At 57.9% G+C, this 263,049-nt stretch overlaps 1 protein-coding gene across 5 annotated transcripts; it reads left to right on the top strand.

Annotated features, from left to right (window-relative positions):
* The first annotated feature begins 27,826 nt into the window (after nt 1-27,826).
* Nucleotides 27,827-226,285, top strand: LOC140403374 (pancreatic secretory granule membrane major glycoprotein GP2-like). Of its 5 annotated transcripts, XM_072491296.1 has the most exons (9): nt 27,827-27,952; nt 72,026-72,105; nt 83,390-83,438; nt 88,494-88,638; nt 146,833-146,909; nt 147,002-147,166; nt 217,629-217,751; nt 219,898-219,980; nt 225,012-226,285. In XM_072491296.1, the coding sequence occupies exons 3-9, from the start codon at nt 83,393-83,395 to the stop codon at nt 225,075-225,077; spliced, it is 705 nt and encodes a 234-aa protein (XP_072347397.1). In that variant the 5' UTR covers nt 27,827-27,952; nt 72,026-72,105; nt 83,390-83,392; the 3' UTR covers nt 225,078-226,285. The 5 variants fall into 5 exon arrangements, with proteins under 5 accessions (XP_072347397.1, XP_072347396.1, XP_072347398.1 ...); XM_072491295.1 differs by lacking the exon at nt 72,026-72,105 and having other exon boundaries at nt 27,828-27,952; XM_072491297.1 differs by lacking the exons at nt 27,827-27,952; nt 72,026-72,105 and adding an exon at nt 72,954-73,064.
* Nucleotides 226,286-263,049: the final 36,764 nt, after the last annotated feature.

The following is a 263,049-nucleotide window of genomic DNA, read 5'->3' as shown; positions in this document are numbered from 1 at the left end:
GTACAAAAATGAATGATCCCAAAGTGGAAGACATAATAAGAGCAAATAAAGCGTTAGCCAAAATAAAAATGCAGGAGTGTGTTTTGAAGTTCCCGGTTTTAGGTGACCTTAAGCACTTGAAACTCAGTTTATAGTGATGCGTCCTACGCAAATTTATGTGATGGGGTTTCAAGCGCAGGAGGTTTTATAATTTTCCTTTTGGGGAACAATGGTAAATGTTGCCCACTTGTGTGGGAAACAAAGGAAATAAGGAGAGTGGTAAAAAGCACTTTGGCTGCTGAGAAGTTAAGCCTTGTAGAGGCGGTGGATATGGCTTTTTATAGAAGTATGATATTGACAGAAATTTTGGGATTTGGGGATTTGGGTAATATACCTATTGACTGTCACATTGACAATAAATCCCTGTGGGAAAATGTGCACTCTACAAAAAGTGTCAATGAAAAGAGGTTACGGATAGACATCGCAAGTTTGAAGCAGATGTTGGATAGAGGGGAAATAACAAAAATTAAATGGGTCGACAGGAGCTATCAACTGTCAGACTGTTTTACGAAAAGAGGGGCGAGTTCACAAACTTTTGGATATTGTTAATGAAGGGCGCTTGTTTCTGTGACTTTTTTTCTCTTTCTCGTCCAAACAAAAAAAAAGGGGGGACATCATCTGTGTGTGTTTTTGAGTTTCTTGAAATTTTGTTTTCACCTAATTTTTGTTTTCTCCAAGGAAGGGGAGACTGTTAAGTAATGGGTTAACAGACATTGCAATTAGTTGTCTCATTTATGTTCAGTAGCCAATGATTGACACTGATATGTAAAGGGGCTTCAGGTGGCCTCTGCCAGGTGGTGTGTTGTTAAGAGTTTTGTGCAGAGGCTGTGGAAGTGAAATAAATGGTGTTTGGTGAAAAGGAACAAGAACTTTAGACTCTTCATTTCACAGCCACTAAAACGTCTAACATTCGGGAGTCTCGTTTGCGACCACAGAATCGCCTGTCTACTCCCCTTACGATTGTATCCCCTATGACTATAGCCCTGCCAGTCTTTTTCCCGCCCTTCTGTGCAGCAGAGCCAGCCACGGTGCCATGAGCCTGGCTACTACTGCCTTCCCCTGGTGAGTCATCTCCCCCAACAGTGTCCAAAACGGTATACCTGTTTTGGAGGGAGATGACCGCAGGGGACACCTGCACTGCCTTCCTACTCTTTCTCTGCCTTTTGGTCACCCATTCCCTGTCTCCCTCACCAACCCTAATCTGCGGTGTGACCGACTCACTGAACGTGCTATCCACGACCTCCTCAGCATCCAAAGTGAGTCCATCCGCAGCTCCAGAGCGTCAGGCGGTCTAACAGGAGCTGCAACTCGACGCACATGAAGGGGTCAGGGGCATCGGCTGTGTCCCTGAACTCCCACATTGAGCACGAGGAGCAGAACATAAGAGGTGTCCAGCGTGCAGATACAGAACAACATTTTGGGGCCTGCACCTGATCCTTGTCAACCGCTGAGAGGTGGAGGTGGGGGCGACGGCGCCTTGCCAGGCGGGATTGCTGCCAGATTGGTGGCCTCGTGGTGCGAGGTGTCCGGAGGAGGCAGAACAACATCTGGGAACGTGAGATTCGGTGGTGGGCAGGCAGCTTTGTGCCTGACAATGGAGCCATCAGCCTTACGAACTACAAACGATCTGGGAGCAGCCTGTCGAACAGCATCAGCTGCAGCTGACCAGCCTCCATCAGGTAGCTTGATCCGAACAGCATCTTCTGGAGATAGCACAGGCAAATCGGTAGCATGAGCATCGTACGTCAGCTTTTGCCGGTTCCTGAGTTGCTGCACCTTTTGCAGCACTGGGAGGTGATCCAGGTCTGGTAAGTGTATGGCCGGAACAGTCGTCCGCTGGCCTCTGTTCATGAGGAGTTGAGCCGGAGACATACCGGTGGACAGGGGGGTTGCCCTGTACGCCAACAGCGCAAGGTTGAAGTCAGAAGCAGAGAGCGCAGACTTGCAGAGCAGTTGTTTCACTATATGGACCCTTTCTCGACCTTCCCGTTGGTAGCGGGTAGTGTGGGCTCGAGGTAATGTGGTTGAATTGGTACGACTTGGCGAAATTGGACCACTCTTGGCTGTGGACGGTCACTCATGACAGTGAGCGGAATACCATGCCTGGCAAATGTCTCCTTGTCGGGCTTGATGACTGTCCTTGATGTGAGGTCTGACAGCTTCACAACTTCCGGGTAATTTGAGAAGTAATCTATGATGAACACATAGTTACGCCCATTGGCGTGAAAAAGGTCGATTCCCACCTTGGACCACGCAGAGGTCACGATCTCGTGTTGCTGGAGTGTTTCTTTGGGCTGAGCAGGCTGGAAGCGCTGGCAGGTCACACAATTGAGGACAATGTTGGATATGTCCTGGCTGATCCCAGGCCAATAGACAGCCTGCCGGGCCCTGCGTCTACACTTTTCCACACCTAGGTGTCCCTCGAGGATTTGTTTGAGCACTAAGCTCTGCAGGCTGTGAGGACTAACGATACGATCGAGCTTGAGGAGGATCCCCTCGATGACTGTCAGGTCGTCCTTAACATTAAAGCCTTTTTGCCAGCCATTTGCGAGGTGGTGCATTACACGCTGCAGAAGAGGGTCCTTGGCAGTCTCTTCACGAATGCTGATCACTCTTTCATCTGAGGCCGGGAGGTTGCTGGCACACAGCTGCACCTGTGCCTCAACGGGGCAGCACGGTAGCCTTGTGGATAGCACAATTGCTTCACAGCTCCAGGGTCCCAGGTTCGATTCCGGCTTGGGTCACTGTCTGTGCGGAGTCCGCACGTTCTCCCCGTGTCTGCGTGGGTTTCCTCCGGGTGCTCCGGTTTCCTCCCACAGTCCAAAGATGTGCAGCTTAGGTGGATTGGCCGTGATAAATTGCCCTTAGTGTCCAAAATTGCCCTTAGTGTTGGGTGGGGTTACTGGGTTATGGGGATAGGGTGGCGGTGTTGACCTTGGGTAGGGTGCTCTTTCCAAGAGCCGGTGCAGACTCGATGGGCCGAATGGCCTCCTTCTGCACTGTAAATTCTATCTATAATCTGGTGGATGAGGTCAACCTGTTCCCAGGGCGAGGTGATGGAGCGGGACAGGGCATCCGCAATTATCAGCTCCTTGCCTGGTGTGTATACCAACTCAAAATCCTACCTGCGGAGTCGAAGGAGAATGCGCTGAAGCCTGGGCGTCATGTCATTCAAGTCCTTGTGAATGATATGGACCAAGGGTCTGTGGTCAGTCTCCACTGTGAAGGTAGGGAGACCGTAGACGTCGTCATGGAACTTTACAATGCCGGTTAGGAGGCCCACGCACTCTTTCTATCTGGGCGTACCTCTGTTCAGTAGGAGTCATGGCCCTTGACGCATAAGCCACTGGAGCCCAGGACGAGGAGTCATCCCTCTGGAGGAGCACCGCATCAATGCCGTCCTGACTTGCGTCCGTGGAGATTTTTGTTTCCCTGTCGGGGTCAAAAACCGCTAGTACCGGAGTAGCGGTGAGCTCTGCTTTGAGCTCGAGCCACTCTGCTTCATGTGTGGGTAGCCACTGGAATGCAGTGGACGTCTTCACCAGATGCCTGAGAGCCGAGGTGTGCGAGGCCAGGTTGGGAATGAATTTTCCCAAGAAGTTCACCAGTCCGAGGAAGCGTAGTACCGCCTTTTAGTCTTCATGGCGTTAATGGCCTTGACGTTGTCTGAATCTGGTCGCACACCCTGCTGGGATATCTGGTCGCCCAAGAAATTGATGGTTGACATGCCAAAGGAGCACTTGGCCTTGTTCAGCTTGAGGCCGTTTTCATGGACACGTCAAAAGACTTGTTTGAGATGAGATGTGTGTTCCTCGGGGGTAGTGGACCATATGATTACATCATCTACGTGGACACGCACACCCTCAATGCCCTCCATCATCTGCTCCATGATCCTGTGGAAGATTTCAGAGGCTGAGACACTGCCGAGCGGTTATAACAGTACCTGTCAAATTGTGTGTTGAACGTGCAGAGCTTCCTGCTGGACTCGTCCAGTTCTATCTGCCAGAAACTATGCGATGCATCTAGCTTCGTGAAGAATTTGGCGTGTGCCATCTCACTGGTCAGTTCCTCCCGCTTCGGGATCGGGTAGTGTTCCCGCATTATGTTCTGGTTAAGATCTTTGGGATCTATGCATATCCGCAACTCGCCTGAGGGCTTCTTCACACAGACCATCGAGCTGACCCAGTCAGTCGCTTCCGTCACTTTGGAGATGGTGCCCTGGTCTTGGAGCTCCTGCAGCTGTGCCTTTAAACGTTCCTCCAGAGGAGCCGGCACCCGGCGTGGTGCCTGGATCACAGGCGTGGCATCAGGCCTGAGTAGGATCTTGTAGCAGTATGGCAGAGTGCCCATTCCATCAAACACATCCGGATATTGCGCCAGGATGTCATCAATGTCAGCCTGAAGATCCACATTGGAAGAAGACATGGCATGGACTCGCTGTACGAGGTTGAGTAGCTGGCATGCATGGGCACCGAGCAGGGATGCCTTACTAGGCTTGACGATTTCGAATCGCAGTGTGGCATTGATGGTCTTGTTGGAGACAAGCAGATGACTGGATCCTAGAGCAGTTATGGCATTGCCATTATAATCGAGGAGCTGGCAGGCTGGCGGAGGAATTTTGGGTTGCTTTTTAATGCGTTCAAAATCAGCTTGAGAGAGGAGATTGGCAGAAGCACCAGTGCCCAGCTTGAACTGGATGCTGCATTGATTTACATGTATGACAGCACGCCATCCGTCCGCGGAATCCACATGGAGGATGATAGGCGTCTTGCTGAATTTGAGGAGGATACTCACATGTAGTGATGATGCCCACACGATAGGGGGACTCCAGGCAGTCGTCCTCTGGATCCGTAGTGCTACCAGGATCAGAATCCAGTAAACCTTGCTGTACACATCGAACGCGCTTGCGTCGGAATTGGGAGCGCTGGCCCTTGACTGGTGGTGCAGACCTGCACAAGGCTGCATAATGTCCAGGCTTCCCGCAATTTAAACATCGCCTGCCTTTTGCAGGGCATTGCCGCTTTAAGTGGGCGGTGCCGCAGTTCGGGCACGGCATGATGTTGGCGTCATTACGCTCCGTGCGTCGTTGCACATGCGCAGTGCGGTCAGTCGACATTCGCACCTGCGCAGTTTGGTTTTCGGCCGCTTCGTCCTCCCGTTCGTGTTGCGCATGTGTGGGGCCCGGGAAAAGCGCGCAAAATGATATGGAGGCGCTGCATCCGGGCGATGGCCCGTACACTCTCTGCCTTGTGGGAGGCAAGTTGTTCTTGTTCTGCCGATTTGAAACGGGAGAACCGATTTCTCGCATGCTCATGCACTATACACGGCTCGATTGCGACTGGCAGGGTCATGTGCTTAAACTTGAGGAGTTGCTCCCGCAAGGAATCAGAGTGGACCCCAAACACGATCTGATCCCGGATGATGGAATCAGCGGTGTCACCATAATTGCAGGACTGCGCTAATATACGGAGATGAGTTAGAAAGGATTGGAAAGGTTCATCCGTACCCTGAAGGCGTTGCTGGAAGATATAGCGCTCAAAGCTCTCGTTTGTTTCGACTTCACAGTGACTGTCGAACTTCTCCACAACGGTCTTGAATTTGGTCTTGGCCTGGCTGTCGGTAAAATCAAGCGAGTTGAAAATCTGGATTGCTTGGTCCCCCGCAGGAGCAGCGCGGTATTTCTGGCATCGGACGCATCCTCGAGGTCTGAGGCCTCAATGTAGAGAAGGAACCTCTGCTTGAAGACCCGCCAGTTGGCGCCAAGATTGCCGGAGATCAGTAGCTGTGGAGGGGCCTGGATCTTCTCCATGCCGCTGGAAGGCACTTGCTGGTCATCCCAGAATCACTCGAGGTAAACCACTTAGAGAAAGTAGACTACTGGTACCATGTCGTGTTAATCACCCTGGGGTATCACGGACTGCAATTGGATGCAGTTGTACTTGAAAGTAGACTCCAAACTGTGACGTTAGTTCAATACATTTTATTGAACTTGTTAAGCAGAGCACACAGTCTGCTGTGGGTTTGACACTCTACTAATCTAAACGTGTTTACTATAACTAACTAGCCCAGACTAGCTCTGAGCCACGTGTAGAGGATGCTAACTGATTATATACATCCTGACTGTCACTACAGTTGCCTCGTGTGTTTTATAGTGGGTGACCACCCTCCAGTGTTCTGCCTGGTGATTGGTTGTGGTCTGTCCTGTGTGTTGATTGGCCGTACTGGGTGTCTGTCACTGCCTGTCTGTATCTCATTATGTGCTTAAGTGCATATCATTACACCCCATTAGAGCAACTCCTATTCGTTTAAATAAAATAGGCCTAATTCCATGTGCTGTGTCATTGGTGGGAAATTGTGGATATTCTGGCTGGTTAATTGGTCCAATGTTGCTGCCTGGTGTCAGGTGAGTGCAGGTTGGGAGTATAAAAGGTGCTGCTCCCTGCTGGATGGGATGGTGCAGTTGTTTGGTATGATGGGGGCTTTGCTCCTGGTGTTCGTTGGAGCTGTTTGTTCCTCTGATACTCGGTAACGGTTTCCAGGCCGGAGGTTTCCATGGAGCAGAGTCAAAGCCACCCCTGTGCCTCAGAGAGTCCCTCCTCCTGGGCCTCCCTTTGCTTCCCATTTCCGTGTGTCTGCGGGTCAAAGTGTGTGTGCGCTGCAGACTGTGACGGTGCAGTGTGGGGAGGACAAGCTGCTGGTCAGGGCCCAGCTGGATTTATTTGGAACCAGGCACCTGATTCAAGCTGCTGTCCTGCCCCTGGGGGCAGCAAGTTGTCGGCCAACCAGGATCTACTCTCACAACCACACTGTCCTCTTTGACGATGGACTCCATGAGTGTGGCAGCAGATTGCAGGTAATGTCAATCCTCCACTCTGGCTGGAAGCTGGGGCTGGAGATTGTTCCCCACTCACATTCCAACACTTGGTGAGATGTCATTGATATTGAGGAGATCGCTGCTTCAGAAACCCCCAAACGAGCTTTCTGTTCTGGATTGGACTTTGCTTCCACTGGTCTCGGAGTCTCTCTAACCTTTGTGACATTAACCCCATTGGTCTGGAAGCTTCTCTTTGTTCTCCAAGCTGTTCCCCTTGTTGATTATCTGCTCTATTCACCCCTCATTCAGATCAATTGAACTGAGGGTTGAGTTTCAGTCCAGTTTAATCCGGTTGGGTTGGTTGTTAATGAACCGAATGAAATGGGGAATTCTGATGGATTAGACTAAAGAGGAACTCCGAACTTCCCACTTTCCCAGACATCAATGGGGCCCTGGATTAAAACTGTTCTATTTCCAGCCTCTGTGTTACTGCCACCTTGTGGCTCCTTTTCCTGTAACTGAAGCTGTCCTTTTATTGAATCCATTCCCTGTGAGTTGATCCTGGTCTTGTGTTAATGATCTCTCTCCTTGTATAAATGGCTGGAGGTTGCTGAGCAACACAATTAACAAGATGAGTCTGTACGGCCCCTCCAGCCTGGTCCCCATTCATTAAGATCAGGGCTGAACTTCCCACAGCCTCTGTGTCCCTGTCCTCACCACATGATTCCCTCAATGTCCACAAATAAATCCACCTGTCCTGAATATCCTCAGTGACTGAGCATTCCCAGCTCTCTGGGATAGGGAATTCCAAAGATTCAGGAGCTGCTGAATGAAGAAATTCCTTGTCATGTTTATCCTAAATGACTGACCCCTGACCTGAGATGACCCTTCCCCCTAATACTCTCCAGCTGGGGTCAGCAGCCTCTTTGCACCGACCCTGTCAATCCCCCTGAGAATAGTTTTAATTGGATGGGATGAGTTCATTGTTACCCCCTGTGTAGAACTTTCTCATTTCAGATCAGTTCTTCATTCCTTAACCTGGTGTCTTTCAGATGTCTGGAGATTTCCTGATCTACACCACCCACCTGGGCCACAGCCCAGAGTATCCTGGATCTGTCATTGTGAGAACGGATGGCGCGCTCGTTCCCATTGAGTGTCCTTACTTTAGGTGAGAATCTTTACTCGATGCTCAATAAGATCCACAGCGGCTGTAATAGCAACAACATCATAATTCCACAGACTAATCCAAGCACCTTAAAGTGCATCTGTTTTACCTGAAATACTCCTCGCATTGAAACTGATGCACTTCAGCCCACCAGGCCCGCTGCGTTGACCAGCCACTCCCTGCCTGCTCTTCCCCTTAATCTTACTGGCCTTAGTCTGTGGCTCTCCCTCAGTTATTTCTCCTGCTGTACTACTGCTTTGGTTGCCACCCCCCTGCCACACTCGGCAGTTCAATCTATTTCTCTGCCTTCCACTTTTCTCCTCACTAGATTTGTTTCTATTGCCTCTTTACTACCCTCTGACTTCCTGCACTGCTTCCCATCCCCCTGACAGATTAGAACCTTCCCCAACAGCGCTAGCAACTCCCCCGCAGGACATTGGTTCCAGTCCTTCCCAGATGTAGACTGTCGGGTTTGTTATGGTTCCACGTCTCCCAGAACCGGTTCCAATGCCCCAAAAATCTGAATCCCTCCCTCCTCCATCATCTCTCAGACCACGCGTTCATCCTGTCTATCCTGTCATTCCTACTCTGGCTAGCACGTGGCACTGGGAGCAATCCCAAGATTAATATCTTTGAGGTCCTACTTTTTAGTTTAGCTCCTAACTCCTGAAATTCAGCTTGTAGGACCACATCCTGTTTTTTTTTTTACCTCTATCATTGGTGCCTATATGCACCATGACAACTAGCTGTTCACCCTCCCCCTTTAGATTGTCCTGCAGCCTCTCCGAGACATCCAAGAGGAGTTGTCCCAGAATAACTGGTGAGAGTGGGAATGGTCGGGTGCAGTGCAGTCTGGGATACTGGAGGAGCTGCCCCTGGCTGAGTGGTGAGAGCGGGAATGGTCGGGTGCAGTGCAGTCTGGGATACTGGAGGAGCTGCCCCTGGCTGACTGGTGAGAGCGGGAATGGCCGGGTGCAGTGCAGTCTGGGATACTGGAGGAGCTGCCCCTGGCTGAGTGGTGAGAGTGGGAATGGTCGGGTGCAGTGCAGTCTGGGATACTGGAGGAGCTGCCCCTGGCTGACTGGTGAGAGCGGGAATGGCCGGGTGCAGTGCAGTCTGGGATACTGGAGGAGCTGCCCCTGGCTGACTGGTGAGAGCGGGAATGGCCGGGTGCAGTGCAGTCTGGGATACTTGAGGAGCTGCCCCTGGCTGACTGGTGAGAGCGGGAATGGCCGGGTGCAGTGCAGTCTGGGATACTGGAGGAGCCGCTGCTGGATGACTGGTGAGAGTGGGAATGGCCGGGTGCAGTGCAGTCTGGGATACTGGAGGAGCTGCCCCTGGCTGACTGGTGAGAGCGGGAATGGCCGGGTGCAGTGCAGTCTGGGATACTGGAGGAGCCGCTGCTGGATGACTGGTTGAGGCTGTGAAATTCGGCAGTGAATTCATTTTTTAAAGTCCAGTTCTCTATTGTAATGCAGGAAAGGCTGCAAGCATTTTATACACAGCAAGGTCCCACAACAGCAATGTGTTAATATGCAGAGAAATCAGTTTCCGGGACAAGAACAGGTCCCAGTCAAACAGAACAATCCCCCCACAGCTCAGCCCCAACCTCACAGACAGAGCGGGAAGGGGCGAGTGGGGAATGGGAGTCACTCCCCCCCCCCCCCCCCCCCCCCCCACCCACTGGAGTTTAGAAGAGGGCAGCACGGTAGCACAGTGGATAGCATTGTGGTAGCACAGTGGCTTCACAGCGCCAGGGACCCAGGTTCGATTCCCCGCTGGGTCACTGTCTGTGCGGAGTCTGCATGTTCTCCCCGTGTGTGCGTGGGTTTCCTCCGGGTGCTCCGGTTTCCTCCCACAGTCCAAAGATGAGCAGGTTAGGTGGTTTGGCCATGCTAAATTGTAAGAGGCAACTTGATCAAAACCTTTAAGATGCTGAGGGGTATTGACAGGGTGGATGAGGAGAGAGTTTTGTTCTGCTCTTGACGTAGTATAAGCTGCTTCCTTGATGTGCACTCTGACAAAGGAAGGTTCAGACTTGGAGATAGCTTTAACACGTTTATTAAACTATTAACAATTCTCCTACTTGGATTCGACGCTACTGTTAATCCTTCTATAGCTACTCAGACTGACGAACCAGTCTGCTACAATCCACGTGGTGGGTGTGATGTTCAATCAACCCTGTGTCTGTACTCACTGAGTGTCTCCACTGGAAAGAGACTGAGCATGTGAGCTGTGTCCTTTTTATATGGGTTGGTGTAATGCCCTACAGTGATAGTGTCACCTCTGTGTATCGTGACTGCCCATTGGTTGTGTCCTATCTTACTGACCTATTGGTTGACTGTCTCTGTGTCATGTCTCTGGTGCTGCCTCTAGTGTCTATCTGGGTGCAGTGTATGTACATTAACCCCTTGTGTATTTACAGTGATGCCTATCACCACATCCCCCCCCCCTTTTATTGTGTTACATATTTTCTATTCTAAAGAAAATTGAACAAAATCTGTAGATAAGTGATGCTATGTACAAGTGATGACTGTACAATAATATACACAACAGTTTTGTCTCTCTCTTCATGTTTCATTGCCAGACTTTGACCTTTTAAAAGTTACTTTCGAGCTGTCTGCCTAAGCAAAGAAAGATAATGTCTGTAATTCTCTGAAAGCTTCGAATTGTCTACGAATTGCCTTTTAAATGACTTTCAAATTGTAATCAAGCGACTACAAATAAAACAATTCTTTTTGGCACCTGAGGAGTTTATACTGCAAATTTCTGCTGAGTTCCAGTATTCGCAAAGTGCTACTGATAACCGAATAGCAGAAATAATATAAATTCCTTCAACTATACACAGTCGAATAATACAAGGAATCGAACAACTTGGCATAGTCCAGAAATAGTACAAATCTTACAACTTGTCGTATTGCGCCAGGACTTGATTCATCAACTAAGTTTCCCCCAAACTTGGCGTAGTTCGACAGGTTAACATCCCATCAATTAAAGATTCTTTCATTTTGGCGAGCCAGCCAGGAGTCAAACCTAGAATCCTCTGATTACAAACCATTTATAATTGGCGTAGTCTGCAGCTGGGAGGGGGAGTACTGAACGACCTTCGGAAGCCCAGGTGACGACGGAATGCTTCGAAGATAATCGGAGGATGTCCGGAACCTACGGGAAGCTTCGGAGATAATCGGAGGAGGCCCAGAAGACAGCCGGAATCCACAGCTAGACTAGGGTAAGAAATATCTTTTTCATCCATTAAAAGTCTTAAAGCCGCTTCAATCAGTACTTCGACTCTTGAAAAGAATATTTTTTATAGACTGTGTTAAATAAATCAAGTGCCAGTCGTTCAGACTATCATAGACGTGACTGGAAGATTAGTCACTGCAGTAACTAAAATAAAACGGCAGTCAGCGATCAAGAAAAGTTATGGCTGATCCAAATCAAAGTGTAGATTCAGAGCCTTTAGCAGACAGAAAATTACTCCCCACTATATCCAAGGGGGGTACTGGAATATCAGATGTTTCTGTTGAAGATATGTTGGGGGATTGTAGATCTTTCACTCGTAGACATTTTAACCTATGTGAAACCTCAAAAAAAATTGAATCAAAGTATGATATCCCCAGAGGACAGTGGTCCTTCAATAATATCAAGAGAGCATGGGGAAAATACATTGTATTCCATCTGTGGCCATTACTGAAACATGGTTAAAGGATGGTCACGACTGGGATTTAAATATCCGAGGGTATTTTATTTATCCGAGGGATTATTATTTAAATGATAAAATATTACAACATGCTGCTGTGCTGAGAGACCTGGGTGTGCTAGTGCATGAGTCGCAAAAAGTTGGTTTTCAGGTGCAACAGGTGATGAAGAAGGCAAATGGAATTCTGTCTTTCATTACGAGAGGGATGGAGTTTAAGACGAGGGAGGTTCTGCTGCAGACAAAACTGACTAAACTAACAGAAAGACAAACTGACAGAATCAAAGATAGAATTAAGGACAGACAACACCAAAAGACAACACAGCACAACACACGAGACAACACAACAACACTAAAATGGCGGGCGGAAACTTTTCAGTTATACACTTTCATATCTGTCTTAAGTCATCTAATTACACCCCAATATAATCCAAATTGGTTTGGGTTAGACTCAAACACATTTGATTTGATGGCAAGCCGTCCATCTTCAATGTGCAACATTAGCTTTTCGGACCCAGCTGTTATCTGCATTGAGAACAATGGTGCCTTCATGTTGCTATGGTATTCAGTCCTTGTCCTTGACAATTAGCACACGCAGTGTCAAATTGTCTTGCAACTGTGCTGTTTTAATGTCACACTGACTCTGAAAATATGCATTTGCCAGAACAACGGACCTCAGTAAAAGTGAATTATGCTGTATAAATGGGTATTTAAATCTGGGGCTCAACATTTATGCTTAAACAGCTATCTTTTACCTATACTAGTTGTATTCGAAATACCTGGCTTCTTCAACAGTGCGCTAGATACACTGTCCTTTCCCACTCTGGGACTGGGTGTCACAGTGTGTTAGATACACTGTCCTTTCCCACTCTGGGACTGGGTGTCACAGTGTGTTAGATACACTGACCTTTCCCTCTCTGGGACTGGGTGTCACAGTGTGTTAGATACACTGTCCTTTCCCTCTCTGGGACTGGGTGTCACAGTGTGTTAGATACACTGTCCTTTCCCTCTCTATGACTGGGTGTCACAGTGTGTTAGATACACTGTCTTTTCCCTCTCTGGGACTGGGTGTCACAGTGACTTAGATACACTGTCCTTTCCCACTCTGGGACTGGGTGTCACAGTGTGTTAGATACACTGACCTTTCCCTCTCTGGGACTTGGTGTCACAGTGTGTTAGATACACTGTCCTTTCCCTCTCTGGGACTAGGTGTCACAGTGTGTTAGATACACTGTCCTTTCCCTCTCTGGGACTAGGTGTCACAGTGTGTTAGATACACTGTCCTTTCCCTGTCTGGGACTGGGTGTCACAGTGTGTTAGATACATTGTCCTTTCCCCCTCTGGGACTGGGTGTCACAGTGTGTTAGATACATTGTCCTTTCCCTCTCTGGGACAGGGTGTCACAGTGTGTTAGATACACTGTCCTTTCCCTGTCTGGGACTGGGTGTCACAGTGTGTTAGATACACTGTCCTTTCCCTCTCTGGGACTAGGTGTCACAGTGTGTTAGATACACTGTCCTTTCCCTGTCTGGGACTGGGTGTCACAGTGTGTTAGATACACTGTCCTTTCCCTCTCTGGGACTAGGTGTCACAGTGTGTTAGGTACACTGTCCTTTCCCTCTCTGGGACTGGGTGTCACAGTGTGTTAGATACAGTGTCCATTCCCTCTCTGGGACTGGGTGTCATAGTGTGTTAGATACCCTGTCCTTTCCCCCTCTGGGACTGGGTGTCACAGTGTGTTAGATACACTGTCCTTTCCCTCTCTGGGACTGGGTGTGAGTGTGTTAGATACACTGTCCTTTCCCCCTATGGAACTGTGTGTCACAGTGTGTTCAATACACTGTCCTTTCCCTTTCTGGGACTGGGTGTCACAGTGTGTTAGATACAGTGTCCATTCCCTCTCTGGGACTGGGTGTCATAGTGTGTTAGATACCCTGTCCTTTCCCCCTCTGGGACTGGGTGTCACAGTGTGTTAGATACACTGTCCTTTCCCTCTCTGGGACTGGGTGTGAGTGTGTTAGATACACTGTCCTTTCCCCCTCTGGGACTGGGTGTCACAGTGTGTTAGTTACACTGTCCTTTCCCACTCTGGCACTGGGTGTCACAGTGTTTTAGATACACTGTCCTTTCCCTCTCTGGGACTGGGTGTCACAGTGTGTTAGATACACTGTCCTTTCCCTCTCTGGGACTGGGTGTCTGTGGTAATATGTATTGGGGGTCATGTTGGACTGGAAGCCCTAATGTCATTGGCTGACAGATCCCGGGTCCTGGTTGGCCGTTGACCTCTAGCTCCGCCCTGAAGGCGGAGTATAAGAAGCCGGAGTCCTCCCCCGCAGGCCATTCTACTATCGAGCTGCGGGGGAACAGACACGCTTAATAAAGCCTCATCGACTTCACTCTATTCGTCTCACCGAGTCTTTGTGCACTACAATTTATTAAGCGTGCCTAAAAAGGACTATGGAGCTCAGGATCATTCCGGAATGCCTGAGGATCAGCCCCCACGCAGTGAACGCGGCAGCAGCCTTCAAGCACTGGCAGACTTGCTTCGAGGCCTACCTCAGAACGGCCACCGGCCGGGTCACAGAAGACCAAAAACTACAGGTCCTGCACTCGAGGGTAAGCATGGAGATCTTCTCCCTCATCGAAGACTCGGAGGATTTCCAGACGGCGTTCGCAGCACTGAAAAGTCTCTCTGTCCGCCCAGTTAACCAAATCTACGCTCGCTACCAGCTCGCAACGAGACGGCAAAGTCCCGGAGAATCGATGGACGAATTCTACGCCGCGCTGCTGATTTTGGGACGAGCCTGCAGCTGCCCTTCGGTGAACGCAAATGAACACACGGACATGTTAATGCGCGATGCTTTTGTGGCAGGTATGAATTCCTCCCAAATCCGCCAAAGACTTCTAGAAAGAGAGTCGCTAGGACTCTCAGAGGCCCGGGCCCTAGCAGCCTCCCTAGACGTGGCCGCGCGTAATACCCGTGCTTACTGCCCCGACCGCGTGGCAGCCCATTGGGCTCCGTACGTACCCGTCGCGACAAACCCACCACCACCCCCGGACACCCCACAGGCTTGCGCGGTCCAAACGCCAAGTCGCACCGGGGGTGCCCGCTGCTATTTCTGCGGCCAGGCGAAACAACCCCGGCAGCGCTGCCCGGCCCGCGCAGCGATCTGCAAGAGCTGCGGGAAAAAGGGCCATTTCGCGGTTGTGTGCCGGTCCCGCGAGGTCGCCGCTGTCCCGGGAGACCAGGGAGCCCTGCAAGCCGTTTACGCTCCCCAACCCCCCCCAGCGCATCATGTACGACCCGCAGGCGCAGCCGCTCTGGGTCCCGACCACCGCGGTCCTGGGAGAACAGGGAGACCTGCACGCCGCTTACGCTCCCCAACCCCCCCCGCACCCCATGTATGACCCGCCGGCACTACCACTTTGGGTCCCGACCACCACTCCCCACGGAGAAGAGGGAGTTCTGGCCGTCTCTAACGCCCCCCTCCCCCGCGCCCCACGTCTGACCCGCCGGCGCTACAACTTGGGTCCCGACCACCGCTGTCCCCGGAGATGAGGGAGCCCCGCGCGGTCCTAACACTCCCCAACCCCCCCAGCGCCCCATGTGCGACCTGCAGACGCCGCCATTTTAGGTCCCGGCCACCACGAGGGGAGGAAGGGCTCCGCCATCTTGGACCACCCCAAACCTCTACGACGCGTGGGGGTGGCCATTTTGTCCACCACCGCCGCCATCTTGTGACCCCCCAGCCATTTGCGATGCATGGGGGCGGCCATTTTGTTCATCCCCGACTCCATCTTGGACGGCAACAACGGACCCCACCCCGCTACTACAACCATGTCTCGCTTCAATTACGCTCGATCAAGCTCAGCCCCGGACACTCCAGACGACGACGACAACGGTGCTAATAAACGGCCACGAGACACCATGCCTAGTCGACTCCGGGAGCACGGAGAGCTTTATCCACCCCGACACGGTAAGACGCTGTTCCTTGACCACCTATCCCAGCGCACAAAAGATTTCCCTAGCTGCAGGATCCCACTCTGTACAGATCCAAGGATTCTGCATAGTTACCCTAACGGTGCAGGGGAGGGAGTTCAAAAACTACAAACTAAACGTCCTTCGCCAACTCTGCGCCCCCACCTTACTGGGATTAGATTTCCAATGCAATCTACAGAGCCTTACGTTCAAATTCGGCGGCCCAATACCCCCACTCACTATCTGCGGCCTCGCAACCCTCAAGGTGCAACCCCCGTCCTTGTTTGCGAACCTCACCCCGGATTGCAAACCCGTCGCCACTAGGAGCAGACGGTACAGCGCCCAGGACCGGACCTTCATTCGGTCCGAAGTCCAGCGGCTACTAAAGGAGGGCATAATCCAGGCCAGCAATAGTCCCTGGAGAGCGCAGGTGGTAGTAGTGAAGACAGGGGAGAAACAAAGGATGGTCATTGACTATAGCCAGACCATCAACAGGTACACACAACTAGACGCGTACCCTCTCCCCCGCATATCCGACATGGTCAATCAGATTGCCCAATATAAAGTCTTCTCCACCGTAGACCTCAAATCCGCCTACCATCAGCTCCCCATCCGCCCAAGTGACCGCAAGTACACAGCCTTCGAGGCAGACGGGCGATTATACCATTTCCTAAGGGTCCCATTTGGCGTCACAAACGGGGTCTCGGTCTTCCAACGGGAGATGGACCGAATGGTTGATCAACATGGGTTGCGGGCCACGTTCCCGTATCTCGACAATGTAACCATCTGCGGCCACGACCAGCAGGACCACGACGCCAACCTCCAAAAATTCCTCCAGACCGCCAAAGCCTTGAACCTCACGTACAACGAGGACAAGTGCGTTTTTAGCACCAATCGGCTAGCAATTCTGGGCTACGTAGTGCGCAATGGGATAATAGGCCCCGACCCCGAACTTATGCGCGCCCTCGTGGAATTCCCCCTCCCGCACTGCCCAAAAGCCCTGAAACGCTGCCTGGGGTTTTTTTCAGACTACACCCAGTGGGTCCCCCAGTACGCAGACAAGGCCCGCCCCCTAATACAGACCACGACCTTTCCTCTGTCGACAGAGGCTTGCCAGGCCTTCAGCCGCATCAAAGCGGATATCGCAAAGGCCACGATGCGCGCTATCGACGAGTCCCTCCCCTTCCAGGTCGAGAGCGACGCCTCCGACGTAGCTCTAGCGGCCACCCTTAACCAAGCGGGCAGACCCGTGGCCTTTTTCTCCCGGACCCTCCACGCCTCAGAAATCCGCCACTCCTCAGTGGAAAAGGAAGCCCAAGCCATAGTGGAAGCTGTGCGACATTGGAGGCATTACCTGGCCGGCAGGAGATTCACTCTCCTCATTGACCAACGGTCGGTAGCTTTCATGTTCGATAATGCACTGCGGGGCAAAATCAAAAACGACAAGATCTTAAGGTGGAGGATCGAGCTCTCCACCTTCAACTACGAGATTTTGTATTGTCCCGGAAAGCTGAACGAGCCGTCCGATGCCCTATCCCGCGGCACATGTGCCAACGCACAAATTAACCGCCTCCAAACCCTCCACGAGGACCTCTGCCACCCGGGGGTCACTCGGCTTTTCCACTTTATCAAGTCCCGCAACCTCCCATACTCCTTAGAGGAGGTCCGTACAGTCACAAGGGACTGCCACATCTGCGCGGAATGCAAACCGCATTTTTTCAGGCCGGTTGGTGCGCACCTGATTAAGGCTTCCCGCCCCTTTGAACGCCTTAGTCTCGATTTCAAAGGGCCCCTCCCCTCCACCGACCGCAACGCATATTTTTTTAATGTGGTGGACGAATACTCCCGCTTCCCATTCGCCATTCCCTGCTCTGACATGACCGTGGCCACAGTCATTAAAGCCCTGAACAGCATCTTCACGCTGTTCGGTTACCCCGCATACGTCCACAGCGACAGGGGGTCCTCTTTCACGAGTGACGAGCTGCGCCAGTTCCTGCTCAGTAAGGGCATAGCCTCAAGCAGGACGACCAGCTACAACCCCCGGGGGAACGGGCAAGTAGAGAGGGAGAACGGCACGGTCTGGAAGGCCGTCCTACTGGCCCTACGGTCCAGGGACCTCCCAGTTTCACGGTGGCAGGAGGTCCTCCCGGACGCTCTCCACTCCATCCGGTCGTTATTATGTACGAGCACTAATCTAACGCCTCATGAGCGTCTCCTTGTCTTCCCTAGGAGGTCCTCCTCTGGAACGTCGCTGCCGACCTGGCTGGCGGCCCCAGGACCCATCCTGCTCCGAAAGCATGTGCGGGCACATAAGGCGGACCCGTTGGTCGAAAGGGTTCACCTCCTCCACGCGAACCCGCAGTACACTTACGTGGAGTACCCCGACGGCCGACAGGACACGGTCTCCCTGCGGGATCTGGCGCCCGCCGGCAACACACACACACCCCCGGCACCATCAACCCAACCGCCCCCCTTCCTGCCACCGCCGCACCCCGTGACCGCCCCCTTCCCAGGAGGATCGGTTCCCCTCCCCTCAGGCCCGACCAAGAATAAAGCCCAAGCTGAAACCGTAAGGCTCCCGGAGACGACAACACCGGTACAAGCACCACCACCACCACCGGGGCCAAGGCGATCGACACGGACGACCAGACCGCCCGACCGACTCGTGGCGTCGATCTAAATCAATATATGGACTTTTCACAAGAACATTTTGCTTTTCTCCCGATACCTTCTGTAAATAGTTGAAACAGGACAAAATTGTACAATACTGTATTGCCATGTGAATGTTTTCCACCCAGGACCAGCCCTGTAAACCCTTACCACCATACGAAGCATCACCCCGCCGGGTTCATTTTTGACAAGGGGTGAATGTGGTAGTATGTATTGGGGGTCATGTGGGACTGGAAGCCCTAATGTCATTGGCTGACCGATCCCGGGTCCTGGTTGGCCGTTGACCTCTAGCTCCGCCCTGAAGGCGGAGTCCTCCCCCGCAGGCCATTCTACTATCGAGCTGCGGGGGAACAGACACGCTTAATAAATCCTCATCGACTTCACTCTATTCGTCTCACGGAGTCTTTGTGCGCTACAGTGTCACAGTGTGTCCGATACACTGTCCTTTCCCTCTCTGGGACTGGGTGTGAGTGTGTTAGATATGCTGTCCTTTCCCTCTCTGGGACTGGGTGTCACAGTGTGTTAGATACACTGTCCTTTCCCTCTCTGGCACTGGGTGTCACTGTGTGTTAGATACACTGCCCTTTCCCCCTCTGGGACTGGGTGTCACAGTGTGTTAGATACACTGTCCTTTCCCCCTCTGGGACTGGTTTCAGTGTGTTAGATACAGTGTCCGTTCCCTCTCTGGGACTGGGTGTCACAGTGTGTTAGATACACTGTCCTTTCCCCCTCTGGGACTGGTTTCAGTGTGTTAGATACAGTGTCCGTTCCCTCTCTGGGACTGGGTGTCACAGTGTGTTAGATACACTGTCCTTTCCCTCTCTGGGACTGAGTGTCAGTGTGTTAGATACACTGTCCTTTCCCCCCTCTGGGACTGGATGTCACAGTGTGTTAGATACACTGTCCTTTCCCTCTCTGGGACTGGGTGTCACAGTGTGTTAGATACACTGTCCTTTCCCTCTCTGGGACTGGGTGTCACAGTGTGTTAGATACACTGTCCTTTCCCTCTCTGGGACTGGGTGTCACACTGTGTTAGATACACTGTCCTTTCCCTCTCTGGAACTGGGTGTCACAGTGTGTTAGATACACTGTCCTTTCCCTCTCTGGGACTGTTGTCACAGTGTGTTAGATATACTGTCCTTTCCCCCTCTGGGACTGGGTGTCAGTGTGTTAGATACGGTGTCCGTTCCCTCTCTGGGACTGGGTGTCACAGTGTGTTAGATACACTGTCCTTTCCCTCTCTGGGACTGTTGTCACAGTGTGTTAGATATACTGTCCTTTCCCCCTCTGGGACTGGGTGTCAGTGTGTTAGATACGGTGTCCGTTCCCTCTCTGGGACTGGGTGTCACAGTGTGTTGAATACACTGTCCTTTCCCTCTCTGGGACTGGGTGTCACAGTGTGTTAGATTCACTGTCCTTTCCCTCTCTGGGACTGGGTGTCATAGAGTTTTAGATAAACTGAGATTATTTCTCTGCTGTCTCCAATTCTCACATAGAGCAATGAACAATACAGGCCCTTCGGCCCTCCAAGTCTGCGCTGATCACGTGATCCTATCTGGACCAAGCGCCTGTATCCTTCTATACCCAGTCTGTTCATGTGCCTATCCAGTTAAGTCTTAAAGGTGGCTAATCTGTCTGCCTCAACCCCCTCACTGGGCAGTGCATTCCAGGCCACCAACACCCTCTGTGTAAAAACTTTCCCCGCACATCTCCACTGAACCTTTTCCCCCCTCACCTTGAGCCTGTGCCCTCTTGTAATTGTCATTTCCGCCCTGGGAAAAAGCCTCCAACTGTTACCCCATCTGTACCCCTCATAATTTTATAAACTTCTATCAGGTCGCCCCTCAGTCTCCGTCTCTCTCGGGAGAACAATCCCAGTTTATTCAACCTCTCCTCATAGCTAATACCCTCCATACCAGGCAACATCCTGGTAAACGTTTCCTGCTCCCTCTGCAAAGCCTCCCCATCCTTCTGGCAATGCGATGACCAGAATTGGACACAGTTTTCCAAATGTGGCCTAACCAACGTTCTACATAATTGTAACATAATTTTTGAGCTTTTGTCCTATGAAAGCAAGCAGTCCGTATGCTTTCTCCATCACCATTTCACCTGTGCTGCCACTTTGAAGGATTTGTGGACCTGCACGCCCAGATCTCTCTGTGTCTCTATGCTCCTGATGGTGCTGCCATGTATTTTTTTTCAATAAATAGAGTATCCAATTCATTTCTTCCGATTAAGGGGCAATTTAACGTGGCCAATCCACCTACTCTGCACATCACGGACAGTGACCCAGAGCCGGGATGGAACCTGGGACCTCGGCGTCGTGAGACAACCGTGCTAATCACTTGCGCCACCGTGGAACTCATACTGCCATGTATTCTGCAGCTCCCACCTGAATTGGACCTGCCAAAAACCCAAACCTTTCATTTGTCCGGGTTAAATTCCATCTGCCATTTCGCTGCCCAATTTTGCAGCCGGTCTATATCCTGCTGTATTCTCTGACTATCCGCAACTCCTGCAATCTTAATATCATCGCAAACTTGCTAATCGGACCCGCTACATTTTCTTCCAAGTCGTTTATATATATTACAAAGAACAGAGGTCCCAGAACTGATCCCTGTGGAATTCCATTAGTTACAGATCTCCATTCGGAAAAACACCCTTCCACTGCTACCCTCGGTCTTCTGTGGCCAAGCCCGTTCTGGATCCATCCAGCTAGTTCCCCCATGACCCCATGTGATCTAATCTTTTGCACCAGCCAGCCATGAGGGACCTTATCAAATGCTTTGCTGAAGTCCATGTAGACAACATCCACAGCCCTTCCCTCGTCAATTATTTTTGTCACCGCTTCAAAACGTTCAATCAAATTAGTGAGACATGACCTCCCTCGTACTAAACAATACTGTCTGTCGCTAATCAGACCATTTACTCCCAAATGTGCAGCGATGCTGGGCGGGATTGTCAGAGCAGAAATCGCGCTCGGCGCGGGGGCGGAGAATGGAACATCAGATCCGCGATCGGGTCGGAAGCCTTGCCACGATTCTCCACGGTCCGGTGAGTTGCCGCCAGTCGGGCGGCCCAAGTTGATTTGGCGGCGATCGGGGGCCATTGAAAGAGGCCCTCGCAGCGATTCTCCGCTGGCAACTGGCCGAGTTCCCGCTGGCGTGGTTCCCTCGTGGCTCCACCTGGCGGGAGCTCGGAGTGGCCACTGCGGGCAGAGTCCGCAGCCGCCCTGGTAGGGGGCGGGGGGATCGGTCACTGGGGGGGGGGGCCTCCAGGGCGACCAGGCTCACCATCAGGGGCCACCGTCGGCGGGCACACTCGATCTTGGGGGTGGGGGGGGAGGGAGGGAGGGAGGGGGCCTCTATTGTGGGGGCCGGCCCGCTGTATGGGTCCGCCATGTTACGCGGACCCGTGACCGGTCGAGCAGGGATCCGTATCGGCAGCTGTGTGGACTACTCCGGGGCCCTGCGAGCCCACTTCAAAACGCAGAATCCCTCTGGACTGTCACAGAGCGATTGGCGCCCGTTTTCCCGTGGGCGGGTGGTCATTGCCCTATTATCAGTGAATTCCGTCCCCTATCTCTGAGAACCTTTTCCAACATTTTCACTGTCACTGACGTCAAGCTCACTGGCCTATAATTTCCCGGATTATCCTTGCAACCCTTCTTCAATAACGGTACAACATTGGCGACCCTCCAATCGTCGGGGATCTCACCTGTGGCAATCAGGACACAAAGATTTGTGTCAGAGGCCCAGCAATTTCATCTCTTGGCAGACAGGCTGCTTGCATCCTATCGACTTTACAACTGGTTTTCCGTGTTCCAACTTGACTTGTGTCCATTCCTCTGACGTGTTTCGAACACATTCTCCACAATTATCATAAATGAGTGATTAGGAACAGGAAGTGGAATGTTCGGAATTGGGCGTCACGGTGGTTAGCACTGTTGCCTCACAGCGGCAGGACCCGGGTTTGATTCCGACCTCGAGTGACTGTCTGTGTGGAGTTTGTACCTTCTCCCTGTGTCAGCGTGGGTTCCCGCCGGGAGCTCCGGTTTGCTCCCACTGTCCATAGATATGGATTGGCTTTGCCATATTGGCCATAGGTGGCGTTACGGAGCTGGGGTGTGCTGTGGGCCGAGGGAGGGTGCTCTTTCAATGGGTCGGTGCAGATTTGATGGGCCAAATGGCGTCATTCTGCACGGCAGGGATTCTATTGTATTCTTATTGAAATAGCAACACTCCTGGTTCATGAACCGCTCCGTCCCTTTTAACCAGAATCAGTCCGCTCAGAGAGTAGTGGTGGGAGGGAGTGTCTCAAAATGGAGAAAGGTGACTAGTGGTGTTCCACAGGGATCCGTGCTGGGACCACTGTTGTTTGTGATATACATAAATGATCTGGACGAAGGTATAGGTGGCCTGATTAGCAAGTTTGCAGATGATACGAAGATTGGTGGAGTTGCAGATAGCGAGGAGGACTGTCAGAGAATACAGCAAAATATAGATAGATTGGAGAGTTAGAACATAGAACATAGAAAATACAGCACAGAACAGGCCCTTCGGCCCACGATGTTGTGCCGAAGCTTTGTCCTAGATTAATCATAGATTATCATTGAATTTACAGTGCAGAAGGAGGCCATTCGGCCCTTTGAGTCTGCACCGGCTCTTGGAAAGAGCACCCTACCCAAACTCAACACCTCCACCCAACACCAAGGGCAATTTTGGACATAAAGGGCAATTTATCATTGGCCAATTCACCTAACCTGCACATCTTTGGACTGAGGGAGGAAACCGGAGCACCCGGAGGAAACCCACGCAGACACGGGGAGGACGTGCAGACTCCGCACAGACAGTGACCCAAGCCGGAATCGAACCTGGGACCCTGGAGCTGTGAAGCAATTGTGCTATCCACAATGCTACCGTGCTGCCCTTAAGAACAAATAAATCTACACTATATCATTTTACCGTAATCCATGTACCTATCCAATAGCTGCTTGAAGGTCCCTAATGTTTCCGACTCAACTACTTCCACAGGCAGTGCATTCCATGCCCCCACTACTCTCTGGGTAAAGAACCTACCTCTGATATCCCTCCTATATCTTCCACCTTTCACCTTAAATTTATGTCCCCTTGTAATGGTTTGTTCCACCCGGGGAAAAGTCTCTGACTGTCTACTCTTATCTATTCCCCTGATCATCTTATAAACCTCTATCAAGTCGCCCCTCATCCTTCTCCGTTCTAATGAGAAAAGGCCTAGCACCCGCAACCTTTCCTCGTAAGACCTACTCTCCATTCCAGGCAACATCCTGGTAAATCTTCTTTGCATCTTTTCCAAAGCTTCCACATCCTTCCTAAAATGAGGCGACCAGAACTGTACACAGTACTCCAAATGTGGCCTTACCAAAGTTTTGTACAGCTGCATCATCACCTCACGGCTCTTAAATTCAATCCCTCTGTTAATGAACGCGAGCACACCATAGGCCTTCTTCACAGCTCTATCCACTTGAGTGGCAACTTTCAAAGATGTATGAACATAGACCCCAAGATCTCTCTGCTCCTCCACATTGCCAAGAACTCTACCGTTATCCCTGTATTCCGCATTCATATTTGTCCTTCCAAAATGGACAACCTCACACTTTTCAGGGTTAAACTCCATCTGCCACTTCTCAGCCCAGCTCTGCATCCTATCTATGTCTCTTTGCAGCCGACAACAGCCCGCCTTACTATCCACAACTCCACCAATCTTCGTATCGTCTGCAAATTTACTGACCCACCCTTCAACTCCCTCATCCAAGTCATTAATGAAAATCACAAACAGCAGAGGACCCAGAACTGATATCTGCGGTACGCCACTGGTAACTGGGATCCAGGCTGAATATTTACCATCCACCACCACTCTCTGACTTCTATCGGTTAGCCAGTTCGTTATCCAACTGGCCAAATTTCCCACTATCCCATGCCTCCTTACTTTCTGCAGAAGCCTACCATGGGGAACCTTATCAAATGCCTTACTAAAATCCATGTACACTACATCCACTGCTTTACCTTCATCCACATGCTTGGTCACCTCCTCAAAGAATTCAATAAGACTTGTAAGGCAAGACCTACCCCTCACAAATCCGTGCTGACTATCCCTAATCAAGCAGTGTCTTTCCAGATGCTCAGAAATCCTATCCTTCAGTACCCTTTCCATTACTTTGCTTAGCACCGAAGACAGACTAACTGGCCTGTAATTCCCAGGTTTATCCCTATTCCCTTTTTTGAACAGGGGCACGACATTCGCCACTCTCCAATCCCCTGGTACCACCCCTGTTGACAGTGAGGACGAAAAGATCATTGCCAACGGCTCTGCAATTTCATCTCTTGCTTCCCATAGAATCCTTGGATATATCCGGTCAGGCCCGGGGGACTTGTCTATCCTCAAGTTTTTCAAAATGCCCAACACATCTTCCTTCCTAACAAGTATTTCCTCGAGCTTACCAATCTGTTTCACACTGTCCTCTCCAACAATATCGCCCCTCTCATTTGTAAATACAGAACAAAAGTACTCGTTCAAGACCTCTCCTATCTACAGGCAGCACGGTAGCATTGTGGATAGCACAAATGCTTCACAGCTCCAGGGTCCCAGGTTCGATTCCGGCTTGGGTCACTGTCTGTGCGGAGTCTGCACATCCTCCCCGTGTGTGCGTGGGTTTCCTCCGGGTGCTCCGGTTTCCTCCCACGGTCCAAAGATGTGCAGGTTAGGTGGATTGGCCATGCTAAAATTGCCCATAGTGGGGTTACTGGGTTATGGGGATAGGGTGGAGGTGTGGACCTTGGGTGGGGTGCTCTTTCCAAGAGCCGGTGCAGACTCGATGGGCCGAATGGCCTCCTTCTGCACTGTAAATTCTATGAAATTCTATGATCTCTTCAGACTCAATACACAATCTCCCGCTACTGTCCTTGATCGGACCTACCCTCGCTCTAGTCATTCTCATATTTCTCACATATGTGTAAAAGGCCTTGGGGTTTTCCTTGATCCTACCCGCCAAAGATTGTTCATGCCCTCTCTTAGCTCTCCTAATCCCTTTCTTCAGTTCCCTCCTGGCTATCTTGTATCCCTCCAATGCCCTGTCTGAACCTTGTTTCCTCAGCCTTACATAAGTCTCCTTTTTCCTCATAACCAGACATTCAACCTCTCTTGTCAACCATGGTTCCCTCACTCGTTCGTCTCTTCCCTGCCTGACAGGGACATACATATCAAGGACACGTAGCACCTGTTTCTTGAACAAGTTCCACATTTCACTTGTGTCCTTCCCTGCCAGCCCATGTTCCCAACTTATGCACTTCAATTCTTGTCTGACAACATCGTATTTACCCTTCCCCCAATTGTAAACCTTGCCCTGTTGCACGCACCTATCCCTCTCCATCACTAAAGTGAAAGTCACAGAATTGTGGTCACTATCTCCAAAATGCTCCCCCACTAACAAATCTATCACTTGCCCTGGTTCATTACCCAGTACTAAATCCAATATTGCCCCTCCTCTGGTCGGACAATCTACATACTGTGTTAGAAAAGCTTCCTGGACACACTGCACAAACACCACCCCATCCAAACTATTTGATCTAAAGAGTTTCCACTCAATATTTGGGAAGTTAAAGTCGCCCATGACTACCACCCTATGACTTCTGCACCTTTCCAAAATCTGTTTCCCAATCTGTTCCTCCACATCTCTGCTACTATTGGGGGGCCTATAGAAAACTCCTAACAAGGTGACTGCTCCTTTCCTATTTCTGACTTCAACCCATACTACCTCAATAGGGTGATACTCCTCGAACTGCCTTTCTGCAGCTGTTATACTATCTCTAATTAATAATGCCACCCCCCCCACCTCTTTTACCACCCTCCCTAATCTTATTGAAACATCTATAACCAGGGACCTCCAACAACCATTTCTGCCCCTCTTCTATCCAAGTTTCCGTGATGGCCACCACATCGTAGTCCCAAGTACCGATCCATGCCTTAAGTTCACCCACCTTATTCCTGATGCTTCTTGCATTGAAGTATACACACTTCAACCCATCTCCGTGCCTGCAAGTACTCTCCTTTGTCAGTGTTCCCTTCCCCACTGCCTCATTACACGCTTTGGCGTCCTGAATATCGGCTACCTTAGTTGGGCAGAGAAATGGCAGGTGGAGTTCAATCCAGGCAAATGAGAGGTGATGCATTTTGGAAGATCTAATTCAAGAGCGGACTATATGGGCAATGGAAGATTCCTGGGGAAAAATGATGTACAGAGAGATCTGGGAGTTCAGGTCCATTGTACCCTGAAGGTGGCAACGCAGGTCAATAGAGTGGTCAAGAAGGCATACAGCATGCTTGCTTTCATCGGACGGGGTATTGAGTGCAAGAGTCGGCAGGTCATGTTACAGTTGTATAGGACTTTAGTTCGGCCACATTTGGAATACTGCGTGCAGTTCTGGTCGCCACATCACCAGAAGGATGTGGATACTTTAGATAGGGTGCAGAGGAGGTTCACCAGGATGTTGCCTGGTATGGAGGGTGCTAGCTATGAAGAAAGGTTTAGTAGATTAGGATTGTTTTCGTTGGAAAGTCTGAGGTTGAGGGGGGACCTGATTGAGGTCTACAAAATTATGAGAGGGCAGCACGGTAGCACTGTGGATAGCACAATTGCTTCACAGCTCCAGGGTCCCAGGTTCGATTCCGGCTTGGGTCACTGTCTGTGCGGAGTCTGCACGTCTTCCCCGTGTCTGCGTGGGTTTCCTCCGGGTGCTCCGGTTTCCTCCCACAGTCCAAAGATGTGCAGGTTAGGTGGATTGGCCATGATAAATTGCCCTTAGTGTCCAAAGTTGCCCTTCGTGTTGGGTGGGGTTCCGGGGATAGGGTGGAGATATTGACCGTGCGTAGGGTGCTCTTTCCAAGAGCCGGTACAGACCCGATGGGCTGAATGGCCTCCTTCTGCACTGTAAATTCTATGAAATCTATGAAATCTATGTATGGACAGGGTGGATAGCAACAAGCTTTTTCCAAGAGTGGGGGTGTCAATTACAAGGGGTCACGATTTCAAGGTGAGAGGGGGAAAGTTTAAGGGAGATGTGCGTGGAAAGTTTTTTACGCAGAGGGTGGTGGGTGCCTGGAACGCTTTGCCAGCGGAGGTGGTAGAGGCGGGCACGATAGCATCATTTAAGATGCATCTAGACAGATATATGAATGGGCGGGGAACAGAGGGAAGTAGATCCTTGGAAAATAGGTGACACTTTTGATAAAGGATCTGGATCGGCGCAGGCTGGGAGGGCCGAAGGGCCTGTTCCTGTGCTGTACTTTTCTTTGTTCTCACTTCCTCCATGTTCACTGCACAATATTGCTGATGTAAATCTTTTTTATTCTTTCCCAGGTTGCTGGGATCCCTGGCTGGGCTCATTTACTGCCCATCACTAACTGCCCCTTGCGAAGGTGGCGATGATCTGCTCTCTCCAGCCCCTGTGCTCCATGTGGTGTAGGTACAGCCACCGTGCTATTAGGGAACGAGCTCCGGGATTTTGACCAAGTGGCAGTGAAGGAACGGCGATGTAATTCCAAGTCAGGATGGTGAGTGACGTGGAGGGGAATTTGCAGGTGGTGGTGTTCCCATGTGTCTGCTGTCCTTGTCCCCCTCGGTGTTCAGCGGCCGTGTGTTCGGAAGGTGCTGTCTGTGAAATCTGATGGAAGGCTCTCACTATCTGCTGCATTTTACACTGAACCTGGGATTCTGTTTCAGATATCGTCACTCCAATTTCTGTAAAGACTCAGGCTGCTCAATGACACACACAGGTGTAAAAAAATAAACTCTCTCCACATTGTTATATCGACCTTTCCAGGTAAATCTGAGGAGAGGTATTGAGAATGTCGCCCTTAACACTGTCTCCATCTATCACTCCCAGGACACATACAGCATTGGGTTAGATAGAGAGCAAATCTCCCTTCACACTGTCCCAACCATTCACTCCCAGCGCAGCGACAGTATGAAGTTAGGAACACAGTAAAGCTCCCATTACACTGGATGTCAAAGTTGAAGTTACCCTATTCTTTCCTTCTCTGGGACTGGGTGTCACACTGTGTTAGATACACTGTCCTTTCCCTCTCTGGCACTGGGTGTCACAGTGTGTTAGATACACTGTCCTTTCCCACTCAGGCACTGGGTGTCACAGTGTGTTAGATACACTGTCCTTTCCCCCTCTGGGACTGGGTGACACAGTGTGTTAGATACACTGTCCTTTCCCACTCAGGCACTGGGTGTCACAGTGTGTTAGATACACTGTCTTTTCCCCCTCTGGGACTGGGTGTCACAGTGTGTTAGATATACTGTCCTTTCCCACTCAGGCACTGGGTGTCACAGTGTGTTAGATACACTGTCCTTTCCCCGTCTGGGACTGGGTGTAATAGTGTGTTAGATACACTGTCCTTTCCCTCTCTGGGACTGGGTGTCACACTGTGTTAGATACACTGTCCTTTCCCTCTCTGGGACTGGGTGTCACAGTGTGTTAGATACACTGTCCGTTCCATCTCTGGGACTGGGTGTCACAGTGTGTTAGATTCACTGTCCTTTCCCTCTCTGGGACTGGGTGTCACAGTGTGTTAGATACACTGTCCTTTCCCTCTCTGGGACTGGGTGTCACAGTGTGTTAGATACACGGTCCTTTCCCTCTCTGGGACTGGGTGTCACAGTGTTAGATACACTATCCTTTCCCTCTCGGGGACTGGGTGTCACACTGTGTTAGATACACTGTCCTTTCCCTCTCGGGGACTGGGTGTCACACTGTGTTAGATATACTGTCCTTTCCCACTCAGGCACTGGGTGTCACAGTGTGTTAGATACACTGTCCTTTCCCTCTCTGGGACTGGGTGTCACAGTGTGTTAGATACACTGTCCTTTCCCTCTCGGGGACTGGGTGTCACACTGTGTTAGATATACTGTCCTTTCCCACTCAGGCACTGGGTGTCACAGTGTGTTAGTTACACTGTCCTTTCCCTCTCTGGGACTGCATGTGAATGTGTTAGATACACTGTCCTTTCCCTCTCTGGGACTGAAGTGAGTGTGTTAGATACACTGTCCTTTCCCTCTCTGGGACTGGGTGACACAGTGTGTTAGATACACTGTCCTTTCCCTCTCTGGGGCTGGGTGTCACAGTGTGTTAGATACACTGTCCTTTCCCTCTCTGGGACTGGGTGTCACAGTGTGTTAGATACACTGTCCTTTCCCTCTCTGGGACTGCATGTGAGTGTGTTAGATACACTGTCCTTTCCCTCTCTGGGATTGGGTGTCACAGTGTGTTAGATACACTGTCCGTTCCATCTCTGGGACTGGGTGTCACTGTGTTAGATACACTGTCCATTCCCTCTCTGGGACTGGGTGTGAGGATGTTAAATACACTGTCCTTTCCCTCTCTGGGACTGGGTGTCACACTGTGTTAGATACACTGTCCGTTCCATCTCTGGGACTGGGTGTCACAGTGTGTTAGATACACTGTCCTTTCCCTTTCTGGGACTTTGATTTACCTACTACTGATGTGAGGCTCACCGGCCAATAGTTCCCGGGAATTTCCCTGCTACCTTTCTTAAACATCGGTATAACATTATGTTTTGTCCCGTCCTCTGGGACCTCACCAGTAGCCAATTAGAAGACAAAGATATCAGTCGAGACCCCAGCAATTTCTTCCCTTGCTTCCCTCAGTATTCTGGGGTAAATCCCATCCGGCCCAGGAGACTTATCTCCCTTCCATTTTTTTAAAGACCCAATAACTCCTCCTTTTTGATGTCAACATGACCCAGAATGTCCACACACTCTACCCAAGAATCATCTTCCACAAAGTCCTTTTCTTTGGTGAACACTGATGCAAAGTGCTCATTTAGTACCTCGCCCATTTCCTCTGGCTCAGCACATAGATTCCCCCCACTTTCCTTAAGGGTCCAATCCTTTCTCTGGCTACCCTCTTGCTTTTTACATATGAATAAAACGCTTTGGGATGCACATTAACATTGCAAAAGCCTCTTTTTTCTTTTTCTTTTTCACAAGGTTCACAATATCACTCGTTATCCAAGGCTCCCTAAACTTCCCATATATATCCTGCGTTCTCTCAGGAATTTCCTGAATCCTAATCAACTGTCGCTTGAAAGACTCCCACATGTCCAATGCTGATTTACACTCCAACAGCACCCAATCCAAATTCTTCAATTCCTGCCTCATGTTATCGTAATTTGCCTTTCCCCAGTTTCGCTCCCTAACCCGAGGGTTACCCTCATCCCTGTCCAAATGTGCCCTAAAATTACGGAATTGTGGTCACTGTTCCTGAAAGGTACATCTGCTGAGCCTCAACCACCTGTCCAGGCTCAATCCCCAATTCCAAGTCCAGTACCGGCCCTTCCCCAGTTGGACCATCTACATATTGCATCAAGAAGGCTTCCTGGGTACACCTTACAAACTCTGCCCCATCCAAACCCCGAGCACTAAGAGTCCCAGTCAATATCGGGGAAATTAAAATCCCCCACCGTAACAACCCTGTTACTTTTGCACCTGTCCAAAATCTCTGCTCCTCTATCTCTCGCTGGAAGTTGGGGGGCCTGTAATAAACCCCCAACATTGTGATTGCCCCCTGCCTGTTCCTCAGCTCTACCCAAATTGCCTCATTGTATGAGCCCTCCAAGGTGTCCTCCCACAGTATGGCTGTAATCTCCTTAACCAGTAATGCTACTCCCCCACCCCTATTACATCCCCCCCATCTCTCCTGAAGCATCTGTATCCTCCAACGTTCAGCTGCCAATGCTGCCCTTCCTCTAACCACGTTTCTGTGATAGCCACAACATCATAGTTGCCAGTACTAATCAGTGCTCGAAGTCCATCTGCCTTCCCTGCTGCACTTCTGGCATTGAAACAAAAACACTTCAGACCACTGGGCAGTACGGTAGCACAGTGCTTAGCACAGATGCTTCACAGCTCCAGGGTCCCAGGTTCGATTCCGGCTTGGGTCACTGTCTGTGCGGAGTCCACTGTCCAAGGGCCAGTGCAGACTCGATGGGCCGAATGGCCTCCTTCTGCATTGTCAATTCTATGATTCTATGATTTGAGCAGACGGTGATATTGTTCTTCTCTATTTTTGTTCTCGATTTGACAAGTTCATCAGATATTGGAGCGGAATTAGGTCATTCGGCCCATCGAGCTGCTGCACCATTCTATAATGGCTGATATCTTCCTCATCTGCTCCCTGCAATGTTACAGACCACGAGCTGGATTGTGAAATCAGCCAGAGCATCTCCTCCCGAGATCACATGACCTCGGAACAGGAATAGACAACTTACCCTCCCTCGCCGAAACACCCTCAACCCTCCCTCGCCGAAACACCCTCAACCCTCCCTCGCCGAAACACCCTCAACCCTCCCTCGCCGAAACACCCTCAACCCTCCCTCGCCGAAACACCCTCAACCCTCCCTCGCCGAAACACCCTCAACCCTCCCTCGCCGAAACACCCTCAACCCTCCCTCGCCGAAACACCCTCAACCCTCCCCTTGCCGAAACACCCTCAACCCTCCCTCGCCGAAACACCCTCAACCCTCCCTCGCCGAAACACCCTCAACCCTCCCTCGCCGAAACACCCTCAATGTGATCATGGCTGATCCCATCCTGGCCTCAAGTCCACCGTCCTGTCCGTTCTCCATAACCCTTCAACCCGATTAAAAACCTGTCTAACTCCTCCTTAACTTTACTCACTGTCCCTGTATCCACCCCACTCTGGGATAGCGAGTTCCACAGGTTCACAACCCTTTGGCAGAAGTACATTTTCCTCAAATCTGTTTGAACTTTGCTACCTCCTATTCTCAGATTATGACCTCTTGTTCAGAATGCCCCAGAAGAGGAAGCACCAGCTCCACGTCTACTTTATCCAGACCTTTTAGCATCTTGTATACTTCAATTTAATCTCCCCTCATTCTTCCAAACTCGAGAGAGTATCGACCTAAACTGTACAATCTCTCCTCATACGACAAACCCCTCAACTCTGGAATCTAGTGAACCTTCTCTGAACTGCCTCCAATGCCGCTACATCTTTCCTCAAATAAGGGACCAATACTGTGCACAATACTCCAGGTGCGGTCTTCCCAATGCCTTGTATAGTTGCAACAACACTCCCTTCATACTCAATTCCTTTTGCTATAAATGCCAACATTCCATTTGCTTTCCTTATTATCTGCTGTACCTGCATGTTTGTTTTCTGTGACTGATGTACGAGGATACCCAGAACCCTCTGCATCGAAGCTCCCCGAAAGTTCTCTCCAATTAGACAAGAAGCTGCCTTTCCACATCTCCGACCAAAATCCATGACCTCACACTTATCCACGATAAACTCCATCTGCCACATTTTGGCCCACTCTCCATTAGTAAGGTTCTTATTTCCTCATTGCAACTTACTGTCCCACCTATTTTGTGTGATCTGTGGATTTGGCTACAGAACCTTCTATTCCTGTATCCATGTCGTTAATATAGATTGTAAATAGCTGGGGCCCAAGGACCGAACCCTGTGGCCCCCCCACTGGTTACATCTTGCCATCCAGAGAAAGAGCCATTTATCCCAAATCTGTCTGCTGTCCATCAGCCAGTCTTCTATACAAGCTAATAAATTACCCCTAATCCCACGTGATCTCACCTCGTTAATTAAACCTTTGGTGTGGCACCGTTTAAACGCTTTGCGGAACTCCAGATGTACAACATTTACAGGATCCCCATTTGCATGTGATATAGAATCATAGAATCACAGAATTTACAGTGTTGAAGGAGGCCATTCGGCCCATCGAGTATGCACCGGCCCTTGGAAAGAGCAACCCACCGAAGCCCACCCTTCCACCCTGTCCCCGTAACCCGCTAACTCCAGCTAACCTTTCTTTTGGGACACTAAGGGTAATTTAGAATGGTCCATCCAACTGCACATCTTTGGACTGTGGGAGCAAACCGGAACACCCGGAGGAAACGCAATCAGTCACGGGGAGAACGTGCCGACTCCGCAGTCAGTGACCCAAGTCGGGAATTGAACCTGGGACCCTGGAGCTGTGAAGCAACAGTACGAACCACTGTGCTACCATGTCGCCCTTCAAAGAACTCACGCAAATGAGTCAAACATGATTTGCCCTTCACAAAACCATGCTGACTCTGAGGGATAGAGCTTTCGCTTTCCAAATGTCCTGATATTACATCCTTGATCATTGATTCCAATAATTATCCAACAACAGATGTTGAACCATCTGCTCTGTGATTTCCCACATTCTGCCTCCCTCCGTTTTTGAATAAGGGGGTTACGTTCGCATTTTTCCAATCCACTGGAACTTTTCCCATGTCCATGGAATTTTGGAATGTCATAACCAATGGATCCACTATCTCCACTGCCACTTCCTTTAACATAGAACATAGAACATAGAACAATACAGCGCAGTACAGGCCCTTCGGCCCACGATGTTGCACCGAAACAAAAGCCATCTAACCTACACTATACCATTATCATCCATATGTTTATCCAATAAACTTTTAAATGCCCTCAATGTTGGCGAGTTCACTACTGGAGCAGGTAGGGCATTCCACGGCCTCACTACTCTTTGCGTAAAGAACCTACCTCTGACCTCTGTCCTATACCTATTACCCCTCAGTTTAAAGTTATGTCCCCTCGTGCCAGCCATTTCCATCCGCGGGAGAATGCTCTCTGTCCACCCTACCCAACCCCCTGATCATTTTGTATGCCTCTATTAAGTCTCCTCTTAACCTTCTTCTCTCCAACGAAAACAACCTCAAGTCCATCAGCCTTTCCTCATAAGATTTTCCCTCCATACCAGGCAACATCCTGGTAAATCTCCTCTGCACCCGCTCCAAAGCCTCCACGTCCTTCCTATAATGCGGTGACCAGAACTGTACGCAATACTCCAAATGCGGCCGTACCAGAGTTCTGTACAGCTGCAACATGACCTCCTGACTCCGGAACTCAATCCCTCTACCAATAAAGGCCAACACTCCATAGGCCTTCTTCACCACCCTATCAACCTGGGTGGCAACTTTCAGGGATCTATGTACATGGACACCTAGATCCCACTGCTCATCCACACTTCCAAGAACTTTACCATTAGCCAAATATTCCGCATTCCTGTTATTCCTTCCAAAGTGAATCACCTCACACTTCTCTACATTAAACTCCATTTGCCACCTCTCAGCCCAGCACTGCAGCTTATCTATATCCCTCTGTAACCTGCTACTTCCTTCCACACTATCGACAACACCACCGACTTTAGTATCGTCTGCAAATTTACTCACCCACCCTTCTGCGCCTTCCTCTAGGTCATTGATAAAAATGACAAACAGCAACGGCCCCAGAACAGATCCTTGTGGTACTCCACTTGTGACTGAACTCCATTCTGAACATTTCCCATCAACCACCATCCTCGGTCTTCTTTCAGCTAGCCAATTTCTGATCCACATTTCTAAATCACCCTCAATCCCCAGCCTCCGTATTTTCTGCAATAGCCTACCATGGGGAACCTTATCAAACGCTTTGCTGAAATCCATATACACCACATCAACTGCTCTACCCTCGTCTACCTGTTCAGTCACCTTCTCAAAGAACTCGATAAGGTTTGTGAGGCATGACCTACCCTTCACAAAGCCATGCTGACTATCAGTGATCATATTATTCCTATCTAGATGATTATAAATCTTGTCTCTTATAATCCCCTCCAAGACTTTACCCACTACAGACGTGAGGCTCACCGGTCTATAGTTGCCGGGGTTGTCTCTGCTCCCCTTTTTGAACAAAGGGACCACATTTGCTATCCTCCAGTCCTCTGGCACTATTCCTGTAGCCAATGATGACATAAAAATCAAAGCCAATGGTCCAGCAATCTCTTCCCTGGCCTCCCAGAGAATCCTAGGATAAATCCCATCAGGTCCCGGGGACTTATCTATTTTCAGCCTGTCCAGTATTGCCAACACCTCTTCCCTACATACCTCAATGCCATCTAATCTATTTACCTGGAGCTCAGCATTCTCCTCCACAACATTATCTTTTTCCTGAGTGAATACTGACGAAAAATATTCATTTAGTATCTCGCCTATCTCTTCAGACTCTACACACAACTTCCCATCCCTGTCCTTGACTGGTCCTACTCTTTCCCTAGTCATTCGCTTATTCCTGACATACTTATAGAAAGCTTTTGGGTTTTCCTTGATCCTTCCTGCCAAATACTTCTCATGTCCCCTCCTTGCTCGTCTTAGCTCTCTCTTTAGATCCTTCCTCGCTACCTTGTAACTATCCATCGCCCCAACTGAAACTTCACACCTCATCTTCACATAGGCCTCCTTCTTCCTCTTAACAAGAGATTCCACTTCTTTGGTAAACCACGGTTCCCTCGCTCAGCACCTTCCTCCCTGCCTGACCGGTACATACTTATCAAGAACACGCAGTAGCTGATCCTTGAACAAGCTCCACTTATCCAGTGTGTCCAACACTTGCAGCCTACTTCTCCACCTTATCCCCCCAAGTCACGTCTAATGGCATCATAATTTCCCTTCCCCCAGCTATAACTCTTGCCCTGCGGTGTATACTTATCCCTTTCCATCCTTAACGTAAACGTTACCGAATTGTGGTCACTGTCCCCAAAGTGCTCACCTACCTCCAAATCCAACACCTGGCCTGGTTCATTACCCAAAACCAAATCCAATGTGGCCTCGCCTCTTGTTGGCCTGTCAACAAACTGTGTCAGGAAACCCTCCTGCACACACTGTACAAAAAACGACCCATCTAATGTACTCGAACTATATCTTTTCCAGTCAATATTTGGAAAGTTAAAGTCTCCCATAATAACTACCCTGTTACTTTCGCTCTTATCCAGGATCATCCTCGCCATCCTTTCCTCTACATCCCTAGAACTATTTGGAGGCCTATAGAAAACTCCCAACAGGATGACCTCTCCTTTCCTGTTTCTAACCTCAGCCCATACTACCTCGGAAGATGAGTCCCCATCTAGCATCCTCTCCGCCACCGTAATACTGCTCTTGACTAGCAGCGCCACACCTCCCCCTCTTTTGCCTCCTTCTCTGAGCTTACTAAAACACCTAAACCCCGGAACCTGCAACATCCATTCCTGTCCCTGCTCTATCCATGGGCGTCATTCTCCGACCCCCCGCCGGGTCGGAGAATGGCCATTGGCCGCCGTGAATCCCGCCCCTGCCCCCGCCGAAGTCTCCGCTCCCGGAGATTGGGCGGGGGCGGGAATCCGGCCGCGCCGTTTGGCGGGACCCCCCGCTGGATTCTCCGGCCCGCATGGGCCGAAGTTCCGCCCAGGAATTGCCTGTCCCGCCGGCGTAAATCAAACCTGGTATTTACCGGCGGGACCAGGCGGCGTGGGCGGGCTCCGGGGTCCGGGGGGGGGGGGGGGGCGCGGGGCGATCTGACCCCGGGGGGTGCCCCCCACGGTTGCCTGGCCCGTGATCGGGGCCCACCGATCCGCGGGGGGGCCTGTGCCGTGGGGGCACTCTTTCCCTTCCGCCTCCGCCACGGCCTCCACCATGGCGGAGGCGGAAGAGACTTTCCCCACTGCGCATGCGCGGGAAACTGACAGCGGCCGCTGACGCTCCCGCGCATGCGCTGGGAAACTGACAGCAGCCGCTGACGCTCCCGCGCATGCGCTGGGGAACTGACAGCGGCCACTGACGCTCCCGTACATGCGCCGCATTTCCGCGCCAGCTGGAGGGGCAACAAACGCCATTTCCGCCAGCTGGCGGGGCGGAAATCCCTCCGGCGTCGGCCTAGCCCCTCAATGTTGGGGCTAGGCCTCCAAAGATGCAGAGCATTCCGCACCTTTGGGCCGGCGCGATGCCCGTCTGATTGGCGCCGGCTTTAGCGCCAGTCGGCGGGCATCCCGCCGTTGGGGGAGAATTTCGCCCCATGTCTCCGAAATGGCCACAACATCGAAGTCCCAGGTACCAACCCATGCTGCCAGTTCCCCTACCTTATTTCGTATATTCCTGGCATTGAAGTAGACACACTTCAAACCACCTACCTGAACACTGGCCCCCTCCTGCGACGTCAAATCTGAGCTCCTGACCTCTATACTCTCATTCTCCCTTACCCTAAAACTACAATCCAGGTTCCCATGCCCCTGCTGCATTAGTTTAAACCCCCCCAAAGAGCACTAACAAATCTCCCCCCCCATCACGTACCCTTGCACCTGGGAGGCAACATACCAAACGTGAGTCTCTCACGCTCCCACAAAATCTCCTATCTGTGCCCCTGACTATAGAGTCCCCAATTACTAATGCTCTGCTCCTCTCCCCCCTTCCCTTCTGAGCAACAGGGACAGACTCCGTGCCAGAGGCCCGTACCCCATGGCTTACCCCTGGTAAGTCGTCCCCCCCACAAGTATCCAAAGCGGTATACTTGTTTCTCAGGGGAACGACCACAGGGGATCCCTGCACTGACTGCTTCTTCCCAGTCCCTCTGACAGTTACCCATCTATCTCCAATCTTTGGTGTAACTAATTCCCTGAAACTGCTATCTATGACCCCCTCTGCCTCCCGAATGATCCGAAGTTCTTCCAACTCCAGCTCCAGTTCCCTAACTCGGTCTTGGAGGAGCTGGAGATGGCAGCACTTCCTGCAGGTAAAATCAGCAGGGACACTAACGGCATCCCTCACCTCAAACATCCTGCAGGAGGAACATTGCACTCCCTTCCCTGCCATCCCTCTAACTTTCTACCAAGATCTGGCTAACAACTAAATTAAATTTTTTATATAAAAAAAAATATTAATAACAATAATAAAATATGGTACTTACCTCACACCAAAGGGTTTTATTATTAGGTTAGAGGAGGAGGGCGGGTGGGAGACACTACACGTGTATTGTCTCGGGTTTCCTCTCCACCAGAATTTATTGGTGAGGGTCTTCCCAGAAGTCCGCGGGTCGACTTCCTGTTCCCACCTTAAACACTAAAATTTAAAAAAAAAAATTTAAAGGAGAGACTTACCTCCCAGAAATCACTTCCGCACTGCCCCCGCTGAAATGGACTAGCCTGCTCCGCTCCTGCTGAAATCGACTTGGCCTGCAAGGTAAGTAAGTTGTTAATCAGTACTTACCTCACCCAGGCAGCGACCTTTTAAACGGTCCCCTCTGCCTCGCAGCTCCCGCGCTTTTTCAAATTCCCGCGCTGTTTCTCAGGTCCCGGCTCTCACTCCCGAACTAAACAGCTGACCTGCAAGGTAAGTAAGTTAACACCCTAGGATGTCGGCCATCAGGCCCTGGGGACTTGTCTGCCCTCAATCCCAAGAGTTTGTTGAGCACTGTTTCCCTGTTGATGTTGATTGTTCCAAGTTCCACTCTTTCTATTCCCTCTGAAATGCCCGTTCCTATAGGAATGGTACTAGTGTCCTCCACTGTGAAAACTGAGGCAAAGTATTGATTCAGCATCTCTGTCATTTCTGTGTTCCCCACAATTAACTCACCAGTTTCATCTTCCAAGGGACCAACATTAACCTTAGCGACTCTCTTCCCTTTTATGTACCTGTGGAAGCTTCTGCTGTCCTTTTTGATATTTTGAGGTAGTTTTGTTTTGTAAATTACCTTAGATTCTTTTATTCCTTTTTAGTATCCATTGTTTATGTTTGAAAGTTTCCCAATCTTCCAGCCTGCTACTGGCCTGTGCAATATGATAGAACTTAGTTTTGTCTTTATAATCTCCTTGACCGCCTTGTTCAGACATGGATGTTTTTTCCCCTCTTCCCATCTTTCATCCTCACTGGGATATATTTTAGTTGAGGAATTGACTATCTCCTTAAACAACTGCCACTGCTCCATGGAGCATACCAGAATGACAGGGAGTGGGATAGCTTGATCTTGGTTTCGGACAATGCTCGGCACAACATCGAGGGCCGAAGGGTCTGTTCTGTGCTGTACTGTTCTATGTTCTCTGATCATTCACTGTCCTACCTTTTAGCCATCCTGCCCAGTCTATACGGCCCAAATCTGTCTTCAAGCCTAGGTCATATCTTTTGTTTAATTCCAGAACACTAGTGTGGGACTCCACTTTCTCTCTCAAACTGAATCTTGAACTCTACCAGACTATGGTCACTACTTCCCAGTGGATCCTTAACTATGAGCTCATTATGGGTGACATGGTAGCACAGTGGTTAGCACTGTTGCTTCTCAGCTCCAGGGTCCCAGGTTCGATTCCCGGCTTGGGTCACTGTCTGTGCGGAGTCTGCACGTTCTCCCTGTGTCTGTGTGGGTTTCCTCCGGGTGCTCCGGTTTCCTCCCACAAGTCCCGAAAGACGTGTTGTTAAGAAATTTGGACATTCTGAATTCGCCCTCTGTGTACCCGAACAGGTGCCGGAATGTGGCGACTAGGGGCCTTTTACTGTAACTTCATTTCGGTGTTAGTGTGAGCTACTTGTGACAATAAAGATTATTCATTAATTAATCCCTCCTCATTACAAAATATCAAATTGCCAGTAGCCTCCTCCCTGGTTGGTTCCCAACGTACTGTTCCAGGAAACAATCTCGGATTCATTCAATGAACTCTATTCAGTTTCCAAATATTTGTCCCTGTTCCAACTTCCTTGTTACATTTCTGAGATGATCATTGAACACATTCTGCACAATTACCACAAATTAATGAATAGTAGAAGAGGAATGGTTGGAATTGGGCGGCACGGCGACAGTGGTTAGCACTGTTGCCACACAGCACCAGGTCCCGGGTTTGATTCCGACCTCGGCTGACTGACTGTGTGCAGTCTGTACGTTCTCATGTCGGCGTGGGTTTCCTCCGGGTGCTCCGGTTTCCTCCCACAGTCCACAGAGGTGCTGGTTAGGTGGCTGGAGAATCTGAGGAGAGATATTGAGAAAATCTCCCTGAAGACTGTCTCCATCTTTTTTTAAGTGCGGGATTCTCTGATCCTAGGGCTGTGTTGACGCCGTCGTAAATGCCGTCGCGTTTCTCGATGACGTCAACATGGCCTCAGGAGCAGCAATTCTGACCCCGACAGGGGGCCAGCACGGCACTGGAACGACCCACTACCGATCCCGGCGTCAGATGGGCGCCGCTGGTCTGTGCATGCGCAGTGGGGCCGGCGCGATTGCCGCGCATGCGCAGTGGGGTCGGTGCGATTGCCGCGCATGCGCAGTGGGGCCGGCGCGATTGCCGCGCATGCGCAGTGGGGCCGGCGCGATTGCCGCGCATGCGCCGTGGGGTTGGTGCGATTGCCGCGCATGCGCAGTGGGGCCGGCGCGATTGCCGCGCATGCGCAGTGGGGTCGGTGCGATTGCCGCGCATGCGCAGTGGGGCCGGTGCGATTGCCGCGCATGTGCAGTGGGGCCGGTGTGATTGCCGCGCATGCGCAGTGGGGCCGGTGTGATTGCCGCGCATGTGCAGTGGTTCCCTTCTCCTTGCCGGCCCCGACGCAACATGGCGTAGGGCTACAGGGGCTGCCACGGAACAATAGAGGCCCCCAGCCCGAGAGGCTGGCCTGCCGATCGGTAGGCCCCGATTGTGGGCCAGGCCACAGCGGAGGCCCCCACCCCGGTGTCGGACACCCCCCCCCCCCCCCCCAAGGTCGTCCCTGGATCCATTCACGCCGAGGTACCGGCGGGTAAGACCAGGTTAGAACGGCGGCAGCGGGACTCAGGTTTTTTTGTGCGGCCGCTCGGCCCATCCCGGGCTGAGAATTGCCAGGAGGGCCCCGTAAAGCGTCCCCCGACCGGCACCGCGCCGACCGCGCCGACACCAATGGTAGAGATTGTCCGCTCTCTAGAGAATCAGCGGACCGGCGGCGGGGCAACATGGCACGATTCGCGCCCGTCCCGGCGATACCCGTTCCGGCGCTGGGCTAAGAGAATCCCGCACAGAGTACCCAATTCTTTTTATTTTCCTGTTAAGGGGCAATTCAGCGTGGCCAATCACCTATCCTGCACATAATAATAATAATCTTTATTGTCACAAGTAGGCTCACATTAACACTGCAATGAAGTTACTGTGAAAAGCCCCTAGTCGCCACATTCCAGCGCCTGTTCGGGTACACGGAGGGAGAATTCAGAATGTCCAAATTGCATAACAGCGCGTCTTTCGGGACTTGTGGGAGGAAACCGGAGCATCCGGAGGAAACACCGTGGGTTGTGGGGGTGAGACCCACGCAGACACGGGGAGAATGTGCAAACGCCACACGGAGAGTGACCCGGGACCGGGATTAAACCCGGGCCCTCCATGTTAGACATTTTAGTGGCTGTGAAATGAAGAGTCTAAAGTTCTTTTCCTTTTCACCAAACACCATTTATTTCACTTCCACAGCCTCTGCACAAAACTCTAACAACGCACCACCTGGCAGAGGCCACCTGAAGCCCCTTTACATATCAGTGTCAATTAATGGATACGTAACATAAATGAGACAACTAATTGCAATGTCTCTTAACCCATTACTTAACAGTCTCCCCTTCCTTGGAGAAAAAAAAAAAATTAGGTGAAAACAAAATTTCAAGAAACTCAAAAACACACACATATGGGGAGTCATTCTCCGACCCCCCGCCGGGTCGGAGAATGGCCGGTGGCCGCCGTGAATCCCGCCCCCGCCCCCGCCGAAGGCTCCGAAGGGAGAAAAGTCGGCGGGGCGTTAATGGCGCCGCTGCCGCGGAGAATGTCACGGGTCTGCGCAAGGCAGCCGATTTTCGGCCTGCCGATATTCTCCCTTCCGGATGGGCCGAAGTCCCGTCGACGTGATGACCGTTCACGTCGACGTCAATCAAACCTCCTTTTCATCGGCGTGACCCGGTGCTCCAGGCTCACGCCGACCAGCGAGGAGGTGAGTGACGGCCTGGGGGGTTGGCTCTGGGCAGGAAATGGCGTGGCCGCAGACTGATTGCGTGAGGAGAGGTGTGTCTCGGCTTGTGTGTGTGTGCGGCGGGGGGGGGGGGGGGGGGGGGGGGTTAGAGTAGGCTGGGCTCCGGGGGAGTGCCGGGAGGGGGTCCGTGCCGGGGTGGAGGTTGGGGGTTGGGGAGTGGGTCCGTGCCGGGGTGGAAGTTGGGGGGGGGGTCCGTGCTGGGGTGGAGGTTGGGGGGGGGGGGGGGGTTCTGTGCCAGGGTGGAGGTTGGGAGTGGGGGTCCGTGTTGGGGGTTAGGGGGGTTCCGTGCTGGGGTGGAGGTTGGGGAGGGGGTCCGTGCCGGGGTGGAGGTTGGGGGTTGGGGGGGGTCCGTGCCGGGGTGGAGGTTGGGGGTTGGTGGTCCGTGCCGGGGTGGAGGTTGGGGGTGGGGGGGGGGGTCCGTGCCGGGGTGGAGGTTGGGGGTGGGGGGGGGGGGGTCCGTGCCGGGGTGGAGGTTGGGGGTGGGGGGGGGGGGTCCGTGCCGGGGTGGAGGTTGGGGGTGGGGGGGGGGGGGGGTCCGTGCCGGGGTGGAGGTTGGGGGTGGGGGGGGGGGGTCCGTGCCGGGGTGGAGATTGGGGGTTGGGGGGGGGTCCGTGCCGGGGGTTGGGGGGGGGGGTCCGTGCTGGGGTGGAGGTTGGGGGTTGGGGAGGGGGTCCGTGCCGGGGTGGGTGATGGGAGGGCAAATGAGTTGGTCCACCTGGCCAGGTGCCAACCTCCAACAGTTGGACCCATGCGGTCCATGCCACCTGGCTGGGGGGAGGAGTGGATATGGGCAATGATGACATGTCGTCGTTCCCCTCCCCCCCACCAGGCCGTCATGTTTTCAGACCATCCAGCGATGTTGGCCGCCGTGGTGGCAGCCGCTCATGTCTATGTTGCCCTGGATGAGGAGGAGGAGGAGGAGGAGCGTGCCAGAGAGGCGGCGCAGGCTGCCGCAGAGGGGCAGGCGGCAGCCGCCCAGGCTGGAGGGACACCTGACCGACAGGACGAGGAGGGGGAGGAGGACGTCGCGGCCCCACGGCAACGGAGGCACCCGAGGGCGCCCCGTGTGTACCGGCCCCGGCAGTCATACCAGGACCTCACGGACCGGGAATGCAGGAGGAGACTCCGGATGAGCCGGGAAACCGTGGCACACATCTGCCACCTGCTGGCACACCTGTCACCGCGTGGCACTGGCGGGGGACACCCTCTCCCTGTGTCCGTCAAGGTTACGGTGGCCCTGAACATATGCAACGGGGTCATTCCAGGCACCGAGTGGGGACCTGTCCGGCATATCGCAGACATCGGTGCATCGGTGCATCCGGGCAGTGACAGATGCCCTTTATGCCATGGCGCACCGCTACATCCGCTTCCCCGTGGACCGGGCCAGCCAAGATGCCCGGGCCGTGGGCTTCTCTGCCGTGGCCGGGTTCCCCATGGTCCAGGGCGCGATCGATGGGATGCACGTCGCCGTGCGGCCACCTGCAGAGAACAGGGCCGTGTTCACTAATAGGAAGGGGACCTATTCAATGAACGTACAGGTGGTCTGCGACCACCGCATGATGATCCTGCACGTCTGCGCCCGTCACCCAGGCAGTGTACACGACTCATTCATGTTGTCGCGGTCACCCATCCCCGGCATGTACGAGGGACACCATCCCCGGCTGAGGGGCTGGTTGCTGGGCGACAGGGGCTACCCATTGCGATCGTGGCTGATGACGCCTATACGGAGGCCATGCAATGAGGCGGAGAACCGCTACAATAATGCCCATGTAGCGACAAGGGGAGTGATCGAGAGGTGCTTTGGCGTGCTGAAGATGCGTTTCAGGTGCCTGGACCTCTCTGGGGGCGCCCTCCAGTATCGGTCAGATAGGGTCGGCCGCATCATTGTGGTGTGCTGCGTCCTGCACAACATAGCCCAGCAGAGGGGCGATGTGCCGCAGGCAGAGGAGGGCGGAGTGGAGGAGCAGCAGGAAGAGGCCCAGTCCTCCCCAGATGAGGGGGATGGGGGCAATGGTCAGGGCTGACGGGGTAGACACAGGCGGGTGGCTGTCCACCGTTACTGGCTGGCCCAGCGGGCACGGGACAGACTGATAGACGCCCGCTTCACTGACTAGATGGGCGTGGGAATCGGCTAGTATGTCCACAGACCGCACACCATGACAACAGCCGACCACCCACACCCCCCACCCATCCACCCACCCAGCACCCTCACCCCCCTCCCCAACCCCACACACCCCACCCGCATACACACCACCCCCCCACCCCCAATTGCCGATCCACCGGCGGCACAACGGGCCGGGCTCACCCAGTTGCGGGTGGACGCCTGTCTATCGCAGGCCATGGAGGATGATGACAACCCGCCTCCGATGAGCTCCTGGCTCTACATCGTTGGACTATGTCTGACCCATGGCCACAGTACCACCATCCACCCGGACCATCCCTGCATGCGGCTGTGACACTGCAGCGCACGGTCCCGTCCTCTACCCGGGGGATGTTGATGGCGGCCCAGGGGGAAGGGGGCAGACTCACCTGGGGCTGAGGTAAGACCACCCATCACACACACACTTGTGCTCAACGGACATGACACGCCCGCACACTTTGGACAGAGCACAAAGGCAGCTTCGGTAGGTGTAACATTGACTTTAATAACCAAAGGAGTTCATGCACGTGCCCTAGCCCCTAAAACTCATCTGTGCCCTGCACCCGTGCCAACTTACTCAGTGTCTAATTGTTTGGCCTTACGGGCCCTTTGACTACGTCTACGTGGTTCCCCAGACGGTACAGCAGAACTGGAGGTGGACTCCTGTGATTCCTGCCCTCTGACACTGGATCCCTTTGGCGGCCGTTTCCTGGGGCGTCCTGGCCTAGATGGGCCAGGCTGCGGCCCGGGCGACTGGGATGGCGATCTGCCAGCCTGTCCTGCCCGTTGCCCACCCGCTGCACCTGGGACGGAAGGGGGGGGGGGGGGGGGGGGGAGTCCGAGGTGTCGCGGTGTACCGGGACCTCCCCTACAGAGGGAGCCGGGACGGACCACACCACCTCCTCCTCCCTCGGGGTGCCCGATGGCCCCCAGGCCTCTACATGGGTGGGGGATGCGAACGGACTGGCCCCCGACAACTGCCGCTGCCAGTCCTGGAGGCCCGTGCTGGTATCGACAGGGGTCTGCAGGTTTGCAGCCATGGAGCCCAGGGGGTTGTCGAACCCTGTCTGCAACAGTGCGACGCCAGCTCGCACATGGCCACTGGCGCCGATGCCCTCAGCGATGGCCTGCAGAGACTGGGCCATGGCCTGCAGAGACTGGGCCATGGCCGGCAGAGACTGGGCCATGGCCGGCAGAGACTGGGCCATGGCCGGCAGAGACTGGGCCATGGCCGGCAGAGACTGGGCCATGGCCGGCAGAGACTGGGCCATGGCCGGCAGAGACTGGGCCATGGCCGGCAGAGACTGGGCCATGGCCGGCAGAGACTGGGCCATGGCCGGCAGAGACTGGGCCATGGCCGGCAGAGACTGGGCCATGGCCGGCAGAGACTGGGCCATGGCCGGCAGAGACTGGGCCATGGCCGGCAGAGACTGGGCCATGGCCGGCAGAGACTGGGCCATGGCCGGCAGAGACTGGGCCATGGCCGGCAGAGACTGGGCCATGGCCGGCAGAGACTGGGCCATGGCCGGCAGAGACTGGGCCATGGCCGGCAGAGACTGGGCCATGGCCGGCAGAGACTGGGCCATGGCCGGCAGAGACTGGGCCATGGCCGGCAGAGACTGGGCCATGGCCGGCAGAGACTGGGCCATGGCCGGCAGAGACTGGGCCATGGCCGGCAGAGACTGGGCCATGGCCGGCAGAGACTGGGCCATGGCCGGCAGAGACTGGGCCATGGCCGGCAGAGACTGGGCCATGGCCGGCAGAGACTGGGCCATGGCCGGCAGAGACTGGGCCATGGCCGGCAGAGACTGGGCCATGGCCGGCAGAGACTGGGCCATGGCCGGCAGAGACTGGGCCATGGCCGGCAGAGACTGGGCCATGGCCGGCAGAGACTGGGCCATGGCCGGCAGAGACTGGGCCATGGCCGGCAGAGACTGGGCCATGGCCGGCAGAGACTGGGCCATGGCCGGCAGAGACTGGGCCATGGCCGGCAGAGACTGGGCCATGGCCGGCAGAGACTGGGCCATGGCCGGCAGAGACTGGGCCATGGCCGGCAGAGACTGGGCCATGGCCGGCAGAGACTGGGCCATGGCCGGCAGAGACTGGGCCATGGCCGGCAGAGACTGGGCCATGGCCGGCAGAGACTGGGCCATGGCCGGCAGAGACTGGGCCATGGCCGGCAGAGACTGGGCCATGGCCGGCAGAGACTGGGCCATGGCCGGCAGAGACTGGGCCATGGCCGGCAGAGACTGGGCCATGGCCGGCAGAGACTGGGCCATGGCCGGCAGAGACTGGGCCATGGCCGGCAGAGACTGGGCCATGGCCGGCAGAGACTGGGCCATGGCCGGCAGAGACTGGGCCATGGCCGGCAGAGACTGGGCCATGGCCGGCAGAGACTGGGCCATGGCCGGCAGAGACTGGGCCATGGCCGGCAGAGACTGGGCCATGGCCGGCAGAGACTGGGCCATGGCCGGCAGAGACTGGGCCATGGCCGGCAGAGACTGGGCCATGGCCGGCAGAGACTGGGCCATGGCCGGCAGAGACTGGGCCATGGCCGGCAGAGACTGGGCCATGGCCGGCAGAGACTGGGCCATGGCCGGCAGAGACTGGGCCATGGCCGGCAGAGACTGGGCCATGGCCGGCAGAGACTGGGCCATGGCCGGCAGAGACTGGGCCATGGCCGGCAGAGACTGGGCCATGGCCGGCAGAGACTGGGCCATGGCCGGCAGAGACTGGGCCATGGCCGGCAGAGACTGGGCCATGGCCGGCAGAGACTGGGCCATGGCCGGCAGAGACTGGGCCATGGCCGGCAGAGACTGGGCCATGGCCGGCAGAGACTGGGCCATGGCCGGCAGAGACTGGGCCATGGCCGGCAGAGACTGGGCCATGGCCGGCAGAGACTGGGCCATGGCCGGCAGAGACTGGGCCATGGCCGGCAGAGACTGGGCCATGGCCGGCAGAGACTGGGCCATGGCCGGCAGAGACTGGGCCATGGCCGGCAGAGACTGGGCCATGGCCGGCAGAGACTGGGCCATGGCCGGCAGAGACTGGGCCATGGCCGGCAGAGACTGGGCCATGGCCGGCAGAGACTGGGCCATGGCCGGCAGAGACTGGGCCATGGCCGGCAGAGACTGGGCCATGGCCGGCAGAGACTGGGCCATGGCCGGCAGAGACTGGGCCATGGCCGGCAGAGACTGGGCCATGGCCGGCAGAGACTGGGCCATGGCCGGCAGAGACTGGGCCATGGCCGGCAGAGACTGGGCCATGGCCGGCAGAGACTGGGCCATGGCCGGCAGAGACTGGGCCATGGCCGGCAGAGACTGGGCCATGGCCGGCAGAGACTGGGCCATGGCCGGCAGAGACTGGGCCATGGCCGGCAGAGACTGGGCCATGGCCGGCAGAGACTGGGCCATGGCCGGCAGAGACTGGGCCATGGCCGGCAGAGACTGGGCCATGGCCGGCAGAGACTGGGCCATGGCCGGCAGAGACTGGGCCATGGCCGGCAGAGACTGGGCCATGGCCGGCAGAGACTGGGCCATGGCCGGCAGAGACTGGGCCATGGCCGGCAGAGACTGGGCCATGGCCGGCAGAGACTGGGCCATGGCCGGCAGAGACTGGGCCATGGCCGGCAGAGACTGGGCCATGGCCGGCAGAGACTGGGCCATGGCCGGCAGAGACTGGGCCATGGCCGGCAGAGACTGGGCCATGGCCGGCAGAGACTGGGCCATGGCCGGCAGAGACTGGGCCATGGCCGGCAGAGACTGGGCCATGGCCGGCAGAGACTGGGCCATGGCCGGCAGAGACTGGGCCATGGCCGGCAGAGACTGGGCCATGGCCGGCAGAGACTGGGCCATGGCCGGCAGAGACTGGGCCATGGCCGGCAGAGACTGGGCCATGGCCGGCAGAGACTGGGCCATGGCCGGCAGAGACTGGGCCATGGCCGGCAGAGACTGGGCCATGGCCGGCAGAGACTGGGCCATGGCCGGCAGAGACTGGGCCATGGCCGGCAGAGACTGGGCCATGGCCGGCAGAGACTGGGCCATGGCCGGCAGAGACTGGGCCATGGCCGGCAGAGACTGGGCCATGGCCGGCAGAGACTGGGCCATGGCCGGCAGAGACTGGGCCATGGCCGGCAGAGACTGGGCCATGGCCGGCAGAGACTGGGCCATGGCCGGCAGAGACTGGGCCATGGCCGGCAGAGACTGGGCCATGGCCGGCAGAGACTGGGCCATGGCCGGCAGAGACTGGGCCATGGCCGGCAGAGACTGGGCCATGGCCGGCAGAGACTGGGCCATGGCCGGCAGAGACTGGGCCATGGCCGGCAGAGACTGGGCCATGACCTGCAGAGACTGGGCCATGACCTGCAGAGACTGGGCCATGACCTGCAGAGACTGGGCCATGACCTGCTGAGACTGGGCCATGACCTGCTGAGACTGGGCCATGACCTGCTGAGACTGGGCCATGACCTGCTGAGACTGGGCCATGACCTGCTGAGACTGGGCTATGGCGTTGAGCGCCTCTGCCATCTGGCGCTGGCACTGGCTCATGGCCTCCTGTGAGAGGGCAGCCATTTCCTGGGCCACAGACGCCGCCTGCACGGAAAGCCCCAGGCCTCGCAAACCGTTCCCCATGTCTGACACCGTCGCACCCATTGCCTCCACCGCGGACGCCACCCGTGCGGTGTCAGCCTGGGTGGCACGCATGACCGGGACCACTCCCAGCTCCTGGACGCGGGTGGACTCCTCCACCTGCGACCGCAGCTGCCGCAAGCCACCCGTAACCCTATTCGCTCGTCTCCGTGTCGGTGGTTGCATCGGATCTATGTGTGGATGTGGAAACTCCAGGAACCCGGGATCCATCTGGGCGGCAGATGTTCGCTTGGCCTGGGCTGCCCTCCGACCGCCCGGTCCCTCTGCTGCTCCTACCTCCACCTGCTGTACCGGGACGGCTGTGTTGTGCGCACCAGTGAGTGTACCAGACGCCTCATCACTAAAGTGCCCAACCGTGGTGAGTGTTTCTGCGATGGTGGAGGGTGTTGGTGACAGCAGTGGCGTTGTGTCGTGCTCTTCGTCCCACTCTGAGTCCATGGCACTTTGGGGTGGGGGTTCGTCTCCACCCATCCACTCTGAGTCACTGTCCGGTATTTTGTCTTCCCGGGTAGGGGTGTCCCGGGTAGGGGTGTCCCGGCTCGGATGTGACGGGGGCCTGTGGCTGCCCCCCTCATCGCTGGGTGGTCGCTCCCGCACGTGACGGGGGTGTTGTCTCCCTGTTGCTCCAGGTCTCTCCGTCTCCCGTGGTGTGCGAGGGGCATCCTGCGGGCGTCGCATGCTGGAGGGTCCGGGTCTCTCTGTCTCCCGTGGTCTCCGAGGGGCATCCTGCGGGCGGTGTGCATCTGCGGGGATGGGTGCCTGGACGTTTGGTCCTGCGATACACAATGAAGCATGCATGGTTAGACATCAGGCAGTGATCAGGTGATACGGGGGAGGGGGATATAGGGGAGGGGGGATATGGGGACGGGCTGTCGGTGGCTCACTTGCTCGTGGGGCCCCGACCTCTGCATCAGCAACCTCCCGGTCCTCAGGTCCGCCAGCCAGTTCCAGGGCCCTTTCCTCGTGTACGGTCAGTGGCCTCTCATCAGCGGGCCCTCCTCCAGTCCTCACATGCTCCCTATTGTTGTGTGCGCGCCTCTCCTGTGGGGGGGGGGGGGGGTTGGTGGCAGGGGTAAAAGGCAACAGTGTAAGGCAGGTATATGAATGCACGCCATCGGTTGCGCGTGCATTGCAGAGGTTAAGGTTAGGGCTGGATTCACTTGGGGATATGGGGGAGGGGGGGGGGAGATGTGGGGTGGGGGGGGGGGAGATGTGGGGGAGGGGGGGGGGAGATGTGGGGGAGGGGGGGGGGGGAGATGTGGGGGAGGGGGGGGGGGAGATGTGGGGAGGGGGAGGGGGGGGAGATGTGGGGGGGGGGGGGGAGATGGGGGAGGGGGGGGAGATGTGGGAGGGGGGGGAGATGTGGGGGAGGGGGGGGAGATGTGGGGGAGGGGGGGGAGATGTGGGGGAGGGGGGGGAGATGTGGGGGAGGGGGGGGAGATGTGGGGGAGGGGGGGGAGATGTGGGGGAGGGGGGGGAGATGTGGGGGAGGGGGGGGAGATGTGGGGGAGGGGGGGGAGATGTGGGGGAGGGGGGGGAGATGTGGGGGAGGGGGGGGAGATGTGGGGGAGGGGGGGGAGATGTGGGGGAGGGGGGGGAGATGTGGGGGAGGGGGGGGAGATGTGGGGGAGGGGGGGGAGATGTGGGGGAGGGGGGGGAGATGTGGGGGAGGGGGGGGAGATGTGGGGGAGGGGGGGGAGATGTGGGGGAGGGGGGGGAGATGTGGGGGAGGGGGGGGAGATGTGGGGGAGGGGGGGGAGATGTGGGGGAGGGGGGGGAGATGTGGGGGAGGGGGGGGAGATGTGGGGGAGGGGGGGGAGATGTGGGGGAGGGGGGGGAGATGTGGGGGAGGGGGGGGAGATGTGGGGGAGGGGGGGGAGATGTGGGGGAGGGGGGGGAGATGTGGGGGAGGGGGGGGAGATGTGGGGGAGGGGGGGGAGATGTGGGGGAGGGGGGGGAGATGTGGGGGAGGGGGGGGAGATGTGGGGGAGGGGGGGGAGATGTGGGGGAGGGGGGGGAGATGTGGGGGAGGGGGGGGAGATGTGGGGGGGGGGGGGAGATGTGGGGGAGGGGGGGAGATGTGGGGGAGGGGGGGGAGATGTGGGGGAGGGGGGGGAGATGTGGGGGAGGGGGGGAGATGTGGGGGAGGGGGGGGAGATGTGGGGGAGGGGGGGGAGATGTGGGGGAGGGGGGGGAGATGTGGGGGAGGGGGGGGAGATGTGGGGGAGGGGGGGGAGATGTGGGGGAGGGGGGGGAGATGTGGGGGAGGGGGGGGAGATGTGGGGGAGGGGGGGGAGATGTGGGGGAGGGGGGGGAGATGTGGGGGAGGGGGGGGAGATGTGGGGGAGGGGGGGGAGATGTGGGGGAGGGGGGGAGATGTGGGGGAGGGGGGGGAGATGTGGGGGGGGGGGGGAGATGTGGGGGAGGGGGGGGTGTGGGGGGAGGGGGGGGGTTGTGGGGGGGGGGGGGGTGTGGGGGGGGGGAGGGGGGAGGGGGTGGGGGGAGTGTGGGGGAGGGGGGGGAGATGTGGGGGGGGGGGGATGGGGGGGGGGGAGTGTGGGGGAGGGGGGGGAGATGTGGGGGAGGGGGGGGATATGTGGGGGAGGGGGGGATTGTGGGGAGGGGGGGGATTGGGGGAGGGGGGGATATGGGGGAGGGGGGGATATGGGGGAGGGGGGATATGGGGGAGGGGGGGATATGGGGGAGGGGGGGATATGGGGGAGGGGGGGATATGGGGGAGGGGGGGATATGGGGGAGGGGGGATATGGGGAGGGGGGGATATGGGGGGAGGGGGGGGATATGGGGGAGGGGGGGATATGGGGGAGGGGGGGATATGGGGGGGGGGGATATGGGGAGGGGGGATATGGGGGAGGGGGGGATATGGGGGAGGGGGGATATGGGGGAGGGGGGATATGGGGGAGGGGGGATATGGGGGAGGGGGGATACGGAGGATATGGGGGAGGGGGGATACGGAGGATATGGGGGAGGGGGGATATGGGGAGGGGGGATATGGGGGATATGGGGGAGGCTCACCCTGCCTGCTCTGACGAGGTCGTTCACCTTCTTGTGGCACTGGGTGCCTGTCCGTGGTGTTAGGGCCACAGCGGTGACGGCCTCTGCCACCTCCCTCCACAGACGCAGGCTGTGGCGTCGGGCAACTCTGCGGCCGTGCCCGGGATACAGGGCGTCCCCTCCTCTGCTCCACCGCGTCCAGGAGTGCAACCACATCGCGTGACTCGAACCTCGGGGCTGAGCGACGGCCAGCCATCAAGTCGGGTGTTGCGGTCGGCTGTTCCGGTCAGGTGGGGGGGGAGCTGCGCGGCCTTATGAGCTGTCACGCCGTGCAGCGCGTATGACGCTGCACGGCGTGAACCACTGCGCAAGCGCGGATCCCGTTACTTCGCTGCTATCCCATTTCGGGCCGCAGACTATCGGCCCATTTTTATGACGTGACGCAAGTGGGATTTGCGCCGTTTTTTGCGCCGATCGGCGGACTTTCCGCCGATAATGGAGAATTTCGCCCATGATGTCCCCCTTTTTTTTTTTTTAGACGAGAAAGAGAAAAAAAAAACAAGTCACAGAAACAAGCGCCCTTCATTAACAATATCCAAAAGTTTCTGTGAACTCGCCCCTCTTTTCGTAAAACAGTCTGACAGTTGATAGCTCCTGTCGACCCATTTAATTTTTGTTATTTCCCCTCTGTCCAACATCTGCTTCAAACTTGCGATGTCTATCCGTAACCTCTTTTCATTGACACTTTTTGTAGAGTGCACATTTTCCCACAGGGATTTATTGTCAATGTGACAGTCAATAGGTATATTACCCAAATCGCCGAATCCCAAAATTTCTGTCAATATCATACTTATATAAAAAGCCATATCCACCGCCGTAGAGGTGCTGGCTGTTTGGCTGCTGAGAAGGCTTAACTTCTCAGCAGCCAAAATGCTTTTTACCACTCTCCTTATTTTCTTTGTTTCCCACACAAGTGGGCAACATTTACCATTGTTCCCCAAAAGGAAAATTATAAAACCTGCTGCGCTTGAAACCCCATCACATAAATTTGCTTAGGACGCATCACTATAAACTGAGTTTCAAGTGCTTAAGGTCACCTAAAACCGGGAACTTCAAAACACAGTCCTGCATTTTTAGTTTGGCCAACGCTTTATTTGCTCTTATTATGTCTTCCACTTTGGGATCATTGATTTTTGTACTCAACTCTTAAGACATCAAAACTCACGTCCGGTCTAGTCTGTCTACCTAACCAGTTCAGTTGCCCAATTAAACTTCGCAGTTGCTCTTTTCCTATCTTTGAAACCATTGCGTCTTTTTGTGAAACTCGGCCACGACTAATTGCTATTGGGGTGATGCTTTCCAAATAAGATTGCTGACATAAAGTTGCCCCTAATTTACTCTGTCCAATTTCCAGTCCAATATATTTAAATGCACCGGAAGCCTGACTTCCAACCCGGAATTCTTTCCTCAAACCAGAGAGTACAATAGCTTCAAAATCACTAGTCCCACCCCACAAAAAATCATCGGCATCCATCATATAAATGCCAGAAAGATTTCCTTTATAGTGCCAGTAAAACATTGCAGGATCTGCTTTCATAAGAACATAAGAACTAGGAGCAGGAGTAGGCCATCTGGCCCCTCGAGCCTGCTCCGCCATTCAATGAGATCATGGCTGATCTTTTGTGGACTCAGCTCCACATTCCGGCCCGAACACCATGACCCTTAATCCCTTTGTTCTTCAAAAAACTATCTATCTTTATCTTAAAAACATTTAATGAAGGAGCCTCTACTGCTTCACTGGGCAAGGAATTCCATACATTCACAACCCTTTGGGTGAAGAAGTTCCTCCTAAACTCAGTCCTAAATCTACTTCCCCTTATTTTGAGGCTATGCCCCCTAGTTCTGCTTTCACCCGCCAGTGGAAACAACCTGCCCGCATCTATCCTATCGATTCCCTTCATAATTTTATATGTTTCTATAAGGTCCCCCCTCATCCTTCTAAATTCCAACGAGTACAGTCCCAGTCTACTCAACGTCTCCTCGTAATCCAACCCCTTCAGCTCTGGGATTAACCTAGTGAATCTCCTCTGCACACCCTCCAGTGCCAGTACGTCCTTTCTCAAGTAAGGAGACCAAAACTGAACACAATACTCCAGGTGTGGCCTCGCTAACACCTTATACAATTGCAGCATAACCTCCCTAGTCTTAAACTCCATCCCTCTAGCAATGAAGGACAAAATTCCATTTGCCTTCTTAATCACCTGTTGCACCTGAAAACCAACTTTCTGCGACTCATGCACGAGCACACCCAGGTCTCTCTGCACAGCAGCATGTTTTAATATTTTATCATTTAAATAATAATCCCTTTTGCCGTTATTCTTACCAAAATGGATAACCTCACATTTGTCAACATTGTATTCCATCTGCCAGACCCTAGCCCATTCACTTAGCCTGTCCAAATCCCTCTGCAGGCTTCCAGTATCCTCTGCACTTTTTGCTTTACCACTTATCTTAGTGTCGTCTGCAAACTTGGACACATTGCCCTTGGTCCCCAACTCCAAATCATCTATGTAAATTGTGAACAGTTGTGGGCCCAACACTGATCCCTGAGGGACACCACTAGCTACTGATTGTCAACCAGAGAAACACCCATTAATCCCCACTCTTTGCTTTCTATTAATTAACCAATCCTCTATCCATGCTCCTACTTTCCCCTTAATGCCATGCATCTTTATCTTATGCAACAACCTTGTGTGGCATCTTGTCAAAGGCTTTCTGGAAATCCAGATATACCACATCCATTGGCTCCCCGTTATCTACCGCACTGTTAATGTCCTCAAAAAATTCCACTAAATTAGTTAGGCACGACCTGCCCTTTGCTGCGTCTGTCCAATGGGACAATTTCCATCCAGATGCCTCGCTATTTCTTCCTTGAGGATAGATTCCAGCATCTTCCCTACTACCGAAGTTAAGCTCACTGGCCTATAATTACCCACTTTCTGCCTACCTCCTTTTTTAAACAGTGGTGTCACGTTTGCTAATTTCCAATCCGCCGGGACCACCCCAGAGTCTAGTGAATTTTGGTAAATTATCACTAGTGCATTTGCAATTTCCCTAGCCATCTCTTTTAGCACTCTGGGATGCATTCCATCAGGGCCAGGAGACTTGTCTACCTTTAGCCCCATTAGCTTGCCCATCACTACCACCTTGGTGATATCAATCATCTCAAGGTCCTCACCTGTCATAGCCTCATTTCCATCAGTCACTGGCATGTTATTTGTGTCTTCCACTGTGAAGACCGACCCAAAAAACCTGTTCAGTTCCTCAGCCATTTCCTCATCTCCCATTATTAAATCTCCCTTCTCATCCTCTGAAGGACCAATATTTACCTTAGCCACTCTTTTTTGTTTTATGTATTTGTAGAAACTTTTACTATCTGTTTTTATATTCTGAGCAAGTTTACTCTCATAATCTATCTTACTCTTCTTTATAGCTTTTTTGAGTAGCTTTCTGTTGCCCCCTAAAGATTTCCCAGTCCTCTAGTCTCCCACTGATCTTTGCTACTTTGTATGTTTTTTCCTTCAATTTGATACTCACCCTTATTTCCTTAGATATCCATGGTCGATTGTCCCTCTTTTTACCGTCATTCCTTTTTGTTGGTATAAACCTTTGCTGGGCACTGTGAAAAATCACTTGGAAGGTTCTCCACTGTTCCTCAACTGTTTCACCATAAAGTCTTTGCTCCCAGTCTACCTTAGCTAGTTCTTCTCTCATCCCATTGTAATCTCCTTTGTTTAAGCACAAATCACTAGTGCTTGATTTTACCTTCTCACCCTCCATCTGTATTTTAAATTCCACCATATTGTGATCGCTCCTTCCGAGAGGATCCCTAACTATGAGATCCTGAATCAATCCTGTCTCATTACACAGGACCAGATCTAGGACCGCTTGTTCCCTCGTAGGTTCCATTACATACTGTTCGAGGAAACTATCGCGGATACATTCTATAAACTCCTCCTCAAGGCTGCCTTGACCGACCTGGTTAAACCAATCAACATGTAGATTAAAATCCCCCATGATAACTGCTGTACCATTTCTACATGCATCTGTTATTTCTTTGTTTATAGCCTGCCCCACCATAATGTTACTATTTGGTGGCCTATAGATTACTCCTATCAGTGACTTTTTCGCCTTACTATTCCTGATTTCCACCCAAATTCAACCTTATCCTCCAGAGCACCGATGTCATCCCTTACTGTTGCCCGGATGTCATCCTTAAATAACAGAGCTACACCACCTCCCTTACCATCCACTCTGTCCTTCCGAATAGTTTGACACCCTGGGATATTTAACTCCCAGTCGTGACCATCCTTTAACCATGTTTCAGTAATGGCCACTAAATCATAGTCATTCACGATGATTTGCGCCATCAACTCATTTACCTTATTCCGAATACTACGAGCATTCAGGTAAAGTACAGTTATGTTGGCTTTTTTACCTCTGTTCTGAATCTTAACACCTCCATCAGTAACCTCTCCTAAGTTATATTTCCTCTTAACCTTTCTCCTAATTTTCCTTGTCGCGAACCCACATCTTCCTGTAACAACCTGCCGCATCGCTTACCATTAATGTTTTCACTTCCCGTTTTATTTCTTTTAGTATTCCTGGTCCTATTCACTGAGCTCCCCTCAGTCACTGTACCTTGTACTGTCGCCCTTTTTGATTTTTGACTATGGCTCCTCTGCCTTACACTTTCCCCCTTACTGCCTTTTATTTCTGTCCCTGTTTTACTACCGTCCAACTTCCTGCATCGGTTCCCATCCCCCTGCCACATTAGTTTAAACTCTCCCCAACAGCTCTAGCAAACACCCCCCCAGGACATTGGTTCCAGTCCTGCCCAGGTGCAGACCGTCCGGTTTGTACTGGTCCCACCTCCCCCAGAATCGGTTCCAATGTCCCAGGAATTTGAATCCCTCCCTCTTGCACCATCTCTCGAGCCACGTATTCATCCTCTCTATCCAGACATTCCTACTCTGACTAGCTCGTGGCACTGGTAGCAATCCTGAGATTACTACCTTTGAGGTCCTACTTTTTAGTTTAACTCCTAGCTCCCTAAATTCAGCTTGTAGGACCTGGTCCCTTTTTTTAAACCTATATCGTTGGTGCCTACGTGCACCACGACAGCTGGCTGTTCACCCTCCCCCCCCCCCCCTCCAGAATGTCCTGCAGCCCCTCCGAGATATCCTTGACCCTTGCACCAGGGAAGCAACATACCATCCTGGAGTCTCGATTTCGTCCGCAGAACCGCCTGTCTATTCCCCTTACAATTGAGTCCCCTATCACTATAGCCCTGCCATTCTTCTTCCTGCCCAGCTGCGTAGCAGAGCCAGCCACGGTGCCATGAACCTGGCTGCTGCTGCCTTCCCCTGGTGAGCCATCTCCCTCAACAGTATCCAAAGCGGTATATCTGTTTTGCAGGGAGATGACCGCAGAGGACACCTGCACTGCCTTCCTACTCTTGCTCTGTCTTTTGGTCACCCATTTACTATCTCCCTCAGTACGTTTCACCTGCGGTGTGACCAACTCGCTAAACTTGCTATCCACGACGTCCTCAGCATCGCGGATGCTCCAAAGTGAGTCCATCCACAGCTCCAGAGCCGTCAAGCGGTCTAACAGGAGCTGCAACTGGACACACTTCTTGCACGTGAAGGAGCCAGGGACAGTGGACGTGTCCCTGAGCTCCCACATCGCACACGAGGAGCATGACACGGGTCTGAGATCTCCTGCCATGTCTTAAACCTTCGGTTAACTTGAACAATTTCAATTTCCCCCCCCAAAATTTAACTAAATAAATAAACAATGAAGAAAAAAAAAAATATATATATATATATATATACCAATGAAAAGAAACAGAAAAACAGAAACACTACTTACCAGTCACTTACCAGGGATAAAAAAAAAACACTTCCTCCCCATCTTTGCTGTCTCACTCTGGCTGTCTTCTCTGTCTCACTGGGAGAACTCAATGGGAGTGAGTTACAAGTTGCTCTTTTTAAACTGTCCTGAATTGACTCCCCTCCCCCACCTGCTTTCAGATCAAAGTAGATTCAAGTGACTGACACTTAGCTGCTAACCAGTTATGTGAGTGGGTGGGACAGCCCTTGTTAACCTACCCTGCCCAATGCCCAATACTAGCTTAATATAAATTAACTTAAACTCCTGAAATTTAAAAGGAAATTTCAACTGACCTTACCGGAAAATACCAGACTCTAGATGCATCACTTAATCCATACACACATTTGTTCAACTTCCAGAGTGCCCTTCTGTGTTAGCTGCTTCTTTAGGAGGACGGAGAAAAATGTCTCTCTGGAGCTGATGTCCCTGCAAAAAGGCAGCTTTTATATCTATAGATTTGCATTCCCATGCCTTTGTGGCTAATAGAGCCAAGAAGATCTTTAAAATAACCTTTCCTGCTGTCGGTGAATCTACCCTTAAATCCTAATCTTCTAAGTTTTCTTCAAATCCCCTTGCCACGAGCCTGGCCTTTGCCTTAGAAGTTCCATCCGGAAGAACCTTTTCTGTGCAAATCCATCTGTTGGATAGAGCTTTTTGTCCCCTATCCGGTACTTCCGTGTATACCCCAAATTCACTCCAACTATGCAATTCTTGCTGTTTAGCTTCTTTAATAACTTTTCCATCTAATTTATTTGAAGCCACAAAAATCTCACGTGCATGTGGGCTTCTACTCCTAGTAGTATTCGTAGTCTTACTCATGTTCCGAGATCTTGACAAACTACGTCCCCTCTCCCGCCTGGTATCTCGTTCTGTACTGCTACTGCTTGATCTTTCCCTTCTGCTGTGGGATGTCCTTTCAATAGTTCTCGACCTTTGCCTGCGGAGCTGTTCACTATCCAATGTACTATCTGAACTGGCACTGCGTTTCTGTGCCCTCCATTTTTGAACTTGGTTTTCCCAATCCATTGTCTTGACTCCTTACCCTGAATGCTGTACACTCAACCAATGTTTATACTTTCCAGTGGCCTTCCCTGCTCTACTAATAACAGTTGCATCCTTCTATTGACTAGACCCTTCAGGCAAGCATATCACTTTTGTACCAACTTTTGGCAGTTGCCCTTTCGGAAAAATGGCCTGTTTTAATTCATCAGAAGTGTTGTGTTCCTCCACAGGAACCCTGTCTATATCAGTTAATTGGTCCTCATCGTTCTGTAACACATGCGTACCAGATGACTCTGGTTCCTCGTCATGTTTGTCTGCTCTGTCTAAATTTGAAAATTTGTAATCTGTACCCATTATCCTTGATGAATGGACCCTAACAGTTTGATTACCATGTTGCAAAATAATTGTTTTGCCATCTATGCATATGGTCTTCCCTGGGCCTTTCCATTCATTAGAATTGTCTCTCTTATAGTATACCATGCCTCCTTGCTGAAAAACGGCATCTGATGGCCGTACGTTATGTCTTAAAGTGCTGCGAATTCTTTCAGAGACTTCTGCTTCCAAAAAAGCTTTTCTACTGCTATGTAATGCATTTAAATGTTCAGAAAACCCAGAGCTAATTGTAGTCCCCTCCCAAGCTGGAGGCTGGTCATCCAAAATGGATGGAATTTTAGGATTTCTACCAAACACTAATTGATAAGGACTATAGCCCCCAACCATCTGCAATGAATTCTTTGCATGTACTGCCCATGCTAAAGCTGAATTTAGCCTGCAATTTGGTCCATCTGCCAAAATTTTCCGAAGCATGTTATCGATGACAGCATGATTTCTTTCACAGACACCATTACTAAATGGGCTTTCTGCAGCCGTATTCATAACTCTGATATTCATGTGTCTGATACACACATCCCTAAACTCATCATTAGCAAATTCTCCCCCATTGTCCGGAAGGAATTTTGCCGGTGGACCCATTCCTGTCCCTATCCATTTTTCCACAATTTGATCCAGAATTACTCTCTTTTCTTTACTTCGTACAATCGCTGATTGACTAAATCTGGTTGCTAAATCTACAAAATGCAAAATAAAGATATTATTTGCTTTATCCCAGATCTTAAGGTCCATGGCCAAGGTGAATTTAGGTGAATTGGCCAATGATAAATTGCCCTTAATGTCCAAATTGCCCTTGGTGTTGGGTGGAGGTGTTGAGTTTGGGTAGGATGCTCTTTCCAAGAGCCAGTGCAGACTCAAAGGGCCGAATGGCCTCCTGCACTGTAAATTCAATGATAATCTATGATTAATCTAGGACAAAGGTTCGGCACAACATCGTGGGCCGAAGGGCCTGTTCTGTGCTGTATTTTCTATGTTCTATGTTCTATGGCCACAATGTCATTAAAATCCTTGACCAAAGGTATGGTTACTATCGGTCGTGCTGGTGTCCTTCTGTACTTCCTACAAACTTCACAGCGGTCACTAACCTGTTCTATCAGTTTAGTATAGTCGTCATCCCTTAGCCCTGCATCCTTTAATAAATTTTTCAGCCTCCGATTAGACGGATGTGCAAATTGCATATGCAGTTTTAATACCACAAGCTTTTTATCAGCTAAAGTCCCATTTTCAACTGCCATTAACACACCCTTAACCACTCTACTTGAAAAATTATTTGTCAGTAATGGAATACAATAGTGTCCCGACTGTGTAAATTTTAAGTCCACAGTCTTTCCAAAAACTGTTGCCTTATCCTGTTCCATATCCAGTTTCATGTGTGCTTTCTTCATCGATGGTCTGCTCAGAAGCAAAGGTATCTCACTTGATACAACATCCGTGCTAATGAAATGATTCACTCCGGCAATATTGCAAGGGATCACCACTCTTTTCAGCGACTTCAGAGTATTATCATCCCCAAACCTGAAACTTGTGGAACTTTCAAATTCCTTAACCTTGTTACGATTTTCGGCATTCAAAGAGTCCAGGTAACATTTTAACCAGTCAATTCCACACACAGTAGATGTGCAGCCACTGTCCAATACAGGACAGTTGAAGGATTCTGCAACCAACACCCTCATTACCGGCGTAAAACTGCTTGTCAATAGGACAATGCCTTCTTTCTGGTCACTATCTTTTTCTTCTTCTGACTCTTCCGTGTCATGTGTCACTTCAAACACTCTATCATAACGAGTTGGACAGTTGAAAGCATAATGGTATTGAGAGTCACATCGAAAACATCGATTTATCATGCCCTGTGCATTTCTGGGGTTCATCGTCCTATTGTAGGTCCTAACTGGGTTTCTGTCTTCATAATTTCCTTGTTTCGGTCTCCGTCTATAGTCTTGAGCCCTGTTCGTAGCCATACGATTTTGCCATCCTGTTACTGGTGTATCTTCCATATTCTGCCTTATTGCAGGCTGACCTACTTGGGTCATCAGAGCCATCGGAATCGAATGTTTCCCCAGAAACGTTTGTCATCTGTTCGAATAAGGTATTCTTATCAGTAAACTGAACTCCTGTCAAAACCAGGAGCCTATCCATGTTGCTCACTCTAGCACAGTCAAGTAATTTAAAGGCCAACACAGACTGTGGAAATTCCAGGTTGTGTTTCTGCAGTCTTTTATATAGTCTGCCAAATTCCACTATATAGTCTTCCATGGAGATATCCTCCATTTTCCGGAACTTATCAAAATCCGACCATGCTTCATACGCACTTAACAAGTCATCTTTCTTATAAATCTTATCCATATAATGTAATAAAGTCTCCAGACCTTCTTCTGAGTCTAACTCTTCCAATTCCAGCTCAGAAAGCACTTTGTTTCGGATTTTACTGCCATATGGTAGAGAAAGAGCCAATGCCATACCTTGTTTTCTCTTTCCCAAAGCAGTAACTTTAGTCCACATAACTACTGCACTTCTCCATTGGTCGTACGATTCTCTTTCAGAAAATAAGGGGGGATAGTCATATCCAGCCATCTTTATCCTGCGTTCAGCCATGTATCTTTTTTTTTTCCTTCTCACTCACTCCTTGGTTTGATCAGGAAAAGTTGCATCTTTCAAACCTTCACATTTGCACAGGAACCATCCTCTGCTCCCAGTGTTAGTCGTTTTAGTGGCTGTGAAATGAAGAGTCTAAAGTTCTTGTTCCTTTTCACCAAACACCATTTATTTCACTTCCACAGCCTCTGCACAAAACTCTAACAACGCACCACCTGACACAAGGGCCACCTGAAGCCCCTTTACATATCACTGTCAATCATTGGATACTTAACATAAATGAGACAACTAATTGCAATGTCTCTTAACCCTTTACTTAACACTCCATGCCGTGAGGCAGCACTGCGCCACCGCGCCACTCAACACCGTCTCCAAACCCCTCCACAGACGCTCTCTTTATCTTCTCCAGCCTGAGGAACTCTGCCGGGTCCCTCATCCACACCCCCGGTTTCGGGCCCCCGAGTCCCTCCATTCCAATAAGATCCGTCTCCGGGATACCAGGGAGGCAAAGGCCAGGACATCGGCCTCGATCGCCCCCTGGACGCCCGGATCATCCGGCACTCCAGAGATCGCCACTTCCGGACTCGGGACCACCTTCACCTCGAGACCTCCGACAAAACGTCGGCAACCCCCCTGCCAGAACCCCCCAAACTTCAGACCCAAACCTTGTGGAGATGATTCGCGGCCCAACCACACACCGCCCACACCTGTTCCCCACCCCTTCAAACAACAGCCCATCCTGGCCACAGTCAGGTGTGCCCTGGGGACCACCTTCAACTGAATAAGGCTAAGCCTGGCACACAACGAGGATGCATTCACTCTCCTCCAAGCCTCCTCCCACACCCCAGCCTCCACCTCCCTCCCCAACTCTTCCTCCCACTTCCACTTCACTCCCAGATCGGGGCTCCCTCCCAATCCATCAACTCCTTCTAAATTTCCCACACTTTACCCTCACCTCCCCCTGTTTTTGACACCACCTTGTCCTGTAGCCCCTGGGGTGGCAGGTGAGGAAATGACGGCTCCTGCTTCAGGAAAAAGTTCCTTACCTGTAAATACCGGAACACATTCCCGGTGGGCAATGTGAATTCCTGCACCAACCCCTCCAATCTCGAGAGGCTGCACCCATCGAATACGTCCCCAAAACGCTCAATCCCAGCCTGTTTCCACCCCCAAAACCGCCCATCCAGCCACCCCAGAGCAAACCTATAATTCCCACAGATCGGTGCCCAAACTGAGACCCCAACACCGTCGGCATCAAACACTGTTGCCCGTTGTGTCCTTACTTAATTGGCTCTGTTTTATAACCTTTGCTCTAGAGTCGCCAGGTATCTTTATGATACCACCACGAGGTTCAAGTTCAAGTGCTGATCAATAACTCAATACACCAGTTAGTAAGTTTCAAATCAAAACACATTTATTATACACAATCACTACTCATGAATAAAACTCTACTTACTAGACTATCTCTAACACTAAAAGGCCTATACTTAGCTTTGGAACCGGCCCACCAGGTCAGGGGAACAAATGGCCTTTTGTTCGATTCTGAGTCTGGTATGGCCTGATAGCTAGGATCACCTATCTCGTAGCGGGCGTTGACTGGAGACATACTTGGTTGGTGCAGCTGCTAGGCAGGTCACGGTCAAGGGTTGTTTCGAGCTGCTGAGAAGCCCTGCCAAGAAGGACGAATTGAACTTGGGGACTCTATTTTATAGTCCCCATGGGGCTCCGCGCCGTTCGGGGCGGATCCCGTACCTGGTTCCAAGTGATTGGACTGCGTTTCGATCACTTGGATCGATTTCTCCAATACTGGAGCTGTTCCCTGATCACTGGGCGGTTCCTAAGTGTCCGTTGGCCTTCCTTTGTCTTGGCTCCTGCTGGCGCCGAGGAGTCTGGCTTGGCCTTGTTTATCTTAACTCTTTCCAATTGTTCCCGGGGATCGCTCATCAATATGTCGATGGCGATTAGTTTCAGTGCTGTCTGGGTTCCTGCAAGTTCTGATAGACAGGAAACTTTGCACCCGCTTGTTTTTCCTGCGTTTGACTGAATTTCCCATCATTCTTAGCGGATCTCCATTTTAAAGTCGGGAAGTGGCCAACCCAGGTGGCTACAGTTAGATACACTCTCCTTTCCCCCTCTGGGACTGGGTGTCACAGTGTGTTAGATACACTGTCCTTTCCCTCTCTGGGACTGGGTGTCAGTGTGTTAGATACACTGTCCTTTCATTCTCTGGGACTGGGTGTTACAGTGCGTTAGATACACTCTCCTTTCCCTCTCTGGGACTGGGTGTCACAGTGTGTTAGATACACTCTCCTTTCCCTCTCTGGGACTGGGTGTCACAGTGCGTTAGATAGAATGTCCTTTCATTCTCTGGGACTGGGTGTTACAGTGCGTTAGATACACTGTCCTTTCCCCCTCTGATACTGGGTGTCACAGTGTGTTAGATAGACTGTCCTTTCATTCTCTGGGACTGGGTGTCACAGTGTGTTAGATAGACTGTCCTTTCCCTCTCTGGGACTGGGTGTCACAGTGTGTTAGATACACTGTCCTTTCCCCCTCTGGTACTGGATGTCACAGTGTGTTAGATACCCTGTCCTTTCCCTCTCTGGGACTGGGTGTCACAGTGTGTTAGATAGACTGTCCTTTCCCTCTCTGGGACTGGATGTCACAGTGTGTTAGATACACTGTCCTTTCCCTCTCTGGGACTGGGTGTCACAGTGTGTTAGATACCCTGTCCTTTCCCTCTCTGGGACTGGGTGTCACAGTGTGTTAGATACACTGTCCTTTCCCCCCTCTGGGACTGGGTGTCACAGTGTGTTAGATACCCTGTCCTTTCCCTCTCTGGGACTGGGTGTCACAGTGTGTTAGATACACTGTCCTTTCCCCCTCTGGTACTGGGTGTCACAGTGTGTTAGATGGACTGTCCTTTCCCTCTCTGGGACTGGATGTCACAGTGTGTTAGATACACTCTCCTTTCCCCCTCTGGTACTGGGTGTCACAGTGTGTTAGATACACTGTCCTTTCCCTCTCTGGGACTGGGTGTCACAGTGTGTTAGATACACTGTCCTTTCCCCCTCTGGTACTGGGTGTCACAGTGTGTTAGATAGACTGTCCTTTCCCTCTCTGGGACTGGATGTCACAGTGTGTTAGATACACTGTCCTTTCCCTCTCTGGGACTGGGTGTCACAGTGTGTTAGATATACTGTCCTTTCCCACTCTGGGACTGGGTGTCACAGTGTGTTAGATACACTGTCCTTTCCCCCTCTGGTACTGGGTGTCACAGTGTGTTAGATACACTGTCCTTTCTCTCTCTGGGACTGGGTGTCACAGTGTGTTAGATAGACTGTCCTTTCCCTCTCTGGGACTGGGTGTCACAGTGTGTTAGATACACTGTCCTTTCCCCCTCTGGTACTGGGTGTCACAGTGTGTTAGATAGACTGTCCTTTCCCTCTCTGGGACTGGATGTCACAGTGTGTTAGATACACTCTCCTTTCCCCCTCTGGTACTGGGTGTCACAGTGTGTTGGATACACTGTCCTTTCCCCCTCTGGTACTGGGTGTCACAGTGTGTTATATACACTGTCCTTTCCCTCTCTGGGACTGGGTGTCACAGTGTGTTAGATACACTGTCCTTTCCCCCTCTGGTACTGGGTGTCACAGTGTGTTAGATACACTGTCCTTTCCCCCTCTGGGACTGGGTGCCACAGTGTGTTAGATACACTCTCCTTTCCCTGTCTGGGACTGGGTGTGAGTGTGTTAGATACACTCTCCTTTCCCCCTCTGGTACTGGGTGTGAGTGTGTTAGATACACTCTCCTTTCCCCCTCTGGTACTGGGTGTCACAGTGTGTTAGATACACTGTCCTTTCCCTCTCTGGGACTGGGTGTCACAGTGTGTTAGATACACTCTCCTTTCCCCCTCTGGTACTGGGTGTCACAGTGTGTTAGATACACTGTCCTTTCCCTCTCTGGGACTGGGTGTCACAGTGTGTTAGATACACTGTCCTTTCCCTCTCTGGGACTGGGTGTGAGTGTGTTAGATACACTGTCCTTTCCCCCTCTGGGACTGGGTGTCACAGTGTGTTAGATACACTGTCCTTTCCCTCTCTGGGACTGGGTGTGAGTGTGTTAGATACACTCTCCTTTCCCCCTCTGGGACTGGGTGTCACAGTGTGTTAGATATACTGGGCGAAAGTGTATCTAACACACTGACACCCAGACCCAGAGGTGGAAAGGACAGTGTATCTAACACACTGTGACACCCAGTACCAGAGGGGGATAGGACAGTGTATCTAACACACTGTGACACCAAGTCCCTGAGAGGGAAAGGACAGTGTATCTAACACACTGTGACACCCACTCCCAGAGAGAGAAAGGACAGTGTATCTAACACACTGTGACACCCAGTCCCAGAGAGGGAAAGGTCAGTGTATCTAACACACTGTGACACCCAGTCCCAGAGAGGGAAAGGACAGTATATCGAACACACTGTGACACACAGTCCCAGAGGGGGATAGGACAGTGTATCTAACACACTGTGACACCCAGTCCCAGAGAGGGAAAGGACAGTGTATCTAACACACTGTGACACCCAGTCCCAGAGAGAGAAAGGACAGTGTATCTAACACACTGTGACACACAGTCCCAGAGGGGGAAAGGACAGTGTATCTAACACACTGTGACACCCAGTCCCAGAGAGGGAAAGGACAGTGTATCTAACACACTGTGACACCCAGTCCCAGAGAGGGAAAGGTCAGTGTATCTAACACACTGTGGCACCCAGTCCCAGAGAGGGAAAGGACAGTGTATCTAACACACTGTGACACACAGTCCCAGAGGGGGATAGGACAGTGTATCTAACACACTGTGACACCCAGTCCCAGAGAGGGAAAGGACAATGTATCTAACACACTGTGACACACAGTCCCAGAGGGGGAAAGGACAGTGTATCTAACACACTGTGACACCCAGTCCCAGAGAGGGAAAGGACAGTGTATCTAACACACTGTGACACCCAGTCCCAGAGAGGGAAAGGTCAGTGTATCTAACACACTGTGGCACCCAGTCCCAGAGAGGGAAAGGACAGTGTATCTAACACACTGTGACACACAGTCCCAGAGGGGGATAGGACAGTGTATCTAACACACTGTGACACCCAGTCCCAGAGAGGGAAATGACAGTGTATCTAACACACTGTGGCACCCAGTCCCAGAGAGGGAAAGGACAGTATATCTAACACACTGTGACACCCAGTCCCAGAGAGGGAATGGCCAGTGTATCAAACACACTGTGACACCAAGTCCCAGAGAGGGAAAGGACAGTGTATCTAACACACTGTGACACCCAGTCCCAGAGAGGGAAAGGACAGTGTATCTAACACACTGTGACACCCAGTCCCAGAGGGGGAAAGGACAGTGTATCTAACACACTGTGACACCCAGTCCCAGAGAGGGAAAGGACACTTTCCTTCCCCCCTCTGGGACTGGGTGTTACAGTGTGTTAGATACACTGTCCTTTTCCTCTCTGGGACTGGGTGTCACAATGTGTTAGATACACTGTCCTTTCCCCCCTCTGGGACTGGGTGTCACAGTGTGCTAGATACACTGTCCTTTCCCTCTCTGGGACTGGGTGTCACAGTGTGTTAGATACACTGTCCTTTCCCTCTCTGGGACTGGATGTCACAGAGTGTCAGGTATACTGGGCGAAATTCTCCCCCAACGGCGCTAAGTCTGCCGACTGGCGCCAAAAACGGCGCTAATCAGACGGGCATCGCGCCGGCCCAAAGGTGCGCAATGCTCCGCATCTTTGGGGGCCGAGCCCCAACCTTGAGAGGCTAGGCCGGCGCCGGAGGGATTTCCGCCCGGCTAGCTGGCGGAAATGGCGTTTGTTGCCCCGCCAGCTGGCGCGGAAATGCGGCGCATGCGCGGGAGCGTCAGCGGCCGCCGACAGTTTCCCGCGCATGCGCAGTGGGGAGAGTCTCTTCCGCCTCCGCCATGGTGGAGGCCGTGGCGGAGGCGGAAGGGAAAGAGTGCCCCCACGGCACAGGCCCGCCCGCGGATCGGTGGGCCCCGATCGCGGGCCAGGCCACCGTGGGGGCTCCCCCCGGGGTCAGACCACCCCGCGCCCCCCCAGGACCCCGGAGCCCGCCCACGCCGCCTGGTCCCGCCGGTAAATACCAGCTTTGATTAACGCCGGCGGGACAGGCAATTCCTGGGCGGGACTTCGGCCCATCCGGGCCGGAGAATTGAGTGGGGGGTCCCGCCAACCAGCACGGCCCGATTCCCGCCCCCGCCCAATCTCCGGTTCCGGAGACTTCGGCGCGGGCGGGGGCGGGATTCACGGTGGCCAACGGCCATTCTCCGACCCGGCGGGGGGTCAGAGAATGACACCCCCTGTCTTTCCTCACAATGTTCTAGTCGGCAGCGCAATGTTTAGCACTGTTGCTTCACAGGTCCAGGTTCCCGGGTTCCATTACCACTTGGAACACGGTCTGTGCGGAGTCTGCACGTTCTCCACGTGTCTGTGTGGGTTTCCTCCGGGTGCTCCGGTTTCCTGCCACAAGTCCCGAAAGACGTGCTTGTTCGGTGAATTGGACATTCTGAATTCTCCCTCAGTTTACCCAAACAGGCGCCGGAATGTGGCGACTAGGGGATTTTCACAGTAACTTCATTGCAGTGATAATGCAAGCCTATTTTTGACACTGATAAAGATTATTCTTATTATATATCTCTTCTCTCTGCGAGCTCTCTTTCCTTGTTTCTGGTATACAAACATTTATTCTGTGTTCCAACTTCCTTGTGTACATTCCCCTGTGGTGATTATTGAACACATTCTGCACAATTACCACTCGTTAGTGAATAGCAGTGGGAAGTGGAACGGTCGGAATTTATCGGAACAAAACACTCCTGGTATTGAAAAGGATGGACTGTCGGAAAAGGGCTATTCAGCCATGGATAACTATGGAAACCAAGGAGGGAATCAAATTGAAAGAAAATGCAAACAAAGTGGCAAAGCTTAGTGGGAACAAGAGGATTGGGAAATCTTTAAAGATCAACAAAAAGCCATGAAAAATGCTATAAAGAAAAGGAAGTTAGAATCTGAGAGCAGACTAGCTCCGAATATAAAAACTGACAACAAAAGTTTCTCAAATATATTGAATGTAAAGATGTGAAGGTGATCATTGGTCCATTAGAGGACGAGAAGGGAGATTTAATAATGGGATAATAATGAGGAAACGGCTGCGGCATTGAACAGTGGAAGACACAAATACCATGCCAATAATTGATAGCAAGGAGGCTACGGCAGGCTAGGACCGAGAAACCATCATTATCACATAAGGTAGACAAGTCTCCTGGCCCTGATGGAATACATCCCAGGATACTAAAAGAGATGGCGGGGGAAATAGCAAATACGTTCGTGGTAATTTACCAAACTTCACTGGACTATGAGGCGGTTCCAGGAGATTGGAAAATAGCAAATGTGATGCCCTTGTTTAAAAAAGGAGGCAAACAAAAGGTGAATAACTATAGGCCGGTTAGCTTAACCTCTGGTGGGGACAATGCTTGAATCTATCATCAGGGATGAAATAGTGAGACATCCGGACAGAAATTGTCCCATTGCCCCTGGTCACTGTCTGCGTGGAGTTTGCACATTCTCCCCGTGTCTGCGGGGGTCTCACCCCCACAACCCAAAGATGTGCAGCTTGTGTAGACTTCCCACACTAAATTGCCCCTTCATTGGGAAAAAACCTAATTGGTACTCAAAATTATCTTCTTTTAAATTGTCCCTTTGGGCAGACGCAGTGTGAGATCATGAAAGGCGGGGCCGATTTAATTAATTTACAAGAACTCTTTGTGGATATTACGAGCGGGGTGGACAGTGGGGACCGGTGGATGTGATGTACCTGGATTTCCAGAAGGTATTCGACAAGCTGCTGCGTAAGATAAAGGTGCTCGGCATTACGGGTAAGTTATTAGCCCGGATAGAGGATTGGTTAACAAACAGAAAGCAAAGAGTGGGGCTAAATGGGCGTTTTTCTAATTGGCGATCAGCGGCCTCAGGGATCAGTGTTGGGACTGCAATTGTTTACAATTTACATCGATGATTTGTAATTGGGGACCAATTGTAATTTGTCAAAGTTGGTCGATGACACGAAGATGAGTGGTAGAGCAAAGTGTGCAGTGGACACTGAAAGTCTGCAGAGGGATCTCGATGGTTTAAGCGAGTGGGCAAGGGTCTGGCCGATGGAATTCATTGTTGGGAAATGTGACGTCATCCATTCTGGTGGGAATAATAACCAAATGGGCTGTTATTTAAACGGTAGCGAATTGCAGCATGCTGCTGTGCAGAGGGACCTGGGTGTCCTTGTGCATGAATCGCAACAAGTTTAATACGCTGGCCTTTCCCTCTCTGGGACTAGAAGCCGAGGACACAATCTCAAACTAAAGGGACGATCCTTTAAAACAGAGATGAGGGAATTTCTTCAGCCAGAGGGTGGTGAATCTGTGGAACTCTTTGCCGCAGAAGGCTGTGGAGGTCAAATCGCTGAGTGTCTTTAAGACAGAGATAGATCGGTTCTTGATTAATAAGGGGATCAGGGGCTTTGGGGAGAAGGCAGCAGAATGGGGGTGAGAAACGTATCAGCCATGATTGAATGGCGGAGCAGAACCGATTGTGTTGGGTGGTCAGTCCTGTGTCGGGGGTCAGTCCTGTGCCGGGGTCAAGCCTGTGTCGGGGTCAAGCCTGTGCCGGGGTCAAGCCTGTGTCGGGGTCAAGCCTGTGCCGGGGTCAAGCCTGTGTCGGGGTCAATCCTGTGTCGGGGGTCAATCCTGTGTCGGGGGTCAGTCCTGTGTCGGGGGTCAGTCCTGTGTCGGGGGTCAGTCCTGTGTCGGGGGTCAGTCCTGTGTCGGGGGTCAGTCCTGTGTCGGGGGTCAGTCCTGTGTCGGGGTCAGTCCTGTGTCGGGGGTCAGTCCTGTGTCGGGGGTCAGTCCTGTGTCGGGGTCAATCCTGTGTCGGGGGTCAGTCCTGTGTCGGGGGTCAGTCCTGTGTCGGGGGTCAGTCCTGTGTCGGGGGTCAGTCCTGTGTCGGGGGTCAGTCCTGTGTCGGGGGTCAGTCCTGTGTCGGGGGTCAATCCTGTGTCGGGGGTCAGTCCTGTGTCGGGGGTCAGTCCTGTGTCGGGGTCAGTCCTGTGTTGGGGGTCAGTCCTGTGTCGGGGTCAGTCCTGTGTCGGGGGGTGCGGGGGGGACGGGGGGGCGGGAGGGGGGCGGGCGGGTGGGGTGGGGCGGGGTGCGGGGTGGGCAGGGCGCGGGGGGATCTGGCCCCGGGAGGTGCCCCCACAGGACCCACCGATCCACGGGCGGGCCTATGCCGCGGGGGCAGTCTATTCCTCCGCGATGGCCGACGCGGAGCTGATCCCCCCCTGCGCATGTGCGGGGATGACGGCAGCACACGCTGGCGCTCCCGCGCCTGCGCCTACTCGCGCCGGCCGGCGGAGGCCCTTCCCCGCTGGCCTGCGGGGCGCAAACCGCTCTGGCCCCGGCCTCGCCCCTTCCGCGCCGGCCTGCGGGGCGCAAACCGCTCTGGCCCCGGCCTCGCCCCTTCCGCGCCGGCCGGGTTCAAACCGCTCTCGCGTCAGCCTCGCCCCTTCCGCGCCGGCCGGGTTCAAACCGCTCTCGCGTCAGCCTAGCCCCTTCCGCGCCGGCCGGGTGCAAACCCCTCTGGCCCCGGCCTCGCCCCTGAAGGTGCTCCGGATTCCTTCCACTGTCCCAAGATGTGCCGGTTAGGTGGATTGGCCAGGCTAATTTGCCCCTAGTTGGGGCTACAGGGATATGGTGGGGGGTTGGGCCGAGATGGGGGTCACAGAGATAGGACGGGGGAGTGGGCCGAGGTAGGGGGCTCTTTCAGAGGGACGGTGCAAAGTCGATGGGCTGAATGGCTTCCTTCTCCACTGTCGCGATCTGATGACTCTGTGGATCTCACTCACTTTGCTGTCAATTTTGTCCATTTTGTGCTTCAATAAATCTTTGCTTAATCCTTTCCTTCAGCACCCATCAGAAAGCCCCTCCCCCCAGCTCCACACCCACAGTAACCACGGAGACCCTGAAGACCAACAACGAGACCTCAGGTAAAATACAAGCAACAACATTTCCTGCTGATGAATTGGGTGGATGTATATTTTTGGAAAGGAAAAGTTTATTTTGATGATTTCTGTAATGTTTAGTTTAATTGTGTCTTCACTGGAGTCAGTGAGTGGGACTTCCCGGACATTCAAAAGAACAAAGAAAAGTACAGCACAGCAACAGGCCCTTCGGCCCTCCCAGCCTGCGCCAATCCAGATCCTTTATCGAAACCTGTCGCCTATTTTCCAAGGATCCCTCTGTTCCCCACCCGTTCATATATCTGTCTAGATGCATCTTAAATGATGCTATCGTGCCCGCCTCTACCACTGGTGTGATTGCGGTGCCACTGACTGAGCCCCCTCCCCCTGCCGTGGGGCGGAGGGTGTAAACACCGGGAAGCCCCATTGACAGCGATGGGACTGAAAGATCCTGCCGCTGGCCAATGGCCTCAGGAGCCACAAAACAGGCTGTGGGATGGCCGGGAAAATCACCCCGTGTCCCGCAGATTCTCTGTCAGGTTTCCACAGTTGCACAGATCACCAGACATTTATCAGGGCTGGGTTATCCCCCAATCCACATCAACTCACAAACAACAGGGGACAATTCCAAAAAGGTTTTGATTGGTGGTTGGAATGTGTGTGGGTTGGTGGTTTAACTGGGCGTGGATTCTGGTGTCAAATGGTGATTCACATTTCGGAATCCAGGACTGTGAGTGACAGGGGCTGGATTACATTACCCAATGCAGAGCACATGCCACAGGACACAGTCACATTTCCCCCTCCAGCCAGACTATTGGGTAAGCTTTGTTCTCCAGGGAGCAAATCAGAATTCTGGTCCAGTCCGTTTCCCTTATAAGTAGACAGAGGCTGCCATGAATAGCATTCAACACTGAGCAACAGGCAAGCTTACAGAACCTCCTCCAGCTCACGCGGGAACACCTCCTGAGGCTCCGGTAAGCAGTCAGGTATGAATTAGTATTTAGACTGTGCTGAGAGGTGTATCACTGTTTTTAAACATGGGCTCAGGTCTGTGTATGTTCTCCAGTCCCAATACAGAGCTGCTGAATGACCTGAGTCATTGAGGAGACTGGAGATGGATCTGGATGATGAATACAGCAAGTCACAAACAAACGTGGTTTAACCATGGATGGTGGTGGGGGACAGGAGGGCAGTGCGGTGCTGGATTCAAACAAGAAACATGAACATATTGCGGTTAGAGTGTAATATTTATAAAGGATATAAAATGACAGGAAGCTCAAATGTTTGTGGTAATACTTTGAGTCACAGAGACAGAGATAAACCCACTCCCAGAGAGAGACTTTACTCACAATAGATAGGTGAACTTAATAGGATTCATTTTGGGAGAAAAAATTTGAATGCGGATCACAGGGTCAACGGCAGGGTTCTGAGGAATGTGGAGGAACAGAGAGATCTTGGGGTTCATGTCCACAGATCTCTGAAGGTTGCCACTCAAGTGGATAGAGGCGTGAAGAAGGCCTATAGTGTGTTAGCGTTTATAGTGTGTTAGCATTTATTAACAGGGGGCGTGAGTTTAAGAGCCGTGAGGTTATGGTGCAACTGTACTTGACCCTGGTGAGACCACATTTGGAGTATTGTGTGCAGTTCTGGTCACCTCATTATAGGAAGGATGTGGAAGCATTGGAAAGGGTGCAAAGGAGATTTACCAGGATGCTGCCTGATTTGCAGGATAGGTCTTATGAGGAAAGGTTGAGGGAGCTAGGGCTTTTCTCTTTGGAGCGGGGGAGGATGAGAAGCGACTTAATTGATGTTTATAAGATAATGAGGGGGATAGATAGAGTGGACGTTCAGAGACTATTTCCTCGGGTGGATGTAGCTGTTACAAGGGGGCATAACTATAAGGTTAAGGGTGGGAGATATAGGAGGGATGTCCGAGGTAGGTTCTTTACTCAGAGAGTGGTTAGGGTGTGGAATGAACTGCCTGCTGTGATAGTGGAGTCGGGCACTTTAGGAACTTTCAAGCGGTTATTGGATAGGCACATGGAGCACACCAGAATGACAGGGAGTGGGATAGCTTGATCTCAGTTTCGGACAATGCTCGGCACAACATCGAGGGCTGAAGGGTCTGTTCTGTGCTGTACTGTTCTATGTTCCATGTCTACAAACCCACTCCCAGAGAGATAAACTCATTGTTTACTGTCCTACTATAAGGATCTGATTAGGTTCTCGAGGGTTACAAGGCAGCCAGGAAGGAACTCAAAAATGGACTGAGGAGAGCTAGAAGGGGGCATGAAAAGCCCTGGCGGGAAGGGTTAGGGAAACCCCAAGGCATTCTACACTTATGTGAGAAATAAGAGGGTGATCAGAGTGAGAGTAGGGCCGATCAGGGATAGTGGAGGGAACTTGTGCCGAGAGTCTGAAGAGATGGGGGAGGCCCTCAATGAATACTTTGCTTCAGTATTCAATAGAGAGAGGGACCTTGTTGCTCATGAGAACAGTGTGAACCAGGTTAATAGACTTAAACAGGTTGATATTAAGAAGGAGGATGTGCTGGAAATTTTGAAAAGCATCAGGATAGGTAAATCCCCTGGGCCTGACGGGATATCCCCAAGGTTACTACGGGAAGCGAGGGAGGAGATTGCTGCGCCGTTAGCGATGATCTTTGCGTCCTCACTCTCACTGGAGTAGTACCGGATGATTGGAGGGAGGCAAATGTTTTTCCCCGATTCAAGAAAGGGAACAGGGAAATCCCTGGGTATTACAGACCAGTCAGTCTGTGGTGAGCAAAATTTAGGAAAGGATTCTTATAGATAGGATTTATGATTATTAGAAAAACATAGTTTGATTAAAGATAGTCAGCATGGCTTTGTGAGGGGCAGGTCATGCCTCACAAGCCTCATTGAATTCTTTGAGGATGTGACGAGACACATTGATGAAGGTCGGGCAGTGGATGTGGTGTATATGGATTTCAGTAAGGCATTTGATAAGGTTCCCCATGGTAGGCTCATTCAGAAAGTTAGGGGGCATGGGATACAGGGAAATTTGGTTGTCTGGATACAGAATTGGCTGTCGGAAAGAAGACAGCGAGTGGTAGTGGATGGAAAGTATTCCGCCTGGAGGTCGGTGACCAGTGGTGTCCCGCAAGGATCGATCTGGGACCTCAACTCTTTGTGGATTTTATAAATGACTTGGATGAGGAAGTGGAAGGGGGCTGAGTAAGTTTGCCGATGACACAAAGGTTGGGGTAGTTGTAGATAGTGTTGAGGATTATTACAGGTTACAACAGGACATTGACAGGATGCAGAGCTGGGCTGAGAAGTAGCAGATTGAGTTCAACTTTGATAAATGTGAAGTGATTCATTTTGGAAGGTCGAATTTGAATGCTGAAAACAGGATTAAAGGCAGGATTCTTGGAAGCGTGGAGGAACAGAGGGATCTTGGGGTCCACGTACATAGATCCCTCCAAGTTGCCACCCAGGTTGATAGGGTTGTTAAGAAGGCGTATGGTGTGTTGGCTTTCATTAACAGGGGGATTGAGTAGAGCCGCGAGGTTTTGCTGCAGCTTTATAAAACCCTGCTTAGACCACACTTGGAATATTGTGTCCAGTTCTGATTGCCTCATTATAGGAAGGATGTGGATGCTTTGGAGAGGGTGCAGAGGAGATTTACCAGGATGCTGCCTGGACTGGAGGACATGTCTTATGAAGAGAGGTTGAGGGAGCTAGGGCTTTTCCCACTGGAGCGAAGAAGACAGAGAGGTGTACAAGGTGAGGAGAGGCATGGATCGAGTGGATAGCCAGAGACTTTTCCCCAGATGAAATGGCTGTCACGAGGGGACATCATTTGAAGGTGATTGGAGGAAGGTACAGGGGAGATGTCAGAGGTTCTTTACACAGAGAGTGGTGGGTGTGAGGAATGCACTGCCAGCAGAGGTGGTGGAGTTAGAGTCATTCGGGACATTGAAGCGACTCTTGGACAGGCACATGGACAGCAGTAAATTGAAGGGGTGGAGGTTAGGTTGATCTTGGATTAGGATAAATGGTCAGCACAACATGGTGGGCTGAAGGGCCTGTACTGTGCTGGACTGTCCTATGTTCTATCAAAGAGAGACTTCACTCACTATAGATAGACAAACTCAATATTCACTATCCCACACCCAGAGAGAGAATTCACTCACTATAGATAGATAAACTCAATGTTAACTACACCAATCCCAGAGAGAGACTTCACTCACGAGAGAGATAAACTCAATGTTTACTGTCCCACTCCCAGAGAGACTTCACTCAATATAGATAGATAAACTCAATGTTTACTGTCCCACTCCCAGAGAAAGACTTCACTCACTAAAGATCGATAACCTGAATGTTTACTATCCCACTCCCAGAGAGAGACTTAACTCACTATCGATAGATAAACTAAATGTTTACTATCCCACTCCCAGAGAGAGAGTTCATTCACTGTAGGTAGATAAACTCAATGTTTACTATCCCACTCCCAGAGAGAGACTTCACTCACTTAAGATCAGTGATAGTCAGCATGGCTTTGTGAAGGGTAGGTCATGCCTCACAAACCTTATTGAGTTCTTTGAGAAGGTGACTGAACAGGTAGACGAGGGTAGAGCAGTTGATGTGGTGTATATGGATTTCAGCAAAGCGTTTGATAAGGTTCCCCACGGTAGGCTATTGCAAAAAATACGGAGGCTGGGGATTAAGGGTGATTTAGAGATGTGGATCAGAAATTGGCTAGCTGAAAGAAGACAGAGGGTGGTGGTTGATGGGAAATGTTCAGAATGGAGTACAGTCACAAGTGGAGTACCACAAGGATCTGTTCTGGGGCCGTTGCTGTTTGTCATTTTTATCAATGACCTAGAGGAAGGCGCAGAAGGGTGGGTGAGTAAATTTGCAGACGATACTAAAGTCGGTGGTGTTGTCGATAGTGTGGAAGGATGTAGCAGGTTACAGAGGGATATAGATAAGCTGCAGAGCTGGGCTGAGAGGTGGCAAATGGAGTTTAATGTAGAGAAGTGTGAGGTGATTCACTTTGGAAGGAATAACAGGAATGCGGAATATTTGGCTAATGGTAAAGTTCTTGAAAGTGTGGCTGAGCAGAGGGATCTAGGTGTCCATGTACATAGATCCCTGAAAGTTGCCACCCAGGTTGATAGGGTTGTGAAGAAGGCCTATGGAGTGTTGGCCTTTATTGGTAGAGGGATTGAGTTCCGGAGTCGGGAGGTCATGTTGCAGCTGTACAGAACTCTAGTCCGGCCGCATTTGGAGTATTGCGTACAGTTCTGGTCACCGCATTATAGGAAGGACGTGGAGGCTTTGGAGCGGGTGCAGAGGAGATTTACCAGGATGTTGCCTGGTATGGAGGGAAAATCTTATGAGGAACGGCTGACGGACTTGAGGTTGTTTTCGTTGGAGAGAAGAAGGTTAAGAGGAGACTTAATAGAGGCATACAAAATGATCAGGGGGTTGGATAGGGTGGACAGTGAGAGCCTTCTCCCGCGGATGGATATGGCTGGCACGAGGGGACATAACTTTAAACTGAGGGGTAATAGATATAGGACAGAGGTCAGAGGTAGGTTCTTTACGCAAAGAGTAGTGAGGCCGTGGAATGCCCTACCTGCTACAGTAGTGAACTCGCCAACATTGAGGGCATTTAAAAGTTTATTGGATAAACATATGGATGATAATGGCATAGTGTAGGTTAGATGGCTTTTGTTTCGGTGCAACATCGTGGGCCGAAAGGCCTGTACTGCGCTGTATTGTTCTATGTTCTATGTTCTAAGATCGATAACCTCAATCTTTACTATCCCACTCCCAGAGAGAGACTTCACTCACTATAGATAGATAAACTCAATGTTTACTGCCCCACTGCCAGAGAGAGAGACTTCACTCACTATAGATAGATAGACTCAATGTTTACTATACCACTCCCAGAGAGACTTCACTCACTATAGATAGATAAACTCAATGTTTACTATCCCACTCCCAGAGAGAGAGGCTTCAATCACGATGGATAGATAAACTCAATGTTTACTATCCCACTCCCAGAGAGACTTCACTCACTATAGATAGATCAACTCAATGTTTACTATCCCACTCCCAGAGAGACTTCACTCACTTTAGATAGATAAACTCAATGTTTACTATCCCACTCCCAGAGAGAGACTTCACTCACTATCGGTAGATAAACTCAATGTTTACTATCCCACTCCCAGAGAGACTTCACTCACTTTAGATAGATAAACTCAATGTTTACTATCCCACTCCCAGAGAGAGACTTCACTCACTATAGGTAGATAACCTCAATGTTTACTATCCCACTCCCAGAGAGACTTCACTCACTATAGATAGATAAACTCAATGTTAACTATCCCAATCCCAGAGAGAGACTTCACTCACTATCGGTAGATAAACTCAATGTTTACTATCCCACTCCCAGAGAGACTTCACTCACTTTAGATAGATAAACTCAATGTTTACTATCCCACTCCCAGAGAGACTTCACTCACTGTAGATAGATAAACTCAATGTTTACTATCCCACTCCCAAAGAGAGACTTCACTCACTATAGATAGATAAACTCAATGTTTACTATCCCACTCCCAGAGAGACTTCACTCACTATAGTCGATTTTGGCGTGAGAACAGCTGGTGAGTCAGTTTCAGTGGGAGCATTGCGGAAGTGGCTGCTGGGAGGTAAGTCTGTCCTTTAAAAGCACTTGTCTTTGCAGGGGCAGGCCAGTCGATTTTGGCGGGAGAACAGCTGGTGAGTCAGTTTCAGCGGGAGCATTGCGGAAGTGGCTGCTGGGAGGTAAGTCAACCTTTAAAAGCACTTGTCTTTGCAGGGGCAGGCCAGTCGATTTTGGCGGGAGAACAGCTGGTGAGTCAGTTTCAGCGGGAGCATTGCGGAAGTGGTTGCTGGGAGGTAAGTCTGTCCTTTAAAAGCACTTGTCTTTGCAGGGCCAGGCCAGTCGATTTTGGCGGGAGTGGAGCTGGCTGGTTAGTCAATTTCAGCAGGAGCTGAGAATTTTTCTTTTTTTTTTTTTAAAATTAGTGCTTTAGGCGGGAACAGGAAGTCGACCCGCGGACGTCTGGGAAGACCCTCACCAATAAATTCTGGTGGAGAGGAAACCCGAGACACTACACGTGTAGTGTCTCCCACCCGCCCTCCTCCTCTAACCTAATAATAAAACCCATTGGTCTGAGGTAAGTACCATATTTTATTATATTATTATTATTTTTTATAAAAAATTTAATTTAGTTGTTAGCCAGATCTTGGTAGAAAGTTAGAGGAATGGCAGGGAAGGGAGTGCAATGTTCCTCCTGCAGGATGTTTGAGGTGAGGGATGCAGTTAGTGTCCCTGCTGATTTTACCTGCAGGAAGTGCTGCCATCTCCAGCTCCTCCAAGACCGAGTTAGGGAACTGGAGCTGGAGTTGGAAGAACTTCGGATCATTCGGAAGGCAGAAGGGGTCATAGATAGCAGTTTCAGGGAATTAGTTACACCAAAGATTGGAGATAGGTGGGTAACTGTAAGAGGGACTGGGAAAAAGCAGTCAGTGCAGGGATCCCCTGCGGTCGTTCCCCTGAGAAACAAGTATACCGCTTTGGATACTTGTGGGGGGGAAGACTTACCAGGGGTAAGCCATGGGGTACAGGCCTCTGGCACGGAGTCTGTCCCTGTTGCGCAGAAGGGAAGGGGGGAGAGGAGCAGAGCATTAGTAATTGGGGACTATATAGTCAGGGGCACAGATAGGAGATTTTGTGGGAGCGTGAGAGACTCACGTTTGGTATGTTGCCTCCCAGGTGCAAGGGTACGTGATGTCTCGGATCGTGTTTTCCGGGTCCTTAGGGGGGAGGGGGAGCAGCCCCAAGTCGTGGTCCACATTGGCACTAACGACATAGGTAGGAAAGGGGACAAGGATGTCAGGCAGGCTTTCAGGGAGCTAGGATGGAAGCTCAGAACTAGAACAAACAGAGTTGTTATCTCTGGGTTGTTGCCCGTGCCACGTGATAGTGAGATGAGGAATAGGGAGAGAGAGCATTTAAACACGTGGCTACAGGGATGGTGCAGGGGGGAGGGATTCAGATTTCTGGATAACTGGGGCTCTTTCTGGGGAAGGTGGGACCTCTACAGACAGGATGGTCTACATCTGAACCTGAGGGGCACAAATATCCTGGGGGGGAGATTTGTTAGTGCTCTTTGGGGGGGTTTAAACTAATGCAGCAGGGGCATGGGAACCTGGATTGTAGTTTTAGGGTAAGGGAGAATGAGAGTATAGAGGTCAGGAGCACAGATTTGACGTCGCAGGCGGGGGCCAGTGTTCAGGTAGGTGGTTTGAAGTGTGTCTACTTCAATGCCAGGAGTATACGAAACAAGGTAGGGGAACTGGCAGCATGGGTTGGTACCTGAGACTTCGATGTTGTGGCCATTTCGGAGACATGGATAGAGCAGGGACAGGAATGGATGTTGCAGGTTCCGGGGTTTAGGTGTTTTAATAAGCTCAGAGAAGGAGGCAAAAGAGGGGGAGATGTGGCGCTGCTAGTCAAGAGCAGTATTACGGTGGCGGAGAGGATGCTAGATGGGGACTCTTCTTCCGAGGTAGTATGGGCTGAAGTTAGAAACAGGAAAGGAGAGGTCACCCTGTTGAGAGTTTTTTATAGGCCTCCTAATAGTTCTAGGAATGTAGAGGAAAGGATGGCGAAGATGATTCTGGATAAGAGCGAAATTAACAGGGTAGTTATTATGGGAGACTTTAGCTTTCCAAATATTGACTGGAAAAGATATAGTTCGAGTACAATAGATGGGTCGTTTTTTGTACAGTGTGTGCAGGAGGGTTTCCTGAAACAATATGTTGACAGGCCAACAAGAGGCGAGGCCACGTTGGATTTGGTTTTGGGTAATGAACCAGGCCAGGTGTTGGATTTGGAGGTAGGAGAGCACTTTGGGGACAGTGACCACAATTCGGTGACGTTTACGTGAATGATGGAAAGGGATAAGTATACACCGCAGGGCAAGAGTTATAGCTGGGGGAAGGGCAATTATGATGCCATTAGACGTGACTTGGGGGGGATAATGTGGAGAAGTAGGCTGCAAGTGTTGGGCACACTGGATAAGTGGGGCTTGTTCAAGGATCAGCTACTGCGTTTTCTTGATAAGTATGTACCGGTCAGACAGGGAGGAAGGTGCCGAGCGAGGGAACCGTGGTTTACCAAGGAAGTGGAATCTCTTGTTAAGAGGAAGAAGGAGGCCTATGTGAAGATGAAGTGTGAAGTTTCAGTTGGGGCGATGGATAGTTACAAGGTAGCGAGGAAGGAACTAAAGAGAGAGCTAAGACGAGCAAGGAGGGGACATGAGGAGTATTTGGCAGGAAGGATCAAGGAAAACCCAAAAGCTTTCTATAGGTATGTCAGGAATAAGCGAATGACTAGGGAAAGAGTAGGACCAGTCAAGGACAGGGATGGGAAATTGTGTGTGGAGTCTGAAGAGATAGGCGAGATACTAAATGAATATTTTTCTTCAGTATTCACTCAGGAAAAAGATAATGTTGTGGAGGAGAATGCTGAGCCCCAGGCTAATAGAATAGATGGCATTGAGGTACGTAGGGAAGAGGTGTTGGCCATTCTGGACAGGCTGAAAATAGATAAGTCCCCGGGACCTGATGGGATTTATCCTAGGATTCTCTGGGAGGCCAGGGAAGAGATTGCTGGACCTTTGGCTTTGATTTTTATGTCATCATTGGCTACAGGAATAGTGCCAGAGGACTGGAGGACAGCAAATGTGGTCCCTTTGTTCAAAAAGGGGAGCAGAGACAACCCCGGCAACTATAGACCGGTGAGCCTCACGTCTGTAGTGGGTAAAGTCTTGGAGGGGATTATAAGAGACAAGATTTATAATCATCTAGATAGGAATGATATGATCAGGGATAGTCAGCATGGCTTTGTGAAGGGTAGGTCATGCCTCACAAACCTTATTGAGTTCTTTGAGAAGGTGACTGAACAGGTATACGAGGGTAGAGCAGTTGATGTGGTGTATATGGATTTCAGCAAAGCGTTTGATAAGGTTCCCCATGGTAGGCTATTGCAAAAAATACGGAGGCTGGGGATTGAGGGTGATTTAAAGATGTGGATCAGAAATTGGCTAGCTGAAAGAAGACAGAGGGTGGTGGTTGATGGGAAATGTTCAGAATGGAGTACAGTCACAAGTGGAGTACCACAAGGATCTGTTCTGGGGCCGTTGCTGTTTGTCATTTTTATCAATGACCTAGAGGAAGGCGCAGAAGGGTGGGTGAGTAAATTTGCAGACGATACTAAAGTCGGTGGTGTTGTCGATAGTGTGGAAGGATGTAGCAGGTTACAAAGGGATATAGATAAGCTGCAGAGCTGGGCTGAGAGGTGGCAAATGGAGTTTAATGTAGAGAAGTGTGAGGTGATTCACTTTGGAAGGAATAACAGGAATGCGGAATATTTGGCTAATGGTAAAGTCCTTGAAAGTGTGGCTGAGCAGAGGGATCTAGGTGTCCATGTACATAGATCCCTGAAAGTTGCCACCCAGGTTGATAGGGTTGTGAAGAAGGCCTATGGAGTGTTGGCCTTTATTGGTAGAGGGATTGAGTCGGGAGTCCGGAGTCGGGAGGTCATGTTGCAGCTGTACAGAACTCTGGTACGGCCTAATTTGGAGTATTGCGTACAGTTCTGGTCACCGCATTATAGGAAGGATGTGGAGGCTTTCGAGCGGGTGCAGAGGAGATTTACCAGGATGTTGCCTGGTATGGAGGGAAAATCTTATGAGGAAAGGCTGATGGACTTGAGGTTGTTTTCGTTGGAGAGAAGAAGGTTAAGAGGAGACTTAATAGAGGCATACAAAATGATCATGGGGTTGGATAGGGTGGACAGTGAGAGCCTTCTCCCACGGATGGATACGGCTGGCACGAGGGGACATAACTTTAAACTGAGGGGTAATAGATATAGGACAGAAGTCAGAGGTAGGTTCTTTACGCAAAGAGTAGTGAGGCCGTGGAATGCCCTACCTGCTACAGTAGTGAACTCGCCAACATTGAGGGCATTTAAAAGTTTATTGGATAAACATATGGATGATAATGGCATAGTGTAGGTTAAGATGGCTTTTGTTTCGGTGCAACATCGTGGCCCGAAGGGCCTGTACTGCGCTGTATTGTTCTATGTTCTATGTTCTATAGATAGATAACCTCAATGTTTACTATCCCACCCACAGTTTTTAACATTCTCTCTAATTTTCCCATTGCCGGAATTCTCTCCCATACGGATTGTCTCTTTTCCTTTGCAGGATATGCCGAGTGAGATGAAGACGTTGTTGCTGATTCTGGGATGTCTGAGTGAGTAACATTCATTCAGGACGGTCGGCCATTGTACAACAAATACAATTGTCTACGTTCAGTATCTTCCCCTCAAAACCTCGAGAGGTTCTTCCTGACCAAAGAATTGGTTTGAAAGAGAGAAGTTGTTTTTTGGAGAGGTTTTATTGAAGGGTGTGTATTTAGGAGGGAGTTCGGGACGAGAGGAAGGTGGAGAGACTGAGAGCTTTCGGGAAGACTGTTCCCAGCTTGGAATGTTGGGATGAGGTTGTAGCCTCCACTGATTGGGTGACGGGGTTGTGTTGGACGCAGAGGGATGACATTTGAGGCTCAGGTCAGAGGAGATTGTGACACAATGAATGGTTTGGGAGGATTTAAATTTGAGGATGATGGGGAGAGTTTACACAATTACCTCAGTTAGAGAGTTTGCCGGGAAAGGTGACGCACTGGAGGGAGGAGGCACTGGAGGGAGAAGGCAAATAAAATAGATGAGGTGCTGGAGGGAGGTGAGGTGCTGGAGGGAGGTGAGGTGCTGGAGGGAGGTGAGGTGCTGGAGGGAGGTGAGGTGCTGGAGGGAGGTGAGGCAGTGGAGGGAGATGAGAAGCTGGAGCGAGGGTTTGGGTGGAGGGAGGGATTTGGAGGGAGTATTTTGGAGGGAGAGTTTGGGAGGGTTGTTTTTAGAAGAGAGGGATCGATTGGAGGGAGGATCCAAGCAGAGAGAGGGTTTTGGGAGGGGTTTGTGCCGAAGGAGGGGTTTGAGTCGAGGGAGGGGTTTGGGGAGGGAGATTTTGCGAGGGAGGGCTTGGGGAGGGGGGTTTGTGATGGAGTCTTTGGAGAGGAGGTATTTTGGGAGGGAGGATTTAGAGGGGGGCGTTTGCGAGGATTTTCTGAGGGAGGGTTTGAATGGAGGGAGGCCTTGGGGAGGGGGGGTTGTGGGAGGGAGGGTATTCAGGGGGAGGGTTTGAGTGGAGGGAGGGTTTGGGGAGGGGGGTTGTGGGAGGGGGGTTTTCAGAGGGAGGGTTTAAGTGGAGGGAGGATTTGGGGAGGTGGGGTTGTGGGAGGGAGGGTATTCAGAGGGAGGGTTTGAGTGGAAGGAGGGTTTGGGGAGGGGGGTTGTGGGAGGGGGGTTTTCAGAGGGAGGGTTTGAGTGGAGGGAGGATTTGGGGAGGGGGGTTGTGGGAGGGAGGGTATTCAGAGGGAGGGTTTGAGTGGAAGGAGGGTTGGGGCAGAGGGAGGGAGGCAATTGGGCTCCCTGGCACGACCCCCCTGTCCTGTCCCTGACCACCCTGGGGTCTCCAATGTCCTGGGACACCGAAAGTTAGATCTGGCGAGGTCTCTCCCGCCATCGAGTGGGCGAGTGACACCCCTGTCTGTGTGGGACACGGGATCACAGCCGTGTCTGAGATCCGCTCTCACTGAGGAGAATCCCAGTGGATTTCGGAATGATGTCAGCACATCCTGATCATTAGTCAGACCAATGGGCCAGGGATTAAATCCAGGGAAAGGGAGGATGTGGATCCTACAGAGTGAAACATGGGGAATATCGGGAGATTCCAGGAGAAGTGAGGACAACATCCTGGATAGTTTGGGGGAATCTTGGATGTGAAATTCACTGGAACAAGTTGTTGAGGTTTTCAGGCTGAAAGAATAAGTGTTTAGAAAATACAAAGGGGTCGATCCAATGGCCACGCTGTGCACGAAAATCAGCTCGCCGTGCACAGGGCGGCCGGTAAATGCCAGGAGAGCCGGGATCTACCCGGCTCCCACCGCCTCCCGACACACAAAACAACCTCACTGTGGGCGGCATCAGTATTTGGATCAGATTCCCGAGGAGTCTGAGGCTTTGGGATTCAAGCCCTTCGCCCCAGAGACATAAGAACATAAGAACTAGGAGCAGGAGTCGGCCTTCTGGCCCCTCGAGCCTGCTCCGCCATTCAATGAGATCATGGCTGATCTTTTGTGGACTCAGCTCCACTTTCCGTCCCGAACACCATAACCCTTAATCCATTTATTCTTCAAAAAACTATCTATATCTTAAAAACATTTAATGAAGTAGCCTCAACTGCTTCACTGGGCAAGGAATTCCATAGATTCACAACCCTTTAGGTGAAGAAGTTCCTCCTAAACTCAGTCCTAAATCTACTTCCCCTTATTTTGAGGCTATGCCCCCTAGTTCTGCTTTCACCCGCCAGTGGAAACAACCTGCCCGCATCTATCCTATTTATTCCCTTCATAATTTGATATGTTTCTATAAGATCCCCCCTCATCCTTCTAAATTCCAACGAGTATAGTCCCAGTCTACTCAACCTCTCCTCGTAATCCAACCCCTTCAGCTCTGGGATTAACCTGGTGAATCTCCTCTGCACACCCTCCAGCTCCAGTACGTCCTTTCTCAGGTGAGGAGTCCAAAACTGAACAGAATGCTCCAGGTGTGCCCACACCTTATACAATTGCAGCATAACCTCCTTAGTCTTAAACTCCATCCCTCTAGCAATGAAGGACAAAACTCCACTTGCCTTCTTAATCTTAATTTGCACCTGTAAACCAACTTTTTGCGACTCATGCACTAGCACACCCAGGTCTCTCTGCACAGCAGCATGCTATAATATTTTATCATTTGAATAATAATCCCTTTTGCTGTTATTCCTACCAAAATGGATAACCTCACATTTGTCAACATTGTATTCCATCTGCCAGACCCTAGCTCATTCACTTAACCTATCCAAATGCCTCTGCAGACTACCAGTATCCTCTGCACTTTTTGCTTTACCACTCATCTTAGTGTCGTCTGCAAACTTGGACACATTGCCCTTTGTCCCCAACTCCAAACAATCTGTGTAAATTGTGAACAGTTGTGGGCCCAACACTGACCCCTGAGGAACACCACACACCACTAGCTACTGATTGCCAACCAGAGAAATACCCATTAATCCCCACTCTGTGCTTTCTATTAATTAAACCAATCCTCTATCCATGCTACTACTTTACCCTTAATGCCATGCATCTTTATCTTATGCAGCAATCTTTTGTGTGGCACCTGAAATGAAATGAAAATGACTTATTGTCACAAGTAGGCTTCAAATGAAGTTATTTTGAAAAGCCCCTAGTCGCCACATTCCAGTGCCTGTTCGGGGAGGCTGGTACGGGACCTTGTCAAAAGCTTTCTGGAGATACAGATATACCACATCCATTGGCTCCCCGTTATCCACCGCACTGGTAATGTCCTGAAACAAAAAATTCCACTAAATTAGTTAGGCACGACCTGCCCTTTATGAACCCATGCTGCGTCTGCCCAATGGGTCAATTTCCATCCAGATGCCTCGCTATTTCTTCCTTGAGGATAGATTCCAGCATCTTCCCTACGACTGAAGTTAAACTAACTGGCCTATAATTACCCGCTTTCTGCCTACCTCCTGTTTTAAACAGTGGTGTCACGTTTGCTAATTTCCAATCTGCCGGGACCACCCCAGAGTTTACTAGTGCATTTGCAATTTTCCTAGCCATCTCTTTTAGCACTCTGGGATGCATTCCATCAGGGCCAGGAGACTTGTCTACCTTTAGCCCCATTAGCTTGCCCATCCCTACCTCCTTGGTGATAACAATCATCTAAAGGTCCTCACCTGTCATATCTCAATGCCATCAGTCACTGGCATGTTAATTGTGTCTTCCACTGTGGAGACGGACCCAAAAAACCTGTTCAGTTCCTCAACCATTTCCTCATCTCCCATTATTAAATCTCCCTTCTCATCCTCTAAAGGACCAATATTTACCTTAGCCACTCTTTTTTGTTTTATATATTTGTAGAAAATTTTACTATCTTTTTTATATTCTGAGCAAGTTTACTCTCATAATCTATCTTACTCTTCTTTATAGCTTTTTTAGTTGCTTTCTGTTGCTCCCTAAAGATTTCCCAGTCCTCTAGTCTCCCACTAACTTTGCCACTTTGTATGCTTTTTCCTTCAATTTGATACTCTCCCTTATTTGCTTAGATATCCACGGTCGATTTTCTCTCTACCGTCCTTCCTTTTTGTTGGTATAAACCTTTGCTGAGCACTGTGAAGAATCGCTTGGAGACCTCGGGCGAGCGCTATTCAGCAGTGGACCCCACAATCGGGAACCAGACCCAACGGCACTCGGGGGGAGGGGGGACCTCCGGCTGGGGGGGGGGATCCCCGGGGGATTGGAGGCTCTCCAATGGGATTGGAGACCCTCAGATGCATGCCCTTTGGGCAGAGTGGTGCCCTGGCACTGGTGCTATCTGGGCACCCTGGCTGTGCCACCTGGGCACCCTGGCTGTGCCACCTGGGCACCCTGGCTGTGCCACCTGGGCACCCTGGCTGTGCCAACCTGGGCACCCTGGCTGTGCCAACCTGGGCACCCTGGCTGTGCCAACCTGGGCACCCTGGGCTGTGCCAACCTGGGCACCCTGGGCTGTGCCAACCTGGGCACCCTGGCTGTGCGACCTGGGCACCCTGGGCTGTGCCATGTGGGCACCCTGGACTGTGCCACCTGGGCACCCTGGGCTGTGCCATGTGGGCACCCTGGCTGTGCCACCTGGGCACCCTGGTTGTGCCACCTGGGCACCTGGGCTGTGCCACCTGGGCACCTGGGCTGTGCCACCTGGCTGTGCCAACCTGGGCACCCTGGCTGTGCCACCTGGGCACCCTGGGCTGTGCCATTAAAAGATGGCATCCCGCTCTCTCACCACACTGGTGAGTTCTGGTGCGCGGCCTCGACCACGCGGTCCCGGCTGAGGCTCCGTATACAGCGCGAGTCACGTTGTATATCCTTGTGTGTCTCGGCACTGCGTGCGCCCGGAAACATGCGGCTAAACTCGCTCCCAATGGGACTCTGTTCCCAATTAGTGAATTGGGCCAAAGTCTGATGTTTGATGGAGCTGGGGGTCGGGGGTGAGGGTGGGGGGTTCCGGGTACTGGTCTCGGGAAGGAGCAGAGATTCCCGCTTTCATTTCAGGGATTTGATAGCAGAGCAGTGGGTGAAAGGGAGGTTTTTAATGTTTCAATGGAGACGAGTCAGTGTGGAACATTTCCTAAACTTTATCTTTACAATCAACAGGTTGCTGCCATTTCCTGTCTGCCGACCCGTGTGTGAATCACACAGTCCTGGACCAGCCATGGAGGAGCACAAACTGTGCTAACACTGACTGTTCTAGTGTTCAATGTGACAACAACCTTCTCACTGGATGGTACAGATTCAACGGGTAAGTCCACGGGAAACTCAATTAAACTCATCAGTGAAACTTCAGAGAAACTGGGATCATTATTCGGAGCAATGGGGCTGGGAGTGAATCCTGGGAAAGGGAAGATGTGGATTCTACGGAGTGAAACCTGGGGAATAATGGGAGATTCCCAGGAAGGTAGCACTGAGACAGAGAGGAAAGGCATTGCTGGGATGGGGGGAAATATTTGTGAACGTGGAAAGATTCAGGGTGCAGAACGAGGCCATTCGATCCATTGTATCCATGCTGGTTGACAAAGCAGAGCGCCCCCTTCTGGCTCTGTCAGACGGTTCACACCGCCCTGTGGGTGAAAAGATTCCTCCTCATCCCCCCATCAATCTGCTAACAATTATTTTCAATCTTTGCTCCTGGTTATTGACCTCTCTGCCAATTGAAACTGGTTCTTCCCAATCCACTCGCTCCAGATTCCTTCCCATTTTAGACATCACAATTAAATCTCCCCTCAGCCTCCTCTATTCAAAGATAAACAACTCCAGCCAATCCAATCTCTCCTCCTGATTACAGTTTCTCATTCATGCCAATATCCCCGTTAATCATCTCTGTACGTTCTCAAGTCTGATCACATTCTTCCTGCCCTGTGGTGACCAGAACTGTACACAGTCTGCGAGCTCTGGTCTGACAATTCTTTTATACGATTAGAGAAACACCTCCTTCTGTGGTGTTGGGTGTTCTAACACACAGAAGAGCCAACACAGTTGCATATGGTACAACACTTGTTTATTTAAACTCACTATTTACAACTTGGTCTTTGCACTCTGCACGTGGGGGGCTCCCTGCTTGTGGTGTTTCAACAGCTCTTTCATGCTTCCTTCTCCCCAGACCTACTGACCTCCAGGTGTCGTGCTCGTGCTTTTTATGTGGTTGGTGTTCTTGTCTGTGATTGGTTGTGGTGTTGTGTACTCTGATTTGCCTGTTAGTGTGTCCATCATGATGTGTGTGTTTGAATATCATGACATCCCCCCTTTTTACAAAGATATGTGCCTACGTGGTAATAAATATGATCGTGACGTGAGTGCATCTAAGAGTGTGTGTGTGTCGTGTGCAGCATGTGTCTATGACGGAACTATGTACATGGGGCGATGTCGAGTGCGTCACATGAATCCAGTTGTACCATAACATAACAGAAATTCGAACGAGAGAAGAAGAAAAAAAATTTTGAACAGTTGTCCAGTCAGACGACATCTGGAACGATAAACAACAACAGGTTATCATGTAAAATTGTCCAACTTATTAAACATATGAACTGTATTATAAGTCCATTCTAATGGGTTTGCGACGAATTCGGATTGACCGCCTTAAGGGTGGATCAAGAACCACCGGCTGCTGTGCAGGCATGGCCATGGGTGGCGATGGAAAGGGCGTGATGTGCGGCAGCTCCACAAAGTCATCCTCGGAAGCCTGTTGAGGATCTGGCGTGTTGTGTGGCTGTGAACGTGGAAGTCGGCGAAGGGCGCGCCGATTGCGGCGACGCACGGAACCATCCGGCATGCGAACCAGGAACGAGCGGGGAGCCACTTGTCGGAGGACTTCGGCCGGTGCTGACCAGCCACCATACGGTTGATGGACGCGTACTTTGTCTCCGGAGGACAGGGGGGGCAGGTCCGTCGCTCGTGTGTCGTACCGACCTTTCTGGCGATCACGCTGCAGTTGCATGTCCCGAAGAACCGCCTCATGGTCTGTTGTCGGTGCCAGGACGGAAGGTACCGTCGTCCTGAGGGAGCGACCCATTAGTAGCTGCGCTGGCGAGAGGCCCGTGGATAACGGGGCCGATCGATAGGCCAGCAAGGCAAGGTTAAAGTCCGATCCGGCATCAGCCGCCTTGCACAGGAGCCGCTTTGCGATGTGGACACCCTTTTCAGCCTTCCCGTTCGATTGTGGATGCAGAGGGCTGGATGTCACATGAGTGAAACCATATGCTGCGGCAAAGGACGACCATTCACGGCTGGCAAAACAAGGTCCATTGTCTGACATGACAGTCCTTGGAATGCCATGGCGAGCAAACGTTTCCTTGCAGGCCCCAATGACTGCGGACGACGTCAGATCATGGAGAGGCATGACTTCCGGGTAGTTTGAGAAGTAGTCTATAATAACAATGTAATCTCTGCCGAGCGCGTGAAATAGGTCAACACCCACCTTCGCCCAGGGGGACGTCACCATCTCGTGTGGTAGAAGTGTTTCCGGAGGTTGCGCCGGCTGAAACCTCTGACAGGTTGTGCAGTTGAGCACCATGTTGGCTATGTCTTCATTAATACCCGGCCAATATACCGCCGCCCGGGCCCTTCGTCTGCATTTTTCGACACCCAGGTGGCCTTCGTGTAGTTGACGAAGAATCATCTGGCGCACACTGTGTGGAATGACGATCCTATGCGATTTCATAAGGACCCCGTCTATATTGGTGAGATCATCTCGCACATTGTAAAACTGGGGGCACTGCCCTTTTAGCCACCCTTCCGTCATGTGGCGCATCACTCGCTGCAGCAGAGGGTCAGTCGCCGTCTCTGCGCGTATGTGGGCCAGACAAGGATCATCAGCTGGCATATTTGCTGCTGTCAGAGTCACGTGTGCCTCAATTTGACGCACGAACCCCTCCGCATCTGGTGGTGTGCTCACTGCTCGGGAAAGAGTGTCCGCCACTATGAGTTCCTTCCCCGGAGTGTAGATCAGTTCAAAATCGTACCTCCTGAGTTTGAGTAAGATGCGCTGGAGGCGAGGAGTCATGTCGTTCAGGTCTTTGTTAATGATGTTGACCAGGGGGCGGTGGTCAGTTTCGACCGTGAATCGTGGCAGGCCATACACATAGTCGTGGAACTTGTCCAGTCCAGTTAACAAGCCCAGGCATTCTTTTTCGATTTGCGCGTAGCGCTGTTCGGTAGGGGTCATGGCTCGTGAGGCATACGCAACCGGGGCCCATGATGACGTGCTGTCTTTTTGCAGGAGTACCGCTCCAATACCAGATTGGCTGGCGTCTGTTGAGATCTTTGTAGGGCGAGTCGCGTCAAAGAAGGCCAGCACTGGTGCCGTGACCAGTTTGTGCTTGAGCTCCTCCCATTCCTGCTGATGCGACTGGTGCCAGTTGAATTCCGTCGATTTTTTTACGAGATGGCGCATGTTTGTTGTATGAGAAGCCAGGTTGGGAATGAACTTCCCAAGGAAGTTGACCATGCCCAGGAATCTTAAGACAGCCTTCTTGTCAGCCGGTCGTGGCATGGCTGTGATGGCGCTAACCTTGTCTGCATCGGGACGGACCCCGGACCTTGAGATGTGGTCCCCGAGGAATTTCAGCTCCGTCTGGCCGAAAGCACACTTCGCACGGTTGAGACGCAGGCCATTTTGCCGTATGCGGGTGAAGACACGTCGAAGACGATGCATGTGTTCCTGCGGAGTGGTGGACCAAATGATGATATCGTCCACATATACACGTACCCCTTCGATGCCTTCCATCATCTGCTCCATAATGCGGTGGAATACTTCAGATGCCGAAATGATGCCGAATGGCATCCGGTTGTAGCAGAATCTGCCAAAAGGGGTGTTGAATGTGCATAGTCTTCGGCTGGCCGGGTCCAGTTGGATCTGCCAGAATCCTTTGGACGCATCCAATTTAGTGAATATGTTGGCTCGCGCCATCTCGCTGGTGAGGTCTTCTCGTTTTGGGATGGGATAGTGTTCCCGCATGATGTTGTTGTTCAGATCTTTTGGATCTATACATATACGGAGCTCGCCAGAGGGCTTCTTTACACAGACCATGGAGCTGACCCATGGCGTGGGCTCCGTGACCTTGGATAGGACCCCTTGGTCCTGAAGAATCTGCAGTTGTGCCTTGAGGCGGTCTTTGAGAGGCGCAGGAACCCTGCGAGGTGCGTGAACGACAGGGATGGCGTCCGGTCTGAGTCGAATCTTGTACGTGTGTGGCAATGTCCCCATGCCTTCAAAAACCTCCTGGTTGTGAGCGAGGAGGGAATGGAGATTCGCGTGGAACTCAGCATCCGGGAAGTCGGATATCTCATCTGGAGAGAGAGACATGATGCGCTGTACCAGGTGAAGGACCTTACACGCTTGTGCGCCCAGTAACGAGTCCTTTGATGAGCCCACAACTTCGAAGGGGAGTGTGGCCGTGTACCCCTTGTGAGTCACCTGTAGCTGGCAAGATCCTGCGGACGGGATAACGTTCCCGTTATAGTCAACCATCTTAAGCCGGGATGGTGTGATGAGTGGTTTGACCTTCATGGCCTGGACTGCAGAGTAAGCAATCAGGTTGGCGGATGCGCCGGTGTCCAGACGGAAGGCGACGCGCGATCGGTTGACCGTCAGGGTGGCACACCACTCATCGTCTGGATTGATGGCATTGACCTTGTTGACATCAATGACGGCAACTCTGAAGTCATCCTGGTCATCTGCATCACTTAACTGGAAGTCTTGATGCGTGGGCTGGACGGTCCTGACTCGTGTGCGAGGTTGTCGAGGATGCGCCGGATCCATGGGTTGAGCCGCACGACAGCGGGCTGCGTAGTGGCCTATCATGGCACATCTGTTGCACTGTTGGTATTTTGCAGGACATTGCCCTTTTAAGTGTAGACCTCCACACTTGCTGCACGTCATGACGTCACGGCGTTCGTTGCGCCACTGCGCATGCGCAGTGCGATCTTGCGGTGGGCGCGCCTGCGCAGTGCGTCCCTCGTTGTGGCCGTTATTCTTGGCGCGCACCTGCGCGGGAGACCGCGAAAAGCGCGGGAAGCGGCCGCTGTCGTCCGGGCCGTGGGGCGGGAAGAAATCGACGGCCTGGATGCGTTCAACGTCGTGGGCGGCCTGGCTTGCCGATTCGACGGCTGGGGACCCCCTCCGTGCCAACTCGGACGCCTGAAATCGGGCAAAACGGCAGGTCGCATTTTCATGGAGGACACAGGCTTCCACAGCAGACGCTAAGGTGAGGCTCTTTATTTTAAGAAGCTGCTGGCGTAGGCCACTGGAGGCAACGCCAAAAACAATCTGGTCCCTGATCATGGACTCTGTGGTGGTGCCGTAACCGCAGGACTGCGCTAGAATCCGGAGGTGCGTCAAAAAGGGTTGAAAAAGCTCCTCCTTACCTTGCAGGCGTTGCTGAAAGATGTATCTTTCGAAAGTTTCGTTTACTTCAGTTTGAAAGTGCTGGTCCATTTTGAGGATGACCGTGTCATATTTGGCCTGGTTTTCGCCTTCCTCGAACACCAGTGAATTAAAGACATCATTTGGGTGGGGGCCTGCGTAGAAGAGGAGCATTGCAATCTTCGAATCATCCGAGACATTCTGTTTTTCGGTGGCACGGATGTACAGGTCAAATCGCTGCCTGTAGAGCTTCCAGTTGGTGCCTAGGTTCCCCGTGACTTGCATCGGCTGCGGTTTGCCGGTGTGGTCCATGTCCAGAATGGCAGGTTGGTAGGCAGGTATCGATCCACTCCTGTACCATGTGGTGTTGGGTGTTCTAACACACAGAAGAGCCAACACAGTTGCATATGGTACAACACTTGTTTATTTAAACTCACTATTTACAACTTGGTCTTTGCACTCTGCACGTGGGGGGCTCCCTGCTTGTGGTGTTTCAACAGCTCTTTCATGCTTCCTTCTCCCCAGACCTACTGACCTCCAGGTGTCGTGCTCGTGCTTTTTATGTGGTTGGTGTTCTTGTCTGTGATTGGTTGTGGTGTTGTGTACTCTGATTTGCCTGTTAGTGTGTCCATCATGATGTGTGTGTTTGAATATCATGACACCTTCCTCTTCAACTCAAGGCCTTGACCAATAAGGGAAAGCCTCCTAAACACCATCTTCAGCACCTTATTTCTCTGCCCTGCTATCATCAGGAATCAGTGGATATAAACTCTGAGATCCCTCTGCTCCACCACATATCTCAATATCCTCCCCTCATTGTGTGGTCGGTGCCATTGCCAGTGATTGTCCTCCAATACCCATTTCCTCACACTTCCTCACATGGAGTTCCGTTGCTGACATATCTCCCACCTGACCAGCCCATTGATATCTTGCTGCAGTTTACAGCTTTCCGCCTCACTCTCAAACCACAGGAACAAGGTTCATCTCTCCTGCAGACATTTAATCATGTCCACAATTCCATGTCATTGGCATATACCACAAGAACATGAGGAACGGTCTGGATCCCTACGGAATGCCGCAGGAAACAATCTTCCAATCTCAATAACAACACTACCCAGAACCCTTTGCTCTGACAGTGAGCCAATTGGGATCCAGTTCACCACTTTGGCTGGATCTCATCAGCTTCCAAAATCCTGACCTGTCCGTCTTGTTGGCTCTCGCTCCCGCTCCTGGGAATATCCCCGTCTCTCTCTCTCTCTCTCTCCCGCTCCTGGGAATATCCCCACCTCTCTCTCTCTCTCTCACTCTCCCAGGAATATCCCCACCTCTCTCTCTCTCTCCTGCTCCCAGGAATAGCCCGGCTCTCTCTCTCTCTCTCCCGCTCCTGGGAATATCCCCACCTCTCTCTCTCTCTCTCACTCTCCCAGGAATATCCCCACCTCTCTCTCTCTCTCTCCTGCTCCCAGGAATAGCCCGGCTCTCTCTCTCTCTCTCTCCTGCTCCCAGGAATATCCCCGTCTCTCTCTCTCTCTCCCGCTCCTGGGAATATCACGGCCTCTCTCTCTCTCTCTCTCTCCCAGGAATATCTCAGTCCTTCTCTCTCTCTCCAACGCTCCTGGGAATATCCCCGTCTCTCTCTCTCTCTCTCCCGCTCCCGGGAATATCCCCGTCACTCCCTCTCTCTCCCGCTCCCTGGAAAATCCCCGTTTCTATCTCTCTCCCTCCAGCTCCCGGAAATATCCCCGTCTCTCTCTCTAGCTCTCCTGGGAATATCCCTGTCTCTCTCTCTCTCTCTCCCGCTCCCGGGAATATCCCCGTCTCTCTCTCCCGCTCCCGGGAATATCCCCCTCTCTCTCTCTCTCTCCCAGGAATATCTCAGTCCTTCTCTCTCTCTCCAACGCTCCTGGGAATATCCCCGTCTCTCTCTCTCTCTCTCCCGCTCCCGGGAATGTCCCCGTCTCTCTCTCTCTCTCCCGCTCCCGGGAATATCCCCGTCTCTCTCCCGCTCCCTGGAAAATCCCCGTTTCTATCTCTCTCCCTCCCGCTCCCGGAAATATCCCCGTCTCTCTCTCTAGCTCTCCTGGGAATATCCCCGTCTCTCTCTCTCTCTCCCGCTCCCGGGAATATCCCCGTCTCTCTCCTGCTCCCAGGAATATCCCCGTCTCTCTCTCTCTCTCCCGCTCCCGGAAATATCCCCGTCTCTCTCTCTCTCTCTCCCGCTCCCGAGAATATCCCCATCTCTCTCTCTCTCTCTCTCTCTCGCTCCTGGAAATATCCCCATCTCTCTCTCTCTCTCTCCCGCTCCCAGGAATATCCCCGTCTCTCTCTCTCTCTCTCTCCCGCTCCCGGGAATATCCCCGTCTCTCTCTCTCTCTCTCCCACTCCTGGAAATATCCCCGTCTCTCTCTCTCTCTCTCTCCCGCTCCCGGGAATATCCCCGTCTCTCTCTCTCTCTCTCCCACTCCTGGAAATATCCCCGTCTCTCTCTCTCTCTCTCTCGCTCCCGGAAATATCCCCGTCTCTCTCTCTCTCTCTCCCGCTCCCGAGAATATCCCCATCTCTCTCTCTCTCTCTCTCTCTCGCTCCTGGAAATATCCCCAGCTCTCTCTCTCTCTCTCCCGCTCCAGGGAATATCCCCATCTCTCTCTCTCTCTCTCCCGCTCCCAGGAATATCCCCATCTCTCTCTCTCTCTCTCCCGCTCCCGGGAATATCCCCGTCTCTCTCTCTCTCTCTCCCACTCCTGGAAATATCCCCGTCTCTCTCTCTCTCTCTCTCGCTCCTGGAAATATCCCCATCTCTCTCTCTCTCTCTCCCGGGAATATCCCCGTCTCTCTCTCTCTCTCTCTCTCCCGCTCCCGGGAATATCCCCGTCTCTCTCTCTCTCTCTCCCGCTCCTGGAAATATCCCCGTCTCTCTCTCTCTCTCTCCCGCTGCTGGGAATATATCCGCCTCTCTCTTTCTCTCCCGCTCCCGGGAATGTCCCCGTCTCTCTCTCTCTCTCTCTCTCCCAGGAATATCTCAGTCCTTTTCTCTCTCTCCAACGCTCCTGGGAATATCCCCATCTCTCTCTCTCGCTCTCTCGCCCCGCTCCCGGGAATATCCCCGTCTCTCTCTCTCTCTCCCCGCTCCCGGGAATATCCCCGTCTCTCTCTCTCTCCCGCTCCCGGAAATATCCCCATCTCTCTCTCTAGCTCTCCTGGGAATATCCACGTCTCTCTCTCTCTCTCTCACGCTCCCGGGAATATCCATCCCTCTCTCTCTCTCTCTCTCGCCCCGCTCCCGGAAATATCCCCGTCTCTCTCTCTCTCTCCCGCTCCTGGAAATATCCCCATCTCTCTCTCTCTCTCTCCCGCTCCCGGAAATATCCCCGTCTCTCTCTCTCCCCACTCCCGGAAATATCCCCGTCTCTCTCTCTCTCTCTCCCGCTCCCGAGAATATCCCCATCTCTCTCTCTCTCTCTCGCTCCTGGAAATATCCCCAGCTCTCTCTCTCTCTCTCCCGCTCCAGGGAATATCCCCATCTCTCTCTCTCTCTCTCCCGCTCCCAGGAATATCCCCATCTCTCTCTCTCTCTCTCCCGCTCCCGGGAATATCCCCGTCTCTCTCTCTCTCTCTCCCACTCCTGGAAATATCCCCGTCTCTCTCTCTCTCTCTCTCGCTCCTGGAAATATCCCCATCTCTCTCTCTCTCTCTCCCGGGAATATCCCCGTCTCTCTCTCTCTCTCTCTCTCCCGCTCCCGGGAATATCCCCGTCTCTCTCTCTCTCTCTCCCGCTCCTGGAAATATCCCCGTCTCTCTCTCTCTCTCTCTCTCTCCCGCTGCTGGGAATATATCCGCCTCTCTCTTTCTCTCCCGCTCCCGGGAATGTCCCCGTCTCTCTCTCTCTCTCTCTCTCCCAGGAATATCTCAGTCCTTTTCTCTCTCTCCAACGCTCCTGGGAATATCCCCATCTCTCTCTCTCGCTCTCTCGCCCCGCTCCCGGGAATATCCCCGTCTCTCTCTCTCTCTCCCGCTCCTGGGAATATCACGGCCTCTCTCTCTCTCTCTCTCTCCCAGGAATATCTCAGTCCTTCTCTCTCTCTCCAACGCTCCTGGGAATATCCCCGTCTCTCTCTCTCTCTCTCCCGCTCCCGGGAAAATCCCCGTCACTCCCTCTCTCTCCCGCTCCCTGGAAAATCCCCGTTTCTATCTCTCTCCCTCCAGCTCCCGGAAATATCCCCGTCTCTCTCTCTAGCTCTCCTGGGAATATCCCTGTCTCTCTCTCTCTCTCTCCCGCTCCCGGGAATATCCCCGTCTCTCTCTCACTCTCTCTCCCGCTCCCGGGAATATCCCCCTCTCTCTCTCTCTCTCTCTCCCAGGAATATCTCAGTCCTTCTCTCTCTCTCCAACGCTCCTGGGAATATCCCCGTCTCTCTCTCTCTCTCTCCCGCTCCCGGGAATATCCCCGTATCTCTCTCTAGCTCTCCTGGGAATATCCCCGTCTCTCTCTCTCTCTCCCGCTCCCGGGAATATCCCCGTCTCTCTCCCGCTCCCTGGAAAATCCCCGTTTCTATCTCTCTCCCTCCCGCTCCCGGAAATATCCCCGTCTCTCTCTCTAGCTCTCCTGGGAATATCCCCGTCTCTCTCTCTCTCTCCCGCTCCCGGGAATATCCCCGTCTCTCTCCTGCTCCCAGGAATATCCCCGTCTCTCTCTCTCTCTCCCGCTCCCGGAAATATCCCCGTCTCTCTCTCTCTCTCCCCACTCCCGGAAATATCCCCGTCTCTCTCTCTCTCTCTCCCGCTCCCGAGAATATCCCCATCTCTCTCTCTCTCTCTCTCTCTCGCTCCTGGAAATATCCCCAGCTCTCTCTCTCTCTCTCCCGCTCCAGGGAATATCCCCATCTCTCTCTCTCTCTCTCCCGCTCCCAGGAATATCCCCATCTCTCTCTCTCTCTCTCCCGCTCCCGGGAATATCCCCGTCTCTCTCTCTCTCTCTCCCACTCCTGGAAATATCCCCGTCTCTCTCTCTCTCTCTCTCGCTCCTGGAAATATCCCCATCTCTCTCTCTCTCTCTCCCGGGAATATCCCCGTCTCTCTCTCTCTCTCTCTCTCCCGCTCCCGGGAATATCCCCGTCTCTCTCTCTCTCTCTCCCGCTCCTGGAAATATCCCCGTCTCTCTCTCTCTCTCTCTCTCTCCCGCTGCTGGGAATATATCTGCCTCTCTCTTTCTCTCCCGCTCCCGGGAATGTCCCCGTCTCTCTCTCTCTCTCTCTCTCCCAGGAATATCTCAGTCCTTTTCTCTCTCTCCAACGCTCCTGGGAATATCCCCATCTCTCTCTCTCGCTCTCTCGCCCCGCTCCCGGGAATATCCCCGTCTCTCTCTCTCTCTCCCCGCTCCCGGGAATATCCCCGTCTCTCTCTCTCTCCCGCTCCCGGAAATATCCCCATCTCTCTCTCTAGCTCTCCTGGGAATATCCACGTCTCTCTCTCTCTCTCTCACGCTCCCGGGAATATCCATCCCTCTCTCTCTCTCTCTCTCTCCCCGCTCCCGGAAATATCCCCGTCTCTCTCTCTCTCTCCCGCTCCTGGAAATATCCCCATCTCTCTCTCTCTCTCTCCCGCTCCCGGAAATATCCCCGTCTCTCTCTCTCTCTCCCCACTCCCGGAAATATCCCCGTCTCTCTCTCTCTCTCTCCCGCTCCCGAGAATATCCCCATCTCTCTCTCTCTCTCTCTCTCTCGCTCCTGGAAATATCCCCAGCTCTCTCTCTCTCTCTCCCGCTCCAGGGAATATCCCCATCTCTCTCTCTCTCTCTCCCGCTCCCAGGAATATCCCCATCTCTCTCTCTCTCTCTCCCGCTCCCGGGAATATCCCCGTCTCTCTCTCTCTCTCTCCCACTCCTGGAAATATCCCCGTCTCTCTCTCTCTCTCTCTCGCTCCTGGAAATATCCCCATCTCTCTCTCTCTCTCTCCCGGGAATATCCCCGTCTCTCTCTCTCTCTCTCTCTCCCGCTCCCGGGAATATCCCCGTCTCTCTCTCTCTCTCTCCCGCTCCTGGAAATATCCCCGTCTCTCTCTCTCTCTCTCCCGCTGCTGGGAATATATCCGCCTCTCTCTTTCTCTCCCGCTCCCGGGAATGTCCCCGTCTCTCTCTCTCTCTCTCTCTCCCAGGAATATCTCAGTCCTTTTCTCTCTCTCCAACGCTCCTGGGAATATCCCCATCTCTCTCTCTCGCTCTCTCGCCCCGCTCCCGGGAATATCCCCGTCTCTCTCTCTCTCTCCCGCTCCTGGGAATATCACGGCCTCTCTCTCTCTCTCTCTCTCCCAGGAATATCTCAGTCCTTCTCTCTCTCTCCAACGCTCCTGGGAATATCCCCGTCTCTCTCTCTCTCTCTCCCGCTCCCGGGAATATCCCCGTCACTCCCTCTCTCTCCCGCTCCCTGGAAAATCCCCGTTTCTATCTCTCTCCCTCCAGCTCCCGGAAATATCCCCGTCTCTCTCTCTAGCTCTCCTGGGAATATCCCTGTCTCTCTCTCTCTCTCTCCCGCTCCCGGGAATATCCCCGTCTCTCTCTCACTCTCTCTCCCGCTCCCGGGAATATCCCCCTCTCTCTCTCTCTCTCTCTCCCAGGAATATCTCAGTCCTTCTCTCTCTCTCCAACGCTCCTGGGAATATCCCCGTCTCTCTCTCTCTCTCTCCCGCTCCCGGGAATATCCCCGTATCTCTCTCTAGCTCTCCTGGGAATATCCCCGTCTCTCTCTCTCTCTCCCGCTCCCGGGAATATCCCCGTCTCTCTCCCGCTCCCTGGAAAATCCCCGTTTCTATCTCTCTCCCTCCCGCTCCCGGAAATATCCCCGTCTCTCTCTCTAGCTCTCCTGGGAATATCCCCGTCTCTCTCTCTCTCTCCCGCTCCCGGGAATATCCCCGTCTCTCTCCTGCTCCCAGGAATATCCCCGTCTCTCTCTCTCTCTCCCGCTCCCGGAAATATCCCCGTCTCTCTCTCTCTCTCCCCACTCCCGGAAATATCCCCGTCTCTCTCTCTCTCTCTCCCGCTCCCGAGAATATCCCCATCTCTCTCTCTCTCTCTCTCTCTCGCTCCTGGAAATATCCCCAGCTCTCTCTCTCTCTCTCCCGCTCCAGGGAATATCCCCATCTCTCTCTCTCTCTCTCCCGCTCCCAGGAATATCCCCATCTCTCTCTCTCTCTCTCCCGCTCCCGGGAATATCCCCGTCTCTCTCTCTCTCTCTCCCACTCCTGGAAATATCCCCGTCTCTCTCTCTCTCTCTCTCGCTCCTGGAAATATCCCCATCTCTCTCTCTCTCTCTCCCGGGAATATCCCCGACTCTCTCTCTCTCTCTCTCTCCCGCTCCCGGGAATATCCCCGTCTCTCTCTCTCTCTCTCCCGCTCCTGGAAATATCCCCGTCTCTCTCTCTCTCTCTCTCTCTCCCGCTGCTGGGAATATATCCGCCTCTCTCTTTCTCTCCCGCTCCCGGGAATGTCCCCGTCTCTCTCTCTCTCTCTCTCTCCCAGGAATATCTCAGTCCTTTTCTCTCTCTCCAACGCTCCTGGGAATATCCCCATCTCTCTCTCTCGCTCTCTCGCCCCGCTCCCGGGAATATCCCCGTCTCTCTCTCTCTCTCCCCGCTCCCGGGAATATCCCCGTCTCTCTCTCTCTCCCGCTCCCGGAAATATCCCCATCTCTCTCTCTAGCTCTCCTGGGAATATCCACGTCTCTCTCTCTCTCTCTCACGCTCCCGGGAATATCCATCCCTCTCTCTCTCTCTCTCTCTCCCCGCTCCCGGAAATATCCCCGTCTCTCTCTCTCTCTCCCGCTCCCGGGAATATCCCCGTCTCCCTCTCTCTCTCCCGCTCCCGGGAATATCCCCGTCTCTCTCTCTCTCTCCTGCTCCCGGAAATATCCCCGTCTCTCTCTCACTCTCCCGCTCCCGGGAATATCCCCGTCTCCCTCTCTCTCTCCCGCTCCCGGAAATATCCCCGTCTCCCTCTCTCTCTCCCGCTCCCGGGAATATCCCCGTCTCCCTCTCTCTCTCCCGCTCCCGGAAATATCCCCGTCTCTCTCTCTCTCTCCCGCTCCCGGGAATATCCCCGTCTCCCTCTCTCTCTCCCGCTCCCGGAAATGTCCCCGTCTCTCTCTCTCTCTCCCGTTCCCGGGAATATCCCCGTCTCCCTCTCTCTCTCCCGCTCCCGGGAATATCCCCATCTCTCTCACTCTCTCTCTCCCACTCCCGGGAATATTCCCGTCTCTCTCTCACTCTCTCCCGCTCCCGGCAATATCCCCGTCTCTCTCTCTCTCTCTCTCCCGCTCCTGGGAATATCCCCGTCTCCCTCTCTCTCTCCCGCTCCCCGGAATATCCACATCTCTCTCACTCTCTCTCTCCCACTCCCGGGAATATTCCCGTCTCTCTCTCTCTCTCTCCCGCTTCCGGGAATATCCCCGTCTCTCTCTCTCTCTCTCTATCTCGCTCTCTCCATCTCCCACTCCCGGGAATATCCCCGTCTCTCTCTCTCTCTCTCTCCCACTCCTGGAAATATCCCCGCCTCTCTCACTCTCTCCCGCTCCCGGGTATATCCCATCTCTCTCTCTCTCTCTCTCCCGCTCCGGGGAATATCCCATTCCTTCTCAATCTCTCTCCCGCTCCCGGGAATATCCCCATCTCTCTCTCTCGCTCTCTCGCCCCGCTCCCGGGAATATCCCCGTCTCTCTCTCTCTCTCCCCGCTCCCGGGAATATCCCCGTCTCTCTCTCTCTCCCGCTCCCGGAAATATCCCCATCTCTCTCTCTAGCTCTCCTGGGAATATCCACGTCTCTCTCTCTCTCTCTCACGCTCCCGGGAATATCCATCCCTCTCTCTCTCTCTCTCTCTCCCCGCTCCCGGAAATATCCCCGTCTCTCTCTCTCTCTCCCGCTCCCGGGAATATCCCCGTCTCCCTCTCTCTCTCCCGCTCCCGGGAATATCCCCGTCTCTCTCTCTCTCTCCTGCTCCCGGAAATATCCCCGTCTCTCTCTCACTCTCCCGCTCCCGGGAATATCCCCATCTCCCTCTCTCTCTCCCGCTCCCGGAAATATCCCCGTCTCCCTCTCTCTCTCCCGCTCCCGGGAATATCCCCGTCTCTCTCTCTCTCTCCCGCTCCCGGAAATATCCCCGTCTCTCTCTCTCTCTCCCGCTCCCGGGAATATCCCCGTCTCCCTCTCTCTCTCCCGCTCCCGGAAATGTCCCCGTCTCTCTCTCTCTCTCCCGCTCCCGGGAATATCCCCGTCTCCCTCTCTCTCTCCCGCTCCCAGGAATATCCCCATCTCTCTCACTCTCTCTCTCCCACTCCCGGGAATATTCCCGTCTCTCTCTCACTCTCTCCCGCTCCCGGCAATATCCCCGTCTCTCTCTCTCTCTCTCTCCCGCTCCTGGGAATATCCCCGTCTCCCTCTCTCTCTCCCGCTCCCGGGAATATCCACATCTCTCTCACTCTCTCTCTCCCACTCCCGGGAATATTCCCGTCTCTCTCTCTCTCTCTCCCGCTTCCGGGAATATCCCCGTCTCTCTCTCTCTCTCTCTCTCTCGCTCTCTCCATCTCCCACTCCCGGGAATATCCCCGTCTCTCTCTCTCTCTCTCTCCCACTCCTGGAAATATCCCCGCCTCTCTCACTCTCTCCCGCTCCCGGGTATATCCCATCTCTCTCTCTCTCCCGCTCCGGGGAATATCCCATTCCTTCTCAATCTCTCTCCCGCTCCCGGGAATATCCCATTCCTTCTCTCTCTCTCCCGCTCCCAGGAATATCCCCGTCTCTCTTTCGCGCTCCCGGGAATATCTCCGACTCTCTCTCTCCCTCTCCTGGAAATATCCCCGTCTCTCTCTCTCTCTGTCTCTCTCTCCCGCTCCCGGGAATATCCCCGTCTCTCTCTCTATATCTCTCGCTCCTGGAAATATCCCCATCTCTCTCTCTCTCTCTCTCCCGCTCCCGGGAATATCCCCGTCTCTCTCTCTCTCTCTCTCTCGCTGCTGGAAATATCCCCATTTCTCTCTCTCTCTCCCGCTCCCGGGAATATCCCCGTCTCTCTCTCTCTCTCTCCCGCTCCTGGAAATATCCCCACCGCTCTCTCTCCCTCTCCCGCTCCCGGGAATATCCCAGTCCTTCTCTCTCTCTCCAGCTCCCGGGAATATCCCCATCTCTCTTTCTCTCTCCCGCTCCCGGGAATATCCCCATCTCTCTCTCTCGCTCTCTCTCCCGCTCCTGGAAATATCCCCGTCTCTCTCTCTTTCTCTCTCGCTCCTGGAAATATCCCCATCTCACTCTCTCTCTCTCTTTCCCGATCCCGGGAATATCCCCGTCTCTCTCTCTCTCTCTCTCTCCCGCTCCTGGAAATATCCCCATCTCTCTCTCTCTCTCTCCCGCTCCCGGGAATATCCCCGTCTCTCTCTCTCTCTCTCCCGCTCCTTGAAATATACCCATCTCTCTCTCTCTCCGGCTCCCGGGAATATCCCCGTCTCTCTCTCTCTCACTCCCGCACCCGGAAATATCCCCGTCACTCGTTCTCTCTCTCTCCCGCTGCTGGGAATATATCCGCCTCTCTCTTTCTCTCCCGCTCCCGGGAATATCCCCGTCTCTCTCTCTCTCTCTCTCCCAGGAATATCTCAGTCCTTCTCTCTCTCTCCCCGCTCCCGGGAATATCCCCATCTCTCCCTCTCTCTCCCGTTCCCTGGAAATCCCCGTTTCAATCTCTCTCCCTCCCGCTCCCGGAAATATCCCCGTCTCTCTCTCTAGCTCTCCTGGGAATATCCCCGTCTCTCTCTCTCTCCCGCTCCCGGGAATATCCCTGTCTCTCTCTCTCTCTCTCTCCCCGCTCCCGGAAATATCCCCGTCTCTCTCTCTCTCTCCCGCTCCCGGGAATATCCCCGTCTCTCTCTCTCTCTCCCGCTCCCGGGAATATCCCCATCTCTCTCACTCTCTCACTCCCGCTCCCGGGAATTTCCCCGTCTCTCTCTCTCTCACACTCTCGCTCTCTCCATCTCCCACTCCCGGCAATATCCCCGTCTCTCTCTCTCTCTCCCGCTCCCGGGAATATCCCCATCTCTCTCTCTCTCTCTCCCGCTCCTGGAAATGTTCCCGCCTCTCTCTCTCTCTCCCGCTCCCGGGAATATCCCCGTCTCTCTCTCTCCCGCTCCCGGGAATATCCCCGCAACTCTCTCTCTCCCGCTCCCGGGAATATCCCATCTCTCTCTCTCTCCCGCTCCCGGGAATATCCCAGTCCTTCTCTCTCTCTCCCGCTCCCGGGAATATCCCCGTCTCTCTCTCTCTCCCGCTCCCGGGAATATCCCCGTCTCTCTCTCTCTCTCTCTCTCTCCCGCTCCTGGAAATATCCCCGTCTCTATCTCTCTCTGTCTCTCTCTCCCGCTCCCGGGAATATCCCCGTCTCTCTCTCTCCCGCTCCCGGGAATATCCCCGTCTCTCTCTCTCTCTCTCTCGCTCCTGTAAATATCCCCATCTCTCTCTCTCTCTCCCGCTCCCGGGAACATCCCCGTCTCTCTCTCTCTCTATCGCTCCTGGAAATATCCCCATCTCTCTCTCTCTCTCTCTCTCTCCCGCTCCCGGGAATATCCCCATCTCTCTCTCTCTCTCTCTCTCTCCCGCTCCCGGGAATATCCCCGTCTCCCTCTCTCTCTCTCTCTCTCTCCTGCTCCCGGGAATATCCTCGTCTCTCTCTCTCTCTCTCTCCCGCTCCTGGAAATATACCCATATCTCTCTCTCTCCCGCTCCCGGGAATATCCCCGTCTCTCTCTCTCTCACTCCCGCACCCGGAAATATCCCCGTCACTCTCTCTCTCTCTCTCTCCCGCTCCTGGAAATATACCCATATCTCTCTCTCTCCCGCTCCCGGAAATATCCCCGTCTCTCTTTCTCTTTCCCGCTCCCGGGAATATCCCCGTCTCTCTCTCTCCCTCTCCTGGAAATATCCCCGTCTCTCTCTCTCTCTGTCTCTCTCTCCCGCTCCCGGGAATATCCCCGTCTCTCTCTCTATATCTCTCGCTCCTGGAAATATCCCCATCTCTCTCTCTCTCTCTCCCGCTCCCGGGAATATCCCCGTCTCTCTCTCTCTCTCTCTCTCGCTCCTGGAAATATGCCCATCTCTCTCTCTCTCTCCCGCTCCCGGGAATATCCCCGTCTCTCTCTCTCTCTCTCCCGCTCCTGGAAATATCCCCACCGCTCTCTCTCTCTCTCCCGCTCCCGGGAATATCCCAGTCCTTTTCTCTCTCTCCAGCTCCCGGGAATATCCCCGTCTCTCTCTCTCTCTCTCCCGGTCCTGGAAATATCCCCATCTCTCTCTCTCTCTCTCCCGCTCCCGGAAATTTCCCCATCTCTCCCTCTCTCTCCCGTTCCCTGGAAAATCCCCGTTTCTATCTCTCTCTTTTTCCCGCTCCCGGAAATATCCCCGTCTCTCTCTCTAGCTCTCCTGGGAATATCCCCGTCTCTCTCTCTCTCTCCCGCTCCCGGGAATATCCCTGTCTCTCTCTCTCTCTCTCTCTCCCGCTCCCGGGAATATCCCCGTCTCTCTCTCTCTCTCTCCCGCTCCCGGGAATATCCCAGTCCTTCTCTCTCTCTCTCGCTCCTGGAAATATCCCCATCTCTCTCTCTCTCACACCCACTCCCGGCAATATCCCCGTCTCTCTATCTCTCTCTCTCTCTCCCATCCTGGAAATATCCCCGCCTCTCTCTCTCCCTCTCTCTCTCTCTCTCTCCCACTCCAAGGAATATCCCCGTCCCTCAATCTCTCCCGCTCCCGGAAATGTCCCCATCTCTCTCTCTCTCTCCCGCTCCCGGGAATATCCCCGTCTCCCTCTCTCTCTCCCGCTCCCGGGAATATCCCCATCTCTCTCACTCTCTCTCTCCCACTCCCGGGAATATTCCCGTCTCTCTCTCACTCTCTCCCGCTCCCGGCAATATCCCCGTCTCTCTCTCTCTCTCTCTCCCGCTCCTGGGAATATCCCCGTCTCCCTCTCTCTCTCCCGCTCCCGGGAATATCCACATCTCTCTCACTCTCTCTCTCCCACTCCCGGGAATATCCCCTCTCTCTCTCTCTCTCTCCCGCTTCCGGGAATATCCCCTTCTCTCTCTCTCTCTCTCTCTCTCGCTCTCTCCATCTCCCACTCCCGGGAATATCCCCGTCTCTCTCTCTCTCTCTCTCCCACTCCTGGAAATATCCCCGCCTCTCTCACTCTCTCCCGCTCCCGGGTATATCCCATCTCTCTCTCTCTCTCTCTCCCGCTCCGGGGAATATCCCATTCCTTCTCAATCTCTCTCCCGCTCCCGGGAATATCCCATTCCTTCTCTCTCTCTCCCGCTCCCAGGAATATCCCCGTCTCTCTTTCGCGCTCCCGGGAATATCTCCGACTCTCTCTCTCCCTCTCCTGGAAATATCCCCGTCTCTCTCTCTCTCTGTCTCTCTCTCCCGCTCCCGGGAATATCCCCGTCTCTCTCTCTATATCTCTCGCTCCTGGAAATATCCCCATCTCTCTCTCTCTCTCTCCCGCTCCCGGGAATATCCCCGTCTCTCTCTCTCTCTCTCTCTCGCTGCTGGAAATATCCCCATCTCTCTCTCTCTCTCCTGCTCCCGGGAATATCCCCGTCTCTCTCTCTCTCTCTCCCGCTCCTGGAAATATCCCCACCGCTCTCTCTCCCTCTCCCGCTCCCGGGAATATCCCAGTCCTTCTCTCTCTCTCCAGCTCCCGGGAATATCCCCGTCTCTCTTTCTCTCTCCCGCTCCCGGGAATATCCCCATCTCTCTCTCTCGCTCTCTCTCCCGCTCCTGGAAATATCCCCGTCTCTCTCTCTTTCTCTCTCGCTCCTGGAAATATCCCCATCTCACTCTCTCTCTCTCTTTCCCGCTCCCGGGAATATCCCCGTCTCTCTCTCTCCCGCTCCTGGAAATATCCCCATCTCTCTCTCTCTCTCTCCCGCTCCCGGGAATATCCCCGTCTCTCTCTCTCTCTCTCCCGCTCCTTGAAATATACCCATCTCTCTCTCTCTCCGGCTCCCGGGAATATCCCTGTCTCTCTCTCTCTCACTCCCGCACCCGGAAATATCCCCGCCACTCGTTCTCTCTCTCTCCCGCTGCTGGGAATATATCCGCCTCTCTCTTTCTCTCCCGCTCCCGGGAATATCCCCGTCTCTCTCTCTCTCTCTCTCCCAGGAATATCTCAGTCCTTCTCTCTCTCTCCCCGCTCCCGGGAATATCCCCATCTCTCCCTCTCTCTCCCGTTCCCTGGAAATCCCCGTTTCAATCTCTCTCCCTCCCGCTCCCGGAAATATCCCCGTCTCTCTCTCTCCCTCTCCTGGAAATATCCCCGTCTCTCTCTCTCTCTGTCTCTCTCTCCCGCTCCCGGGAATATCCCCGTCTCTCTCTCTATATCTCTCGCTCCTGGAAATATCCCCATCTCTCTCTCTCTCTCTCCCGCTCCCGGGAATATCCCCGTCTCTCTCTCTCTCTCTCTCTCGCTCCTGGAAATATGCCCATCTCTCTCTCTCTCTCCCGCTCCCGGGAATATCCCCGTCTCTCTCTCTCTCTCTCCCGCTCCTGGAAATATCCCCACCGCTCTCTCTCTCTCTCCCGCTCCCGGGAATATCCCAGTCCTTTTCTCTCTCTCCAGCTCCCGGGAATATCCCCGTCTCTCTCTCTCTCTCTCCCGGTCCTGGAAATATCCCCATCTCTCTCTCTCTCTCTCCCGCTCCCGGAAATTTCCCCATCTCTCCCTCTCTCTCCCGTTCCCTGGAAAATCCCCGTTTCTATCTCTCTCTTTTTCCCGCTCCCGGAAATATCCCCGTCTCTCTCTCTAGCTCTCCTGGGAATATCCCCGTCTCTCTCTCTCTCTCCCGCTCCCGGGAATATCCCTGTCTCTCTCTCTCTCTCTCTCTCCCGCTCCCGGGAATATCCCCGTCTCTCTCTCTCTCTCTCCCGCTCCCGGGAATATCCCAGTCCTTCTCTCTCTCTCTCGCTCCTGGAAATATCCCCATCTCTCTCTCTCTCACACCCACTCCCGGCAATATCCCCGTCTCTCTATCTCTCTCTCTCTCTCCCATCCTGGAAATATCCCCGCCTCTCTCTCTCCCTCTCTCTCTCTCTCTCTCCCACTCCAAGGAATATCCCCGTCCCTCAATCTCTCCCGCTCCCGGAAATGTCCCCATCTCTCTCTCTCTCTCCCGCTCCCGGGAATATCCCCGTCTCCCTCTCTCTCTCCCGCTCCCGGGAATATCCCCATCTCTCTCACTCTCTCTCTCCCACTCCCGGGAATATTCCCGTCTCTCTCTCACTCTCTCCCGCTCCCGGCAATATCCCCGTCTCTCTCTCTCTCTCTCTCCCGCTCCTGGGAATATCCCCGTCTCCCTCTCTCTCTCCCGCTCCCGGGAATATCCACATCTCTCTCACTCTCTCTCTCCCACTCCCGGGAATATCCCCTCTCTCTCTCTCTCTCTCCCGCTTCCGGGAATATCCCCGTCTCTCTCTCTCTCTCTCTCTCTCGCTCTCTCCATCTCCCACTCCCGGGAATATCCCCGTCTCTCTCTCTCTCTCTCTCCCACTCCTGGAAATATCCCCGCCTCTCTCACTCTCTCCCGCTCCCGGGTATATCCCATCTCTCTCTCTCTCTCTCTCCCGCTCCGGGGAATATCCCATTCCTTCTCAATCTCTCTCCCGCTCCCGGGAATATCCCATTCCTTCTCTCTCTCTCCCGCTCCCAGGAATATCCCCGTCTCTCTTTCGCGCTCCCGGGAATATCTCCGACTCTCTCTCTCCCTCTCCTGGAAATATCCCCGTCTCTCTCTCTCTCTGTCTCTCTCTCCCGCTCCCGGGAATATCCCCGTCTCTCTCTCTATATCTCTCGCTCCTGGAAATATCCCCATCTCTCTCTCTCTCTCTCCCGCTCCCGGGAATATCCCCGTCTCTCTCTCTCTCTCTCTCTCGCTGCTGGAAATATCCCCATCTCTCTCTCTCTCTCCTGCTCCCGGGAATATCCCCGTCTCTCTCTCTCTCTCTCCCGCTCCTGGAAATATCCCCACCGCTCTCTCTCCCTCTCCCGCTCCCGGGAATATCCCAGTCCTTCTCTCTCTCTCCAGCTCCCGGGAATATCCCCGTCTCTCTTTCTCTCTCCCGCTCCCGGGAATATCCCCATCTCTCTCTCTCGCTCTCTCTCCCGCTCCTGGAAATATCCCCGTCTCTCTCTCTTTCTCTCTCGCTCCTGGAAATATCCCCATCTCACTCTCTCTCTCTCTTTCCCGCTCCCGGGAATATCCCCGTCTCTCTCTCTCCCGCTCCTGGAAATATCCCCATCTCTCTCTCTCTCTCTCCCGCTCCCGGGAATATCCCCGTCTCTCTCTCTCTCTCTCCCGCTCCTTGAAATATACCCATCTCTCTCTCTCTCCGGCTCCCGGGAATATCCCTGTCTCTCTCTCTCTCACTCCCGCACCCGGAAATATCCCCGCCACTCGTTCTCTCTCTCTCCCGCTGCTGGGAATATATCCGCCTCTCTCTTTCTCTCCCGCTCCCGGGAATATCCCCGTCTCTCTCTCTCTCTCTCTCCCAGGAATATCTCAGTCCTTCTCTCTCTCTCCCCGCTCCCGGGAATATCCCCATCTCTCCCTCTCTCTCCCGTTCCCTGGAAATCCCCGTTTCAATCTCTCTCCCTCCCGCTCCCGGAAATATCCCCGTCTCTCTCTCTAGCTCTCCTGGGTATATCCCCGTCTCTCTCTCTCTCTCCCGCTCCCGGGAATATCCCTGTCTCTCTCTCTCTCTCTCTCCCCGCTCCCGGAAATATCCCCGTCTCTCTCTCTCTCTCCCGCTCCCGGGAATATCCCCGTCTCTCTCTCTCTCTCCCGCTCCCGGGAATATCCCCATCTCTCTCACTCTCTCACTCCCGCTCCCGGGAATTTCCCCGTCTCTCTCTCACACTCTCGCTCTCTCCATCTCCCACTCCCGGCAATATCCCCGTCTCTCTCTCTCTCTCCCGCTCCCGGGAATATCCCCGTCTCTCTCTCTCTCTCTCCCGCTCCTGGAAATGTCCCCGCCTCTCTCTCTCTCTCCCGGTCCCGGGAATATCCCCGTCTCTCTCTCTCCCGCTCCCGGGAATATCCCCGCAACTCTCTCTCTCCCGCTCCCGGGAATATCCCATCTCTCTCTCTCTCCCGCTCCCGGGAATATCCCAGTCCTTCTCTCTCTCTCCCGCTCCCGGGAATATCCCCGTCTCTCTCTCTCTCCCGCTCCCGGGAATATCCCCGTCTCTCTCTCTCTCTCCCGCTCCTGGAAATATCCCCGTCTCTATCTCTCTCTGTCTCTCTCTCCCGCTCCCGGGAATATCCCCGTCTCTCTCTCTCCCGCTCCCGGGAATATCCCCGTCTCTCTCTCTCTCTCTCTCGCTCCTGTAAATATCCCCATCTGTCTCTCTCTCTCCCGCTCCCGGGAACATCCCCGTCTCTCTCTCTCTCTATCGCTCCTGGAAATATCCCCATCTCTCTCTCTCTCTCTCTCTCTCCCGCTCCCGGGAATATCCCCATCTCTCTCTCTCTCTCTCTCTCCCGCTCCCGGGAATATCCCCGTCTCCCTCTCTCTCTCTCTCTCTCTCCTGCTCCCGGGAATATCCTCGTCTCTCTCTCTCTCTCTCTCCCGCTTCTGGAAATATACCCATATCTCTCTCTCTCCCGCTCCCGGGAATATCCCCGTCTCTCTCTCTCTCACTCCCGCACCCGGAAATATCCCCGTCACTCTCTCTCTCTCTCTCTCCCGCTCCTGGAAATATACCCATATCTCTCTCTCTCCCGCTCCCGGAAATATCCCCGTCTCTCTTTCTCTTTCCCGCTCCCGGGAATATCCCCGTCTCTCTCTCTCCCTCTCCTGGAAATATCCCCGTCTCTCTCTCTCTCTGTCTCTCTCTCCCGCTCCCGGGAATATCCCCGTCTCTCTCTCTATATCTCTCGCTCCTGGAAATATCCCCATCTCTCTCTCTCTCTCTCCCGCTCCCGGGAATATCCCCGTCTCTCTCTCTCTCTCTCTCCCGCTCCTGGAAATATCCCCACCGCTCTCTCTCTCTCTCCCGCTCCCGGGAATATCCCAGCCCTTTTCTCTCTCTCCAGCTCCCGGGAATATCCCCGTCTCTCTCTCTCTCTCTCCCGGTCCTGGAAATATCCCCATCTCTCTCTCTCTCTCTCCCGCTCCCGGAAATTTCCCCGTCTCTCCCTCTCTCTCCCGTTCCCTGGAAAATCCCCGTTTCTATCTCTCTCCCTCCCGCTCCCGGAAATATCCCCGTCTCTCTCTCTAGCTCTCCTGGGAATATCCCCGTCTCTCTCTCTCTCTCCCGCTCCCGGGAATATCCCTGTCTCTCTCTCTCTCTCTCTCTCCCCGCTCCCGGAAATATCCCCGTCTCTCTCTCTCTCTCCCGCTCCCGGGAATAACCCCATCTCTCTCACTCTCTCTCTCCCGCTCCCGGGAATATCCCCGTCTCTCTCTCTCTCTCTCCCGCTCCCGGGAATATCCCAGTCCTTCTCTCTCTCTCTCGCTCCTGGAAATATCCCCATCTCTCTCTCTCTCACACCCACTCCCGGCAATATCCCCGTCTCTCTATCTCTCTCTCTCTCTCCCATCCTGGAAATATCCCCGCCTCTCTCTCTCCCTCTCTCTCTCTCTCTCTCCCACTCCCAGGAATATCCCCGTCCCTCAATCTCTCCCGCTCGCCGGAATATCCCCGTCTCTCACTCTCTCTCCCACTCCCGGGAATATCCCCGCCTCTCTCTCTCTCTCTCACTCCCGGCAATATCGCCGTCTCTCTCTCTCTCTCCCGCTCTCGGGAATATCCCCGTCTCTCTCTCTCTCTCTCTCTCACACCCGGGAATATCCCCGTCTCTCTCTCTCTCTCTCTCTCCCACTCCCAGGAATATCCCCGTCCCTCAATCTCTCCCGCTCGCCGGAATATCCCCGTCTCTCACTCTCTCTCTCTCCCGCTCCCGGGAATATCCCCGCCTCTCTCTCTCTCTCCCACTCCCGGCAATATCGCCGTCTCTCTCTCTCTCTCCCGCTCGCCGGAATATCCCCGTCTCTCACTCTCTCTCTCTCCCGTTCCCGGGAATATCCCCGCCTCTCTCTCTCTCTCCCACTCCCGGCAATATCGCCGTCTCTCTCTCTCTCTCCCGCTCCCGGGAATATCCCCGTCTCTCTCTCTCCCGCTCCCGGGAATATCCCCGTCTCTCTCTCTCTCTCTCCCGCTCCCGGGAATATCCCAGTCCTTCTCTCTCTCTCTCGCTCCTGGAAATATCCCCATCTCTCTCTCTCTCACACCCACTCCCGGCAATATCCCCGTCTCTCTATCTCTCTCTCTCTCTCCCATCCTGGAAATATCCCCGCCTCTCTCTCTCCCTCTCTCTCTCTCTCTCTCCCACTCCCAGGAATATCCCCGTCCCTCAATCTCTCCCGCTCGCCGGAATATCCCCGTCTCTCACTCTCTCTCCCACTCCCGGGAATATCCCCGCCTCTCTCTCTCTCTCTCACTCCCGGCAATATCGCCGTCTCTCTCTCTCTCTCCCGCTCTCGGGAATATCCCCGTCTCTCTCTCTCTCTCTCTCTCACACCCGGGAATATCCCCGTCTCTCTCTCTCTCTCTCTCTCCCACTCCCAGGAATATCCCCGTCCCTCAATCTCTCCCGCTCGCCGGAATATCCCCGTCTCTCACTCTCTCTCTCTCCCGCTCCCGGGAATATCCCCGCCTCTCTCTCTCTCTCCCACTCCCGGCAATATCGCCGTCTCTCTCTCTCTCTCCCGCTCGCCGGAATATCCCCGTCTCTCACTCTCTCTCTCTCCCGTTCCCGGGAATATCCCCGCCTCTCTCTCTCTCTCCCACTCCCGGCAATATCGCCGTCTCTCTCTCTCTCTCCCGCTCCCGGGAATATCCCCGTCTCTCTCTCTCCCGCTCCCGGGAATATCCCCGCAACTCTCTATCTCCCGCTCCCGGGAATATCCCAGTCCTTCTCTCTCTCTCCCGCTCCCGGGAATATCCCCGTCTCTCTCTCTCGCTCTCTCTCCCTCTCCTGGAAATATCCCCGTCTCTCTCTCTCTCCCGCTCCTGGGAATATCCCTGTCTCTCTCTCTCTCTCTCTCTCTCGCTCCTGGAAATATCCCCATCTCTCTCTCTCTCTCCCGCTCCCGGGAATATCCCCGTCTCTCTCCCGCTCCTGGAAATATCCCCACCGCTCTCTCTCTCTCTCCCGCTCCCGGGAATATCCCCGTCTCTCTTTCTCTCTCCCGCTCCAGGGAATATCCCCGTCTCTCTCTCTCGCTCTCTCTCCCGCTCCTGGAAATATCCCCGTCTCTCTCTCTGTCTCTCTCTCCCGCTCCCGGGAATATCCCCGTCTCTCTCTCTCTCTCTCTCTCGCTCCTGGAAATATCCCCATCTCTCTCTCTCTCTCTCCCGCTCCCGGGAATATCCCCGTCTCTCTCTCTATCTCTCCCGCTCCTGGAAATATCCCCATCTCTCTCTCTCTCTCTCCCGCTCCCGGGAATATCCCCGTCTCTCTCTCTCTCTCTCTCGCTCCTGGAAATATCCCCATCTCTCTCTCTCTCTCTCCCGCTGCTGGGAATATATCCGCCTCTCACTTTCTCTCCCGCTCCCGGGAATATCCCCGTCTCTCTCTCTCTCTCCCGCTCCCGGGAATACCCCGTCTCTCTCTCTCTCTCCCGCTCCCGGAAATATCCCCGTCTCTCTCTCTCTCTCCCGCTCCCGGGAATATCCCCATCTCTCTCTCACTCTCTCTCTCCCGCTCCCGGCAATATTCCCGTCTCTCTCTCACTCTCTCCCGCTCCCGGCAATATCCCCGTCTCCCTCTCTCTCTCACTCCCGCTCCCGGGAATTTCCCCGTCTCTCTCACACTCTCGCTCTCTCCATCTCCCACTCCCGGCAATATCCCCGTCTCTCTCTCTCTCTCCCGCTCCCGGGAATATCCCCGTCTCTCTCTCTCTCTCTCTCCCGCTCCTGGAAATGTCCCCGCCTCTCTCTCTCACTCCCGCTCCCGGGAATATCCCCGTCTCTCTCTCTCCCGCTCCCGGGAATATCCCTGCAACTCTCTCTCTCCCGCTCCCGGGATTATCCCATCTCTCTCTCTCTCTCCCGCTCCCGGGAATATCCCAGTCCTTCTCTCTCTCTCCCGCTCCCGGGAATATCCCCGTCTCTCTCTCTCCCTCTCCTGGAAATATCCCCGTCTCTCTCTCTCTCCCGCTCCCGGGAATATCCCCGTCTCTCTCTCTCTCTCGCTCCTGGAAATATCCCCGTCTCCCTCCCGCTCCTGGAAATATCCCCACCGCTCTCTCTCTCTCTCTCCCGCTCCCGGGAATATCCCCGTCTCTCTCTCTCTCTCCCGCTCCCGGGAATATCCCCGTCTCTCTCTCTCTCTCTCTCGCTCCTGGAAATATCCCCATCTCTCTCTCTCTCTCTCTCTCTCCCGCTCCTGGGAATATCCCCGTCTCTCTCTCTCTCTCTCTCCCGCTCCTGGAAATATCCCCATCTCTCTCTCTCTCTCTCCTGCTCCCGGGAATATCCCCGTCTCTCTCTCTCTCTCTCTCCCGCTCCTGGAAATATACCCATATCTCTCTCTCTCCCGCTCCCGGGAATATCCCCGACTCTCTCTCTCTCACGCCCGCACCCGGAAATATCCCCGTCACTCTCTCTCTCTCCCGCTGCTGGGAATATATCCGCCTCTCTCTTTCTCTCCCGCTCCCGGGAATATCCCCTTCTCGCTCTCTCTCTCTCTCCTAGGAATATCTCAGTCCTCTCTCTCTCCAACGCTCCTGGGAATATCCCCGTCTCTCTCTCTCTCTCTCTCGCTCTCTACCTCTCCCACTCCCGGCAATATCCCCGTATCTCTCTCTCTCTCTCTCTCCCCGCTCCGGGGAATATCCCCGTCTCTCCCTCTCTCTCCCGTACCCTGGAAAATCCCCGTTTCTATCTCTCTCCCTCCCGCTCCCGGAAATATCCCGGTCTCTCTCTCTCTAGCTCTCCTGGGAATATCCCCGTCTCTCTCTCTCTCTCTCCCGCTCCCGGGAATATCCCTGTCTCTCTCTCTCTCTCCCCGCTCCCGGAAATATCCCCGTCTCTCTCTCTCTCTCCCGCTCCCGGGAATAACCCCATCTCTCTCAGTCTCTCTTTCCCACTCCCGGGTATAATCCCGTCTCTCTCTCTCTCCCGCTCCCGGCAATATCCCCGTCTCGCTATCTCTCTCTCTCTCTCCCGCTCCTGGAAATATCCCCGCCTCTCTCTCTACCTCTCTCTCTCTCTCTCTCCCGCTCCCGGAAATATCCCCGTCTCTCTTTCTCTTTCCCGCTCCCGGGAATATCCCCGTCTCTCTCTCTCCCTCTCCTGGAAATATCCCCGTCTCTCTCTCTCTCTGTCTCTCTCTCCCGCTCCCGGGAATATCCCCGTCTCTCTCTCTATAACTCTCGCTCCTGGAAATATCCCCATCTCTCTCTCTCTCTCTCCCGCTCCCGGGAATATCCCCGTCTCTCTCTCTTTCTCTCTCGCTCCTGGAAATATGCCCATCTCTCTCTCTCTCTCCCGCTCCCGGGAATATCCCCGTCTCTCTCTCTCTCTCTCCCGCTCCTGGAAATATCCCCACCGCTCTCTCTCTCTCTCCCGCTCCCGGGAATATCCCAGTCCTTTTCTCTCTCTCCAGCTCCCGGGAATATCCCCGTCTCTCTCTCTCTCTCTCCCGGTCCTGGAAATATCCCCATCTCTCTCTCTCTCTCTCCCGCTCCCGGGAATTTCCCCTTCTCTCCCTCTCTCTCCCGTTCCCTGGAAAATCCCCGTTTCTATCTCTCTCCCTCCCGCTCCCGGAAATATCCCCGTCTCTCTCTCTAGCTCTCCTGGGAATATCCCCGTCTCTCTCTCTCTCTCTCTCTCTCTCCCCGCTCCCGGAAATATCCCCGTCTCTCTCTCTCTCTCCCGCTCCCGGGAATAACCCCATCTCTCTCACTCTCTCTCTCCCGCTCCCGGGAATATCCCCGTCTCTCTCTCTCTCTCTCCCGCTCCCGGGAATATCCCAGTCCTTCTCTCTCTCTCTCGCTCCTGGAAATATCCCCATCTCTCTCTCTCTCACACCCACTCCCGGCAATATCCCCGTCTCTCTATCTCTCTCTCTCTCTCCCATCCTGGAAATATCCCCGCCTCTCTCTCTCCCTCTCTCTCTCTCTCTCTCCCACTCCCAGGAATATCCCCGTCCCTCAATCTCTCCCGCTCGCCGGAATATCCCCGTCTCTCACTCTCTCTCCCACTCCCGGGAATATCCCCGCCTCTCTCTCTCTCTCTCTCTCTCACTCCCGGCAATATCGCCGTCTCTCTCTCTCTCTCCCGCTCTCGGGAATATCCCCGTCTCTCTCTCTCTCTCTCTCTCTCTCACACACGGGAATATCCCCGTCTCTCTCTCTCTCTCCCACTCCCAGGAATATCCCCGTCCCTCAATCTCTCCCGCTCGCCGGAATATCCCCGTCTCTCACTCTCTCTCTCTCCCGCTCCCGGGAATATCCCCGCCTCTCTCTCTCTCTCCCACTCCCGGCAATATCGCCGTCTCTCTCTCTCTCTCCCGCTCGCCGGAATATCCCCGTCTCTCACTCTCTCTCTCTCCCGCTCCCGGGAATATCCCCGCCTCTCTCTCTCTCTCCCACTCCCGGCAATATCGCCGTCTCTCTCTCTCTCTCTCCCGCTCCCGGGAATATCCCCGTCTCTCTCTCTCCCACTCCCGGGAATATCCCCGCAACTCTCTCTCTCCCGCTCCCGGGAATATCCTATCTCTCTCTCTCTCTCTCCCGCTCCCGGGAATATCCCAGTCCTTCTCTCTCTCTCCCGCTCCCGGGAATATCCCCGTCTCTCTCTCTCGCTCTCTCTCCCTCTCCTGGAAATATCCCCGTCTCTCTCTCTCTCCCGCTCCCGGGAATATCCCTGTCTCTCTCTCTCTCTCTCTCTCTCGCTCCTGGAAATATCCCCATCTCTCTCTCTCTCTCCCGCTCCCGGGAATATCCCCGTCTCTCTCCCGCTCCTGGAAATATCCCCACCGCTCTCCTCTCTCTCCCGCTCCCGGGAATATCCCCGTCTCTCTTTCTCTCTCCCGCTCCAGGGAATATCCCCGTCTCTCTCTCTCGCTCTCTCTCCCGCTCCTGGAAATATCCCCGTCTCTCTCTCTGTCTCTCTCTCCCGCTCCCGGGAATATCCCCATCTCTCTCTCTCTCTCTCTCTCTCTCGCTCCTGGAAATATCCCCATCTCTCTCTCTCTCTCTCTCCCGCTCCCGGGAATATCCCCGTCTCTCTCTCTATCTCTCCCGCTCCTGGAAATATCCCCATCTCTCTCTCTCTCTCTCCCGCTCCCGGGAATATCCCCGTCTCTCTCTCTCTCTCTCTCGCTCCTGGAAATATCCCCATCTCTCTCTCTCTCTCTCCCGCTGCTGGGAATATATCCGCCTCTCACTTTCTCTCCCGCTCCCGGGAATATCCCCGTCTCTCTCTCTCTCTCCCGCTCCCGGGAATATCCCCGTCTCTCTCTCTCTCTCCCGCTCCCGGAAATATCCCCGTCTCTCTCTCTCTCTCCCGCAACCCGGGAATATCCCCATCTCTCTCTCACTCTCTCTCTCCCGCTCCCGGCAATATTCCCGTCTCTCTCTCACTCTCTCCCGCTCCCGGCAATATCCCCGTCTCCCTCTCTCTCTCACTCCCGCTCCCGGGAATTTCCCCGTCTCTCTCACACTCTCGCTCTCTCCATCTCCCACTCCCGGCAATATCCCCGTCTCTCTCTCTCTCTCCCGCTCCCGGGAATATCCCCGTCTCTCTCTCTCTCTCTCTCCCGCTCCTGGAAATGTCCCCGCCTCTCTCTCTCACTCCTGCTCCCGGGAATATCCCCGTCTCTCTCTCTCCCGCTCCCGGGAATATCCCCGCAACTCTCTCTCTCCCGCTCCCGGGAATATCCCATCTCTCTCTCTCTCTCCCGCTCCCGGGAATATCCCAGTCCTTCTCTCTCTCTCCCGCTCCCGGGAATATCCCCGTCTCTCTCTCTCCCTCTCCTGGAAATATCCCCGTCTCTCTCTCTCTCCCGCTCCCGGGAATATCCCCGTCTCTCTCTCTCTCTCGCTCCTGGAAATATCCCCATCTCTCTCTCTTTCTCCCGCTCCCGGGAATATCCCCGTCTCTCTCCCGCTCCTGGAAATATCCCCACCGCTCTCTCTCTCTCTCTCCCGCTCCCGGGAATATCCCCGTCTCTCTCTCTCTCTCCCGCTCCCGGGAATATCCCCGTCTCTCTCTCTCTCTCTCTCGCTCCTGGAAATATCCCCATCTCTCTCTCTCTCTCTCTCTCTCCCGCTCCTGGGAATATCCCCGTCTCTCTCTCTCTCTCTCTCTCTCCCACTCCTGGAAATATCCCCATCTCTCTCTCTCTCTCTCCTGCTCCCGGGAATATCCCCGTCTCTCTCTCTCTCTCTCCCGCTCCTGGAAATATACCCATATCTCTCTCTCTCCCGCTCCCGGGAATATCCCCGCCTCTCTCTCTCTCCCACTCCCGGCAATATCGCCGTCTCTCTTTCTGTCTCTCCCGCTCCCGGGAATATCCCCGTCTCTCTCTCTCCCGCTCCCGGGAATATCCCCGCAACTCTCTCTTTCCCGCTCCCGGGAATATCCTATCTCTCTCTCTCTCTCTCCCGCTCCCGGGAATATCCCGGTCCTTCTCACTCTCTCCCGCTCCCGGGAATATCCCCGTCTCTCTCTCTCGCTCTCTCTCCCTCTCCTGGAAATATCCCCGTCTCTCTCTCTCTCCCGCTCCCGGGAATATCCCCGTCTCTCTCTCTCTCTCTCTCGCTCCTGGAAATATCCCCATCTCTCTCTCTCTCTCCCGCTCCCGGGAATATCCCCGTCTCTCTCCCGCTCCTGGAAATATCCCCACAGCTCTCTCTCTCTCTCCTGCTCCCGGGAATATCCCCGTCTCTCTTTCTCTCTCCCGCTCCAGGGAATATCCCCGTCTCTCTCTCTCGCTCTCTCTCCCGCTCCTGGAAATATCCCCGTCTCTCTCTCTGTCTCTCTCTCCCGCTCCCGAGAATATCCCCGTCTCTCTCTCTCTCTCTCTCTCGCTCCTGGAAATATCCCCATCTCTCTCTCTCTCTCTCCCGCTCCCGGGAATATCCCCGTCTCTCTCTCTCTCTCTCCCGCTCCCGGGAATATCCCCGTCTCTCTTTCTGTCTCTCTCTCGCTCCTGGAAATATCCCCATCTCTCTCCCGGTCCCGGGAATATCCCCGTCTCTCTCTCTCTCCCGCTCCTGGAAATATCCCCGTCTCTCTCTCTGTCTCTCTCTCCCGCTCCCGGGAATATCCCCGTCTCTCTCTCTCTCTCTCTCCCGCTCCCGGGAATATCCCCGTCTCTCTCTCTCGCTCTCTCTCCCTCTCCTGGAAATATCCCCGTCTCTCTCTCTCTCCCGCTCCCGGGAATATCCCCGTCTCTCTCTCTCTCTCTCTCGCTCCTGGAAATATCCCCATCTCTCTCTCTCTCTCCCGCTCCCGGGAATATCCCCGTCTCTCTCCCGCTCCTGGAAATATCCCCACAGCTCTCTCTCTCTCTCCCGCTCCCGGGAATATCCCCATCTCTCTTTCTCTCTCCCGCTCCAGGGAATATCCCCGTCTCTCTCTCTCGCTCTCTCTCCCGCTGCTGGAAATATCCCCGTCTCTCTCTCTGTCTCTCTCTCCCGCTCCCGGGAATATCCCCGTCTCTCTCTCTCTCTCTCTCGCTCCTGGAAATATCCCCATCTCTCTCTCTCTCTCTCCCGCTCCCGGGAATATCCCCGTCTCTCTCTCTCTCTCCCGCTCCCGGGAATATCCCCGTCTCTCTCTCTGTCTCTCTCTCGCTCCTGGAAATATCCCCATCTCTCTCTCTCTCTCTCCCGCTCCCGGGAATATCCCCGTCTCTCTCTCTCTCTCTCCCGCTCCTGGAAATATCCCCGTCTCTCTCTCTGTCTCTCTCTCCCGCTCCCGGGAATATCCCCGTCTCTCTCTCTCTCTCTCTCTCGCTCCTGGAAATATCCCCATCTCTCTCTCTCTCTCTCCCGCTCCCGGGAATAACCCCGTCTCTCTCTCTCTCTCTCCCGCTCCTGGAAATATCCCCGTCTCTCTCTCTCTCTCTCCCGCTCCCGGGAATATCCCCATCTCTCTCACCCTCTCTCTCCCACTCCCGGGTATAATCCCGTCTCTCTCTCTCTCCCGCTCCCGGCAATATCCCCGTCTCCCTCTCACTCTCACACCCACTCCCGGCAATATCCCCGTCTCTCTATCTCTCTCTCTCCCGCTCCTGGAAATATCCCCGCCTCTCTCTCTCCCTCTCTCTCTCTCTCTCCCACTCCCAGGCATATCCCCGTCCCTCAATCTCTCCCGCTCGCCGGAATATCCCCGTCTCTCACTCTCTCTCTCTCCCGCTCCCGGGAATATCCCCGCCTCTCTCTCTCTCTCCCGCTCCCAGGAATATCCCCGTCACTCTCTGTCTTCCGCTCCCGGGAATATCCGCCTCTCTCTCTCTCTCGCGCTCCCGGGAAGAGTCCTGTCTCTCTCTCTCTCTCTCTCTCCCACTCCCGGAAAAATCCCCGTCTCTCTCTCTCTCTCCCGCTCCCAGGAATATCCCAGTTCTTCTCTCTCTCTCCTGCTCCCGGGAATATCCCCGTCTCTCTTTCTCTCTCCCGCTCCAGGGAATATCCCCGTCTCTCTCTCTCGCTCTCTCTCCCGCTCCTGGAAATATCCCCGTCTCTCTCTCTGTCTCTCTCTCCCGCTCCCGGGAATATCCCCGTCTCTCTCTCTCTCTCTCTCTCGCTCCTGGAAATATCCCCATCTCTCTCTCTCTCTCTCCCGCTCCCGGGAATATCCCCGTCTCTCTCTCTCTCTCCCGCTCCCGGGAATATCCCCGTCTCTCTCTCTGTCTCTCTCTCGCTCCTGGAAATATCCCCATCTCTCTCTCTCTCTCTCCCGCTCCCGGGAATATCCCCGTCTCTCTCTCTCTCTCTCCCGCTCCTGGAAATATCCCCGTCTCTCTCTCTGTCTCTCTCTCCCGCTCCCGGGAATATCCCCGTCTCTCTCTCTCTCTCTCTCGCTCCTGGAAATATCCCCATCTCTCTCTCTCTCTCTCCCGCTCCCGGGAATATCCCCGTCTTTCTCTCTCTCTCTCCCGCTCCTGGAAATATCCCCATCTCTCTCTCTCTCTCTCCCGCTCCCGGGAATATCCCCGTCTCTCTCTCTCTCTCTCTCGCTCCTGGAAATATCCCCATCTCTCTCTCTCTCTCTCTCCCGCTGCTGGGAATATATCCGCCTCTCACTTTCTCTCCCGCTCCCGGGAATATCCCCGTCTCTCTCTCCCTCTCCCGCTCCCGGAAATATCCCCGTCTCTCTCCCTCTCTCCCGCTCCCGGGAATATCCCCATCTCTCTCTCACTCTCTCTCTCTCGCTCCCGGCAATATTCCCGTCTCTCTCTCACTCTCTCCCGCTCCCGGCAATATCCCCGTCTCTCTCTCTCACTCCCGCTCCCGGGAATATCCCCGCAACTCTCTCTCTCCCGCTCCCGGGAATATCCCATCTCTCTCTCTCTCCCGCTCCCGGGAATATCCCAGTCTTTCTCTCTCTCCCGCTCCCGGGAATATCCCCGTCTCTCTCTCTCCCTCTCCTGGAAATATCCCCGTCTCTCTCTCTCTCCTGCTCCCGGGAATATCCCCGTCTCTCTCTCTCTCGCTCCCGCTCCTGGAAATATACCCATATCTCTCTCTCTCCCGCTCCCGGGAATATCCCCGCCTCTCTCTCTCTCCCACTCCCGGAAATATCGCCGTCTCTCTCTCTCTCTCCCGCTCCCGGGAATATCCCCGTCTCTCTCTCTCCCGCTCCCGGGAATATCCCCGCAACTCTCTCTTTCCCGCTCCCGGGAATATCCTATCTCTCTCTCTCTCTCTCCCGCTCCCGGGAATACCCCAGGCCTTCTCACTCTCTCCCGCTCCCGGGAATATCCCCGTCTCTCTCTCTCGCTCTCTCTCCCTCTCCTGGAAATATCCCCGTCTCTCTCTCTCTCCCGCTCCCGGGAATATCCCCGTCTCTTTCTCTCTCTCTCTCGCTCCTGGAAATATCCCCATCTCTCTCTCTCTCTCCCGCTCCCGGGAATATCCCCGTCTCTCTCCCGCTCCTGGAAATATCCCCACAGCTCTCTCTCTCTCTCCCGCTCCCGGGAATATCCCCGTCTCTCTTTCTCTCTCCCGCTCCAGGGAATATCCCCGTCTCTCTCTCTCGCTCTCTCTCCCGCTGCTGGAAATATCCCCGTCTCTCTCTCTGTCTCTCTCTCCCGCTCCCGGGAATATCCCCGTCTCTCTCTCTCTCTCTCTCGCTCCTGGAAATATCCCCATCTCTCTCTCTCTCTCTCCCGCTCCCGGGAATATCCCCGTCTCTCTCTCTCTCTCCCGCTCCCGGGAATATCCCCGTCTCTCTCTCTGTCTCTCTCTCGCTCCTGGAAATATCCCCATCTCTCTCTCTCTCTCTCCCGCTCCCGGGAATATCCCCGTCTCTCTCTCTCTCTCTCCCGCTCCTGGAAATATCCCCGTCTCTCTCTCTGTCTCTCTCTCCCGCTCCCGGGAATATCCCCGTCTCTCTCTCTCTCTCTCTCTCGCTCCTGGAAATATCCCCATCTCTCTCTCTCTCTCTCCCGCTCCCGGGAATATCCCCGTCTCTCTCTCTCTCTCTCCCGCTCCTGGAAATATCCCCGTCTCTCTCTCTCTCTCTCCCGCTCCCGGTAATATCCCCGTCTCTCTCTCTCTCTCTCTCGCTCCTGGAAATATCCCCATCTCTCTCTCTCTCTCTCCCGCTGCTGGGAATATATCCGCCTCTCACTTTCTCTCCCGCTCCCGGGAATATCCCCGTCTCTCTCTCACTCTCCCGCTCCCGGAAATATCCCCGTCTCTCTCCCTCTCTCCCGCTCCCGGGAATATCCCCATCTCTCTCTCACTCTCTCTCTCTCCCGCTCCCGGCAATATTCCCGTCTCTCTCTCACTCTCTCCCGCTCCCGGCAATATCCCCGTCTCTCTCTCTCACTCCCGCTCCCGGGAATATCCCCGCAACTCTCTCTCTCCCGCTCCCGGGAATATCCCATCTCTCTCTCTCTCCCGCTCCCGGGAATATCCCAGTCCTTCTCTCTCTCTCCCGCTCCCGGGAATATCCCCGTCTCTCTCTCTCCCTCTCCTGGATATATCCCCGTCTCTCTCTCTCTCCCGCTCCCGGGAATATCCCCGTCTCTCTCTCTCTCTCTCGCTCCTGGAAATATCCCCATCTCTCTCTCTCTCTCCCGCTCCCGGGAATATCCCCGTCTCTCTCCCGCTCCTGGAAATATCCCCACCGCTCTCTCTCTCTCTCCCGCTCCCCGGAATATCCCCGTCTCTCTCCCACTCCTGGAAATATCCCCACCGCTCTCCCTCTCTTTCCCGCTCCTGGGAATATCCCCGTCTCTCTCTCTCTCTCCAGCTCCCGGGAATAACCCCGTCTCTCTCTCTCTCTCTCTCTCCTGGAAATATCCCCATCTCTCTCTCTCTCTCTCTCTCGCTCTCTCTCCCGCTCCCGGGAATATCCCCATCTATCTCTCTCTCTCTCTCTCCCACTCCTGGAAATATCCCCATCTCTCTCTCTCTCCTGCTCCCGGGAATATCCCCGTCTCTCTCTCTCTCTCTCCCGCTCCCGGGAATATCCCCGTCTCTCTCTCTCTCACTCCCGCTGCTGGGAATATATCCGCCTCTCTCTTTCTCTCCCGCTCCCCGGAATATCCCCGTCTCTCTCTCTCTTTCTCGCTCCTGGAAATATCCCCATCTCTCTTTCTCTCTCTCCCGGGAATATCCCCGTCTCTCTCTCTCTCTCTCCCGCTCCCGGGAATATCCCCATCTCTCTCACCCTCTCTCTCCCACTCCCGGGTATAATCCCGTCTCTCTCTCTCTCCCGCTCCCGGCAATATCCCCGTCTCCCTCTCACTCTCACACCCACTCCCGGCAATATCCCCGTCTCTCTATCTCTCTCTCTCCCGCTCCTGGAAATATCCCCGCCTCTCTCTCTCCCTCTCTCTCTCTCTCTCCCACTCCCAGGAATATCCCCGTCCCTCAATCTCTCCCGCTCGCCGGAATATCCCCGTCTCTCACTCTCTCTCTCTCCCGCTCCCGGGAATATCCCCGCCTCTCTCTCTCTCTCCCGCTCCCAGGAATATCCCCGTCACTCTCTGTCTTCCGCTCCCGGGAATATCCGCCTCTCTCTCTCTCTCGCGCTCCCAGGAAGAGTCCTGTCTCTCTCTCTCTCTCTCTCTCCCACTCCCGGAAAAATCCCCGTCTCTCTCTCTCTCTCCCGCTCCCAGGAATATCCCAGTTCTTCTCTCTCTCTCACGCTCCTGGGAATATCCCCGTCGCTCTCTCCCTCTCCCACTCCCGGCAATATCCCCGCCTCTCTCTCTCCCGCTCCCGGGAATATCCCCATCTCTCTCTCTCTCTCTCTCTCTCCCGCTCCCGGGAATATCCCCATCTCTCTCTCTCTCCCGTTCCCTGGAATATCCCCGTCTCTCTCTCTCCCGCTCCCGGAAATATCCCCGTCTCTCTCTCTCTACCTCTCCTAGGAATATCCCCGTCTCTCTCTCTCTCTCCCGCTCCCAGGAATATCCCTGTCTCTCTCTCTCTATCTCTCTCTCCCCGCTCCCAGAAATATCCCCGCCTCTCTCTCTCTCTCCCGCTCCCGGGAATATCCCCATCTCTCTCTCTCTCTCTCTCTCTCTCCCCCCCGCTCCCGGAAATATCCCCGTCCCTCTCTCTCTCTCCCGCTCCCGGTAATATCCCCATCTCTCTCTCTCTCTCTCCCGCTCCCGGGAATATTCCCATCTCTCTCTCTCCCGCACCCGGCAATATCCCCGTCTCTCGCTCTCACTCCCGGCAATATCCCCGTATCTATCTCTCTCCCCGCTCCCGGGAATATCCCCGTCTCTCTCTCTCTCTCTCCCTGCTCCCGGGAATATCCCCGTTTATATCTCTCTCTCTCCCGCTCCCGGAAATATCCCCGTCTCTCTCTCTAGCTCTCCTGGGAATATCCCCGTCTCTCTCTCTCTCTCTCCTGCTCCCGGGAATATCCGTCTCTCTCTCTCTCTCTCTCCCCGCTCCCGGAAATATCCCCGTCTCTCTCTCTCTCTCTCTCCCGCTCCCGGGAATATCCCCATCACTCTCACTCTCTCTCTCCCACTCCCGGGAATATTCCCGTCTCTCTCTCACTCTCACCCGCTCCCGGCAATATTCCCGTCTCCCTCTCTCTCTCACTCCCGCTCCCGGGAATTTCCCCGTCTCTCTCTCTCTCTCCATCTCCCACTCCCGGCAATATCCCCGTATCTCTCTCTCTCTCCCGCTCCCGGGAATATCCCCATCTCTCTCTCTCTCTCCCGCTCCTGGAAATATCCCCGCCTCTCTCTCTCTCTCCCGCTCCCGGGAATATCCCCATCTCTCTCTCTCTCCCCGCTCCCGGAAATATCCCCGTCTCTCTCTCTCTCTCCCGCTCCCGGGAATATCCCCATCTCTCTCACTCTCTCTCTCCCACTCCCGGGAATATTCCCGTCTCTCTCTCACTCTCTCCCGCTCCCGGCAATTTCCCCGTCTCTCGCTCTCTCTCTCTCCTGCTCATATGAATATCCCCGTCTCTCACTCTCTCTCTCCCGCTCCCGGGAATATCCCCGCCTCTCTCTCACTCTCCTGCTCCCAGGAATATCCCCGTCCCTCAATCTCTCCCGCTCCCGGGAATATCCCCGTCTCTCTCTCTCTCTCCCGCTCCCGGGAATATCCCCGTCTCTCTCTCTCTCTCTCTCTCCCGCTCCTGGAAATATCCCCGTCTCTCTCTCTCTCTGTCTCTCTCTCTCCCGGTCCCGGGAATATCCCCGTCTCTCTCTCTCTCTCTCTCGCTCCTGGAAATATCCCCATCTCTCTCTCTCTCTCTCCCGCTCCCGGGAATATCCCCGTCTCTCTCTCTCTCTCTCGCACCTGGAAATATCCCCATCTCTCTCTCTCTCTCTCTCTCCCGCTCCCGGGAATATCCCCGTCTCTCTCTCTCTCTCTCCCGCTCCTGGAACTATCCCCATCTCTCTCTCTCTCTCTCCTGCTCCCGGGAATATCCCCGTCTCTCTCTCTCTCTCTCTCTCCCGCTCCTGGAAATATACCCATATCTCTCTCTCTCCCGCTCCCGGGAATATCCCCGTCTCTCTCTCTCTCACTCCCGCACCCGGAAATATCCCCGTCACTCTCTCTCTCTCTCTCCGGCTGCTGGGAATATATCCGCCTCTCTCTTTCTCTCCCGCTCCCGGGAATATCCCCGTCTCTCTCTCTCTCTCTCTCCTAGGTATATCTCAGTCCTTCTCTCTCTCTCCAACGCTCCTGGGAACATCCACGTCTCTCTCTCTCTCTCTCTCGCTCTCTACCTCTCCCACTCCCGGCAATATCCCTGTATCTCTCTCTCTCTCTCTCTCCCCGCTCCCGGGAATATCCCCGTCTCTCCCTCTCTCTCCCGTTCCCTGGAAAATCCCCGTTTCTATCTCTCTCCCTCCCGCTCCCGGAAATATCCCCGTCTCTCTCTCTAGCTCTCCTGGGAATATCCCCGTCTTTCACTCTCTCTCTCCCTCTCCCGGGAATATCCCTGTCTCTCTCTCTCTCTCCCCGCTCCCGGAAATATCCCCGTCTCTCTCTCTCTCTCCCGCTCCCGGAAATATCCCCGTCTCTCTCTCTCTCTCCCGCTCCTGGGAATATCCCCATCTCTCTCACTCTCTCTCTCCCACTCCCGGGTATATTCCCGTCTCTCTCTCTCTCCCGCTCCCGGCAATATCCCCGTCTCCCTCTCTCTCTCACACCCACTCTCGGCAATATCCCCATCTCTCTATCTCTCTCTCTCTCTCCCGCTCATGGAAATATCCCCGCCTCTCTCTCTCCCTCTCTCTCTCTCTCTCCCACTCCCAGGAATATCCCCGTCCCTCAATCTCTCCCGCTCGCCGGAATATCCCCGTCTCTCACTCTCTCTCTCTCCCGCTCCCGGGAATATCCCCGCCTCTCTCTCTCTCTCCCGCTCCTGGAAATATCCCCGTCTCTCTCTCTGTCTCTCTCTCCCGCTCCCGGGAATATCCCCGTCTCTCTCTCTCTCTCTCGCTCCTGGAAATATCCCCATCTCTCTCTCTCTCTCTCCCGCTCCCGGGAATATCCCTGTCTCCCTCTCAATCTCTCTCTCTCTCGCTCCTGGAAATATCCCCATCTCTCACTCTGTCTCTCTCTCCCGCTCCCGGGAATATCCCCGTCTCTCTCTCTCTCTCTCTCTCGCTCCTGGAAATATCCCCATCTCACTCTCTCTCTCTCCCGCTCCCGGGAATATCCCCGTCTCTCTCTCTCTCTCTCTCTCTCGCTCCTGGAAATATCCCCATCTCTCTCTCTCTCTCTCTCTCTCCCGCTCCCGGGAATATCCCCGTCTCTCTCTCTCTCTCTCCCGCTCCTGGAAATATCCCCATCTCTCTCTCTCTCTCTCCCGCTCCCGGGAATATCCCCGTCTCTCTCTCTCTCTCTCTCCCGCTCCTGGAAATATACCCATCTCTCTCTCTCTCCCGCTCCCGGGAATATCCCCGTCTCTCTCTCTCTCACTCCCGCACCCGGAAATATCCCCGTCACTCGCTCTCTCTCTCTCCCGTTGCTGGTAATATATCCGCCTCTCACTTTCTCTCCCGCTCCCAGGAATATCCCCGTCTCTCTCTCTCTCTCTCTCCCAAGAATATCTCAGTCCTTCTCTCTCTCTCCCCGCTCCCGGGAATATCACCGTCTCTCCCTCTCTCTCCCGTTCCCTGCAAGTCCCCGTTTCTATCTCTCTCCCTCCCGCTCCCGGAAATATCCCCGTCTCTCTCTCTAGCTCTCCGGGGAATATCCCCGTCTCTCTCTCTCTCTCCCGCTCCTGGGAATATCCCTGTCTCTCTCTCTCGCTCTCTCCCCGCTCCCGGAAATATCCCCGTCTCTCTCTCTCTCTCCCGCTCCCGGGAATATACCCATCTCTCTCACTCTCTCTCTCCCATTCCCGGGAATATTCCCGTCTCTCTCTCACTCTCTCCCGCTCCCGGCAATATCCCCGTCTCCCTCTCTCTCTCATTCCCGCTCCCGGGAATTTCCCCGTCTCTCTCTCTCTCACACTCTCGCTCTCTCCATCTCCCACTCCCGGCAATATCCCCGTCTCTCTCTCTCTCTCCCGCGCCCGGGAATATCCCCGTCTCTCTCTCTCTCTCTCCCGCTCCTGGAAATGTCCCCGCCTCTCTCTCTCACTCCCGCTCCCGGGAATATCCCCGTCTCTCTCTCTCCCGCTCCCGGGAATATCCCCGCAACTCTCTCTCTCCCGCTCCCGGGAATATCCCATCTCTCTCTCTCTCCCGCTCCCGGGAATATCCCAGTCCTTCTCTCTCTCTCCCGCTCCCGGGAATATCCCCGTCTCTCTCTCTCTCTCCCGCTCCTGGGAATATCCCCGTCTCTCTCTCTCTCTCTCTCTCTCCCGCTCATGGAAATATCCCCGTCTCTCTCTCTCTCTGTCTCTCTCTCCCGCTCCCGGGAATATCCCCGTCTCTCTCTCGCTCCTGGAAATATCCCCATCGCTCTCTCTCTCTCTCCCGCTCCCGGGAATATCCCCGTCTCTCTATCTCTCTCTCTCCCGCCTCTCTCTCTCCCTCTCTCTCCAACTCCCAGGAATATCTCCGTCCCTCAATCTCTCCCGCTCCCGCTCCCGGGAATATCCGCCTCTCTCTCTCTTTCGCGCGCTCCCGGGAAGAGTCCTGTCTCTCTCTCTCTCTCTCTCTCCCACTCCCGGAAAAATCCCCGTCTCTCTCTCTCTCTCCCGCTCCCAGGAATATCCCAGTTCTTCTCTCTCTCTCACGCTCCTGGGAATATCCCCGTCTCTCTCTCGCTCTCTCCCTCTCCCACTCCCGGCAATATCCCCGTCTCTCTCTCTCCCGCTCCCGGAAATATCCCCGTCTCTCTCTCTCTACCTCTCCTAGGAATATCCCCGTCTCTCTCTCTCTCTCCCGCTCCCAGGAATATCCCTGTCTCTCTCTCTCTATCTCTCTCTCCCCGCTCCCGGAAATATCCCCGCCTCTCTCTCTCTCTCCCGCTCCCGGGAATATCCCCATCTCTCTCTCTCTCTCTCTCTCTCCCCCCCGCTCCCGGAAATATCCCCGTCCCTCTCTCTCTCTCCCGCTCCCGGTAATATCCCCATCTCTCTCTCTCTCTCTCCCGCTCCCGGGAATATTCCCGTCTCTCTCTCTCCCGCACCCGGCAATATCCCCGTCTCTCTCTCTAACTCTCCTGGGAATATCCCCATCTCTCTCTCTCTCTCTCCTGCTCCCGGGAATATCCGTCTCTCTCTCTCTCTCTCTCCCCGCTCCCGGAAATATCCCCGTCTCTCTCTCTCTCTCCCGCTCCCGGGAATATCCCCATCACTCTCACTCTCTCTCTCCCACTCCCGGGAATATTCCCGTCTCTCTCTCACTCTCACCCGCTCCCGGCAATATTCCCGTCTCCCTCTCTCTCTCACTCCCGCTCTCGGGAATTTCCCCGTCTCTCTCTCTCTCGCTCTCTACATCTCCCACTCCCGGCAATATCCCCGTCTCTCTCTCTCTCTCTCCCGCTCCCGGGAATATCCCCGTCTCTCTCTCTCTCCCGCTCCTGGAAATATCCCCGCCTCTCTCTCTCTCTCCCGCTCCCGGGAATATCCCCATCTCTCTCTCTCTCCCCGCTCCCGGAAATATCCCCGTCTCTCTCTCTCTCTCTCTCCCGCTCCCGGGAATATCCCCATCTCTCTCACTCTCTCTCTCCCACTCCCGGGAATATTCCCGTCTCTCTCTCACTCTCTCCCGCTCCCGGCAATTTCCCCGTCTCTCGCTCTCTCTCTCTCCTGCTCCCAGGAATATCCCCGTCTCTCACTCTCTCTCTCCCGCTCCCGGGAATATCCCCGCCTCTCTCTCTCTCTCTCCTGCTCCCAGGAATATCCCCGTCCCTCAATCTCTCCCGCTCCCGGGAATATCCCCGTCTCTCTCTCACTCTCCCGCTCCCGGGAATATCCTCGTCTCTCTCTCTCCCGCTCCTGGAAATATCCCCGTCTCTCTCTCTCTCTGTCTCTCTCTCCCGGTCCCGGGAATATCCCCGTCTCTCTCTCTCTCTCGCTCCTGGAAATATCCCCATCTCTCTCTCTCTCTCTCCCGCTCCCGGGAATATCCCCGTCTCTCTCTCTCTCTCTCGCTTCTGGAAATATCCACATCTCTCTCTCTCTCTCTCTCTCCCGCTCCCGGGAATATCCCCGTCTCTCTCTCTCTCACTCTCCCGCACCTGGAAATATCCCCATCTCTCTCTCTCACTCTCCTGCTCCCGGGAATATCCCCGTCTCTCTCTCTCACTCTCCCGCTCCTGGAAATATACCCATATCTCTCTCTCTCCCGCTCCCGGGAATATCCCCGTCACTCTCTCTCTCTCTCTCCGGCTGCTGGGAATATATCCGCCTCTCTCTTTCTCTCCCGCTCCCGGGAATATCCCCGTCTCTCTCTCTCTCTCTCTCCTAGGAATATCTCAGTCCTCCTCTCTCTCTCCAACGCTCCTGGGAACATCCCCGTCTCTCTCTCTCTCTCTCTCGCTCTCTACCTCTCCCACTCCCGGCAATATCCCCGTATCTCTCTCTCTCTCTCTCTCTCTCCCCGCTCCCGGGAATATCCCCGTCTCTCCCTCTCTCTCCAGTTCCCTGGAAAGTCCCCGTTTCTATCTCTCTCCCTCCCGCTCCCGGAAATATCCCCGTCTCTCTCTCTAGCTCTCCTGGGAATATCCCCGTCTCTCTCTCTCTCTCTCCCGCTCCCGGGAATATCCCTGTCTCTCTCTCTCTCTCTCTCTCTCCCCGCTCCCGGAAATATCCCCGTCTCTCTCTCTCTCTCCCGCTCCCGGGAATATCCCTGTCTCTCTCTCTCTCTCTCTCTCTCTCTCCCCGCTCCCGGAAATATCCCCGTCTCTCTCTATCTCTCCCGCTCCCGGCAATATCCCCGTCTCCCTCTCTCTCTCACACCCACTCCCGGCAATATCCCCATCTCTCTATCTCTCTCTCTCTCTCTCCCGCTCCTGGAAATATCCCCGCCTCTCTCTCTCCCTCTCTCTCTCTCTCTCACCCACTCCCAGGAATATCCCCGTCCCTCAATCTCTCCCGCTCGCCAGAATATCCCCGTCTCTCACTCTCTCTCTCTCCCGCTCCTGGGAATATCCCCGCCTCTCTCTCTCTCTCGCGCTCCCGGGAAGATTCCCGTCTCTCTCTCTCTCCCACTCCCGGAAAAATCCCCGTCTCTCTCTCTCTCTCCCGCTCCCAGGAATATCCCAGTCCTTCTCTCTCTCTCACGCTCCTGGGAATATCCCCGTCTCTCTCTCCCTCTCTCCCTCTCCCACTCCCGGCAATATCCCCGTCTCTCTCGCTCTCTCTCTCCCCGCTCCCGGGAATATCCCCATCTCTCTCTCTCTCCCGTTCCCTGGAATATCCCCGTCTCTCTCTCTCCCGCTCCCGGGAATATCCCTGTCTCTCTCTCTCTATCTCTCTCCCCGCTCCCGGAAATATCCCCGCCTCTCTCTCTCTTTCCCGCTCCCGGGAATATCCCCATCTCTCTCTCTCTCTCTCTCTCCCCCCCGCTCCCGGAAATATCCCCGTCCCTCTCTCTCTCTCCCGCTCCCGGTAATATCCCCATCTCTCTCTCTCCCGCTCCCGGGAATATTCCCGTCTCTTTCTCTCCCGCACCCGGCAATATCCCCGTCTCTCTCTCTCACTCCCGCTCCCGGCAATATCCCCGTATCTCTCTCTCTCTCTCTCTCCCGTCTCCCGGGAATATCCCCGTCTCTCTCTCTCTCTCTCTCCCTGCTCCCGGGAATATCCCCGTTTCTATCTCTCTCTCTCCCGCTCCCAGAAATATCCCCGTCTCTCTCTCTAGCTCTCCTGGGAATATCCCCGTCTCTCTCTCTCTCTCTCCCGCTCCCGGGAATATCTGTCTCTCTCTCTCTCTCTCTCCCCGCTCCCGGAAATATCCCCGTCTCTCTCTCTCTCTCCCGCTCCCGGGAATATCCCCATCACTCTCACTCTCTCTCTCCCACTCCCGGGAATATTCCCGTCTCCCTCTCTCTCTCACTCCCGTTCCCGGGAATTTCCCCGTCTCTCTCTCTCTCTCGCTCTCTCCATCTCCCACTCCCGGCAATATCCCCGTCTCTCTCTCTCTCTCCCGCTCCCGGGAATATCCCCGTCTCTCTCTCTCTCTCTCTCTCTCCCGCTCCTGGAACTATCCCCGCCTCTCTCTCTCTCTCCCGCTCCCGGGAATATCCCCATCTCTCTCTCTACCCGCTCCCGGAAATAACCCCGCCTCTCTCTCTCTCTCTCCCGCTCCCGGGAATATCTCCATCTCTCTCACTCTCTCTCTCCCACTCCCGGGAATATTCCCGTCTCTCTCTCACTCTCTCCCGCTCCCGGCAATTTCCCCGTCTCTCTCTCTCTCTCTCTCTCCTGCTCCCAGGAATATCCCCGTCCCTCAATCTCTCCCGCTCCCGGGAATATCTCCGCCTCTCTCTCTCTCCCACTCCCAGGAATATCCCCGTCCCTCTCTCTCTTCCGCTCCCGGCAATATCCCCGTCTCTCTCTCTCTCGCGCGCTCCCGGGAAGAGTCCCGTCTCTCTCTCTCTCTCTCCCGCTCCCAGAAATATCCCCGTCTCTCTCTCTCTTTCCCGCTCCCAGGAATATCCCAGTCCTCTCTCTCTCACGCTACTGGGAATATCCCTGTCTCTCTCTCTCTCTCCCCGCTCCCGGGAATATCCCCGTCTCTCTCTCTCTCCCGTTCCCTGGAATATCCCCGTCTCTCTCTCTCTCTCCCGCTCCCGGAAATATCCCCGACTCTCTCTCTCTCTCTCTCCATCCACCCCGGCACTCGCCCACTCCACCCCGGCACTCGCCCACAACTCCCCGGGACTCACCCTCTCCTCCCCGGCACTCGCCCTCTCCTCCCCGGGACTCGCCCTCTCCTCCTCGGCACTAGCCCACTCCTCGCCGACACTCGCCCACTCCACCCCGGCACTCGCCCCCTCCTCCCTGACACTCGCCTTCTCCTCCCCAGCACTCGCCCTCTCCTCCCCGGCACTCGCCCTCTCCTCCCCGGCACTCGCCCTCTCTCTCTCCAACGCTCCTGGGAATATCCCCGTCTCTCTCTCTCTCTCTCTCGCTCTCTACCTCCCCCACTCCCGGCAATATCCCCGTATCTCTCTCTCTCTCTCCCCGCTCCCGGGAATATCCCCATCTCTCCCTCTCTCTCCCGTTCCCTGGAAAATCCCCGTTTCTATCTCTCTCCCTCCCGCTCCCGGAAATATCCCCGTCTCTCTCTAGCTCTCCTGGGAATATCCCCGTCTCTCTCTCTCCCGCTCCCGGGAATATCCCAGTCTCTCTCTCTCTCTCTCTCTCTCCCCGCTCCCGGAAATATCCCCGTCTCTCTCTCCCTCTCCCGCTCCCGGAAATATCACCGTCTCTCTCTCTCTCTCCCGCTCCCGGGTATAGCCCCATCTCTCTCACTCTCTCTCTCCCACTCCCGGGAATAGACCCGCCTCTCTCTCTCTCCCGCTCCCGGCAATATCCCCGTCTCCCTCTCTCTCTCTCTCCCGCTCCTGGAAATATCCCCGCCTCTCTCTCTCCCTCTCTCTCCCACTCCCAGGAATATCCCGGTCCCTCAATCTCTCCCACTCCCGGGAATATTCCCGTCTCTCTCTCTCTCTCTCCCAGCAATATCCCCGTCTCCCTCTCTCTCTCACTCCCACTCCCGGCAATATCCCCGTCTCTCTCTCTCTCCCGCTCCTGGAAATATACCCGCCTCTCTCTCTCCCTCTCTCTCCCACTCCCAGGAATATCCCGGTCCCTCAATCTCTCCCGCTCCCGGGAATATCCCCGTCCCTCTCTCTCTTCCCGCTCCCAGAAATATCCCCGTGCCTCTCTCCCTCTCTCCCGCTCCTGGGAATATCCCCATCTCTCTCTCTCTCTCTCACTCCCGGGAATATCCCCGTCTCTCTCTCTCTCCCTCTCCCGGGAATATTCCCGTCTCCCTCTCTCCTGCTCCCGGCAATATCCCCGTCTCCATCTCTCTCTCACTCCCGGCCCCATGGAATATCCCCGTCTCTCTCTCTCTCTCTCTCCCGCTCCCGGGAATATCCCCATCTCTCTCTGCCTCTCCCGCTCCCAGAATATCTCCGTCTCTCTCTCTCTCTCTCCCTCTCCTGCTCCTGGAACTATCCCCGTCTCTCTATCTCTCTCAAGCTCCCGGGAATATCCCCGTCTCTCTCTCTCACTCTCCCTCTCCTGCTCCTGGAACTATCCCCGTCCCTCAATCTCTCCCTCTCCCAGGAATATCCCCGTCTCTCTCTCTCTCTCCCGCTCCCGGGAATATCCCCGCTTCTCTCTCTCTCTCACGCTGCTGGGAATATCCCGGTCTCTCTCTCTCCCGCTCCTGGAAATATCCCCACCTCTCTCTCCCGCTCCCAGGAATATCCCCATCCATCAATCTCTCCCGCTCCCAGGAATATCCCCGTCTCTCTCTCTCTCTCCCGCTCCCGGGAATATCCCCGCCTCTCTCTCTCCAGCTCCCAGGAATATCCCAGTCCTTCTCTCTCTCTACCGCTCCCGGGAATATCCCCGTCGCTCTCTCTCTCTCTCTCTCATGCTCCCGGATATATCCTCGTCTCTCTCTCTCTCCCGCTCCCGGGAATATCCCCGTCTCTCTCTCTCTCTCTCTCTCTCCCGCTGCCGAAAATATCCCCGTCTCCCTCTCTCTCTCACTCCCACTCCCGGCAATATCCCCGTCTCTCTCTCTCTCTCTCTCTCCCGCTCCTGGAAATATCCCCGCCTCTCTCTCTCCCTCTCTCTCCCACTCCCAGGAATATCCCGGTCCCTCAATCTCTCCCACTCCCGGGAATATTCCTGTCTCTCTCTCTCTCTCTCCCGGCAATATCCCCGTCTCCCTCCCTCTCTCACTCCCACTCCCGGCAATATCCCCGTCTCTCTCTCTCTCCCGCTCCTGGAAATATCCCCGCCTCTCTCTCTTCCTCTCTCTCCCACTCCCAGGAATATCCCGGTCCCTCAATCTCTCCCGCTCCCGGGAATATCCCCGTCCCCCTCTCTCTTCCACTCCCGGGAATATCCCCGCCTCTCTCTCTCTCTCTCCCGCTCCTGGGAATATCCCCGTCTCTCTCTCTCTCTCCCCGCTCCCGGAAATAACCCCGTGCCTCTCTCTCGCTCCTGGGAATATCCCCATCTCTCTCTCTCCCTCTCTCACTCCCGGGAATATCCCCGTCTCTCTCTCTCTCCCTCTCCCGGGAATATTCCCGTCTCCCTCTCTCCTGCTCCTGGCAATATCCCCGTCTCCATCTCTCTCTCACTCCCGGCCCCATGGAATATCCCCGTCTCTCTCTCTCTCTCTCTCTCTCTCTCCCGCTCCCGGGAATATCCCCATCTCTCTCTGCCTCTCCCGCTCCCAGAATATCTCCGTCTCTCTTTCTCTCTCTCCCTCTCCTGCTCCTGGAACTATCCCCGTCTCTCTATCTCTCTCAATCTCCCGGGAATATCCCCGTCTCTCTCTCTCACTCTCCCTCTCCTGCTCCTGGAACTATCCCCGTCCCTCAATCTCTCCCTCTCCCAGGAATATCCCCGTCACTCTCTCTCTCCCGCTCCCGGGAATATCCCCGCTTCTCTCTCTCTCTCACGCTGCTGGGAATATCCCGGTCTCTCTCTCTCCCGCTCCTGGAAATATCCCCACCTCTCTCTCCCGCTCCCAGGAATATCCCCATCCATCAATCTCTCCCTCTCCCAGGAATACCCCCGTCTCTCTCTCTCTCTCCCGCTCCCGGGAATATCCCCGCCTCTCTCTCTCCAGCTCCCAGGAATATCCCAGTCCTTCTCTCTCTCTACCGCTCCCGGGAATATCCCCGTCGCTCTCTCTCTCTCTCTCTCTCCCGCTCCCGGGAATGTCCCCGTCTCTCTGTCTCTCATGCTCCCGGATATATCCTCGTCTCTCTCTCTCTCTCCCGCTCCCGGGAATATCCCCGTCTCTCTCTCTCTCTCGCTCTCTCCCGCTGCCGAAAATATCCCCGTCTCTCTCTCTCTCTCTCTCTCCCGCTCCCGGGAATATCCCCATCTCTCTCTCTCTCTCTCCCGCTCCCAGCAATATTCCCGTCTCTCTCTCTCTCTCCCGCTCCTGGAAATATCCCCGTCACTCTCTCTCTCTCTCTCCCGCTCCTGGGAATATCCTCGTCTCTCTCTCTCTCTCTCTCTCTCTCCCGCTCCTGGAAATATCCCCATCTCTCTCTCTCTCTCCCGCACCCGGGACTATCCCCGTCACTCTCTCTCTCTCTCCCGCTGCTGGGAATATCTCCACCTCTCTCTTTCTCTCCCGGGAATATCCCCACTTCTCTCTCTCTCTCACGCTGCTGGGAATATCCCGGTCTCTCTCTCTCTCTCTCTCCCGCTCCTGGAAATATCCCCATCCCTCTCTCTCTCTCCCGCACCCGGGACTATCCCCGTCACTCTCTCTCTCTCCCGCTGCTGGGAATATCTCCACCTCTCTCTTTCTCTCCCGGGAATATCCCCGTCTCTCTCTCTCTCTCTCTCCCAGGAATATCCCAGTCCTTCTCTCTCTCTCACGCTCCTGGGAATATCCCCGTCTCTCTCTCTCTCTCTCTCTCTCCCTCTCCAACTCCCGGCAATATCCCCGTATCTCTCTCTCTCTCTCTCCCCGCTCCCGGGAATATCCCCGTCTCTCTCTCTCTCTCCCCGCTCCCGGGAATATCCCCGTCTCTCTCTCTCTCTCTCCTGTTCCCTGGAATATCCCCGTTTCTATCTCTCTCTCTCCCGCTCCCGGAAATATCCCCATCTCTCTCTCTAGCTCTCCTGGGAATATCCCCGTCTCTCTCTCTCTCTCTCCCGCTCCCGGGAATATCCGTCTCTCTCTCTCTCTCTCTCTCCCCGCTCCCGGAAATATCCCCGCCTCTCTCTCTCTCTCCCGCTCCTGGGAATATCCCCATCTCTCTCTCTCTCCCCGCTCTCGGAAATATCCCCGTCTCTCTCTCTCTCTCCCGCTCCCGGGAATATCCCCATCTCTCTCACTCTCTCTCTCCCACTCCCGGGAATATTCCCGTCTCTCTCTCACTCTCTCCCGCTCCCGGCAATATCCCCGTCTCCCTCTCTCTCTCTCACTCCCGCTCCCGGGAATTTCCCCGTCTCTCTCTCTCTCTCTCTCTCGCTCTCTCCATCTCCCACTCCCGGCAATATCACCGTCTCTCTCCCTCTCTCCCGCTCCCGGGAATATCCCCGTCTCTCTCTCTCACTCTCTCTCTCTCCCGCTCCTGGAAATATCCCCGCCTCTCTCACTCTCTCCCGCTCCCGGGACTATCCCCGTCTCTCTCTCTCTCGCTCCCGGGAAAATCCCCGCAACTCTCTCTCTCTCTCTCCCGCTCCCGGGAATATCCCATCTCTCTCTCTCTCTCTCCCGCTCCCGGGAATATCCCAGTCCTTCTCTCTCTCTCCCGCTCCCGGGAATATCCCCGTCTCTCTTTCTCTCTCCCGCTCCTGGGAATATCCCCGTCTCTCTCTCTCGCTCTCTCTCCCGCTCCTGGAAATATCCCCATCTCTCTCTCTCTCTGTCTCTCTCTCCCGCTCCCGGGAATATCCCCGTCTCTCTCTCTCTCTCTCTCGCTCCTAGAAATATCCCCATCTCTCTCTCTCTCTCTCCCGCTCCCGGGAATATCCCCGTCTCTCTCTCTCTCTCTCTCTCTCGCTCCTGGAAATATCCCCATCTCTCTCTCTCTCTCTCTCTCTCCCGCTCCCGGGAATATCCCCGTCACTCTCTCTCTCTCTCTCCCGCTCCCGGGGATATCCCAGTCCTTCTCTCTCTCTCCCGCTCCCAGGAATATCCCCGTCTCTCTTTCTCTCTCCCGCTCCCGGGAATATCCCCGTCTCTCTCTCTCGCTCTCTCTCCCGCTCCCGGGAATGTCCCCGTCTCTCTGTCTCTCATGCTCCCGGATATATCCTCTTCTCTCTCTCTCTCTCCCGCTCCCGGGAATATCCCCGTCTCTCTCTCTCTCTCGCTCTCTCCCGCTGCCGAAAATAACCCCGTCTCTCTCTCTCTCTCTCCCGCTCCCGGGAATATCCCCATCTCTCTCTCTCTCTCTCTCTCTCCCGCTCCTGGAAATATCCCCGTCACTCTCTCTCTCTCTCTCTCCCGCTCCTGGAAATATCCCCGTCTCTCTTTCTCTCTCTCTCTCCCGCTCCCGGGAATATCCCCGTCTCTCTTTCTCTCTCCCGCTCCCGGGAATATCCCCGTCTCTCTCTCTCGCTCTCTCTCCCGCTCCCGGGAATGTCCCTGTCTCTCTGTCTCTCATGCTCCCGGATATATCCTCGTCTCTCTCTCTCTCTCCCGCTCCCGGGAATATCCCCGTCTCTCTCTCTCTCTCGCTCTCTCCCGCTGCCGAAAATATCCCCGTCTCTCTCTCTCACTCTCTCTCCCGCTCCCGGGAATATCCCCATCTCACTCTCTCTCTCTCTCTCCCGCTCCTGGAAATATCCCCATCTCTCTCTCTTTCTCTCTCTCCCGCTCCTGGAAATATCCCCGTCACTCTCTCTCTCTCTCTCCCGCTCCTGGGAATATCCTCGTCTCTCTCTCTCTCTCTCCCGCTCCTGGAAATATACCCGTCTCTCTCTCTCTCTCGCTCTCTCCCGCTGCCGAAAATATCCCCGTCTCTCTCTCTCTCTCTCTCTCTCCCGCACCCGGGACTATCCCCGTCTCTCTCTCTCTCTCTCTCCCGCTGCTGGGAATATCTCCACCTCTCTCTCTCACTCCCAGGAATATCCCAGTCCTTCTCTCTCTCTCACGCTCCTGGGAATATCCCCGTCTCTCTCTCTCTCTCTCTCTCCCCCTCTCCCACTCCCGGGAATATCCCCGTCTCTCTCTCTCTCTCTCCTGTTCCCTGGAATATCCCTGTTTCTATCTCTCTCTCTCCCGCTCCCGGAAATATCCCCATCTCTCTCCCTAGCTCTCCTGGGAATATCCCCGTCTCTCTCTCTCTCTCTCCCGCTCCCGGGAATATCCGTCTCTCTCTCTCTCTCTCTCTCCCCGCTCCCGGAAATATCCCCGCCTCTCTCTCTCTCTCCCGCTCCTGGGAATATCCCCGTCTCTCTCACTCTCTCTCTCCCACTCCCGGGAATATTCCCGTCTCTCTCTCACTCTCTCCCGCTCCCGGCAATATCCCCGTCTCCCTCTCTCTCTCACTCCCGCTCCCGGCAATATCACCGTCTCTCTCTCTCTCTCTCTCTCCCGCTCCTGGAATTATCCCCGCCTCTCTCACTCTCTCCCGCTCCCGGGAATATCCCATCTCTTTCTCTCTCTCTCTCCCCGCTCCCGGAAATATCCCCGTCTCTCTCTCTCTCTCCCGCTCCCGGGAATATCCCCGTCTCTCTCTCTCTCGCTCCCGGGAACATCCCCGCAACTCTCTCTCTCTCTCTCCCGCTCCCGGGAATATCCCATCTCTCTCTCTCTCTCTCTCCCGCTCCCGGGAATATCCCAGTCCTTCTCTCTCTCTCCCGCTCCCGGGAATATCCCCGTCTCTCTTTCTCTCTCCCGCTCCTGGGAATATCCCCGTCTCTCTCTCTCGCTCTCTCTCCTGCTCCTGGAAATATCCCCGTCTCTCTCTCTCTCTGTCTCTCTCTCCCGCTCCCGGGAATATCCCCGTCTCTCTCTCTCTCTCTCTCGCTCCTAGAAATATCCCCATCTCTCTCTCTCTCTCCCGCTCCCGGGAATATCCCCGTCTCTCTCTCTCTCTCTCTCTCTCGCTCCTGGAAATATCCCCATCTCTCTCTCTCTCTCTCTCTCCCGCTCCCGGGAATATCCCCGTCACTCTCTCTCTCTCTCCCGCTCCCGGGGATATCCCAGTCCTTCTCTCTCTCTCCCGCTCCCGGGAATATCCCCGTCTCTCTTTCTCTCTCCCGCTCCCGGGAATATCCCCGTCTCTCTCTCTCGCTCTCTCTCCCGCTCCTGGAAATATCCCCATCTCTCTCTCTCGCTCCTGGAAATATCCCCATCTCTCTCTCTCTCTCTCCCGCTCCCGGGAATATCCCCGTCTCTCCCTCTCTCTCTCTCTCTCGCTCCTCGATATATCCCCATCTCTCTCTCTCTCTCTCTCCCGCTCCCGGGAATATCCCCGTCTCTCTCTCTCCCGCTCCTGGAAATATCCCCATCTCTCTCTCTCTCTCTCTCCCGCTCCCGGGAATATCCCCGTCTCTCTCTCTCTCTCTCCCGCTCCTGGAAATATACCCATCTCTCTCTCTCTCCCGCTCCCGGGAATATATCCGCCTCTCTCTCTCTCTCCAACTCTCCTGGGAATATCCCCGACTCACCCTCTCTCTCCCGTTCCCTGGAAAATCCCCGTTTCTATCTCTCTCTCTCCCGCTCCCGGAAATATCCCCGTCTATCTCTCTAGCTCTCCCGGGAATATCCCTTTCTCTCTCTCTCTCTCTCCCCGCTCCCGAAAATATCCCCGTCTCTCTCTCTTACTCCCGCTCCCGGGAATATCCCCATCTCTCTCACTCTCTCTCTCCCACTCCCGGGAATATTCCCGTCTCTCTCTCACTCTCTCCCGCTCCCGGCAATATCCCCGTCTCCCTCTCTCTCTCACTCCCGCTCCCGGGAATTTCCCCGTCTCTCTCTCTCTCTCACACTCTCGCTCTCTCCATCTCCTACTCCCAGCAATATCCCCGTCTCTCTCTCTCTCTCCCGCTCCCGGGAATATCCCCGTCTCTCTCTCTCTCTCCCGCTCCTGGAAATATCCCCGTCTCTCTCTCTCTCTGTCTCTCTCTCCCGCTCCCGGGAATATCCCCGGCTCTCTCTCTCTCTCTCTCGCTCCTGGAAATATCCCCATCTCTCTCTCTCTCTCTCCCGCTCCCGGGAATATCCCCGTCTCTCTCTCTATCTCTCGCTCCTGGAAATATCCCCATCTCTCTCTCTCTCTCTCCCGCTCCCGGGAATATCCCCGTCTCTCTCTCTCTCCCGCTCCTGGAAATATTCCCATCTCTCTCTCTCTCTCCCCTGCTCCCGGGAATATCCCCGTCTCTCTCTCTCTCTCTCTCCCGCTCCTGGAAATATACCCATATCTCTCTCTCTCCCGCTCCCGGGAATATCCCCGTCTCTCTCTCTCTCACTCTCCTAGGAATATCTCAGTCCTTCTCTCTCTCTCCAACGCTCCTGGGAATATCCCCGTCTCTCTCTCTCTCTCTCTCGCTCTCTACCTCTCACACTCCCGGCAATATCCCCGTAAGTCTCTCTCTCTCTCTCTCCCCGCTCCCGGGAATATCCCCGTCTCTCCCTCTCTCTCCCGTTCCCTGGAAAATCCCTGTTTCTATCTCTCTCCCTCCCGCTCCCGGAAATATCCCCGTCTCTCTCTCTAGCTCTCCTGGGAATATCCCCGTCTCTCTCTCTCTCTCCCGCTCCCGGGAATATCCCTGTCTCTCTCTCTCTCTCTCTCCCCGCTCCCGGAAATATCCCCGTCTCTCTCTCTCTCTCTCCCGCTCCCGGAAATATCCCCGTCTCTCTCTCTCTCTCCCGCTCCCGGGAATATCCCCATCTCTCTCACTCTCTCTCTCCCACTCCCGGGAATATTCCCGTCTCTCTCTCTCTCCCGCTCCCGGCAATATCCCCGTCTCCCTCTCTCTCTCACTCCCACTCCCGGCAATATCCCCGTCTCTCTCTCTCTCTCCCGCTCCTGGAAATATCCCCGCCTCTCTCTCTCCCTCTCTCTCTCTCTCTCCCACTCCCAGGAATATCCCCGTCCCTCAATCTCTCCCGCTCCCCGGAATATCCCCATCTCTCACTCTCTCTCTCTCCCGCTCCCGGGAATATCCCCGCCTCTCTCTCTCTCTCCCGCTCTCAGGAATATCCCCGTCCCTCTCTCTCTTCCGCTCCCGGGAATATCCCCGCCTCTCTCTCTCTCTCGCGCTCCCGGGAAGAGTCCCGTCTCTCTCTCTCTCTCTCTCCCACTCCCGGAAAAATCCCCGTCTCTCTCTCTCTCTCCCGCTCCCAGGAATATCCCAGTCCTTCTCTCTCTCTAACGCTCCTGGGAATATCCCCGTCTCTCTCTCGCTCTCTCCCTCTCCCACTCCCGGCAATATCCCCGTCTCTCTCTCTCTCTCTCTCCCCGCTCCCGGGAATATCCCCATCTCTCTCTCTCTCCCGTTCCCTGGAATATCCCCGTCTCTCTCTCTCCCGCTCCCGGAAATATCCCCGTCTCTCTCTCTACCTCTCCTTGGAATATCCCCGTCTCTCTCTCTCTCTCCCGCTCACAGGAATATCCCTGTCCCTCTCTCTCTATCTCTCTCCCCCCGCTCCCGGAAATATCCCCATCCCTCTCTCTCTCTCCCGCTCCCGGTAATACCCCCATCTCTCTCACTCTCTCTCTCCCACTCCCGGGAATATTCCCGTCTCTCTCTCTCCCGCTCCCGGCAATATCCCCGTCTCTCTCTCTCACTCCCGCTCCCGGCAATATCCCCGTATCTCTCTCTCTCTCTCTCCCCGCTCCCGGGAATATCCCCGTCTCTCTCTCTCTCTCCCTGCTCCCGGGAATATCCCCGTTTCTATCTCTCTCTCTCCCGCTCCCGGAAATATCCCCGTCTCTCTCTCTAGCTCTCCTGGGAATATCCCCGTCTCTCTCTCTCTCTCCCGCTCCCGGGAATATCCCCATCACTCTCACTCTCTCTCTCCCACTCCCGGGAATATTCCCGTCTCTCTCTCACTCTCACCCGCTCCCGGCAATATCCCCGTCTCCCTCCCTCTCTCACTCCCGCTCCCGGGAATTTCCCCGTCTCTCTCTCTCTCTCGCTCTCTCCATCTCCCACTCCCGGCAATATCCCCGTCTCTCTCTCTCTCTCCCGCTCCCGGGAATATCCCCGTCTCTCTCTCTCTCTCTCTCCCGCTCCCGGGAATATCCCCGTCTCTCTCTCTCCCGCTCCTGGAAATATCCCCGCCTCTCTCTCTCTCTCTCCCGCTCCCGGAAATATCCCCGTCTCTCTCTCTCTCTCCCGCTCCCGGGAATATCCCCATCTCTCTCACTCTCTCTCTCCCACTCCCTTGAATATTCCCGTCTCTCTCTCACTCTCTCCCGATCCCGGCAATTTCCCCGTCTCTCGCTCTCTCTCTCTCCTGCTCCCAGGAATATCCCCGTCTCTCACTCTCTCTCTCCCCACTCCCGGGAATATCCCCGTCTCTCTCTCTCTCCCCGCTCCCGGGAATATCCCCGTCTCTCTCTCTCCTGTTCCCTGGAATATCCCCGTTTCTATCTCTCTCTCTCCCGCTCCCGGAAATATCCCCATCTCTCTCTCTAGCTCTCCTGGGAATATCCCCGTCTCTCTCTCTCTCTCTCCCGCTCCCGGGAATATCCGTCTCTCTCTCTCTCTCTCTCTCTCTCCCCGCTCCCGGAAATATCCCCGTCTCTCTCTCTCTCTCTCCCGCTCCCGGGAATATCCCCATCTCTCTCTCTCTCCCCGCTCCCGGAAATATCCCCGTCTCTCTCTCTCTCTCCCGCGAATATCCCCATCTCTCTCACTCTCTCTCTCCCACTCCCGGGAATATTCCCGTCTCTCTCTCACTCTCTCCCGCTCCCGGCAATATCCCCGCCTCCCTCTCTCTCTCACTCCCGCTCCCGGGAATTTCCCCGTCTCTCTCTCTCTCTCTCTCTCTCTCGCTCTCTCCATCTCCCACTCCCGGCAATATCGCCGCCTCTCTCACGCTCTCCCGCTCCCGGGAATATCTCCGTCTCTCTCTCTCCCGCTCCCGGGAATATCCCCGCAACTCTCTCTCTCTCCCTCCCGCTCCCGGGAATATCCCATCTCTCTCTCTCTCTCTCCCGCTCCCGGGAATATCCCAGTCCTTCTCTCTCTCTCCCGCTCCCGGGAATATCCCCATCTCTCTTTCTATCTCCCGCGTCCGGGAATATTCCCGTCTCTCTCTCTCTCGCTCCCGCTCCTGGAAATATCCCCGTCTCTCTGTCTCTCTGTCTCTCTCTCCCGCTCCCGGGAATATCCCCGTCTCTCTCTCTCTCTCTCTCGCTCCTGGAAATATCCCCATCTCTCTCTCTCTCTCCCGCTCTTGGGAAAATCCCCGTCTCTCTCTCTCTCCCGCTCCTGGAAATATCCCCATCTCTCTCTCTCTCTCTCCCGCTCCCGGGAATATCCCAGTCTCTCTCTCTCCCTCTCCCGCTCCTGGAAATATCCCCATCTCTCTCTCTCTCCCGCACCCGGGAATATCCCCGTCTCTCTCTCTCTCTCTCTCTCTCTCTCCCGCTCCCGGGAATATCCCCATCTCTCGCACTCTCTCTCTCCCACTCCCGGGAATATTCCCGTCTCTCTTTCTCTCTCTCTCTTGCTCCTGGCAATATCCCCGTCTCTCTCTCTCTCTCTCTCCCCCGCTCCCAGGAATATCCCAGTCCTTCTCTCTCTTCCCCCGTTCCCTGGAATATCCCCGTCTCTCTCTCTCTCTACCTCTCCTGGGAATATCCCTGTCTCTCTCTCTCTCTTTCTCTCCCGCTCCCGGGAATATCCTCGTCTCTCTCTCTCTCTCTCTCTTCCAGGAATATCCCAGTCCTTCTCTCTCTCTCATGCTCCTGGGAATATCCCCGTCTCTCTCTCTCTCTACCTCTCCTGGGAATATCCCCGTCTCTCTATCTCTCTCCCGCTCCCGGGAATATCCCCCCTCTCTCTCTCTCCCGCTCCCGGGAATATCCCCGGCTCTCTCTCCCGCTCCCGGGAATATCCCCATCTCTCTCTCTCTCTCTCCCGGGAATATCCCCGTCTCTCTCCAGGGAATATCCCCGTCTCTCTCTCTCTCTCTCTCCCGGGAATATCCCCGTCTCTCTCTCTCTCTCTCCCGGGAATATCCCCGTCTCTCTCTCTCTCCCGCTCCCGGGAATATCCCATCTCTCTCTCTGTCTCTCCTGCTCCCGGGAATATCCCCATCTCTCTCTCTCCCGGGAATATCCCCGTCTCTCTCTCTCTCTCTCCTGGGAATATCCCCGTCTCTCTCTCCCGCTCCCGGGAATATCCCCGTCTCTCTCTCCCGGGAATATCCCCGTCTCTCTCTCTCCCGGGAATATCCCCGTCTCTCTCTCCCGCTCCCGGGAATATCCCCGTCTCTCTCTCCCGCTCCCGGGAATATCCCCGTCTCTCTCTCCCGGGAATATCCCCGTCTCTCTCTCTCTCTCCCTCTCCCGGGAATATCCCCGTCTCTCTATCTCTCTCCCGCTCCCGGGAATATCCCCCCTCTCTCTCTCTCTCTGCCGCTCCCGGGAATATCCCCGGCTCTCTCTCCCGCTCCCGGGAATATCCCCATCTCTCTCTCACTCTCTCCCGGGAATATCCCCGTCTCTCTCCCGGGAATATCCCCGTCTCTCTCTCTCTCTCTCTCCCGGGAGTATCCCCGTCTCTCTCTCTCCCGGGAATATCCCCGTCTCTCTCTCTCTCTCCCTCTCCCGGGAATATCCCCGTCTCTCTCTCCCGCTCCCGGGAATATCCCCGTCTCTCTCTCTCTCTCTCTCGCTCCTGGGAATGAAGACCGCTGGAACCTGGGGGTAAGTTTTTAAATCACTTACTTGTTCCCAAGCTGCTCCCCGCCTCTCTCTCTCTCTCTCTCCCTGTCCCGTAAATGAATAATATTCCCTCTCCTGCTGAGTTTATCCCACTGCACATTTCACACACGTCCTCCTGAATACAATGTGAAATGGAAACACAACTCAGCAGCTCAGTCAGCTTCTGTGGAGAGAATCAGAGTTACTGTTTGGAGTTGTGATAACTCCTCTGTCCTGACAAAGGGTCATCACAAACAGAAAGGTTAATTCTGTTTCTCTCCACACAGGCTGCCTGACCAGCTGAGTAATTCCTGCTTCATTTTATTGTGATTTCCCCAGTCCAGCGACTGACTCTGTGATTGTTCTTTCAGTCCTGGTGGATCGACCATTCCTGATCAACTTGTCCAAGTCAATCACTGCTCCACAGATGCCCCGGGCTGGTTAAACGGTAATTTCAGACTCTATTATCTCAGATTTCCATTGACTGTCCAACATATTCACACTGGATACACTTTTCACTCTTTCTATCCCTCGTTTCAGGTAGTCATCCCACTCCGGGTGATGGGGAGGTGAATAGGACAGTTTGTTTTCACTGGAGTGGAAATAGTTGTCGCTGGTCTCAGGACATAAAGATCAAACGCTGCAGGAATTACTTTGTTTATTACTTGAAGAAGTCTCCCGCCTGTCGCCTCGCTTACTGCACAGGTACATTGGGGTTTTTAAATGGAGTAAATGGGTAATTCTGGGATGTCCCAGGTCAGCAGCAGCAATGACAAAGTTACATCAGAGCCTCGCTGCTGGAAGGGACTGAAACCCAAAGTGTAATTTCCAGCGACGGGAACTGAATCAGACACTCTGATAGCTCCTTTGTAACCCTTTCCTCCCCGGGACTCGCCCTCTCCTCCCGGCACTCGCCCTCTCCTCCCGGCACTCGCCCTCTTCCCCCCGGCACTCGCCCTCTCCTACCCGGGACTCGCCCTCTCCTCCCCGGGACTCGCCATCTCCTCCCCGGGACTCGCCCTCTCCTCCCGGCACTCGCACTCTCCTCCCCGCCACTCGCCCTCTCCTCCCGGCACTCGCCCTCTCCCCCCGGCACTCGCCCTCTCCCCCCCGGCACTCGCCCCCTCCCCCCCGGCACTCGCCCCCTCCCCCCCGGCACTCGCCCCCTCCCCCCCGGCACTCGCCCCCTCCCCCCCGGCACTCGCCCCCTCCCCCCCGGCACTCGCCCCCTCCTCCCCGACACTCGCCCTCTCCCCCCTGCACGCTCCCCCTCTCCCCGGCACTCGCACTCTCCTCCCGGCACTCGCCCTCTCCACCCGGCACTCGCCCACTCCACCCCGGCACTCGCCCACTCCACCCCGGCACTCGCCCACTCCACCCCGGCACTCGCCCACTCCACCCCGGCACTCGCCCTCAACTCCCCGGCACTCGCCCTCTCCTCCCCGGGACACGCCCTCTCCTCCCCGGCACTCGCCCACCCCTCCCCGGCACTCGCCCACCCCTCCCCGGCACTCGCCCACCCCTCCCCGGCACTCGCCCACCCCTCCCCGGCACTCGCCCACCCCTCCCCGGCACTCGCCCACCCCTCCCCGGCACTCGCCCACCCCTCCCCGGCACTCGCCCACCCCTCCCCGGCACTCGCCCACCCCTCCCCGGCACTCGCCCACCCCTCCCCGGCACTCGCCCACCCCTCCCCGGAATCGCCCACCCCTCCCCGGCACTCGCCCACCCCTCCCCGGCACTCGCCCACCCCTCCCCGGCACTCGCCCACCCCTCCCCGGCACTCGCCCACCCCACCCCGGCACTCGCCCACCCCTCCCCGGCACTCGCCCACCCCTCCCCGGCACTCGCCCACCCCTCCCCGGCACTCGCCCACCCCTCCCCGGCACTCGCCCACCCCTCCCCGGCACTCGCCCACCCCTCCCCGGCACTCGCCCACCCCTCCCCGGCAATCGCCGTCTCCTCCACAGCACTCGCCCCCTCCTCCCTGACACTCGCCCTCCCCTCCCCGGCACTCGCCCTCCCCTCCCCGGCACTCGCCCTCCCCTCCCCGGCACTCGCCCACTCCACCCCGGCACTCGCCCTCTCCTCCCCGGGACTCGACCTCTCCTCCCCGGCACTCGCCCTCTCCTCCCCGGGACTCGCCCTCTCCTCCCCGGCACTCGCCCTCTCCTCCCCGGCACTCGCCCTCTCCTCCCCGGCACCCGCCCTCTCCTCCCCGGCACCCGCCCTCTCCTCCCCGGCACTCGCCCTCTCCTCCCCGGCACTCGCCCACTCCTCCCCGGCACTCGCCCTCTCCTCAACGGCACTCGCCCTCTCCTCCCCGGCACTCGCCCACTCCTCCCTGGCACTCGCCCTCTCCTCAACGGCACTCGCCCTCTCCTCCCCGGCACTCGCCCACTCCTCCCTGGCACTCGCCCACTCCTCCCCGGCACTCGCCCACTCCTCCCCGGCACTCGCCCACTCCACCACGGCACTCGCCCTCTACTCCCCGGGACTCGCCCTCTCCTACCGACACTCGCCCTCTCCTCACCCGGCACTCGGCCCCTCCTCCCCGACACTCGCCATCTCCTCCCTGGCACTCGCCCTCTCCCGCCGGCACTCGCCCTCTCCTCCCCGGCACTCGCCTTCTCCTCCCCGGCACTCGCACTCTCCCCCCGGCACTCGCCCTCTCCCCCCGGCACTCGCCCTCTCCCCCCGGCACTCGCCCTCTCCCCCCCGGCACTCGCCCCCTCCTCCCCGACACTCGCCCTCTCCCCCCTGCACGCTCCCCCTCTCCCCGGCACTCGCACTCTCCTCCCGGCACTCGCCCTCTCCACCCGGCACTCGCCCACTCCACCCCGGCACTCGCCCACTCCACCCCGGCACTCGCCCTCTCCTCCCCGGCACTCGCCCTCTCCTCCCCGGCACTCGCCCTCTCCTCCCCGGGACACGCCCTCTCCTCCCCGGCACTCGCCCACCAGTCCCCGGCACTCGCCCACCCCTCCCCGGCACTCGCCCACCCCTCCCCGGCACTCGCCCACCCCTCCCCGGCACTCGCCCACCCCTCCCCGGCACTCGCCCACCCCTCCCCGGAATCGCCCACCCCTCCCCGGCAGTCGCCCACCCCTCCCCGGCACTCGCCCACCCCTCCACGGCACTCGCCCACCCCTCCACGGCACTCGCCCACCCCTCCACGGCACTCGCCCACCCCTCCACGGCACTCGCCCACCCCTCCCCGGCACTCGCCCACCCCTCCCCGGCACTCGCCCACCCCTCCCCGGCACTCGCCCTCCCCTCCCCGGCACTCGCCCTCCCCTCCCCGGCACTCGCCATCCCCTCCCCGGCACTCGCCCTCTCCTCCCCGGGACTCGCCCTCTCCTCCCCGGACTCGCCCTCTCCTCCCTGCACTCGCCCCCTCCTCCCCGGCACTCGCCCCCTCCTCCCCGACACTCGCCCTCTCCTCCCCGGCACTCGCCCCCTCCGCCCCGGCACTCGCCCCCTCCTCCCCGGCACTCGCCCCCTCCTCCCCGACACTCGCCCCCTCCGCCCCGGCACTCGCCCACCCCTCCCCGGCACTCGCCCACCCCTCCCCGGCACTCGCCCACCCCTCCCCGGCACTCGCCCACCCCTCCCCGGAATCGCCCACCCCTCCCCGGCACTCGCCCACCCCTCCCCGGCACTCGCCCACCCCTCCCCGGCACTCGCCCACCCCTCCACGGCACTCGCCCACCCCTCCACGGCACTCGCCCACCCCTCCACGGCACTCGCCCACCCCTCCACGGCACTCGCCCACCCCTCCCCGGCACTCGCCCACCCCTCCCCGGCACTCGCCCACCCCTCCCCGGCACTCGCCCTCCCCTCCCCGGCACTCGCCATCCCCTCCCCGGCACTCGCCCTCTCCTCCCCGGGACTCGCCCTCTCCTCCCCGGACTCGCCCTCTCCTCCCTGCACTCGCCCTCTCCTCCCCGGCACTCGCCCCCTCCTCCCCGACACTCGCCCTCTCCTCCCCGGCACTCGCCCCCTCCGCCCCGGCACTCGCCCCCTCCTCCCCGGCACTCGCCCCCTCCTCCCCGACACTCGCCCTCTCCTCCCCGACACTCGCCCCCTCCTCCCTGACACTCGCCCCCTCCTCCCGGACACTCGCCCTCTCCTCCCCGGCACTCGCACTCTCCTGCCCGCCACTCGCCCTCTCCTCCCGGCACTCGCCCTCTCCCCCCGGCACTCGCCCCCTCCTCCCCGACACTCGCCTTCTCCTCCCCGACACACGCCTTCTCCTCCCCGCCACTCGCCCTCTCCCCCCGGCACTCGCCCTCTCCTCCCCGACACTCGCCCTCTCCTCCACAGCACTCGCCCCCTCCTCCCTGACACTCGCCCTCTCCCCCCGGCACTCGCCCTCTCCTCCCCGACACTCGCCCCCTCCTCCCCGGCACTCGCCTCTCCTCCCCGACACTCGCCCACTCCACCCCGACACTCGCCATCTCCTCCCTGGCACTCGCCCTCTCCCGCCGGCACTCGCCCTCTCCTCCCCGGCACTCGCCCTCTCCTCCCCGGCACTCGCACTCTCCCCCCGGCACTCGCCCTCTCCTCCCCGGCACTCGCACTCTCCCCCCGGCACTCGCCCTCTCCCCCCGGCACTCGCCCTCTCCCCCCCGGCACTCGCCCCATCCTCCCCGACACTCGCCCTCTCCCCCCTGCACGCTCCCCCTCTCCCCGGCACTCGCACTCTCCTCCCGGCACTCGCCCTCTCCACCCGGCACTCGCCCACTCCACCCCGGCACTCGCCCACTCCACCCCGGCACTCGCCCACTCCACCCCGGCACTCGCCCTCTCCTCCCCGGCACTCGCCCTCTCCTCCCCGGGACACGCCCTCTCCTCCCCGGCACTCGCCTACCAGTCCCCGGCACTCGCCCACCCCTCCCCAGCACTCGCCCACCCCTCCCCGGCACTCGCCCACCCCTCCCCGGCACTCGCCCACCCCTCCCCGGCACTCGCCCACCCCTCCCCGGAATCGCCCACCCCTCCCCGGCACTCGCCCACCCCTCCCCGGCACTCGCCCACCCCTCCCCGGCACTCGCCCACCCCTCCCCGGCACTCGCCCACCCCTCCCCGGCACTCGCCCACCCCTCCACGGCACTCGCCCACCCCTCCACGGCACTCGCCCACCCCTCCACGGCACTCGCCCACCCCTCCACGGCACTCGCCCACCCCTCCCCGGCACTCGCCCACCCCTCCCCGGCACTCGCCCACCCCTCCCCGGCACTCGCCCTCCCCTCCCCGGCACTCGCCATCCCCTCCCCGGCACTCGCCCTCTCCTCCCCGGGACTCGCCCTCTCCTCCCCGGACTCGCCCTCTCCTCCCTGCACTCGCCCTCTCCTCCCCGGCACTCGCCCCCTCCTCCCCGACACTCGCCCTCTCGTCCCCGGCACTCGCCCCCTCCTCCCCGGCACTCGCCCCCTCCTCCCCGGCACTCGCCCCCTCCTCCCCGACACTCACCCTCTCCTCCCCGACACTCGCCCCCTCCTCCCTGACACTCGCCCCCTCCTCCCTGACACTCGCCCTCTCCTCCCCGGCACTCGCACTCTCCTGCCCGCCACTCGCCCTCTCCTCCCGGCACTCGCCCTCTCCCCCCGGCACTCGCCCCCTCCTCCCCGACACTCGCCCCCTCCTCCCCGGCACTCGCCCCCTCCTCCCCGGCACTCGCCCACCCCTCCCCGGCACTCGCCCACCCCTCCCCGGCACTCGCCCACCCCTCCCCGGCACTCGCCCACCCCTCCCCGGCACTCGCCCACCCCTCCCCGGCACTCGCCCTCCCCTCCCCGGCACTCGCCCTCCCCTCCCCGGCACTCGCCCTCTCCTCCCCGGGACACGCCCTCTCCTCCCCGGACTCGACCTCTCCTCCCTGCACTCGCCCTCTCCTCCCCGGCACTCGCCCCCTCCTCCCCGACACTCGCCCTCTCCTCCCCGGCACTCGCCCCCTCCTCCCCGGCACTCGCCCCCTCCTCCCCGGCACTCGCCCCCTCCTCCCCGGCACTCGCCCTCCCCTCCCCGGCACTCGCCCTCTCCCCCCCGACACTCGCCCTCTCCTCCACAGCACTCGCCCCCTCCTCCCTGACACTCGCCCTCTCCCCCCGGCACTCGCCCTCTCCTCCCCGACACTCGCCCCCTCCTCCCCGGCACTCGCCTCTCCTCCCCGACACTCGCCCACTCCACCCCGACACTCGCCATCTCCTCCCTGGCACTCGCCCTCTCCCGCCGGCACTCGCCCTCTCCTCCCCGGCACTCGCCCTCTCCTCCCCGGCACTCGCACTCTCCCCCGGCACTCGCCCTCTCCTCCCCGGCACTCGCACTCTCCCCCCGGCACTCGCCCTCTCCCCCCGGCACTCGCCCACTCCACCCCTGCACTCGCCCACTCCACCCCGGCACTCGCCCTCTCCTCCCCGGGACTCGCCCTCTCCTCCCCGGCACTCGCCCTCTCCTCCCGGCACTCGCCCTCTCCACCCGGCACTCGCCCACTCCACCCCGGCACTCGCCCACTCCATCCCGGCACTCGCCCACTCCACCCCGGCACTCGCCCTCTCCTCCCCGGCACTCGCCCTCTCCTCCCCGGGACACGCCCTCTCCTCCCCGGCACTCGCCTACCAGTCCCCGGCACTCGCCCACCCCTCCCCAGCACTCGCCCACCCCTCCCCGGCACTCGCCCACCCCTCCCCGGCACTCGCCCACCCCTCCCCGGCACTCGCCCACCCCTCCCCGGAATCGCCCACCCCTCCCCGGCACTCGCCCACCCCTCCCCGGCACTCGCCCCCTCCTCCCCGGCACTCGCCCCCTCCTCCCCGGCACTCGCCCACCCCTCCCCGGCACTCGCCCACCCCTCCCCGGCACTCGCCCACCCCTCCCCGGCACTCGCCCACCCCTCCACGGCACTCGCCCACCCCTCCACGGCACTCGCCCACCCCTCCACGGCACTCGCCCACCCCTCCCCGGCACTCGCCCACCCCTCCCCGGCACTCGCCCACCCCTCCCCGGCACTCGCCCTCCCCTCCCCGGCACTCGCCATCCCCTCCCCGGCACTCGCCCTCTCCTCCCCGGGACTCGCCCCCTCCTCCCCGACACTCGCCCTCTCCTCCCCGACACTCGCCCCCTCCTCCCCGGCACTCGCCCCCTCCTCCCCGACACTCGCCCTCTCGTCCCCGGCACTCGCCCCCCTCCTCCCCGGCACTCGCCCCCTCCTCCCCTGCACTCGCCCCCTCCTCCCCGGCACTCGCCCTCTCCTCCCCGACACTCGCCCCCTCCTCCCTGACACTCGCCCCCTCCTCCCTGACACTCGCCCTCTCCTCCCCGGCACTCGCACTCTCCTGCCCGCCACTCGCCCTCTCCTCCCGGCACTCGCCCTCTCCCCCCGGCACTCGCCCCCTCCTCCCCGACACTCGCCCCCTCCTCCCTGACACTCGCCCCCTCCTCCCCGGCACTCGCCCACCCCTCCCCGGCACTCGGCCACCCCTCCCCGGCACTCGCCCACCCCTCCCCGGCACTCGCCCACCCCTCCCCGGCACTCGCCCACCCCTCCCCGGCACTCGCCCTCCCCTCCCCGGCACTCGCCCTCCCCTCCCCGGCACTCGCCCTCTCCTCCCCGGGACACGCCCTCTCCTCCCCGGACTCGACCTCTCCTCCCTGCACTCGCCCTCTCCTCCCCGGCACTCGCCCCCTCCTCCCCGACACTCACCCTCTCCTCCCCGGCACTCGCCCCCTCCTCCCCGGCACTCGCCCCCTCCTCCCCGGCACTCGCCCCCTCCACCCCGACACTCGCCACCTCCTCCCTGGCACTCGCCCTCTCCCGCCGGCACTCGCCCTCTCCTCCCCGGCACTCGCCCTCTCCTCCCCGGCACTCGCACTCTCCCCCCGGCACTCGCCCTCTCCTCCCCGGCACTCGCACTCTCCCCCCGGCACTCGCCCTCTCCCCCCGGCACTCGCCCTCTCCCCCCCGGCACTCGCCCCCTCCTCCCCGACACTCGCCCTCTCCCCCCTGCACGCTCCCCCTCTCCCCGGCACTCGCACTCTCCTCCCGGCACTCGCCCTCTCCACCCGGCACTCGCCCACTCCACCCCGGCACTCGCCCACTCCATCCCGGCACTCGCCCACTCCACCCCGGCACTCGCCCTCTCCTCCCCGGCACTCGCCCTCTCCTCCCCGGGACACGCCCTCTCCTCCCCGGCACTCGCCTACCAGTCCCCGGCACTCGCCCACCCCTCCCCAGCACTCGCCCACCCCTCCCCGTCACTCGCCCACCCCTCCCCGGCACTCGCCCACCCCTCCCGGCACTCGCCCACCCCTCCCCGGAATCGCCCACCCTCCCGGCACTCGCCCACCCCTCCCCGGCACTCGCCCACCCCTCCCCGGCACTCGCCCACCCCTCCCCGGCACTCGCCCACCCCTCCCCGGCACTCGCCCACCCCTCCCCGGCACTCGCCCACCCCTCCACGGCACTCGCCCACCCCTCCACGGCACTCGCCCACCCCTCCACGGCACTCGCCCACCCCTCCCCGGCACTCGCCCACCCCTCCCCGGCACTCGCCCACCCCTCCCCGGCACTCGCCCTCCCCTCCCCGGCACTCGCCATCCCCTCCCCGGCACTCGCCATCCCCTCCCCGGCACTCGCCCTCTCCTCCCCGGGACTCGCCCTCTCCTCCCCGGACTCGCCCTCTCCTCCCTGCACTCGCCCTCTCCTCCCCGGGACTCGCCCCCTCCTCCCCGACACTCGCCCTCTCGTCCCCGGCACTCGCCCCCCTCCTCCCCGGCACTCGCCCCCTCCTCCCCGGCACTCGCCCCCTCCTCCCCGACACTCGCCCTCTCCTCCCCGACACTCGCCCCCTCCTCCCTGACACTCGCCCCCTCCTCCCTGACACTCGCCCTCTCCTCCCCGGCACTCGCACTCTCCTGCCCGCCACTCGCCCTCTCCTCCCGGCACTCGCCCTCTCCCCCCGGCACTCGCCCCCTCCTCCCCGACACTCGCCCCCTCCTCCCTGACACTCGCCCCCTCCTCCCCGGCACTCGCCCCACCCCTCCCCGGCACTCGCCCACCCCTACCCGGCACTCGCCCACCCCTCCCCGGCACTCGCCCACCCCTCCCCGGCACTCGCCCACCCCTCCCCGGCACTCGCCCTCCCTCCCCGGCACTCGCCCTCCCCTCCCCGGCACTCGCCCTCTCCTCCCCGGGACACGCCCTCTCCTCCCCGGACTCGACCTCTCCTCCCTGCACTCGCCCTCTCCTCCCCGGCACTCGCCCCCTCCTCCCCGGCACTCGCCCACCCCTCCCCGGCACTCGCCCACCCCTCCCCGGCACTCGCCCACCCCTCCCCGGCACTCGCCCACCCCTCCACGGCACTCGCCCACCCCTCCACGGCACTCGCCCACCCCTCCACGGCACTCGCCCACCCCTCCCCGGCACTCGCCCACCCCTCCCCGGCACTCGCCCACCCCTCCCCGGCACTCGCCTCCCCTCCCCGGCACTCGCCATCCCCTCCCCGGCACTCGCCCTCTCCTCCCCGGGACTCGCCCTTTCCACCCCGGACTCGCCCTCTCCTCCCTGCACTCGCCCTCTCCTCCCTGACACTCGCCCCCTCCTCCCTGACACTCGCCCTCTCCTCCCCGGCACTCGCACTCTCCTGCCCGCCACTCGCCCTCTCCTCCCGGCACTCGCCCTCTCCCCCCGGCACTCGCCCCCTCCTCCCCGACACTCGCCCCCTCCTCCCTGACACTCGCCCCCTCCTCCCCGGCACTCGCCCACCCCTCCCCGGCACTCGCCCACCCCTCCCCGGCACTCGCCCACCCCTCCCCGGCACTCGCCCACCCCTCCCCGGCACTCGCCCACCCCTCCCCGGCACTCGCCCTCCCCTCCCCGGCACTCGCCCTCCCCTCCCCGGCACTCGCCCTCTCCTCCCCGGGACACGCCCTCTCCTCCCCGGACTCGACCTCTCCTCCCTGCACTCGCCCTCTCCTCCCCGGCACTCGCCCCCTCCTCCCCGACACTCACCCTCTCCTCCCCGGCACTCGCCCCCTCCTCCCCGGCACTCGCCCCCTCCTCCCCGGCACTCGCCCCTCCTCCCCGACACTCGCCCTCTCCTCCCCTCCACTCGCCCTCTCCTCCCGGCACTCGCCCTCTCCTCCCCGGCACTCGCCCTCTCCCTCCGGCAATCGCCGTCTCCTCCACAGCACTCGCCCCCTCCTCCCTGACACTCGCCCACTCCACCCCTGCACTCGCCCACTCCACCCCGGCACTCGCCCTCTCCTCCCCGGGACTCGCCCTCTCCTCCCCGGCACTCGCCCACTCCACCCCGGCACTCGCCCACTCCACCCCGGCACTCGCCCTCTCCTCCCCGGCACTCGCCCTCTCCTCCCCGGGACTCGCCCTCTCCTCCCCGGCACTCGCCCTCTCCTCCCCGGCACTCGCCCTCTCCTCCCCGGCACCCGCCCTCTCCTCCCCGGCACTCGCCCTCTCCTCCCCGGCACTCGCCCTCTCCTCCCCGGCACTCGCCCACTCCTCCCTGGCACTCGCCCTCTCCTCAACGGCACTCGCCCTCTCCTCCCCGGCACTCGCCCACTCCTCCCTGGCACTCGCCCTCTCCTCAACGGCACTCGCCCTCTCCTCCCCGGCACTCGCGCACTCCTCCCTGGCACTCGCCCACTCCTCCCTGGCACTCGCCCACTCCTCCCCGGCACTCGCCCACTCCACCACGGCACTCGCCCTCTACTCCCCGGGACTCGCCCTCTCCTACCGACACTCGCCCTCTCCTCACCCGGCACTCGGCCCCTCCTCCCCGACACTCGCCATCTCCTCCCTGGCACTCGCCCTCTCCCGCCGGCACTCGCCCTCTCCTCCCCGGCACTCGCCCTCTCCTCCCCGGCACTCGCCCTCTCCTCCCCGGCACTCGCCCTCTCCCCCCGGCACTCGCCCTCTCCCCCCCGGCACTCGCCCCCTCCTCCCCGACACTCGCCCTCTCCCCCCTGCACGCTCCCCCTCTCCCCGGCACTCGCACTCTCCTCCCGGCACTCGCCCTCTCCACCCGGCACTCGCCCACTCCACCCCGGCACTCGCCCACTCCACCCCGGCACTCGCCCTCTCCTCCCCGGCACTCGCCCTCTCCTCCCCGGGACACGCCCTCTCCTCCCCGGCACTCGCCCACCAGTCCCCGGCACTCGCCCACCCCTCCCCGGCACTCGCCCACCCCTCCCCGGCACTCGCCCACCCCTCCCCGGCACTCGCCCACCCCTCCCCGGCACTCGCCCACCCCTCCCCGGAATCGCCCACCCCTCCCCAGCACTCGCCCACCCCTCCCCGGCACTCGCCCACCCCTCCCCGGCACTCGCCCACCCCTCCACGGCACTCGCCCACCCCTCCACGGCACTCGCCCACCCCTCCACGGCACTCGCCCACCCCTCCCCGGCACTCGCCCACCCCTCCCCGGCACTCGCCCACCCCTCCCCGGCACTCGCCCTCCCCTCCCCGGCACTCGCCCTCCCCTCCCCGGCACTCGCCATCCCCTCTCCGGCACTCGCCCTCTCCTCCCCGGCACTCGCCCTCTCCTCCCCGGCACTCGCACTCTCACCCCGGCACTCGCCCTCTCCTCCCCGGCACTCGCACTCTCCCCCCGGCACTCGCCCTCTCCCCCCCGGCACTCGCCCTCTCCCCCCCGGCACTCGCCCCCTCCTCCCCGACACTCGCCCTCTCCCCCCTGCACGCTCCCCCTCTCCCCGGCACTCGCACTCTCCTCCCGGCACTCGCCCTCTCCACCCGGCACTCGCCCACTCCACCCCGGCACTCGCCCACTCCATCCCGGCACTCGCCCACTCCACCCCGGCACTCGCCCTCTCCTCCCCGGCACTCGCCCTCTCCTCCCCGGGACACGCCCTCTCCTCCCCGGCACTCGCCCACCAGTCCCCGGCACTCGCCCACCCCTCCCCGGCACTCGCCCACCCCTCCCCGGCACTCGCCCACCCCTCCCCGGCACTCGCCCACCCCTCCCCGGCACTCGCCCACCCCTCCCCGGAATCGCCCACACCTCCCCGGCACTCGCCCACCCCTCCCCGGCACTCGCCCACCCCTCCCCGGCACTCGCCCACCCCTCCCCGGCACTCGCCCACCCCTCCCCGGCACTCGCCCACCCCTCCCCGGCACTCGCCCACCCCTCCCCGGCACTCGCCCACCCCTCCACGGCACTCGCCCACCCCTCCACGGCACTCGCCCACCCCTCCACGGCACTCGCCCACCCCTCCCCGGCACTCGCCCACCCCTCCCCGGCACTCGCCCACCCCTCCCCGGCACTCGCCCTCCCCTCCCCGGCACTCGCCATCCCCTCCCCGGCACTCGCCCTCTCCTCCCCGGGACTCGCCCTCTCCTCCCCGGACTCGCCCTCTCCTCCCTGCACTCGCCCTCTCCTCCCCGGCACTCGCCCCCTCCTCCCCGACACTCGCCCTCTCCTCCCCGGCACTCGCCCCCTCCTCCCCGGCACTCGCCCCCTCCTCCCCGGCACTCGCCCCCTCCTCCCCGGCACTCGCCCCCTCCTCCCTGACACTCGCCCCCTCCTCCCTGACACTCGCCCTCTCCTCCCCGGCACTCGCACTCTCCTGCCCGCCACTCGCCCTCTCCTCCCGGCACTCGCCCTCTCCCCCCGGCACTCGCCCCCTCCTCCCCGACACTCGCCCCCTCCTCCCTGACACTCGCCCCCTCCTCCCCGGCACTCGCCCACCCCTCCCCGGCACTCGCCCCCTCCTCCCCGGCACTCGCCCCCTCCTCCCCGGCACTCGCCCACCCCTCCCCGGCACTCGCCCACCCCTCCCCGGCACTCGCCCTCCCCTCCCCGGCACTCGCCCTCCCCTCCCCGGCACTCGCCCTCTCCTCCCCGGGACACGCCCTCTCCTCCCCGGACTCGACCTCTCCTCCCTGCACTCGCCCTCTCCTCCCCGGCACTCGCCCCCTCCTCCCCGACACTCGCCCTCTCCTCCCCGGCACTCGCCCCCTCCTCCCCGGCACTCGCCCCCTCCTCCCCGGCACTCGCCCCCTCCTCCCCGGCACTCGCCCCCTCCTCCCCGACACTCGCCCTCTCCTCCCCTCCACTCGCCCTCTCCTCCCGGCACTCGCCCTCTCCTCCCCGGCACTCGCCCTCTCCCTCCGGCAATCGCCGTCTCCTCCACAGCACTCGCCCCCTCCTCCCTGACACTCGCCCACTCCACCCCTGCACTCGCCCACTCCACCCCGGCACTCGCCCTCTCCTCCCCGGGACTCGCCCTCTCCTCCCCGGCACTCGCCCACTCCACCCCGGCACTCGCCCACTCCACCCCGGCACTCGCCCTCTCCTCCCCGGCACTCGCCCTCTACTCCCCGGGACTCGCCCTCTCCTCCCCGGGACTCGCCCACTCCACCCCCGGCACTCGCCCACTCCACCCCGGCACTCGCCCACTCCACCCCGGCACTCGCCCACTCCACCCCGGCAATCGCCCACTACTCCCCGGGACTCACCCTCTCATCCCTGGTACTCACCCTCTCCTCCCCGGCACTCGCCCTCTCCTCCTCGGCACTCGCCCACTCCTCTCGACACATGCCCACTCCACCCCGGCACTCGCCCCCTCCTCCCTGACACTCGCCTTCTCCTCCCCAGCAATCGCCCTCTCCACCCCGGCACTCGCCCACTCCTCCACGCCACTCGCCATCTCCTCCCTGGCACTCGCCCTCTCCCCCCGGCACTCGCCCTCTCCCCCCGGCACTCGCCCCCTCCTCCCTGACACTCGCCCTCTCCCCCCTGCACGCTCCCCCTCTCCCCGCCACTCGCACTCTCCTCCCAGGCACTCGCACTCTCCTCCCGGCACTCGCCCACTCCACCCCGGCACTCGCCCACTCCACCCCGGGACTCGCCCTCTCCTCCCCGGGACTCGCCCACCCCTCCCCGGCACTCGCCCTCTCCTCCCCGGCACTCGCCCTCTCCTCCCGACACTCGCACTCTTCTCACCCGGCACTCGCCCTCTACTCCCCGGGACTCGCCCTCTCCTCCCGACACTCGCCCTCTCCTCACCCGGCACTCGCCCTCTCCTCACCCGGCACTCGCCCTCTCCTCCCCGACACTCGCCCCCTCCTCCCCGACACTCGCCCCCTCCTCCCCGCCACTCGCCATCTCCCCCCGGCACTCGCCCTCTCCCCCCGACACTCGCCCTCTCCTCCCCGGGACTCGCCCACCCCTCCCCGGCACTCGCCCTCTCCTCCCCGGCACTCGCCCTCTCCCCCCGGCACTCGCCCCCTCCTCCCCGACACTCGCCCTCTCCTCCCCGACACTCGCCTTCTCTTCCCCACCACTCGCCCTCTCTTACCGGCACTCGCCCTCTCCCCCCGGCACTCGCCCTCTCCTCCCCGACACTCGCCCTCTCCCCCCGGCACTCGCCCTCTCCTCCCCGACACTCGCCCTCTCCTCCCCGGCACTCGTGCTCTCCTCCCCGGCACTCGCCCTCTCCCCCCGGCACTTGCCCCCTCCTCCCCGACACTCGCCCTCTCCTCCCCGACACTCGCCTTCTCTTCCCCGCCACTCGCCCTCTCCTCCCGGCACTCGCCCTCTCCCCCCCGGCACTCGCCCTCTCCTCCCCGACACTCGCCCCCTCCTCCCCGACACTCGCCCTCTCCTCCCCGACACTCGCCTTCTCTTCCCCACCACTCGCCCTCTCCTCCCGGCACTCGCCCTCTCCCCCCGGCACTCGCCCACTCCACCCCGGCACTCGCCCACTCCACCCCGGCACTCGCCCTCTCCTCCCCGGCACTCGCCCTCTCCTCCCCGGCACTCGCCCACCCCTCCCGGCACTCGCCCTCTCCTCCCCGGCACTCGCCCTCTCCACCCCGGCACTCGCCCCCTCCTCCCTGACACTCGCCTTCTCCTCCCCAGCACTCGCCCTCTCCTCCCCGGCAGTCGCCCTCTCCTCCCCGGCACTCGCCCTCTCCTCCCCGGCACTCGCCCTCTCCTCCCCGGCACTCGCCCTCTCCTCCCCGGCACTCGCCCAGTCCTCCCCGGCACTCGCCAACTCCTCCCCGGCACTCGCCCTCTCCTCCCCGGGACTCGCCCTCCCCTCCCCGGCACTCGCCCTCTCATCCCCGGCACTCGCCCTCTCATCCCCGGCACTCGCCCACTCCACCCCGGCACTCGCCCCCTCCTCCCTGACACTCGCCTTCTCCTCCCCGACACTCGCCTTCTCCTCCCCGGCACTCGCCCTCTCCCCCCGGCACTCGCCCCCTCCTCCCCGACACTCGCCCTCTCCTCCCCGACACTCGCCTTCTCTTCCCCGCCACTCGCCCTCCCCCCCCGGCACTCGCCCTCTCCCCCCGGCACTCGCCCTCTCCTCACCGACACTCGCCCTCTCCTCCCCGGCACTCGCCCTCTCCTCCACGGCACTCGCCCTCTCACTCTGGCACTCGCCGTCTCCTCCACAGCACTCGCCCCCTCCTCCCTGACACTCGCCTTCTCCTCCCCAGCACTCGCCCACTCCACCCCGGGACTCGCCCTCTCCTCCCCGGGACTCGCCCACTCCACCCCGGGACTCGCCCTCTCCTCCCCGGCACTGGCCCTCTCCTCCCCGGGACTCGCCCACCCCTCCCCGGCACTCGCCCTCTCCTCCCCGGCACTCGCCCCCTCCTCCCCGGCACTCGCCCCCTCCTCCCCGACACTCGCCCCCTCCTCCCTGACACTCGCCCCCTCCTCCCTGGCACTCGCACTCCCCTCCCCGGCACTCGCCCCCTCCTCCATGGCACTCGCACTCTCCTCCCCGGCACTCGCACTCTCCTGCCCGGCACTCGCCCTCTCCTCACGGCACTCGCCCTCTCCCCCCGGCACTCGCCCCCTCCTCCCCGACACTCGCCCTCTCCTCCCCGACACTCGCCTTCTCCTCCCCGCCACTCGCCCTCTCCTCCCGGCACTCGCCCTCTCCCCCCGGCACTCGCCCTCTCCTCCCTGACACTCGCACTCTCCTCCCCGGCACTCGCCTTCTCCTCCACGGCACTCGCCCTCTCCCTCCGGCACTCGCCGTCTCCTCCACAGCACTCGCCCCCTCCTCCCTGACACTCGCCTTCTCCTCCCCTGCACTCGCCCACTCCACCCCGGCACTCGCCAACTCCACCCCGGCACTCGCCCACTCCACCCCGGGACTCGCCCTCTCCTCCCCGGGACTCGCCCACCCCTCCCCGGCACTCGCCCTCTCCTCCCCGGCACTCGCCCTCTCCTCCCGACACTCGCACTCTTCTCACCCGGCACTCGCCCTCTACTCCCCGGGACTCGGCCTCTCCTCCCGACACTCGCCCTCTCCTCACCCGGCACTCGCCCTCTCCTCACCCGGCACTCGCCCTCTCCTCCCCGACACTCGCCCCCTCCTCCCCGACACTCGCCCCCTCCTCCCCGCCACTCGCCATCTCCCCCCAGCACTCGCCCACTCCACCCCGGGACTCGCCCTCTCCTCCCCGGGACTCGCCCACTCCACCCCGGGACTCGCCCTCTCCTCCCCGGCACTGGCCCTCTCCTCCCCGGGACTCGCCCACCCCTCCCCGGCACTCGCCCTCTCCTCCCCGGCACTCGCCCCCTCCTCCCCGGCACTCGCCCCCTCCTCCCCGACACTCGCCCCCTCCTCCCTGACACTCGCCCCCTCCTCCCTGGCACTCGCACTCCCCTCCCCGGCACTCGCCCCCTCCTCCATGGCACTCGCACTCTCCTCCCCGGCACTCGCACTCTCCTGCCCGGCACTCGCCCTCTCCTCACGGCACTCGCCCTCTCCCCCCGGCACTCGCCCCCTCCTCCCCGACACTCGCCCTCTCCTCCCCGACACTCGCCTTCTCCTCCCCGCCACTCGCCCTCTCCTCCCGGCACTCGCCCTCTCCCCCCGGCACTCGCCCTCTCCTCCCTGACACTCGCACTCTCCTCCCCGGCACTCGCCTTCTCCTCCACGGCACTCGCCCTCTCCCTCCGGCACTCGCCGTCTCCTCCACAGCACTCGCCCCCTCCTCCCTGACACTCGCCTTCTCCTCCCCTGCACTCGCCCACTCCACCCCGGCACTCGCCAACTCCACCCCGGCACTCGCCCACTCCACCCCGGGACTCGCCCTCTCCTCCCCGGGACTCGCCCACCCCTCCCCGGCACTCGCCCTCTCCTCCCCGGCACTCGCCCTCTCCTCCCGACACTCGCACTCTTCTCACCCGGCACTCGCCCTCTACTCCCCGGGACTCGGCCTCTCCTCCCGACACTCGCCCTCTCCTCACCCGGCACTCGCCCTCTCCTCACCCGGCACTCGCCCTCTCCTCCCCGACACTCGCCCCCTCCTCCCCGACACTCGCCCCCTCCTCCCCGCCACTCGCCATCTCCCCCCGGCACTCGCCCTCTCCCCCCGGCACTCGCCCTCTCCTCCCCGGGACTCGCCCACCCCTCCCCGGCACTCGCCCTCTCCTCCCCGGCACTCGCCCTCTCCTCCCCGGCACTCGCCCTCTCCTCCCGACACTCGCCCTCTCCTCACCCGGCACTCGCCCTCTACTCCCCGGGACTCGCCCTCTCCTCCCGACACTCGCCCCCTCCTCCCCGACACTCGCCCCCTCCTCCCCGCCACTCGCCTTCTTCTCCCCGGCACTCGCCCTCTCCTCACCCGGCACTCGCCCTCTCCTCCCCGACACTCGCCCCCTCCTCCCCGACACTCGCCCCCTCCTCCCCGCCACTCGCCTTCTCCTCACCGGCACTCACCCTCTCCTCCCCGGCACTCGCACTCTCCACCCCGGCACTCGCCTTCTCCTCCCCGGCACTCGCCTTCTCCTCCCCGGCACTCGCCCTCTCCTCCCCGGCACTCGCCCTCTCCTCCCCGGCACTCGCCCTCTCCTCCCCGGCACTCGCCCTCTCCTCCCCGGCACTCCCCCACTCCACCCCGGCACTCGCACTCTCCTCCCCGGCACTCGCCCTCTCCTCCCCGGGACTCGCCCTCTCCTCCCCGGGACTCGCCCACTCCACCCCGGCACTCACCCACTCCACCCCGGCACTCGCCCACTCCACCCCGGCACTCGCCCACTCCACCCCGGCACTCGCCCACTACTCCCCGGGACTCACCCTCTCCTCCCTGGTACTCACCCTCTCCTCCCCGGCACTCGCCCTCTCCTCCTCGGCACTCGCCCACTCCTCTCGACACATGCCCACTCCACCCCGGCACTCGCCCCCTCCTCCCTGACACTCGCCTTCTCCTCCCCAGCAATCGCCCTCTCCACCCCGGCACTCGCCCACTCCTCCACGCCACTCGCCATCTCCTCCCTGGCACTCGCCCTCTCCCCCCGGCACTCGCCCTCTCCCCCCGGCACTCGCCCCCTCCTCCCTGACACTCGCCCTCTCCCCCCTGCACGCTCCCCCTCTCCCCGCCACTCGCACTCTATTCCCAGGCACTCGCACTCTCCTCCCGGCACTCGCCCACTCCACCCCGGCACTCGCCCACTCCACCCCGGGACTCGCCCTCTCCTCCCCGGGACTCGCCCACCCCTCCCCGGCACTCGCCCTCTCCTCCCCGGCACTCGCCCTCTCCTCCCGACACTCGCACTCTTCTCACCCGGCACTCGCCCTCTACTCCCCGGGACTCGCCCTCTCCTCCCGACACTCGCCCTCTCCTCACCCGGCACTCGCCCTCTCCTCACCCGGCACTCGCCCTCTCCTCCCCGACACTCGCCCCCTCCTCCCCGCCACTCGCCATCTCCCCCCGGCACTCGCCCTCTCCCCCCGGCACTCGCCCTCTCCTCCCCGGGACTCGCCCTCTCCTCCCCGGCACTCGCCCTCTCCACCCCGGCACTCGCCCCCTCCTCCCTGACACTCGCCTTCTCCTCCCCAGCACTCGCCCTCTCCTCCCCGGCACTCGCCCTCTCCTCCCCGGCACTCGCCCTCTCCTCCCCGGCACTCGCCCTCTCCTCCCCGGCACTCGCCCAGTCCTCCCCGGCACTCGCCCACTCCTCCCCGGCACTCGCCCTCTCCTCCCCGGGACTCGCCCTCCCCTCCCCGGCACTCGCCCTCTCATCCCCGGCACTCGCCCTCTCATCCCCGGCACTCGCCCACTCCACCCCGGCACTCGCCCCCTCCTCCCTGACACTCGCCTTCTCCTCCCCGACACTCGCCTTCTCCTCCCCGGCACTCGCCCTCTCCCCCCGGCACTCGCCCCCTCCTCCCCGACACTCGCCCTCTCCTCCCCGACACTCGCCTTCTCTTCCCCGCCACTCGCCCTCCCCCCCCGGCACTCGCCCTCTCCCCCCGGCACTCGCCCTCTCCTCACCGACACTCGCCCTCTCCTCCCCGGCACTCGCCCTCTCCTCCACGGCACTCGCCCTCTCCCTCTGGCACTCGCCGTCTCCTCCACAGCACTCGCCCCCTCCTCCCTGACATTCGCCTTCTCCTCCCCAGCAGTCGCCCACTCCACCCCGGCACTCGCCCACTCCACCCCGGCACTCGCCCTCTCCTCCCCAGCACTCGCCCACTCCACCCCGGGACTCGCCCTCTCCTCCCCGGGACTCGCCCACTCCACCCCGGGACTCGCCCTCTCCTCCCCGGCACTCGCCCTCTCCTCCCCGGCACTCGCCCTCTCCTCCCCGGCACTCGCCCCCTCCTCCCCGGCACTCGCCCCCTCCTCCCCGACACTCGCCCCCTCCTCCCTGACACTCGCCCCCTCCTCCCTGGCACTCGCACTCCCCTCCCCGGCACTCGCCCCCTCCTCCATGGCACTCGCACTCTCCTCCCCGGCACTCGCACTCTCCTGCCCGGCACTCGCCCTCTCCTCACGGCACTCGCCCTCTCCCCCCGGCACTCGCCCCCTCCTCCCCGACACTCGCCCTCTCCTCCCCGCCACTCGCCCTCTCCTCCCGGCACTCGCCCTCTCCCCCCGGCACTCGCCCTCTCCTCCCTGACACTCGCACTCTCCTCCCCGGCACTCGCCTTCTCCTCCACGGCACTCGCCCTCTCCCTCCGGCACTCGCCGTCTCCTCCACAGCACTCGCCCCCTCCTCCCTGACACTCGACTTCTCCTCCCCTGCACTCGCCCACTCCACCCCGGCACTCGCCCACTCCACCCCGGCACTCGCCCACTCCACCCCGGGACTCGCCCTCTCCTCCCCGGGACTCGCCCACCCCTCCCCGGCACTCGCCCTCTCCTCCCCGGCACTCGCCCTCTCCTCCCGACACTCGCACTCTTCTCACCCGGCACTCGCCCTCTACTCCCCGGGACTCGCCCTCTCCTCCCGACACTCGCCCCCTCCTCCCCGACACTCGCCCCCTCCTCCCCGCCACTCGCCTTCTTCTCCCCGGCACTCGCCCTCTCCTCACCCGGCACTCGCCCTCTCCTCCCCGACACTCGCCCCCTCCTCCCCGACACTCGCACCCTCCTCCCCGCCACTCGCCTTCTCCTCACCGGCACTCACCCTCTCCTCCCCGGCACTCGCACTCTCCACCCCGGCACTCGCCTTCTCCTCCCCGGCACTCGCCTTCTCCTCCCCGGCACTCGCCCTCTCCTCCCCGGGACTCGCCCTCCCCTCCCCGGCACTCGCCCTCTCATCCCCGGCACTCGCCCTCTCATCCCCGGCACTCCCCCACTCCACCCCGGCACTCGCCCTCTCCTCCCCGGCACTCGCCCTCTACTCCCCGGGACTCGCCCTCTCCTCCCCGGGACTCGCCCACTCCACCCCGGCACTCACCCACTCCACCCCGGCACTCGCCCACTCCACCCCGGCACTCGCCCACTCCACCCCGGCACTCGCCCACTACTCCCCGGGACTCACCCTCTCCTCCCTGGTACTCACCCTCTCCTCCCCGGCACTCGCCCTCTCCTCCTCGGCACTCGCCCACTCCTCTCGACACATGCCCACTCCACCCCGGCACTCGCCCCCTCCTCCCTGACACTCGCCTTCTCCTCCCCAGCAATCGCCCTCTCCACCCCGGCACTCGCCCACTCCTCCACGCCACTCGCCATCTCCTCCCTGGCACTCGCCCTCTCCCCCCGGCACTCGCCCTCTCCCCCCGGCACTCGCCCCCTCCTCCCTGACACTCGCCCTCTCCCCCCTGCACGCTCCCCCTCTCCCCGCCACTCGCACTCTATTCCCAGGCACTCGCACTCTCCTCCCGGCACTCGCCCACTCCACCCCGGCACTCGCCCACTCCACCCCGGGACTCGCCCTCTCCTCCCCGGGACTCGCCCACCCCTCCCCGGCACTCGCCCTCTCCTCCCCGGCACTCGCCCTCTCCTCCCGACACTCGCACTCTTCTCACCCGGCACTCGCCCTCTACTCCCCGGGACTCGCCCTCTCCTCCCGACACTCGCCCTCTCCTCACCCGGCACTCGCCCTCTCCTCACCCGGCACTCGCCCTCTCCTCCCCGACACTCGCCCCCTCCTCCCCGCCACTCGCCATCTCCCCCCGGCACTCGCCCTCTCCCCCCGGCACTCGCCCTCTCCTCCCCGGGACTCGCCCTCTCCTCCCCGGCACTCGCCCTCTCCACCCCGGCACTCGCCCCCTCCTCCCTGACACTCGCCTTCTCCTCCCCAGCACTCGCCCTCTCCTCCCCGGCAGTCGCCCTCTCCTCCCCGGCACTCGCCCTCTCCTCCCCGGCACTCGCCCTCTCCTCCCCGGCACTCGCCCTCTCCTCCCCGGCACTCGCCCAGTCCTCCCCGGCACTCGCCCACTCCTCCCCGGCACTCGCCCTCTCCTCCCCGGGACTCGCCCTCCCCTCCCCGGCACTCGCCCTCTCATCCCCGGCACTCGCCCTCTCATCCCCGGCACTCGCCCACTCCACCCCGGCACTCGCCCCCTCCTCCCTGACACTCGCCTTCTCCTCCCCGACACTCGCCTTCTCCTCCCCGGCACTCGCCCTCTCCCCCCGGCACTCGCCCCCTCCTCCCCGACACTCGCCCTCTCCTCCCCGACACTCGCCTTCTCTTCCCCGCCACTCGCCCTCCCCCCCCGGCACTCGCCCTCTCCCCCCGGCACTCGCCCTCTCCTCACCGACACTCGCCCTCTCCTCCCCGGCACTCGCCCTCTCCTCCACGGCACTCGCCCTCTCCCTCTGGCACTCGCCGTCTCCTCCACAGCACTCGCCCCCTCCTCCCTGACACTCGCCTTCTCCTCCCCAGCAGTCGCCCACTCCACCCCGGCACTCGCCCACTCCACCCCGGCACTCGCCCTCTCCTCCCCAGCACTCGCCCACTCCACCCCGGGACTCGCCCTCTCCTCCCCGGGACTCGCCCACTCCACCCCGGGACTCGCCCTCTCCTCCCCGGCACTCGCCCTCTCCTCCCCGGCACTCGCCCTCTCCTCCCCGGCACTCGCCCCCTCATCCCCGGCACTCGCCCCCTCCTCCCCGACACTCGCCCCCTCCTCCCTGACACTCGCCCCCTCCTCCCTGGCACTCGCACTCCCCTCCCCGGCACTCGCCCCCTCCTCCATTGCACTCGCACTCTCCTCCCCGGCACTCGCACTCTCCTGCCCGGCACTCGCCCTCTCCTCACGGCACTCGCCCTCTCCCCCCGGCACTCGCCCCCTCCTCCCCGACACTCGCCCTCTCCTCCCCGACACTCGCCTTCTCCTCCCCGCCACTCGCCCTCTCCTCCCGGCACTCGCCCTCTCCCCCCGGCACTCGCCCTCTCCTCCCTGACACTCGCACTCTCCTCCCCGGCACTCGCCTTCTCCTCCACGGCACTCGCCCTCTCCCTCCGGCACTCGCCATCTCCTCCACAGCACTCGCCCCCTCCTCCCTGACACTCGCCTTCTCCTCCCCTGCACTCGCCCACTCCACCCCGGGACTCGCCCTCTCCTCCCCGGGACTCGCCCACCCCTCCCCGGCACTCGCCCTCTCCTCCCCGGCACTCGCCCTCTCCTCCCGACACTCGCACTCTTCTCACCCGGCACTCGCCCTCTACTCCCCGGGACTCGCCCTCTCCTCCCGACTCTCGCCCTCTCCTCACCCGGCACTCGCCCTCTCCTCACCCGGCACTCGCCCTCTCCTCCCCGACACTCGCCCCCTCCTCCCCGACACTCGCCCCCTCCTCCCCGCCACTCGCCATCTCCCCCCGGCACTCGCCCTCTCTCCCCGGCACTCGCCCTCTCCTCCCCGGGACTCGCCCACCCCTCCCCGGCACTCGCCCTCTCCTCCCCGGCACTCGCCCTCTCCTCCCCGGCACTCGCCCTCTCCTCCCGACACTCGCCCTCTCCTCACCCGGCACTCGCCCTCTACTCCCCGGGACTCGCCCTCTCCTCCCGACACTCGCCCCCTCCTCCCCGACACTCGCCCCCTCCTCCCCGCCACTCGCCTTCTTCTCCCCGGCACTCGCCCTCTCCTCACCCGGCACTCGCCCTCTCCTCCCCGACACTCGCCCCCTCCTCCCCGACACTCGCCCCCTCCTCCCCGCCACTCGCCTTCTCCTCACCGGCACTCACCCTCTCCTCCCCGGCACTCGCCCTCTCCTCCCCGGCACTCGCCCTCTCCTCCCCGGCACTCCCCCACTCCACCCCGGCACTCGCCCTCTCCTCCCCGGCACTCGCCCTCTACTCCCCGGGACTCGCCCTCTCCTCCCCGGGACTCGCCCACTCCACCCCGGCACTCACCCACTCCACCCCGGCACTCGCCCACTCCACCCCGGCACTCGCCCACTCCACCCCGGCACTCGCCCACTACTCCCCGGGACTCACCCTCTCATCCCTGGTACTCACCCTCTCCTCCCCGGCACTCGCCCTCTCCTCCTCGGCACTCGCCCACTCCTCTCGACACATGCCCACTCCACCCCGGCACTCGCCCCCTCCTCCCTGACACTCGCCTTCTCCTCCCCAGCAATCGCCCTCTCCTCCCCGGCACTCGCCCTCTCCTCCCCGGCACTCGCCCTCTCCTCCCCGGCACTCGCCCTCTCCTCCCCGGCACTCCCCCACTCCACCCCGGCACTCGCCCTCTCCTCCCCGGCACTCGCCCTCTACTCCCCGGGACTCGCCCTCTCCTCCCCGGGACTCGCCCACTCCACCCCGGCACTCGCCCACTCCACCCCGGCACTCGCCCACTCCACCCCGGCACTCGCCCACTCCACCCCGGCACTCGCCCACTACTCCCCGGGACTCACCCTCTCCTCCCTGGTACTCACCCTCTCCTCCCCGGCACTCGCCCTCTCCTCCTCGGCACTCGCCCACTCCTCTCGACACATGCCCACTCCACCCCGGCACTCGCCCCCTCCTCCCTGACACTCGCCTTCTCCTCCCCAGCAATCGCCCTCTCCACCCCGGCACTCGCCCACTCCTCCACGCCACTCGCCATCTCCTCCCTGGCACTCGCCCTCTCCCCCCGGCACTCGCCCTCTCCCCCCGGCACTCGCCCCCTCCTCCCTGACACTCGCCCTCTCCCCCCTGCAAGCTCCCCCTCTCCCCGCCACTCGCACTCTCCTCCCAGGCACTCGCACTCTCCTCCCGGCACTCGCCCTCTCCCCCCGGCACTCGCCCTCTCCTCACCGACACTCGCCCTCTCCTCCCCGGCACTCGCCCTCTCCTCCACGGCACTCGCCCTCTCCCTCTGGCACTCGCCGTCTCCTCCACAGCACTCGCCCCCTCCTCCCTGACACTCGCCTTCTCCTCCCCAGCAGTCGCCCACTCCACCCCGGCACTCGCCCACTCCACCCCGGCACTCGCCCTCTCCTCCCCAGCACTCGCCCACTCCACCCCGGGACTCGCCCTCTCCTCCCCGGGACTCGCCCACTCCACCCCGGGACTCGCCCTCTCCTCCCCGGCACTCGCCCTCTCCTCCCCGGCACTCGCCCTCTCCTCCCCGGCACTCGCCCCCTCATCCCCGGCACTCGCCCCCTCCTCCCCGACACTCGCCCCCTCCTCCCTGACACTCGCCCCCTCCTCCCTGGCACTCGCACTCCCCTCCCCGGCACTCGCCCCCTCCTCCATTGCACTCGCACTCTCCTCCCCGGCACTCGCACTCTCCTGCCCGGCACTCGCCCTCTCCTCACGGCACTTGCCCTCTCCCCCCGGCACTCGCCCCCTCCTCCCCGACACTCGCCCTCTCCTCCCCGACACTCGCCTTCTCCTCCCCGCCACTCGCCCTCTCCTCCCGGCACTCGCCCTCTCCCCCCGGCACTCGCCCTCTCCTCCCTGACACTCGCACTCTCCTCCCCGGCACTCGCCTTCTCCTCCACGGCACTCGCCCTCTCCCTCCGGCACTCGCCATCTCCTCCACAGCACTCGCCCCCTCCTCCCTGACACTCGCCTTCTCCTCCCCTGCACTCGCCCACTCCACCCCGGGACTCGCCCTCTCCTCCCCGGGACTCGCCCACCCCTCCCCGGCACTCGCCCTCTCCTCCCCGGCACTCGCCCTCTCCTCCCGACACTCGCACTCTTCTCACCCGGCACTCGCCCTCTACTCCCCGGCACTCGCCCTCTCCTCCACGGCACTCGCCCTCTCCCTCTGGCACTCGCCGTCTCCTCCACAGCACTCGCCCCCTCCTCCCTGACACTCGCCTTCTCCTCCCCAGCAGTCGCCCACTCCACCCCGGCACTCGCCCACTCCACCCCGGCACTCGCCCTCTCCTCCCCAGCACTCGCCCACTCCACCCCGGGACTCGCCCTCTCCTCCCCGGGACTCGCCCACTCCACCCCGGGACTCGCCCTCTCCTCCCCGGCACTCGCCCTCTCCTCCCCGGCACTCGCCCTCTCCTCCCCGGCACTCGCCCCCTCATCCCCGGCACTCGCCCCCTCCTCCCCGACACTCGCCCCCTCCTCCCTGACACTCGCCCCCTCCTCCCTGGCACTCGCACTCCCCTCCCCGGCACTCGCCCCCTCCTCCATTGCACTCGCACTCTCCTCCCCGGCACTCGCACTCTCCTGCCCGGCACTCGCCCTCTCCTCACGGCACTTGCCCTCTCCCCCCGGCACTCGCCCCCTCCTCCCCGACACTCGCCCTCTCCTCCCCGACACTCGCCTTCTCCTCCCCGCCACTCGCCCTCTCCTCCCGGCACTCGCCCTCTCCCCCCGGCACTCGCCCTCTCCTCCCTGACACTCGCACTCTCCTCCCCGGCACTCGCCTTCTCCTCCACGGCACTCGCCCTCTCCCTCCGGCACTCGCCATCTCCTCCACAGCACTCGCCCCCTCCTCCCTGACACTCGCCTTCTCCTCCCCTGCACTCGCCCACTCCACCCCGGGACTCGCCCTCTCCTCCCCGGGACTCGCCCACCCCTCCCCGGCACTCGCCCTCTCCTCCCCGGCACTCGCCCTCTCCTCCCGACACTCGCACTCTTCTCACCCGGCACTCGCCCTCTACTCCCCGGGACTCGCCCTCTCCTCCCGACTCTCGCCCTCTCCTCACCCGGCACTCGCCCTCTCCTCACCCGGCACTCGCCCTCTCCTCCCCGACACTCGCCCCCTCCTCCCCGACACTCGCCCCCTCCTCCCCGCCACTCGCCATCTCCCCCCGGCACTCGCCCTCTCTCCCCGGCACTCGCCCTCTCCTCCCCGGGACTCGCCCACCCCTCCCCGGCACTCGCCCTCTCCTCCCCGGCACTCGCCCTCTCCTCCCCGGCACTCGCCCTCTCCTCCCGACACTCGCCCTCTCCTCACCCGGCACTCGCCCTCTACTCCCCGGGACTCGCCCTCTCCTCCCGACACTCGCCCCCTCCTCCCCGACACTCGCCCCCTCCTCCCCGCCACTCGCCTTCTTCTCCCCGGCACTCGCCCTCTCCTCACCCGGCACTCGCCCTCTCCTCCCCGACACTCGCCCCCTCCTCCCCGACACTCGCCCCCTCCTCCCCGCCACTCGCCTTCTCCTCACCGGCACTCACCCTCTCCTCCCCGGCACTCGCCCTCTCCTCCCCGGCACTCGCCCTCTCCTCCCCGGCACTCCCCCACTCCACCCCGGCACTCGCCCTCTCCTCCCCGGCACTCGCCCTCTACTCCCCGGGACTCGCCCTCTCCTCCCCGGGACTCGCCCACTCCACCCCAGCACTCACCCACTCCACCCCGGCACTCGCCCACTCCACCCCGGCACTCGCCCACTCCACCCCGGCACTCGCCCACTACTCCCCGGGACTCACCCTCTCATCCCTGGTACTCACCCTCTCCTCCCCGGCACTCGCCCTCTCCTCCTCGGCACTCGCCCACTCCTCTCGACACATGCCCACTCCACCCCGGCACTCGCCCCCTCCTCCCTGACACTCGCCTTCTCCTCCCCAGCAATCGCCCTCTCCTCCCCGGCACTCGCCCTCTCCTCCCCGGCACTCGCCCTCTCCTCCCCGGCACTCCCCCACTCCACCCCGGCACTCGCCCTCTCCTCCCCGGCACTCGCCCTCTACTCCCCGGGACTCGCCCTCTTCTCCCCGGGACTCGCCCACTCCACCCCGGCACTCACACACTCCACCCCGGCACTCGCCCACTCCACCCCGGCACTCGCCCACTCCACCCCGGCACTCGCCCACTACTCCCCGGGACTCACCCTCTCCTCCCTGGTACTCACCCTCTCCTCCCCGGCACTCGCCCACTCCTCTCGACACATGCCCACTCCACCCCGGCACTCGCCCCCTCCTCCCTGACACTCGCCTTCTCCTCCCCAGCAATCGCCCTCTCCACCCCGGCACTCGCCCACTCCTCCACGCCACTCGCCATCTCCTCCCTGGCACTCGCCCTCTCCCCCCGGCACTCGCCCTCTCCCCCCGGCACTCGCCCCCTCCTCCCTGACACTCGCCCTCTCCCCCCTGCACGCTCCCCCTCTCCCCGCCACTCGCACTCTCCTCCCAGGCACTCGCACTCTCCTCCCGGCACTCGCCCTCTCCTCCCCGGCACTCGCCCTCTCCTCCCCGGCACTCGCCCTCTACTCCCCGGGACTCGCCCTCTACTCCCCGGGACTCGCCCTCTCCTCCCGACACTCGCCCCCTCCTCCCCGACACTCGCCCCCTCCTCCCCGCCACTCGCCTTCTCCTCCCCGGCACTCGCCCTCTCCTCACCCGGCACTCGCCCTCTCCTCCCCGACACTCGCCCTCTCCTCCCGACACTCGCCCCCTCCTCCCCGACACTCGCCCCCTCCTCCCCGCCACTCGCCTTCTCCTCCCCGGCACTCGCCCTCTCCTCACCCGGCACTCGCCCTCTCCTCACCGGCACTCGCCCTCTCCTCCCCGGCACTCGCACTCTCCACCCCGGCACTCGCCTTCTCCTCCCCGGCACTCGCCTTCTCCTCCCCGGCACTCGCCCTCTCCTCCCCGGCACTCGCCCTCTCCTCCCCGGCACTCGCCCACTCCACCCCGGCACTCCCCCACTCCACCCCGTCACTCGCCCTCTCCTCCCCGGCACTCGCCCTCCACTCCCCGGGACTCGCCCTCTCCTCCCCGGGACTCACCCACTCCACCCCGGCACTCACCCACTCCACCCCGGCACTCGCCCACTCCACCCCGGCACTCGCCCACTCCACCCCGGCACTCGCCCACTACTCCCCGGGACTCACCCTCTCCTCCCTGGTACTCACCCTCTCCTCCCCGGCACTCGCCCTCTCCTCCTCGGCACTCGCCCACTCCTCTCGACACATGCCCACTCCACCCCGGCACTCGCCCCCTCCTCCCTGACACTCGCCTTCTCCTCCCCGGCAATCGCCCTCTCCACCCCGGCACTCGCCCTCTCCTCCACGCCACTCGCCATCTCCTCCCTGGCACTCGCCCTCTCCCCCCGGCACTCGCCCTCTCCCCCCGGCACTCGCCCCCTCCTCCCTGACACTCGCCCTCTCCCCCCTGCATGCTCCCCCTCTCCCCGCCACTCGCACTCTCCTCCCAGGCACTGGCACTCTCCTCCCGGCACTCGCCCTCTCCTCCCCGGCACTCGCCCTCTCCTCCCCGGCACTCGCCCTCTCCTCCCCGGCACTCGGCCACTCCACCCCGGCACTCGCCCTCTCCTCCCCGGCACTCGCCCTCTACTCCCTGGGACTAGCCCTCTCCTCCCCGGGACTCGCCCTCTCCTCCCCGGCACTCGCCCACTCCTCCCCGGCACTCGCCCACCCCTCCCCGGCACTCGCCCTCTCCTCCCGGCACTCGCCCACTCCACCCCGGCACTCGCCCACTCCACCCCGGCACTCGCCCTCTCCTCCCCGGCACTCGCCCTCTCCTCCCCGGCACTCGCCCTCTCCTCCCGACACTCGCCCTCTCCTCACCCGGCACTCGCCCTCTACTCCCCGGGACTCGCCCTCTCCTCCCGACACTCGCCCCCTCCTCCCCGACACTCGCCCCCTCGTCCCCGCCAGTCGCCTTCTTCTCCCCGGCACTCGCCCTCTCCTCACCCGGCACTCGCCCTCTCCTCCCCGACACTCGCCCCCTCCTCCCCGACACTCGCCCCCTCCTCCCCGCCACTCGCCTTCTCCTCACCGGCACTCACCCTCTCCTCCCCGGCACTCGCCCTCTCCTCCCCGGCACTCGCCCTCTCCTCCCCGGCACTCCCCCACTCCACCCCGGCACTCGCCCTCTCCTCCCCGGCACTCGCCCTCTCCTCCCCGGGACTCGCCCTCTCCTCCCCGGGACTCGCCCACTCCACCCCGGCACTCACCCACTCCACCCCGGCACTCGCCCACTCCACCCCGGCACTCGCCCACTCCACCCCGGCACTCGCCCACTCCACCCCGGCACTCGCCCACTACTCCCCGGGACTCACCCTCTCATCCCTGGTACTCACCCTCTCCTCCCCGGCACTCGCCCTCTCCTCCTCGGCACTCGCCCACTCCTCTCGACACATGCCCACTCCACCCCGGCACTCGCCCCCTCCTCCCTGACACTCGCCTTCTCCTCCCCAGCAATCGCCCTCTCCTCCCCGGCACTCGCCCTCTCCTCCCCGGCACTCGCCCTCTCCTCCCCGGCACTCCCCCACTCCACCCCGGCACTCGCCCTCTCCTCCCCGGCACTCGCCCTCTACTCCCCGGGACTCGCCCTCTCCTCCCCGGGACTCGCCCACTCCACCCCGGCACTCACCCACTCCACCCCGGCACTCGCCCACTCCACCCCGGCACTCGCCCACTCCACCCCGGCACTCGCCCACTACTCCCCGGGACTCACCCTCTCCTCCCTGGTACTCACCCTCTCCTCCCCGGGACTCGCCCTCTCCTCCCCGGGACTCGCCCACTCCACCCCGGCACTCACCCACTCCACCCCGGCACTCGCCCACTCCACCCCGGCACTCGCCCACTCCACCCCGGCACTCGCCCACTCCACCCCGGCACTCGCCCACTACTCCCCGGGACTCACCCTCTCATCCCTGGTACTCACCCTCTCCTCCCCGGCACTCGCCCTCTCCTCCTCGGCACTCGCCCACTCCTCTCGACACATGCCCACTCCACCCCGGCACTCGCCCCCTCCTCCCTGACACTCGCCTTCTCCTCCCCAGCAATCGCCCTCTCCTCCCCGGCACTCGCCCTCTCCTCCCCGGCACTCGCCCTCTCCTCCCCGGCACTCCCCCACTCCACCCCGGCACTCGCCCTCTCCTCCCCGGCACTCGCCCTCTACTCCCCGGGACTCGCCCTCTCCTCCCCGGGACTCGCCCACTCCACCCCGGCACTCACCCACTCCACCCCGGCACTCGCCCACTCCACCCCGGCACTCGCCCACTCCACCCCGGCACTCGCCCACTACTCCCCGGGACTCACCCTCTCCTCCCTGGTACTCACCCTCTCCTCCCCGGCACTCGCCCTCTCCTCCTCGGCACTCGCCCACTCCTCTCGACACATGCCCACTCCACCCCGGCACTCGCCCCCTCCTCCCTGACACTCGCCTTCTCCTCCCCAGCAATCGCCCTCTCCACCCCGGCACTCGCCCACTCCTCCACGCCACTCGCCATCTCCTCCCTGGCACTCGCCCTCTCCCCCCGGCACTCGCCCTCTCCCCCCGGCACTCGCCCCCTCCTCCCTGACACTCGCCCTCTCCCCCCTGCACGCTCCCCCTCTCCCCGCCACTCGCACTCTCCTCCCAGGCACTCGCACTCTCCTCCCGGCACTCGCCCTCTCCTCCCCGGCACTCGCCCTCTCCTCCCCGGCACTCGCCCTCTACTCCCCGGGACTCGCCCTCTCCTCCCGACACTCGCCCCCCTCCTCCCCGACACTCGCCCCCTCCTCCCCGCCACTCGCCTTCTCCTCCCCGGCACTCGCCCTCTCCTCACCCGGCACTCGCCCTCTCCTCCCCGACACTCGCCCTCTCCTCCCGACACTCGCCCCCTCCTCCCCGACACTCGCCCCCTCCTCCCCGCCACTCGCCTTCTCCTCCCCGGCACTCGCCCTCTCCTCACCCGGCACTCGCCCTCTCCTCACCGGCACTCGCCCTCTCCTCCCCGGCACTCGCACTCTCCACCCCGGCACTCGCCTTCTCCTCCCCGGCACTCGCCTTCTCCTCCCCGGCACTCGCCCTCTCCTCCCCGGCACTCGCCCTCTCCTCCCCGGCACTCGCCCACTCCACCCCGGCACTCCCCCACTCCACCCCGTCACTCGCCCTCTCCTCCCCGGCACTCGCCCTCCACTCCCCGGGACTCGCCCTCTCCTCCCCGGGACTCACCCACTCCACCCCGGCACTCACCCACTCCACCCCGGCACTCGCCCACTCCACCCCGGCACTCGCCCACTCCACCCCGGCACTCGCCCACTACTCCCCGGGACTCACCCTCTCCTCCCTGGTACTCACCCTCTCCTCCCCGGCACTCGCCCTCTCCTCCTCGGCACTCGCCCACTCCTCTCGACACATGCCCACTCCACCCCGGCACTCGCCCCCTCCTCCCTGACACTCGCCTTCTCCTCCCCGGCAATCGCCCTCTCCACCCCGGCACTCGCCCTCTCCTCCACGCCACTCGCCATCTCCTCCCTGGCACTCGCCCTCTCCCCCCGGCACTCGCCCTCTCCCCCCGGCACTCGCCCCCTCCTCCCTGACACTCGCCCTCTCCCCCCTGCACGCTCCCCCTCTCCCCGCCACTCGCACTCTCCTCCCAGGCACTGGCACTCTCCTCCCGGCACTCGCCCTCTCCTCCCCGGCACTCGCCCTCTCCTCCCCGGCACTCGCCCTCTCCTCCCCGGCACTCGGCCACTCCACCCCGGCACTCGCCCTCTCCTCCCCGGCACTCGCCCTCTACTCCCTGGGACTAGCCCTCTCCTCCCCGGGACTCGCCCTCTCCTCCCGACACTCGCCCCCTCCTCCCCGACACTCGCCCCCTCCTCCCCGCCACTCGCCTTCTCCTCCCCGGCACTCGCCCTCTCCTCACCCGGCACTCGCCCTCTCCTCCCCGACACTCGCCCCCTCCTCCCCGACACTCGCCCCCTCCTCCCCGCCACTCGCCTTCTCCTCACCGGCACTCGCCCTCTCCTCCCCGGCACTCGCACTCTCCACCCCGGCACTCGCCTTCTCCTCCCCGGCACTCGCCTTCTCCTCCCCGGCACTCGCCCTCTCCTCCCCGGCACTCGCCCTCTCCTCCCCGGCACTCGCCCACTCCACCCCGGCACTCCCCCTCTCCTCACCGGCACTCGCCCTCTCATCCCCGGCACTCGCACTCTCCACCCCGGCACTCGCCTTCTCCTCCCCGGCACTCGCCGTCTCCTCCCCGGCACTCGCCCTCTCCTCCCCGGCACTCGCCCTCTCCTCCCCGGCACTCGCCCACTCCACCCCGGCACTCCCCCTCTCCTCCCCGGCACTCGCCCTCTACTCCCCGGGACTCGACCTCTCCTCCCCGGGACTCGCCCACTCCACCCCGGCACTCGCCCACTCCACCCCGGCACTCGCCCACTCCACCCCGGCACTCGCCCACTCCACCCCGGCACTCGCCCACTACTCCCCGGGACTCACCCTCTCCTCCCTGGTACTCACCCTCTCCTCCCCGGCACTCGCTCTCTCCTCCTCGGCACTCGCCCACTCCTCTCGACACATGCCCACTCCACCCCGGCACTCGCCCCCTCCTCCCTGACACTCGCCTTCTCCTCCCCAGCAATCGCCCTCTCCACCCTGGCACTCGCCCTCTCCTCCACGCCACTCGCCATCTCCTCCCTGGCACTCGCCCTCTCCCCCCGGCACTCGCCCTCTCCCCCCGGCACTCGCCCCCTCCTCCCTGACACTCGCCCTCTCCCCCCTGCACGCTCCCCCTCTCCCCGCCACTCGCACTCTCCTCCCAGGCACTCGCACTCTCCTCCCGGCACTCGCCCTCTCCTCCCCGGCACTCGCCCTCTCCTCCCCGGCACTCGCCCTCTACTCCCCGGGACTCGCCCTCTCCTCCCGACACTCGCCCCCTCCTCCCCGACACTCGCCCCCCTCCTCCCCGCCACTCGCCTTCTCCTCCCCGGCACTCGCCCTCTCCTCACCCGGCACTCGCCCTCTCCTCCCCGACACTCGCCCCCTCCTCCCCGACACTCGCCCCCTCCTCCCCGCCACTCGCCTTCTCCTCACCGGCACTCGCCCTCTCCTCCCCGGCACTCGCACTCTCCACCCCGGCACTCGCCTTCTCCTCCCCGGCACTCGCCTTCTCCTCCCCGGCACTCGCCCTCTCCTCCCCGGCACTCGCCTTCTCCTCCCCGGCACTCGCCCACTCCACCCCGGCACTCCCCCACTCCACCCCGGCACTCGCCCTCTCCTCCCCGGCACTCGCCCTCTACTCCCCGGGACTCGCCCTCTCCTCCCCGGGACTCGCCCACTCCACCCCGGCACTCGCCCACTCCACCCCGGCACTCGCCCACTCCACCCCGGCACTCGCCCACTACTCCCCGGGACTCACCCTCTCCTCCCTGGTACTCACCCTCTCCTCCCCGGCACTCGCCCTCTCCTCCTCGGCACTCGCCCACTCCTCTCGACACATGCCCACTCCACCCCGGCACTCGCCCCCTCCTCCCTGACACTCGCCTTCTCCTCCCCAGCAATCGCCCTCTCCACCCCGGCACTCGCCCTCTCCTCCACGCCACTCGCCATCTCCTCCCTGGCACTCGCCCTCTCCCCCCGGCACTCGCCCTCTCCCCCCGGCACTCGCCCCCTTCTCCCTGACACTCGCCCTCTCCCCCCTGCACGCTCCCCCTCTCCCCGCCACTCGCACTCTCCTCCCAGGCACTCGCACTCTCCTCCCGGCACTCTCCCGCTCCTCCCCGGCACTCGCCCTCTCCTCCCCGGCACACGCCCTCTCCTCCCCGGCACTCGGCCACTCCACCCCGGCACTCGCCCTCTCCTCCCCGGCACTCGCCCTCTACTCCCTGGGACTAGCCCTCTCCTCCCCGGGACTCGCCCTCTCCTCCCCGGCACTCGCCCACTCCTCCCCGGCACTCGCCCACCCCTCCCCGGCACTCGCCCTCTCCTCCCGGCACTCGCCCACTCCACCCCGGCACTCGCCCACTCCACCCCGGCACTCGCCCTCTCCTCCCCGGCACTCGCCCTCTCCTCCCCGGCACTCGCCCTCTCCTCCCCGGCTCTCGCCCTCTCCTCCCCGGAACTCGCCAAGTCCACCCCGGCACTCGGCCACTCCACCCCGGCACTCGGCCACTCCACCCCGGCAATCGCCCTCTCCTCCCCGGCACTCGCCCTCTCCTCCCCGGGACTCGCCCTCTCCTCCCCGGCACTCGCCCACCCCTCACCGGCACTCGCCCTCTCATCCCCGGCACTCGCCCTCTCCCCCCGGCACTCGCCCCCTTCTCCCTGACACTCGCCCTCTCCCCCCTGCACGCTCCCCCTCTCCCCGCCACTCGCACTCTCCTCCCAGGCACTCGCACTCTCCTCCCGGCACTCTCCCGCTCCTCCCCGGCACTCGCCCTCTCCTCCCCGGCACACGCCCTCTCCTCCCCGGCACTCGGCCACTCCACCCCGGCACTCGCCCTCTCCTCCCCGGCACTCGCCCTCTACTCCCTGGGACTAGCCCTCTCCTCCCCGGGACTCGCCCTCTCCTCCCCGGCACTCGCCCACTCCTCCCCGGCACTCGCCCACCCCTCCCCGGCACTCGCCCTCTCCTCCCGGCACTCGCCCACTCCACCCCGGCACTCGCCCACTCCACCCCGGCACTCGCCCTCTCCTCCCCGGCACTCGCCCTCTCCTCCCCGGCACTCGCCCTCTCCTCCCCGGCTCTCGCCCTCTCCTCCCCGGAACTCGCCAAGTCCACCCCGGCACTCGGCCACTCCACCCCGGCACTCGGCCACTCCACCCCGGCAATCGCCCTCTCCTCCCCGGCACTCGCCCTCTCCTCCCCGGGACTCGCCCTCTCCTCCCCGGCACTCGCCCACCCCTCACCGGCACTCGCCCTCTCATCCCCGGCACTCGCCCACTCCACCCCGGCAATCTCCCCCTCCTCCCTGACACTCGCCATCTCCTCCCCGACACTCGCCTTCTCCTCCCCGGCACTCGCCTTCTCCTCCCCGGCACTCGCCCTCTCCTCCCCGGCACTCGCCCTCTCCTCCCCGGCACTCGCCCACTCCACCCCGGCACTCCCCCTCTCCTCACCGGCACTCGCCCTCTCATCCCCGGCACTCGCACTCTCCACCCCGGCACTCGCCTTCTCCTCCCCGGCACTCGCCTTCTCCTCCCCGGCACTCGCCCTCTCCTCCCCGGCACTCGCCCTCTCCTCCCCGGCACTCGCCCACTCCACCCCGGCACTCCCCCTCTCCTCCCCGGCACTCGCCCTCTACTCCCCGGGACTCGACCTCTCCTCCCCGGGACTCGCCCACTCCACCCCGGCACTCGCCCACTCCACCCCGGCACTCGCCCACTCCACCCCGGCACTCGCCCACTCCACCCCGGCACTCGCCCACTACTCCCCGGGACTCGCCCTCTCCTCCCTGGTACTTACCCTCTCCTCCCCGGCACTCGCTCTCTCCTCCTCGGCACTCGCCCACTCCTCTCGACACATGCCCACTCCACCCCGGCACTCGCCCCCTCCTCCCTGACACTCGCCTTCTCCTCCCCAGCAATCGCCCTCTCCACCCTGGCACTCGCCCTCTCCTCCACGCCACTCGCCATCTCCTCCCCGCCACTCGCCATCTCCTCCCTGGCACTCGCCCTCTCCCCCCGGCACTCGCCCTCTCCCCCCGGCACTCGCCCCCTCCTCCCTGACACTCGCCCTCTCCCCCCTGCACGCTCCCCCTCTCCCCGCCACTCGCACTCTCCTCCCAGGCACTCGCACTCTCCTCCCGGCACTCGCCCTCTCCTCCCTGGCACTCGCCCTCTCCTCCCCGGCACTCGCCCTCTACTCCCCGGGACTCGCCCTCTCCTCCCGACACTCGCCCCCTCCTCCCCGACACTCGCCCCCTCCTCCCCGCCACTCGCCTTCTCCTCCCCGGCACTCGCCCTCTCCTCACCCGGCACTCGCCCTCTCCTCCCCGACACTCGCCCCCTCCTCCCCGACACTCGCCCCCTCCTCCCCGCCACTCGCCTTCTCCTCACCGGCACTCGCCCTCTCCTCCCCGGCACTCGCACTCTCCACCCCGGCACTCGCCTTCTCCTCCCCGGCACTCGCCTTCTCCTCCCCGGCACTCGCCCTCTCCTCCCCGGCACTCGCCGTCTCCTCCCCGGCACTCGCCCACTCCACCCCGGCACTCCCCCACTCCACCCCGGCACTCGCCCTCTCCTCCCCGGCACTCGCCCTCTACTCCCCGGGACTCGCCCTCTCCTCCCCGGGACTCGCCCACTCCACCCCGGCACTCGCCCACTCCACCCCGGCACTCGCCCACTCCACCCCGGCACTCGCCCACTCCACCCCGGCACTCGCCCACTCCACCCCGGCACTCGCCCACTACTCCCCGGGACTCGCCCTCTCCTCCCTGGTACTTACCCTCTCCTCCCCGGCACTCGCTCTCTCCTCCTCGGCACTCGCCCACTCCTCTCGACACATGCCCACTCCACCCCGGCACTCGCCCCCTCCTCCCTGACACTCGCCTTCTCCTCCCCAGCAATCGCCCTCTCCACCCTGGCACTCGCCCTCTCCTCCACGCCACTCGCCATCTCCTCCCTGGCACTCGCCCTCTCCCCCCGGCACTCGCCCTCTCCCCCCGGCACTCGCCCCCTCCTCCCTGACACTCGCCCTCTCCCCCCTGCACGCTCCCCCTCTCCCCGCCACTCGCACTCTCCTCCCAGGCACTCGCACTCTCCTCCCGGCACTCGTCCTCTCCTCCCTGGCACTCGCCCTCTCCTCCCCGGCACTCGCCCTCTACTCCCCGGGACTCGCCCTCTCCTCCCGACACTCGCCCCCTCCTCCCCGACACTCGCCCCCTCCTCCCCGCCACTCGCCTTCTCCTCCCCGGCACTCGCCCTCTCCTCACCCGGCACTCGCCCTCTCCTCCCCGACACTCGCCCCCTCCTCCCCGACACTCGCCCCCTCCTCCCCGCCACTCGCCTTCTCCTCACCGGCACTCGCCCTCTCCTCCCCGGCACTCGCACTCTCCACCCCGGCACTCGCCTTCTCCTCCCCGGCACTCGCCTTCTCCTCCCCGGCACTCGCCCTCTCCTCCCCGGCACTCGCCGTCTCCTCCCCGGCACTCGCCCACTCCACCCCGGCACTCCCCCACTCCACCCCGGCACTCGCCCTCTCCTCCCCGGCACTCGCCCTCTACTCCCCGGGACTCGCCCTCTCCTCCCCGGGACTCGCCCACTCCACCCCGGCACTCGCCCACTCCACCCCGGCACTCGCCCACTCCACCCCGGCACTCGCCCACTCCACCCCGGCACTCGCCCACTCCACCCCGGCACTCGCCCACTACTCCCCGGGACTCACCCTCTCCTCCCTGGTACTCACCCTCTCCTCCCCGGCACTCGCCCTCTCCTCCTCGGCACTCGCCCACTCCTCTCGACACATGCCCACTCCACCCCGGCACTCGCCCCCTCCTCCCTGACACTCGCCTTCTCCTCCCCAGCAATCGCCCTCTCCACCCCGGCACTCGCCCTCTCCTCCACGCCACTCGCCATCTCCTCCCTGGCACTCGCCCTCTCCCCCCGGCACTCGCCCTCTCCCCCCGGCACTCGCCCCCTCCTCCCTGACACTCGCCCTCTCCCCCCTGCACGCTCCCCCTCTCCCCGCCACTCGCACTCTCCTCCCAGGCACTCGCACTCTCCTCCCGGCACTCGCCCGCTCCTCCCCGGCACTCGCCCTCTCCTCCCCGGCACACGCCCTCTCCTCCCCGGCACTCGGCCACTCCACCCCGGCACTCGCCCTCTCCTCCCCGGCACTCGCCCTCTACTCCCTGGGACTAGCCCTCTCCTCCCCGGGACTCGCCCTCTCCTCCCCGGCACTCGCCCACTCCTCCCCGGCACTCGCCCACCCCTCCCCGGCACTCGCCCTCTCCTCCCGGCACTCGCCCACTCCACCCCGGCACTCGCCCACTCCACCCCGGCACTCGCCCTCTCCTCCCCGGCACTCGCCCTCTCCTCCCCGGCACTCGCCCTCTCCTCCCCGGCTCTCGCCCTCTCCTCCCCGGAACTCGCCAAGTCCACCCCGGCACTCGGCCACTCCACCCCGGCACTCGGCCACTCCACCCCGGCAATCGCCCTCTCCTCCCCGGCACTCGCCCTCTCCTCCCCGGGACTCGCCCTCTCCTCCCCGGCACTCGCCCACCCCTCACCGGCACTCGCCCTCTCATCCCCGGCACTCGCCCACTCCACCCCGGCAATCGCCCCCTCCTCCCTGACACTCGCCTTCTCCACCCCGACACTCGCCTTCTCCTCCCCAGCACTCGCACTCTCCTCCCCGGCACTCGCACTCTCCTCCCCGGCACTCGCCCTCTCCTCCCCTGCACTCGCCCACTCCACCCGACACTCGCCCCCTCCTCCCCGACACTCGCCTTCTCCTCCCCAGCACTCGCACTCTCCTCACCCGGCACTCGCCCTCTACTCCCCGGGACTCGCCCTCTCCTCCCGACACTCGCCCCCTCCTCCCCGACACTCGCCCCCTCCTCCCCGCCACTCGCCTTCTCCTCCCCGGCACTCGCCCTCTCCTCACCCGGCACTCGCCCTCTCCTCCCCGACACTCGCCCCCTCCACCCCGGCAATCGCCCCCTCCTCCCTGACACTCGCCTTCTCCTCCCCGACACTCGCCTTCTCCTCCCCAGCACTCGCACTCTCCTCCCCTGCACTCGCCCACTCCACCCGACACTCGCCCCCTCCTCCCCGACACTCGCATTCTCCTCCCCAGCACTCGCACTCTCCTCACCCGGCACTCGCCCTCTACTCCCCGGGACTCGCCCTCTCCTCCCGACACTCGCCCCCTCCTCCCCGACACTCGCCCCCTCCTCCCCGGCACTCGCCCTCTACTCCCCGGGACTCGCCCTCTCCTCCCCGGGACTCGCCCACTCCACCCCGGCACTCACCCACTCCACCCCGGCACTCGCCCACTCCACCCCGGCACTCGCCCACTCCACCCCGGCACTCGCCCACTACTCCCCGGGACTCACCCTCTCCTCCCTGGTACTCACCCTCTCCTCCCCGGCACTCGCCCTCTCCTCCTCGGCACTCGCCCACTCCTCTCGACACATGCCCACTCCACCCCGGCACTCGCCCCCTCCTCCCTGACACTCGCCTTCTCCTCCCCAGCAATCGCCCTCTCCACCCCGGCACTCGCCCACTCCTCCACGCCACTCGCCACCTCCTCCCTGGCACTCGCCCTCTCCCCCCGGCACTCGCCCTCTCCCCCCGGCACTCGCCCCCTCCTCCCTGACACTCGCCCTCTCCCCCCTGCACGCTCCCCCTCTCCCCGCCACTCGCACTCTCCTCCCAGGCACTCGCACTCTCCTCCCGGCACTCGCCCTCTCCTCCCCGGCACTCGCCCTCTCCTCCCCGGCACTCGCCCTCTACTCCCCGGGACTCGCCCTCTCCTCCCGACACTCGCCCCCTCCTCCCCGACACTCGCCCCCTCCTCCCCGCCACTCGCCTTCTCCTCCCCGGCACTCGCCCTCTCCTCACCTGGCACTCGCCCTCTCCTCCCCGACACTCGCCCCCTCTTCCCCGACACTCGCCCCCTCCTCCCCGCCACTCGCCTTCTCCTCACCGGCACTCGCCCTCTCCTCCCCGGCACTCGCACTCTCCACCCCGGCACTCACCTTCTCCTCCCCGGCACTCGCCTTCTCCTCCCCGGCACTCGCCCTCTCCTCCCCGGCACTCGCCCTCTCCTCCCCGGCACTCGCCCACTCCACCCCGGCACTCCCCCACTCCACCCCGGCACTCGCCCTCTCCTCCCCGGCACTCGCCCTCTCCTCCCCGGCACTCGCCCTCTACTCCCCGGGACTCGCCCTCTCCTCCCCGGGACTCGCCCACTCCACCCCGGCACTCGCCCACTCCACCCCGGCACTCGCCCACTCCACCCCGGCACTCGCCCACTACTCCCCGGGACTCACCCTCTCCTCCCTGGTACTCACCCTCTCCTCCCCGGCACTCGCCCTCTCCTCCTCGGCACTCGCCCACTCCTCTCGACACATGCCCACTCCACCCCGGCACTCGCCCCCTCCTCCCTGACACTCGCCTTCTCCTCCCCAGCAATCGCCCTCTCCACCCCGGCACTCGCCCTCTCCTCCACGCCACTCGCCATCTCCTCCCTGGCACTCGCCCTCTCCCCCCGGCACTCGCCCTCTCCCCCCGGCACTCGCCCCCTCCTCCCTGACACTCGCCCTCTCCCCCCTGCACGCTCCCCCTCTCCCCGCCACTCGCACTCTCCTCCCAGGCACTCGCACTCTCCTCCCGGCACTCGCCCGCTCCTCCCCGGCACTCGCCCTCTCCTCCCCGGCACTCGCCCTCTCCTCCCCGGCACTCGGCCACTCCACCCCGGCACTCGCCCTCTCCTCCCCGGCACTCGCCCTCTACTCCCTGGGACTAGCCCTCTCCTCCCCGGGACTCGCCCTCTCCTCCCCGGCACTCGCCCACTCCTCCCCGGCACTCGCCCACCCCTCCCCGGCACTCGCCCTCTCCTCCCGGCACTCGCCCACTCCACCCCGGCACTCGCCCACTCCACCCCGGCACTCGCCCTCTCCTCCCCGGCACTCGCCCTCTCCTCCCCGGCACTCGCCCTCTCCTCCCCGTCTCTCGCCCTCTCCTCCCCGGAACTCGCCAAGTCCACCCCGGCACTCGGCCACTCCACCCCGGCACTCGGCCACTCCACCCCGGCAATCGCCCTCTCCTCCCCGGCACTCGCCCTCTCCTCCCCGGGACTCGCCCTCTCCTCCCCGGCACTCGCCCACCCCTCACCGGCACTCGCCCTCTCATCCCCGGCACTCGCCCACTCCACCCCGGCAATCGCCCCCTCCTCCCTGACACTCGCCTTCTCCTCCCCGACACTCGCCTTCTCCTCCCCAGCACTCGCACTCTCCTCCCCGGCACTCGCACTCTCCTCCCCGGCACTCGCCCTCTCCTCCCCGGCACTCGCCCTCTCCTCCCCGGCTCTCGCCCTCTCCTCCCCGGAACTCGCCAAGTCCACCCCGGCACTCGGCCACTCCACCCCGGCACTCGGCCACTCCACCCCGGCACTCGCCCTCTCCTCCCTGGCACTCGCCCTCTACTCCCTGGGACTAGCCCTCTCCTCCCCGGGACTCGCCCTCTCCTCCCCGGCACTCGCCCACTCCTCCCCGGCACTCGCCCACCCCTCCCCGGCACTCGCCCTCTCCTCCCGGCACTCGCCCACTCCACCCCGGCACTCGCCCACTCCACCCCGGCACTCGCCCTCTCCTCCCCGGCACTCGCCCTCTCCTCCCCGGCACTCGCCCTCTCCTCCCCGGCTCTCGCCCTCTCCTCCCCGGAACTCGCCAAGTCCACCCCGGCACTCGGCCACTCCACCCCGGCACTCGGCCACTCCACCCCGGCAATCGCCCTCTCCTCCCCGGCACTCGCCCTCTCCTCCCCGGGACTCGCCCTCTCCTCCCCGGCACTCGCCCACCCCTCACCGGCACTCGCCCTCTCATCCCCGGCACTCGCCCACTCCACCCCGGCAATCGCCCCCTCCTCCCTGACACTCGCCTTCTCCTCCCCGACACTCGCCTTCTCCTCCCCAGCACTCGCACTCTCCTCCCCGGCACTCGCACTCTCCTCCCCGGCACTCGCCCTCTCCTCCCCTGCACTCGCCCACTCCACCCGACACTCGCCCCCTCCTCCCCGACACTCGCCTTCTCCTCCCCAGCACTCGCACTCTCCTCACCCGGCACTCGCCCTCTACTCCCCGGGACTCGCCCTCTCCTCCCGACACTCGCCCCCTCCTCCCCAACACTCGCCCCCTCCTCCCCGCCACTCGCCTTCTCCTCCCCGGCACTCGCCCTCTCCTCACCCGGCACTCGCCCTCTCCTCCCCGACACTCGCCCCCTCCACCCCGGCAATCGCCCCCTCCTCCCTGACACTCGCCTTCTCCTCCCCGACACTCGCCTTCTCCTCCCCAGCACTCGCACTCTCCTCCCCTGCACTCGCCCACTCCACCCGACACTCGCCCCCTCCTCCCCGACACTCGCATTCTCCTCCCCAGCACTCGCACTCTCCTCACCCGGCACTCGCCCTCTACTCCCCGGGACTCGCCCTCTCCTCCCGACACTCGCCCCCTCCTCCCCGACACTCGCCCCCTCCTCCCCGGCACTCGCCCTCTACTCCCCGGGACTCGCCCTCTCCTCCCCGGGACTCGCCCACTCCACCCCGGCACTCACCCACTCCACCCCGGCACTCGCCCACTCCACCCCGGCACTCGCCCACTCCACCCCGGCACTCGGCCACTCCACCCCGGCACTCGGCCACTCCACCCCGGCAATCGCCCTCTCCTCCCCGGCACTCGCCCTCTCCTCCCCGGGACTCGCCCTCTCCTCCCCGGCACTCGCCCACCCCTCACCGGCACTCGCCCTCTCATCCCCGGCACTCGCCCACTCCACCCCGGCAATCGCCCCCTCCTCCCTGACACTCGCCTTCTCCTCCCCGACACTCGCCTTCTCCTCCCCAGCACTCGCACTCTCCTCCCCGGCACTCGCACTCTCCTCCCCGGCACTCGCCCTCTCCTCCCCTGCACTCGCCCACTCCACCCGACACTCGCCCCCTCCTCCCCGACACTCGCCTTCTCCTCCCCAGCACTCGCACTCTCCTCACCCGGCACTCGCCCTCTACTCCCCGGGACTCGCCCTCTCCTCCCGACACTCGCCCCCTCCTCCCCGACACTCGCCCCCTCCTCCCCGCCACTCGCCTTCTCCTCCCCGGCACTCGCCCTCTCCTCACCCGGCACTCGCCCTCTCCTCCCCGACACTCGCCCCCTCCACCCCGGCAATCGCCCCCTCCTCCCTGACACTCGCCTTCTCCTCCCCGACACTCGCCTTCTCCTCCCCAGCACTCGCACTCTCCTCCCCTGCACTCGCCCACTCCACCCGACACTCGCCCCCTCCTCCCCGACACTCGCATTCTCCTCCCCAGCACTCGCACTCTCCTCACCCGGCACTCGCCCTCTACTCCCCGGGACTCGCCCTCTCCTCCCGACACTCGCCCCCTCCTCCCCGACACTCGCCCCCTCCTCCCCGGCACTCGCCCTCTACTCCCCGGGACTCGCCCTCTCCTCCCCGGGACTCGCCCACTCCACCCCGGCACTCACCCACTCCACCCCGGCACTCGCCCACTCCACCCCGGCACTCGCCCACTCCACCCCGGCACTCGCCCACTACTCCCCGGGACTCACCCTCTCCTCCCTGGTACTCACCCTCTCCTCCCCGGCACTCGCCCTCTCCTCCTCGGCACTCGCCCACTCCTCTCGACACATGCCCACTCCACCCCGGCACTCGCCCCCTCCTCCCTGACACTCGCCTTCTCCTCCCCAGCAATCGCCCTCTCCACCCCGGCACTCGCCCACTCCTCCACGCCACTCGCCATCTCCTCCCTGGCACTCGCCCTCTCCCCCCGGCACTCGCCCTCTCCCCCCGGCACTCGCCCCCTCCTCCCTGACACTCGCCCTCTCCCCCCTGCACGCTCCCCCTCTCCCCGCCACTCGCACTCTCCTCCCAGGCACTCGCACTCTCCTCCCGGCACTCGCCCTCTACTCCCCGGGACTCGCCCTCTCCTCCCGACACTCGCCCCCTCCTCCCCGACACTCGCCCCCTCCTCCCCGCCACTCGCCTTCTCCTCCCCGGCACTCGCCCTCTCCTCACCCGGCACTCGCCCTCTCCTCCCCGACACTCGCCCCCTCCACCCCGGCAATCGCCCCCTCCTCCCTGACACTCGCCTTCTCCTCCCCGACACTCGCCTTCTCCTCCCCAGCACTCGCACTCTCCTCCCCTGCACTCGCCCACTCCACCCGACACTCGCCCCCTCCTCCCCGACACTCGCATTCTCCTCCCCAGCACTCGCACTCTCCTCACCCGGCACTCGCCCTCTACTCCCCGGGACTCGCCCTCTCCTCCCGACACTCGCCCCCTCCTCCCCGACACTCGCCCCCTCCTCCCCGGCACTCGCCCTCTACTCCCCGGGACTCGCCCTCTCCTCCCCGGGACTCGCCCACTCCACCCCGGCACTCACCCACTCCACCCCGGCACTCGCCCACTCCACCCCGGCACTCGCCCACTCCACCCCGGCACTCGCCCACTACTCCCCGGGACTCACCCTCTCCTCCCTGGTACTCACCCTCTCCTCCCCGGCACTCGCCCTCTCCTCCTCGGCACTCGCCCACTCCTCTCGACACATGCCCACTCCACCCCGGCACTCGCCCCCTCCTCCCTGACACTCGCCTTCTCCTCCCCAGCAATCGCCCTCTCCACCCCGGCACTCGCCCACTCCTCCACGCCACTCGCCATCTCCTCCCTGGCACTCGCCCTCTCCCCCCGGCACTCGCCCTCTCCCCCCGGCACTCGCCCCCTCCTCCCTGACACTCGCCCTCTCCCCCCTGCACGCTCCCCCTCTCCCCGCCACTCGCACTCTCCTCCCAGGCACTCGCACTCTCCTCCCGGCACTCGCCCTCTCCTCCCCGGCACTCGCCCTCTCCTCCCCGGCACTCGCCCTCTCCTCCCCGGCACTCGGCCACTCCACCCCGGCACTCGTCCTCTCCTCCCCGACACTCGCCCCCTCCTCCCCGACACTCGCCCCCTCCTCCCCGCCACTCGCCATCTCCTCCCTGGCACTCGCCCTCTCCCCCCGGCACTCGCCCTCTCCTCCCCGGGACTCGCCCACCCCTCCCCGGCACTCGCCCTCTCCTCCCCGGCACTCGCCCTCTCCTCCCCGGCACTCGCCCTCTCCTCCCGACACTCGCCCTCTCCTCACCCGGCACTCGCCCTCTACTCCCCGGGACTCGCCCTCTCCTCCCGACACTCGCCCCCTCCTCCCCGACACTCGCCCCCTCCTCCCCGCCACACGCCTTCTCCTCCCCGGCACTCGCCCTCTCCTCACCCGGCACTCGCCCTCTCCTCCCCGACACTCGCCCCCTCCTCCCCGACACTCGCCCCCTCCTCCCCGCCACTCGCCTTCTCCTCACCGGCACTCGCCCTCTCCTCCCCGGCACTCGCACTCTCCACCCCGGCACTCGCCTTCTCCTCCCCGGCACTCGCCTTCTCCTCCCCGGCACTCGCCCTCTCCTCACCGGCACTCGCCCTCTCCTCCCCGGCACTCGCACTCTCCACCCCGGCACTCGCCTTCTCCTCCCCGGCACTCGCCTTCTCCTCCCCGGCACTCGCCCTCTCCTCCCCGGCACTCGCCTTCTCCTCCCCGGCACTCGCCCACTCCACCCCGGCACTCCCCCACTCCACCCCGGCACTCGCCCTCTCCTCCCCGGCACTCGCCCTCTACTCCCCGGGACTCGCCCTCTCCTCCCCGGGACTCGCCCACTCCACCCCGGCACTCGCCCACTCCACCCCGGCACTCGCCCACTCCACCCCGGCACTCGCCCACTACTCCCCGGGACTCACCCTCTCCTCCCTGGTACTCACCCTCTCCTCCCCGGCACTCGCCCTCTCCTCCTCGGCACTCGCCCACTCCTCTCGACACATGCCCACTCCACCCCGGCACTCGCCCCCTCCTCCCTGACACTCGCCTTCTCCTCCCCAGCAATCGCCCTCTCCACCCCGGCACTCGCCCTCTCCTCCACGCCACTCGCCATCTCCACCCCGGCACTCGCCCCCTCCTCCCTGACACTCGCCCTCTCCCCCCTGCACGCTCCCCCTCTCCCCGCCACTCGCACTCTCCTCCCAGGCACTCGCACTCGCCTCCCGGCACTCGCCCGCTCCTCCCCGGCACTCGCCCTCTCCTCCCCGGCACTCGCCCTCTCCTCCCCGGCACTCGGCCACTCCACCCCGGCACTCGCCCTCTCCTCCCCGGCACTCGCCCTCTACTCCCTGTGACTAGCCCTCTCCTCCCCGGGACTCGCCCTCTCCTCCCCGGCACTCGCCCACTCCTCCCCGGCACTCGCCCACCCCTCCCCGGCACTCGCCCTCTCCTCCCGGCACTCGCCCACTCCACCCCGGCACTCGCCCACTCCACCCCGGCACTCGCCCTCTCCTCCCCGGCACTCGCCCTCTCCTCCCCGGCACTCGCCCTCTCCTCCCCGGCTCTCGCCCTCTCCTCCCCGGAACTCGCCAAGTCCACCCCGGCACTCGGCCACTCCACCCCGGCACTCGGCCACTCCACCCCGGCAATCGCCCTCTCCTCCCCGGCACTCGCCCTCTCCTCCCCGGGACTCGCCCTCTCCTCCCCGGCACTCGCCCACCCCTCACCGGCACTCGCCCTCTCATCCCCGGCACTCGCCCACTCCACCCCGGCAATCGCCCCCTCCTCCCTGACACTCGCCTTCTCCTCCCCGACACTCGCCTTCTCCTCCCCAGCACTCGCACTCTCCTCCCCGGCACTCGCACTCTCCTCCCCGGCACTCGCCCTCTCCTCCCCTGCACTCGCCCACTCCACCCGACACTCGCCCCCTCCTCCCCGACACTCGCCTTCTCCTCCCCAGCACTCGCACTCTCCTCACCCGGCACTCGCCCTCTACTCCCCGGGACTCGCCCTCTCCTCCCGACACTCGCCCCCTCCTCCCCGACACTCGCCCCCTCCTCCCCGCCACTCGCCTTCTCCTCCCCGACACTCGCCCCCTCCACCCCGGCAATCGCCCCCTCCTCCCTGACACTCGCCTTCTCCTCCCCGACACTCGCCTTCTCCTCCCCAGCACTCGCACTCTCCTCCCCTGCACTCGCCCACTCCACCCGACACTCGCCCCCTCCTCCCCGACACTCGCATTCTCCTCCCCAGCACTCGCACTCTCCTCACCCGGCACTCGCCCTCTACTCCCCGGGACTCGCCCTCTCCTCCCGACACTCGCCCCCTCCTCCCCGAAACTCGCCCCCTCCTCCCCGGCACTCGCCCTCTACTCCCCGGGACTCGCCCTCTCCTCCCCGGGACTCGCCCACTCCACCCCGGCACTCACCCACTCCACCCCGGCACTCGCCCACTCCACCCCGGCACTCGCCCACTCCACCCCGGCACTCGCCCACTACTCCCCGGGACTCACCCTCTCCTCCCTGGTACTCACCCTCTCCTCCCCGGCACTCGCCCTCTCCTCCTCGGCACTCGCCCACTCCTCTCGACACATGCCCACTCCACCCCGGCACTCGCCCCCTCCTCCCTGACACTCGCCTTCTCCTCCCCAGCAATCGCCCTCTCCACCCCGGCACTCGCCCACTCCTCCACGCCACTCGCCATCTCCTCCCTGGCACTCGCCCTCTCCCCCCGGCACTCGCCCTCTCCCCCCGGCACTCGCCCCCTCCTCCCTGACACTCGCCCTCTCCCCCCTGCACGCTCCCCCTCTCCCCGCCACTCGCACTCTCCTCCCAGGCACTCGCACTCTCCTCCCGGCACTCGCCCTCTCCTCCCCGGCACTCGCCCTCTCCTCCCCGGCACTCGCCCTCTCCTCCCCGGCACTCGGCCACTCCACCCCGGCACTCGCCCTCTCCTCCCCGACACTCGCCCCCTCCTCCCCGACACTCGCCCCCCTCCTCCCCGCCACTCGCCATCTCCTCCCTGGCACTCGCCCTCTCCCCCCGGCACTCGCCCTCTCCTCCCCGGGACTCGCCCACCCCTCCCCGGCACTCGCCCTCTCCTCCCCGGCACTCGCCCTCTCCTCCCCGGCACTCGCCCTCTCCTCCCGACACTCGCCCTCTCCTCACCCGGCACTCGCCCTCTACTCCCCGGGACTCGCCCTCTCCTCCCGACACTCGCCCCCTCCTCCCCGACACTCGCCCCCTCCTCCCCGCCACTCGCCTTCTCCTCCCCGGCACTCGCCCTCTCCTCACCCGGCACTCGCCCTCTCCTCCCCGACACTCGCCCCCTCCTCCCCGACACTCGCCCCCTCCTCCCCGCCACTCGCCTTCTCCTCACCGGCACTCGCCCTCTCCTCCCCGGCACTCGCACTCTCCACCCCGGCACTCGCCTTCTCCTCCCCGGCACTCGCCTTCTCCTCCCCGGCACTCGCCCTCTCCTCCCCGGCACTCGCCCTCTCCTCCCCGGCACTCGCCCACTCCACCCCGGCACTCCCCCTCTCCTCCCCGGCACTCGCCCTCTACTCCCCGGGACTCGACCTCTCCTCCCCGGGACTCGCCCACTCCACCCCGGCACTCCCCCTCTCCTCCCCGGCACTCGCCCTCTACTCCCCGGGACTCAACCTCTCCTCCCCGGGACTCGCCCACTCCACCCCGGCACTCACCCACTCCACCCCGGCACTCGCCCACTCCACCCCGGCACTCGCCCACTCCACCCCGGCACTCGCCCACTACTCCCCGGGACTCACCCTCTCCTCCCTGGTACTCACCCTCTCCTCCCCGGCACTCGCTCTCTCCTCCTCGGCACTCGCCCACTCCTCTCGACACATGCCCACTCCACCCCGGCACTCGCCCCCTCCTCCCTGACACTCGCCTTCTCCTCCCCAGCAATCGCCCTCTCCACCCCGGCACTCGCCCTCTCCTCCACGCCACTCGCCATCTCCTCCCTGGCACTCGCCCTCTCCCCCCGGCACTCGCCCTCTCCCCCCGGCACTCGCCCCCTCCTCCCTGACACTCGCCCTCTCCCCCCTGCACGCTCCCCCTCTCCCCGCCACTCGCACTCTCCTCCCAGGCACTCGCACTCTCCTCCCGGCACTCGCCCTCTCCTCCCCGGCACTCGCCCTCTCCTCCCCGGCACTCGCCCTCTACTCCCCGGGACTCGCCCTCTCCTCCCGACACTCGCCCCCTCCTCCCCGACACTCGCCCCCTCCTCCCCGCCACTCGCCTTCTCCTCCCCGGCACTCGCCCTCTCCTCACCCGGCACTCGCCCTCTCCTCCCCGACACTCGCCCCCTCCTCCCCGACACTCGCCCCCTCCTCCCCGCCACTCGCCTTCTCCTCACCGGCACTCGCCCTCTCCTCCCCGGCACTCGCACTCTCCACCCCGGCACTCGCCCTCTCCTCCCCGGGACTCGCCCTCTCCTCCCGACACTCGCCCCCTCCTCCCCGACACTCGCCCCCTCCTCCCCGCCACTCGCCTTCTCCTCCCCGGCACTCGCCCTCTCCTCACCCGGCACTCGCCCTCTCCTCCCCGACACTCGCCCCCTCCTCCCCGACACTCGCCCCCTCCTCCCCGCCACTCGCCTTCTCCTCCCCGCCACTCGCCTTCTCCTCCCCGGCACTCGCCCTCTCCTCACCCGGCACTCGCCCTCTCCTCCCCGACACTCGCCCCCTCCTCCCCGACACTCGCCCCCTCCTCCCCGCCACTCGCCTTCTCCTCCCCGGCACTCGCCTTCTCCTCCCCGGCACTCGCCCTCTCCTCCCCGGCACTCGCCCTCTCCTCCCCGGCACTCGCCCTCTCCTCCCCGGCACTCGCCCTCTCCTCCCCGGCACTCGCCCACTCCACCCCGGCACTCCCCCACTCCACCCCGGCACTCGCCCTCTCCTCCCCGGCACTCGCCCTCTACTCCCCGGGACTCGCCCTCTCCTCCCCGGGACTCGCCCACTCCACCCCGGCACTCGCCCACTCCACCCCGCCACTCGCCCTCTCCCCCCGGCACTCGCCCCCTCCTCCCTGACACTCGCCCTCTCCCCCCTGCACGCTCCCCCTCTCCCCGCCACTCGCACTCTCCTCCCAGGCACTCGCACTCTCCTCCCCGGCACTCGCCCTCTCCTCCCCGGCACTCGCCCTCTCCTCCCCGGCACTCGCCCTCTCCTCCCCGGCACTCGCCCACTCCACCCCGGCACTCCCCCACTCCACCCCGGCACTCGCCCTCTCCTCCCCGGCACTCGCCCTCTACTCCCCGGGACTCGCCCTCTCCTCCCCGGGACTCGCCCACTCCACCCCGGCACTCGCCCACTCCACCCCGCCACTCGCCCTCTCCCCCCGGCACTCGCCCCCCTCCTCCCTGACACTCGCCCTCTCCCCCCTGCACGCTCCCCCTCTCCCCGCCACTCGCACTCTCCTCCCAGGCACTCGCACTCTCCTCCCGGCACTCGCCCTCTCCTCCCCGGCACTCGCCCTCTCCTCCCCGGCACTCGCCCTCTCCTCCCCGGCACTCGGCCACTCCACCCCGGCACTCGCCCTCTCCTCCCCGGCACTCGCCCTCTACTCCCTGGGACTAGCCCTCTCCTCCCCGGGACTCGCCCTCTCCTCCCCGGCACTCGCCCACTCCTCCCCGGCACTCGCCCACCCCTCCCCGGCACTCGCCCTCTCCTCCCGGCACTCGCCCACTCCACCCCGGCACTCGCCCACTCCACCCCGGCACTCGCCCTCTCCTCCCCGGCACTCGCCCTCTCCTCCCTGGCACTCGCCCTCTCCTCCCCGGCTCTCGCCCTCTCCTCCCCGGAACTCGCCAAGTCCACCCCGGCACTCGGCCACTCCACCCCGGCAATCGCCCTCTCCTCCACGGCACTCGCCCTCTCCTCCCCGGGACTCGCCCTCTCCTCCCCGGCACTCGCCCACCCCTCACCGGCACTCGCCCTCTCATCCCCGGCACTCGCCCACTCCACCCCGGCCAACGCCCCCTCCTCCCTGACACTCGCCTTCTCCTCCCCGACACTCGCCTTCTCCTCCCCAGCACTCGCACTCTCCTCCCCGGCACTCGCACTCTCCTCCCCGGCACTCGCCCTCTCCTCCCCTGCACTCGCCCACTCCACCCGACACTCGCCCCCTCCTCCCCGACACTCGCCTTCTCCTCCCCAGCACTCGCACTCTCCTCACCCGGCACTCGCCCTCTACTCCCCGGGACTCGCCCTCTCCTCCCGACACTCGCCCCCTCCTCCCCGACACTCGCCCCCTCCTCCCCGCCACTCGCCTTCTCCTCCCCGGCACTCGCCCTCTCCTCACCCAGCACTCGCCCTCTCCTCCCCGACACTCGCCCCCACCTCCCCGACACTCGCCCCCTCCTCCCGACACTCGCCCTCTCCTCACCCGGCACTCGCCCTCTCCTCACCCGGCACTCGCCCTCTCCTCCCCGACACTCGCCCCCTCCTCCCCGACACTCGCCCCCTCCTCCCCGCCACTCGCCATCTCCTCCCTGGCACTCGCCTTCTCCCCCCGGCACTCGCCCTCTCCTCCCCGGGACTCGCCCTCTTCTCCCCGGCACTCGCCCACTCCTCCCCGGCACTCGCCCACCCCTCCCCGGCACTCGCCCTCTCCTCCCGGCACTCGCCCACTCCACCCCGGCACTCGCCCACTCCACCCCGGCACTCGCCCTCTCCTCCCCGGCACTCGCCCTCTCCTCCCTGGCACTCGCCCTCTCCTCCCCGGCTCTCGCCCTCTCCTCCCCGGAACTCGCCAAGTCCACCCCGGCACTCGGCCACTCCACCCCGGCAATCGCCCTCTCCTCCCCGGCACTCGCCCTCTCCTCCCCGGGACTCGCCCTCTCCTCCCCGGCACTCGCCCACCCCTCACCGGCACTCGCCCTCTCATCCCCGGCACTCGCCCACTCCACCCCGGCCAACGCCCCCTCCTCCCTGACACTCGCCTTCTCCTCCCCGACACTCGCCTTCTCCTCCCCAGCACTCGCACTCTCCTCCCCGGCACTCGCACTCTCCTCCCCTGCACTCGCCCACTCCACCCGACATTCGCCCCCTCCTCCCCGACACTCGCCTTCTCCTCCCCAGCACTCGCACTCTCCTCACCCGGCACTCGCCCTCTACTCCCCGGGACTCGCCCTCTCCTCCCGACAACTCGCCCCCTCCTCCCCGACACTCGCCCCCTCCTCCCCGCCACTCGCCTTCTCCTCCCCGGCACTCGCCCTCTCCTCACCCAGCACTCGCCCTCTCCTCCCCGACACTCGCCCCCACCTCCCCGACACTCGCCCCCTCCTCCCGACACTCGCCCTCTCCTCACCCGGCACTCGCCCTCTCCTCACCCGGCACTCGCCCTCTCCTCCCCGACACTCGCCCCCACCTCCCCGACACTCGCCCCCTCCTCCCGACACTCGCCCTCTCCTCACCCGGCACTCGCCCTCTCCTCACCCGGCACTCGCCCTCTCCTCCCCGACACTCGCCCCCTCCTCCCCGACACTCGCCCCCTCCTCCCCGCCACTCGCCATCTCCTCCCTGGCACTCGCCTTCTCCCCCCGGCACTCGCCCTCTCCTCCCCGGGACTCGCCCTCTACTCCCTGGGACAAGCCCTCTCCTCCCCGGGACTCGCCCTCTCCTCCCCGGCACTCGCCCACTCCTCCCCGGCACTCGCCCACCCCTCCCCGGCACTCGCCCTCTCCTCCCGGCACTCGCCCACTCCACCCCGGCACTCGCCCACTCCACCCCGGCACTCGCCCTCTCCTCCCCGGCACTCGCCCTCTCCTCCCTGGCACTCGCCCTCTCCTCCCCGGCTCTCGCCCTCTCCTCCCCGGAACTCGCCAAGTCCACCCCGGCACTCGGCCACTCCACCCCGGCAATCGCCCTCTCCTCCCCGGCACTCGCCCTCTCCTCCCCGGGACTCGCCCTCTCCTCCCCGGCACTCGCCCACCCCTCACCGGCACTCGCCCTCTCATCCCCGGCACTCGCCCACTCCACCCCGGCCAACGCCCCCTCCTCCCTGACACTCGCCTTCTCCTCCCCGACACTCGCCTTCTCCTCCCCAGCACTCGCACTCTCCTCCCCGGCACTCGCACTCTCCTCCCCTGCACTCGCCCACTCCACCCGACATTCGCCCCCTCCTCCCCGACACTCGCCTTCTCCTCCCCAGCACTCGCACTCTCCTCACCCGGCACTCGCCCTCTACTCCCCGGGACTCGCCCTCTCCTCCCGACACTCGCCCCCTCCTCCCCGACACTCGCCCCCTCCTCCCCGCCACTCGCCTTCTCCTCCCCGGCACTCGCCCTCTCCTCACCCAGCACTCGCCCTCTCCTCCCCGACACTCGCCCCCACCTCCCCGACACTCGCCCCCTCCTCCCGACACTCGCCCTCTCCTCACCCGGCACTCGCCCTCTCCTCACCCGGCACTCGCCCTCTCCTCCCCGACACTCGCCCCCTCCTCCCCGACACTCGCCCCCTCCTCCCCGCCACTCGCCATCTCCTCCCTGGCACTCGCCTTCTCCCCCCGGCACTCGCCCTCTCCTCCCCGGGACTCGCCCACCCCTCCCCGGCACTCGCCCTCTCCTCCCCGGCACTCGCCCTCTCCTCCCCGGCACTCGCCCTCTCCTCCCGACACTCGCCCTCTCCTCACCCGGCACTCGCCCTCTACTCCCCGCGACTCGCCCTCTCCTCCCGACACTCGCCCCCTCCTCCCCGACACTCGCCCCCTCCTCCCCGCCACTCGCCTTCTCCTCCCCGGCACTCGCCCTCTCCTCACCCGGCACTCGCCCTCTCCTCCCCGACACTCGCCCCCTCCTCCCCGACACTCGCCCCCTCCTCCCCGCCACTCGCCTTCTCCTCACCGGCACTCGCCCTCTCCTCCCCGGCACTCGCACTCTCCACCCCGGCACTCGCCTTCTCCTCCCCGGCACTCGTCTTCTCCTCCCCGGCACTCGCCCTCTCCTCCCCGGCACTCGCCCTCTCCTCCCCGGCACTCGCCATCTCCTCCCCGGCACTCGCCCACTCCACCCCGGCACTCCCCCACTCCACCCCGGCACTCGCCCTCTCCTCCCCGGCACTCGCCCTCTACTCCCCGGGACTCGCCCTCTCCTCCCCGGGACTCGCCCACTCCACCCCGGCACTCGCCCACTCCACCCCGGCACTCGCCCACTCCACCCCGGCACTCGCCCACTACTCCCCGGGACTCACCCTCTCCTCCCTGGTACTCGCCCTCTCCTCTCCGGCACTCGCCCTCTCCTCCTCGGCACTCGCCCACTCCTCTCGACACTTGCCCACTCCACCCCGGGACTCGCCCCCTCCTCCCTGACACTCGCCTTCTCCTCCCCGGCACTCGCCCTCTCCACCCCGGCACTCGCCCTCACCTCCCCGCCACTCGCCATCTCCTCCCTGGCACTCGCCCTCTCCCCCCCGGCACTCGCCCTCTCCCCCCGGCACTCGCCCCCTCCTCCCCGACACTCGCCCTCTCCCCCCTGCACGCTCCCCCTCTCCACGCCGCTCGCACTCTCCTCCCAGGCACTCGCACTCTCCTCCCGGCACTCGCCCTCTCCTCCCCGGCACTCGCCCTCTCCTCCCCGGCACTCGGCCACTCCACCCCGGCACTCGCCCACTCCACCCCGGCACTCGCCCTCTCCTCCCCGGCACTCGCCCTCTACTCCCTGGGACTAGCCCTCTCCTCCCCGGGACTCGCCCTCTCCTCCCCGGCACTCGCCCACTCCTCCCCGGCACTCGCCCACCCCTCCCCGGCACTCGCCCTCTCCTCCCGGCACTCGCCCACTCCACCCCGGCACTCGCCCACTGCACCCCGGCACTCGCCCTCTCCTCCCCTGCACTCGCCCACTCCACCCGACACTCGCCCCCTCCTCCCCGACACTCGCCTTCTCCTCCCCAGCACTCGCACTCTCCTCACCCGGCACTCGCCCTCTACTCCCCGGGACTCGCCCTCTCCTCCCGACACTCGCCCCCTCCTCCCCGACACTCGCCCCCTCCTCCCCGCCACTCGCCTTCTCCTCCCCGGCACTCGCCCTCTCCTCACCCGGCACTCGCCCTCTCCTCCCCGACACTCGCCCCCTCCTCCCCGACACTCGCCCCCTCCTCCCCGTCACTCGCCTTCTCCTCACCGGCACTCGCCCTCTCCTCCCCAGCACTCGCACTCTCCACCCCGGCACTCGCCTTCTCCTCCCCGGCACTCGTCTTCTCCTCCCCGGCACTCGCCCTCTCCTCCCCGGCACTCGCCCTCTCCTCCCCAGCACTCGCCATCTCCTCCCCGGCACTCGCCATCTCCTCCCCGGCACTCGCCCACTCCACCCCGGCACTCCCCCACTCCACCCCGGCACTCGCCCTCTCCTTCCCGGCACTCGCCCTCTACTCCCCGGGACTCGCCCTCTCCTCCCCGGGACTCGCCCACTCCACCCCGGCACTCGCCCACTCCACCCCGGCACTCGCCCACTCCACCCCGGCACTCGCCCACTACTCCCCGGGACTCACCCTCTCCTCCCTGGTACTCACCCTCTCCTCCCCGGCACTCGCCCTCTCCTCCTCGGCACTCGCCCACTCCTCTCGACATTTGCCCACTCCACCCCGGCACTCGCCCCCTCCTCCCTGACACTCGCCTTCTCCTCCCCAGCACTCGCCCTCTCCACCCCGGCACTCGCCCTCTCCTCCCCGCCACTCGCCATCTCCTCCCTGGCACTCGCCCTCTCCCCCCGGCACTCGCCCTCTCCCCCCGGCACTCGCCCCCTCCTCCCCGACACTCGCCCTCTCCCCCCTGCACGCTCCCCCTCTCCCCGCCGCTCGCACTCTCCTCCCAGGCACTCGCACTCTCCTCCCGGCACTCGCCCTCTCCTCCCCGGCACTCGCCCTCTCCTCCCCGGCACTCGGCCACTCCACCCCGGCACTCGCCCACTCCACCCCGGCACTCGCCCTCTCCTCCCCGGCACTCGCCCTCTACTCCCTGGGACTAGCCCTCTCCTCCCCGGGACTCGCCCTCTCCTCCCCGGCACTCGCCCACTCCTCCCCGGCACTCGCCCACCCCTCCCCGGCACTCGCCCTCTCCTCCCGGCACTCGCCCACTCCACCCCGGCACTCGCCCACTGCACCCCGGCACTCGCCCTCTCCTCCGCGGCACTCGCCCTCTCCTCCGCGGCACTCGCCCACTCCACCCCGGCACTCGCCCACTCCACCCCGGCACTCGCCCCCTCCTCCCTGACACTCGCCTTCTCCACCCCGGCACTCGCCCACTCCACCCCGGCACTCGCCCTCTCCTCCCCGGCACTCGCCCTCTCCTCCCCGGGACTCGCCCTCTCCTCCCCGGCACTCGCCCACCCCTCCCCGGCACTCGCCCAGTCATCCCCGGCACTCGCCCACTCCACCCCGGCAATCACCCCCTCCTCCCCGACACTCGCCTTCTCCTCCCCGACACTCGCCTTCTCCTCCCCAGCACTCGCACTCTCCTCCCCGGCACTCGCACTCTCCTCCCCGGCACTCGCCCTCTCCTCCACTGCTCTCGCCCACTCCACCCCGACACTCGCCCTCTCCTCCCCGGCACTCGCCCTCTCCTCCCCGACACTCGCCCCCTCCTCCCCGCCAGTCGCCATCTCCTCCCTGGCACTCGCCCTCTCCCCCCGGCACTCGCCTTCTCCTCCCGGCACTCGCCCTCTCCCCCCTGCACGCTCCCCCTCTCCCCGGCACTCGCCCTCTCCCTCCAGCACTCGCCCTCTCCTCCACAGCACTCGCCCCCTCCTCCCTGACACTCGCCTTCTCCTCCCCAGCACTCGACCTCTCCTCCCCGGCACTCGCCCTCTCCTCCCCGGCACTCGCCCTCTCCTCCCCGGCACTCGCCTTCTCCTCCCCGGCACACGCCCTCTCCTCCCCGGCACTCGCCCTCTCCTCACAGGCACTCGCCCACTCCACCCCGGCACTCGCCCACTCCACCCCGGCACTCGCCCACTCCACCCCGGCACTCGCCCACTCCACCCCGGCACTCGCCCACTCCACCCCGGCACTCGCCCACTCCACCCCGGCACTCGCCCACTCCACCCCGGCACTCGCCCACTACTCCCCGGGACTCACCCTCTCCTCCCTGGTACTCGCTCTCTCCTCTCCGGCACTCGCCCTCTCCTCCTCGGCACTCGCCCACTCCTCTCGACACTTGCCCACTCCACCCCGGGACTCGCCCCCTCCTCCCTGACACTCGCCTTCTCCTCCCCGGCACTCGCCCTCTCCACCCCGGCACTCGCCCTCACCTCCCCGCCACTCGCCATCTCCTCCCTGGCACTCGCCCTCTCCCCCCGGCACTCGCCCTCACCCCCCGGCACTCGCCCCCTCCTCCCCGACACTCGTCCTCTCCCCCCTGCACGCTCCCCCTCTCCACGCCGCTCGCACTCTCCTCCCAGGCACTCGCACTCTCCTCCCGGCACTCGCCCTCTCCTCCCCGGCACTCGCCCTCTCCTCCCCGGCACTCGGCCACTCCACCCCGGCACTCGCCCACTCCACCCCGGCACTCGCCCTCTCCTCCCCGGCACTCGCCCTCTACTCCCTGGGACTAGCCCTCTCCTCCCCGGGACTCGCCCTCTCCTCCCAGGCACTCGCCCACTCCTCCCCGGCACTCGCCCACCCCTCCCCGGCACTCGCCCTCTCCTCCCGGCACTCGCCCACTCCACCCCGGCACTCGCCCACTGCACCCCGGCACTCGCCCTCTCCTCCCCTGCACTCGCCCACTCCACCCGACACTCGCCCCCTCCTCCCCGACACTCGCCTTCTCCTCCCCAGCACTCGCACTCTCCTCACCCGGCACTCGCCCTCTACTCCCCGGGACTCGCCCTCTCCTCCCGACACTCGCCCCCTCCTCCCCGACACTCGCCCCCTCCTCCCCGCCACTCGCCTTCTCCTCCCCGGCACTCGCCCTCTCCTCACCCGGCACTCGCCCTCTCCTCCCCGACACTCGCCCCCTCCTCCCCGACACTCGCCCCCTCCTCCCCGCCACTCGCCTTCTCCTCACCGGCACTCGCCCTCTCCTCCCCAGCACTCGCACTCTCCACCCCGGCACTCGCCTTCTCCTCCCCGGCACTCGTCTTCTCCTCCCCGGCACTCGCCCTCTCCTCCCCGGCACTCGCCCTCTCCTCCCCGGCACTCGCCATCTCCTCCCCGGCACTCGCCATCTCCTCCCCGGCACTCGCCCACTCCACCCCGGCACTCCCCCACTCCACCCCGGCACTCGCCCTCTCCTTCCCGGCACTCGCCCTCTACTCCCCGGGACTCGCCCTCTCCTCCCCGGGACTCGCCTACTCCACCCCGGCACTCGCCCACTCCACCCCGGCACTCGCCCACTCCACCCCGGCACTCGCCCACTACTCCCCGGGACTCACCCTCTCCTCCCTGGTACTCACCCTCTCCTCCCCGGCACTCGCCCTCTCCTCCTCGGCACTCGCCCACTCCTCTCGACATTTGCCCACTCCACCCCGGCACTCGCCCCCTCCTCCCTGACACTCGCCTTCTCCTCCCCAGCACTCGCCCTCTCCACCCCGGCACTCGCCCTCTCCTCCCCGCCACTCGCCATCTCCTCCCTGGCACTCGCCCTCTCCCCCCGGCACTCGCCCTCTCCCCCCGGCACTCGCCCCCTCCTCCCCGACACTCGCCCTCTCCCCCCTGCACGCTCCCCCTCTCCCCGCCGCTCGCACTCTCCTCCCAGGCACTCGCACTCTCCTCCCGGCTCTCGCCCTCTCCTCCCCGGCACTCGCCCTCTCCTCCCCGGCACTCGGCCACTCCACCCCGGCACTCGCCCACTCCACCCCGGCACTCGCCCTCTCCTCCCCGGCACTCGCCCTCTACTCCCTGGGACTAGCCCTCTCCTCCCCGGGACTCGCCCTCTCCTCCCCGGCACTCGCCCACTCCTCCCCGGCACTCGCCCACCCCTCCCCGGCACTCGCCCTCTCCTCCCGGCACTCGCCCACTCCACCCCGGCACTCGCCCACTGCACCCCGGCACTCGCCCTCTCCTCCGCGGCACTCGCCCTCTCCTCCGCGGCACTCGCCCACTCCACCCCGGCACTCGCCCACTCCACCCCGGCACTCGCCCCCTCCTCCCTGACACTCGCCTTCTCCACCCCGGCACTCGCCCACTCCACCCCGGCACTCGCCCTCTCCTCCCCGGCACTCGCCCTCTCCTCCCCGGGACTCGCCCTCTCCTCCCCGGCACTCGCCCACCCCTCCCCGGCACTCGCCCAGTCATCCCCGGCACTCGCCCACTCCACCCCGGCAATCACCCCCTCCTCCCCGACACTCGCCTTCTCCTCCCCGACACTCGCCTTCTCCTCCCCAGCACTCGCACTCTCCTCCCCGGCACTCGCACTCTCCTCCCCGGCACTCGCCCTCTCCTCCACTGCTCTCGCCCACTCCACCCCGACACTCGCCCTCTCCTCCCCGGCACTCGCCCTCTCCTCCCCGACACTCGCCCCCTCCTCCCCGCCAGTCGCCATCTCCTCCCTGGCACTCGCCCTCTCCCCCCGGCACTCGCCTTCTCCTCCCTGGCACTCGCCCTCTCCCCCCTGCACGCTCCCCCTCTCCCCGGCACTCGCCCTCTCCCTCCAGCACTCGCCCTCTCCTCCACAGCACTCGCCCCCTCCTCCCTGACACTCGCCTTCTCCTCCCCAGCACTCGACCTCTCCTCCCCGGCACTCGCCCTCTCCTCCCCGGCACTCGCCCTCTCCTCCCCGGCACTCGCCCTCTCCTCCCCGGCACTCGCCTTCTCCTCCCCGGCACTCGCCCTCTCCTCCCCGGCACTCGCCCTCTCCTCACAGGCACTCGCCCACTCCACCCCGGCACTCGCCCACTCCACCCCGGCACTCGCCCACTCCACCCCGGCACTCGCCCTCTCCTCCCCGGCACTCGCCCTCTCCTCCCCGGGACTCGCCATCTCCTCCCCGGCACTCGCCCACCCCTCCCCGGCACTCGCCCTCTCATCTCCGGCACTCGCCCACTCCACCCCGGCACTCGCCCACTCCACCCCGACACTCGCCCCCTCCTCCCTGACACTCGCCTTCTCCTCCCCGACACTCGCCTTCTCCTCCCCAGCACTCGCCCTCTCCTCCCCGGCAATCGCACTCTCCTCCCCGGCACTCGCCTTCTCCTCCCCAGCACTCGCCCTCTCCTCCCCGGCACTCGCACTCTCCTCCCCGGCACTCGCCTTCTCCTCCCCGGCACTCGCCCTCTCCTCCCCGGCACTCGGCCACTCCACCCCGGCACTCGCCCACTCCACCCCGGCACTCGCCCTCTCCTCCCCGGCACTCGCCCTCTACTCCCTGGGACTAGCCCTCTCCTCCCCGGGACTCGCCCTCTCCTCCCCGGCACTCGCCCACTCCTCCCCGGCACTCGCCCACCCCTCCCCGGCACTCGCCCTCTCCCACCCGGCACTCGCCCACTCCACCCCGGCACTCGCCCACTCCACCCCGGCACTCGCCCTCTCCTCCCCGGCACTCGCCCTCTCCTCCCCGGCACTCGCCCACTCCACCCCGGCACTCGCCCCCTCCTCCCTGACACTCGCCTTCTCCTCCCCAGCACTCGCCCTCTCCTCCCCGGCACTCGCCCTCTCCTCCCCAGCACTCGCCCTCTCCTCCCCGGCACTCGCCCTCTCCTCCCCGGCACTCGCCCTCTCCTCCCCGGCTCTCGCCCTCTCCTCCCCGGAACTCGCCCAGTCCACCCCGGCACTCGCCCACTCCACCCCGGCACTCGCCCTCTCCTCCCCGGCACTCGCCCTCTCCTCCCCGGGACTCGCCCTCTCCTCCCCGGCACTCGCCCACCCCTCCCCGGCACTCGCCCACTCATCCCCGGCACTCGCCCACTCCACCCCGGCAATCACCCCCTCCTCCCCGACACTCGCCTTCTCCTCCCCGACACTCGCCTTCTCCTCCCCAGCACTCGCACTCTCCTCCCCGGCACTCGCACTCTCCTCCCCGGCACTCGCCCTCTCCTCCACTGCTCTCGCCCACTCCACCCCGACACTCGCCCTCTCCTCCCCGGCACTCGCCCTCTCCTCCCCGACACTCGCCCCCTCCTCCCCGCCAGTCGCCATCTCCTCCCTGGCACTCGCCCTCTCCCCCCGGCACTCGCCTTCTCCTCCCTGGCACTCGCCCTCTCCCCCCTGCACGCTCCCCCTCTCCCCGGCACTCGCCCTCTCCCTCCAGCACTCGCCCTCTCCTCCACAGCACTCGCCCCCTCCTCCCTGACACTCGCCTTCTCCTCCCCAGCACTCGACCTCTCCTCCCCGGCACTCGCCCTCTCCTCCCCGGCACTCGCCCTCTCCTCCCCGGCACTCGCCCTCTCCTCCCCGGCACTCGCCTTCTCCTCCCCGGCACTCGCCCTCTCCTCCCCGGCACTCGCCCTCTCCTCACAGGCACTCGCCCACTCCACCCCGGCACTCGCCCACTCCACCCCGGCACTCGCCCACTCCACCCCGGCACTCGCCCTCTCCTCCCCGGCACTCGCCCTCTCCTCCCCGGGACTCGCCATCTCCTCCCCGGCACTCGCCCACCCCTCCCCGGCACTCGCCCTCTCATCTCCGGCACTCGCCCACTCCACCCCGGCACTCGCCCACTCCACCCCGACACTCGCCCCCTCCTCCCTGACACTCGCCTTCTCCTCCCCGACACTCGCCTTCTCCTCCCCAGCACTCGCCCTCTCCTCCCCGGCAATCGCACTCTCCTCCCCGGCACTCGCCTTCTCCTCCCCAGCACTCGCCCTCTCCTCCCCGGCACTCGCACTCTCCTCCCCGGCACTCGCCTTCTCCTCCCCGGCACTCGCCCTCTCCTCCCCGGCACTCGGCCACTCCACCCCGGCACTCGCCCACTCCACCCCGGCACTCGCCCTCTCCTCCCCGGCACTCGCCCTCTACTCCCTGGGACTAGCCCTCTCCTCCCCGGGACTCGCCCTCTCCTCCCCGGCACTCGCCCACTCCTCCCCGGCACTCGCCCACCCCTCCCCGGCACTCGCCCTCTCCCACCCGGCACTCGCCCACTCCACCCCGGCACTCGCCCACTCCACCCCGGCACTCGCCCTCTCCTCCCCGGCACTCGCCCTCTCCTCCCCGGCACTCGCCCACTCCACCCCGGCACTCGCCCCCTCCTCCCTGACACTCGCCTTCTCCTCCCCAGCACTCGCCCTCTCCTCCCCGGCACTCGCCCTCTCCTCCCCGGCACTCGCCCTCTCCTCCCCGGCACTCGCCCCCTCCTCCCCGGCACTCGCCCACCCCTCCCCGGCACTCACCCCCTCCTCCCCTGCGTTCGCCCCCTCCTCCACGGGTCACACCGCCCTCCCCTCCCCGGCACTCGCCCTCTCCCCCCGGCACTCGCCCTCTCCCCCCGGCACTCGCCCTCTCCCCCCGGCACTCGCCCTCTCCCCCCGGCACTCGCCCCCTCCTCCCCGGCACACATCCAACCCCCGGCACTCGCCCCCTCCTCACCGACACTCGCCCCCTCCTCCCCGGCACTCACCCTCTCCTCCCCGGCACTCGCCCCCTCCTCCCCGGCACTCGCTCTCTCCTCCCCGGCACTCGCCCTCTCCTCCCTGGCACTCGCCCTCTCCTCCCCGGCACTCGCCCTCTCCACCCCGGCACTCGCCCTCTCCTCCCCGGCACTCGCCCCCTCCTCCCCTGCACTCGCCCTCTCCTCTCCGGCACTCGCCCTCTCCTCTCCGGCACTCGCCCCCTCCTCCCCGGCACTCGCCCCCTCCTTCCCGGCACTCACCCTCTCCTCCCCGGCACTCGCCCCCCTCCTCCCCGGCACTCGCTCTAACCCCCCCGGCACTCGCCCTCTACTCCCTGGGACTAGCCCTCTCCTTCCCGGCACTCACCCTCACCTCCCCGGCACTCGCCCACTCCACCCCGGCACTCGCTCTCTCCTCCCCGGCACTCGCCCTCTACTCCCTGGGACTAGCCCACTCCTCCCCGGCACTCGCCCACCCCTCCCCGGCACTCGCCCTCTCCCACCCGGCACTCGCCCACTCCACCCCGGCACTCGCCCACTCCACCCCGGCACTCGCCCTCTCCTCCCCGGCACTCGCCCTCTCCTCCCCGGCACTCGCCCACTCCACCCCGGCACTCGCCCCCTCCTCCCTGACACTCGCCTTCTCCTCCCTAGCACTCGCCCTCTCCTCCCCGGCACTCGCCCTCTCCTCCCCGGCACTCGCCCTCTCCTCCCCGGCACTCGCCCCCTCCTCCCCGGCACTCGCCCACCCCTCCCCGGCACTCACCCCCTCCTCCCCTGCGTTCGCCCCCTCCTCCACGGGTCACACCGCCCTCACCTCCCCGGCACTCGCCCTCTCCCCCCGGCACTCGCCCTCTCCCCCCGGCACTCGCCCTCTCCCCCCGGCACTCGCCCTCTCCCCCCGGCACTCGCCCCCTCCTCCCCGGCACTCACCCTCTCCTCCCCGGCACTCGCCCCCTCCTCCCCGGCACTCGCTCTCTCCTCCCCGGCACTCGCCCTCTCCTCCCTGGCACTCGCCCTCTCCTCCCCGGCACTCGCCCTCTCCTCCCCGGCACTCGCCCTCTCCTCCCCGGCACTCGCCCCCTCCTCACCGGCACTCGCCCCCTCCTCCCCGGCACTCACCCCCTCCTCCCCGGCACTCGCCCCCTCCTCCCCGGCACTCGCTCTCTCCTCCCCGGCACTCGCCCTCTCCTCCCTGGCACTCGCCCTCTCCTCCCCGGCACTCGCCCTCTCCTCCCCGGCACTCGCCCTCTCCTCCCCGGCACTCGCCCCCTCCTCCCCTGCATTCGCCCCCCCCCTCCCCGGCACTCGCCCTCTCCTCTCCGGCACTCGCCCCCTCCTCCCCGGCACTCGCCCCCTCCTTCCCGGCACTCACCCTCTCCTCCCCGGCACTCGCCCCCCTCCTCCCCGGCACTCGCTCTAACCCCCCCGGCACTCGCCCACTCCTCCCCAGCACTCGCCCTCTCCCACCCGGCACTCGCCCTCTACACCCCTGCACTCGCCCCCTCCTCCCCGGCACTCGCCCTCTCTCCCCGGCACTCGCCCCCTCCTCCCCGGCACTCGCCCCCTCCTCCCCGGCACTCGCCCTCTCCTCCCCGGCACTCGCCCTCTCCTCCCCGGCACTCGCCCTCTCCTCCCCGGCACTCGCCCTCTCCTCCCCGGGATTTTTAGGGGGCCGGAGAATTCGGCAGCAGCCGGGGGCGGGATTCACTCCTGTCCCCGGCAATTCTCCGACTCGGCGGGGGCTCGGAGAATCCCGTCCCCTGTATTTTCATAAAGCTTTTGATGAACTCACCAACAGGAGGTTGGTTCCAAACTATAGCAATGGGATAGGAGACAAGATACTGACACAGGCTCAGGACTGGTTAACAGGCAGAAAACAGAGAGCGGGAATAAAGGGCCCATTCTGACAGTGACAGCCTCTGACGAGTGGGGCCCACTAGGATCAGTACTCAGGGCCCCAGCTGTTCACAATATAGATCAATGTCACCTTTCCAAGATTGTGGAAGGCACAACGTGAGTGGGAATGTGAGTTGTGAGGAAGATGCAAAGCTGTTTCAAGGGGATTTGGGCAGATTTGGTGAGTTGGCAAGAACATGGGAGATGGAATATATCGTAGAAAATGTGAGGCGACCATTTTGTGGGAGGAACAGGTGTGTGGGTTATTTCTCAAATGGTGAGAGGTTAGAAAGTGTAGCTGGACAAAGGGACCTGGGAGTCCTCGTCAATAAGGCACTGAGAGCTAGCGTGCATTTACAGTGAGCAATTAGGAAGCTAAAGGAATGTTAGACATTATGACCAGAGAATTTGAGTGCAGGAGTCGCAAAGTCTTGCTCCAAATTTCTGGAACTCTGGTTTGACCACACCTGGAGCAGTGTGTGTAGTTTTGGTTCCCTTACCTGAGGAAGGATTTTATTCCCAGAGCTGGAGTTTACCGAAGGTTCACCAGACTTGTTCCCGGGATGTCGGGACTGTCCCTTATGAAGAGAGATTGAGGAAACTGGACGTGACAGTTTTGAAGAATGAGAGAAGGAAAGCCTTAGATTACAAGACCATATAGATGAGCTGGTCAAAGAGACCTGGACAATAGGAGCAGGAGGAGGCCATTCGGCCCCTCGAGCTGCTCTGCCCGTCATTATGATGGTGGCTGATCACCCAACTCAATAGCCTAATCCCGCTTCCCCCCCATGTCCTTTGATCCCCTTCGGCATCAGAGCGACATCGAGCTGCTTCTTGAAAACATCCAATGTTTTGGCCTCAACTACTTCCTGTGGTAACGGATTCCACAGGCCGACCACTCTCCGGGCGAAGGTATTTCTCCTCATCTCTGTCCAAAATGGTCGATGCCGCAGGACCAGGATGTGCTGGTTTTGGCCAAGGATGGTATCAGGACTAGTATCGGCTTGGAGGGCTGAAGGGCCTGTTCCTGTGCTATGTTGTTCTTTGTATCCTCAGACTGTGACCCCTGGTTCACCCCCACCATCGGGAACATCCTTCCTGCATCTACCCTGTCCAGTCCTGGTTGAATTTTATCGGTTTCTATGAGGCCCCCCCTTATTCTTCTGCACTCCAGCGAAGACAATCCTAACCGACTCAATCCTCCTCATACGCCCATCCTGCTAGGCCAGGGGACAGTCTGGTTAGATGGGCAGAACAGCGGCAAATGGAATTTAACCCTGAAAAGTTCGAGGTGATGCCAATTGGGAGGACTAAGCTGGGAAGGGAACATACAATGAATGGTAAGAACATAGAACATAGAACAATACAGCGCAGTACAGGCCCTTCGGCCCACGATGTTGCACCGAAACAAAAGCCATCTAACCTACACTATGCCATTATCATCCATATGTTTATCCAATAAACTTTTAAATGCCCTCAATGTTGGCGAGTTCACTACTGTAGCAGGTAGGGCATTCCACGGCCTCACTACTCTTTGCGTAAAGAACCTACCTCTGACCTCTGTCCTATATCTATTACCCCTCAGTTTAAAGTTATGTCCCCTCGTGCCAGCCATATCCATCCGCGGGAGAAGGCTCTCACTGTCCACCCTATCCAACCCCCTGATCATTTTGTATGCCTCTATTAAGTCTCCTCTTAACCTTCTTCTCTCCAACGAAAACAACCTCAAGTCCATCAGCCTTTCCTCATAAGATTTTCCCTTCATACCAGGCAACATCCTGGTAAATCTCCTCTGCACCCGCTCCAAAGCCTCCACGTCCTTCCTATAATGCGGTGACCAGAACTGTACGCAATACTCCAAATGCGGCCGTACCAGAGTTCTGTACAGCTGCAACATGACCTCCCGACTCCGGAACTCAATCCCTCTACCAATAAAGGCCAACACTCCATAGGCCTTCTTCACAACCCTATCAACCTGGGTGGCAACTTTCAGGGATCTATGTACATGGACACCTAGATCCCTCTGCTCATCCACACTTTCAAGAACTTTACCATTAGCCAAATATTCCGCATTCCTGTTATTCCTTCCAAAGTGAATCACCTCACACTTCTCTACATTAAACTCCATTTGCCACCTCTCAGCCCAGCTCTGCAGCTTATCTATATCCCTTTGTAACCTGCTACATCCTTCCACACTATCGACAACACCACCGACTTTAGTATCGTCTGCAAATTTACTCACCCACCCTTCTGCGCCTTCCTCTAGGTCATTGATAAAAATGACAAACAACAACGGCCCCAGAACAGATCCTTGTGGTACTCCACTTGTGACTGTTCTCCATTCTGAACATTTCCCATCAACCACCACCCTCTGTCTTCTTTCAGCTAGCCAATTTCTGATCCACATCTCTAAATCACCCTCAATCCCCAGCCTCCGTATTTTTTGCAATAGCCTACCGTGGGGAACCTTATCAAACGCTTTGCTGAAATCCATATACACCACATCAACTGCTCTACCCTCGTCTACCTGTTCAGTCACCTTCTCAAAGAACTCAATAAGGTTTGTGAGGCATGATCTACCCTTCACAAAGCCATGCTGACTATCCCTGATCATATTATTCCTATCTAGATGATTATAAATCTTGTCTCTTATAATCCCCTCCAAGACTTTACCCACTACAGACGTGAGGCTCACCGGTCTATAGTTGCCGGGGTTGTCTCTGCTCCCCTTTTTGAACAAAGGGACCACATTTGCTATCCTCCAGTCCTCTGGCACTATTCCTGTAGCCAATGATGACATAAAAATCAAAGCCAATGGTCCAGCAATCTCTTCCCTGGCCTCCCCGAGAATCCTAGGATGAATCCCATCAGGTCCCGGGGACTTATCTATTTTCAGCCTGTCCAGAATTGCCAACACCTCTTCCCTACGTACCTCAATGCCATCTATTTTATTAGCCTGGGGCTCAGCATTCTCCTCCACAACATTATCTTTTTCCTGAGTAAATACTGACGAAAAATATTCATTTAGTATCTCGCCTATCTCTTCAGACTCCACACACAATTTCCCATCCCTGTCCTTGACTGGTCCTACTCTTTCCCTAGTCATTCGCTTATTCCTGACATACCTATAGAAAGCTTTTGGGTTTTCCTTGATCCTTCCTGCCAAATACTTCTCATGTCCCCTCCTTGCTCGTCTTAGCTCTCTCTTTAGATCCTTCCTCGCTACCTTGTCACTATCCATCGCCCCAACCGAAACTTCACACCTCATCTTCACATAGGCCTCCTTCTTCCTCTTAACAAGAGATTCCACTTCCTTGGTAAACCACGGTTCCCTCGCTCGACGCCTTCCTTCCTGTCTGACCGGTACATACTTATCAAGAACACGCAGTAGCTGATCCTTGAACAAGCCCCACTTATCCAGTGTGCCCAACACTTGCAGCCTACTTCTCCACCTTATCCCCCCCAAGTCACGTCTAATGGCATCATAATTGCCCTTCCCCCAGCTATAACTCTTGCCCTGCGGTGTATACTTATCCCTTTCCATCATTAACGTAAACGTCACCGAATTGTGGTCACTGTCCCCAAAGTGCTCTCCTACCTCCAAATCCAACACGTGGCCTGGTTCATTACCCAAAACCAAATCCAACGTTGCCTCGCCTCTTGTTGGCCTGTCAACATATTGTTTCAGGAAACCCTCCTGCACACACTGTACAAAAAACGACCCATCTATTGTACTCGAACTATATCTTTTCCAGCAATATTTGGAAAGTTAAAGTCTCCCATAATAACTACCCTGTTACTTTCGCTCTTATCCAGAATCATCTTCGCCATCCTTTCCTCTACATCCCTAGAACTATTAGGAGGCCTATAAAAAACTCCCAACAGGGTGACCTCTCCTTTCCTGTTTCTAACTTCAGCCCATACTACCTCGGAAGAAGAGTCCCCATCTAGCATCCTCTCCGCCACCGTAATACTGCTCTTGACTAGCAGCGCCACACCTCCCCCTCTTTTGCCTCCTTCTCTGAGCTTACTAAAACACCTAAACCCCGGAACCTGCAACATCCATTCCTGTCCCTGCTCTATCCATATCTCCGAAATGGCCACAACATCGAAGTCCCAGGTACCAACCCATGCTGCCAGTTCCCCTACCTTGTTTCGTATACTCCTGGCATTGAAGTAGACACACTTCAAACCACCTACCTGAACACTGGTCCCCTCCTGCGACGTCAAATCTGTGCTCCTGACCTCTATACTCTCATTCTCCCTTACCCTAAAACTACAATCCAGGTTCCCATGCCCTGCTGCATTAGTTTAAAACCCCCCAAAGAGCACTAACAAATCTCCCCCCCCAGGATATTTGTGCCCCTCAGGTTCAGATGTAGACCATCCTGTCTGTAGAGGTCCCACCTTCCCCAGAAAGAGCCCCAGTTATCCAGAAATCTGAATCCCTCCCGCCTGCACCATCCCTGTAGCCACGTGTTTAAATGCTCTCTCTCCCTATTCCTCATCTCACTATCACGTGGCACGGGCAACAACCCAGAGATAACAACTCTGTTTGTTCTAGTTCTGAGCTTCCATCCTAGCTCCCTGAAAGCCTGCCTGACATCCTTGTCCCCTATCCTACCTATGTCGTTAGTGCCAATGTGGACCACGACTTGGGGCTGCTCCCCCTCCCCCCTAAGGACCCGGAAAACACGATCCGAGACATCACGTACCCTTGCACCAGGGAGGCAACATACCAAACGTGAGTCTCTCACGCTCCCACAAAATCTCCTATCTGTGCCCCTGACTATAGAGTCCCCAACTACTAATGCTCTGCTCCTCTCCCCCCTTCCCTTCTGAGCAACAGGGACAGACTCCGTGCCAGAGGCCCGTACCCCATGGCTTACCCCTGGTAAGTCGTCCCCCCCACAAGTATCCAAAGCGGTATACTTGTTTCTCAGGGGAACGACCGCAGGGGATCCCTGCACTGACTGTTTTTTCCCAGTCCCTCTTACAGTTACCCACCTATCTCCAATCTTTGGTGTAACTAATTCCCTGAAACTGCTATCTATGACCCCTTCTGCCTCCCGAATGATCCGAAGTCTTTCCAACTCCAGCTCCAGTTCCCTAACTCGGTCTTTCCTCTCCACCAGAATTTATTGGTGAGGGTCTTCCCAGACTTCCGAGGGTCGACTTCCTGTTCCCGCCTAAAACACTAATTTAAAAAAAAAAATTCTCTCAGCTCCTGCTGAAATTGACTAACCAGCCAGCTCCACTCCCGCCGAAATCGACTGGCCTGGCCCTGCAAAGACAAGTGCTTTTAAAGGACAGACTTACCTCCCAGCAACCACTTCCGCACTTCTCCCGCTGAAACTGACTCACCAGCTGTTCTCCCGCCGAAATCGACTGGCCTGCCCCTGCAAAGACAAGTGCTTTTAAAGGACAGACCTCAGGAAGCACAGAGGGATCTGGGTGTGCAGGTCCATATGTCCCTGAAGGTGGTTTACAAGGTCTATGGGATACCTGCCGTTATTAACCCAGGCACTGAATACAAGAGCGGGGAGGTTATGCTGGGACTGTATAAAACGCTGGTTAGGTCACAGCTAGAGGATTGTGTACAGTTCTGGTCACCACACTATAGCAGTGAGTGCATTAGAGAGGGTGCAGGGGAGACTGACCAGGATGTTGCCCAGGCTGCAATGTTTCAGCTATCGAGAGAGACTGGAGCGGCTGGGAATGTTTCCTCTGGAGCAGAGAGGGCTGAGGAGGGAGCTGAGCGATTTGGACAGAATTATGAGGGACAGGGACAGGGTGGATAGGGAGGTACTTTTCCCCTTAGTTGAGGGGTAACCAGGGGGCAGCGATTTAAGGTAAGGGGCCGGAGATTTAGAGGGGATTTGAGGGAAAACCTTTTCATCCAGGTGGGAATTTGACTGAGCTCTCACTGCAATCTAAACCAGACTGAAATGGAGAGACAGGGTCGATGCGGCGGAGCTCGTTCCCCTGGTCGGCGAATTCTGAACCACGGGGCAAAAACCCCAAATAAGGAGAAGCCAATTAGGGCCGAGGGGGAGAGAGGTTTTAAAAATGATAAAACCCCAGGGTTGTGACTGTTTGGAATTCTCGATCCCAGAGGCCTGTGGAAGCTGAGTCACTGAGGATATTTCAGAAACATGGAGATAGGGACTCGGATGAAGGGGCTGAATGTCTGCTCACTAACTTTGCTGACGACACAATGATAGGAAGGACAGTAAATTGTGAAGAGAACGTAAGGAGGGTGTAAAGGGACAGCGAGAGGGTAAATGTGGGGAAAATGGATATAACTTGGGAAAGTGGGAAAGTGTCCAGTTTGGCAGGAAGAATAAAAGGGAAGCTGATTTTGGAAACGGTGCGAGATTGCAGAGCTCTGAGGTACAGAGGGATCTGGGGGTCCCAGTGCATGGATCACAAAAGAGGCCCTGGGGGTCGGGTTTGGGGAATACCATGGTGGGGGGCTTACTGAGGGGTCAGGAGGATGTGGACTGTCACGTGTGGGGACCAGTCTGGGTAGGGGTCACATTTAAATGATAGCGGAGGCTGTTTTACCTCCTCTCTCTCATTTGCTGAATTCTAGTTCGGGTTTGAAGTGGAGTTTGGTGTTTGTGGAGAAGAATATAAAATACTCAGCATGTCTGGCAGTGTCTGTGGACAGGAACAGAGTTAACCTTGTCGGCTTCTGACCCTCGGATGACAACAGTTCCTCAATCTGCAAGGCTCTCTGTTCCTCGCTCCACAGATGCTCCCAGATGTACTGGGTCTTTCCAGAAGCTTCTGCAATGACTTCAGATTCCCGGCACTTTCTTTATTTTGCTTTGATGTTGGGATTTTGTCCTCACTCATTCTCCCACCTTTGTGTCTCTTATTTCCAGTTAAAGCTGTCATACCAACTCTGCCACCTACGCCAGAGACCACTGTGCCAACCACACCAGAGACCACTCTGCCACAAATTGCATCTTCAATGATTGTCCCAAATCCGACATCACCATCGCCAGGTATCAGCATCCGGAGGGGTTTTAAACTCAAACTTCACCCGGAAAACTCCCGGAGCAATCATCAAATCTCCAACTGAGAGAGTGGCTTTTATTACTCTGCAGGGAGTGAGTGAGGGAATGGGATGGAGTGAGTGAGGGAGGGGAGTGGGATGGAGTGAGTGAAGGAGTGGGACTGGGATGGAGTGAGTGAGGGAGGGGAGTGGGATGGAGTATCTCTCTCTTTCACACACATTCTCTCGATCTCTGCTGTATATCTTTCTCTCACATTCATTCTCTCTGCTGTATTTCTCTCTCACACTCATTCTCTCTATCTTGCTGTATTTCTCTCTCTCACACATTCATTCTCTCTATCTTGCCGTCTCTCGCTCTCACACACACATTCTCTCTATCTTGCTGTATTTCTCTCTCTCTCTCACACATTCTCTCTATCTTGCTGTATCTCTCTCTCTCACACACATACTCTCTATCTTGCTGTATTTCTCTCTCTCTCACACATTCTCTCTATCTTGCTGTATTTCTCTCTCTCTCACACACATTCTCTCTATCTTGCTGTATCTCTCTCTCTCACACACATTCTCTCTATCTTGCTGTATCTCTCTCTCTCTCACATTCTCTCTATCTTGCTGTATCTCTCTCTCTCATACACATACTCTCTATCTTGCTGTATCTCTCTCTCACACACATTCTCTCTATCTTGCTGTATTTCTCTCTCTCACACATTCTCTCTATCTTGCTGTATCTCTCTCTCTCTCACACATTCTCTCTATCTTGCTGTATTTCTCTCTCTCACACATACTCTCTATCTTGCTGTATCTCTCTCTCTCACACACATTCTCTCTATCTTGCTGTATCTCTCTCACACATTCTCTCTATCTTGCTGTATCTCTCTCACACACATTCTCTCCATCTTGCTGTATCTCTCTCTCTCACACACATTCTCTCTATCTTGCTGTATCTCTCACACACATTCTCTCTATCTTGCTGTATCTCTCTCTCTCTCACACATTCTCTCTATCTTGCTGTATCTCTCTCTCTCACACACATTCTCTCTATCTTGCTGTATCTCTCACACACATTCTCTCTATCTTGCTGTATCTCTCTCTCACACACATTCTCTCTATCTTGCTGTATCTCTCTCTCTCACACACATTCTCTCTATCTTGCTGTATCTCTCTCTCTCACACACATTCTCTCTATCTTGCTGTATCTCTCTCTCTCACACACATTCTCTCTATCTTGCTGTATCTCTCACACACATTCTCTCTATCTTGCTGTATTTCTCTCTCTCACACATTCTCTCTATCTTGCTGTATCTCTCTCTCTCACACATTCTCTCTATCTTGCTGTATTTCTCTCTCACACATTGTCTCTATCTTGCTGTATCTCTCTCTCTCTCTCACACATTCTCTCTATCTTGCTGTATTTCTCTCTCACACATTCTCTCTATCTTGCTGTATTTCTCTCTCACACATTGTCTCTATCTTGCTGTATCTCTCTCTCTCTCTCACACATTCTCTCTATCTTGCTGTATCTCTCTCTCTCACACACATTCTCTCTATCTTGCTGTATCTCTCTCTCACACACATTCTCTCTATCTTGCTGCATCTCTCTCTCTCCTGTGACAGGGAGGAGGGCGAGAGCAACAGCAATTGAAGGAGGAACAAAGAGTGACAGGCGAGGTACAGATTTTGGATTGACGAGGATTATCGGGAAGACAGGAAAGTGGTGTTAGATCCACAATGACCAGCCCTGATTAGGCAGAGCCGTCCTGATGGACTCGATGATCTCGCTCATATTCCTGATGTTTTTATTAGTTTGGACAGGAGTTGGGAGGATGTGACACAGAGAGTAGAAAGTAGAAACTATATCGAGATAGAGAGAGTGTGAACCAGATATGGTGTGAAATGAAAAAATGAAATGAAAATCGCTTATTGTGACAAGTAGGCTTCAAATGAAGTTACTGTGAAAAGCCCCTAGTCGCCACATCCCGGCGCCTGCTCCGGGAGGCTGGTACGGGAGAGGAAAGAGGCAATGGTAACATTGAGGGGGAAACATGAAATAGAGGGAAGAATGGCCAGGCCCCAGTGCCTCCTGGGAGCTGGGCTCAGTGAGTTTAACCTTCTAAAGCTGTGATTGTTGTCTTTAGGAATGGGTGGCAAACAGTTTCAACTGGTGATCACATTGCTGGGAGACTTTGATCCTGACTCGATGCAGAAAATCATTCTGGAGGTGAGAAACTGTTTCGAGATTCAATATTGACACCAACACCTGCCTCTCACTGTCTGGATTCAGAGATCAGGAGCCGTCACCTCACATACAGCAGCTCCACCCCCCCTCTGGCCACCCTCCTATCACCCAGACAACCCTCCTGTCCCACGGAACAGGTTCAATGGGCTGAATGGCCTCCTCCTGTTCCTGTCTTGGTGTCTGAGCCTCGACAGTGTCGCTGAAGCAGGGGCTTTGTCACAGTCCAGTCCCATTGGGCCGATCTCCTCATACAAGGGGCAGACTCACATTGCACTGCTGTCCCCGAGATCACCTCTCTCTGTATCTTTCCCTCCCCCTCTCTCTCTGTCTCTGTATCTTTCCCTCGCTCTCTCTCTCTCTGTCTCAGCATCTTTCCCTCCCCCTCTCTCTCTGTCTCTGTATCTTTCCCTCGCTCTCTCTCTCTCTGTCTCTGTATCTTTCCCTCGCTCTCTCTCTGTCTCTGTATCTTTCCCTCGCTCTCTCTCTCTCTGTCTCTGTATCTTTCCCTCGCTCTCTCTCTCTCTCTCTCTGTATCTTTCCCTCACACTCTCTCTGTATCTTTCCCTTGCTCTCTCTCTCTGTCTGTATCTTTCCCTCTCCCTCTCTCTCTCTCTGTCTCTATATCTTTCCCTCCCTCTCTCTCTGTCTCTGCATCTTTCCCTCGCTCTCTGTCTCTGTATCCTTCCCTCACTCTCTCTCTCTGTCTCTGTGTCTTTCCCTCTCTCTCTGTCTCTGTATCTTTCCCGCCCTCTCTCTCTCTGTCTCAGCATCTTTCCCTCTCCCTCTCTCTCTCTGTCTCTTTATCTTTCCCTCGCTCTCTCTCTCTCTATCTCATCATCTTTCCCTCTCCCTCTCTCTGTCTCTGTATCTTTCCCTCGCTCTCTCTCTCTGTCTCTGTATCTTTCCCTCCCTCTCTCTCTCGGTCTCTGTATCTTTCCCTCATTCTCTCTCTCTGTATCTTTCCCTCGCTCTCTCTCTCTGCCTCTGTATCGTTCCCTTTCCCTCTCTCTGTCCCTGTATCTTTCCCCCGCTCTCTCTCTCTCTCACTCCCTCTGTCCCTGTATCTTTCCCTTCCGCATCCGCCACAGTCTCCACCATGGCGGAGGCGGAAGAGACTCCCTCCACTGCGCATGCGTGGGAAACTCAGCGGCCGCTAACGCTCCCGCGCATGCGCCGCATTTCCGCGCCAGTTGGCGGGGCACCAAACGCCATTTCCGCGCCAGCTGGCGGGGCGGAAATCCCTCCGGCGCCGGCCTAGCCCCTCAATGTTGGGGCTCGGCCCCCAAAGATGCGGTGCATTCCGCACCTTTAAGATTGGCGCCGGTTTTGGCGCCAGTCGGCGGACATCGCGCCGTTGGGGGAGAATTTCGCCCATTGGCAGCAAATTCCCCCGTTCCTCACACCCTGAGCCGTTCCAGCCAGTGATTGGCAGTGAAGGTGACTTTTTGTCCCCAAACTCTACCCCCCCCCCTCACTGCAATATCAACCATGTCTCCCCCCCTCACTGCAATATCAACCATGTCTCCCCCCCTCACTGCAATATTAACCATGTCTCCCCCCTCTCACTGCAATATGAACCATGTCTCCCCCCTCACTGCAATATTAACCATGTCTCCCCCCCCTCACTGCAATATTAACCATGTCTCCCCCCCCTCACTGCAATATTAACCATGTCTCCCCCCCTCACAGCAATATTAACCATGTCTCCCCCCTTCACTGCAATATTAACCATGTCTCCCCCCCCTCACTGCAATATTAACCATGTCTCCCCCCCCCCTCACTGCAATATTAACCATGTCTCCCCCCCTCACTGCGATATTAACCATGTCTCCCCCCCCCTCACTGCAATATTAACCATGTCTCCCCCCCCTCACTGCAATATTAACCATGTCCCCCCCCCTCACTGCAATATTAACCATGCCCCCCCCCCTCACTGCAATATTAACCATGTCTCCCCCCTCACTGCAATATTAACCATGTCTCCCCCCCCTCACTGCAATATTAACCATGTCTCCCCCCCCTCACTGCAATATTAACCATTTCTCCCCCCTCACTGCAATATTAACCATGTCTCCCCCCTCACTGCAATATTAACCATGTCTCCCCCCCTCACTGCAATATTAACCATGTCTCCCCCCCCCCCTCACTGCAATATTAACCATGTCTCCCCCCCTCACTGCAATATTAACCATGTCTCCCCCCCCCCCTCACTGCAATATTAACCATGTCTCCCCCCCCCTCACTGTAATATTAACCATGTCTCCCCCCCCCTCACTGCAATATTAACCATTTCTCCCCCTCTCACTGCAATATTAACCATTTCTCCCCCCCTCACTGCAATATTAACCATTTCTCCCCCCTCACTGCAATATTAACCATGTCTCCCCCCCCTCACTGCAATATTAACCATGTCTCCCCCCCCCTCACTGTAATATTAACCATGTCTCCCCCCCCTCACTGCAATATTAACCATTTCTCCCCCCCTCACTGTAATATTAACCATGTCTCCCCCCCCCTCACTGCAATATTAACCATGTCTCCCCCCCCTCACTGTAATATTAACCATGTCTCCCCCCCCTCTCACTGCAATATTAACCATTTCTCCCCCTCTCACTGCAATATTAACCATTTCTCCCCCCCCTCACTGCAATATTAACCATTTCTCCCCCCCTCACTGCAATATTAACCATTTCTCCCCCCCCTCACTGCAATATTAACCATTTCTCCCCCCTCACTGCAATATTAACCATGTCTCCCCCCCCTCACTGCAATATTAACCATGTCTCCCCCCCCTCACTGCAATATTAACCATGTCTCCCCCCCCCTCACTGCAATATTAACCATGTCTCCCCCCCTCACTGCAATATTAACCATGTCTCCCCCCCCTCACTGCAATATTAACCATGTCTCCCCCCCCTCACTGCAATATTAACCATGTCTCCCCCCCTCACTGCAATATTAACCATGTCTCCCCCCCCCCTCACTGCAATATTAACCATGTCTCCCCCCCCCTCACTGCAATATTAACCATGTCTCCCCCCTCACTGCGATATTAACCATGTCTCCCCCCCCCTCACTGCAATATTAACCATGTCTCCCCCCCCTCACTGCAATATTAACCATGTCCCCCCCCCTCACTGCAATATTAACCATGCCCCCCCCTCACTGCAATATTAACCATGTCTCCCCCCTCACTGCAATATTAACCATGTCTCCCCCCCTCACTGCAATATTAACCATGTCCCCCCCCTCACTGCGATATTAACCATGTCTCCCCCCCCTCACTGCAATATTAACCATGTCTCCCCCCCCTCACTGCAATATTAACCATGTCTCCCCCCCCTCACTGCAATATTAACCATTTCTCCCCCCTCACTGCAATATTAACCATGTCTCCCCCCTCACTGCAATATTAACCATGTCTCCCCCCTCACTGCAATATTAACCATGTCTCCCCCCCCCCTCACTGCAATATTAACCATGTCTCCCCCCCCTCACTGCAATATTAACCATGTCTCCCCCCCCCCTCACTGCAATATTAACCATGTCTCTCCCCCCCCTCACTGTAATATTAACCATGTCTCCCCCCCCCCTCACTGCAATATTAACCATTTCTCCCCCTCTCACTGCAATATTAACCATTTCTCCCCCCCTCACTGCAATATTAACCATTTCTCCCCCCTCACTGCAATATTAACCATGTCTCCCCCCCCCTCACTGCAATATTAACCATGTCTCCCCCCCCCTCACTGTAATATTAACCATGTCTCCCCCCCTCACTGCAATATTAACCATTTCTCCCCCCCTCACTGTAATATTAACCATGTCTCCCCCCCCCCTCACTGCAATATTAACCATGTCTCCCCCCCCTCACTGTAATATTAACCATGTCTCCCCCCCCTCTCACTGCAATATTAACCATTTCTCCCCCTCTCACTGCAATATTAACCATTTCTCCCCCCCCTCACTGCAATATTAACCATTTCTCCCCCCCCTCACTGCAATATTAACCATTTCTCCCCCCTCACTGCAATATTAACCATGTCTCCCCCCCTCACTGCAATATTAACCATGTCTCCCCCCCCTCACTGCAATATTAACCATGTCTCCCCCCCCCTCACTGCAATATTAACCATGTCTCCCCCCCCTCACTGCAATATTAACCATGTCTCCCCCCCCCTCACTGCAATATTAACCATGTCTCCCCCCCCTCACTGCAATATTAACCATGTCTCCCCCCCCCCTCACTGCAATATTAACCATGTCTCCCCCCCCCTCACTGCAATATTAACCATTTCTCCCCCCCCCCTCACTGCAATATTAACCATGTCTCCCCCCCTCACTGCAATATTAACCATGTCTCCCCCCCCTCACTGCAATATTAACCATTTCTCCCCCCCCTCACTGCAATATTAACCATGTCTCCCCCCCCCCTCACTGCAATATTAACCATTTCTCCCCCCCCCTCACTGCAATATTAACCATGTCTCCCCCCCCTCACTGCAATATTAACCATTTCTCCCGCCCCTCACTGCAATATTAACCATGTCTCCCCCCCCCTCACTGCAATATTAACCATGTCTCCCCCCCCCCTCACTGCAATATTAACCATGTCTCCCCCCCCTCACTGCAATATTAACCATGCCCCCCTTCACTGCAATATTAACCATGTCTCGCCCCCCCCTCACTGCAATATTAACCATGTCTCCCCCCCCCCTCACTGCAATATTAACCATGTCTCCCCCCCTCACTGCAATATTAACCATGTCTCCCCCCCCCCTCACTGCAATATTAACCATGTCTCCCCCCCCCTCACTGCAATATTAACCATGTCTCCCCCCCCCCTCACTGCAATATTAACCATGTCTCCCCCCTCACTGCAATATTAACCATGTCTCCCCCCCCTCACTGCAATATTAACCATGTCCCCCCCCCCCCCTCACTGCAATATTAACCATGTCTCCCCCCCCTCCCTCACTGCAATATTAACCATGTCTCCTGTCTGCGATGTAGCTGCAGTTGTCGTTCAGGGAACGATTCCCGGACCTGAAGCTTCATTTGAGTCTGGGAGAAAGTTAGCTCTGGGCTGTGGCTGCTCCAGAAGATTGACGGTGATGGATCGTACCAGTGAGCACCTGGTCACCTGTGTGTTTACAGCTTCGCTCAGTAATAGCCCTGCCTTACAGCGTGACGCAGCGAGCAAAGGGTTAATCGCTCGCTGTGTGTTAATCTTACATTGCGATTGATTCTTCTTCATATTAGGGAATGTGGGAGCTTTTAGTTTTGGCTTTGTGGAATAGGGAAGTATAACCTCCATTTGGAAGTCCTGACCACTGGGCTGTGGGACAGAGACTGACCCCAAATGACCCTTTTTAACCTTCTGCTTAACGAGAGGATTTTATAAAGATCTGTGTCCAGTTGCTGAATTCCGAGATTTGTCAGCACCGGGAATGGGTGTCCAGACAACAGTGAATCCCAGCACAATCTCTGGGTAGAGATCATCCATTCCCTCAGGGTTCCTCGACAATGGTGTTGTTGGGACAGAATAAAATCCAGCGTTCTTGTTTCCTTCACAGAAACACATTCTGTTGAGCAAAGTGAAATATTTGATAACTGATCCCAGGAGCTCAATGAAACAAGGGAGGGAATCAGCTTTTCCGATATGTGGTGGGTCCAATCAGATGCTCCTTATCTGGAGGAGCGATATTCCTGATGGAGCAGAGAGCAATGTGTTCCCACCTTCACTCGTGTCAACCAATAGACCCGGTGAAAATGTCCTGTTGGTCACAACTCTGCAGCGTGAAGCTGGCAAACCGCTGGTGTGAGCGAGACATGGTCAGGACTAATATCAGGGAAACTCCTGCAGACACTGAACTCTCAGCTAGTCAGGCAGCGGCTGTGGAGAAACCCCAGATCATGTTTCAGCTCAATGCTTTGGCTCCTGACCCTGAAAGAGTAACTGGGATTCTCTCCACAGTTACTGCCTGACCGGCTCTGCATTTACAGCTCGCTGGGTTTTCTCTTGTTTCTGTCACACAATCAGGTCTGTGAGCTTCCCATTAATGGACTTTCACAGACACAAACCTGGGGTCAAAAAGGTCTCGAATGAAGCAGTCGACTGTCCTGAGGATCTGGATTGTGGAGAGTTTGTTTCACTGAATATTCAGCTGGGAAGTGTAACATGTCGGAGTTCCTCACCATCACATGTGGGCTGATCGGTTCAGCGGGTGTTTCAATGTTATTGCATGAAGTGTGTGCTCAATAAATCTGTAACTGCTTGACCACAATGTGTGAAAGGTGTTTCTTTTGGAGAAATGTGCAGATGATCTGATTCAGAGTGAAAACCATCCTGGTCCAGATTGAAACTCATTCTGACGCTGAGACTGATGTTTGGCTTGTTTCTCCGAGTGGGATCTTTCTGTTCCTCTGTCCTCCACCCGCTTCACCTTCCTCTCTCTGCTTCACTCTGACCACGTCCACTGTCCCTGGCTCCTTCACGTGCAAGAAGTGTGTCCAGTTGCAGCTCCTGTTAGGCCGCTTGACGGCTCTGGAGCTGCGGATTGACTCACTTTCGAGCATCCGCGATGCTGAGGACGTCGTGGATAGCACGTTTAGCGAGTTGGTCACACCGCAGGTGAAAGGTACTGAGGGAGATAGTAAATGGGTGACCAAAAGACAGAGCAAGAGTAGGAAGGCAGTGCAGGTGTCCTCTGCGGTCATCTCCCTGCAAAACAGATATACCGCTTTAGATACTGTTGAGGGAGATGGCTCACCAGGGGAAGGCAGCAGCAGCCAGGTTCATGGCACCGTGGCTGGCTCTGCTGCACAGCTGGGCAGGAAGAAGAATGGCAGGGCTAGAGTGATAGGGGACTCAATTGTAAGGGGAATAGACAGGCGGTTCTGCGGACGCAATCGAGACTCCAGGATGGTATGGTGCATCCCTGGTGCAAGGGTCAAGGATGTCTCGGAGCGGCTGCAGGACATTCTGGGGAGGGGGGGGGGAGGGCGAACAGCCAGCTGTCGTGGTGCACATAGGCACCAACGATATAGGTAAAAAACGGGACGAGGTCCTACAAGCTGAATTTAGGGAGCTAGGAGTTAGACTAAAAGGTAGGACCTCAAAGGTAGTAATCTCAGGATTGCTACCAGTGCCACGAGCTAGTCAGAGTAGCAATGTCAGGATAGATAGGATGAATGCATGGCTCGGGAGATGGTGCAAGAGGGAGGGATTCAGATTCCTGGGGCATTGGAACCGGTTCTGGAGGAGGGGGACCAGTACAAACCGGACGGTCTGCACCTGGGCAGGACTGGAACCGATGTCCTAGGGGGGGGGGGGGTGTTTGCTAGAGCTGTTGGGAAGAGTTTAAACTAATGTGGCAGGGGGATGGGAACCGTTGGAGGAAGTTGGAAGGTAGTAAAACAGGGACAGAAACAAAAGGCAGTAAGGGGGAAGGTGTAAGGCAGAGAAGCCACAGTCAAAAATCAAAAAGGGCGACAGTACAAGGTACAGTGACTGAGGGGAGCTCAGTGAATCAGACCAGGAATACTAAAAGGAATAAAACGGGAAGTGAAAACATTAATGGTAAGCGACGCGGCAGGTTGTTACATGAAGATATGGGTTAAACGACAAGGAAAATTAGGAGAAAGGTTAAGAGGAAATAGAACTTAGGAGAGGTTACTGATCGAGGTGTTAAGATTCAGAACAGAGGTAAAAAAGCCAACATAAGTGTACTTTACCTGAATGCTCGTAGTATTCGGAATAAGGTAAATGAGTTGATGGCGCAAATCTACGTGAATGACTATGATTTAGTGGCCATTACTGAAACATGGTTAAAGGATGGTCACGACTGGGAGTTAAATATCCCAGGGTGTCAAACTATTCGGAAGGACAGAGTGGATGGTAAGGGAGGTGGTGTAGCTCTGTTATTTGAGGATGACATCCGGGCAACAGTAAGGGATGACATCGGTGCTATGGAGGATAAGATTGAATCCATTTGGGTGGAAATCAGGAATAGTAAGGCGAAAAAGTCACTGATAGGAGTAGTCTATAGGCCACCAAATAGTAACATTATGGTGGGGCAGGCAATAAACAAAGAAATAACAGATGCATGTAGAAATGGTACAGCGGTTATCATGGGGGATTTTAATCTACATGTTGATTGGTTTAACCAGGTCGGTCAAGGCAGCCTTGAGGAGGTGTTTATAGAATGTATCCACGATAGTTTCCTAGAACAGTATGTAATGGAACCTACGAGGGAACAAGCGGTCCTAGATCTGGTCCTGTGTAATGAGACAGGATTGATTCAGGATCTCATAGTTAGGGATCCTCTCGGAAGGAGCGATCACATTATGGTGGAATTTAAAATACAGATGGAGGGTGAGAAGGTAAAATCAAACACTAGTGTTTTGTGCTGAAACAAAGGAGATTACAATGGGATGAGAGAAGAACTAGCTAAGGTAGACTGGGAGCAAAGACTTTATGGTGAAACAGTTGAGGAACAGTGGAGAACCTTCCAAGCGATTTTTCACAGTGCTCAGCAAAGGTTTATACCAACAATAAGGAAGGACGGTAGAAAGAGGGAAAATCGACCGTGGATATCTACGGAAATAAGGGAGAGTATCAAATTGAAGGAAAAAGCATACAAAGTAGCAAAGATTAGTGGGAGACTAGAGGACTGGGAAATCTTTAGGGGGCAACAGAAAGCTACTAAAAACGCTATAAAGAAGTGGAAGATAGATTATGAGAGTAAACTTGCTCAGAATATAAAAACAGATAGTAAAAGTTTCTACAAATATATAAAACAAAAAAGAGTGGCTAAGGTAAATATTGGTCCTCTAGAGGAGGAGAAGGGAGATTTAATAATGGGAGATGAGGAAATGGCTGAGGAACTGAACAGGTTTTTTGGGTCGGTCTTCACAGTGGAAGACACAAATAACATGCCAGTGACTGATGGAAATGAGGCTATGACAGGTGAGGACCTTGAGAGGATTGTTAGAATCATAGAATCATAGAAGTTTACAGCATGGAAACAGGCCCTTCGGCCCAACCAGTCCATGCCGCCCAGTTTTTACCATTAAGCTAGTCCCAGTTGCCCGCACTTGGCCCATAACCCTCTATACCCATCTTCCCCATGTAACTATCTAAATGCTTTTTAAAAGACACAATTGTACCCGCCTCTACTACTACCTCTGGCAGCACATTCCAGACACTCACTACCCTCTGAGTGAAGAAATTGCCCCTCTGGGCCCTTCTGAATCTCTCCCTTCTCACCTTAAACCTATGCCCTCTAGTTTTAGACTCCCCTACCTTTGGGAAAAGATGTTGACTTTCTACCTTATCTATGCCCCTCATTATTTTATAGACCTCTATAAGATCATCCCTTAGCCTCCTACGCTCCAGGGAAAAAAGTCCCAGTCTATCCAGCCTCTCCTTATAACTCAAACCATCAAGTCCCGGCAACATCCTAGTAAATCTTTTCTGCACTCTTTCTAGTTTAATAATATCTTTTCTATAATAGGGTGACCAGAACTGCACACAGTATTCCAAGTGTGGCCGTACCAATGTCTTGTACAACTTCAACAAGACGTCCCAACTCCTGTATTCAATGTTCTGACCAATGAAACCAAGCATGCCGAATGCCTTCTTCACCACCCTGTCCACCTGCGACTCCACCTTCAAGGAGCTATGAACCTGTACTCCTAGATCTCTTTGTTCTATAACTCTCCCCAACGCCATACCATTAACTGAGTAGGTCCTGGCCTGATTCGATCTGCCAAAATGCATCACCTCACATTTATCTAAATTAAACTCCATCTGCCATTCGTCGGCCCACTGGCCTAATTGATCAAGATCCTGTTGCAATCCTAGATAACCTTCTTCACTATCCACTGTGCCACCAATCTTGGTGTCATCTGCAAACTTACTAACCATGCCTCCTAAATTCTCATCCAAATCATTAATATAAATCACAAATAACAGTGGACCCAGCACAGATCCCTGAGGCACACCACTGGTCACAGGCCTCCAGTTTGAAAAACAACCCTCTACAACCACCCTCTGTCTTCTGTCGTCCAGCCAATTTTGAATCCAATTGGCAACCTCACCCTGGATCCCGTGAGCTTTAACCTTCTGCAACAACCTACCATGCGGTACCTTGTCAAAGGCTTTGCTAAAGTCCATGTAGACAACGTCTACTGCACTGCCCTCATCTACCTTCTTGGTCACCCCCTCAAAAAACTCAATCAAATTTATGAGACATGATTTTCCACGCAAAAAGCCATGCTGACTGCCCCGAATCAGTCCTTGCCTCTCTAAATGCTTGTAGATCCTGTCTCTCAGAATACCTTCTAGCAACTTACCTACTACAGACGTTAGGTTCACCGGTCTGTAGTTCCCAGGCTTTTCCCTGCTGCCCTTCTTAAACAAGGGCACAACATTCGCCACTCTCCAATCTTCAGGCACCTCACCTGTGGCTGCCGATGATTCAAATATCTCTGTGAGGGGACCCGCAATTTCCTCCCTAGCCTCCCACAACATCCTGGGATACATTTCATCAGGTCCCGGGGATTTATCTACCTTGATGCGCTTTAAGACTTCCAGCACCTCCTCCTCTGTAATATGTACACTTCTCAAGACATCACTATTTATTTCCCTTAGTTTCCTAACATCCATGCCTTTCTCCACCGTGAATACCGAGGTATCACCAAGGAGGTAGTGATGGGCAAGCTAATGGGGCTAAAGGTAGACAAGTCTCCTGGCCCTGAATGAATGCATCCCAGAGTGCTAAAAGAGATGGCTAGGGAAATTGCAAAGGCACTAGTGATAATTTACCAAAATTCACTAGACTTTGGGGTGGGCCCGGCGGATTGGAAATTAGCAAACGGGACACCACTGTTTAAAAAAGGATGTAGGCAGAAAGCGGGTAATTGTAGGCCAGTGAGCTTAACTTCGGCAGTAGGGAAGATGCTGGCAACTATCATCAAGGAAGAAATAGCGAGGCATCTGGATGGAAATTGTCCCATTGGGCAGATGCAGCATAGGTTCATAAAGGGCAGATTGTGCCTAACTAATTTAGTGGAATTTTTTGAGGACATTACCAGTGCGGTAGATAACAGGGAGCCAATGGATGTGGTTTATCTGGATTTCCAGAAAGCCTTTGACAAGGTGCCACACAAAAGGTTGCTGCATAAGATAAAGATGTATGGCATTAAGGGGAAAGTAGGAGCATGGATAGAGGATTGGTTAATTAATAGAAATCAAAGAGTGGGGATTAATGGGTATTTCTCTGGTTGGCAATCAGTAGCTAGTGGTGTCCCTCAGGGATCAGTGTTGGGCCCACAACTGTTCACAATTTACATAGATGATTTGGAGTTGGGGACCAAGGGCAATGTGTCCAAGTTTTCAGACGACACTAGGATAAGTGGTAAAGCAAAAAGTGCAGAGGATACTGGAAGTCTGCAGAGGGATTTGGATAGGCTAAGTGAATGGGCTAGGGTCTGGCAGATGGAATACAATGTTGACAAATGTGAGGTTATACATTTTGGTAGGAATAACAGCAAAAGGGATTATTATTTAAATGATAAAATTTTAAAACATGCTGCTGTGCAGAGAGACCTGGGTGTGCTAGTGCATGAGTCGCAAAAAGTTGGTTTAGGTGATTAAGAAGGCAAATGGAATTTTTACTTCATTGCTAGAGGGATGGAGTTTAAGACTAGGGAGGTTCTGCTGCAATTGTATAAGGTGTTAGTGAGGCCACACCTGGAGTATTGTGTTCAGTTTTGGCCTCCATAGAACATAGAACATAGAACATAGAACAATACAGCGCAGTACAGGCCCTTCGGCCCACGATGTTGCACCGAAACAAAAGCCATCTAACCTACACTATGCCATTATCATCCATATGTTTATCCAATAAACTTTGAAATGCCCTCAATGTTTGGCGAGTTCACTACTGTAGCAGGTAGGGCATTCCACGGCCTCACTACTCTTTGCGTAAAGAACCTACCTCTGACCTCTGTCCTATATCTATTGCCCCTCAGTTTAAAGTTATGTCCCCCCGTGCCAGCCATATCCATCCGCGGGAGAAGGCTCTCACTGTCCACCCTATCCAACCCCCTGATCATTTTGTATGCCTCTATTAAGTCTCCTCTTAACCTTCTTCTCTCCAACGAAAACAACCTCAAGTCCATCAGCCTTTCCTCATAAGATTTTCCCTCCATACCAGGCAACATCCTGGTAAATCTCCTCTGCACCCGCTCCAAAGCCTCCACGTCCTTTCTATAATGCGGTGACCAGAACTGTACGCAATACTCCAAATGCGGCCGTACCAGAGTTCTGTACAGCTGCAACATGACCTCCCGACTCCGGAACTCAATCCCTCTACCAATAAAGGCCAACACTCCATAGGCCTTCTTCACAACCCTATCAACCTGGGTGGCAACTTTCAGGGATCTATGTACATGGACACCTAGATCCCTCTGCTCATCCACACTTTCAAGAACTTTACCATTAGCCAAATATTCCGCATTCCTGTTATTCCTTCCAAAGTGAATCACCTCACACTTCTCTACATTAAACTCCATTTGCCACCTCTCAGCCCAGCTCTGCAGCTTATCTATATCCCTCTAACCTGCTACATCCTTCCACACTATCGACAACACCACCGACTTTAGTATCGTCTGCAAATTTACTCACCCACCCTTCTGCGCCTTCCTCTAGGTCATTGATAAAAATGACAAACAGCAACGGCCCCAGAACAGATCCTTGTGGTACTCCACTTGTGACTGTACTCCATTCTGAACATTTCCCATCAACCACCACCCTCTGTCTTCTTTCAGCTAGCCAATCTCTGATCCACATCTCTAAATCACCCTCAATCCCCAGCCTCCGTATTTTTTGCAATAGCCTACCGTGGGGAACCTTATCAAACGCTTTGCTGAAATCCATATACACCACATCAACTGCTCTACCCTCGTCTACCTGTTCAGTCACCTTCTCAAAGAACTCAATAAGGTTTGTGAGGCATGACCTACCCTTCACAAAGCCATGCTGACTATCCCTGATCATATTATTCCTATCCAGATGATTATAAATCTTGTCTCTTATAATCCCCTCCAAGACTTTACCCACTACAGACGTGAGGCTCACCGGTCTATAGTTGCCGGGGTTGTCTCTGCTCCCCTTTTTGAACAAAGGGACCACATTTGCTGTCCTCCAGTCCTCTGGCACTATTCCTGTAGCCAATGATGACATAAAAATCAAAGCCAAAGGTCCAGCAATCTCTTCCCTGGCCTCCCAGACAATCCTAGGATAAATCCCATCAGGTCCCGGGGACTTATCTATTTTCAGCCTGTCCAGAATTGCCAACACCTCTTCCCTACGTACCTCAATGCCATCTATTCTAAAGGACTTACTTGAGAAAGGACGTACTGGCACTGGAGGGTGTGAAGAGGAGATTCACTAGGTTAATCCCAGAGCTGAAGGGGTTGGATTACGAGGAGAGGTTGAGTAGACTGGGACTGTACTCGTTGGAATTTAGAAGGATGAGGGGGGACCTTATAGAAACATATAAAATTATGAAGGGAATAGATAGGATAGATGCGGGCAGGTTGTTTCCACTGGCGGGTGAAAGCAGAACTAGGGGGCATAACCTCAAAATAAGGGAAAGTAGATTTAGGACTGAGTTTAGGAGGAACTTCTTCACCCAAAGGGTTGTGAATCTATGGAATTCCTTGCCCAGTGAAGCAGTAGAGGCTCCTTCATTAAATGTTTTTAAGATAAAGATAGATAATTTTTTGAAGAATAAAGGGATTAAGGGTTATGGTGTTCGGGCCGGAAAGTGGAGCTGAGTCCACAAAAGATCAGCCATGATCTCATTGAATGGCGGAGCAGGCTCGAGGGGCCCGATGGCCGACTCCTGCTCCTAGTTCTTATATTGCAGGTTTTCTGCTGATGAAAGCTCGCTGTTCACAATACCGAATAAGACAAGGGATAGGAGCAGGAGACCAATCGGCCCCTCGAGCCTGTTCTACCATTCAAAGCCATCATGGGTGACCTTGGGCTTCATCTCCACTTTCCCGGCCACTCCCCACTACCCGAATTCCCCGAGACCAACAACCTGCCTCTCCCAGCCTGAAATATATTCCGCGATGGAGCTTCCGCACCCTCTGCAGTGAGAACTCCAAACATTCCCAACCCTTTGAGTGAAGAACTTTCTCCTCATCTCAGTCCTCAGTGATCCTGAGACTGTGTCCTGTGGTTTAGATTCCCGGGCCAATGGAAACAAACCCTCCGTGTCCCCCCGTCACAGCTCCTCGGAATCTTGTATCTTTCCCTCTCTGAACTCGAGAGAAGATCGACACAACTTTACTCAGCCTCTCATCCCAGGGACCAATCTACTCAACCTTCACTGTTCCACCTCCAATACAACTAAACCCTTCCTTAAATATGGAGACTGAGGCCGGGATTTCCCCAGAATGTGGCAGAGTGCGATAGTGGACAGGAAAAGCAGCGTTTACCCCACTCATAGAAACACGGGGCGGGATTCTCCGTTGCCTGACGCTGAAATCGGGAAACACGATTGGGCGGAGAATAGTTTCCGACCCGAAATCGTGGGGGGCGCCGTTTCGGGGGATTTGACACCAAATCACAATTCTCCGTCACCTCGACAGCGGCGTCGATGCGGTCTGGGACGCACGTCCAGTAAACACCGTTTGCCTATCAGCAGTGGGCCTGACCCAGTATTCTCCGGGCCCTCCGCCATTCTCCGGCTCCCATGGGCGGAGTTCCTGATGCCGCGGTTCACTGATGCCTTTAACAATCATGAAACTGGCGTGGTGGCTGATTAAGGAGAGGGGGCACGGAAAGCGGGCCCAACATCGCCACGGTCTCCTGACAGCTGTGCCGCTGGCCGGGGGCTTCTGCCAGGGCAGGGGGGAGTAGCGGGGGGGGGGGGGGGAGTAGCGGGGGGGGGGGGGGGAGTAGCGGGGGGGGGGGGGGAGTAGCGGGGGGGGGGGGCGGGTGGCCAGCTGGGCTGTGGGATGGGGGTGGACGGGCACCAAACTCCATTGCCGCGGCTGGCAAGGCAGCCATGCAGCTGCGCATGCCGCTGACAGCCCCACTGGGAACTTAGTGCCCCCAAGCCACCCCCTAGGTGCCCTCTGGCCCCAGACAACCCAACAGCTGGATGGGCTCCAGCACAACCAGTGCCATCTTGTTGGCTGGGATGGTGTGTGTGGGGAGTGTAATGTGTACAGGCAGCTGCAGCTTGTCAGCCTCCCGAGTGTCAATCACGGACCCGGTCAATCCTGCACCATTTCCCATTGGGATCGATTGTGTTCCACGTGACGCCGGTTCGAACCCCTCCACAGTCGCTGGATCGGTCCAGGGTCAGCGACAGTTTGGATGTTGTGAAAGTTCACGAATCCTGACCCGACGTCAGCTCTTCATCTCAGAAACGGAAAATCCAGCCCATAGAATTCCTACGATGCAGAAGGAGGCCATTCAACCCATCGAGTCTGCAGAATCACAGAATAACACAGCACAGAGGGCCCTTCGGCCCATCGAGTCTGCACCGACACGAGAAACGCCCGACCTGCCGACCCATTCCCATTCCCAGCACTTGGCCCCGGGCCTGGAATGTTGGGACGCGTTAACTGCTGATCCAGGTACTTTTTAAAGGATGTGAGGCGACCCGCCTCTCCCCCCCCTCCCAGGCCGTGCGTTCCAGGCCCTCACCACCCTCTGGGGAAAAAGCTTTTCCCTCAAACCCCCCTAAACCTCCCGCCCCTCACCTGGAGCTGTGTCCCCCTCGGAACCGACCCTTCAACTCAGGGGAAGAGCTGCTCCCTCTCCACCCTGTCCATGCCCCTCAGAATCTTGTCCACCTCGATCAGGTCGCCCCTCAGTCTTCTCTCCTCCAGCGAAAACAACCCCAGCCGATCGAAACTCTCTTCATAACTGAAATGTTCCATCCCAGGCAACTTGAAAATGTTTCCACGGGATGTGGGGGTCATACTGTTCAACAAGAGTAATATTTATAGTGACGAACACAGTGACAAACACGGTGACTGACCAGAGAGTCCATAAAGCAGCGGGAGTTCACAGAGAGAGAGTCCATAAAGCAGCGGGAGTTCACAGAGAGTCCATAAAGCAGCGGGAGTTCACAGAGAGAGAGTCCATAAAGCAGTGGGAGTTCACAGAGAGAGAGTCCATAAAGCAGCGGGAGTTCACAGAGAGAGAGTCCATAAAGCAGCGGGAGTTCACAGAGAGAGAGTCCATAAAGCAGCGGGAGTTCACAGAGAGAGAGTCCATAAAGCAGCGGGAGTTCACAGAGAGAGAGTCCATAAAGCAGCGGGAGTTCACAGAGAGTCCATAGTTTTGGGAGAACAGTTTCGGGAGCAGGCCTATTGGCTGACTGTAAATCAGGAAGGATACAAAAGGTGTGGCTGAAGTGCCTTTAGAAATGGAGTGCTGGAAGCAAACAGAGTGTATCTGAGTTTGGGTAAGGCTGAGTTTGGGTAAGAGGTGAGTGAGGGCTGTGTTTTTTGGAGTTTGGTGTTTGGGGTTGAGTTTCCAAAAAAAAAACCAATTATTAATTAACTAGTAAGGGAATTTGGTGCTCATCTTAAGGAGGTGCAGAGAAGCAGACCTGTGAGGGAGCCTCGGGAGCAATTACATCACAGCCAGCAGGTAAGTGATTGGCTTGTGACTGGTAAGTGATTTTTCTTTTCTCTCTTTGACTTTCTCTTAGCTGTGTAGTGTAGTTCAAATTTAACTTCAGGTTTAAGTCATGGCAGGAGAGCTCAGACCAGTGTCATGCTCCTCTTGTGAGATGTGGCAATTCAGGGACCCTTCTGGTGTCCCTGACTCCTTCATCTGCAAGAAGTGTGTCCAACTGCAGCTCCTGTTAGACCGCTTGACGGCTCTGGAGCTGTGGATGGATTCACTTTGGAGAATCCGCGATGCTGAGGAAGTTGTGGATAGCACATTCAGTGAGTTGGTCACACCGCAGATTAAAATTACTGAGGCAGATAGGGAATGGGTGACCAACAGACAGAGGAAGAGTAGGAAGGCAGTGCAGGGATCCCCTGCGGTCATCTCCCTGCAAAACAGATATCCCGCTTTGGATGCTGTTGAGGGAGATGGCTCACCAGGGGAAGGTGGCAGCAGCCAGGTTCAGGGCACCGTGGCTGGCTCTGCTGCACAGAAGGGCGGGAAAAAGAGTGGCAGAGCAATAGTGATAGGGGATTCAATTGTAAGGGGAATAGACAGGCGTTTCTGCGGACGCAAACGAGAATCCAGGTTGGTATGTTGCCTCCCTGGTGCAAGGGTCAAGGATGTCTCGGAGCGGCTGCAGGGCATTCTGGAGGGAGAGGGTGAACAGCCAGCTGTCGTGGTGCATATAGGCACCAACGATATAGGTAAAAAACGAGATGAGGTCCTACAAGCTGAATTTAGGGAGTTAGGAGTTAAACTAAAAAGTAGGACCTCAAAGGTAGTAATAGAACATAGAACATAGAACATAGAATGATACAGCGCAGTACAGGCCCTTCGGCCCACGATGTTGCACCAAAACAAAAGGCATCTAACCTACACTATGCCATTATCATCCATATGTTTATCCAATAAACTTTTAAATGCCCTCAATGTTGGCGAGTTCACTACTGTAGCAGGTAGGGCATTCCACGACCTCACCACTCTTTGTGTAAAGAACCTACCTCTGACCTCTGTCCTATATCTATTACCCCTCAGTTTAAAGCTATGTCCCCTCGAGCCAGCCATTTCCATCCGCGGGAGAAGGCTCTCACTGTCCACCCTATCCAACCCCCTGATCATTTTGTATGCCTCTATTAAGTCTCCTCTTAACCTTCTTCTCTCCAACGGAAACAACCTCAAGTCCATCAGCCTTTCCTCATAAGATTTTCCCTCCATACCAGGCAACATCCTGGTAAATCTCCTCTGCACCCGCTCCAAAGCCTCCACGTCCTTCCTATAATGCGGTGACCAGAACTGTACGCAATACTCCAAATGTAGCCGTACCAGAGTTTTGTACAGCTGCAACATGACCTCCTGACTCCGGAACTCAATCCCTCTACCAATAAAGGCCAACACTCCATAGGCCTTCTTCACAACCCTATCAACCTGGGTGGCAACTTTCAGGGATCTATGTACATGGACACCTAGATCCCTCTGCTCATCCACACTTCCAAGAACTTTATCGTTAGCCAAATATTCCGCATTCCTGTTATTCCTTCCAAAGTGAATCACCTCACACTTCTCTACATTAAACTCCATTTGCCACCTCTCAGCCCAGCTCTGCAGCTTATCTATATCCCTCTGTAACCTGCTACATCCTTCCACACTGTCGACAACACCACCGACTTTAGTATCGTCTGCAAATTTACTCACCCACCCTTCTGCGCCTTCCTCTAGGTCATTGATAAAAATGACAAACAGCAACGGCCCCAGAACAGATCCTTGTGGTACGCCACTTGTAACTGAACTCCATTCTGAACATTTCCCATCAACCACCACCCTCTGTCTTCTTTCAGCGAGCCAATTTCTGATCCACATCTCTAAATCTCCCTCAATCCCCAGCCTCCGTATTTTGCAATAGCCTACCGTGGGGAACCTTATCAAACGCTTTACTGAAATCCATATACACCACATCAACTGCTCTACCCTCGTCTACCTGTTCAGTCACCTTCTCAAAGAACTCGATAAGGTTTGTGAGGCATGACCTACCCTTCACAAAGCCATGCTGACTATCCCTGATCATATTATTCCTATCTAGATGATTATAAATCTTGTCTCTTATAATCCCCTCCAAGACTTTACCCACTACAGACGTGAGGCTCACCGGTCTATAGTTGCCGGGGTTGTCTCTGCTCCCCTTTTTAAACAAAGGGACCACATTTGCTATCCCCCAGTCCTCTGGCACTATTCCTGTAGCCAATGACTACAGGAATCTCAGGCTTGATACCAGTGCCACGTGATAGTCAGAGTAGGAATGACAGGTTAGCTAGGATGACTACGTGGCTTGAGAGATGGTGCAAGAGGGAGGGTTTCAAATTCCTGGGACATTGGAACCGGTTCTGGGGGAGGTGGGACCTGTACAAATCGGACGGTCTGCATCTGAGTGGGACCGGAACCAATGTTCTCGGGGGTGTGTTTGCTAGTGCAGTTGGGGAGGGTTTAAACTAATGTGGCAGGGGGATGGGAACCGATGTAGGAAGTCAGTGAGGACAGAAACAAAAGGCAGGAAGGGAGAGTGTGTAAAGCATGACCAGAGAAAGCAGGGCAGAGAGCAAGGAAAGTCCACATTAAACTGCATTTATTTCAATGCAAGGGGCCTGACGGGCAAAGCGGATGAACTCAGGGCATGGACGGGCACATGGGACTGGGATATTATAGCTATGACTGAAACATGGCTAAAGGAGGGGCAGGACTGGCAGCTCAATGTTCCGGGGTACAGATGCGATAGAAAGGATAGAACAGGAGGTAAGAGAGGAGGGGGAGTGGCGTTTTTGATTGGGGAGAACATCACGGCAGTACTTAGAGGGGATATATCCGAGGGTTCGCCCACTGAGTCTATATGGGTGGAACTGAAAAATAAGAAGGGAGAGATCACCTTGATAGGACTGTACTACAGGCCCCCAAATAGTCAGCGGGAAATTGAGGAGCAAATATGTAAGGAGATTACAGATAGCTGCAAGAAAAATAGGGTGGTAATAGTAGGGGACTTTAACTTTCCCAACATTGACTGGGACAACCATAGCATTAGGGGCTTGGATGGAGGGAAATTTGTTGAGTGTATTCAGGAGGAATTTCTCATTCAGTATGTGGATGGACCGACTAGAGAGGGGGCAAAACTTGACCTCGTCTTGGGAAATAAGGAAGGGCAAGTGACAGAAGTGTTAGTGAGGGATCACTTTGGGACAAGTGACCATAACTCCATTAGTTTTAAGATAGCTATGGAGAATGATAGGTCTGGCCCAAGAGTTAAAATTCTTAATTGGGGCAAGGCCAATTTTGATGGTATCAGACAGGAACTTTCAGAGGTAGATTGGGGGAGACTGTTGGCAGGCAAAGGGACGGCTGGTAAATGGGAGGCTTTTAAAAATGTGTTAACCAGGGTTCAGGGTAAGCACATTCCCTTTAGAGTGAAGGGCAAGGCTGGTAGAAGTAGGGAACCCTGGATGACTCGAGATATTGAGACTCTGGTCAAAAAGAAGAAGGAGGCATATGACGTACATAAACAACTGGGATCAAGTGGATCCCTTGAAGAGTATAGAGATTGTCGAAATAGAGTTAAGAGGGAAATCAGGAGGGCAAAAAGGGGACATGAAATTGCTTTGGCAAATAATGCAAAGGAGAATCCAAAGAGCTTCTACAGATACATAAAGGGAAAAAGAGTAACTAGGGACAGGGTAGGGCCTCTTAAGGATCAACAAGGACATCTATGTGCAGAGCCACAAGAGTTGGGTGAGATCCTGAATGAATATTTCTCATCGGTATTCACGGTGGAGAAAGGCATGGATGTTAGGAAACTAAGGGAAATAAATAGTGATGTCTTGAGAAGTGTGCATATTACAGAGGAGGAGGTGCTGGAAGTCTTAAAGCGCATCAAGGTAGATAAATCCCCGGGACCTGATGAAATGTATCCCAGGATGTTTTGGGAGGCTAGGGAGGAAATTGCGGGTCCCCTAACAGAGATATTTGAATCATCGGCAGCCACAGGTGAGGTGCCTGAAGATTGGAGAGTGGCGAATGTTGTGCCCTTGTTTAAGAAGGGCAGCAGGGAAAAGCCTGGGAACTACAGACCGGTGAGCCTAACGTCTGTAGTAGGTAAGTTGCTCGAAGGTATTCTGAGAGACAGGATCTACAAGTATTTAGAGAGGCAAGGACTGATTCGGGGCAGTCAGCATGGCTTTGTGCGTGGAAAATCATGTCTCATAAATTTGATTGGGTTTTTTGAGGGGGTGACCAAGAAGGTAGACGAGGGCAGTGCAGTAGACGTTGTCTACATGGACTTTAGCAAAGCCTTTGACAAGGTACCGCATGGTAGGTTGTTGCAGAAGGTTAAAGCTCACGGGATCCAGGGTGAGGTTGCCAACAGAAGACAGAGGGTGGTTGTGGAGGGTTGTTTTTCAAACTGGAGGCCTGTGACCAGTGGTGTGCCTCAGGGATCTGTGCTGGGTCCACTGTTATTTGTGATTTATATTAATGATTTGGATGAGAATTTAGGAGGCATGGTTAGTAAGTTTGCAGATGACACCAAGATTGGCGGCACAGTGGATAGTGAAGAAGGTTATCTAGGATTGCAACGGGATCTTGATCAATTAGGCCAGTGGGCCGACGAATGGCAGATGGAGTTTAATTTAGATAAATGTGAGGTGATGCATTTTGGCAGATCGAATCAGGCCAGGACCTACTCAGTTAATGGTATGGCGTTGGGGGGAGTTATAGAACAAAGAGATCTAGGAGTACAGGTTCATAGCTCCTTGAAGGTGGAGTCGCAGGTGGACAGGGTGGTGAAGAAGGCATTCGGCATGCTTGGTTTCATTGGTCAGAACATTGAATACAGGAGTTGGGACGTCTTGTTGAAGTTGTACAAGACATTGGTACGGCCACACTTGGAATACTGTGTGCAGTTCTGGTCACCCTATTATAGAAAGGATATTATTAAACTAGAAAGAGTGCAGAAAAGATTTACTAGGATGTTACCGGGACTTGATGGTTTGAGTTATAAGGAGAGGCTGGATAGACTGAGACTTTTTTCCCTGGAATGTAGGAGGCTTAGGGGTGATCTTATAGAGGTCTATAAAATAATGAGGGGCATAGATAAGGTAGATAGTCAACATCTTTTCCCAAAGGTAGGGGAGTCTAAAACTAGAGGGCATAGGTTTAAGGTGAGAGGGGAGAGATTCAGAAGGGCCCAGAGGGCAATTTCTTCACTCAGAGGGTAGTGAGTGTCTGGAATGTGCTGCCAGAGGTAGTAGTAGAGGCGGGTACAATTGTGTCTTTTAAAAAGCATTTAGATAGTTACATGGGTAAAATGGGTATAGAGGGTTATGGGCCAAGTGCGGGCAACTGGGACTAGCTTAATGGTAAAAACTGGGCGGCATGGACTGGTTGGGCCGAAGGGCCTGTTTCCATGCTGTAAACTTCTATGATTCTATGATTCTAAAAGCTGCCTTTCTGCAGGGGCATCAGCTCCAGAGAGACATTTTTCTCCGTCCTCCTAAAGAAGCAGCTAACACAGAAGGGGTACTCTGGAAGTTGAACAAATGTGTATATGGATTAAATGATGCATCTAGAGTCTGGTATTTTTCGGTAAGGTCAGTTTTGCTAAAGTTAGGCTGTTGCCAGTTGAAAGCAAAACCTGCAATGTTTTACTGGCACTATAAAGGAAATCTTTCTGGCATTTTTATGATGCATGTCGATGATTTTTTGTGGGATGGGACTAGTGATTTTGAAGCTATTGTAATCTCTGGTTTGAGGAAAGAATTCAGGGTTGGAAGTCAGGCTTCCGGTGCATTTAAATATATTGGACTGGAAATTGGACAGACTAAGTTAGGGGCAACTTTACGTCAGCAATCTTATTTGGAAAGCATCACCCCAATAGCAATTAGTCGTGGCCGAGTTTCACAAAAAGACGCAATGGTTTCAAAGATAGAAAAAGAGCAACTGCAAAGTTTAATTGGGCAACTGAACTGGTTAGGTAGACAGACTAGACCGGATGTGAGTTTTGATGTCTTAGATTTGCGTACAAAAATGAATGATCCCAAAGTGGAAGACATAATAAGAGCAGATAAAGCGTTGGCCAAAATAAAAATGCAGGAGTGTGTTTTGAAGTTCCCGGTTTTAGGTGACCTTAAGCACTTGAAACTCATAGTTTATAGTGATGCGTCCTACGCAAATTTATGTGATGGGGTTTCAAGCGCAGGAGGTTTTATAATTTTCCTTTTGGGGAACAATGGTAAATGTTGCCCACTTGTGTGGGAAACAAAGAAAATAAGGAGAGTGGTAAAAAGCACTTTGGTTGCTGAGAAGTTAAGCCTTGTAGAGGCGGTGGATATGGCTTTTTATAGAAGTATGATATTGACAGAAATTTTGGGATTCGGAGATTTGGGTAATATACCTATTGACTGTCACATTGACAATAAATCCCTGTGGGAAAATGTGCACTCTACAAAAAGTGTCAATGAAAAGAGGTTACGGATAGACATCGCAAGTTTGAAGCAGATGTTGGATAGAGGGGAAATAACAAAAATTAAATGGGTCGACAGGAGCTATCAACTGTCAGACTGTTTTACGAAAAGAGGGGCGAGTTCACAGAAACTTTTGGATATTGTTAATGAAGGGCGCTTGTTTCTGTGACTTTTTTTCTCTTTCTCGTCCAAACAAAAAAAAAGGGGGGACATCATATGTGTGTGTTTTTGAGTTTCTTGAAATTTTGTTTTCACCTAATTTTTTTTTTCTCCAAGGAAGGGGAGACTGTTAAGTAATGGGTTAACAGACATTGCAATTAGTTGTCTCATTTATGTTCAGTAGCCAATGATTGACACTGATATGTAAAGGGGCTTCAGGTGGCCTCTGCCAGGTGGTGCGTTGTTAGAGTTTTGTGCAGAGGCTGTGGAAGTGAAATAAATGGTGTTTGGTGAAAAGGAAAAGAACTTTAGACTCTTCATTTCACAGCCACTAAAACGTCTAACATTCGGGAGTCTCGTTTGCGACCACAGAATCGCCTGTCTACTCCCCTTACGATTGTATCCCCTATGACTATAGCCCTGCCAGTCTTTTTCCCGCCCTTCTGTGCAGCAGAGCCAGCCACGGTGCCATGAGCCTGGCTACTACTGCCTTCCCCTGGTGAGTCATCTCCCCCAACAGTGTCCAAAACGGTATACCTGTTTTGGAGGGAGATGACCGCAGGGGACACCTGCACTGCCTTCCTACTCTTTCTCTGCCTTTTGGTCACCCATTCCCTGTCTCCCTCACCAACCCTAATCTGCGGTGTGACCGACTCACTGAACGTGCTATCCACGACCTCCTCAGCATCCAAAGTGAGTCCATCCGCAGCTCCAGAGCGTCAGGCGGTCTAACAGGAGCTGCACCTCGACGCACATGAAGGGGTCAGGGGCATCGGCTGTGTCCCTGAACTCCCACATTGAGCACGAGGAGCAGAACATAAGAGGTGTCCAGCGTGCAGATACAGAACAACATTTTGGGGCCTGCACCTGATCCTTGTCAACCGCTGAGAGGTGGAGGTGGGGGCGACGGCGCCTTGCCAGGCGGGATTGCTGCCAGATTGGTGGCCTCGTGGTGCGAGGTGTCCGGAGGAGGCAGAACAACATCTGGGAACGTGAGATTCGGTGGTGGGCAGGCAACTTTGTGCCTGACAATGGAGCCATCAGCCTTACGAACTACAAACAATCTGGGAGCAGCCTGTCGAACAGCATCAGCTGCAGCTGACCAGCCTCCATCAGGTAGCTTGATCCGAACAGCATCTTCTGGAGATAGCACAGGCAAATCGGTAGCATGAGCATCGTACGTCAGCTTTTGCCGGTTCCTGAGTTGCTGCACCTTTTGCAGCACTGGGAGGTGATCCAGGTCTGGTAAGTGTGTGGCCGGAACAGTCGTCCGCTGGCCTCTGTTCATGAGGAGTTGAGCCGGAGACATACCGGTGGACAGAGGGGTTGCCCTGTACGCCAACAGCGCAAGGTTGAAGTCAGAAGCAGAGTCCGCAGCCTTGCAGAGCAGTTGCTTCACTATATGGACCCTTTCTCGACCTTCCCGTTGGACTGCGGGTAGTGTGGGCTCGAGGTAATGTGGTTGAATTGGTACGACTTGGCGAAATTGGACCACTCTTGGCTGTGGACGGTCACTCATGACAGTGAGCGGAATACCATGCCTGGCAAATGTCTCATTGCAGGGCTTGATGACTGTCCTTGATGTGAGGTCTGACAGCTTCACAACTTCCGGGTAATTTGAGAAGTAATCTATGATGAACACATAGTTACGCCCATTGGCGTGAAAAAGGTCGATTCCCACCTTGGACCACGCAGAGGTCACGATCTCGTGTTGCTGGAGTGTTTCTTTGGGCTGAGCAGGCTGGAAGCGCTGGCAGGTCACACAATTGAGGACAATGTTGGATATGTCCTGGCTGATCCCAGGCCAATAGACAGCCTGCCGGGCCCTGCGTCTACACTTTTCCACACCTAGGTGTCCCTCGAGGATTTGTTTGAGCACTAAGCTCTGCAGGCTGTGAGGACTAACGATACGATCGAGCTTGAGGAGGATCCCCTCGATGACTGTCAGGTCGTCCTTAACATTAAAGCCTTTTTGCCAGCCATTTGCGAGGTGGTGCATTACACGCTGCAGAAGAGGGTCCTTGGCAGTCTCTTCACGAATGCTGATCACTCTTTCATCTGAGGCCGGGAGGTTGCTGGCACACAGCTGCACCTGTGCCTCAACGGGGCAGCACGGTAGCCTTGTGGATAGCACAATTGCTTCACAGCTCCAGGGTCCCAGGTTCGATTCCGGCTTGGGTCACTGTCTGTGCGGAGTCCGCACGTTCTCCCCGTGTCTGCGTGGGTTTCCTCCGGGTGCTCCGGTTTCCTCCCACAGTCCAAAGATGTGCAGCTTAGGTGGATTGGCCGTGATAAATTGCCCTTAGTGTCCAAAATTGCCCTTAGTGTTGGGTGGGGTTACTGGGTTATGGGGATAGGGTGGAGGTGTGGACCTTGGGTAGGGTGCTCTTTCCAAGAGCCGGTGCAGACTCGATGGGCCGAATGGCCTCCTTCTGCACTGTAAATTCTATCTATAATCTGGTGGATGAGGTCAACCTGTTCCCAGGGCGAGGTGATGGAGCGGGACAGGGCATCCGCAATTATCAGCTCCTTGCCTGGTGTGTATACCAACTCAAAATCCTACCTGCGGAGTCGAAGGAGAATGCGCTGAAGCCTGGGCGCCATGTCATTCAAGTCCTTGTGAATGATATGGACCAAGGGTCTGTGGTCAGTCTCCACTGTGAAGTTAGGGAGACCGTAGACGTCGTCATGGAACTTTACAATGCCGGTTAGGAGGCCCACGCACTCTTTCTATCTGGGCGTACCTCTGTTCAGTAGGAGTCATGGCCCTTGACACATAAGCCACTGGAGCCCAGGACGAGGAGTCATCCCTCTGGAGGAGCACCGCATCAATGCCGTCCTGACTTGCGTCCGTGGAGATTTTTGTTTCCCTGTCGGGGTCAAAAACCGCTAGTACCGGAGTAGCGGTGAGCTCTGCTTTGAGCTCGAGCCACTCTGCTTCATGTGTGGGTAGCCACTGGAATGCAGTGGACGTCTTCACCAGATGCCTGAGAGCCGAGGTGTGCGAGGCCAGGTTGGGAATGAATTTTCCCAAGAAGTTCACCAGTCCGAGGAAGCGTAGTACCGCCTTTTAGTCTTCATGGCGTTAATGGCCTTGACGTTGTCTGAATCTGGTCGCACACCCTGCTGGGATATCTGGTCGCCCAAGAAATTGATGGTTGACATGCCAAAGGAGCACTTGGCCTTGTTCAGCTTGAGGCCGTTTTCATGGACACGTCAAAAGACTTGTTTGAGATGAGATGTGTGTTCCTCGGGGGTAGTGGACCATATGATTACATCATCTACGTGGACACGCACACCCTCAATGCCCTCCATCATCTGCTCCATGATCCTGTGGAAGATTTCAGAGGCTGAGACACTGCCGAGCGGTTATAACAGTACCTGTCAAATTGTGTGTTGAACGTGCAGAGCTTCCTGCTGGACTCGTCCAGTTCTATCTGCCAGAAACTATGCGATGCATCTAGCTTCGTGAAGAATTTGGCGTGTGCCATCTCACTGGTCAGTTCCTCCCGCTTCGGGATCGGGTAGTGTTCCCGCATTATGTTCTGGTTAAGATCTTTGGGATCTATGCATATCCGCAACTCGCCTGAGGGCTTCTTCACACAGACCATCGAGCTGACCCAGTCAGTCGCTTCCGTCACTTTGGAGATGGTGCCCTGGTCTTGGAGTTCCTGCAGTTGTGCCTTTAAACGTTCCTCCAGAGGAGCCGGCACCCGGCGTGGTGCATGGATCACAGGCGTGGCATCAGGCCTGAGTAGGATCTTGTAGCAGTATGGCAGAGTGCCCATTCCATCAAACACATCCGGATATTGAGCAAGGATGTCATCAATGTCAGCCTGAAGATCCACATTGGAAGAAGACATGGCATGGACTCGCTGTACGAGGTTGAGTAGCTGGCATGCATGGGCACCGAGCAGGGATGCCTTACTAGGCTTGACGATTTCGAATCGCAGTGTGGCATTGATGGTCTTGTTGGAGACAAGCAGATGACTGGATCCTAGAGCAGTTATGGCATTGCCATTATAATCGAGGAGCTGGCAGGCTGGCGGAGGAATTTTGGGTTGCTTTTTAATGCGTTCAAAATCAGCTTGAGAGAGGAGATTGGCAGAAACACCAGTGCCCAGCTTGAACTGGATGCTGCATTGATTTACATGTATGACAGCACGCCATCCGTCCGCGGAATCCACATGGAGGATGATAGGCGTCTTGCTGAATTTGAGGAGGATACTCACATGTAGTGATGATGCCCACACGATAGGGGGACTCCAGGCAGTCGTCCTCTGGATCCGTAGTGCTACCAGGATCAGAATCCAGTAAACCTTGCTGTACACATCGAACGCGCTTGCGTCGAAATTGGGAGCGCTGGCCCTTGACTGGTGGTGCAGACCTGCACAAGGCTGCATAGTGTCCAGGCTTCCCGCAATTTAAACATCGCCTGCCTTTTGCAGGGCATTGCCGCTTTAAGTGGGCGGTGCCGCAGTTCGGGCACGGCATGATGTTGGCGTCATTACGCTCCGTGCGTCGTTGCACATGCGCAGTGCGGTCAGCCGACCTTCGCACCTGCGCAGTTTGGTTTTCGGCCGCTTCGTCCTCCCGTTCGTGTTGCGCATGTGTGGGGCCCGGGAAAAGCGCGCAAAATGATACGGAGGCGCTGCATCCGGGCGATGGCCCGTACACTCTCTGCCTTGTGGGAGGCAAGTTGTTCTTGTTCTGCCGATTTGAAACGGGAGAACCGATTTCTCGCATGCTCATGCACTATACACGGCTCGATTGCGACTGGCAGGGTCATGTGCTTAAATTTGAGGAGTTGCTCCCGCAAGGAATCGGAGTGTACCCCAAACACGATCTGATCCCGGATGATGGAATCAGCGGTGTCACCATAATTGCAGGACTGCGCTAATATACGGAGATGAGTTAGAAAGGATTGGAAAGGTTCATCCGTACCCTGAAGGCGTTGCTGGAAGATATAGCGCTCAAAGCTCTCGTTTGTTTCGACTTCACAGTGACTGTCGAACTTCTCCACAACGGTCTTGAATTTGGTCTTGGCCTGGCTGTCGGTAAAATCAAGCGAGTTGAAAATCTGGATTGCTTGGTCCCCCGCAGGAGCAGCGCGGTATTTCTGGCATCGGACGCATCCTCGAGGTCTGAGGCCTCAATGTAGAGAAGGAACCTCTGCTTGAAGACCCGCCAGTTGGCGCCAAGATTGCCGGAGATCCGTAGCTGTGGAGGGGCCTGGATCTTCTCCATGCCGCTGGAAGGCACTTGCTGGTCATCCCAGAATCACTCGAGGTAAACCACTTAGAGAAAGTAGACTACTGGTACCATGTCGTGTTAATCACCCTGGGGTAACACGGACTGCAATTGGATGCAGTTGTACTTGAAAGTAGACTCCAAACTGTGACGTTAGTTCAATACATTTTATTGAACTTGTTAAGCTGAGCACACAGTCTGCTGTGGGTTTGACACTCTACTAATCTAAACGTGTTTACTATAACTAACTAGCCCAGACTAGCTCTGAGCCACGTGTAGAGGATGCTAACTGATTATATACATCGTGACTGTCACTACAGTTGCCTCGTGTGTTTTATAGTGGGTGACCACCCTCCAGTGTTCTGCCTGGTGATTGGTTGTGGTCTGTCCTGTGTGTTGATTGGCCGTACTGGGTGTCTGTCACTGCCTGTCTGCATCTCATTATGTGCATGAGTGCATATCATTACACCCCATTAGAGCAACTCCTATTCGTTTAAATAAAATAGGCCTAATTCCATGTGCTGTGTCATTGGTGGGAAATTGTGGATATTCTGGCTGGTTAATTGGTCCAATGTGGCTGCCTGGTGTCAGGTGAGTGCAGGTTGGGAGTATAAAAGGTGCTGCTCCCTGCTGGATGGGATGGTGCAGTTGTTTGGTATGATGGGGGCTTTGCTCCTGGTGTTAGTTGGAGCTGTTTGTTCCTCTGATACTAGGTAACGGTTTCCAGGCCGGAGGTTTCCATGGAGCAGAGTCAAAGCCACCCCTGTGCCTCAGAGAGTCCCTCCTCCTGGGCCTCCCTTTGCTTCCCATTTCCGTGTGTCTGCGGGTCAAAGTGTGTGTGCGCTGCAGACTGTGACGGTGCAGTGTGGGGAGGACAAGCTGCTGGTCAGGGCCCAGCTGGATTTATTTGGAACCAGGCACCTGATTCAAGCTGCTGTCCTGCCCCTGGGGGCAGCAAGTTGTCGGCCAACCAGGATCTACTCTCTCAACCACACTGTCCTCTTTGACGATGGACTCCATGAGTGTGGCAGCAGATTGCAGGTAATGTCAATCCTCCACTCTGGCTGGAAGCTGGGGCTGGAGATTGTTCCCCACTCACATTCCAACACTTGGTGAGATGTCATTGATATTGAGGAGATCGCTGCTTCAGAAACCCCCAAACGAGCTTTCTGTTCTGGATTGGACTTTGCTTCCACTGGTCTCGGAGTCTCTCTAACCTTTGTGACATTAACCCCATTGGTCTGGAAGCTTCTCTTTGTTCTCCAAGCTGTTCCCCTTGTTGATTATCTGCTCTATTCACCCCTCATTCAGATCAATTGAACTGAGGGTTGAGTTTCAGTCCAGTTTAATCCGGTTGGGTTGGTTGTTAATGAACCGAATGAAATGGGGAATTCTGATGGATTAGACTAAAGAGGAACTCCGAACTTCCCACTTTCCCAGACATCAATGGGGCCCTGGATTAAAACTGTTCTATTTCCAGCCTCTGTGTTACTGCCACCTTGTGGCTCCTTTTCCTGTAACTGAAGCTGTCCTTTTATTGAATCCATTCCCTGTGAGTTGATCCTGGTCTTGTGTTAATGATCTCTCTCCTTGTATAAATGGCTGGAGGTTGCTGAGCAACACAATTAACAAGATGAGTCTGTACGGCCCCTCCAGCCTGGTCCCCATTCATTAAGATCAGGGCTGAACTTCCCACAGCCTCTGTGTCCCTGTCCTCACCACATGATTCCCTCAATGTCCACAAATAAATCCACCTGTCCTGAATATCCTCAGTGACTGAGCTTCCCAGATAGGGAATTCCAAAGATTCAGGAGCTGCTGAATGAAGAAATTCCTTGTCATGTTTATCCTAAATGACTGACCCCTGACCTGAGATGACCCTTCCCCCTAATACTCTCCAGCTGGGGTCAGCAGCCTCTTTGCACTGACCCTGTCAATCCCCCTGAGAATAGTTTCAATTGGATGGGATGAACATAGAACATAGAACATAGAACATAGAACAATACAGCGCAGTACAGGCCCTTCGGCCCACGATGTTGCACCGAAACAAAAGCCATCTAACCTACACTATGCCATTATCATCCATATGTTTATCCAATAAACTTTTAAATGCCCTCAATGTTGTGTTGATGAGTTCATTGTTACCCCCTGTGTAGAACTCTCTCATTTCAGATCAGTTCTTCATTCCTTAACCTGGTGTCTTTCAGATGTCTGGAGATTTCCTGATCTACACCACCCACCTGGGCCACAGCCCAGAGTATCCTGGATCTGTCATTGTGAGAACGAATGAAGCGCTCGTTCCCATTGAGTGTCCTTACTTTAGGTGAGAATCTTTACTCGATGCTCAATAAGATCCACAGCGGCTGTAATAGCAACAACATCATAATTCCACAGACTAATCCAAGCTCCTTAAAGTGCATCTGTTTTACCTGAAATACTCCTCGCATTGAAACTGATGCACTTCAGCCCACCAGGCCCGCTGCGTTGACCAGCCACTCCCTGCCTGCTCTTCCCCTTAATCTTACTGGCCTTAGTCTGTGGCTCTCCCTCAGTTATTTCTCCCGCTGTACTACTGCTTTGGTTGCCACCCCCCTGCCACACTCGGCAGTTCAATCTATTTCTCTGCCTTCCACTTTTCTCCTCGCTAGATTTGTTTCTATTGCCTCTTTACTACCCTCTGACTTCCTGCACTGCTTCCCATCCCCCTGACAGATTAGAACCTTCCCCAACAGCGCTAGCAACTCCCCCGCAGGACATTGGTTCCAGTCCTTCCCAGATGTAGACTGTCGGGTTTGTTATGGCTTCACGTCTCCCAGAACCGGTTCCAATGCCCCAAAAATCTGAATCCCTCCCTCCTCCATCATCTCTCAGACCACGCGTTCATCCTGTCTATCCTGTCATTCCTACTCTGGCTAGCACGTGGCACTGGGAGCAATCCCAAGATTAATATCTTTGAGGTCCTACTTTTTAGTTTAGCTCCTAACTCCTGAAATTCAGCTTGTAGGACCACATCCTGTTTTTTTTTTTACCTCTATCATTGGTGCCTATATGCACCATGACAACTAGCTGTTCACCCTCCCCCTTTAGATTGTCCTGCAGCCTCTCCGAGACATCCAAGAGGAGTTGTCCCAGAATAACTGTTGAGAGTGGGAATGGTCGGGTGCAGTGCAGTCTGGGATACTGGAGGAGCTGCCCCTGGCTGAGTGGTGAGAGCGGGAATGGCTGTTTGCAGTGCAGTCTGGGATACTGGAGGAGCTGCCCCTGGCTGACTGGTGAGAGCGGGAATGGCCGGGTGCAGTGCAGTCTGGGATACTGGAGGAGCCGCTGCTGGATGACTGGTGAGAGTGGGAATGGCCAGGTGCAGTGCAGTCTGGGATACTGGAGGAGCTGCCCCTGGCTGACTGGTGAGAGCGGGAATGGCCGGGTGCAGTGCAGTCTGGGATACTGGAGGAGCCGCTGCTGGATGACTGGTTGAGGCTGTGAAATTCGGCAGTGAATTCATTTTTTAAAGTCCAGTTCTCTATTGTAATGCAGGAAAGGCTGCAAGCATTTTATACACAGCAAGGTCCCACAACAGCAATGTGTTAATATGCAGAGAAATCAGTTTCCGGGACAAGAACAGGTCCCAGTCAAACAGAACAATCCCCCCACAGCTCAGCCCCAACCTCACAGAGAGAGCGGGAAGGGGCGAGTGGGGAATGGGAGTCACTCCCCCCCCCCCCCCACCCACTGGAGTTTAGAAGAGGGCAGCACGGTAGCACAGTGGATAGCATTGTGGTAGCACAGTGGCTTCACAGCGCCAGGGACCCAGGTTCGATTCCCCGCTGGGTCACTGTCTGTGCGGAGTCTGCATGTTCTCCCCGTGTGTGCGTGGGTTTCCTCCGGGTGCTCCGGTTTCCTCCCACAGTCCAAAGATGAGCAGGTTAGGTGGTTTGGCCATGCTAAATTGTAAGAGGCAACTTGATCGAAACCTTTAAGATGCTGAGGGGTATTGACAGGGTGGATGTGGAGAGAGTTTTGTTAGGCTCTTGACGTAGTATAAGCTGCTTCCTTGATGTGTACTCTGACAAAGGAAGGTTCAGACTTGGAGATAGCTTTAACACGTTTATTAAACTATTAACAATTCTCCTACTTGGATTCGACGCTACTGTTAATCCTTCTATAGCTACTCAGACTGACGAACCAGTCTGCTACAATCCACGTGGTGGGTGTGATGTTCAATCAACCCTGTGTCTGTACTCACTGAGTGTCTCCACTGGAAAGAGACTGAGCATGTGAGCTGTGTCCTTTTATATGGGTTGGTGTAATGCCCTACAGTGATAGTGTCACCTCTGTGTATCGTGACTGCCCATTGGTTGTGTCCTATCTTACTGACCTATTGGTTGACTGTCTCTGTGTCATGTCTCTGGTGCTGCCTCTAGTGTCTATCTGGGTGCAGTGTATGTACATTAACCCCTTGTGTATTTACAGTGATGCCTATCACCACATCCCCCCCCTTTTATTGTGTTACATATTTTCTATTCTAAAGAAAATTGAACAAAATCAGTAGATAAGTGATGCTATGTACAAGTGATGACTGTACAATAATATACACGACCAAATAATAGTTGCGATGACTTTGAGGATAAGACAATACCAAATAAAAGAGTCCAAGAGTTCACAAATTTATATGGTCTGGTGTAGAAGTGTCAGTGGTGACGTTGTCATTCCCTTGTGAACACTGTCAGTGTCCTGGTGTTTGGTCATCGGGAGGTGTTCAAATCACTGCATTGACTAGTTTGGAGTCTTTTTTCCCCGATGCTTATGGGAGCAATTCTTGATGGCATCTGTCCTGAACGGCAGGTTGCCTGTTGGTAGTGCAGCAAACGTGAATTGGTAAGATGCATCGTCCTGCCATGGTCTGTCATTGTACTGAGCTGAGCAGTAACAGTGTCCCGCATTGGCAGAGTTGTACCATGTCGTACCAGTCGTAGTTCCACTGGTGTAATTTTTGTTGTGCTTGTTGTTGCCTTTGGTACATTTCTGGATGTTGTCTTTGATGTTGTTGTTGTGGTTGGTTTTGTTGCCGTGTTTGCTGCGCTCAAGGACCACACTCTGTGGATAAAACGAGTCCTTCACACAGTTACTCGTGTCAGCGTCCTTGGTGGAATCTGCTGTTTCCTTGAGCGGCCGTCTCTGAGTTTGCGGCGCTCCCCGTCTGGAGTCATGTCCGGCTTACTTGAATCAGCTTTGGCTTGTCGATGCTCCCCGTCCGGAGTCTGGGCTGTTTCACCTGAGTCAGTTTTGGCTTCTTGACGCTCCCCGTCCGGAGTTATTGCAGGTTCACTTGAGTCAACTGAGGTTTCTTGATGCTTCCCGCCCGGAGTCAAAACATTCAGGAATGCATTTGCGTGTGGAGAGGCTCGAGCGAGTGAGGTTTGAAGTAACGTGGTGTCACCAGTAGTCTCACTGTGTCTTTAACCTGTTTTAGGAGCAGCTCCCTCTCCTCCTGTGGCGATCCCATAGTCTTATCCTGTGCAACCATCTGACTGCGGTGAGTGTCCGGCTATTGCTGCTTTTCAGACAGCACCACAGCTTCTTGCTTCACCTGGGAATGTGCTATCTCAGCCCCCAGGCTTTCCTTCTTCATGTTTAATATATCCAGCTCTCGCTGTCGAGCATCCAACTCCTGCAACACCCGTTCATCAATTGCTTCCATTTTCATACCTGCCTTGTTTGGCTTCTGCCATGTCTTTGATGATGGCATCTGCCGCTTGCTTTTCTTGTTCACTCGAGCTGGGTAGACTGTCAGTCTTCCTCTGGTGGCACAAATAATCTGGGTGGACGGTCATGGTCGCTTTGTTGTTGATGTGAGTGTGGCAGACTGTCAGAGTCTTTCTGTTGTACACCTGAGCGTGGCAGACCTGCATCGTCTGCTGCTGGTTGCTCAGAGGAGGTTGCTAGACCCTCATGGTCTTGTTCGCGCAAGGACTGCGCTCTGGAGTCCTGTGTTCCTTCCATCGTGGAGTCTGTCCACGAGCTCGCTGTGGAGGCTTGTGTCACTTTCTGTGTGGAGACTGGGACCCTTCGTGGTGCGTTGAAGTGTAAGAATCTCGGGCAACCCCTGGTCCCCTTGAACTGCGAAGCCGGACTTTAACCTCAGAAACTGTAAAATGGACACCTTTCTTGGCCAAATTTTTCCCAGCAAGCTTGGCTTGCAGGGCTGTCTGTGTGTGAAAGGAATGTTTGCAGCAACCCCCCCCTGGACTTACAACTCATCAGTAGACAGACAGCACTAACTGGATCAGCAAAGGGCACAATGGAAATGCTAATAGTCCTGAAACTCCCCCAGCCAAGAAACAATGTGTTGGTAAGAACCCCTTACATATGTTAATGACCTTGTCTCCATCGGAGCTGAAAAACCCATCAGCATAATCAGGTCATAATGGCAGCAATCTCGAGCGAATGGCAGACTCGAAAATCCCATCTTCTTAACGAGGTGTGGAAGACCGCGATCTCCCCGGACAATGGAGCGGGCAGGAAGCAGTTTACCCTGGAGGGAAACTGCCCGGAGATGGTGGATCGCACTGGGCAGGCCCCAGCAGAAGTTGCCGGTGGAATACAGTGACTGAAGCTGGCTACCTGGACCTATCTGGAGAAGGGGTGGGACCTGTGGGAACTTTGAAATGCTAACTTGCCTGCTCACACAAAAGAAGCTGGACTGGAGCGAAAATACTTGGATTTTGGACTATAAAAAGGGTGGTCAAACGGCCATTCGATCTCTTGGGATCTTTTGCTCGTGCTGAACTCTCTGCTCCCACAACATCTCGAATTGAGCTTGACCTCGTGCTCCAGCTACAGCCTTGGATTGTAAGTATCCCGCAGCAGCTTGCGAAGCTCCCGGGACTAGTATCGTGGTTGAGGCTTTGGGGAAAGGGGATGCATGCTCCTATTTTGTCTTTTAAAAGATTGCTAAAATTGTGTCGAAGTTTTACGTTGTGCTGCAATAGTATTCCTTCCATAGTAATAGTCATTAAAGTATAAGATAATTGTGTGTTTTCTGTATTTGGTGGGGGTTGATCTTGGCAATTAATACAATATGTGTTTGGATTTTGAATTAGAGTCTGTCTCAATTCCTTCAATCCCTCACCAACGAGCTCTGGCAAAGTCACTCTATTACAATACTCCTCACCATAAATCCGGTGTCGAGAACTGAGGGAAATCCCTGGGCGATTCGAACCCGCTCACTTGGGAAAGGCTGCCAGGTACAGGTGGTCAGAGGTTTTCCTTTCCTCTCTCTCTTGGGGGCGCTGCTCAGGTAAAGCAGGCGGTAGCGAACCCACCGGTGAGAGAGAGGATCACCCGGGCAGTGGTGGGGCTTGGACGACGGGGTGCCAAGCCTGGTAGAAGCCAACGGGGGTGGAGGTAAAAGGGGATCCCGCTACAGAAGACTCTGTGTGGAGTCGGGGACCCTTCGCGGTGCGTGGACCTCTCTCTGTGTGGAGTCGGGGACTCTGCGCGGTGCGTAGACCACTCTCTGTGTGGAGTCGGGGACACTGCGCGGTGCGTGGACCACTCTCTGTGTGGAGTCGGGGACTCTGCGCGGTGCATGGACCACTCTCTGTGTGGAGTCGGGGACCCTTCGCGGTGCGTGGACCACTCTCTGTGTGGAGTCGGGGACACTGCGCGGTGCGTGGACCACTCTCTGTGTGGAGTCGGGGACCCTTCGCGGTGCGTGGACCACTCTGTGTGGAGTCGGGGACCCTTCGCGGTGCGTGGACCACTCTCTGTGTGGAGTCGGGGACTCTGCGCGGTGCATGGACCACTCTCTGTGTGGAGTCGGGGACACTGCGCGGTGCGTGGACCACTCTCTGTGTGGAGTCGGGGACACTGCGCGGTGCGTGGACCACTCTCTGTGTGGAGTCGGGGACCCTTCGCGGTGCGTGGACCACTCTGTGTGGAGTCGGGGACCCTTCGCGGTGCGTGGACCACTCTCTGTGTGGAGTCGTGGACCCTTCGCGGTGCGTGGACCTCTCTCTGTGTGGAGTCAGGGACTCTGCGCGGACTGTTCTGTGTGGAGTCGGGGACACTGCGCGGTGCGTGGACCACTCTCTGTGTGGAGTCGGGGACCCTTCGCGGTGCGTGGACCACTCTCTGTGTGGAGTCGGGGACCCTTCGCGGTGCGTGGACCACTCTCTGTGTGGAGTCGGGGACTCTGCGCGGTGCGTGGACCACTGTGTGGAGTCGGGGACCCTTCGCGGTGCGTGGACCTCTCTCTGTGTGGAGTCGGGGACCCTTCGCGGTGCGCGGACCACTCTCTGTGTGGAGTCGGGGACCCTTCGCGGTGCGTGGACCTCTCTCTGTGTGGAGTCGGGGACCCTTTGCGGTGCGTGGACCACTCTCTGTGTGGAGTCGGGGACCCTTCGCGGACTGCTCTGTGTGGAGTCGGGGACACTGCGCGGTGCGTGGACCTCTCTCTGTGTGGAGTCGGGGACACTGCGCGGTGCGTGGACCTCTCTCTGTGTGGAGTCGGGGACCCTTCGCGGTGCGCGGACCACTCTCTGTGTGGAGTCGGGGACCCTTCGCGGTGCGTGGACCTCTCTCTGTGTGGAGTCGGGGACCCTTTGCGGTGCGTGGACCACTCTCTGTGTGGAGTCGGGGACCCTTCGCGGTGCGTGGACCTCTCTGTGTGGAGTCAGGGACTCTGCGCGGACTGCTCTGTGTGGAGTCGGGGACACTGCGCGGTGCGTGGACCACTCTCTGTGTGGAGTCGGGGACTCTGCGCGGACTGCTCTGTGTGGAGTCAGGGACTCTGCGCGGACTGCTCTGTGTGGAGTCGGGGACACTGCGCGGTGCGTGGACCACTCTCTGTGTGGAGTCGTGGACCCTTCGCGGTGCGTGGACCTCTCTGTGTGGAACAAAGAACAAAGAACAAAGAAATGTACAGCACAGGAACAGGCCCTTCGGCCCTCCAAGCCCGCGCCGACCATACTGCCCGACTAAACTACAATCTTCTACACTTCCTGGGTCCGTATCCTTCTATTCCCATCCTATTCATATATTTGTCAAGATGCCCCTTAAATGTCCCTATCGTCCCTGCTTCCACTACCTCCTCCGGTAGCGAGTTCCAGGCACCCACTACCCTCTGCGTAAAAAACTTGCCTCGTACATCTACTCTAAACCTTGCCCCTCTCACCTTAAACCTATGCCCCCTAGTAATTGACCCCTCTACCCTGGGGAAAAGCCTCTGACTATCCACTCTGTCTATGCCCCTCATAATTTTGTAGACCTCTATCAGGTCGCCCCTCAACCTCCTTCGTTCCAGAGAGAACAAACCGAGTTTATTCAATCGCTCCTCATAGCTTATGCCCTCCATACCAGGCAACATTCTGGTAAATCTCTTCTGCACCCTCTCTAAAGCCTCCACATCCTTCTGGTAGTGTGGCGACCAGAATTGAACACTATACTCCAAGTGTGGCCTAACTAAGGTTCTATACAGCTGCAACATTACTTGCCAATTCTTATACTCAATGCCCCGTCCAATGAAGGCAAGCATGCCGTATGCCTTCTTGACTACCTTCTCCACCTGTGTTGCCCCTTTCAATGACCTGTGGACCTGTACTCCTAGATCTCTTTGACTTTCAATACTCTTGAGGGTTCTACCATTCACTGTATATTCCCTACCTGCATTAGCCCTTCCAAAATGCATTACCTCACATTTGTCCGGATTAAACTCCATCTGCCATCTCTCCGCCCAAGTCTCCAGACAACCTAAATCCTGCTGTATCCTCAGACAGTCCTCATCGCTATCCGCAATTCCACCAACCTTTGTGTCGTCTGCAAACTTACTAATCAGACCAGTTACATTTTCCTCCAAATCATTTATATATACTACAAACAGCAAAGGTCCCAGCACTGATCCCTGTGGAACACCACTGGTCACAGCCCTCCAATTAGAAAAGCATCCCTCCATTGCTACCCTCTGCCTTCTATGGCCTAGCCAGTTCTGAATCCACCTTGCCAGCTCACCCCTGATCCCGTGTGACTTCACCTTTTGTACTAGTCTACCATGAGGGACCTTGTCAAAGGCCTTACTGAAGTCCATGTAGACAACACCCACTGCCCTACCTGCATCAATCATCTTAGTGACCTCCTCGAAAAACTCTATCAAGTTAGTGAGACACGACCTCCCCTTCACAAAACCGTGCTGCCTCTCACTAATACGTCCATTTGCTTCCAAATGGGAGTAGATCCTGTCTCGAAGAATTCTCTCCAGTAATTTCCCTACCACTGAAGTAAGGCTCACCGGCCTGTAGTTCCCGGGATTATCCTTGCTACCCTTCTTAAACAGAGGAACAACATTGGCTATTCTCCAGTCCTCCGGGACATCCCCTGAAGACAGCGAGGATCCAAAGATTTCTGTCAAGGCCTCAGCAATTTCCTCTCCAGCCTCCTTCAGTATTCTGGGGTAGATCCCATCAGGCCCTGGGGACTTATCTACCTTAATATTTTTTAAGACACCCAACACCTCGTCTTTTTGGATCACAATGTGACCCAGGCTATCTACACCCCCTTCTCCAGACTCAACATCTACCAATTCCTTCTCTTTGGTGAATACTGATGCAAAGTATTCATTTAGTACCTCGCCCATTTCCTCTGGCTCCACACATAGATTCCCTTGCCTATCTTTCAGTGGGCCAACCCTTTCCCTGGCTACCCTCTTGCTTTTTATGTAAGTGTAAAAAGCCTTGGGATTTTCCTTAACCCTATTTGCCAATGACTTTTCATGACCCCTTCTAGCCCTCCTGACTCCTTGCTTAAGTTCCTTCCTACTTTCCTTATATGCCACACAGGCTTCGTCTGTTCCCAGCCTTTTAGCCCTGACAAATGCCTCCTTTTTCTTTTTGACAAGGCCTACAATATCACTCGTCATCCAAGGTTCCCGAAAATTGCCGTATTTATCTTTCTTCCTCACAGGAACATGCCTGTCCTGTATTCCCTTCAACTGACACTTGAAAGCCTCCCACATGTCAGATGTTGATTTGCCCTCAAACATCCGCCCCCAATCTATGTTCTTCAGTTCCCGCCTAATATTGTCATAATTAGCCTTCCCCAATTTAGCACATTCATCCTCGGACCACTCTTATCCTTGTCCACCAGTACTTTAAAACTTACTGAATTGTGGTCACTGTTACCGAAATGCTCCCCTACTGAAACATCTACCACCTGGCCGGGCTCATTCCCCAATACCAGGTCCAGTACCGCCCCTTCCCTAGTTGGACTGTTTACATATTGTTTTAAGAAGCCCTCCTGGATGCTCCTTACAAACTCTGCCCCGTCTAAGCCCCTGGCACTAAGTGAGTCCCAGTCAATATTGGGGAAGTTAAAGTCTCCCATCACCACAACCCTGTTGTTTTTACTCTTTTCCAAAATCTGTCTACCTATCTGCTCCTCTATCTCCCGCTGGCTGTTGGGAGGCCTGTAGTATACCCCCAACATTGTGACTGCACCCTTCTTATTCCTGATCTCTACCCATATAGCCTCACTGCCCTCTGAGGTGTCCTCTCGCAGTATAGCTGTGATATTCTCCCGAACAAGTAGCGCAACTCCGCCTCCCCTTTTACATCCCCCTCTATCCCGCCTGAAACATCTAAATCCTGGAACGTTTAGCTGCCAATCCTGCCCTTCCCTCAACCAGGTCTCTGTAATGGCAATAACATCATAGTTCCAAGTAGTAATCCAAGCTCTAAGTTCATCTGCCTTACCCGTAATGCTCCTTGCATTAAAACATATGCACTTCAGGCCACCAGACCCGCTGTGTTCAGCAACTTTTCCCCGTCTGCTCTGCCTCAGAGCCACACTGTCCCTATTCCCTAGTTCTCCCTCAATGCTCTCACCTTCTGACCTATTGCTCCCGTACCCACCCCCCTGCCATACTAGTTTAAACCCTCCCGTGTGACACTAGCAAACCTCGCGGCCAGGATATTTATGCCTCTCCGGTTTAGATGCAACCCGTCCATCTTATACAGGTCACACCTGCCCCGGAAGAGCTCCCAGTGGTCCAGAAAACGGAAACCCTCCCTCCTACACCAGCTGTTTAGCCACGTGTTTGTCTGCTCTATCTTCCTATTTCTAGCCTCACTGGCACGTGGCACAGGGAGTAATCCCGAGATTACAACCCTCGAGGTCCTGTCCTTTAACTTTCTGCCTAGCTCCCTGAACTCCTGCTGCAGGACCTCATGCCCCTTCCTGCCTATGTCGTTAGTACCAATATGTACAACGACCTCTGCCTGTTTGCCCTCCCCCTTCAGAATTCCCTCTACCCGTTCGGAGACATCCTGGACCCTGGCACCAGGGAGGCAACATACCATCCTGGAGTCTCTTTCACGTCCACAGAAGCGCCTATCTGTGCCCCTGACTATAGAGTCCCCTATTACTATTACTCTTCTGCGCTTTGACCCTCCCTTCTGAACATCAGAGCCAGCCGTGGTGCCACTGCTCTGGCTGCTGCTGTTTTCCCCTGATAGGCTATCCCCCCCCGACAGTATCCAAAGGGGTATATCTGTTCGAGAGGGGGACAACCACAGGGGATTCCTGCACTGACTGCCTGCCCTTTCTGGTGGTCACCCATTTCTCTGCCTGCACCTTGGGTGTGACCACATTTACATAACTGCGATCTATGACGCTTTCCGCCACCTGCATGCTCCTAAGTGCATCCAATTGCTGCTCCAACCGAACCATGCGGTCTGTGAGGAGCTCCAGTTGGGTGCACTTTCTGCAGATGAAGCCACCCGGGACGCTGGAAGCCTCCCGGACCTGCCACATCTCACAGTCAGAGCACAGCACCCCTCTAACTGACATTGCGTCAATTAATTAAAATTAAAATTTGTCTTTTTTTTTTTTATAAATACTTTTTTTTTTTTAAATTGCAAAGTTACTGTCAACTATCTGTTTCCTAGCACTAAATTTCTAATAGAAATGCGATAGCTAACTATAATACTCTCCGATCTCTGGCTTAGATATCCTCTAAATTATAATTAAGTTATTATGTTTAATTAGTTCCCAAATACTCAAATATTTTTTAAATTTAGGTTAGAATCCCAACCAGCCACTCAGGTCACAGCTTTTCTGTGATGTCGCTTCAATTTCCCCCCCGACACACACAATTTGAAAAAAGGTATAAAAGTAAAAATCACTTACTTGCCTTCTGAGTGTCTGAGATGTTCTCAGGTTCTCTCGCTGACAGAGACTGCTCCTCCACCACCGATCCTTGACCTGCACAATGCTAATAATATAATATGGCACTTACCTTACACCAATGGGTCTTATTATTAGGTTAGAGGAGGAGGGCGGGTGGGAGACACTACACGTGTAGTGTCTCGGGTTTCCTCTCCACCAGAATTTATTGGTTGGGGGGGGGGGGGGCACTTGCCAGAGGTAGAACTTCCGGTTCCCGCCTTATATAAAAACAAATAAAACTGCTGTCACTACTCACCTCCAAGAAGGCCCCTGCGAACCAAAATCCAATGGGCTGCTCCTGTAAAGGTAAGGTTTTTAAACTAACTACTCACCTCCCAGAAGGCCCCTGCGCACCGCTGCCGCCGAAATCCAAAGGGCTGCTCCTGTAAAGGTAAGTGGTTTTAAATTCACTACTCACCTCCAAGAAGGCCCCTGCGCACCGCTGCCGCCGAAATCCAATGGGCTGCTCCTGTAAAGGTAAGGTTTTTAAACTAACTACTCACCTCCCAGAAGGCCCCTGCGCACCGCTGCCGCCGAAATCCAAAGGGCTGCTCCTGTAAAGGTAAGTGGTTTTAAATTCACTACTCACCTCCAAGAAGGCCCCTGCGCACCGCTGCCGCCGAAATCCAATGGGCTGCTCCTGTAAAGGTAAGGTTTTTAAACTAACTACTCACCTCCCAGAAGGCCCCTGCGCACCGCTGCCGCCGAAATCCAAAGGGCTGCTCCTGTAAAGGTAAGTGGTTTTAAATTCACTACTCACCTCCAAGAAGGCCCCTGCGCACCGCTGCCGCCGAAATCCAGGGACTCTGCGCGGACTGCTCTGTGTGGAGTCGGGGACACTGCGCGGTGCGTGGACCACTCTCTGTGTGGAGTCGGGGATCCTTTGCGGTGCGTGGACCACTCTCTGTGTGGAGTCGTGGACCCTTCGCGGTGCGTGGACCTCTCTCTGTGTGGAGTCGGGGACTCTGCGCGGTGCGTGGACCACTGTGTGGAGTTGGGGACCCTTCGCGGTGCGTGGACCTCTCTCTGTGTGGAGTCGGGGATCCTTTGCGGTGCGTGGACCACTCTCTGTGTGGAGTCGGGGACTCTGCGCGGTGCGTGGACCACTGTGTGGAGTTGGGGACCCTTCGCGGTGCGTGGACCTCTCTCTGTGTGGAGTCGGGGACACTGCGCGGTGCGTGGACCACTCTCTGTGTGGAGTCGGGGACCCT

The sequence above is a fragment of the Scyliorhinus torazame genome, chromosome 27 (genome assembly GCF_047496885.1).
Source record: "Scyliorhinus torazame isolate Kashiwa2021f chromosome 27, sScyTor2.1, whole genome shotgun sequence".
Taxonomy (NCBI): domain Eukaryota; kingdom Metazoa; phylum Chordata; class Chondrichthyes; order Carcharhiniformes; family Scyliorhinidae; genus Scyliorhinus; species Scyliorhinus torazame.
Note: the sequence above shows the minus strand (reverse complement) of the source record. Positions and strands in the feature narration are given on the sequence as shown.

Bases quoted from the DNA above. Each gene is read 5' to 3' on its own strand.
- LOC140403374 (XM_072491294.1), top strand. From the start codon at position 73,243: ATGGATGGTGGTGGGGGACAGGAGGGCAGTGCGGTGCTGGATTCAAAC. The intron at 88,639-146,832 runs GTAAGTCCACGG...TTGTTCTTTCAG, and splicing joins GGATGGTACAGATTCAACGG to TCCTGGTGGATCGACCATTC. The intron at 147,167-217,628 runs GTACATTGGGGT...TCTTATTTCCAG, and splicing joins TCGCCTCGCTTACTGCACAG to TTAAAGCTGTCATACCAACT.